Source organism: Buteo buteo, chromosome 22 (genome assembly GCF_964188355.1).
Source record: "Buteo buteo chromosome 22, bButBut1.hap1.1, whole genome shotgun sequence".
NCBI classification, from domain to species: Eukaryota; Metazoa; Chordata; class Aves; order Accipitriformes; family Accipitridae; genus Buteo; species Buteo buteo.
The window spans coordinates 12,435,556-12,714,301 of record NC_134192.1 but is presented as its reverse complement, the minus strand read 5'-3'; the positions used below and the strand labels follow the sequence as shown (position 1 = coordinate 12,714,301).

Below are 278,746 nucleotides of genomic sequence, written 5' to 3'. Positions count from 1 at the left end.
GTAGCCTAATAAACCTTCCAAACATTCCCTAGGAAGAACATCTGACCACTCTTCACTAGCTGCCACAGACTGTCTTAAAGAAGGTAGGCTGGCAGAGGGAACATGTGTCTTAAGAATAAGGTCACAAGCACTCTCAGGAATTCAAGTAGATACAGAAGCACCTCAAGCTAGCTGTTTGACAGCTTACCTCTTGGCTCCACCTGCATCTGGTGAAACAATGGTGCAGTTCTTCCACTCTGCAATATTCTCTTTGATCCACTTCAGTACAGCAGGCTCAGCATATAAGTTATCAACAGGGATATCAAAAAAACCCTGCAAGGAAGACAACAGGAACAGATGTAGCTGAAGGTCACATTCCAAAAACAGTTGGAAGAAGCCTTCTATATCATCAGGCATGCAGCCACCACCTCTCCACAGCTTTCAGCTTTCCTTTCTACTTCCCTTAATGCAAGGGCAGTAGCCTTTGGGATACACAGAATAGTAATGCAAAAAGTCTTCAGAGCCAGAAATAGTTTAGCAGCATAAATAACACTCCACATTTGACACCTTCACAACATGGAATTAGTTCTATCCCTAAGGGGGTGCAGAAAACCAGCATCAAACACACTCATTTTCAGAGCAGCTAGCTGCCTGTTTACAAAGTCAATCTTTAAAGCTCATTACCTACATTGTTTGCACCTACAGGAAACCTATGAAAAAGGCTTGAGTAACATTTGTTTTTAAACTAATACAGCTGGTTCCACAACTTTACACTGATCCAGCAGACTCCTCCAGGTAAACCTCAAAGGTCACTAAAAGCCAGAAGTTAATCCTGGACAGGGAGTAATAGGCAGGAGTGGGGGCAGCTACTCTAAAGGAATGCTTCAAGGAACAGGGGTAACAGATCCTTCCTACCATCATTCTTTCTGCACTCAGCAACACAGCAACTACAAGAACCAGGCTGAAACCAGCCAGATGCTGGAAGCTTATATACACAAACCCAATTATTCAATCAAATCTCACCACTGCTGCTGGTGAGTCAACCCTATGGCACACATCATAACTCCAAGCCTCTTAGGGAAGAGGCATACCCCCTTGGGCTCTGTTCTTTTATTCCATGATCTTTCAGGAAGTCTTCTCAGCTGTGCCCCCATAGATTTTTCCCATCTGAGACAAAGTATTTCTGGGCAAATTATACTGGAAGAAATTACACCGAAGTGTGAATGGCTGCATTTTCAACTGTTAAAAAACCAGCCAGCCCACCTACTTCACCAGGCAGGAGATATTTTAGCCTTCTGGATTCAAAGTGTTTGCAGCAATAGAACAGATATCATCCCCTCTGCCACACCCCTTTCAGTTGCACCGAGGTGGTTTCTTGGTCTCAGAGCACTTGCTCAAGGTGGAAAGAAACAAGACTGATAATTTAACAGCTTGCTCTCCCTTGTCTCCCTGGTATACTCTCTTGCCACTTCTCTTACACAGCTCTGGTCAAGATTTCAATTGCTCTGTGAGACTATTCTGTTCACTAAGCCAGCAAAACCCATGAATAATTTTCAGTTCACCAACAGCTTGGGAGAGAACCAAAGCCAACTGATTTGGAAGGATGGCACTGAATGGATACAAGTGGGATTGCCCACCTTGTCAGCAGCAAGCTGTCAGATCACTGTCCTGGCCAACAGAACCCTCACAAGCAGCTGTGCCAGTACATCTGGAGGCAGAGCTAACCTCAGGGCAGCAGTATTATCAGACACTGTGTCAAATAGAGGACTGCTCACTTCTCCCTGACAACTCGGTAAATATCAGAAAGCTCTACTCGATATTTAAGAACACTCTTGATAAAGCCTTTCTCCATCTCAAATTCCTCAAAGGACCAGTTAAGAATACACAATGTCACTATTTAGCAATAAAGTTGCACGGATCATTTACTAGCCCAACATTCATTTACACATGACTCAATATGCTTAGTCTGATCAAGAACATCTATAATGTTACCCATCCCCCATCCTCTTCTGACTGATTCTACAAGTCCCTTCCAGTCTCGTGTTCCCAAGTCCTGATCACTGCTGTGTCTAAAAAGAGCAGACTGCCGGGAAGCCTGCAAGGCAGTAAAGAGGCTCAGATTGGAGCAGGTAAGTACTTCCTCGATTTTAGCTCCTACCTGAATCTGAGATGCATGCAGGTCCATGGTGATTATATGATCTGCACCTGCCACAGACAGCATGTTTGCAACCAGCTTGGCAGATATTGGAGCTCGGCTCTGGTACAGGAAAAAACAGTATTTAAGACAAGTTCAATTCCTTCATCAAGACGTCAGTCTTCCACTTCTAGGCAATGATTCACAAGCAGTTACTAAAAGGAGTACTCATTAACATTGCATCTTTTCATCAACAGGTGATTACAGCTTCATGTACTTTCAAGAAGAACTAGATATTTATGAAAAGATGCATTTGCAGTCCAATGCCCTGAGGTTTAAAGAAATTAAAATAAGTTTTATCTCCTCCTCTACATATTCAGCTTCATCTAATCCCTATCCAGCAGTCAGGACTTTCAAGGCATGCATTCATCTTCCCAGCAGAAACCTTTACCCCATCCCTTACCTTGTCCTTTTTGTCCTGCCGAGCGTAAGGGAAGCAGGGTATGACAGCTGTGACTCTGCTGGCTGAGGCAATCTTACAAGCATTTATCATGATAAGGAGCTCCATCAGATTGTCATTGATTTCACCACAGCCACTCTGCACAATGTAGACATCCTCCCCGCGTACACTCTCGCCTATTTCCACACTGGGAACAGATGAGGAAAGGAGAGTTGTATCCAAGTAGAAATTAAAACACAGCCATTACGTATGCCTGCAGAGCAACCAAGTGATTGCATTCCCAAGGGTCTGTGGGTGACAGTGTCATATAATCAAGGGTGTTGAGCAGGAACACTGTTGCTTATTTGCTCAGTAACTATTTTACATCGCTCACTGATCAAATTTAATGGTTCAGTCAGTAAGGCTAAAAGCACTCAGCACGTAGTCTCAATCTCAACACAAGCTAAGTATGTAAACACCCCAGAAGAGGCCTCGTTCCCCCTGTACCAGAAAGAAGTACAACCACCTCAGCTAAAAGCAGCAGTGTACAAAGGAAGCAAGGATGATAGCCTGTCAGCAGAGAAAGCAAAGCCAAACTTCTACCAGAAGCTATACTGCAGCCTATTATTAGATTTAGAGTCATAACAGCTATTCACTGGCTTGAACAGAGAAGCCCTCCAGCACTTTGGAAAGGCTTTTGGGGTTAACTTCCTCCTGGATGTAATGCACACTAATCCTTGCTGATGAAGGGACTGAATACAAGCCAAAGGTCCTGTTTGCCAGCAGCAAACTGCCAGCTTCAGTGTGTGTATCAAGACACCTGCACCAGAGGCAGAATTGGAAAGCAAGCAGTACTCTTAGGTTTGAGGTTTCATACGTGACAATCCTGCATAAGGCCTTTCATAGGAACAGATTAACTACTAAGTACTTCCACCATTTCGGATCAGAGAAGCCTGCCACACATCTGGAAGTAACCAGAAGTCAGTCTACTGAGGACAGAGCTTTTCCACAGTTCGTTGCTTCTTGCGCTAGAGATGCTCACCCACTCTGCAGACTGCCGCCACATCAAACTCTAGAAACAAGCAGACAATCACCCAACCCACTCCTAATGGCTTCATTTGTAGAGCACCTTAGGGTAGATTTCTAATTTTAATATTTCATTCTCTGATCTTCCTCCCCTCTTCTTCAAAATGTTGATAACTGCTAGGTATTTATAGTCTTACTGCTCAATATCCATCAACAAACCGCTATCATCTTTATTGCATCTTACAGCATACACCAAGATGCTTCTTCTTGTGAAGAATTTCAGCCAGCATGAGAACTTTCTGCTAGATAAGTGTGTAAATGAACAGTAGTTAGCATACAAGTGTCATCTCCAACTGTGCTTATTAACAGCCTAATATTAAACTGATTCAGGACATTTATTGTACAAAAGTATCAATAAACTACTCTGTTAAAATAATATTACTTTATCTGGGAAGCATCTGCTATCAGTTTATTGGGGTAAATAAGATGTATATTAGATCTTAAAGTCACATTACCTGCTGACATAAGAACCTGCTGGCTAGCTAACTGGATGGATAAGAGCAGTTGATAAAGGGCAATGAGAACAGTGCAGTTGCAATGGCTGTAAATCAAACAGACTCTTTTTTACAACTCTCCTCAAACTCTTTGTACTACCTCTGAAATTTTCAGTTACAATCAATACCCATGCAACAGAAACATAATATTCTATGTCGCGTGTACATCCTGGATTCTCCTGGAAAAAATTACTGTCTCCTGAAGAAAGAAGTGGGTTGGACCAGTCATTCAAGGTTCTTTGTATTATACTGTGTGGTGTATATGTGATTAGCGTACCTCTCTAAACCAAGGTTTAAGGGCTCCAAATAATTTTTATCCTCTCCTTTCCTCTAGCTTCTTCAGGCAGGATGGTGGCAAGACTTATAAAGCATAGAGACAGAAAACTAGACGAATCTTAGGTTTCAGAGCTTGGGGGGCAACACAGACTGCATGACTGCAACTGCATCACGGGCTGCAAGGTGGTGTCAGCCGCTTATCTTCCCTGAATAATTTTATCAATATCTTTAACCTTCTGATGCTCTTCAGAGTAGTTTAAAGGCACCAGCTACACACTAAGCACCAAGCTGTCACGCCTCAAGTCGTCAGTGTCTAGCCTAAGCACGGAAGAGGCTCTTCAGCGTGGCTGGAACCCCAGAAGGTGCGCTCCTACCAGCTCCTAGCTTTTGGGGTGGAGGGGGCAAGGTCCGGCTGCTGAATTCTGCCGCTCCGACCCCCGCCGTAGCGGCCGGGTGACACAGACCCTCTCCTCCGCGCGTAGCACCACCGCGGCCCCCAGTGCAGCCAGACCACCAAACCCGCGGGCGGCAGCCCAGCACCAAGCGGCACGGCCCGCCGGGCAGGCCGGCGCTTTTCCGCGGAGGCCGCTAGAAGCACGGCCACATGGCTCGCCGCCGCCGGGAGCTCTGCAGGGAGCGCCGCGGCCCCGGCCTCTTCCCGCCCACGAGAGCCCACCTCCCCGGGGCTCCGCGGCTGCCCCGGGAGTCACGCGTTACCGCGCCGGTTGCTCCCGCTCGCTCTCACTCAGCGCTCCGCCAGCGCCGGCCCGGCGGCACGATCACCGTGCCGCCGCAGCGGTGCCGCCCAGGACGGGGCTCCGGGCGGGGAGCGGGCTCGAGCGGAGCCAGCGGCGCTGCGCGGCTGCCCCTTGGCTGGAGGGCGCCCGAGGGAGACCCGGCCCCGGCCGCGGCCCTGCCCGCGGGCTGCGCAGCTGCGCGCAGGAGAAGGGCTGGATGCGGTGCAGGCCCGCCGCCCCAGCGGGGCCCGGGCAGGAGTGCTCCGCCGCTCAGCGGACGTCTCCGAGCGCGACCCCCGTCGAGCCGCCGCTCCCCCGGGGCCGGGCCCCGGCCGCAGGGCCCACCCCGCGCCCCACACCACAAATCCCAGCACCCCCAGCGCGGCGGCTGCGCGGACCCCAGCGCGGCAGCGCCCCGCGGCCTGCCGGGAGCTGTAGTGCGGCCCCGCCCCCGCCTCACCATGTCTCCTGGTTGCTGAACTTCTTGGTGACCACCTTGCCCAGCTCCAGGCCGAGGCGGTCGGCGATCTTCTGGGACAGGTCCTGGTGCGAGCTCCCGCTGAAGATCTTGATGTTGGGCATGGTGGCGGCCTTCTCCTCCTCCTCCCCGCTCCGCCTCGCGCCGCAACCGGCTGCCGCACGGGGACCCACCCGCCTCCTGCGCGGGGACGCGGCACGGTGAGCGCGGGCCACGCCGACGCGCGCCTACTCCGCCATCTTACCCCTTCCCGCCAGCCGCGCGGGCCCTGCGGCGGCTCCTCGCCCCCACGGACACGCCTCGGCGCGCTTCCCATTGGCTCCGTGGCGGCCGGGGGCGGGGTCCCGCCCGCCCCCGCACTGCCGCGGACGGGCGCTGGGCGTGGCCCGCAGGTCTCCCTGCGGTCCCGCCCACCGCCTCGACCACGGCCCCTGGCGGGGGGTGGGGACGGGAGGCGGGGGCGGCTGCTCGGCAGCCCCTCCAGGGGGTGGGGCGGAGGGCAGGAGGGGGTCTGCGATTGGCCGCCGCTTGACCGCCTGGCCTGCGATTGGTCAGGGCGGCCGCGGCCGGAGCTGGCCGGCGGCCCTGCCCCACGTGGCTCTGGGGGGGCTGGGTGGTGGTGGAGGGTGGGGGGACGACGGGGACGGAGTTCGTTGGTCACATGATTGACAGTCGACCCCCACCCCCACCCCGGCGGCCATGATGGCTCCCCTCCCTCAGGGGGGGCCCCAGGGAGCGGCAGAGAAAATGGCCCCGCTCCCGCCGCAGGGCGCCGTGCCCGCGTCCCCCGCCGGTCTCCGACCCCGGCGGGTGAGGAGCCCCGCGGCGGCGGGGCGGGGGTTACCTCAGCATGCCGGTGTGCCTGCGCCCGCTGCCTCCTGCCTCCGCTGCCGCGGGCTGCCGGGGCCTGCCCTGCGCTAAGCAGGCGTCACCTCGCCGGGCCGCAGCACCGCGGCGTAATGCAGTACCCCAGTGGCATGCTGTACGGGCGTCACGTTGCCCGGCTGCTCTACCGCCGTGTCACACTGTACCGGCGTCACCTCGCCAGGCGCGGTACCCCCCCCCGAGACAGGCTGTGCAGGCGCCGCCTCGCCGGGCTGCCGCACCCTCCCCAGCGCTGCGCGGGGGGTCAGTCACCCCGCTGCGTCTCGGGCAGCGCCGCGCGGCCGCCCCCAACGCCCCCCCCGCCGCCGGCCGCTGCACCGCCGCGAGCGACTCGGGGTGCTGCGGCGGGGCGGCCACGCGCCGCCCGGGTCCCCTCGCTCGCCCTGCGCCGTAGCTGCCCCCAAGCAAAGCCCCCCCCCCCCCCCCGCGAGCCGTGAGGCGACGGCCTGCGGAGCCCCAGGCACAGCAGTGCCCGCTGGGCCCCGCCATTTCGTGTTCCTCTGTGGTTTTCACAGGGAATAGGTTCTCGTTAGGAGAAACGGTAGCTTTTTCAGCACAAACGGAAGGCCAGGTGCCTCAGCCGAAGGCCGCGCAGAGCCGAGGACAGCGGGGAAACGGAGCTCTGCTGCCCGAGCAGCTGCGCCCAGACCGGCCGCACTCAGCCCAGCGCTTGGGAGCGGTCCCCAGCTATTGGCTTCAGAGCTTGGGTGGGACTACGTGTCCCCGTTCTCAAGTGGGAGCAAGTTCTTAATTTTGGAAGGACAGTGCTAACCTTCTTCACCAGGAGATAAACGTTTCGCTCTTTCGTCTTGCAAACTTCTACTCTACAAAAACACTAATAATTGATTTTCTTTGCCGTTTCTTTCAAGTATGATGTCCTCAGTCTCTTTTCCTTTGGCTGAATCGTGAGTTGATCCCATTGCAAAAGTGAAACGATGGTAGTAGGCTTTATGTGTGAAGAAGCACTGACTTGCACGTACAGCCAGTCCGACTGGTCTCACTGCAAACTCAGGAAAAAATATCATGATAGCCATAATCAACATTTTCTGCACTTGTCCTCAGAATTTGCAGCAATACTTTCTGCTGTTTATTTGTCTGTTGGAAATAGCCTTTGGCCATGTTTTGAGATTACAAAAAATCGTAATTGTGGTGGATACTCTGAATTGCAAATACAGAGGTGCTTCTTTCTGTCTTCTGAATCACTGTTAAAACCCATGTGGGTACTATTTTAACAGACTGTTTAATTTAATTTCTGAGGTTTTTTTACATTTATAATCAGGGTTTTGTACCTAATTCTGTAATTAGTCTCCTGTGAACTTTCAGCCTGTACATGATTACATTATGCAGATTAATTTAGCTTTTGCAAAAATAAACATTGTGTTTAAAGGTCTTTAAATAATAAGCCACAAACAGGTTATTCAAAATTTGCATGCAGTTGTGCAATTCCTACTCATTTTACTTGACTGTCTCATAGACAACAAACTTCTGCAATGAATTTGGCATTGATAAGTTATTGCTTTGAGTCCTTAAAAATTCAACCAGAAGAAACAGTCCGCAATTCAGAGGCTGGCCTCATTCTCTTTATTTCGTCTTGCCACTATCCTGGCCCAAAATGCTGCTGTCGCTATTCCCAAGGGCCAGTAAACTAATGATTACAAAATCATACTTTTAGGAGGTTTTCTATAACCCTTTGGAGGGTGTCATTAAACTGGGAATTAATCTGGATTAAAATATATTAATTCCCATACTTAGCATTGATGGGAACTGGAATATCAATATATGGTAATTCTGATTTTTTTGGTGTAACTATAGCAGCTTGTGAAATGCTGTGACATACAGTGAATCCAAGGAATGGGAAAGGAAGAATACAGCCCTTTGCTTCTAATTTGTTGCTAAACATTGCTCATCTTAGTAACACAAAAAACTTCACCGTCAGATGGCTACCTGGTGGCTCAAGTGATGGGTTTTGTGGATACCTCCCAAATTTCTAGCAGCCATATTCTTGCACAAAATCCACATCACTGTAACCACTCCCTACTAATGACTCCTGTATTTTTGTATGGAAGACACCTAAAAAAATCCAGCCATTTTGTTGGCATTCTTACATGGGCCTTTCACAGTTCACAACTTTTTTTTCAAATGATAATTTGGGATAATTGGAAATTTGCAATGGCTGTTCTGTACATACTTCCAGTGATAAAGCTTCTAGTCTAAAAATAACTTCAAAGCCTCTCCTCCCCGCAAACCAGACTACAGAAGGTTTATTGCTGCTATTGCAGTTTGAAGAATTTGGAAGATAGATAACTTCTTTCCAGTCCCCAAAATACTTGTTTCTGGTTTTGAACCATTTGCTTCAGTCTTGGTTTAAATTCCATTTTCCCCTCCCCTGCTCTTGCATGCAGAATGAGTGTCTTCTGTGCCTCAACATCCCTGTCCCCTCCCTGTTTATTCGTGAAACAGGCACTGGGAACCTGAAGCTGAAGGGAGCAGAAGGCATATTAAAACATGCAAATTATGCCTCTCATTGATGAACTCTGAGTTTTCCCTAAACAGGATTTTTGAAGTAGCATGTCTGTCAGTTTCCTCCTGGGATCACGGAGATGAGATTTGCAAGAGTGAAAAATCTGACAAAAGATGAAATTAGATCCTTAATCCTGTAAACCAGGGACTGGCAACCTTTCATGTGTAAAATCAAAGACTTTTTTTTTTTTTGCCTTTCTGAGCTAGAGGCCAAGCATGCTCTCAGGAACTCCAATAAGCTGGTGGTAGCTGCTCCCCCAGGAGGGGAGATTTTGCGGCACTGCTGGTGGGTGACACCTTCTTTTTTTCCCCAAAGGCTAACAGCCAGGGGCTGGGTGCTGTGGCCGCTTATAGTCTCTCCAGCTCTGCGTCATCTTGCTGCCTTGCACTGCTCACAGCAGCATTAAATGGCCACGAGTGCCATCTAAGAAAAGTCCCTGCTACCCTTCAGTGTTTCAGCTACCACAATGTCTTTGTAGGTTAGACAGCACTTTGGTTATGAGGACAAAAGTCCATCGGCCTTAACGATTTATCACTATCGCTAGCAAAGCTCTTGGAACAGGATAATCTCAGAGATTTGATTGAGAAGAAGCTCTTAATCCACCAAAGTCTTAGTCAAACAAAGCCAAAAAGCTTGCTCCCGAGGTTCCTCAGCCATAGCTTGTCTATTAGCAGCTTGCATTGCCATTAACTGAAGAAGGGACAAGGAGAACCAGCTTTGAAGAGGGAGATGTTTATCTCGTTCTTGGCCTAAATAGGATGAAGCGAGGGACTACGTAGTTGAAAACCATTGACCTGTAAGTCAGATTGTCTGTCAAAGGATGCTCAGGAAAATGACCACAGCCTAAGTGAAGTTTGGGTGTTAAAGTGGATTGGAGTATCTCAACTCTTGCGTGGGCACCCTTTCTCAAAATTAAAGCACCTAATTCCAGTTGGCTTGCTTCATTCTGAAAGCAAAATATAATAAATTGAATTATCTACTTCCAATCTAAAGTATTTAATTTAATTTTCCTGTGGTGGTTTACAACGCGGACATGTACGAGTTCATTTTGGTAGCAGAAAGAACAAGCTCATAGCCTGAGCTGCTGTGTTCCTTCATGTTTTGAAAATTGTGAAGTAAATCACTGTCCAACTAAGGAGAACCTGAAAGCCCACAAATGGCAAAACCCCCTTTTTATTTACCTGATTCTATAGAGATGCATTTAATCAGAAATACATTTGTGTTTCATGCCCCAAGAATACATTTTCCAGGAAGTTTTAAGCAGCGCATTAATGCCATCAACTTTCATGGTGACGTCCGTCAAGACAAGTAGCCCTTATCCCTCTGTTAGCACATTCCTGCATACAATTGCCACTTAATTACCACCCACCACTTAATCAAGGGCACATTTTCATATAGAAAGCCTGTGGCTGAGGGTTATTTTTTTTCTGTTGCTTTATGACTGCACTGCCTCACAGCCGGCTCTGTTAGGAATAACACAAGGCTCTGCCTTTTGCCTTGGTGGCTGAAAGAAAAGTAGAAGCTGGAAAAAAAAGTGAATGCCGAAAAGGGGTGGGAGGCAGAAAGAAAAGCAGAGGCAGAGAACAGGTGGGAGGATGAATAGGAAAGCAGAGGCTGAGAAAAAGTTAAGGCTGAAAAGAGGAGGGAAGCCAAAAGAACAGTAGATGCCAAAAAGGGCTGGGAAGCCTCAAAGTTGTGTGAGAACAAAAGGGAGTGGGAGGCCAAAAGGAGGTGGGAGGCTGAAAAGGAAGTAGTGGCCAAAAAGTGGTGTGAGGCCAAAAAGGGATGTAGAGATTGAAAAAAAGTTAGGACTGAAAAGGGGTGAGAGGCCACACTGGGACTCTTGAGTGCATGATGTACACCAGCCTCACAAACGTCTCGATGAGGCTGCTTAGCACCTGGAAGCTGCTCGTGATGGCAGAGAGCATGTGAGTAGGACTCTTGTCTACAGCTGCCACGCGGCGGCAGGATGCCCGAAACTCCTTGAACTTGAGGGCGAGCTCTTGCTTGTACTCAGCCAGCTGGGATACGTAGGGTTTGCAGTCCCGGACGTCAGGGCTCACCACACATTGCCTCAGGATAGTCAGGAGCTCATTGGTATCCAGCTGCACTTGCAGAAACCCATTGGGAAAGCTGTAGGCATGGCCTCGAAGGGTGCTGATCTTTGCCAGGCTCCCCTCAAAACTGGAGGTCCTTAAATCTATTTCCTGGGTCTGACTGTCATTGGGACTGCTGCAGGCTGTTGCCGGGAGCTGTAGTGCGGCCCCGCCCCCGCCTCACCATGTCTCCTGGTTGCTGAACTTCTTGGTGACCACCTTGCCCAGCTCCAGGCCGAGGCGGTCGGCGATCTTCTGGGACAGGTCCTGGTGCGAGCTCCCGCTGAAGATCTTGATGTTGGGCATGGTGGCGGCCTTCTCCTCCTCCTCCCCGCTCCGCCTCGCGCCGCAACCGGCTGCCGCACGGGGACCCACCCGCCTCCTGCGCGGGGACGCGGCACGGTGAGCGCGGGCCACGCCGACGCGCGCCTACTCCGCCATCTTACCCCTTCCCGCCAGCCGCGCGGGCCCTGCGGCGGCTCCTCGCCCCCACGGACACGCCTCGGCGCGCTTCCCATTGGCTCCGTGGCGGCCGGGGGCGGGGTCCCGCCCGCCCCCGCACTGCCGCGGACGGGCGCTGGGCGTGGCCCGCAGGTCTCCCTGCGGTCCCGCCCACCGCCTCGACCACGGCCCCTGGCGGGGGGTGGGGACGGGAGGCGGGGGCGGCTGCTCGGCAGCCCCTCCAGGGGGTGGGGCGGAGGGCAGGAGGGGGTCTGCGATTGGCCGCCGCTTGACCGCCTGGCCTGCGATTGGTCAGGGCGGCCGCGGAAGCCAGAGGAAAAGTAGAGGTCGAAATGGGTCTGGCGGCTGACGGAAAGGTGGAGGCTGAGACACATACGAGGCGTAAGAGGGGTGGGAGGTCGAGCAAGGGGTGGGAGGCCGAGAAGGGCCGCATCTCCAGCAGCCCCCCTTGGAACATCTGGGTTCCACTCCCCTCTTTGTGGGAGCAGAAAACCCAACCTCCGCGTCTAGGAGCAGTTCTGTTGGCTGTTTGCCTTCTGCCTGCTTCTCTGCCTGTGTCATTTGTTTCACAGGGATTATTTTTTAGATAAATCCTCTCTCTGCTTTACTGACTCTACAAGAGCCCCCCATTCTTTCCTTTGTAGAGATGATCACTTTATCGCAGGTATGGGTCTGAAGAGTTGTATTTCGGAATGAAGCTCACCTGCAGCACTGTACACGCGCTACCAGAGTTACACAGCACGTAGCTGAACCAGAGCACATCCACTAGGAAAAAGCACACCATTTGTCAGGAAAAGGAGAATACTTTGGGAAATAAATGGTATTTTCAAGTCTCCAGTAGAAACAATAAAGACTTAGAGATGAAAAGCTCTTCAAAGGATTCTGTCCAGTCCCTTTGTGTTCCTGATCTTTTCACTCAGCATTTTTACTGTGCCTTTCTAAGGAGCCCAGTTAAAAGTATGAGGATGGAGTCCTGAATATTCATTAGATGCAGGAGTATTCCCAAGGTGCTTTTCAAAAGTGGGATTTAGTGGGGTGTTATAAAGTGTCCTGGACTGTGTGTGTAGATCTGGTGTGTGTCCCCAGCCCTTTAATCTCTTTTTCCGGTCCTTGGCATGTGCAACAAACCTCAGAGAGGCAGCACTGGGATTTCTGCCAGTTTGAAAACAGCATGTTTGCTTTTTAGTGACTTTATAGTCCAGCTGCAGAAAACACCCTTCCCTGTTCACTGTGTCTGGGGGGCAGGTGACAGTGAGGGGCACCGTCTCAGCTGGGTTGGAAGGTTGTGTAGCAGCTGCAGTGGGTTGAGGCACGGGCAAGCACTTTTCTGCTCATGCCCTGACATGGAATTACATAGCCTGACACAAAAACCTTTGGAAAAGTTTCCTATCATGTGTATGGACTGTTTTCATATATACTAAATAAGGTTGGGTGATGTAAATAAGCTGAGGTACCTGTCTTCCCTGACAGTCTTCTCCCGTGTCCAATTAAAGCCATGGGTGTCCTAGCCAGCTCCACCATGTCTGCCTATGTGAGGAATTTGTTAGGATCTTTTACACAGGAATCCAGACACTGTGCTTTAAATGAGGATAAAATTTAGACATTACGCATTTCTATTTGACTGTCAGCTCCCCTGGGTGTGATGAAAGCAGCAGTGGGTCCCAGCTATTCAGCTCGCCCTGCTGTTGTATCTGGGGCTGCTGTGATTCCTGTGTAGTGTTGCCAGGACCTCGGAGAGGATGGAAATCCTGACAGGAGAATGCAGCCACTACGCCGAGGGGATTAGAGTTCAAAGTGCTTTAAACCATGGTGCCCAGTTGTCTCCAGCTGACAATGACCAGCAAAGTCCACAGAGACACAAGCAGTTTTATCCGAACCTATCTTGGGACTACTGCTTGAGGTCTGCTAATTTTCCAGCTCCTGCTTTTGACATGTTAACCCCTGAAAGCCAGGTCTTCTGTTTTTCTCATGTGTATTAGAGGGACCAGCGATGGCCCAGTTTTTGTTCCTTTTCTGTCCATTGTCACTGATAGAGCCCTGGTGAGGACTCCTTGGGAGTGGACATAATTTAGGGAAGATTAAAGGAGGGAGCAGACTATGGGAGTGCAATGACATCAGATGGTCACGAATGCATGTTGTGGCTGAGCAATGCTCGTGGGAGGCGTGAAGGCCCTGGAGGAAATCTGCGCCAGCTGTAACGCTACAGCAAAAAACTCAAGAGCGAAGGCAGTATGAGAAGGGCAGTTACCACTGACACTGCTCTTAGAAGTTGCTAAAGGGCAGGTGAACACAACCTGCCATGTCCAGGCAGATTGCTCTAGTGGGAGGGGATGGAGAAAAATTGATTTATCTTCTGATTTAGCTTCTATAGGTATGTCGGTGATAAAAGGAAGACTAGGGAAAATGTGGGCCTTCTCCGGAAGGAGATGGGAGACCTGGTTACCTGGGACATGGAGAAAGCTGAGGTACTTAACGACTTTTTTGCCTCAGTCTTCACTGGCAACTACTCCAGCCACACTGTCCAAATCACAGAAAGCAAAGGCAGAAACTGGGAGAATGAAGAACCGCCCACGGTAGGAGAAGATCAGGTTTGAGACCATCTAAGGAAACTGAAGGTGCAGAAGTCCATGGGACCTGATGAGATGTATCTGTGGGTCCTGAGGGGACTGGTGGATGAAGTGGCTAAGTCACTATCCATCATATTTGAGAAGTCGTGGCAGTCCGGGGAAGTTCCCACTGACTGGAAAAGGGGAAACATAACCCCCATTTTTAAAAAGGGAAAAAAAAGGAAGACCCAGGGAACTACAGGCCATCAGTCTCACCCCTAAGCTCGGCAAGATCATGGAGCAGATCCTCCTGGAAACTATGCTAGGGCACACGGAAAATAAGGAGGTGATTGGTGACAGCCAACATGGCTTCACTAAGGGCAAATTGTGCCTGACAAATTGGGTGGCCTTCTACGGTGGGATTACAGCATTGGTGGATAAGGGAAGAATAACAGACATCATCTACCTGGACTTGTGCAAAGCATTTGACACTGTCCCACACAACATTCTTGTCTCTAAATTGGAGAGACGTGGATTTGATGGATGGACCACTCAGTGGATAAAGAATTGGCTGGATGGTCACACTCAAAGAGTTGCAGTCAACAGCTCGATGTCCAAGTGGAGAGCAGTGACAAGTGGCATTCCTCAAGGGTCGGTATTGGGACTGGCACTGTTTAACATCATTGTCGGTGACATGAGTGGTGGGATTGAGCACACCCTCAGCAACTTTGCCAATGACACCAAGTTACGTGGTGCGGTCGACATACTGGAGGGAAGGGATGCTGTCCAGAGGGACCTTGACAAATACAGGCTGGGCGGTGAGTGGTTTGAGAGCAGCCCTGTGGAGAAGGACTTGGAGGTATTAGTGGATGAAAAACTGAATATGAGCCAGCAATGTGCACTCGCAGTCCAGAAAGCCAATCGCATTCTGGGCTGCATCAAAAGAAGCGTGGCCAGCAGGTCAAGGGAGGCGATTCTGCCCCTCTACTCCACTCTGATGAGACCCCACCTGGAGTACTGTGTTCAGCTCTGGGGCCCCCAACATAAGAAAGACATGGACCTGCTTGAGTGGGTCCAGAGGAGGGCCATGAAGATGATCAGGGGGCTGGAACACCTCCCCTATGAAGACAGGCTGAGAGAGTTGGGGTTGTTCAGCCTGGAGAAGAGAAGGCTCTGGGGAGACCTTATAGTGGCCTTCCAGTACCTAAAGGGGGCCTACAGGAAGGATGGGGAGGGACTCTTTAACAGGGAGTGTAGTGATAGGATGATGGGTAATGGTTTTAAACTGAAAGAGGGTAGGTTTAGATTAGGTATAAAGAAGAAGTTGTTTACTGTCAGGGTGATGAGGCACTGGAACAGGTTGCCCAGAGAAGTTGTGGATGCCCCATCCCTGGATGTGTTCAAGGCCAGGTTGGATGGGGCTTTGAGCAACCTGGTCTGGTGGAAGGTGTCCCTGCCCATGGCAGGGGGGTTGGAACTAGATGATCTTTAAGGTCTCTTCCAACCCAAACCATTCTGATTCTATGATTTATGCACACACACCTGCAAAACAATATTGTCTTTTTCCGAGAACCGTGTACTTTGCTTTAACTTGCTGGGGTACAGTGGCTTTGATCTGAAGAGATGCTGATGCTAAATGAGAATAAGGCAGTCTGCATGTAGATAAACTAGATGGACAGTGAAATGGGAACGAGATTTGGAAAAATATTTACTTTTAATTCTCTGTACTTTGCAACTGAGATGCAGTTTTTTGAAAAATCTGTGATTCAAAAAACATTAAGAAGAATATTTTACCTGGATCATTTCCTTTAAGAGTATTTACAAGTGCCCAACCGAGTGAAGCTGCAGGGACAGCACCTAAAAGATGAGTACAACAATAACAAAGGCACGTCTTCATGATCTTTCTCGGGTACATATTGATATAGCTCCTCCCTTCACACAGGGACATTTGACTGATCCTGGAGCACCTATCACCACTGCTGTACAAATAATAACAGTGTGCTGTGAAGAAATAATTCTTTTCTGATGGGGTGCTGATATGCCCACTAGATGGTACTAAGCATTGACTCCGAAATTGCTGATCAAACTTCCTGCTGTCAATAATATTTTCAGGCTCTGGGGGTTGTTAGAAAACCTCTTGGCTTTTCCATTTTTTTGATGCATACCCAGCTTTATAAATAGGTGGGGTTTGTCCCATTCAGTGTCATCGTTAGTTAGCTCAGCATGGGAAATGGTGTGATGCAGATTAAAATAACGAGCCTGGAGGCACAGAGAATGTGTGTGAGTCTCAACTGCTGCCGCCTTTGCTTTAGACAACACATTCAACCCCCGTACAGAGAATGACCCAGTTCCTAAGGGTTTTTTTTTGTGTTGGATCTTTATCAGACTTGGCTTTTATAGTTCCTGGAGGCTTTGGGGCACATAGAGGGCACACATCAATGATTTCTTCCCTGATAAATAGAGAGCAGTTCATTGTGCGAGGCAAAACATGTCCTCAGAGGGAACGGGATATTGGAAACATCATCAGTAGCTAGCAAACTGTTTGCCTTGCTCAGATTTCTCCCCAGGCCTGGCATTATACTTGTGCTGGGCTTTCCCCTGCAGACACACCAGAGCCGTCCCACAGGGCAGCAGAGCCATCAGGCCACTGATGACAGGTTGCACGCTGTCGCCTCTTTCCAGGCAGAAGAGCAGATGCCAGGCAGAGGCTGTGACTTGGCTGAAAACACGCACTGGAGCTGGTCAGTGGGTGCTCAGCTTGGCTCATCTGAAAGGGATCAGGCAGGAGTTTGCTAACAGAGGGGGGGTTAAAGCATGTCCTGGCTCTCCCCTGCTTTAGGGCAGGAGGGTGTCCTGCAGGCACCAGGAGGACCACACTTTCCCCAGCATGGCTGCAGTGCCCAGCACCAGTGGTGAAGGGGTGAGTGCCACTGGAGGCATTCCCCTCCCAGAGGGGAATTAAGCCAAAACGTTCATTAATGACACAAAACCATGCCAAGTCAAACAGTTCATTTCAAACCTGCATTTTTGCTGCTTCATGGCTTCCTTCATAGCCTGGTACTTAACTGCTGTGGAGTCCAGCGACATTGTGGAGTCCTTAAGCTCTGCCCTTCCACTATGGCGATAACGTGCATTTCTATAGCAACAAAAATAGGGGGTTTTGCTTATGAACAGTGTTTTGTACAGCTAAGAATTTCCACAAAATTCTTAAAAAAAGACACAAATGCTAGTTTGGATATTAAGATTAATATATTTAATCTTTCTTGTTTGTAAAACAAGACATAAATTTGTATATATATATAATTTATATATTTTTTATTTATATATACTATATACAGACAATAAAAAAATTTTCCTCTGTATTAGACTGAGAGATTTATGGAGGAATGATATAGACATAACAGGGAGCTCAAAGAAACTCAGAGTTTCACAATAGATAATTCACGGGTAAAAGAAAAACACGGCTCCCTGTCGGCCTTCAGCATTATAACAGGCTTTGCCCACCACAGACTGAAATCTGAATTGGCTCTTCCACTGTATATTTGCTACATGGTTCTTGAAAGCAGGAGGCTGTCCCCACAGCAGGATCCTCTCTGCCTTGCTGACAGCAATGGCCAAAGTCTGGGACAGCCATGGGCCAGGGGAGGTTATTGCACTCGGTAGAGGATGCGCATGTTAAAAGCACATTGTGCATTTCCATAACTTCTATGGAAGAACGAGAGATTTTGAATATGCATATTTATAAAAAATAATAGAGATGGGAAGCGATTGATCATACGGAGATCCCTGATCATCCCCAAGTGCTGGGGCAAGCTGGCTGGGTTTGACAACCGGTCTCACTCCTGGTGCCATGAGGCCGATGCTACGATCTCCCTTTCCAGCCGGAGGTGGGTGCAACGGGGAGAAGCGCAGGGATCCTGGCAGGACCCGCTCTCCCTATGCACGCGTGAAGTGCAGTGGGTGGCAGGGTAAGGGCAATGCAATGTGTAACCTTGCATTTTTCTCCTCGCTCTGTTTTGGAGGGTGGGTGACTGCAGTGAAGCACCAATTAAGGCGGTCTGATTGATTAGGTCTAGAAGCTAGACTGGGAGGCGGAGGGGAACGTCGGGGTGAGAAGGGAAGCAATTAGGAATCATTTTACCATTCACATGGAAGTGAAAAAAAAAATCCAAAAACCCCTACTCCAAATAAATAACCATTACACAGTACTAAATAATGCTTCTTATGGCAGTCAGTCTGGTGGAAGCAGGAAAAGGACCCCAGTGCCCTGGCAAGGAGGGCAACTCCTTTGGCTGATGGCAGTAGCACTGCCTGGCTCAGGAGCAAGGCATAGCTCACAGACAAAGCTGATCTGGGGTTCCTCTCTAATGGGCATGGTGAAAGGAAATAGGAGAGGGTTTGGGCTGAGCCTTGGAGGCATGGACCTGACCTCTGGAGAATGGTGTGAAAGAGGCTTCCTCTCAGCTGCTAGCCCAGCTTCTGGCTTGCAATGGTCAAAGATCAATCTGGGTTCCTTGCAGGCTCTCTAGCATGGACACAGCCATCCAGCAGAAGAAGGGGAACACAGAATCATAGAATCAAAGAATCACTTAGGTTGGAAAAGACCTTTAAGATCATTGAGTCAACTGTTAACCTCGCACTGCCAAGTCCACCACTAAACCATGTCCCTAAGTGCCACATCTACATGTCTTTTACATACCTCCAGGAATGGTGACTGAACCACTTCCCTGGGCAGCCTGTTCCAATGCTTGATAACCCTTTTGGTGAAGAAATTTTTCTTAATATCCAATATAAACCTCCCCTGGTGCAACTTGAGGCCATTTCCTCTTGTCCTATCACTTGTTACTTAGGGGAAGAGACTGACACCCGCCTTGCTACAACCTCCTTTCAGGTAGCTGTAGAGAGTGAAAAGTCTCATGTGAGCCTCCTTTTCTTCAGGCTAAAGAACCCCAGTTCCCTCAGCCGCTTCTCATAAGACTTGTACTCTAGACCCTTCACCAGCTTTGTTGCTCTTCTTTGGACATGCTCCAGCACCTCAATGTCTTGTAGTGAGGGGCCCAAAACTGAACAGAAAATCGAGGTGCAGCCTCAACCAGTGCTGAGTACAGGGGTACGATCGCTTCCCTAGTTCTGCTGGCCACATTATTTCTGGTACAAGCCAGGATGCTATTGGCCTTCTTGGCCACCTGGGCACACTGCCAGCTCATATTCAGCCGGCTCTTGACCAACACTTCCAGGTCCTTTTCCGCCAGGCAGCTTTCCAGCCACTCTTCCCCAAGCCTGTATTGTTGCATGGGGTTGTTGTGACCCAAGTGCAGGACCCGGCACTTGGCCTTGTTGAACCTCATACAACTGGCCTTGGCCCATCGATCCAGCCTGTCCAGATCCCTCTGTAGAGCCTTCCTACCCTCAAGCAGATCAACACTCCTGCCCAACATGGCACTATCTGCAAACTTACAGAGGGTGCACTTGATCCCCTCACCTAGATCACTGATAAGGATACTAACCAGAACTGGCCCCAATACTGAGTCCTGGGGAACACTACTTGTGACTGGTCACCAACTGGATTTAACTCCATTCAGCACAACTCTTTGGGCCTGGCCATCCAGCCAGTTTTTTACCCAGTGAAGAGTACACCCATCCAAGCCACGAGCAGCCAATTTCTCCAGCAGAATGCTGTGGGAAATGGTGTCAAAGGCTTTATTAAAGTCTAGGTAGACAACATCCACAGCCTTTCCCTCATCCACTAAGTGGGTCACCTTGTAGAAGATCAGGTTAGTCAAGCAGGACCTGCCTTTCATAAACCCATGTTGACTGGGCCTGATCACCTGGTTGTCCTGCATGTGCCGTGTCATGGAACTCAAACGATCTGCTCCATAACCTTCCCTGGCACTGAGGCCAGACTGACAGGCCTGTAGTTCCCTGGATCCTCCCTACTTGCAAGCATTAAGCCCTCGCCTTTTGCACAGGCAGTACCTGTGCTCAGGATTAGGGCACTGCTGCCTAAGCTGTGAGAGTAGAGCCTGCTAGGGTGACCTAGCTCTGCCCCAGGGTTATGGCATCCTGCCCGTGCTAGGACTACTTCCGAGGCTCTAGCATAGCAGCAGGGACTTGCACCCCAGAGATCCATTCTGCTGCTAATTACGTTGCATTTGTGGGCCAGGAACACCCTGGAGGCAGAAGAGCTGTTTACATGGCAAGACACTGGTTTGGGTCCAGACTGCCTAAGTGAAGCCAGATCTTGGCTCAGTTACTGCTAACTCACTGGCCTACCACACACTGTGACAAAGGTCTTTGCACAAGTGAGGCCCAGAACCACATGAAACCAAACTAGCGGGGAGATGGGGTGACTGTGCCCCGCAAGTACCGTCACCAACAAGCCAGCATGGGAAAGCAAGCAGAGGAGCTGCTTGAGACCCCTGACAAGCTGGTTGCACAGCTTGTGACAGGGCATGAATTTACCCTTCAAAAATACCACCAACACAACCATCCATTCTGCAGAGATAAAACAGCATCTTGGCTACTGCAAACCACAGTAGATGTGGGCCTGTAGACACGCATCCTCACCAGACCTATGTGATTTGAGAATCACTAGCACATGGCCCAACACACTGACTTGTTGGTTTTCATAGCTGGCTTACTTATTGATCAACGTCTTTAGGGAGCGTGTGAGCGTGCTCATGACAGTCGCAACTGTGGCTGACTGGCGGGCGAGCTGCTCCACGGTCTGCTGGTGGCTCAGCGTTCTGGCCGTGGACTCCTCCGCAGCCTTCAGGAGGAAGGTGTAGTTTCTCACCACTTCCTCCACCTTCGTCAGCAGCTCTTGGCGCTGGGACTCCGAGCGCACGACATACACCAGCCTCACAAACGTCTCGATGAGGCTGCTTAGCACCTGGAAGCTGCTCGTGATGGCAGAGAGCATGTGAGTAGGACTCTTGTCTACAGCTGCCACGCGGCGGCAGGATGCCCGAAACTCCTTGAACTTGAGGGCGAGCTCTTGCTTGTACTCAGCCAGCTGGGATACGTAGGGTTTGCAGTCCCGGACGTCAGGGCTCACCACACATTGCCTCAGGATAGTCAGGAGCTCATTGGTATCCAGCTGCACTTGCAGAAACCCATTGGGAAAGCTGTAGGCATGGCCTCGAAGGGTGTTGATCTTTGCCAAGCTCCCCTCAAAACTAGAGGTCCTTAAATCTATTTCCTGGGTCTGACTGTCATTGGGACTGCTGCAGGCTGTTGCATCTAGGACCTGAAGAGTCCTGCTCATGACTGGGACCATCTGATTGTCCAGCTTCATTCCTGGGAGTATCTGCATGGGGATGGAATAGGACAGCTCATCCTTCTCACTCCCATCATCTGCAACATCGCATTTCCTGTAGTAGAAGCAGTACCGGATGGAGCAGCACTTCTCATCCTCCATGTCTTCATCCCGCAGCTCAGCAGGACTTGGATACATCTCCTCCTGGACAGAGAACACTGCTGAACTCTTCTGGTTCTTTTTCTCCTGTGCTATCTGGACATAGGAGGGGTCAGCCACTCCAGAGGCTTCCTGGATTTTGCTCTTCAGAACAGGACAAAGGATGCTGGGCTCAGGCTCTTTCTGGGGGCCCTTCTGCTTGGTTGTATAGATGTTCTGGTAGATGTCAGAGGACAGGGATGTCCTATCAGTCTTATCTATTTCACTGACACTGTAGCGACGCAAGAGCTTCCTGTAGTGGGGAGCACCCATGCACTCCGCCTGGGAAGTGCACGTTGTCAAACAGGACACACTGTTTTCTGGATCTGACCGGTAGTCTCTGGACTCTAAACTTGTGGATCGTATCCGCTTGCCTTTGGAAGGGCTGCTCACGCTTGTCAACCTAATGGCTTCTGCCTGTTTCTGGTCATCAGTAACTTTATCCCTTCCTCGCCTCTCCAGTTCTGGCATCACCAGCTGGTTAGGGGGTGGCCTCACCCCCCTGCAAATCCGCTTGCAGTCGCAGCTGCGCCTTTGCTCCCTGGACATCCCTGGGACTTTTTGCACAGGACTGCTCCTGAGCTGGCAGCTGCAGCGCCCAGGGGCAGGAGGGTGCAGATACTCCTGTGGTGGGAGGTCACCTTTGTTCTTTGGCTTGAGCAGCTCTTCAAGGAATTCTAGCTCATACTGCTTCACCTTCTGCAGCTGGGCCTGCCGCTCATCTGTCTCCTTCTTCAGCCGAGTTGGAAATGTTGCAGAGAACAGGTTCCTCAACCTGAAGGGAGCTTTTGGAGCTTTGGGTTTAGCTGGGACATCAGCATCTTGTTGGGTTACCTCCAGGACTTTTTCTTCTTTTTTGGAAGGCACAGTGCTGATCTGCAGGCTCTCAGATCTGGGCACCAGCTGGACTGGCGCTTTGGGTTCCTCACTGGTGCTCCTGAAAGTGCTACCAGGTGATGGAGAGTGCAGATTGCTACTCTCAGCTTTTAAGCTTTTGGCTGAACTTTCCTGTTGCATTTTCTGTCCTTGGTTTGAAGGAGCTGTGTGTTTCTGAAAGACGAGGCTTGCGGCTTCCCCACCTGCCTTCTGACCTAGCTCTCCGCTTGTGGCTTTTCCTGAAGCATCTCTACTCACTTTTTGCTGGTAGCTTTTAGAGGCAAAAGTCTTACCAGGCATCGTTTCCTCACCTGCTGAGGTGAGGTGGAAAGCTTCAGCCTTACTGCCATGAGCTTCTTTAGCACTTGGAGAAACTTCACAGCACTGCTGTGGAGAGAGTTGCTGCTGCTGCTGCTGCTGCTGACAGTTGCATAATATCTCTGCAGTTTGTGGACCTCCTTTAAGTTTCAAAGGCTTGCTGCTGGCTGATGCACAGCTGCTGGTACCATTCATGTTCTTGTCTTCTTTTGAGGCTGCTACCACCTGGGGAGCTGAGCCTTTTGCATTTGCCACTTGCTGCAGAGCAGCTGAAATGATGGCTGGATTTACACCACTTTTTTGATCCAGGAGGAGCTTGGAGCTCGGCTGGACCTCTTTGAGCATCTTCTCTTGTAGATCTTGTGCCTTCTCCCTGCTTGGGGCTCCTGTGGCATGCAGCGATACCTCAAAGGCAGCTTTTGTGTGGCCTGCACCCTTGCACTCAGAGCCTGGCACTGGAGCCCCCCTGTTCTGCTCATTAAGCTGGGGGGTCAGCATCGGCTGGACAGCCAAGGTGTAGGTCCGATCAGCATGCTGCTGCTCCTGTTTGCTCTTGGAATTGCTAAGGCTGGGGCTTTGGTGAGGGAAAGCTGGCTTCAGTGAAGGGCTTGGCTCTTGGTGGCTGAGTGAGTAGGGTGAGGTGAGAACAGCTTGGGCAGCACAGCTCTGTATTCGGAAAGGCAGGTCTTTTCTGGCCAGGAGGTTTTCTTTGTTGATGTGTTGAGCGAGGAAGTAGGCTGCGTTCTGATGCTGTTTCATAGCAGAGACCATCTCTGAGACATCAGTTAGCTCTGAAGAGTTGGTTTCATGGCCAGAATCCAAGGATGACTCAGGAGTGATGGCAGCCAGGACAATAAGACCTGAGGAGGGACATAAAGAAAACCCCACAACAACATCCACACACACTGCTACGCAGAGAAAAGGGGAACTCCAAGCAGCAGGAGGGTCCCAGGAATGCAGGACACAGCATCCCATCAGAGAAACTTTAGTGACTTCCCGCAACCAAGAGTTAATGTTTTTAGGAGAGATCACTTTCAGCACTGAGCTGGCTTGCTAGCTCAATTCAGCAAGAGCTCTTGGCCCAGAAAAAGGTCCCGGGAAGCCTTCCAGCGTTAGCGATAGCAGAGCTACTGGGACTTGTCTGTAGTGAGAAGGAAAATTGGGCAACAGCTACTCTGCCATAGTGAGTAGGGCAACCAAGATGGGGAGAGGGACAAAGGACTGTGCTGCCAGAAGGCTGGTTCCAGGGACACCCATCTGACAGCAGGTTTGCCCTGTGAAGGGCTTACACACTTCACAACCTGGGTGGGAACCTGCGAAGACAAAGGGCCAAAGGTATCAGCTGAGTGGGGTCACAGCAGGGAGGAACTCATGCTTACGGTACTGGTTTGTTAGTGCCTCACCCCAGCATTGTGGCACGTGGACCATGGCAGATACGGGATAACCAAGAGACTCCTTCAGCCACTGTCAGGGAGAGGAGTCCCACCTCAGCTTCTTAGAAATCTTCTGAGCAGCAGCTTGGCTGCTCCTGCTAGAGCCTGTTGCTACAACCTAGTTTTTACTAGAAGCTGCTCCACAATCACATATAGGATAGGAGAAGGACACTAAAGGGAAGGATGTACCATAGGAAAGAAAGGCTATAGGGAAAAAAGAAAGTCATAGCCACCGAAATACCTGCTGTCTGCTGTGGTGGGGGATGTGGACAATCCTCTGAAGCAGCCAGGGCTTCCAGTGCCTGCAGGGTGGACACCAGGGCATTGTCCAGCTCTTGGGCATGGTCTCGGACTGTCCGTGGTTGCACGTTGTCTATCAGCGTGACAGGGATCTCGTCGTAGAGAATGCCACAGAGGTGCCGGCCCTGCTCCTGGCTCTGGGCAGCTGCCCGGCGCTTGGGGTCGTCCTCATCTGAGCTGTTGTCTCGGAAGCCAGGAGGGGGGGCAGCGATGGCGGGGAGCAGGGACGTTGTCTCGTCTTCTTCCTCATCGCTCCCAGGAGGGGGAAGTGACATCAAGTCCACCATATTGTCACGGGTGCTGCCAGGCTTGCCCCCCTTGCATGAGGCCAGCCGGCTCTTGATTTTGGCTTGGCAGGACTCACAATAGAAGTGTGAGGCATCGCTCCGCAGGTGGGTGTCTATGGTATGTGCCCTGGCCCTGCTTGCGTGCCTGTCTTGGTCAAGGCCATCTGGGTCATACTGGTTAGCTGCCCCATTGTAGCCTTGGCCAGAGCTTTTGGAAGTGGGGTCGGATTTGGTCCTGGGACGAGTTTCCTCAAAAAAAATCAGGTTTTCATTGATATCTGTCCTGCTCTCTCTTTCCTTCCTCTGCTCTCGCATGTGCAGGTAGCAAAAGCTGATGAGCTCTGAGTCTGAAGTCCTGGCAGCTGGAACCCCAGCTGCTCCGGTGCCGGTGGCAGAGCCACCCACCAACCCGCTCTCTTTCTTTCCCGTGTGCCCCGCCGCAGCGGGCCGGTGTAGGTTGTGTGTGTTGATGTAATCTAAACAAAAACCACAACAGGCACATTAGCAGCAGCATCTGGGAGAAGGGAAAACAGCACAGGGAAGCTCCTGCTCACCCTGGAGAAGCATCCACGTGTTCTCTGCCCTCCAGCCCTTGGCATGCCAGACTGCAGTGGAACATGTGTGTTCCCTGTGGCACAGCCAGGTCACCTGGCTTGTCTTTTGAAAAACCATCTTCTGCAACCTGCTGGGCTTACCTGCCGGTAATGAGTGCAGGAAGAAATGTCCTGCACATGCAGATCATAGAATCATACGATGGTTTGGGTTGGAAGGCATCTAGTCCAACCTTCCTGCAATAAGCAGAGACATCTTCAACTAGATCAGGTTGCTCAGAGCCCCGTTCTACCAGACCTTGCATGTTTCCAGGGATGGGGCATCTACAACTTCTCTGGGCAACCTGTTCTGGTGTTTCACCACCCTCATCATAAAAAATGTCTTCCTTATATCTAGTCTGAATCTACCCTCTTCTAGTTTAAAGCCATTACCCCTTGTCCTATCGCTATAGGCCCTATTAAAAAGTCCATCCCCATCTTTCTTATAAGTATTGAAAGGCCACAATAAGGTCTCTCCAGAGCCTTCTCTTCTCCAGGCTGAACAACCCCAACTCTCTCAGCCTGTCTTCATAGGGGAGGTGCTCCAGCCCCCGATCATCTTCATGGCCCTCCTCTGGACCCACTCAAGCAGGTCCATGTCTTTCTTATGTTGGGGGCCCCAAAGCTGAACACAGTACTCCAGGTGGGGTCTCATCAGAGTGGAGTAGAGGGGCAGAATCGCCTCCCTTGACCTGCTGGCCACACATCTTTTGATGCAGCCCAGGATATGGTTGGCTTTCTGGGCTGTGAGCGCACATTGCTGGGTCATGTCCAGCTTTTCATCCAGCAGCACCCCCAAGTCCCTCTCCGCAGGGCTGCTCTCAATCCCTTCATCCCCCAGCCTGTAGCGATACCAGGGGTTGCCCCGACCCATATGCAGGACCTTGCACTTGGCCTTGGTGAACCTCATGAGGTTCACACGGACTCACTTCTCAAGCTTGTCCAGATCCCTCTGGATGGCATCCTGTCCCTCAGGCATGTCAGCTGCACCACTCAGCTTGGTGTCATCTGCAAATTTGCTGAGGGTGCACTCAATCCCACTATGTCATTGATGAAGTTATTAAACAATACTGGTCCCAATATGGACCCCTGAGGGACACCACTCATCACTGATCTCCATCCAGACATTGAGCCATTGACCACTACTCTCTGGATGTAACCATCCAACCAATTCCTTATCCACTGAACAGTCCACCCATCAAATTCATCTCTCTCCAATTTAGAGAGAAGGATGTTGTGGGGGACCTTGTCAAAGGCCTTACAGAAGTCCAGATAGATGACATCTGTAGCTCTTCCCTTGTCCACTGATGTAGTTACTCCATCATAGAAGGCCACTAGGCTGGTCAGGCAAGACTTGCCCTTGGTGAAGCCATGCTAGCTGTGTCGAATCATCTCCCTGTCCTCCATGTGCCTTAACATGGCTTCTAGGAGGATCTGGTCCATGATCTTCCCAGGCACAGAGGTGTGGCTGGCAGGTTGGTAGTTCTCAGGGCCCTCCTTTCTATCCTTTTTAAAAATGGGGGCAATGTTTCCCTTTTTTCCAGTAACCGAGGACTTCACCTGACTGCCATGACTTTTCACGTATCATGAAGACTGGCTTGGCAACTACATCAGCCAATTCCCTCAGGACTCTGGGATGCATCTTGTCAGGTCCCATAGACTTATGTATATTCAGGTTCCTCAGGTGGTCTCAAACCTGATATTCTCTTACAGTGAGAGGGACTTTGCTCCCCCAGTCCCTGTCATACATCCATCCATTCGAAAGGTGTGGGAAGAGAGGTTGCCAGTGAAGGCAAAAAAGTTGTTGAGTACCTCAGCCTTCTCCTCATTCATTGTTACCAGTTTGCCAGTTGTGTTCATCAGGGCGGTACACTTTCTTGGACCTTTTTCTGGCTGACATACCTGTAGAAGCCCTTCTTATTATTCTTTGCATCCCTTGCCAAGTTCAGCTCGAGCTGCGCCTTGGCCTTCCCGACGCCATCCCTACACAACCAGGCAGCGTCCCTATACTCCTCCCAGGATACCTGTCCCTGCTTCCACTGCCTGTACATTTCCTTCTTGCCCTTTAGTTTGACCAGCAGGTCTCGACTCATCTATGCCAGTGTCTTGCCTTCTCTTCTTGATTTCTTACACCTGGGGATTGAGAGCTCTTGCACTCTGTGGAAAGCATCCTTAAAGATCTGCCAGCTCTGTTCTGCTCCCTTGTCCCTAAGGGCAGTTTCCCAGGGGGTCCTATTGGCTAACTCCTTGAACAGATCATGAGGTGGAAGGGATTTTGGGTGATCAGCTTGTCTGTACCCCACCTCTGAGGCAGGAAAACCGTAACTAAAGCAACCTTCATAAGTGTGTGTGTGATGGAGGGGAGCACATTCCCATGGGCTGCTCTGTATGCGCCACACTTGCCTCGGCCTCCCTACCTGAGTACGTGGGTCTCTCTAGAGGAAAGGGTTCAGCCCTGAGGGATACCACGCATGTTGCCACCAAGAGCAGGAGGGGACTGCTGACACTGAAGTCAAGGGACCTTCTGGCTCTGAGACATCAACCCCTCCCTGCAATAAGGAGAGAAGGGAAGACCTGGAGGAGGCAGAATGAAGAGGGACATACAGAGATTTACATGGTGGATGTGGAAGATGGCCAGCTCAAAAAAAGCCTGCATGGTACTGAAGAAGCTGACATGCCTTTTTTTCCTAAATCAATAAAAATCCGGATTCCCATTAACAAAGAACTGTTGAAAGTGTTTTAGTGAGGCCCTTAGGTGTGGCTGGGCTATAGCAATGATGGAGGCCAGAAGAGCCTAGGGGGTGGCTGGACAGGATTTAGAAGCAGTTGAGCTCCAGCCAGCAAAAGTCCTGTGACACACTGATGGAGCAGGCCAGCTCCTCGTGTGGTTTGCTCCATTGTCTCCAAAATGATTACATGCTATAGAGTTTAATCATATAAATTTTATAAAGTTAAATATTATGACATTTATGATAAGAAAGTATTGACCCTAAAGCTGGTTTTTTGTGAGGAATTAGATCAATGACACTGTGCACCAGCAGCACAACTGATCAGTGCCCTTTTACAAATGACCTTTAGACATCAGAAATATTGTCCTGTTCCTCCCTCTCCATCTCCCCACCTATCTCTTTTCTAGACTAACCGCAGCAAATACCTTTAACCTTTCCCGACATGTCTGTTTCCTAAATGTCTCAGCTTTCTTACTGCTCTGGGCTGGACTCCATCCACATTGGCTACCTGGGAAAATGTCTTGTTTCTGTGCTGCATGACAGCAGCAGGGAGAGGAAGCAAGATCCCAGTAGCTTGCTGGGAGGCAGAGCTGGGCAGAACCAGAGGAGGGCTGGCCAGCACAGCAGGCAGTGAGACACAGGGATGCGGATGCTGCATCATGGAGCCACCAGCCATATTCGGAGGGCAATGGGAGCAGCCTGGCTGCATGCACGAATGAGGACCTTCAGCCTCAGTCTGCCAGTTCACACGTTACAGGGCAAGAAGGAACTGTTGTCACCATTTTTGCATAATGGTGGCCAGACCAAGCAGTTTTCCTTAGGACACTGCTAAACGTGGTGCAATATTGCCTTCCGGGGAGACATCCAACATAGCTTGGGTGACTTCAAGTGACAGATACCCCCCTAGTCTCTTGTCCCTCGCTGCCCAAGATCCATGCATTGTTTCTGTCTAGCTGACAGCTATTGGATCAGGCTAGCTCCGAAAGAGCCCTCTGCTTCTGCTATTAAATATTTCCCTGCAACAGCCTCCCCTTGCTCCCTTGTGCAAGGCAAGCAGCTGAAATATTGCTCGAACTTCTGGCCAGTGGTCCAGCCCTCAGGAGGGGCATTTGTCTGCATTACAGGTTGAATTGTGCAGCTGTGCTGAGAATGGCTGCCAAGGGGATGCAGGCTCTGTCTTACCAAGTATAAATTAAATCAAATAAATCCTAATTAAATTCATTAGCTCAACAAATTGGACAATTTGTCTCCCCAAACACATGTTTGTATTAGAGTGTTCATCACCTGCAATGCTAAAATCCCAATCAAAACAATCTCTCTCTCATTTATGGACATACTGGTACTCAGAAATGGCAGCTGTGTGAGTGAACACAAGGCTGCTGCAGCTGGGGATGTGCTTTCAGCACTGGGCTGTGGTGGGGTGGCATGGACCAAAGCAGAGGATTTCCCAAAGCCAGACATCTCTGATGGGTCATGCTAGCAGCCTGCCCCGCTTGGACAGCCTTGCTGGCTGCCCATGCCAAGCCAGAGCCTGTTGCCAAATGGGGCCAAAATCCTAAAATCCATAATCCAGCTGCTGGCTGCTCTGGGGAAGAAGGTCCCAACGAAGAGCTGAGAGCAACCAAGGACATGGAGCTGCTTGGCTGATGATGGCTGCTGGTGGGAGCAGGGAGAGGAAGGGGCAGGGAAGCAAATCGCCTGCGCAGCTCCAGCACGACACAACCCTTCCTGCGGAGGGCAAGGATCTGGCATATGGCTCCGCGGGGAAATGCGGAGAGATGGATCTAACTGACAGCATCCGGACAGAGTGTGCATTTCTAAAAATGTCTGCAGTTCAGCAGGAGGTTTTAATGGGCCTCAGGGAAGATGGATAAGCTCCTCTGCTAGGCAAAAAGCATGGGCCAGGGCTTGATTTTACATTTAAGATTCTGGCACAGCCTGCCTGCAGCCTGGAAAAGTCAAAGCCTGGGCTAACTTGATTCATCCCAGTGGGGCTTTCTTATCGTTCCTGCAGAGATGTGCTAATGATCAGCAGTCCCTGCTCCCTGTGATCTGCCTAGCTCCTGACAGCTCAGCCTGCAGCTGTAGCGAGACCAGAACTGTGAGCAGACTTTGTTTTCTCAATACACACTAAATTCACTCCTTCTGAAGAATGCCTGAGTGGCTGGGCCAAGTGTACTGAGTCTGCAGGGAAACTGTTCCACTCCACTGGTCAGAGAGGTTTTCATTGCACCCCGGAGGATAGACCAGGCCATCCAGAGAGGGGCTAGCTCTTTGGTATGAAGACCATATATCGATTGCTCCATTGCTTCCACACTGACACTTTCCTTCATACTCACTCTAGCCCCCTCGCAGAGTGACATTGGTTTCTTGAGACTGTCAAGAAAAGGGCAAGACCTACTACCCCTTTTGGCATATGTTTGGACCATGCCCACAAAGCACAATCTCCCTGAGGAAAAATGCTGGCTATTATCATTGTTGCTAGAGTGTGGAAAAGCACCACTCGCACATGCTGAGACATTCCCTGAGTGACCAGTAACTGTGGGTGCTGCCAGCCTCCCTCTGAGGCCTTGGGGATGTTCTGGGATGCTCTCCACTTCCCACCACATTCCTCTGACTCCCCACAGGCATGTGCCCCATGTGTCCCTGTAGCCGATCTCAGGGTGACATGACCCAGGGAAGGACAACTCTCATGATAGCCAGTTAAGTTGGAAACACCCTCCACTCATAGCAAAATGTGACTAAATGTGTTTCTGTAGGGCACCCAGAGCAGAGAGCACAGTGACAGATGTCAGTAAGAGGTGCAGCTGGAGAAACAAAAGGAAACCACGCGCATATACTCACACCAACATCACCTGCTAGGTCTTTCCCTGGATTCACTGAGGTTGCCACAGATGCTTTCCTGATGCCTCTTGTGAGTGTGTCTCCCACATGTGCTAAGCCTGTGTCTGGGTGCCTTCCTCAGACCTCAGAGGCACCGAGTCCTTTCCCAAGGACCCTGCTAGCTCTCAGCACTCCTCGCACCTCCCCCAGCTAGTCCCATCTTGAGGAGGCAGTTTTGACACTCTGCCAGCTAAACTGAAGACTTGTCACAGCTCTCTGGAGCTGCAGTGTCACTCGGGAGGTCTAGGGGCAACCTTCCAGAGTCAGATGGGTTGGTACTTTGGCCATCTCCAGCCACTGATCCTGTATTTCCCTATACAAAACATATTCAGTGTGAACACCTGCATGGAACAACAGCACGTAGCTGATGGTTGGCTTTTGTTTGAAATCACTCTTGAAAATCATCGATCATTTTGAGGGTGACTTGCACCTGCAATCCATCCTCAAGGAACAGAGCATCAGTGCCTGGTGGGACAGAACCTGTCTTTAGCTGTTCTGGTCTCCTGCTGTGCCCAGACCAGCCCTCTCCTCCCTGCATCAGGCTGGGCACCTGAAAAGCTGGGACACCAAAGTTTCCTTCCTGATTTAGGAAATCAGCAGAGCAGCTGTGCTTGCAGAGCTGCCTTTTGAGCCCAGACCCCCACTGCTGAAGGCAGCAGTGTCCAAAGGCAGCAGGAATGCAGTTCCTGGCTGAGTGCATAAACTCACGTTGGTCTCTGGAGCCAGGATGCCGGCCAAGAGGCATGTGCTGCATCCCTGCGGCAACGCACAGGCTGTTCTGCGAGGACCCAGCATTTAGCTGGCAGCAATACAAGTCTTTTCAAACGGCACCTCCTGGATCTGCTCTAGGAGCTGCCAGAACAACACTTGCAGTGAGTGTTTAGGGCCCAAGCTGACACCACAAGTCAGACCTTATCCAAAATGAGGACTTGTTTCCCTGCTCCTTGTTTTCTGGTTAAAAGGGGTCTGCTGGTTCTGCAGGGGGAATGGGAGCAGAGTGGAGATGCCAGAGAAACCCTTCTCCTTTCTAAAGCTGCAGAGCCCTGGGCAGAGGGAGGAGGAGGAGCAGGAGGCTGGGGAAGGGGCTCGCACAGAAAGCAGAGGCTGAAACGTACCTGCCTTGATAATCTGAGGTGGGGGTGGCTGGCTGGGGGCCCTGGAGAATATCATCTTCTTGGAGTCCACCAGGAGACGGCAGTAGCCTGCAATCAGGCAGGCGAAGTTGGTGGCTTCGGGCCACTCCATCAGCAATACCAGCGGCTGGAAGGCAAGAGAAGCAAAGCACATGAGGGCCACACGGCTCAGCCGACATGGGACCAGTGCTCCAAAGGGGTTGCGCTGGGGCCCTGCACTGGTGTAACTTGTGAGCTGGCTGGCACTTTTAGCACCCACACAGGAAAAAACAGCCAGGTGCATATCCTTGCTCCAGATCACCCAACAAATCGCTGTGCACAAGAAAGCGCCTTGCTGCAGCTGTAATTCCTGCTTGCTGACTCTCCTAAGGATGATCAAAGAAGTGAAGCCCTGCAGGGCACAGGCTGTGCATGGCAGGGTCCCCATCCAACTGGCTCCTGATTGTTTGCATGTCAATGTTCTAAGCCTACCTGCAATCACCAGTTTAGCCATTAGGCCCTGGGGAGCTCAGGGAGTTTGTGGAGTCTCCAGCTGCCAGAACCCCTGTTTCATTGCAGGCACCATGTCGCCCTCCCATAAACTAAGACATCTGCTTCCAGCAAGATGCAGAAGGGGCAAAAACCCATTACAGGCTCCCCCAGCCACCACTCTGAGCCTGTGGATCTTATTTAAATCTAACCCTTTGGAAAATTAAATTTGTGCTTAGGAGCAGATGGTGTCTTCTCTTCTAGGAGAGCATTTATTCACACACTAAAAAAGGTCTTTGCTTTAAAGAGAAGAAAAAATCAGACACAATCTGTGTGCCACGTATAACCTCACTGCACAATCTAGTGGCAGGCACTGTGACTCCCCGAATCCCAGCTTGTCCCAAGGAGGTTAGCTAGCCTAGGGAAGCTGTCAGGGTTGGATCCACTCTCTTACCTGCCTGGTGAGATCCCATGCACTGCTGGAACCCACCTGGGCAGAGCAGCCTATGCCAGCATACCTCGGTCGAGCAGTCCACGCTTGGTCTGAGCCCCCAGCACCGCATTAGGCGGACCCATGAGATGGAAAAAAAAATGACAGTGCCTTCAATAGAGTTACTGCATGGCAGCTCTAGTCCTCATCTACCCCTTGCACAAAGCACCCCTACCTAAAGGACATTTGTACCCAGGTACAGGGCTTATCTGAGGCAACTGGGGGATGTTTAGGTACTGCTGTGGCTCAGGCTGCCCGTCCTGCCACGCTCAGTCTCTTGCATACTGACAGCCCTCCAGGACTCAGAAGAGCTTGTTTACCACATCCAGGGCAAACCAAGCATGTTTTAAAAACCACTTAAGCCTATGCAGTGTGAAAACCATTAAAGCTATTTTGGTTTTCTTGTTTTACAGCCACAGGAGGTTCCTGGTACCCACTGGCCAGTTCCGTGCTCTGCTCAACACTTGTTTTTTTAAGCCACCAAGCCAACTCTGGCAAAGGAAGACCCGGCTTTACAGCACATCATGCTCTGGACCATACAACGCAATTAACCTGGGTGTGAAGTCATCAGCCCTGGTCAGAGCTGCGTGTGATACCAAAGCCATACCAGGAGCCTGATTCCTCCTAGGGCCAGGGTAAAGAAGTTCCCTCCTTGGCTGCTACACAGGAAGAGAAAGGAAAAGAAATAACCCGACGCAGAAGAGAAATAACCTGACAAGCGAACACACTCTGCTGAGAGGCTCTGCTCCTGCCCACTTGACGAGGCTCTTTCTGCATCATGGAAAATAAACCTGAGATGACACAGATCAAAGGGAAAGTATCAAGACAGAGAGAAAGGAGAGAAGAGATTCTCCACATAGCTTGAAGGAGGCAGGCATGTAGTGGTGTGTGTGTGGGGGGTGACACCTCTTAGCCCAGCTCCAGTCTTGACATAAGTGATGAAAGGAAACCATGTGTTCCAGTTCTGCCATATGAAGCATCCTTAAAACAAGTGCCTTCTACATAGGGCTAAGCCTTCTTGGGTTTTTCAAGCCATCTGTTGAATAAAGAGACATGTGTGCATTTTCCCACCTCTGTTATGCAGCAGTGAGGGTTTCAGTGCTAGCTAGCAACAAGAAAGGAAGCAAATGCCAAGGGGAGGGAGGCAATTGCTGATGAGTATCCACTACTGGGAGATTAAATGAAGAGGCCAAGGTGGGTTGAGAATTCCCTTTCAAAAGGAAAACTATGGGGGGTAGTTTCCACCACATGTGAGTCACACACCAGAGATTCACAGCTAGTGTGTCTCAGGGACACCAGGGCTGAGTGGCACAGAGTCATGGACCTTCATTGCCTCCCTGTCAGCACTCACCGTTCAGCCCACAGTGCAGTCCCAGTACCCCAGCTGGGTACCCGTAACTCTGAGATCCAGCCCTATTTCCATCTTTGTTCAGATACCTCTGCTTCAGGATGCACCCACCTATCCAGAAATGGGACTGTAGATTCTTGCTGGCAAGAAGCAGCCCCTGGATCAGTCCTCCTGAAGGGAGACAGGACTGAGACACCACCACCCTGACTGGTGTTTCTTGCCTACAAATAAAACACAGGCAACGGACCAAGATGCCGTGGGCTCCCTGCCAGGTCTCCGAGCAAGCCCAGCCTCCAGAGCAGCTTCCAGCAATCAGTGTGTGGCATGCTGGGGTTAATTCTAGCACGCTGCTCTGAAAAAGAGGAATCTTAATGCTGATTAGCATTACAGCTTAGCAAGGGTTCTCAGAAACAATTACTCTCACATCCTGGCAAGCAAGTGGTGTGAGAGTTCTTCTCTAATTGTCAAGCATTCAAATATTGTTATTAGGGATTAAATCAGTTCAGGGGCAGCTTGAAGCCATCCACCCGCGCTGCCAGCAGTGCTCCAGCAAACTCCCCATGGTCCGGGATCCCATGCTGCAGGGGGTCTGTGTCCTGCTGATGGATTAATGGCTATTTAAAAAGATATTGAATGTGAGCAAAGCTGCTGCAGCTGGACTGTGCGTCTCTCCTGGCCTCAGTGGCTTCTCTGCTTCTCACCAACAGAGGTCTGGCTGTAACCCTTTCCCATGTGGGGTTGCAAGACTGAATCTCTCTTCCATGTACCTAGATAATTTTCCTGAGACTGCAGCAGCTCAGCTGCCTTTGAGACTTCCACCCTGCTGCCACATCTCCCTGGAAGTGGCCAACAGACCTGAAAGTGATTTGTGGGGTCAAGAGGCAAAGAGGCAACATGATCACAGCAGCCTTGCTTCCTAGAGAAATCAGGCTACAAAGAGGAGGTGTCAGGGATGGCAGCTAACAGAGATGTTATTTTTAGACATTGGCAATCTTGGTCACCCTGTTCCACACAGGCAAGGCAAATGAGATCTCGTGGAGATAGCCAAGCAGAGGTGAGCTAAGCAGACATTGACTTTCTGAACAGTTGCATGAAAAATTTCCAACTAATGTTGCTAAGGGTTTTAGATGGTAAATTCAGGGCAGCTTTGCAGGGACCTGCTCTAAGTAACAACAACGCAGGACTGTAGTCTGTGCTTTGGGCTTCCTTGTGATACCCGTGTCTTGCAGCAAATGGGATTGACGTCCTTTCCTTTGGAAACATCCTGCAAGGAGCAGTAAGGGCTCATGCCTGTGGTCAGTACTGGCCTGGTCCCCAAGGGGCTGGGGCTCATACAACATGCCTGACTCCCCCTGCATTTTTTTTAACTCACTGCTCAATCTCAACCAGATCTGACAGAATGGCAGCAATCTGAAAGAGGATGAATCTTCATAAGTTTTCTAAACCTGGTGGTGTGGTAGAGCAGAGAGACTTCTGTGAGCAGCTGGAAGGCAGGGAAGGATGCAGCAGGAGCAAAACTGGTGTCGTTCCTCTAAGACCTGCTCCCTGCCTCATCGGCACTGATTTTTTTGGAGATGGCCACAAAATGCAGTACCTCTTTCCCAGCTGTTAATCAGGAGATGGTGTTAATCACTGATGGGGAACAAGTTATTAACTAGGACAACCCTCCAGTTGTCCTTCTGCCACGCACTGATGGCGTGTCTCATGTGAAGCAGCCCATCCTCTTCCTCCTCCTCACCAGCATGTTCTTGCTGTGACAGCAGCAGGGGCTCATACCTTGGTGGTCCTGAGGACTCTGCTTCCCTGGGTTGCCAGAGCAGAAATGCCTGTCTGATTTTTGTCAGGGCAGCAGCACCTTTAGGATGAAAGCTGTTTTTACACGGAAGCAAACTTACTGGGATAATCCTACTGCTCTAAAGATGCCAAACATCAGATTCCTAGCGGGACACACAGGTAACGGTTCATCTCTGACCTGTAATATGCCAACATGAAAAGAAGAGAATTTTAAAGAGAATGCTCTTTCTACATCTAAATGCATAATACCAGCCTGAAATTATTGATGTTTTGATCTTTCACTCATACCGGTTTTCTAGATTTTCTAGTCATAATGAGAAAAGGACATTTTTTCACTTAAATTTTCCTGCTCGGCAACCAGTCTCTCTGGAAAGTAAAACAAAATACATTTATACTGGATATGAGAGATGAGTTTTCCATTAGCTTATTAAGGATATAGTGCTTTTTCTATTATGCCCTGCCTTTAAATCAAACCTTGATGTCCTTCTGGAGGATATTCTCTTTTTCAGACAAAGGTGAAGGTTTCATAGAAGAACGTCTGAAGCAAATTTTATGGCCAGGGTTATGCTAGAGGATCTTAACAGTCCTCATATTTAAATTAATTTATGACCCAATCAGTGCACGCTATAACCCTTAAGCTTATGTGCATTTCCTTTTAATCTCCCCCCTTTATCATGTACTTTGGGTCTTACCCTGCTTCCTTTAATGTAGTGCAATAGAAAGATGGGAGATGAGTTTACATAATTTATGTTCCCTGGTTTACTTGAGATGCGCTGCCAAGTTTATACTTTATAATATAGGCATTGGGGCCTAATGAGACAGCAGTCAATTTTTCACTTGTACATTGACCTTTCCTTCCCTCCCTTTAAGCATTATTAACTCAGCTCTATCAATACCAGGCTGCTTGTGATTACGACCATTATTTCCCATTTGTTGATCAATAAACCTCCTGCCTTTGTTAGCAGCAGACCTTCAGGTTTCTGCAGCTGTGTCTCCTTCCTTAGGGTTTGAGCAGCCACCACCTCCACTGGGTGAACGCCCTCCTCGTTCCCTGCATGGTCCCACAAAATGTCACAGCAGAGGGAGAGGTAGCACTATAGACTGCGAATTTGTAGGTGTCTCCTTCTCTCCACTCCGATGGTGATGCTGTGTCCCTTGTGGTGCTGCTGTCTCTGGGGGAAGGCACAGGTCCAGCCAACGCCTTCCCATCGTGCTGCAGCTGCCACCCTGGCTGGCTTTCATCTTCCCCCTGACTACTCAAAGGGCTTGTGCTCTTCCCTGTGGGATTTCTGGAGCCTCTTGGAACTTTTGGCATCCTCTACATTTCCTATTTGTTGAAACAAGTTCTCAGGACTCCCAAGGTTGCAGCACCATCGGGCTGCGTTTACGCCCACAGCACTGGATGCCTGAGGTCTGCTTGTTTGTTGGTTTTTTTTTTCTTCTTTCTTTTTTTGAAATAAACAAATCAGCCTGGCTTTGCAGGCTTGGAAACTCATCCTCTCCACATGTTGTCTGACGCTTGTGTTTCTGGCTGGCTCCCTTGTTTCCGGCTGGCTCCCGTCCCGGGTGCCCGCGGGCAGCGCTACGGGTGGTGCCAGGGCTGGCACCACACGCTGGTAAGTGCTTTGCTTTGCACCCCACTAGAAAGGCTCTGTGAGGGGGGGGACACTGCATCCGCCCCTCCCGCCTCGGGTACTGAGCCAAAGGAAACCTCAGTCCCTCCCTCTCTCCCACAAGATGACAGCATTTCAGAATGGCTTAATGCAAATAAAGATGAATTCAGCTTAGGGAACCAGAGCCTTTAGGTCCATCATCACTCCCAAAACCTCGCTCTTTGTGTAGGAGAAATCCAATGGCCTTCAGTCATTGCTTGCATGAGCGGAAGCAATGCTGGCCTCACCTGCCCTCATCAGTTGATGGGGCTCCCCACCGTTTTCAGACTACAATTTGGCAAACGCATGTACGGCACTGGCCTTGGCACCCACAGTGCATCCCTGCCATGCTCAGCTACAGAAGCACCGCTGGGCCCAGGGCCAGCTGCGGCCCCACCAGCACCTGCTGCTGCGGGCTCCGGCAGGGAAGGCTTGGAGGCAGAGGGGTCACCATCCCATCGCCGGTGAGAGGGAGGGGCGGCCGGCGGGCAGGACTGGGCTCCTTCCAGGGGAAGAGGAGAAGGCTACACCCCAGCCATGCACGGCTGCTTTTTATTTCCGTGGCAGGCTGGAAGCATGCCAGGGCCCCTGGGACACTGTCATCAATAGCCAGATTCCAGGCATAGCAGCAGCCGGGGACCTTTCTGAATTAATTTTTCCTTTGTTTTCCTCTGTCGAGTCTTGATCTCAGCTAAAGCACTGGCTGGCTGCAGGCCCTGCTGGGAGACATGAAGTCAATTAGCCCACTGCCTTTGATTGAATTGCGCTTGGCGAGCAGCCAGCAACCGTGGGCTCCCGCCCCACAGCCCGGTGCAGGGACTAAGTGCAGCCTGGGACAGCTCCTCCGTTACATTGCAGACGCTTGTCCGGGCTCAGGCAATCCAGCTGCCCCCCGAGTGTTCCTCTTTCATTCCCATTCAGAGGGCTTCAGCAGCTTTTTTGCCAGTGTCAAGACTGTTAATAATAAAAAGCCCAGTGGTGTGTAGCTGTGTAAATCAAAAAGGAGAAATGCTCCATTTGAAAAGCCATTTCAGTAAGAACAAAACCTTTGCTTCTGCAGGAGCTGCAAAGCCACACAGCCAAGGGTGCGACCTGGTGGAGCCACCTGGCTGGACGTCAGGAGCTGGCTCTGGCATGCCCATGGAGCTGAGCAGCTCTCCCCATGTCATCTGCACTGGGGAGCTCGGGTGAGCATGGCGAGCAGCAGCCCCTCTGCCTCCTCTGCACCCCGTCGGTGCTGCTGGGCTTGCCCAGATGCCGGGCAGGAGATGCTGACACTGCCCTTCCAGGGATGTTGGGAGGTAGAAGAGGACTTTGCAGTCCTGTGCTGGGGAGGATGGGAGATGCATGTCTGGAAGCCCAAATCTGAGCTGGCTCAGAAGCATTGGGTGCTTTCAAATGCTGGTCCCAGCAGTGCCAGGCAGCTGGAGGGGGAAGCCCCCAGGAGATGCAGTCCTGCGGGGCCCCCAGACCACCGAGACAAGCTGCATTTAATGCATAAAGAACACAGGAGACACCATGTGCCACCACCCTGTCCCCACTGAATCTATGAACTCCAGAATAAATGCTCAAGCACCACCGAGTCCAGAGCACACGAGGAAGAGCGGAGAAGTGACGGCCCCAGCAAAGAGGGGATTTGGCCAGGTGGGAATGACCACACAATCCTGCAAAATGCCTGCACCACTGCAGTACAGCTGGGGAAGCACTGTCCTGCCTCCAGCCATGTGCTGTGAACTTTCTCAGCATTTCCAAGCAAACCTGCCCTGCTCCCTCTGTGGCTGTCAAGGCAAAACCTGCTCCTCTCCTCCCAGCAGCTCCCTTGGACACTGCAGGGAATAAAAATCCTTCTTGGACCCAGAAGCAGAGGCCTGGAGGCTTTTGTTCCTCTGTCCTGAGGTTCCACAGCTCCTCTACGAGGGGTCCTGCCAGCATTTGCCCCCGCCTTGCCACCCTTGCAGTGGCAAACAGCTAAAGAAAGCAAAGCAGAGACACCAGCCCTTGGGTTTGTATCCGAAACGGGCTGTTTTAAACAGAAACTGAAGCCCAGGATGGACAAGCTCCAAAGCAAACCAATTAACTACCCAGTGAATAATTTATAAGACAAACACCGTTTCTCTTCCTCCTGAACTAAATGCAAATGGTTTACAATCTCCTCAAGCCTGCTTGTTACCTGAAAATCTTCCCCAGCTCCTTCTGGCAGGTACGTCTGAGCTGCAGTTGCAGGCAAGCAGCGGATAAGGATGTTTGGGCAGCGCCGGCTGGTGCAGTCGGGGTGTGCAGACCTCCCGGCTGATGGCTGCTCTGTGACCTGACCCCTTTTTTTAACCCTTAGGACCAACTACACAGCATCAATAAACCTGGTGCTTAGATATTCAAAATGGCCTTACTGCACAAATCACTTAACCGTCACTGCCCATCTGCTGTTTCCACAGTAACTCAGCGAGCAGCTGCAATCGGCCGCCACCACCCCACCGATTCAGGCTGGCTCACCCGCATCCCTGCCGTAACCTGGGGAACGCTCCAGAGCTGCCCCAGCACCAGCATCCCGCAATGCAGCGCCACGCATCACAGTGCAACAGCCCCCGGGGACACCCCCACCTGCTCTGCAATCCAGGGGTGATATGGATTTCAGCGCAGGACCCCAGAGCTGTCGGGACACTACTTCAAGCACAACCCTCTAATGGTTTACGACTCACAGCAGAAACAGATTTATTTGCAGTCCAGGGCTTTAGCCAGCGACACGTTCAGTGCAATAGAATAATTGCAGAAAGCAGATTACCATTGCGAAGTAATGATCTTTTTGCCTGCTTTTCTTAGCCTTGCCTCATCTATTGCTGTCCCACGTAGGATTAGCATATGCCTCATTTTGGAGCAGACATTCTGGCTTTAAAACCCATCCTTTTGGATAACGGTTAAATGAAGACAGATAACAGCAGCCTCTGCACTGGCAGGGTGCTGTTGAGCCTGCTGAGATTCACAAATGGGATGCTCGCTCCACTCCAGGCAGGCAGAAGGGCTTTTGGTGGCTGTAGGCAGCTGTCTGGAATTTCTCGGGGAAGTAAAGCTGCCATGCATGCGTATGTGCTTGTGGGAAGTTGTATGTGAGCTGCCTTTTATCCAGCAATTGGGAGGCTGGGTAGAGGGGACACGGGAGAAAGACTACTCCTACAGCAGGAAAGGGCTGGTGGTGTTACAGAGTTAATTACTGCTGCAGAGCATGGCTGAGGGGAGCGGCACTGCAGGATCTGTGGAGAAGCCGTGTGGGAATTGCCACCTAATTTAGAATGGATGGATGTCAGCATCACCTCAACCTCCATCACACCTGCCACTCCTGTGGCCAGTCTCAGCTGCACACCGGACTGTGCCGGGGGGGACAACTGCCCTCTCCCATGCCAGAGAAGGGACGGCAGCACCAGAGAGGCTTGTGCATGCCACCGTGAGCTCGATGCACTCCCAGGGCTGAGCAGCACCATGTGGAGCAGAGCTAATACCGCACATCTCCTGTGCAGTACTCGCAGACAGAGAGATGGCCATGGAACTATGTGACAGTGGGAACATGCTGTGCTCCCAGCACTCACAGTGAGCCACGAGCCACCACAGGGTTGTGACCAGCGTATTATTAATGTATGAATATCATGATTTATACACACCTATCCAAGGGGTTTGGGCACCAGGAGGAACCAGAAGGGCTATTCATGGTGCAGACTATATCCCTTGGTTGTACCTGCTCCATAAGCAGTAAGGAGGAGATCCAGTGGGCTCCTGCACAGCTCAGGCAGCCAGAGGGCAAGGAGGGTTTCCACCTGCACAGGCTGCAGGGTGGGAAGTTTGAGGGTTTTGAAGGGTAGGGACAGGCACAGCAGGACACCAGGACTTCACCTGGGCAACGACTGACCTCAGTGGGATGCAGAAGAGGGAATATTACAGATACTACAGTTGACCAAATACCCACTGAATTACAATTGCAAAAAAAGGGCTTCACCGATGAGGCTGTTGGAGGGGACAGCTGAAGCAGAGGGGATGAGGATGAGCATGGCTCTGGCAGAGGCTACTGGGGTGTTACTGCGGTTCAGCAGAGCTACTGGACCAGGCACAGCAACAGCAGGAAAACAGACTTGGGGGAATTAATGAGTCTGGTGGGAGGAAGTGCTAAAATCCACCAGGAGAGGAGGCAGCAGGAGAATCCTAAACAAATCCACCATGATTACATCTGCGAGGCTATGGCTGCAATAGAGAGCGCAAGGAAAGGGCTGCAGAGAGGGCTGAGGCTTAGGGACCTTGCAGGAGATGAGGAAACATGGAGGCAGCCAGCAAAGCAGCTCAACTTCATCAGCCTCGGAGGGAAAAGGGATGAATGCGGGGGCACCAAAACTGACCTACAGCCAAAGGCTTGGAGAGCTTGTGCAGATACACCCTGTTTGCTGTGTAGCAGCATCTCCATGCCCCAAAGCAGTCACAACTGCACTGTGCCAGATGTCAAGGCACGTGACAGCACTGCTCCTGTCTAGTTTGGCCCAAACTCAGTCCTAACTCTGTCCTGTTGAATTCAAGGTGGGAGGAGAGGAGAGGATGAGGCTTGGCATTGATCTGTCAGATCGCTGCTTCTCAGCTCTGTCCTTCCCTACAGGGCAGGGAAAAGCTGGGCAAGGGAAGGCAGTGAAACTGAGGATGCCCTGGAGCAGGCACATGGCTACCTGCCTGCAGGTCTGCTGAAGATGTGTCCTAGCTTATTAAAAACCTGAGCAAAGGCCAATGGAAGATGTCCTTAGGATCTTGTGGCTGCAGAACCAGACACCAAAGAAGTCAGTAAAGTTCTTACTGTACTGCTGACAGTCCTTCTGAAGGGTTTGGGACCCAGGAGAGACCCAGGAGGGGTGGTGGGGCCTGACCATGGGGATCAACTGCCAGAACCAGCACTGCACCGAGCAACAACTAGCAGGGGATGGCAGGATGATAACGCACAGGGCCCAGGAGGGCATGTATGCTGAGGAGTGGCAAGACTGCTCCATGGGCTGAAGGGGAGGATAATGGAGGCAGCTGGCAAGATACCCAGGGGGTGGCTTACTGGAGCCAGGGACACCCATGCCCAGGGATGCCCAGCGATCTCTTGCACTCTGAGCCTGACACCCCCTGTCCCAGCATTTCCAGTTCATTCAATGATCCTGCATGGCTTGACAAGTTCCACAAGTGCTACTAACACACAAAACCCCACCAGTCCCCTCCAGTACCTGCATCCAGCCCAGGTATGGCCATGGACTGCTCCTCTCCAGCCCTGAGGAGACGCAAGGCACTGTCCTGCCTCCAATGGGCCCTGCTACCTGTCTGGCCTGTGTCATCCCCATCTGCCCCAAGGACCCTGCTTGGACCATTGGGCAGGTGTTTGGATCATGGCCAGAACACCACCATGCCTGTACCGTGCACCCTCGGCGTCAGTCCCTGCCTCTACAGCACAAGGAGCCAGTCAGGCAGGGGAGATGCCGCAGACCATGCGCCCTGTGACCGCAATGTGAAAGCGGCTTTTGAGTCCCTAGAAATCTGCAAGCAGATGCTCTAACATGCCCTGGTGTCCTGAACCCCCAAAGGCGAGCATGGAACCCCCAGCTACAGCCTCCGCACCAGCCCCTCTTCCCAGAGCCTGTCTCTGGGGCACCCCTGCTTACCTTGGCATCCAGGATGCTTGTCTCCACCCGGGCCACCCCCTGGTTCTCCCTGAACAGCTGGATCTTGCTGACCTTGCTGAACTCCGACAGCACTGTGGTGAGGTTGGTCTTCAGGTCGATGACATGGCTGATGCCATGCCGGGGTCCCACCAGAAGCGTGGTCGCTGGCTGCTTCTCATCCTGGTAGCACGAGCATGTGTAGAGAGACAGACAGACAGGAGTGAATAAATGCACCCTGGGGCTTCATGGGCTGTGCCTGGCTCTCTCCGTGGAGCCAAGCCTCGATGTCAGCAACTCAGCCGGGTTCTGGGTGGCTTTTGCAGAGCAGCAGGTGAAGCTGGTGCCATGAACCACCCTCCCTGAGCCTTTCTGCAGAGCTGGGAACAGTGTGCAGGATGCCAAGGCTATTTAAAAATAAAGCACTGAACTGACCGTCCACATGAAATACTCAGGCCTGCTGGTGTCACTACAGAAAAGTAAGAGCATATTACAAATCTGCCTGATCTGACATTGCCTCTGAGAAAAGGAAGCAGAGAAGTGAGTGTATGTATTTTAGAAAAGAAGAAAGACTAAAGCCTTGACTGAAAATAGAGATGTTTCTTGCTCTGGTCTGCCCAGGAAGGATGCTTCAAGCCAGACCTGGAGGTGAAGAGGAGCTGGGCAGACCAGTGCAGAAGAGAATAAGGGAATACTACTTACCATTTTCATGTGGTTCAACTCCTAGGCTGGCTCTGAGTCATTGCTTTGGTGTCAGAGATGAAAAAAAGGCACGGCACCCACATCAGAGGTGAGCTGCCCAGCACTGCACACCCAGGCAGTGTTGGAGGCAGACTCTGACCACTCAGCCATGGCACCGACCAGACACCATGTGGTTCTGCCTTTACCAATTTCCTACAGGCAGCCCTTTGAGCTGCAAGGTGAGGAGCTCTGAGGCATGGTGGAAGCAGAGCAGATCAAAGGCTGCAAGAGATGGAACCCAGGAGGCAAAGCAAGGGAAGCCAGGGAAGTGCTGAGATCTTGGGTGGGGGTAAAGGGAAGGGTGGCAGAGAGGTGACACTTACATGGAGATCCCTGGATGGGAGGTAGAGCAAGAGGGATGGAGAGGTGAGCCAGGCAGTGGGGAGCCTTAGCAGGTCCACCATTCTCCTGTTTGGCTTGGTGGCTTTCCTCCTGCCGTGGAGAAAATGAGGTGGCTTGGGTGAGTGGTGGAGATGCCTCTGATGGGAATGAGGGAGGAGTGGGTTGTGGTGGTGGCAGCTTCCTGAGAGCTGCCAAGCAGCGGTCAGGCTGGACAGAGACAGTAAGGCCAGCTGGGCTATTCCCTGCACGGACAAGCAATGAACATGGTGGCCTTTGCCAAGGGTGGCCCTCCTCTGAGACAGATGGCAGGATGCTGCCAGGGCAGTACCGAGCTATAAGCATGTGTCTGAAACTACTCCAGCTTCATCGAGCAGGTCATCTCATTGGCCAAAAGGCTGGCAAGAACAGAGCTGACCCTGACCCTGTGGAGCTGAAGATCTGATCTACTGTCAGCAGAGGCTCTGAAGGCTTTTCTGTATGGGCTTGGACCCCAGCAGGGCAGAGCAAGAGACTGAGGGAAGTAATTTCCGTGGGAGCCACACCTCCCCTGGCTCCCCCCTCCAGCACACACTCAGGATCAGTGCCAAGCACCTCCCCACCCATCCTGAATTACCGTACCAGTCCCACTGTGTTGAAGAGGACCCCAGCAAAGGTGGGCAGCTCGTTCAGGATCCTCAGGTACTGCAGCTTTGCCTGGGCCGTGGAGACCTGATAAAACACACCACACAGGTGATCACCATGAGCACAAGGGGGAAGAAATGCAAAAGGCTGGCGCAAACGTGGGAGCTCCCAAGCACACGTGCGCAGCATGTTGGCAGGCAGCTCAGGGCATGGGCTCTGCCAGCAGTGAGCCTGGGGGCTTGACTTGGGGTGGAGGGGGTCCCCTCTCCCCTGCTGTCCTGGGCAGATGCTGGGAGGTAACTCAGAGCAGAGGCACAGACAGGGGGGAGGCCAGACGCTTGATGTATAACCCCCCAGGGGCGATGTATAATCCCCCCAGACATGTAAAACCCTCCTGGGGGATATATAACCCCCCCGGGGAGCTCTGATGGCTGCAGAGACCAAGGCAGTGGCTCAGCAGCCTCCTCCAGATCTTTCCAAGCCCAGAAGCAGAGATAACAATAAACACAGGCTTAACTGATGTGTGCAGCTTTGGCTAAGCTGAGCGCTGGCTCTCGGCTGATCTCACCCCACTGATCCACGCTGCAGTTCCCAAAATCCAGATCAGCTCTTGGAAGTGGATTCAGGAGAGAGAGTGGCTGCCTGGCTGTCACCCCGGGATTTATCTCCCATGCAAGGGGATTTAAGCAGCAATAACAGGAGTCCCTGGCCAGCTGGGGACAACAGGATGGCTGGGGCGGAGGGCGTGCTGCAACCCCACCAGCCCCGAGCCATAGCCGCGCTGGTCGGGCTCACCTTGGTGCCGCCAGGCTGGTTCTGGTGGACTTTGAGCTGCTGCGAGAGGGATTTCCGAAGGCTCTTCTCTTTGACGAGCTGCAGGAGCGAGGGGGGCAGGAAGGGCTCCAGGCCCCACTCCTTCCTGCGGGGAGGGAAGTCTGCCTGAGCAGCCAGGCCAGAGGCCCTTCGATGGGCAGAGAGGGCCAGAAACCAAGGATGCTGCCCGAGAGCATCCTCTTGCCATCAGAGGGAGCTGGAGCCACACCAGCACTTCCTTGGTGCCACAGCTGGAGCAGCAGCAGCCCCCAGCCTGGGTACCCCAGGGGATGGGACCCCCAGCTGGTGTCACAGCCACCAGCACTGGGCTGGGGAATGCAGCCAAGTCCAGCTCCCACCCATCTTCATGTAAGGTTAAGGGATGCAGGGCAAATCCCCAAACCTCTTTTGGGGTCCTCCCCAAAAGGTGCCATCTCCCCCCTTCCTCCCTGTGCACACTGGGCAAGGCCAGCCTGCACAGATCGACTCTGTATGGATTTAAGACCACCAGGAGCCGCAGGAGGGCTGAGCCAGGGCTGTACGGCTTGGTGACGGGCTGAGATTACACAGCCACAGTGCCTTCTCCTTGCCTTGGATGCCATGTGGAGAATCAGCCCGGGTTCCCATGGAAATGATCTTGGGCTCACAGCAAATATCCCTGCCAGCCCTGGCAAGGCTGCCACGTGTGGCTGGATGTCAGCGTGCGGGGGTCTTACGTGTGGTGGGACCAGGGGCTGCGTGTCACTGCTGCCAAGCCAGTGAGCCACCAGCAGCTCCAGGGGGGCCCCCAGGGCATCTCATGCTCAGCACCCCAAAACATTGCTGGGAGCACCCCAGTTACACAGGGGCTGTGAGCAGGAACACAGGCAGGGGACACAGAGGAGGGCTGTGCGGCAGTGTGGGGAGAAGGAGGAGGACTCACTCCACGTTCTTGAGGGAGACCTTCTGGCTGGGGCGGGTGGCTGAGACGGTGATGTAGATGTGGAGGGCAGCCAGCCCCAACAGCATCTCTGGCTTGGGGTCTGTGCCAAAGCGCTCTCTGATCACATCGTTGCGGCTCTGCAAGAGGGAGGAGAGGTGTCCTCAGACAGCCATGGGGACAAGGGACCCACCACCTGAGGGATGCCTCCACAGGGCCCAGCCTGGGCAGACACGTGGGCCACAAGCACCATCAGCTTCCAATTCCTAGGGCAAGTCCCCTACCTGGATGTACAGGTACTCGAATGCTGCAGGATCCCGGCGCAGCAGCTCCACCGGGTCCTTTGGGAAGAAGCTCACACGGAAGAGGCATCTCATGCCATGGTAGTGTGTCCTCTGCACAACCTGTAGCAGGAGCAGAGAGGAACGGTGAGCCCAGGAGCTGCGTATATTTGCCTGCAGGGCAGGATAGCCCCTCTCCTCTCCCCTGGGGGGGGATTTGATTTCTTTTCTCCATGCACTGCCTGATCCTTTCATCTCGGGAACAGCCCAGCCTTCCTTGGTGTGAGAGCTTTGCCTGGTGCTGCAGGGGTTTATGCCACCAAGGCTAACGCTTCCTCCACAACCCTCATTTTATCCCTGGTCCCGTGTAGTGCCAGATTCCTGGCCCTGCTGGGCAAGCCAAGGTTGTTCATGAACGCTGTCTGCAGCTACCCAGGCTGGAGCACGGAGCAGCTCCACAGTGCTATCAAGGTAGGATGGGTAAAACCCTGATTGTCTCCTTCTTTGGCCATCCTTTGCACCCCTGAGCCTGCAGGACCATGCCAGAGGCAAGGAGAGGCTACGCCACCCCATAGCACAACCCTGGTGAAGCCCCACGCTGGTGGGAGAAGAGCGTCCCTGTGCCCCAGCCATCGGCCATGGCCATCCCAATGCCCTCCCGCACCCAGTGGCTTACGTGGGCCAGTGGCTGCTTGTCCTGGAGCAGCAAAAACCGGTGGCTCTGCTCCGGGCTGGAATACTCCAGGACCAGCGCAAAGTGCTCGATGTGCCTCAGGGACAGGCGGTCCTGCAATGTCACCATCACATCCTGCAAACACCACAGACAGGCTTGGGTGCGAGGCACTGGCTCCCTCCTAGGGTGGGAGCTAGCACCCCACTGAGACCCCCCTCCTCCCTGGCACCTGGGGTCACACCAGTGCAGGATGAGGCCCTGCAGTGCTGAGAGGGGCTGCGGGATAGTACCCAGCCACTGCTGGGCAAAGTGACCTCGCAGCAGGAGGTGACCAGCAGCCAGACCCCCAGCACCTAGGGCAACACTGTGGTGTTTTGGAGGGGGGCTGCAAGGAGCTGGCCCCTGGCAGGGGGACTCACAGGAGCTTCCATCCTGGTTGGAGGGCAGGCTCACAGCAAGGAGAAAAGTTAGGAGTGGGAGAAAGACAGCAAAACCCCATTCCTGCTAGCTGCAAATCATGTCACCCAGGGAGGCAGAGGGGCTATCTATCATGCAGTGGCAGTTCGCAGCCAGCCAAGAACCGCTGCGGTGTTTGTGCAAGGAAGCAGGAGACAAGGAAAAATGGATAGGGCAGGCAGGAGGAGAAAAGCATCACGATGCTGTAGTGGGAGAGGAGGGGCCCACCTTCACAGTGGTTCGGCCATCGAATGTGAAGGATTTGATCTGCCCGTTCTCCAGGAAAACCTTCAGCACGTTGGGAATGAGGAGGAGAGCTTCTTTCTTCAACATGTCCTGGCACGTGGGGCCGGCAACAGAGGAGGCAAGGAGGATGGGGGGATGGAGAGACAGAGGGAGGGTGGAGAGAGAGAATAAGTGTCAGTGATGGAATGGTTACGGCATCCTCCGCTTCTCTGGGCTTATGCGCTAAGAGGCACATTTCCCTTGAAATCCAGCATCTCTGCTAAGCCATTGAGAAACGCAGAGCTGGAGCGATTCAGAGCTGACAGATTCCCCTCCCAGCTCCCAGTAGCTGCAGCGGGAATGGAGCATCCCAGTCCATCCGGCACATTCCAGAGCCATGCCTGTGCCTGGCAGCCTGTCCCGCTCCCCAGCTGGTGTCCCAGAGGAGAGGCGATGGCCAGGGTGGCTCAGAGCTGATACCCCTTTCCTGACCCTTAACACAAGCCTAGCCCACCTCAACCTTGCACATGACCTGTGCAGGAAGCTGGGTGAAGGCTGATTTTATTTGGCAAGAAGCATTTAGATCAGATAATTACTTAATTGATTTTGCCTAAAAATAAAATTTGCTAGAAGCACTTTACAGGGTTTTTTTATGTTTTGTTTTTGGGTTTTTTTAATATGCTGCTTAATAAAGCCTTTCTGCAATTAGGAGATAATGGCACTGGGCTGGAACGCTACTGCAGCATAACAGCTTCCATTGTCACACAGCAGCGCCCTGGTCACCCTGCCCCATGCACAGGTGCTCCTGCAAAGCCTTTGGCACCAGGTTGGAAGCCACAGACCTTCCTTAGGGCAGGTGCTGGCACTGGCCAGACGTCACCCTTGGCTGCCCAGGGGGACTGAGGTGGGATCAGGTTTCCAAGGACAGTTTCTGGGGCTCTATCCAGATGGAGGGACAGGGGAGGACCATGGCATGTCCCCCCAGCACTGAACAAATGCCTTGAGTGTGCCCAAGGGCATCTGGTCTGTGGGCCTCCCTGGGCCAGAGGGCTGGTCTCACCTGCGGAGCCCAAATCAGGGGAGAGGAGCCCTGTGGCCCCCGGCCACCTCACGCCCCATGGCCCCGGGGATGCCTCAGGGGGTTGAATCACAGGGAAGGACTTACTGGGTCTGTCTCGCCGACTGTCACCTGCTCTGAAAATCGGACCTTCACCGGGTTGGACCTTAGCTTCGCCTTCTTGGCTGCGCTGATGAAAGCAGATTTGGGAGACTGGAAAGAGAGCACTGGGTAAATCACCTGACTGCCCTCAGAGCCGTGGCACGGGGAAAGCCAGACAAGGGGACCAGAGAAATCCTCTCTGAAGCCATCATGACAATGGGGAGCAGGCAGCGAACCATGAAATGGGGGGTGGTGGAAAGCAAGTCCCCTTTGCTGTGGTTATACAGTGCTGCAGGCAGGGCCAGAACGAGGAGCAGCAGCCCCTGAAGTCACACCAGCACCCTCAGCATGATGGCAGAGGCTGCACCCCCAGTGGGCACATCTGTCCGGCATCCCCTGTGCAGGCTGAGCTCCAGCAGACATGAGCCAGGGCTCACTTGGAGGCACCGGCACTGGTTCGGATGGGAGAGACAAGCCCCTCGAATGTGGGTCTGCAGCTGCAGGGAGGAGCTGGGTGGCTGGGAGATGGGAGATGACAGGACCCCAGGCAGCCCTGCGGGACGTTCTGGTGGCAGTGCCAGGTGCTGGGGAGCCTCTGCCTGCACACACTCTGGCATGGAGGCAGTTGTGCTGCAGAGCTGTGTGCATCTGAGGGCACCGGCGTCAGCCGAGCAGCCTGTCCTGGCTGGCGGCCATCCAGGACCAGGAGAAAAAAAGCTTTTTTGGAGCCTGGTACATGCCCCACTCCTGACGGAGCAGCACTGGGTGGTGGCATCTCCTTCCCAGAGAGGAGGGGAGCACAGGGAAGCTCTCACACTTATCTCCTTCACCGACATCAAAGGGCTTAGTAAAGCAGAAATGATGCCTTGCCACCATCATTGCCGGCATGACAGTTCGATCTGCTCCAGTGCCACAGGTGCTGAGCCCCAGTGCACCATCACCACCCGGTGCCAGCACCACCGCCAGCCACACGGCTCGGGGCCCGCAGACTTGCACTCCCATCTACCCAAGGACTCCCTGACCGAGCCTGCCAGGAATGGCAACAGCGCATCCCTCCCTTCCACCTCTGGCATGATGGGTCACTTCATCAGACGCGTCTGATGCCCTTAGCAAACTGTATGGGTCTGGGGATATTCTTCCTCCCTCCCTCCTACAAGGAGGTAGTTATGAGGAGAGGGAGATGGCTGCATGCCTACACTGACCCTGTGGGGCTGTGGCAGCTCTCAGACCCAACTGCTTGGAAGAGCCTTGGGGTGGTGGGACAACAGTCCAACACCTCAGTTGAGCTGCCTGAGTGGTCCCCCGGGGTCTCTAGGCGCCCCACCTCAGTCTCCCAAAGGGCTCTTAACCCCTGTCCTGCCTCCCCCACTGCTGGCCATGGCCCTGTCGATCTCACCTGGTGGGTGTGCAGGACCGTGAGGATGATGAAGTCCTTGGCCTTCCTGTGACAGAAAGGAGATGTGAAGGTGGATGGGACCTCCATGGTGGTGGACCTCAGCATGTCCATTTGGCTATCAAGAGAGCACATCCCACCCTCCCCAGCCCACTGGTGGCCAGGACCTTCGTAAGCTCCTTGGGGTGCTTGGTGATACATCTGTGGGTGCTCTCCCAGAACTGCCGACCCCTTGGCCAGCTGGGAACAGGTATGGCACTTGCTCCAAGGCACTCCCAATGCTCAAGTTGAGGCTTCCCCATGCCAGCAGTGAGCACTGGTGACAGCAGAGCCTGGGGCTGTGCATCAACACCCCAAGGCTCCGGTCGGGGCACAGCAGCCTGGCATGAGCCCCCACCCCGGAGGTGATGAGGGACCAGTGTTGTCCTCACCTGACAAGCTCGATGAATCTCTCTCTGGGGGCTTCACTCACATCCTCATCGTTGATGGCCAAGATCTGGTCTCCTGGCAGGAGTTTATCCTCAGAGGGGCCGCCTGCCAGGAGAGAGGGTCAGGGCAAGCCCAGGCATCCTGGGGCTGTGGGGTAGGAGGGAAGCAGGAGGGTCCCAAGCATCCCCAAAGCATTTGCCCGTGTATGTGGGTGTGAAGGGCAACTCACAGGTCCACGGGAGGCTAAAGGAGAGGACAGGAGCCCAGGGAGGGGTCCCACCAGGGGAAGGTGCCGCTGTGCTTCCTGGCACCCTGTGGCCGTGTCCAGGGATCCCCCCACTGCACACCTTACCTGCTGCCACGGAGCGCACCACCACCGGCCTCTCGCTGCCGGCCACGAAGCCGAATCCGTAGTGGGGGTGGCGCTGGACCGTCACCTGTCGGAGAGTGTCCGAAGGCAGCTGCCCACATTCCATATCATCGCCACCACGCTCCTCCGGCATCACATGGCTGCGCTGCAGAGTGGAGGGGCAGGCTGTCATGCACCCTATCATGGCAGCCCTCCCTGCTCACCCCAAGCCTTCTGCTACCTGGAGGGCAGCCCCGCTCCACCTGCCTCCTGCATTGCTGCCAGCACAGCAGGTCCCAGCAGCTTGCTGGGACATCCGCAGCCCCCCATCCTCCTTTGCAGAGCGGTGCTGCTCAGTGCCTGTCTTTGCCACAGCACCAGCAGCTGAGGCAGGGGACATTCATGGAGATACCCACCAAGGGTAAATCATGTCATCCTCTCCCAGCATCTCACTGTCCCAACCCTGTCCCAGCATCTCACTTCATTAGGTGGAAGACACGTGTGGGATAAACTCCTGGTGGTGTGACTCTGGCCATTACCTGAGGGATGCCACCGCCACGAGGTTCAGAGACAGCAGCCCTGGCATGGCTGGAGTGCTGTCTCTCTGCCCATTCTGCAGAGGTTTAAGAGCAAACTCATGCTTGGCTTTTTCATGCTGTGTAACAGGGCTGCACAATATCAGAGATAAGTGGAAACAAGTTCAGCCAGTCTAAAAACTGGGATAAAGGCAGGCTCAGCCATGGCTGCTGGCCCTATGACCGAGTCTCAATGGCCAGCCCCAGGACTCCTCAAAGCACTGACAGCCAGAAGACAGGAAGACCCAGCCCAGGACAAGGTCATGCCAAACCTGCCCTTGGAATCCCAGAGCAATGCCAGCCGTGGCTCCAGGCTGCTTGGCAGGGCTGTGAGCCTGCTATTAGGGAGCAATCCCAGCACCATTGGGATGGCAGCAGAGCGCAGCACAGACAGATGGCAACGTGCACGGCCGCAACCAGAAAAACAAAGTGATGAACGTGCCATTGTTTCTGTGCTGTTCATTGCTTGTTCCTGTCCAGACTATTAAAAAAGATCTTTCCTGGCCTTTTGGCAACACATCAATTGTTCTGACTCTTACCAGTTTAGGATTTGACGCATCATCCATCTAATGCAATCTGTCTGCATTTCCAACACCCCCCAGCCCGCTCCTAGCACCGCATGTTGGCACATGCTGCAGAGTGAAGAGGGATGGCACACAGGGCCAAAAGAGGATGGGACCTTCTTGCAGCTCTGCGCCAGCACACGCACAGCTTCGGGCCTGAGCACACTGCTGCCAGGAAAGACAGCCCTGTGCCGGCCCTCATCCCCAGGTGATCTGTCCCGACATCCTTTATGGGAGCAGGGTCTGTCCCTGTCCCTGATGCCTTGTCTCCCATGGGAGCCAGGAGGGCTCTGAGCAGCAGGCGCCTCCACCCGGTGTCAGGGATACATCACTGGCTGTGGATGAGCTGCGCTCTGTGGTGATGGGATTCCACCGCTTCTGGGTCCACCCTGACCCATCCCCGGTGCCTAGCCGGACGGGTACGCGTGGCTTTCCCCTCCCTCATGCAGTGGCACATGGCTGGAGAAGCAAAACAGTGAGACCCAGGGAAGGGAACTGCTGAGGAGCAGAAGGGTGCGGGCATCTCCCGGGGCCGTGGGGAGTCCTGCACCCACCAGCTGTCCCAGCGGGGGTGCAGCACCCACAGGCACAGGGTGCAGTGCCAGCTGCATTGCCAGGAGAGTGCAGCTGTGGGAAAGTGCAGGTGAGACCATCTCCCCTGTGACTGCCTACACGCCGACTCATTACCTGCTCTGCTACTCCCATGATCATTTAAAAGAACAACAGCAACAACAATAAAAAAAATCACACGATTCAACCAATTTTCTCAAATGAATGTTATCCAAAGCCATTGTCTGCGGCTGAAAAGGGGACTGAACATAGCGCTGCGTCTCCACATGCCTGGCATGGCTGGGGAGAATGCCAGCTGTTTGCAGAGATGGAGCTGAGTGCCAAGAGACAGCAGAGCCACCAAGCTGCTGGCTTCCCAGGGGAGACCCCCCTGTTTCATTCCCCCCAAACTGCCCACAGCAACTCCAGCTCCCCCATCCAACAAGCCCCCACAGCGCATGAATGTGAGAATGAACTGCAGGGCTCAAAGTACTGGGATGCCTCAGAGATGTGGCTGAGCTCAGTGCGATTGCTCTGGGGAACGGAGGCAGGGGTTTGCTCGCCAAGTGGATGACAAGTCCTGGACTACAGCTGCCCAGTTAAAGCTGTTGTGTCCCCATATCTGTCCTTTTGTGCGCAATTTAGGAGTGGGTGTCAACCCCGCTCCTCCTCACGGAGCCTGCAACCAAGCCATGACCCTCCGACAACTGCCCAGGAACAGCAGCCTCTCATGCACCTGAGTTACCATCAGAAAAGTTTAGCAGCTTAAATGGACAAAAGGAAAAGAAAGCACACCTCGTTTCAGCCACAACCAGCCTGCTGTCCAGCATTAAAGGGAAGAGGGGAATAAAGAGCTGGATACTGACAATAAAACTCCTTTACCAGGCTCTTAAGCTGCTCCTCTCCTGATAAGACTTTGACGCTGCAGAAGCATTACTGGGAAATTAAATAAAAGAGGAGCAGTGTCCTTGTAAGCAGGACTTATCCACTCCCGGAGAAGCAGTAATGTGCTCAGCAGCAGGTACAACATGCCTTCTCTGGGCTGCACGCTGGGCTTGGGGCACAACATGTGCTTGCCCTGGATCAGAGCTAGAGGTTGGAGAAAACCAGCAGAAGCAGCAGGTAACACTCTCCCTAACACTGGTAATTACAGCTTGGCTGGACCACAGGAGCCATTCTTTCCCTGAAGCCTCTTTTTTGTGTTTCTTCTTCTAATTCCCAAGCATAGAAGTGCACTGGGCTGCAAATCTCTTGGCCTTGCTCTCGCAGCACGGAACTGGGGCTATAAACCAACCCCCGGAGCTCAGCAGCTCTGCCCCATCAGCAGCACCCAAACCCAGACCCATCCTGGGCTCAGTGGCTGGTGATCTGGGCCACACTGCTTGGAAAACACCCACTACCCCCCTCAGTGGGCACATACCAGCGCTGACCCCATCCCACTGCAGGGAGCAAATGGCCGTTCATGTCTGTGTCCCCACCTTGCCTACGTCTCTGTCTGCCTGCTGCCTGCCCGCAGCCTGAGAGGCTGCACCGTGTCCCCTCATGTCCCCGGGGACCACCATGGCGCAATGCCACTGAGACATAAGGTCATTGGAAAATGGCTCAGCACAAGGCGAAAGGACTCACCAGTAGAAACCCCCCTGTGCCCATCAGCAGTAGGACCCCACCATGGATGTGCCCCTGTCGGAGGACATCTGCTCCTCAGCTGGCTCTTCACAGTGTCTTGACCAACATGGCATGAAGATATGCCCTCTTGTGGGGCTTAGGCACTTATCTTTTGCACTCAGAGCTCAGACACCGATCCAGTCATGCTCTGCCGCCCAAGGTAAGAGAGACATCAGCTCCGTCCAGTCACTCCCCACCACAATATGCCACCAAAGGATGTGCCTTCAGCTTCCTGAGCACCTTCAGACCTCCGTGCTACAGAGCAGGGATGAATCCAGAGCCCTTATTCCCACACAGACGGGTAAAGGCAGAGCAACAGTTACTCCAAAAGCTGATGCATACATTTTTAATTTCCTACTGCAATAAATCTCTGCTGCCTCTGAGGACTGCTTTTCTCCCTTTGCTTTTAGTCCTGACTGACCATCTCTGCTAGTGGGAAACGCCACCAGAACAAGCCAGTACCACTTGCCTGGGTGGAGCGATGGTCTCCATCTACCCAGGACACTCGCACCATTTCCAACCACCTTTAACTTACGGCTGACTCCCAGGACAACGAGTGGGTACGAAAGGTCTTGAGCCCTTTGTGGAGGTGCACTTTGCACAGACGGTGCTGCAGGGGTGGGTGCCAGCTCTCCTCCCCCTTCCTCTGCTGCCATCAACACCCCAAGAACAAACAGAGCCTGTGGATTCCTGTCTCTCCTGCTGCAAAACTGTGCCCAGCTCCTCCATCTGCTGGGCTGCAGTTGGTGAACGGCTTGTGAGGCATGTGGGATCCTGAGCATGTGTGGCAGCGGCAGGAAATGCCGGGGAATGGGCCAAGAAGTGTTTTTATGGCGAGCATATGGCAGCTCCAGCCTTGCACGCTGGTCTCCATCTCAGACGGAGCCCGCAGGGCTGCCAGGGCATGGGGGGACCAACGGCAGGGACAAAAGCTGAGGGGGCAGAGCTGTCTGGCACAGGATCCACTGCGACATGCATCTCTGCTCTGTCAGATCTGCACATCTGTGCCCAGCAAGCATCAGGTCACCTTGGAAGATGCCATTTGGACCACGTTAACATGTCAAATGTCCCCAGCAAGGGCAAACAGAAGATGTATTTCCAGACCACCACAAAGCTGCTCAGACACGCAATGCACACAGAGGCAGCATTTGATGGCCTGGTAATGGCTGCCCTTGCTTTGGCAGCAGTTAACGGCTGGCTGAAGCGAGGAGGGCTGGACCGAGGGGCGCCAGCCTGGCTGAGACCAACGTTAAAGGCAGCAGCATGACCCAGGCCTTCACGGCTGAAGTCCTTCATGGACCCAGCCTAGAGAACTGCAGCCTGCATACGGCTCTGCCATATGGCACAGGACTTTACCCCCTGTGCTCCAGCTCGGATTCGCTGTCAATATTAGGAAGCAATTTAAAATCAGTAGAGCTCTTCAAAAGGGTTAGCGAGGGTTAGCTTTACCATTGGCACTGGGTCTGTCCTGAGCTGGCAGGTACACCAGGTACACTGCTGGTACAGAGGTCGGGTGCCAGATGGCAACTGTTTGAGGGCAAAAATACTCCTGGGCTTTCAGCGCAGGAACAAGCAGACGGTGAGCAGCGTCCCCCAGCACAGCCAGAGCTGAGCTGCTGGAGAAGCCAGTGAGCAGCCAAAGGCAGCTGTAAATAATGAAGCAGCAGCCGCAGCCTGGCTCCGAGCAGCAGCCGCAGCTCTCTGCTGCTCAGCCTGCAGCTTTTTAAACGGTCCTGGCATCTCAGCTAGAGATTAACACAGGCAGAGGGGCAGGGAAGGATGGGGGCCAGGTGGAAATCCCAGGACCTCTGATACCCCAGGGGTGGCAGAGAGGGATGGAGAGGGGCTCAGGCCCCTGGCAGGGAGTGGGACCATCCTGACCTGGTGCTCAGAGCTGCATCTTGGAGGGCGAGAGGGGCCATTTCCAAAGTAATGCTGCTTATTAACAGAAAATACAGTGCAAGCATGGCTAACAAAGACCCTGCACCCCAACCTCCAGACATGATCAGGTCAACAGAAGAAACAGCTTCTGTGCAGGAAGAGACTGTCCTGAAACAAGCCCTGTGAGACAAAGCCAGAAGCACCACTGAGAATCTGAAGCCCAGCCTGGATCGCACCTTCCACAGGCAAACACTCGCAAACATCATCTTCCCCATCTAAGACCTGGGCTCTCCAGCCTGGAAAGAAGAGGAAGAGGGACTGTGATGGCGCTCCCAAAACAAGCCTGACATAGGGCAGGGAGCTAGCACCACATGAGAACTGGAGGGCACCTGTGGAAGGAGGTTTAACACATGGAAAAGGCAGGACTCTGCCACCCAAGAGCCAATTAATGCCCAGAGCTCGCCACCACAGGATGCTGGGGAGGCTGTAAATTCAACCGGGTTTGAAAAGCAATTTTCAGCTACTCAAGCCAGAGCCCTCCAAAATTCCCATGCTATAGCTTGCCAAATCCTGGGAGAATTTACACCAAGAAGAGTCTGATTGGGATGAGCCCTCTCCCTCAATACTCAGCAGGATAGAGGACCTGAGCCCACCTCTCTGGCACACCGATGGGGCGCGTACCCACCTGCGTGTGTCAGGCCACTGGCATGGGCTCCCCAAGGTGCGCGTGAGCGTGGCAGAGATGGGACCCCGCTTGCACGTGCCCAAGCGTGCTGCCAGGTGCCCTCAGGAGGCAGCAGGGCTCCAGGGCAGGCGCTCGGCAGCAGCGCTGCAGGGCATCGGGTACCTGCGGGAGTGAAGGATGCTGAGCATGAGATGATGAAGACCTCCAGGGTATCCACACACACAGCCTGGCCTTGCCCACACAAACTGGGGACAGGCTGGGGTGCTGTGCATCCTGTCTGAATGCCCCCCAAAGACAGCCGGTTGCCTCATTTGTGCGGGTTTCCGCGCTGTTATAGACGCTGTGCTATAAATGCAAACTGTTTTTACCTGGGGGTTCCCACCATTTTCTCCTCCAATTTTCCCTACAATTTTTGGCCGTTTAAAGGGTTTCTATTCTCCCCAGCTGAAGAAGCACCTTGCCGAGAAGAGGATCAAAGCAAAATCTTTTAGCAACAGGGTCAGGCCCAGAAGGCTTGTGCTCCTGCCTCAGCCAGCAGCAGGCACGGGAGCTGCTACCCAGGGGCTGCTGGCAAAACTGAGCTGAGCTGGAGAGCCTGGGCCAGAGGAGAGGGACTTGGGACAGGCAGGGCTTCCCTCGCAGGGCTCTAACAAATCTGCCTGCAATGGGAGAGGGATGGTGAGAGGAAAGCCTGTCTCCTCTCCAGTGCATTAAGCACATGCCCTGAGCATGGGCTGCAAAGCCATGCCATGGGACAATTTTTTTAGGGTATTTCTCTTTTCCTTCGGGGATGCCCAAGTGGCTGGGCACTAATCTAAGGTCTGGGAGAAACTGGTTTCCAGCCCCTCCTCTGCTACCATCCGCCACGGTGACCACGGGCATGTTACCTTGGTCCTCTCCTCCGCGGTGCTCCACCGGTGTCAGCAGGCAGAAGCCCCCGTTGCCCAGCCAAGGCAGAGATGTGGAAGACGTTACAGACTCGGAGGGATTTTTATCTCTGCGAGGACTATAGAAATACAGTAAACAGACAGTCAACACTGGGCTAAAATGAGACGAACACGTAAGAGGATTAATCAGAGATAAGGAGCAACGGAATAAAATTTGCAGCACTCTTCTCCCTTATTTGCGTGACACTTCAGCTGCGTGATGGGGGTTTGGAGTGACACCAACTCCCCACCAAAGCCTGGCCGCTCTCTGCCACTCAGTTACTGCTGCTGATTGAACCACTCAGCTCCTGAGTTCTCTGATTTTAACCTGGGAGACCTTCATGTTGCATTAACTTTGCTTTCTGGCGGTACTGGAGACGAACACTCTGGGCCTCATGGGGAGGAGGGGGCTTACACCGGGCGATGGGTGCCAGCCCCAGGCACTCCTGCCCCTCTCATGCTGGCACAGGCAGCTTGAACTTAAACCGAGCCTTTCACTCAAGAGACCCCAAATGTACACAGTGTGTCCCTAGAGCCTCGTGGTCCTCAGGGACAGGCTCTGGTTGCTGCATGGTGTGGTGGCTCCTCTTTGGCGGCGAGGCAGCAGGAGCACAGCTCCCTCCACGCCTGCCTGGGCACCAGGCGAGGGACCCCGTAGCTGCCCGCCTTGCTCCCAAGGATTTGCAGGAGGAGAAGTTTATTGCTGCATACAAAGTCCAGAGGGGAGCCAAATAAAGGGGGGAGAGTTACAGAACCTTTACATCCCATTAGCAAGAGGGCACAGTCTGCACCCCCTCCAAGGCGACAGTGAGGAAGATTCAAGGAGGCTGTCAACCCCTCTCTCCCAGTGCCACAGAAAGAGGCTTGAAAATCCAATCAAGCACTTTCCTTCGGGCCCTCACGAATCCCAGGACTTTCACTCTGGATTTACAGAGAGCAATTTGCTCAGCTGATGACTTGCTGGAGGTTTTCGGGACTGCTATCTCCACCCAGTGCAGCGCAGAGCAGGCAAGTGGCCTGTGGGAAGGGATGCCAACAGAGGACGCAGAAACAACAGCAATATTCCCAGCCCTGACGGCTGCGTGACAGGGTGCAGAGGGAGCGTGAGTTGGACCCAGTGAACTCACCCAGCACCTCCCAGTGTGGTCCAGCGACCCACGGCTCAGCCCTGCCAGTTATTCCAGGGTGAGAGCTCACCTTGATGTAGAGGTGGCAAACCCTGGAGCATTTCTGGCAGCACAACACTGGCGAGAAGGTCCCACAAGCCATGACAGCTGGCCCACAAGCCTGCCTGTGTGGCAGCAAGGACTGTCCCACCAAGCCACTGAAATTGTCACCAGCCTTCACCAGAGTTACACAGGAACCCGCTTATGGGAGTTGACAAACACAGCATCATTGGATCCCCCTCCATCCCTGCTTTTTCTGGGACCCCTTTCCATGCTCTGAGGCTCAGTAAAGCTCTTGAGCTGATGCCAGATAAAGGCAAAACCATTAAAATAAGAAAAAAGCAAAAGAGCAGGGGGAGCCTTTGAGCGTGATGTTTCACCCTGGGGCTGCCAGCATTTCTACCAGAGAGGCTTAATTTATACTTCTTTATAATCTCTTTATAACCTGCTCTGAGCTCTGCTGCCTGTGCCAGTGTGCTCCCGGGGGTGCAGGGCGAGGAAGGGACTCTGCAAGCTGCAGTGAGTGGGCTTGTGAGTGCAGCACACTTCCCAGGTAGTCAAGCCTATATTTAGAAGCACGCCCGCCCACACATACTCTGTTTTCTACACGTGTGTGCACAAACATTGCACTGAACCAGCAGCCTCGGGAGACGGCGTCTCTCTGTTTGTCGACAGAAGACATGCATCTCACCAGCCGCATGCCTCCTTGCCCACAAGTCACCTGAAGGTGCTCGCCTGGGGAAATGGTGCTGGCACGGGGATGCGGAGCTGCTCCTGCAGTGGGATGACCTGACACACGTGCCCCAGTGTCCCTGTGGGATGCACATAAGCATGCTTCCCTGTGGGATGCAGGCATGCATGGTCTCCACTGGGATGTGCACACATATGGTCCCCCACGGGACACAGGCAGCTGGAGTTCCTATGGGATGCGTGCACACACGGTCCCTTGCGAGACACAGGCAGGGGTGCTGGGAACACCCAAGGGACCTCCCTTCCACCAGGCCAAATGCTACCAAAGAGATACCACTTGCCCACGGCACAAATCCCTGCCGGTCACCCACTCAGCTGCCTGGCCACTGGCACACAGTCCCTGTGTTCTGCGACGGCTTCCAGGCAGCACCCAAGGTTGCACTTGACTGGCTCTGGCAGAAGAAGGAGCGCAGATGCCAGCGCAGCCTTTCGGTCCCCAGCGTACCAGATGGGACCAAATTACCAGCAAGAGCGAGATGCTCATTACCCATGTGCTGTGTGGGTGCCCCCCACGGCCAGCGGCTTGGCTCTGCCCGTGCCAGCAGGCACTGCTCTGTGGGGCTGTCAGGCTCTGCACATACCATGGCCTTTGGAAAGCATTGGTAATGCAGAGAAACACCCCAACAGGTTTCTAAACCAGACTAAATGATTTATAAATTATCGATGTCATGAGTTTGCCTCCCCTGTCAGATGCGGGGGAGCAACAGCTCAGGCTGCTGCTGGCAGGCAAGCAGTGACCACCTCAAACAGAGCCAGCACGCCTGCCACGTCCCATGCACGGCTCCTGATGGAGATGCCCGGGTGGCTACTGCTGAAGGCACGGTAATGCTGCCAGGCATCTACGCACCAAGCTTCATAGCAGCAGACCTCAGCAGTCCTGCTGCGTAAGAATCTGACGATTTCCTGAGTTTCTGCTGTAGTAATTAGCTTGATCAGCCCAGGCAAATCAGTTTCTATTTGAAACCAGCCTTACTCAATGGGATCCGCTCAGTATTTACCTCCTGAAGTTTTCACACAGATCAATCTTCCCCATTTCAGGTGTGAAAGGCAACTGGGGCAGGGAACAGTTTCACTTGCCCCGGCACAGGACTCAGCTCAGTGCTCGCCGGCAATTTCTCGGCTTCATTTCTCACACACAAGCTGACGTCATTTCCAGAAACAAAGGGGCTTAGGCTCTGAAAACCCATCTCCTCTGGCAATGGATTATGTCGTTAGATTGTTCCAGTCATTTAGAGGAGCATTTGGATAAGCAAATTTACACAATTTAGACCTTGGTGTCAGCGGGTTCAGAAGGAGAGCCCCTCCACTGTGGCCTATTTTGAATATGCAAATCAACCATGCACAAGGACATTCATTTTGTAAAGTGCAGGCTGCAAATGCAATGCCAGTTCTTATCCATTTCTGGCTGACATTTTATTTAATAGGCTATTCATTTGCCCCAGTGTCCCCAGCAGCAGTAACAACTGCCTCTTCAACCTCCCATAACTCGCCACGAGCACCCTTCCCAGGAGCCAAACCAGGGGTCCCAGTGCCTTGGTGGGATATAACCCTCCCGATGCCCCTGGGAACACAGTTGTTCTCTGCCTGGCAGCTAATGAGCCCTCAGGGCAGGGGTTCCCCTTATAGCTGTGTCCTGAAGGAGGCTGATCGCATTAGCAGTGGCAAAGGCATTATGAGAGCAACCTGCCCCGAGCTGTTCAATGCCGCATCCCCAACACTGGCTCCAGGAGCCCTTAGATGGTGCCACGTCTTCCACCATTGACTGATAACCCCAAATGGACAGATAACCCCCAAACCTCATTGCTCAGGCCTGATCCTTCCAGGGATGCAGAAGCCTGAACCCTCTTCAAACGGTTGGGACAGGGGTCCCCTGAACTCCTTAGAGAGCCTGGGCTGGAGCCCAAGCCAATGCAGACTGGGTCTGCATTGCACAGACATTCCCCAGCTCCATGGACCCTGGACCAGGTGTATTAGCATGTCGTACCCTGAGACATGCACAAGTCCACCAGCGAGTGAAACCCCTGGGGATGCACACAGGTCTGCCTGGAGCCCCCGCCCAGGGCCCAGGACCCCTCTCGCTGTCTGTCCTGCTTGGGTTTGTCTCGCTTCCTCCTACCTCTTTTCTGTTTGTCTCCAGAGCCCTGCTACAGTGCTCTCAGCTGATTTACAGGGGCTCACTCTCCACTGGGCTGGACTTGGCATCTCAGCCCCAGCCAGGGCAAGTACAGGGAGCAGGTCTCGGAGGCTGTGCTCCCGTCACTCCTGCTGCTCCCAGACCAGGCTTGCACAGGGCAGATGCTAAGTCTAAATGAGCTTTGCCCAGGGGAAAAACCCCTCCAGCAGAAGGGAAGGGGGACATCCAGAAGGGTGTCTCAGCTCTGCAGAGAAGGGGACAGGGCTGTGGAGAGGGAGCTGGGCAGCAGAGCAAGGAGCTGCCTCTGGGTAGGGAGCATGTGCTTGAAGCAGCCAGCTGCCCTGGGAGACCACAACCGGCACGGCTCTCCCCACCAACTGCACTGCTCTCCTCTTTTTTTTTTTCTCTTTTTTCTCCAATTTATCTTTCTGACACGTTCAATGATGCTCCTGCAGACTGAAAACAATAGAGACAGAGTTTTAGCCAAAGCAATTTCAGAGCTGAATCAAAGCTAAAATAACCTAGGCACAGAGCAGCTGAGCAAAGACAACGTGGCAAGGGGGGACAGAGCAGTGCGGGAGCCCTGTCCCCCTCCGCAGCTCCGATTGCCTGGCTGGCCAGATGGCATGGGGGATGGCGAGTCCCACCCAGGAGCTCAGCCTGTCTCGATCTCCTCTGCTCCCCTTCTGGCCTTGGTACTGTTATCTCCCCTCTCCCATGGATGCAAGGCCCCACCCCAGGACAAAGCCGGCCCTCGCAGCTGCAGCTGAGTAAGTACCTGCTTGCCCGGCATGCTGGCTCCGTGCTCTGCATAGCAAGCACCAGCTTTTGCTTTCCTGACCTTACAGCCCTGCAGAGTAACCCAAATCTTCCAGGCGGAGGTTTTTTTTCCTTTCCCTACAGATGCTACTCTGCTGCTATGTGACGGAGCTGGGAGAAATGGACGGACAGACAGACAGGTGGGCAGAGGTGGATGATGAGCTGACTTCTGCCAAGCAAATATTGTATCTGGACTCTTAACAAGGAACAAGACACAGTCCTCAGCATGACTCAGCCTGGAAACACATGCTACTTCCCAGCCTCACTGCCAGGACCAGTGCGTCCCCATTGCTCAGACACTGTCCCACGAGGGAGCAGCCCACAGCTGCTGCCCCAATGCCCACCCCAAATGCATTTCACAGCCAGGACAGGTAGAGCGAGGCAGCTCCTGGGATGTGGACAGGCTGTGCGTGCCAAAAGGCAGCCAGGCAAAACAGGGGTTGATGCTCTGCAGGACGAGCTATGCGTGGCTGACATGTTGCTCAGTCTCTTGCAGATGTCCTGAAAGCAGCTGTCAGAGCCTGTCTTGTTCCAGCTCCCTGCCTCTCCAGACATGCCAGTAACTCTGCTTTGCCGTGCTTGTTCCCGGTTTGTTTCTCTATGAGAGTGAAAGGGTTTGAGCACTGGGAGCCTCACTGCTCTTGGAGAGCATCAGGAGCACCCGGTGCAGCGGAGAAATGGAAGGCACGGGACCGTAGGCATCCCCCCAGGGTGGTCTGTGATGGCACCTCGTGCCCCAGAGCTCCTGCCAGGGGGACAGTGGTCTGTACAGGATGCTGCTTACATCCTGGGTCAAGTTCAGGGGGCTGGGGAAGGCAGCAATATGTCCTTCTGCTCCTGTCTTTTACATGTGAAACTCCACATCCAGCTCCAGGGTTAACTGTGGGGCTGGGCAGGAGCTGCCTCAAGTGCCTTCTCTGGGTGAGCCCCCACATGAACATCTTTAGCCCCTTCCTTCCTAAAGCAGCTCCCTGAGCCTGGCAGGGGTCAGTGGCTACCCCAGCCCCAATGAGCCGATGCCATCCCCACCCGGTCCCCAGCCACGGCACCGTGAGCACCATATGCTGTGGCAGCCGTGGCTTGCCCAAGTGGGTGCAAAACCCCTCACTGGGGTTGGGTGGGGGCGAGCCCCAGAGCAGGGCATAGCAATGCTCAGCTCCTACCAGAGCCCTGAATCTTCTAAGGGAGTTGCTCGGCATCACCTCAGACCAGGGGAATGTTAGACCCTCCTCTCTCCACCCTCCCACCAGCCAGTTCCATCTCTGGAGGATACAGCCCAGTGCCAATTAACACAGGGCTGAGCATCCTCCTGAGGACATGCAAATAAAACCACAGCCCTTCTCACTCCTTACACACTGGGGAAACAGTTACCATGCTGCCTGTTTACAATAAATGCTGTAGTGCGGAAGCCAAAGAGTGACAGCTCTGAAGATGGCATGTCAGCTCTGACTGTCCCAGGAGGGCCTGTCAAACTGTCACACAGCATTAGTTGCAACACATTACCGCACAGCACCCTGCAACCTGCACTACCACGGGGCTGTGGCACCTCTGCTATGCTGCAGCACCCAGAGCCCCCAGCGTGTGGGAATGCTGCTTCCCCTCCGTTACCGCTCTGGGCAGCCACCTACCCAAGGGGTACCGGCCACCGCTTTTGTCACCTGGCCTCTTGCATCTCTTCTGCAGCGGGACGCCCACAGTCTGCTGCCCATGGGCTTTGCAGACCATGATGGACCGATGGGATCAGGCTGAAACAACCAACTGGCTGCCACTCGAGCACCTGGAGCTGAGGCTGGCACAGGGGGGCAGGGGGCCGGGGTTGTGAGTACAGCAGGGGGAGTGATGGAGGTCCCGTGTGACAGCCCTGGGCCACCTCACACCCACACTGCAACAGCCCTCCAGAAACATGTGCCCAGTGAGGAAGCTGGTGGTGGCACAGAGGGCTCGGGATGGGGCAAGACACCTTCCTATGCCAGCCTCGGTGGGGCTGGCGGAGTCCCCTGGGACACAGCCCTGCTCCTAATCCCCATCCCCGTCCCCTTCCTTGCCAATTGCTATCTGCCCCCAAGCCACTGCAGTGTGAAGTAAACAGATCTGCCTACAGCACCACTACTTTACTTTCACCAAGGGGTGTCGAAACAAACCCATTTTGCAGCAGGTTGAACCTGCTGCTGGGCAGTGGCCAAGCCTCAGAGGAGAGGCGGCACAGCCTGGCACGGCAGCGACGACTCCCTAAACTGCCTTGCCCATTCACACCGGCTGTTTTAGCATCTGGAGAGCATCGCAGAGCCAGGATCTATGCTGCTTCTCATCTGCAAGCAAAACCACTGCCCATGCTCTCCACAGCTGTCACCTTGGCACTTTTGGTGAATGACAATTCATAGCTGCTGGCGGGAACACATCAGATTACTTTGTCCTAAGTCACAAGAAACGGGAGGGAGAGCTGAAGCTTGGCCTTGGGAGCTTGCTGCCCCTTCCTCTGCCTGCTCGGATCAATGCTTTGAGGCAGCGACCAGCTCCAGGCAGCTGTGAGGCCCGGGTTAAGCATCACGGGCTGTTTGGGCACCAGCTGGTCCATGGATAACACAAGGGGCAGCTGCAGACCCATGAGGCCAGGCCAGGAACGCCTCTCCCTGACACTCCTAGTTTGGCTGAGAACATCAAAATCACCTCGCAGAGACGTGGACAAAGAGCCCCTGCCGCCTCCTCAGCAAGCTCCAGGCAGAGCTTCTCCCATTTCCTACTTCACTGTCCAGATTAAAATTCTTCTGGTGGCCTATAAAAAAGGTAATCAAAATGATAACAACAACAATCAAATGCTCTCAGCAGATGAGCCAGTTGGTCCTTAATACCTCCTGGCTGCCAGCAGCTCATTGTCACGGGGAGACAGGAGCTAAAAGCTCTGTCCCGGGGCTAGGATGGACATCCATCTGGGAAATCTGGGGGGCTCCTGGGGCAGGGAGTGGGAAGAGACAGGTTGGGGGTTCAGCTCCTGCCCTGGGGTTCAGCGATGACTGCAGTGGTGGCCAAGCCCTCATGGGAGGGGAATGTTTTTCATAATAGCTCTAAGCAGTGAAGCACAAAGGATGGAAGGCCACCAGGATGGCTGGAAGGAAAGCCACCAACCCAAAGGGCACCCTGGGAGAAGATCAGTCACAGCCCCCCAAACTCTTCAGACTCAGAAAGCCACCCACCGGGCAGAGGTGCCCTGGGAGGGAGGTGCATGCAAGACCTCAGGAAAGAGGAGCTGGGCTCCAGGCTCACCGTCTCGGTGCTAAATCCATACAAACCAGCCTCTCCCCCTGCCTGTTAACTAGGCATGATAACGGGCTCTTTGCAAGCATGGGAAGGGGTCGCAATGAGGTTGGAAGGGAGCAGGCAGCCTGCCTGGCTCCAGGGGAAGGTGGCTAGCACAGACCCTTGCTGAACACACTGGGATGCTCTGGCAGCCCCCCGGCACTCAGCTAGCCAGCTCCTCTGAGCCGCAGGGGGAGAGGAGCCTCCGGTCACGCCTGACTGCTGGCAGGGAGCTGCATGGGTGCTGGGGAGGAAGGAGACCTCACAGGCTTCCCGAACTTGTGCTCAACCACAAAATCAATTATCCTCATTGTAATTAAAAAGGAGGAGAGACAAAACCCTCTGACCCAGAGCATCTGCAAATCCTGGAGCCAGCGCCCACGGCAGAGGAAGGAGGAGCAGATTTCCCGGAGGCATGGCTTCCCGCCAGCCCGTTCGCACATTGGGGATGGATTACACAGCAGTGCTTTCAGTAACGACAGGTGGTACCGCAAATTTGCAGGACAGAGATGAGACGGTCCCAAGTCCTTGGTCACCTTCTTATGGCCCTGCCAGTCCTGCTGCTGCAGACATAGTGGTTGAGGTATATCAGAGGCTACAGGCAATAAGAGGCTTAGGGTCTAGGGGCAGTTTCCAAATAACGCCTAGGGCCCCTGAGGCAGAGATGTAGCATTATTGACTGAGAGATGCTTCCTAGCTTCCTTGGAGCTGTGGCTGGGGGCATTGCTTGCACCCTGTGTGGGACTGGGAGATCGGAGACTTATCTGGCCCAGCTCCTTCATGGGCAGGCAGGAGCAGGGCTCTGCAGCCAAATCACACAGGGATTAGGAGACCTGCAGGTGTTACACCTGGCCTTTGCTCGTCATGCCAAGCAGAGTGATTCCTGGGGAAGCAGCCTTCACTGAAGCTTGGGTAATAAACTGCCACTTTCTCAGCAGAGGAGCCTGCAGGAGCTGTGGTTAGCACATGTGAATTCAAGCCACTTCCACAAGGACCCTCTGTTGAACAAGTGCCAGGTGAAGGAGCAAGTGATGAGACGCTGTCATCTCGAACCAGCCTGGGAGATGGACCTTCCCGACATGCCACTGGCTCTCTGGCTGGATGCCAGCGTGATTCCTCCTGACCACACGCCCCAGCCTTGCTTTATTGGTCCTGTAAAACCCCCACACAGCAGCTTGCACGTGCCAGCATCCCTGCTGACACCTCATTTGCAAGAATATTGCCGGGGGCAGGTAAACACAGGCAAGTTATTAGTATCAGTGTTAGCGGAGACTGTCTAACTTGGATCTCATCCTGTGTGAACAGGTAGCAAGGGAAGGCATTGCCATAAAGAGATCTCCTCTGAAGAGCTGAGACAAAGCAAACCCTGGCATCCTGCTCTTACAGAGCCAAGGGATGGGAGCCGAGACCAGAGCATCCAGCTTCTCTCCCACAGCCACAAGATCTTTCTTTCTCCCTGGAGGAACCCACAGCTCTGGGATGGCCCCAACTCCCTGCAGAACGCTCCCTTCCCTCTCCCAGCTCAGGCCTGGGTCCCCTCTGGGACTAGACGATTTTGACTAGGGAAAAACACTTTAAAAAAGAAAAGAAAAAAAAATAATCAGCATTTTATTGCTGTTAAGCATCAGTGAGGCACACGCTGTGCTGTGTTATCTGCAATCATACAGAACCTCAGGTTGATGCCTGCAGCCAATGGGGTAGGGATGCTGCTCGCAAGGTCTCTTCTCTGTGCCCCCACCCCATGCAGGACCAGGTATCTAACACCTTCTCAGAAACATCTCTCTAATCAGTAGGGTTACAGCAGGAGCAGACCCAAGGCTCTTCTGCTTGAGTTCTCTGTACAGCCAGTGGAAAGAAGAGTCTCACGAGAGCTGCTTGGAGGTGATGCGGCAGCAGCCATGAGGAGAATTACCAGCTGCTCCACGCACAGAATACAATTCCCATTAAAGGGAGTCAAAAAAAAGGAAAGCACTTTTTGGTTTTTACCAGCCGAGCACCGAACCACTTCAAAGCATCCTCTGTCTAACCTGAAGAAAGGATCCTCTGCCCATGAGAGCTCACAGCCTGTAAGATGCTCCCAGGGCAGCCTCCCCCCGCCCCGTGTCCCACCACCTACTCTGCTCGTGAGATGGTAACGAGCCGCCTCCCAGGGGGGCTGCAGAGAGAAACCTCCACGGGGTCCACGGGGTCTCTGAGGCAAGGCGTTGGGTGCCAAGTGCTTTGAAGCCCTACCTCATGCGGGAGGTATCACCTGCTTCCCCCTGTAAGGAATCAAAGCTGGGCGTCTGCAGGGTGTGGGGCAAACACTGCCGCAGCATCCCAGGACCCCAGGCTCACCTGGCCCTGGGTTTGGCTGCCTGGCGATGGGGGGACCCTCTGCCAGAGCCATGGGCTGGGGCCAGGTGAGAGCTGCTAGGAGGAGAGGGCATGGACCCCACCACAGCCAAGCCCCTGTGCCCCATGCAGCCAGGCTCTGCGGCCGGAGCACTTCTGCGGGGAGAAGGACCAGGAGGAGCCAGGAGGGGCTGTTAACTGGGCATCCTGCTAATGGGAAAGGGAATTAAGGGCTTCCCAGAGAGACTGGCACTGGGATCTGGATTTAGCAGCATCGTTCCTTGGGGACTGCAAAGACAATGTAAACTCCCAGGGGATTAAACCTGAAGAGGATATCGAACTAGCAGGGGGAGAGGAGAGGCCAGCACCATAGGAGGGACGGTGATTACAGAATTACCTGCCAGCCTTTAGGAAGATAAATGACATTTTATACAGATAAACTGAGACTTAATACAGCCAGGGAGATGATCAGTGCCAGAGCAGGAGCAGCTTCCACTACCTGGCTGATGGCAGCACAGAAGCAAGGCCTGGAGGGTAAAGCAGGCAATAAAGAGGAGCTGAGTTTGCACAGCAGAGCCATGCTGGGAGCAATGCTGGCGCAGGCGAGCAGGGACAGACGCAGCGCCCTGCTCCCACCCGGAGAAGGGTGGGGAATGGCACGGCTCAGCACACACTGAGATCGGTGCTGCAAGAAACCTCAGCCCCTGCTTAGCAGTCAGGTCAGGCAGCACCAACGCCACCTGGGCGCCTGGAAGAGGACGGGCTGGATTTTCTTTTGCAGTCAGAGAGCGCAGGGATGGTTTAACCTCTGCACCGTGGCCCAGGCTGGTTTCTGCATTGCTGCCTGTCCCAGACCCACAGGCATCCCAGGACTTGAGGACAGCACACGTGGGCTTCACAAGAGCAAGACACAGAAATAATTCAAGACCAGAATAGGCTCTGCTTCCCCCGCTTAATGGGCAGCAAACCCCAGAGCCAGCTTGCAAGCCCGCGGAGAGCTGGCTGCCTGCCTCTCCTCTCTGGGACTGTGGATGGCTGAGCCCTCAGAGCCAGGCATTTCCCTTGCTCACTGCCACATCCCAGCCGGCAAGCAGCAGCCTCCTCACGGCCTTTCCAACCTTTGCCAACACTGGGCAAGACTAGGCTTTGCTGCTTTTCTGCTCCAACACAGACTGCCTGGTTTGCCACCCCAGGTGCAGGGGTCCTGCCCCCCAGCCGGCCGCTTCCTGGCTCTCCTTGGTGGCAAGGGAACACACATACCCTACCCAGGCTCCAGGGACAAGGACTCGGGCTCCCCGCTCAGCCGTCGCCATTCGGAGACATCTCCCATGTCTCTTGGAAACGACACACTGCCGCGTGGGAGCTACCGCTCGGGGAGTGAGTCACACTGCCGGGCGGGCGAGGGTGGCACGCGGGCACGCCAGGCACCGGCCACCGCTCGCCCCCCGAGACCCCCCACTCCACCAGGTGCCATGCCACGGTGGCACGGGGCAGAAAACCAGTCTGCTCCCATGGAGCAACACCTCCTGCGGCTGGCTGACAGCCCCACGCCTCCGGCCCTGCTCTGCGCTCTGGTAGCTGCTAAAGCACTGCAAAGCGTTTCCCAGAAGCTGCTTTCCCATTCCACGGCATCAGGGAGAGAGGGAGCAGCCCTGGGAGGGCAGCTCCTGCAGAGACGGAGACCCCATGTCCGGCTGCATGGAGGCATGTGGTGTGAGAAAATCTGCCCCCCCCCCCCCCCTCCAAGCTCGGAGGCTCTGGGACTAAAGGGAAACTGAGGGCATGAGGCAAGGAAGGGACTTGCAGCAGGAGATCACAGATGGTGCAGAAGCCCATGGGCAAAAGGCTCCCCTGACCCTCTCTGCCCTGGGGGAGGCATCCCCTGAGTCACAGGGCAGCAGCCCAGCCACCCCCCTTTGGGGATCACATCCTCACCTGGCCTCAAAGAGCACAAGCTCCCCCAAAACTGATGGGATGATAAGCACCTCTTCTGAAAGGGAGCAATTACCACAAAATACAAATTATGCAAATACCTTGGTTACCAAAATGATGCTCCCTGAATGCTGAGTAGGAAAGAAAAGAGCCACGGAGAACGAAAATTCATTCGTTTAGCCAAAACCTCCATCACGTCTCTTCAAAGTACCGAGAGGTGGCAAGGGGCCTCCTTGGGCAGAGGGGCTTTAGGAGGCCACCACAGCCCACTGACCGTCACACCACAGACAGAGACAGTGCTCGGCATTTCCCTTCCCTCCCAAAGCAATTCAGAGCTGTTACTGGTGCTCCCCTTGGAAGAATGAGGAAACCAAGGCACAGAAGAAGGCACCTGGCCACTGAGACCCAGTGTGGAGACAGAGAAGAGGTTAAGGTGCTGCTGCTGGGATGCCCCAAGCTGGGTACAGAGCGGGGCACCCCTCTGCTTCCCATTCCCCCCGTGAGCGCTCCTGGGCAGCTGGCATTCACTGCTGTGGTGTGATGGGTCAGACTTGCCAGTGTTGGCTTTGTGTGGAGCGGAGGTGTTGAGAGAGGCAACAAGAGCATGGGGTTGGGGAAAAATACTGTGGGCTACTCAGGATGGGCTGGGACAGCAGCAGCCACCACAGCAGGCAGGAGGCTGGTTAGGAGAGCGCTAAGGGGGCACCTGTGAGTCATGATTCAATGGGCAGGGACTGCCCTGCCTCAGCACACGCTCCCTGGCACAGAGGCAATGGTGTTCCCAAGGCCTGACATTACCGGCTCGAGAGGGAGAGGAGCAGGGCTCAGCATGCCACCCACTGCTGCACAGCCCTGGGCCATGATCCTCTGCTGTGGGTTTCTTCCAGCCTCATCCGCTGACACGGTGGGTCCATTTTGCAACCCCAAGCAGGCTGCGTAGCTGGTGCCAGAGCCACAAGGGTGAGTGTGGCTACCCTGCTGCTGAGAGCAGAGCAGGCCAGAAGCGTGGTGCCATCCTTGGTGGTGGCGGAGGACCCCGACAGCAGTTTCAGGCAGCTTTGGAAGGATCAAGTGCTGATTTGGAAGGATGGAGGGTGACGCATGAGACAGGGGCCATCAGGCAGCACAGCAGTGGTGGCACCATTTCATGCCTGGCCACCACATTTCCCCCGGTGCAAGGTGGGTCTAACATGGACAGCTGATACGATACCACCATGCCATAACCATGCAGCATCCCTGAGCGGGAACAACCGCTTCTCACAACGTCACTGGAGCCACCAGACCCTCACACGGGTCTGAGCTCCCAGCACACCGGCCCCTGCCCCACGCACACTCACCTGCCTAGCAGTAGTCACTCGCCAAGTCCCACTGACGTTGCACAGGGAGGAAGGACGACTCATGACGCAGTAAATGCCAGCAGAGCCAGACACACGATGCTATTTCCTATCCCCATGGAGCAAAGAAGCCATAAGTCAGCAGGAATGCTCTTTGCATCGTCCCCACGCACCAATGCCAGGCAGATTTACGGTAGCAGCGCAGGCACTGCCGCGCCGGTCCGGCAGCCCAGCATCCCCTCCTGCAGCTAGCGGCAGGAGCAAGTCCCCAGTGTGAGTGTCTCTGTGGGCAGACCAGTGACCCCCTCCTACTGCCAGCACTGTCTGGCCAGAGATAGTGAAGCATCTCCTCCGGTGCTTCAGGGTGGAGGGGACCCATGAAGTGGACTTTGCAAATTCTGGGTCCCCACCCGCCCTGGAGCACCGGAGGAGATGCCGGACTGCAGCAGACAGTCAGGCCCCTCCTCAGCTGCTCCCGATGGCCCGGCTGTCCTGGCACGTGGGACCCCATGCCACAAGGCAGCTCTTTGTGCTCCTGGTTGTGCAGGAAGACCCTGCCCTCCCTCCTCTTGTCACAGCCCCTCTTTGGGCACCTTTCCAGCACAGCCTGTTTGCGAACAGCCTGGTGCAGCTATCACATACACAGGTGGTGCCACATGTAGACTGGTGGCATCACTTGCCCAGGAGGTACATGGCTCCTCCAGCTGGTGCCCCAGGGGCTCAGGCAGCAGGACAGAGCCCAACCCAAGCCAGCATCAGGAAGAGCTGCAAAGTCAGCTGAGCCTTTTCCATTTCCATGGTGAAATGCCTGCCTGAGGACCGGGACTTTGCCCACTTGGACCACGACAGCAGCTGCCTCTTCAAATCCATCTCTGGATTTGAGTGCCCCAATGATATTTCCAGAATCCAGGAGTTCCTTCCCATGCCCAGGGAGAGGTGGATCTCACCACCAGCTGCTCTGCAAGCCCCTGCCTGGCTGCCCAGCCCCTTCCCAACCCTACCTTGTTCTTGGGCAGGTCTCCTCCACCACAGAAAGCTGTGTTTGGCCTCTTGGCACTCCTGCAATGCCAGTATTTGTCACAACCAACGTATGTGTTGGGTTTTTGATCAGCAAAAAACCCCACCTCCTCCTTATCTGCCCCACCCCCCCCCCATCCTGAGCTCATACTACCTCAGGAAAGACAGAAAGTTAAATCTGTGGACAACGTGAGGAAAGCCAGATGCCTCCTGCTACGTATAACCACAGCAAACAGCGCAGGCACTTTGCAGATCCCCTGTGACACCAGTAATCCCACCTGCTACTGATACAGCTCCTGACTTCTCTCAATTAGCTCTAACTCATAACTCCCAAAATCAAGCATCCTGTGCTCTGCTGGGGGAGCAAGGGGCTTGCTGGAGGTGTCAGTCCACCCAGCGGGACTAACCTCAGTTTCTACCCACTTCAGGTGGAACAAGCCTGACCTCGACTGTTACACTATGCTGGGGACCAAGTGACTGGGTGGCAGTGCCTGCTTTCTCCTCCCTCCCATCCAGCACTCCACTCCTGCCTGCTTCAGCATCTGTCCTTCCCCCCACCACTGTCCTTCCCCCCAGCAACCCCACTAGGCCACCCCCAGCACCCCAGCATTGCCAGTGCTGTAAGAGCAGGACACTGCTCCGGCACGCTGGCACCGTGTGGCTTCACACCAGAGATGGCCAATGGAGGAGTGTGCGGGTCTGTCTGGTGGGATCGTAGCTCCAGCCTCAGGTGTGGACAAGGTGGACTTGTTCTTGGCTGCCTGTCATCTCCCAGCCACACTCGCTCTGCCAAAGAAAGGGCTTAGCTTTGGGGATCAGAGCTCACATCCTGGTAAGCCCTGCCATGGGGTCTCTCCTCCCTCAGGCTCAGGCTCCTGGGAGCTCAGAAGACCTGGAAGGAGCTCTGCTGATGCTGCTGGCCTCTCCCACTGATGCCAGCCGGGCGCAGGGAAGCGTCCTGGCACTCCTCCCCATGCTTTTGCTGACAGGGATGAAGGCAGAGATCCTGCTGTGCCTCCTCCTGTGAACATACAGCAAAGCTACAGGGGCTTTCTGCTGACACCCAAACCGCTCAGCTGCCCACACACCACCCACCTCCCCAGGCCAACAAGCTGCAGCCTGTATTTTTGCTGCCCTCGGGAAAAACAGCTCAGGCATCCAGGCAGTAAGATCCCCCTGGGTTGTATCTGAACTTTTCCAGGCACCATCCTGGTCCTCTGGAGATGTCTGGGGATTTTTGCTGCCAGCCCACTTAGAGACACCCATCACTCATACAACAAAGGGCTGCTCGATCACTCCCAGTCCCTGGCCAGAGTGCAGTGCTGGGACCTCTGTCTGCCCCTGGGATGCTGCTGGAGAGCAGCCAGCCCTGGTAGATAACCACCCAGACACCATCTCAAGTCTTCCCCAGAGAGACCTGGGTCCAACCCCAGCAGCTGGGAGGAAGGATGTGATAGCCAAGGCGGCCTGGTTGTACGCTCTGATGGCAGCACGCTCCTGCCGACCTCCCACCAGCACTGCATCAGCCTCCCCGGACTGTGGGCAGCAGCAGGAGGAGCATTTCCAGCTCGTGCTTGCAAAGGAATGGAGAGAGCAGCCTCCAAACCATTCCCCATGGAGGAACAGATTGCTTCAGGTGCCTGTGGACAGTGCCTTCCTGCTGCTCTCTCCACCTGAACACAGTGCTGCGTGGTAATTCTCAGTACTGACCAGTCCACGGTCTTCGCACGGGCGAGCCCCTCCATTGCAGCCCAAAGCCAACAGGAGTAAGCAACAACAAAGATGAAGAGAGGGGGATGGATGCTCAAAGGTGGCTGCAGACCGTGACAGAACAGGGCGCAGGATGCAAGGGAGCATGGAAACAGTGGAAATAAAGAGAAGAGCAAGGAAATATGACCTGAAAGAAGCAGTTAAGCCTCCAGAGAAGAAACACACGGCAGGGCATGGACTGAGGCTGGATATCCACACAGCGAGACGGACCCATCTGATCCACCCCTCGGCCTTCTCCCACCTGTTCCCAGATGAGCAGAGCACTTGCTGTAGGCTATGCCACAGCCGGGCAACGCCAGGGAACAGATCTGCTCAAGAAAGGTCCCAAAGCTGGATGGAGGCCGGAGACAAAAGTTCTTTGGGGTAGGGACCACGTCTTTTGCATTCTCTGCATCTGTCCCAGTGCCCAGCTGAAAAGCTGGCAGGACAGCAGTGCCCTGTACCCAGCCCGCCCGCAGCACTCGTAGGAGCAGGCTGGGAACCAGAGCTGCCTGCAGTCTTGCTGGACCTCTATAGGCATTTCAGCTGAGACATGCCTCCAGATTTGTTAAAGCACTTATGTTATGAGTGATGGCAGAAGGATATCGGCTACACCGCGTCGGCTGCCCTTCCTGCATTGTTTTTAGCATTGCTCCTTTTAATAACTCCAGTTATAGTTAATATTATGTGCCTCTATCGAGAGTCCTTTTAGACCAGCAGCCTCTGAGTTGCTTGGAAACTGTTTGCTGCAGCGACCGAAAGGCGCTGTCGGGAGGGCTCGACGCCAGCCCGCTTCCCGGGGCTGCCAGTGCTGGGAACCCCGCAGAACAACCATGCTCCCTTTCCTGGCATGAGCTGGGAGCTGGAGGAAGCAGAAATGAGATGGGAGCGGCTCTGAAATGCACTGGGGACGAGAGAGCCAGGAAAGGTTCGGGGACCATGGGGCTTGTTGGAGGACTCGGAGATCCCACGGCTGTGTTTCAAAATGTTCCTGGCCAGAGGGTAAGGGCGAGTTTCCAGACTAGCGTTCACAGGAAACGTACTCGGCCTTGCGAGCTTTATTTGGCCAAGTCTGGACATTGAATTCAATCATTAAGAAGTGAGAGCGGGTTTTGCTTAACAGGCAAGTCTCAATGTGGCCTTAATGGTGAAGTCATTTACCGACACCTCTGTAATACTCTATGAATAATTAGGTATCTCTTCCAATTTATGGTTTACCATAAAATGCTATAGTTTTGGAGACAGTACTTTTTTTTATATTGTAGCATGGCAAAAAGCATATTTTATTGCAGGAATGGCAGACTAAGCATATTTATCCATTGGCCAGGATTCTGTGGTATACTTTCCTCTCTAATGGCTGTACAAACATATACACATCCCAGATTTATACCCAGATTTTCCATACTTTGCTTTTTAATTTACATAATATGTGAAAATTTCTATATAAAATGGAGAAGAGCACCAAGCCATTCTTGCCAACCCACCAGCCTGGATTCAGCGCTCCCCCGTCTCGCACCGCTCCCGTTTCCTCATGGTGCTGGTGCTCTGGGGATCCTGCAACTGCCTTTGGGATCCCACCTGTTAGCTCAGCGCTGACAGGGAGAAGGAAGGCCGAGGGGGCGGTGGGTGAGGACTCCAGGGCCAGCTCAGTGTGGGAATCCCCAAGAGAAGAAACATGAGGGGAGCAGGTTCTGCCAACACTGGTGAAACGCATCTCCAGCACCATCCCACCTGATGCTTTCCTCCATTGCCTTGGTGAAGCACTGCCTTTTTTTTTTTAATAAATATTGTGGAATTAGAAGTCTGATTGATATGAATATGTAACAACGCTGCTTTATTAATAGCAGCTGCATTATCAGTTCGCTCCCTGCTATTGGCAGGAGATCTGGGACAATATGTGGTTTGAAAACTAAAGAGAAATGCAACCTGCAAAGGCAGCAGCAGCGAGATAATTTCATTCCTTTTCCTGGTGAGCAGGCTAAGCCGACACAAACATGATGGTCACTGATGCATTGCTATTGCTTTTTCGGCCCAGTTGCGGGAACAGGCATCGGGACAGCTCCATGGCATGGATGGTACCGAGCACACCATGTAGCCATCTGCAAAAGGATTTGCAGCCAAGGCCCCCAGCATGGGCAGGAGACACCCCTTCAAGCCAGGGAGCACCACAGCCAGCTTTAACCTCTGCAAATTGAGGTCATTCAGTACAGAGCATCACACAAAACTCCCTGGCACGGGTAATAAACTCCCTTTGCAGTTTGCTCTCCTTACTCCCCCCATCACCACCCTGGAGGCTTAAATGAAAACAAGATTACAAAGGAGATTGGATTGGACATATTTCTGGTGTGCTATTTTAGCTGTAAATTATGCCAGCTTCATAAAACCCCAACTGTTCTTTCCCGAGATCCCTGCATAGATTGGCTTGCTAAGATCAGGCGACCAGGCGCTCGCTGCAGGCAGGCATTGTCTAGAAAAACAGTGGGTCCAAACAGTAGCAAGATGCTATAGTGCTACACACACACATATATATATATACACACACACATACACATATACAGACACTTATATATATGCACGTACACATAGGCATGGCAGCACCCAAGAACTTCCCATGCTCATTGATTAGCTAAACAGTGACACACACGCACAGGTCTTCCAAGCCCCTATCCGCCGGGCGTCGGCGATCCAACCTTACGGATCATCTGTGCCATTTCAGCTGCCTGTGCCAATGCAGCTGACACTTTCCTCAGCCTTAGCTAATCCCAGGAGAGAGCACAGCATCAGGCAGCGCAGTCCGAAGCAAGGCTGGACACAAGGTACGGGACATGGGGTCACGCTCTGTCATGCCGCACGGAGCGAGCGTGAGTTAGCACGCATACTGAGGCGAGCAAGGCTTGCTGCTGTGGCAGCCGCAGGGCTCCCAGCCCCCGGCAAGGCTGGGGAGCAGGGCTCTGCCGCACCAATGCAAAACGGCCACAGCCTGAACTTTGCTACGGCAAACCTGGCAGGAGGTTTTGCAATTCCTCTCACGAGCATCACTGCACCTTGGCTGTGCTCCACGACCCTGGAGGACAGAGCAGCCAGGCTCCCAGCACACGCTGCTGCTTCAGGGAGAGTCTAGCAGTGCTGCCCAAATCCAAAAGGACAACAGCTTGGTTCACACTCAGCTCCAGTCCCTGGCCCCTCTCCTACAGTGCTACCAACACCCGCTCCCCCCCGCATTAGGGGCTGCCTGCACACCGTGCTGCCTGCTCTACAAAGGCGCGTGCAGTGCAGGCAGCTAGGCAACGGGAACCTTGAGCAGAGTGCCATGACTCCAGCTGCTGCAAGCATTCTGCCACCTCCGAGGGACAAGAGCCACTCTCAGCCCTGAGGAGACGAAGCCGGCAAAGTCCCCACAGCCCACGGGAGCCCTCCTCCACCCACTCCCCGTTACCTGGAGGGAGACGGCTCGAGAGTGGCAGCACACTTTGCCTTTCCCCGAGCAGACACAGCAGCGAGCCGTCTCCCCTGTCACACTCCCACGGCTCCACCTGCTCGGAGCTGAGCCAGATCCCACCGTGCTTCCCGCATGCGTCGGCTCACGGCCCGCACTGCCAGCCCGGGGAGCGGCACAAAGTAAAACCCTCCCTGGCAGGATGGGTCCAGCCCATCTCATCCATCCTCCTCTCTAACCAGCCACTCCAGGCAATGCTACGGCAGACTTTGTTTTGCACATCTATCCCAAGTCTCCCATGTGAAGAATCCCTGCAGGATCAGTGACCTTTGAGGAGACCATGCAAGTTGTGGGCAGACGTCTGCACGACTTCTCCTAAGGAAGGATACAGCATCCTATCCTACCTGCAAATGAAGAGGCAATGCAAGCTGGCAGAGGTGTTTGCATCGCAACGTCATGTATTAGGAATAAAGGGGCAAAAGCTGAAGAGCGGTCAAGGCAGCACAATAATGCTGGACAGATGCGAAAGGGTTCGTACCCAAAGACCCTGGGGTGCCTCACCTTGCTTTCTAATCGGGAGCTGTATCTCCCTCACGTGGACACACACACACAACCCCACCTGCGACAAGCCATCTCCACACGTTACACTGTACTTTTCACCACCGGGACCTGGCACGGGGCTTGTCTGCATGTGTACGTATCTATCAATACAAAAACAGGCTTCCTAAGGCAATCAATAATGCTATTTAAGAGATAAATCTCACTATTGACTGGCTGCTGAGGCCAGCTCCTGATTAATTTGAATGAGATACAGAGAACAGCGAGGGAGCTCTGAAGTGTTCCCAACGTCACTGAGCATCCGTCCTGCATGCTCAGGCTGTGCATGCAGAGATGGATTGGGCCAGGGATGGACTGGGCCATTGTCTCTGGGTTACAACAGGATGGGACTGTCCAGGGACCCATCTTCTAAGAGGGACGCAACTCCACTGCCAAACACCTCTGTGACCTGAGACCAGAGCCTTGGTCTCTTTAAATCCAGCAGAGACCACAAGGTATGGCTAGGCAGAGATGTGCCGATTGTTACACAGCTGAGGATCCATGCACCCCTGGGGAAGAAAAGGCCCATCTGTGAACGCGTGTGAGCCCTTATGCCATGCACAAATTAAAACTGGACATTATATTCCCTGACTCCAGCTGTGGCTGTGCCAGATTTGAAACCCCTCTACCATCCCACACCAGCCTTGGTATTTTGATCATCACTTTGAGAGGGTCGAAGGGGCTTGTTGTCTGCCAAGCCCTCAAAGGCGGCTCCTGGCCACCATGTCTCTGGCCTGGCTGCAGAAGTCTCTGCTGTGATGCATGTAGGGCCTCCCCCAACCCACCTCTGGCCCTCCATTTTTGGGAAAGGACAACTCCCACCAGAACAGATCAGAGCAGGGGATGAGCAGAGCTCACCCAGCCTCGCAAGGGAAGACTGTGAAGGAGCCATCCCTCTCCTCCCTGTGGAGGAGAGCCATCCCTTACAAGCATTTGAGGGAGAACGACAGAAGGGAAAGCACTGCTGAACCCAAAGGACAGCACTGCCACACCAACAGACTGCCACTGCACTGCCCAGAGGTAATATGCAGCCAGATCAGAGATTTCCAGCCCTCCGAGCAGCAAGGATCTGAACAGACTTGCAGCAGAAGCCACAGAAGAAAGACTCTGTATTAGGTAGGCTGGAACAACTGGAAAAAAATGTGTCCTTCAACAATCCAGGGGCATCTTCCAGCCCGCAGTGCCCGAGGCCACCACTTCCCTGAGCTGCACAACTTGAGGATGGATGGTGCCACATTGCCTTCCATGTTCCCAAGTGTTTCTTCCCGGCTAATGTGGATCCATGTCTCTGTCCCCCAGTTTCAAAGCCAGAGCAACCCAACAGCACCAGTGCTGTGGGTGGGTGCCGGATGGACAGGAACATGGTGCCTGTGGGCTGGAGCTGCCCTGGGAAATGACACTGAACTCACAGGTACGAATGAAGAGAGAGGCTTGCTGCTGATTTCAGCGGGAGTTGGGAAGGACCAGTGCTAAGGAAGACCTGAGGCCTTGAGGCTCTGCCCTAGAGTGCCAGGGAACAGCTGCCAAGCAAACCATAAAAGCATCTTCCTGCTATCACGGGGCTGCGATTGGAGGCAAAATCCCAACTCTGCAGACCCGCAGGCAAGTCCCAGAGCCCTGCTTCCCACTCAAGCGCAGTGTGCAGGTCAGGTCCCATAAGCTCAGGCGGTGAAGCAAAACACAAAGGTGGCTGGTGCAAACACTGCCTTATCTCCCAACTGCTTCCCACTCGGGGACTTCTGCACTAGACTGGGCTTTATGCTTTTAGGCTTCAATTCGAAGATCGAATTAGCTTACTTCAAGACAGAAATGAGCTCCAGAGCTCACTACAAGCACATCATTGTTCACTGCAAGCGTCAGGCTGCCCTCCTGTCCCACAGAACTTGAAGCCAACGGGTCCCTGTCCACCCTAACTCCATGGGTGGCACCTCTTCCCTTCCCCGAGCTTATCTCCAGCACCCTGCTCCTTGGCTTACTGAGGGACCAAGCCTCAGCCCGCTTCAGTTGCATCCCCAGTGTGCTCCGCCCACCTGCCACTGTACAGAGAGGATGTGGTTTTGCATCTGCTCCACAGGCCCTTCCTTAGCTAATGATCCCAATTCCCCCGCGCTGGGAAAGCCTCCTGGGAAACCGAGTCAGCTGCTGGCAGCCAGCGGCGTTGGCCCCTGGGACGGGATCAGGGACTTCACACTAGGGCAAGCCGCAACAGCCGGGGCTGCTGCAGGGACAGCCCTTGGTGCCAGCGGTGCCAAAGCCCTGGAAAGAGGCAGACGCGCTTCGACCGTGGGGCGCCAAGCGGCTCAGTGCTACCCACACTGGACCACCCAGCCAGCGGCACCCTGTTCCCCCTTCATGGGTGGATCCTGCAGCAATGGCCCACAACAGTGCTTAAGTTGGGGCTTCAAAGTGGTGCTGCAGCACAATGGTGGCTGTTGCCATGCCAATCGAGCGGGCAGTCGGCACATTGAACTGCCAAACCAGGAGAGCAGCCATGCTACTGGAGATGGACCCATGCCAGGGTGCCGAGGGGGCCTGCTTTCCCCTGTGGGCTCCTGCAGCAGCATCACACAGCCTGAAGAGCTCAGCTGCTCTCGACCGATGCCCTCACCAAGCACCAGGCACTCCTCCGTGCACGCAGCCCCCACAGCCCGCTCCCCACCCCACCGCAGCCTTGCACCATCGCACGCCAGCTCCAGCCGGCAGCTGTTTACAGACACGAGCACCGGCTGGTCCCCACTGCTCCGGCGGCTGCATGGCGGTAGCCACACTGGAAGGAGGCAGACAGCGTGTCAGTAAATGCAAGGGAAAGTTCAGCATCGCGGCGGGGGGGTGAGCACGGCAGCAGGTAGGTCCTCAGCAAGCAGCTGGAGAGCAGGAGGCTGCAGGCTCAGCCACATGCCGGTGCTCAAAGGCACAGGGAGAGGGCACTGTCTGGGCAGGCGATGACCAGAGGGGATGTCGGAGCAGTCCCGTCTTAAAAAAAAAAAAAAAAAAAAAAAAAAAAAAAAAAAATTGTGAAAAAAATGTGTTTTTGTTTGCTGCTCAGATGTGGCATGAACTCCTTGCTGCAGGACAACATGGATGCCAGCCGCTCACGCAGGGGCATGGATGAGTATGGAGGGCTGCTAAACAGAGGGAGGCACCCTGCCCAGGTCTCTGCCGAGAACGGAGGCAGTGCCAGCCCTCCCCTGCCCTTAGCACCTGCCTCCACCCAGAAACGGGCCACAGGCTCAGCCTCCTTGGGCCTGACCCAGAACCGCTCTTGCCCTCGAGGCAGTCTTGTGCCAGGCAAGGTTCTCATGCATAAGAACACACATCCCAGCCCACCCTGGTGCAAACCAGCTTTTCTCCCCTCCACCCTTCCCTTGTAGACCTGGGGAAACTGAGGCACGGGAAGGTGGAAGGTGGCACACAGCTCACTGGTTGTCATGAAAGAAGAAAAAGATGCAAACGTTTTCAGATGGCTCTTCCCCAAAAGCAAGCCATGTCTCTCTACCAGTCCTGCTGCTAACAAGGAGGAAAACTCATCCCATCCAAATCACCCTAGAACAGGGAAATGAGGAAAAAAACCCAAACAAGCCCCAAACCAGGAGCCAAGTGCGTTCATCTGTGCTTTCAGCTCAATCAGCCATGATCTGTGACGGCAACTGCCACGATACCGGACTAACACCGAGAGCGTTGCCACCCAGGAGCATGCCAAGGTGACCTGGGGGGCAGCGGCGGAGCTCCCTGCCCTGCACCTCACTTTCTCTGCGCAGCCTTGTCCTGCCTGGCGGCCCTGGGATGGGGAAAGCCGTCTCAGGTGAGAGCGGTTGCTCAGCACCACTGATTCGATTCAGACCACGCGAGCCCCCAAACCAGATTCCTCCTCCCGTGCGTCGAGGCGCGCACCTCCTGCAGATACACCGTCCGGGGGCCACCGAGGCTGTGACGGGGAGACAGGGCGGCGGGACGGCGGGGAAGGGGACACCCCGTCACTACCCTGGTGCCTGCAGAAGGCCACACGCACGTCTCCAGCTGACCCTGCGGCCTGGGTCCTCGCAGGAGGACGAGGCAGATCCCGGCTCCAGCACCTCCGCGCTACCGGCGGCTCCTGGGCGCCCAGAGCCCGGGGAGCCGGGCGTCCCTCCCGACGCGCCGCGGGAAACACGGCGCCGCCGGGCATCAGGGTGCTGGGAAGCGCCGCGGAGGAGCCGGCAGGCCTCCTGCCTCCTCGCAATCACCTTGCTCCAGCCAGCGCATCCCCGGGGGAAGCCGGCCAGCTCCCGCGAACCGGCAGCGCCCCCGACGGAGCGCAACACCGACGGGTCTCCCTGCCGCCGCGCCCCGCGGCACCCCAGCGGGCACCCCGCTCCCCCCCGCCCCGGGACGAGGGCTCACCTGGGTTCCGCCGCCGCCGCTCCCTCCGTAACCCCCCCCCCCGCCCCGCAGCCTCAGGCGGGCGGCGCGGCGGGCGGCGCGGCGCGGCGGGCGGGCAGGGCAGGGCACCCGCAGCCCCCCGCCGCCGCCGCCCCCATGGCCCGCCGCCGCCGCCCTCAGCGCTCAGCCGGGGCCCGCCGCCTCCGCTGCCTCCGCCCCGCAGCGCCCGCCCCCGCCATGCCGGCCCGGTCCGGTGCTCCCCGTCCCCCCCCCCCGGCCGGCCGGCGGCGGCGGGCGCTGTGCGCGGCTCTGCGGGGCGAGGGCGGGCGGGCGGCGGCAGCGCGGGGCGGGGCGCGGGGCGGGCGGAGGCGGGCGGACCCCGCAGCCCCCCAAAGGGGGGCTGCGGGGTCCGCCCGCCTCCGCCCGCCCCGCCGGGGGAGCCGGCGGGCAGTGCCCCCCTCTCCCTTCCGGACGCGCCTGGACGGTCACCTTCGGTGGGCACCGGGACTCCGTCAGCGGCCACCGGAGGAGCCCCTCGCCCACCTCCTCAGGCCGCCCGCCGCCAGCTCCATCTCCAGCCGAAGCGTCCCTGCGGTCCCCCGCTGCGGGCTCTGCCCGCTCCAGCCCCGCACCGCTGGAGGCACGCCTGCAGGCAGAGCGGCAGGCGATCACCGCAGACCGCCGCTCGGCTCCCGCTCCCCTTCCGAGCAGCCCGGGTGCCTTGCCCACCGCTGCTGGGTGCTGAGCCAGCCCGCCCAGACACCCGACCGCGGCGGCGGAGGCTCCTTCCCCGAGCACCGGCCCGTTTCAGGGCCACCGCTGCGCCTGCCCTGCTCCGCCTGCAAGCCCCTCTGCCCGTGGCACTTTCCTCGAATGCCACTTGCCATTTTGTCATCCGCTCACTCAACGTCATGAGCCCCTTCTGCAGCGCTCCGTTAGCTTTTTGTTTTAATTGTTATTACCTTTAGACATTACGTACGATGTGCAAACATTGACACCTTACTCTTCGTCCTCTTTTCCAAATGCATGGGATTGTCTGCTTGCCCACAGGTAACTCCATGGTAACATCCCTCTCCATCTGAGGGGGGGGGGGGGATCAACAAAAGCTCTTAAGGAAACTACGTTATCAATGCACAAAAGGAGGTTTGTGTGCATTTCTTGTGAAAAGATTGGGAAACGAGGGCTGGGAGGGAGGTTACCATGGATTTGGGGAATTCAAGGACACTATTAGCTGGCTAACATCCTCAAGAAAGAATACTAACAGATTTGCAAGCCACGAATCCCTCCTTTGAAAATCTGACTGGCTTCCATTATATCATTTTCCAAATCTCCCCGTTCTGTTCTTTATCAGAGCTTCAAGAAACCCACTTGCTCTGTACAGAAGTTGGACTTGTCTATAGTTTCCTGGCTCTAAGCTTTTACAAAAACTGCAGTCACACTTGCTGCCTCCCATTTGTATGATACCAGTGCTCATCTCAGCAGCAGGGTACTCGGCCCCATTGGTAGCTCAGTAGCTCCATGCTGCTCTTCCTCCAGAGCCCTTAGGGAAATCCTGCCTGATCTGGGCAATCCCTTGCTCTCCATTTCACCAGTATTTTTCCAAAACCCTCTTTTGACATTTCAGTTTGAGAGAGTTCTTCAGATTTATCTTTCATAGGAAAGGGCACAGTATGTGAATTTTCCAACATCCTCCATGGCAGATACTGCTGTAAAGAAATTAATTTGGGGTTTATGCGATGCCCTTATCTCAGAGCTTTTCGCAGCCACAGAAACCCGACAAGCCAGCACAGCACTGGCTGCCTTCCTTCTAATGACATTGGTATAGCCTTCATTACATGTTTTTATGCTTTCAGCATGCCCCACCTTAAAACTGTCTTGTCCTCGAGGTTTACATCTACCTCACCCAAATTTATGTCCTCTCCTATTTTCCTTGTTTGAACACAATATGCACCTTCTGAAGGCTGTCTGTTGACATATAATTGTCTCCTTTACATGGCTATTTTAAACCTGTTGGCATTTTTTGGCCCTTTACAGATACAGCTATGAAAAGAACTTTTACAAAGTATTTCTAGAATGAAGATTGAGAAGATATAACAAAGCTCAAATGGTTTTCTAGATTTTAGTATCAGAATTTATTCCATAAAAAAACATGCCCCTCCCTCTGCCTGTCTGTACATGAAGACATCCCTCACAAAACATAAGCTGTTCGTTGCAGAGTATTAGGATTTGTTTGTTTGCACCCACCTGCTTATATACACCTGTCACTTTTTCTTTCTTTCAGTTTGGATGCTGGTACAAAGCCTGCTTAAAAGCAGGAGCTAAGTGCCTCAGAGTAGAGGTATCGTCTGTGAGAATTTTACTCTTTCAGTTGCTTCTTTGGCCAAGTTTCCTTACTTTTGCACAGCTTGTTTTCCAGAAAGCTGTTCTGCAGTTGGTGTTAGGTGAGAGTTGGGAAGTGATGGAAGACTATAATATGTGCAAATTGCTCCCTGCCCTGTGCACTGCCTGGGAATGAAACACAAAGTTATGTCTCTTCCTTTGGTGCCTGAATAGTTGCTCCACAGATATTCTCTGCCCTCTTCAAATGTTTTAAGGCTCATTGCCAAGTACAGTTAATTCAGAGACTCTCCTCTGGCATCTCCTAATCTCACAATGCGACCACCACACACCTTATCCATTTCTTAGCCCATGCTTCCCATGGATGCTGTGGGCTCGCCGGCTGCGCCGGTACAGCGCCCTGGGCCGCATGTCCCTAGCTCCTTGCTGCAGGATGAGACAAAGACTGCTGGGTTTGTGCTGCAACACTTGCCACTCTTCCATGCTTCTGCTCAGTGCTGGATTAGCCTCTCGTTAATTAGCTGCTTTATTGCCCTCCCCCTGGGGACTCTCTCTGTCTGTGATGTCAAGATGAGGGGTTTCACTGCTGAGTGCAATCCCGGAGGAACCTCAGATGAGACTCTGCTGGGGCTTTTGGTGGTCAGAAAAAACAGCAGAATGGAGGTGAGACCGAGACGACACATGTACACCACAGAGTTCATGGAAAGCATGAAGCAAACTTCAAGGGGGCTCTTGTTCTCCAAAGAAACTGCTTACTGGCAGGCATGGCTACCCCAGCGCTGGGGGCTTGGGTAAAGGAAGATGACACCAGCATGTGGCAGAGGTATCATGGAGCCAGTGTGTACAGCCACTGAGATTTCAAACTAGTGATGCTGGTGGTACCAATTGCTGTTTTAAGAACACCTGCCCTGGTACAACCCCCACTGCCCTGGGAGCAGCACACAGCAGGAATCAGGTGAGGATGGAAGGTGGGGAGCAGAGCAAGTGTCACACTCGTGTAAGGGGGACAGATGGAAAAGGGATCTGTGCATACCTGGGTGTTCTCTCTTCCACAAGAAAAGCAGAGCAGCCCCCTCCTACTCTGTCCCTCGCTCCAAGCCAGAGCGAGTAGGAGAAATCACGACTACCTGATGGCTGTTTGGCAGTTGTCGTGAAACAAGCCTGACAGTTGTCAAGCCAGATCCTTGTCGCCTGGTTATAGCTGCACTGTCACGACATGGCAGGACTCTGGCGCACGTCCCTATTTAGCCCTTCCTGCTCAAGGCTGAAGACTCCTCAGGCTCCAAGCCAAACAAGGAGCTTCTTCCCTGGGCAGAGATGAGCTCAGCTGGGCACAAGCCCTCTCGGTGGGATGTGGGGACCAGCATTCAACTTCAGCAGCACTGGGAGCTGCAGCAGGGAGCTCGCTTGCATCTGCTGCTGGCTCAGTGGGAAAGTCAGAGCGTTGTTGGGGTGATGGTTCGGAGTCCCTCCTGCTGGGTGTTGAGGGAAGGCTGTTGTGGAGTAAACATCCCATTAAACCAAGAAAAAAATAAAATGAGCTTGCAGAGCCCAGTGGGGTGGGAAGCAAACAGCTCTATTAGCGCTTGAGAGCGAGCAGTTTATATAAGCAACAGGCTCACCAGCTGAGAGGAGAGCAGCAGCACAAGGGAGCAGAGCTAGGAGCAGGGGGACACCATTGCCTTTTCCAAAGGGTTTGTCACCGGCAGGCAGGGCAAACTAGCACCTGCAATTATTTCTGGGCACTATGGAGATGGTCCTTTGCATGGGATGCCGAGTAGAGTGGCAAGCCCCAGGCAGCCCAGAACTGGCAATTTCAAAGCTGCAGCTGTGAGGAGGCTTCTCCCTTCTCCTTCCCTCTGCCCAGGGTCACTGACAGGCAGTGAGGGCATGAAGCTTTCAAGCCACCTGCTCCGCAGCTTTCACAGCTGGGGAACCTGGGACATGCACAGAGCCAGGCTGAAGGGACCTGCAAGGCAGGCACAGGCACCCTGCACAAGCTGGGGACTGGGAGTCCCCAGAGTGATTCCTGAAGAGTCATGGGGATGTTTGGTAGCACCATCTGTCCCGCTCACAGGAGTGAGGTGCCCAGTCCAGGCCTGGGGAGGAAAGCCCAACAGCGGCCATGGCATAGGGACAGCCAGCCTCCAGGTCATCGTTTTCCTGCCTCTCCCAGGTTTGTCTCTCCATGTGCCCAAACTCCATCTTTCACAACACGTTCCTCAGCCCAGCCTCTTCCTCTTCAGTCCCCAAAGGCCTCAATTAAACGTACAATTAGAAATGCATTCCAATTACAGCAAAACAACCCTTCAAACTGGAAAAAAAAAAAGAGCATTCTTCACACAGCAGTTTAGCTAGATGAGTGCAAGTTTGCATGCCCACAGGAGCTCACTGGAGGCAAAGCCCAATGTTTTTAGCAGAAGATGGGGGATTTTGTCTGTAAAGAGATATCTTCCTGTTTGGCAGGACTGCAGTCCAGCTGGGGGCTGACTCCTGCCCCAGGAGCAGTACCTGGCCTCATGTTGTTCCTTGTGGGGAAGCATCTACAGCAGCCTGGGCACTGCCACACAGGTGCCACAAGGCTTCTTTACATGTGACTGCAGCACAGCTTTGGGTCTAAGTCAATGGACACTCACTTCTGGCCATCATAGTAAGGTGGACACTTTTGGCTGGGTCTATACAGTATTTGTCAGCTTGATGCTATTGCTATAGGTGTGCTAGGGAGCCTTTCTGGTGCAGGCAGACTGGGACAGCCCTGGATTCACATCTCACACTCCTCCCGGGACGGGGATGCTCTGTACCAGTGATGCTGCAGTCGTTCATGTCTGGGCCATGGGCCAAATGAACAGAGTAGAATGACAGGGGTTTGACAAGTATCAAGGAAGGCCATTCCCCTGTGGATTTGTCTCTCAGACCTGAAGTCAGCCTCCCTTGAAGATGTCAGCCTGAAGTGAAGCTTATTTGGAAGGTGTCGTGGTTTAATCTCAGCCAGCCACTAAACACCACACAGCCGCTCGCTCACTCCTCCCCCTGCTAGTGGGGGGTGGGGCGGAGAATCAAAACCAAGTAAAACTCATGGGTTGAGATAAGAACAGTTTAGTAATTGAAATAAAAAATAATAATAATAATAAGGATAATAATAATAATAACGATGAAAAGCAGGATAAAAAGTTAAAAATAACCCAGGACAGACAAGTCATGCACAAGGCAATTGCTTACCACCTGCTGACCAATGGTCAGCCAGTTCCCAAGCAGCGATCCAACCCTCCTGGCCAATGCCCCCCCCAGTTCATATACTGGACATGACGTCACATGGTGTGGAATACCCCGTTGGCCAGTTGGGGTCAGCTGTCCTGGCTGTGTCCCCTCCCAATTTCTTGTGCCCCTCCAGCCTTCTTGCTGGCTGGGCATGAGAAGCTGAAAAATCCCTGACTTAGTAGAAACACTATTTAGCAACAACTGAAAACATTAGTGTGTTATACTAAATCCAAAACATAACACTGTACCAGCTACTAGGAAGAAAATTAACTCTATCCCAGCCAAAACCAGGACAGAAGGGGACACTCAAAGTCTCTCATCTGGTGTTTTTACGGACTCATTAATCTTACACAGCAGATTTTTTTCCCCACCATGGAGGGCAGGAGAAGCAGTTTCTGCCTTCCACTCAGCTGCTGATTTTCAAGAAACCTGTCAAGTATCATCTTTGGGACCTCAGATTTAACCTGATATGTCATTTCACCCCAAAGCTGAGGGCAGGCCAGGGGGCAAAGCATGGCCAGGCAGCGCAGCCACCCGGGGAAGCCAGGCTGAGAAAGCACAAACCACGGAAGCCAGGAGAGCACCAGCCCAAAGCCCCAGGGCGGAGCAAGCTGCTCAGCTGGGGCTCCAAGTCTGGCCCCTGCAGGGATGCAGCACCCAGGGAACGGCACCTCCGTGGTGCTGCCATGGGTGCTGACCCACTGGGAAGCCCCAGCAGGATCAGGCTGGGTGCAGGAGAGGTGACAGATACTGGCCGTCTGCTCTCACCTGCAGCAGCAATTAAAGAGCAGAGAAACACCAGAGATGGCCAGAGAACTGGCAGCTCTCCAGCTCCTCACCTGACTAGACTGGTCCATCTGCACAAAGCTGCTGGGGCTGCCAGTGATCTCGCCCAGCCCCTTCCAAAAGCCAGCGGCAATGGGGAGAGGTGCTGGGAAGCTAAATGCCTTTGCTAATTGGACCTGTTACCATGGCTTTTTGTTGTTGTTTTCCTTCCAGGCTGTGGTAGGAGCCTGCTGGGGTTATTAGGGACCTGCCAGGTGCTCTCACCCATGCTGGGATGCAAGACCTGGAGGGCCAGGCATTAAATTACCTTGAAGAGCAAATTCCTTTGCCCATCCCTTTCCCCATCCCACTGATGGGGATCATTCCCCCAGCAAGGCTTGCTGCAGGCCAGGTGCTCCCTTGACAGAGACAGTGGCCTCTGTTCCCTCTGTGTCACACGGGGCTTGGCCCTCATGGTGCTACTGATCCTCCTACAAGGAGCTACAGTGGCTTCTCCCCTCCTCACTCCTCCCGCTTTTTCTCCCTGCTGTTCAACTAGTGGTAAAACAGAAGCGTCTGGATCTTGAGAGAATAAATAGCTTTGATTTGGCCATGGAAAGGAGATGGAGGCATTTGCTAGAGAGCATCTGACAGCTTGGGGAGAGCAGGCAGAGCTGGCTCTGGAGGAGCTGTGGTAATTAGAGACTGTGTTTGCACTCACTCTTTCATTTAGCACCAGAGGTTGCCATACTCGAAAGCAGTTCTGTCACTACTAAATTACAGGGCCCTACAGCTCACACCCCATCTTGCTGAGATGCTGCTGCCCCAACATCTCAACACCGCTGCCTGCTGGGAGGCATCTTGGCAGCGTGCAGCCTCCAGCAGCCAGACAGCTCTGCCCCTTCCCTGCTGCACCCCAGCACAGCCCCAGGGCACCCTGGGGACCCAGCTGTGCTCCCCCCCCCAGCACCCTGCACCCGCTGTGGGTCAGACAAGGAGCCACGCAGCATGAAGCTGAATTAGCACTGCATGCACGCTGCTCATTCAGCAGCAATTTACCTCCACGATGGCAAGCTTGATTCATTACCCTTCTCCCCGCACCCTGTTACTGGAGGAGCCAGCAGTGAAATTACACCTTCTGCTCCACACCCCCGCATTCCCTTTCCGTCTCCTGACCAAACTCCACTGCCTGGTGTTATTTTTAGCTGCCGGGAACTCTGATCTTTTTCTTAATGGGACACGTGTACTATGAAACGTGTGCAGGAAGATTGCTCCGGCTGCAGCCTCGTGCGGGGAGCTGCTGGGCAGTCGCCCGTCTCTCTGGGCTCGGAGAGGAAGCAGCAGGTCCCGCTGCAGCAAGCAGCCCTGGGCAGGGACCAGGATGGCATCACTTTGCCCCTGTGGCTGCCTTTACGCAGGGCTATAGCCCCAGCTAGGTCCCCGTGCTGCTGACTGTGTCCAACATGTTCCTACAGCATCGGTTACCCATCACGGGATTGAGAGGGGTCAAACTGCTTTGGTCCCTCCTGGAGGCTGGGGAGGCCACATGCAGCAGGAAGGTGCTACAGGGGCACCACTTTGGGGTGTCAGAAACCCCCTGGGAAGTAACCAGGCTGAGGTGCATCACCCAGCCCACCCTGGGGATGGTGAGACCAGGTACGAGGCTGCTTATTTATAATGTTAATTAATAGCTGCTGAAGCAGCCACTTGCCAGCCACCAGGCTCCTGCAGCACTAGGAGGGATCTCCCCTCCAGGGATGGGGGAACTGCTGCAGGTCCTCCTTTTCCAGGTCCTGACTTCTATCCCAGGGTAAATCAGGGATACAGGAGGATTTGGGCTTCTTACACCTGGTGTTGCTGGATTGCTCCAACATGCCCAAGAACAGAGCACCTCCCTGGAAGCCCCTGGGTCCTGAGCAGTGAGTGCCAGGGAAGAGAAAATAAGAGGCAAATCAGTCTATTTATTGCAGTACCTAAATTAGGAGGTGGGAGTCTAATTTTAGGCACCTGGTGTTGCCCTTCAGAGTGATGAATTAAGCACTGTAAGGGCTTGAGCGTGCATTGCTCCTTTCCTCGTGCTGTGGGAGAGAACCTGTGTCTCTGGGTCTGGGGCAGGACCCCACTGAGATCAGCCCTTGCTGCCAGCCTGGCCCATTGCAGGGGCACTGGAGCTGCTCAGACATGCTGTAATGGACCAGGGACCCCATAAACTCCAACCAGTGACTTTACAGCCTGTTTTGTGACTGAGCCCAGCTGTGACTCAGCAGCAGGGGAAACCGAGGGCTATAAGCACCCAGCGCTGACAGCATGTCCCCTCTATTGAGCAGCTCCCTGGGGCTGGAGACACCTTCAGCTGAGCTGTACCACCATGCCCCGCAGCAGAGCCAGGCATGCTTTGTTAATGCTAATGAATTAAGTCTCCCAACACCCAGCAAGGAGCGGAAAGCTGAGCTGCTGTTGCGCTGAGGATGAAGCCAGCACACAGAGGGACTGAGGTCAGGAAGGGAGATAGTGGGAGTGGAGACCTCCACCACCCCCTGCATCCCAGCCGGGGACAGCCACTGCTTTGGCTCCATGCCCCCCATGGTGGGACAGACCCTTCCCGTGTTTTACATTGCTTCATGATCTTGGGAAACAGATTTGCTGTCCATAACCCAGCCAAATGCCAGACTTCTGCTGCTGGAGGAGACCTCCATCCTCCCCTGTCCCACATGAGAACCCCAGGGGCACCCACAGCCACCTCAGTCACCCCGGGCAGCACGAGGAGCATCTCTGGCTCAGCAGAAAGATAAATGGAGAGCAAAGCACCATGCTGGCAGATTGCTGCTGGGCAATTGCCCCTTGGAGGACACCTTCTCTGCAGCTCTGCCAGCCCACTGTTCTCGTTCAAGACTTTCCAATCATCGTAATAGAGTGAAACCTTATTTACTGTCCTCGTCCCAGGTTTCTAAAGTGGCCATGGGCACACAGAAAACTTCTTTCCTTCTGTATTAACATAAGCACCTTAATGGCTTTTCTGCCACAGCACAAATCAACCCCAAATAAGTGTGGGTGCTGGGGGAAGGCTGTAAGTGGTTGCTGGGGCAGACCCAGGTAAGGGGAGGGCAGGGGTGGCCAGCCGTCTGGCTGGCACCCACAGGCAAAGGTCTGGCCCTGAGCAAGGGACAGTGAGCTCAGCAGGGGGGCCACAGTCTTCAGCTGCTGCTGGGGAGTGATGTCCATGGGAGTTCATCCATGTTTTAAATGGTCCCATGGTTCAGCTGGGACTGAAAGGCAACCACTGGCAGACACCAGCAGGGATTGGAGGATGTTGCCCTATGCTGAGCACACACAGACTTATCACACGTGGGCTCACCGCTGGCCATTGCTTTGTGGAAGCCTCAGGCACAGCACTGTGTCCATGCCAGGCAGCTGGGAAGCCCTGGGATGTGCACCGTGTCCCAGGGATGTGTTGGGGCAGAGTGGCTCCCCGGGGCTGGGCAAGACTGACCAGGCAGGACCCTACCCACAGGCAGATGCCAGGAAGGTGGGAAACCCAACAGGCAGTGCTGCCTGTACCCAGCCCTCAGGGCTTTCTGCCAAAATAAGGCTCATCGGGGCCTCCTTTTCCAGGAGGTGCCAATGGATCTGTGGCTTCAGAAAAGGCAGGGGTAAAGCTGGGCAGCCCCACTCTCCCACACATGCTCTGGTCCCATGTGGGGCCATGATGATGAGACAGGAGAGTGGAGGTGCAAAGAGGCACTGAATCACCGGCAGACACCTTGAGGCAGGCACATGCATGTCACACCACAGCGTGAGGATGGGAGCACATCCCACCAGAGCTGCCTGCTGGGGCAGAAACACTGCATTTTGCAAGAACATCTCAAGGCTGCTGATTTCCTCCAAGGAGCTTCTTGGCCCAGACCTCTGCAGCGCTAGAAATGCAACAGCATTTTCCTAATCAGCCAGCTCCATTAGCGTGGGGGATGCCAGCTCCCCATCAGTTTGTATGACGCAGTCTCTCAATTAATGTGCGCTAACCAGGGCTCCACCAAGAGCCTCATCAGGAGACAAACTTTGCAGTAGAGTTGGGGAAGAAATACAGGTGCAGAGAAACACGGGTGCCCCTGGCAGGGCTGGGCCACTGCAGGCGCAGAAACAGCACCTCTGGCTCAGCCGTTTTGGTACGGGGCAAAACTGGTCCTGAACAGATTAGCAAATTGGTGCTCAGAGGGCAGAGACTCCCCAGCCCCACTGGAGGGGACCCCCAGCTCAACCCCGTTACAGCCCATCACCGTCCCTGCAGGCGTTATTGATTTGCCAAGGCTCATCCTTGAGATGCAGGATGCACAAGGTGGAGCCATCCTCTGTGGGTTGCCACGGTGATGCAAAGCGCTGCCACCTCCCCATCCCTGTCCCAGCTGTGGGACAGCACGGTGCCCAGGCAGCAGGTTTCCCTTGGGGCAGGTTTGGGGCTCGGTGTGCCTCCCGTTGCACACCTCTGGGGCACATCCCGCATCCTCTATCCTGCCAGCACAGCCGCAAGTGAGTGTTCAGTGCTGGCTGGCCTCGCTCCTGGTTCAGGGAGCTGCTGGAGCTGGAGAGTTGGGGGAAGGAGGTGCTGGGGTGAGCCAAGTCGTTTCTCTCCATTTCCCTTTCTCTCCTTTCTGTGCTTTTCTCTTCCCCTTTCTTGCCCTTCCCAGCCCTGTGGCTGGACCAGCTCTGCTTCCATCAGATGTGCATCAGCATTGCCAGGAGAAGAGTGGGCTTTGCAGAGCTGCGGATGGGGCCCAGGAAGACAAAATGCTCTCATGCACCAGAGAGCAATTTCTGTTTGAGCTGAGAGGGGAGGAAACGAGAGGCAAGCCATCGACTGGAAGAGAGCGCAGCTAGGCTGCTGCAGGCCTGCCTGTGCTTTTTCCCTCCAGCTGGTTAACAAGAAGGGTTTCCTCCAGGAGTCCCCTCTCCTCATGTGCCCCAAAATCCAGACATGTCCTGGCCAGATGCGATCAGAGGAATGAATCCCACCCTCTGTATTTCATGGATGGCTTAGAGGTGTCTGACCTGTAGAGCTGCACGCAGCTGCCCTGGGAGGGGCGGCCTGATGCCATGGGGCTGGAGGTGCCCTGGCAAAGCGAGGAGTGCAGACCTTCCTTCCTCCTCCAGCCAGAGGCAGGGGCAACACACAGCCCAAGGTGACATCCCCCTCCTCAGCCCTGGGCTGTAGTGACATGGTGCAGTGCCTGCTCATGGGAGGGGGACACTGGGCTCCCAGGGGTGATGAATTATTCAGCATAGCTGCTGTCTCCCAGTTGCCTCACTCTGCTTAAGCCGCACTTCACGTATGCCTGAGCTGCAGCTATGGATGCACTCAGCACCTTCACATCAGGGAAATGGGAAAAATGCTTTGGTGGATGGGTGGAGCCGATGTGGATCACTCCTGTAATGCCAGAGGAGCAGACACCGCCAGCATATGTCTGGTTCACCCCCTGTGCCCACCTTGGCATGGTCATTGAAGGTGTATGTACAAGAAGCTGGGCTGCCTGGCCTGGGGCAGCGCTGTGTGGGATGACATCAGTGCAGTCAGGGAGCCCTCCTGCCCAGGGCTTCCTTGCCTTGGTTTTGCCTTCCCCTATCCTTAGTCTTTTCCCCATCTGGCCTGTGCTACCCTGGCTGGGGGGACCCATAAACACAGTGAACATGTGCCTGCTCCATGTCTTCTCATCCCTGGAACCTCTGTGCTCCCTCCCCTGCCCCACACAGCCCTTTGGGACTTCGCAGCTGAGGGCTACAGTGGTCCTAGGAGATGCTCTGCCAGTCCAGGTGTTCAGATGTGTGTGTATGCTCCCTCCGCTTTGGATATGTCTTTGCCCTCACAGTGGATACTGATGCTCCTGCATGCCTCTGACACAGCCGTGGGCAGTGGGGGTTGTTAGCTTGTCTCCTGCACTTGTTGAGCATCCTGCTCGCACCAGGGCAGCTGCTGAGGCCCTGCATAAATGGCTAGGGTGCCATTGCCCTGCAAAGCTGTACTGTGCTCCTGTCTTTAGAAGCAAAATGGGAAAAAAACGTTTCAGCTCTGCAGCATGCTCTCAGGCTGTGCGAGAAATGCTTTCACGATAGTTAAAGATTCAATGCAAACTCAGCACAAAGGCTCCTGTAGCATAAAAAAGACATTTTTCTGAAAGCAAGAGCTGATTCATACCAACAGAGATGGCCATTTATTTAGGAAAGCTTAAAACCTCAGAAACCTCTCACTCCTGTTGCATCTAATGGGGTTGTAAACTCTGCTGTAACCTGCCTGTCCAGGGAAAATAACACATTTACAACACCGTCTCTCTAGTGTTGGTGTCTCAACAATCACAAATCCACAGCCAGAGAAAGTGTGGTGGTGAAATCAAATATGATTCAGCCACACCTGGACTTGCAGTCAGCATGGAAGGGCGCAGGAGCCAGCATGGTCCAGCTCCCAGCGCAGGCAGGACTGCTGGAGCCCAAGCAACCAAATTCTCCCTAAGCAAAATCAGAGGCTGCCTGTGGCCTTCCTTATTTTAATCTATGTTGCAATGAATTAAACATGTTTTAATATCAAAAATGAAAGATCAAGGATCAGCAGTAATAAATCCTCCACACTCATTTTCTGTATTAAGCCGGTGTGTACCCAGGGCAAGCGCAATAATTAGAGTCATCTGATGATTTATTTGGAGGAAGGAACTGAAGGCATTCAGATATTGGCATTCTCAGTCTTGGCACATGTTCATGCCCCAGTTCCCTGCCTACATTATAAATCCCTCCACGGTAGGGACCCTTCAGGGTGGGAACGCTGGTGGCAGCGGGACGGATGGGTCTGGTATGTGCAATGAGCCTCTAGTCCCGGGTGTTCTCTACCAACATGAATCAAAAGGTGCCCGATGGGCAGTGGGCTGAAAGGAAGGATGTATCTGGGATCAGAAGTGGCTTTTGCCTGTCCCAGGAGGACTATAGCTGTGTTCCCAGGGAGGTGGTGGAAGTAATATCACCCAGGAAGGCCCCTTCACTGAGGATGGGGAAGACGGCTGGCTCTGGTAGACCCCAAGAGAGGCTTGAGCTCATGCAAGCAGCTCTGGGATGAGGGGTTGTTAGTGTTCCTGAGCTTTCACCTCTTTGCCCCTCGCTCAAGTGCTCCCCACTTTTGACACAGGGACTCCCACCCTGGGCTCAGGATGCCGCCATCCTCAGCACGGTCCCCAGCCCCAGGAGCAGAGTGTTTTCCTGGGCGATTTCCCAGGCTCTGGCTCCAGCACAGCGAGGCCAGCAGTAGGCATCTGCATTTCAGGCATGCACTGCAGAGAGGAAGCCATGGTTACTCACGTATTTCTACTCTCAGCAGTCATTTTCAGAGTTGTTTGTAACTTTTTCCTGTCTTTTCACCTTTTTGCATAGGAGATGGCATTTTTTTCTCAGCATAGGTGTGAATTCTTGTGGGCAGTTTGTGCCTTTGTGAAGGCTAGAGGGGACTTCTCTTGCTGGGGAGATGTGACTGCAGGTTTTCCTCCCTAGCCACTCCAGCCTAGCAGCAGCAAGCAGAGGGGCTGTGAAGTGTGACAGGTATGCCTCGGGTGGTGGGTGGGCTTTTGGGCGGTCTGCTGAAAACCTGCAGATTCCACAGCAGCTGGCTGAGGCCATGGGCTTGAAAACATACAAAGAAGGAAAGGACCTTCAGCTCGGCTTGCAAATATCTGGAAGCTTCATGCCAATGATTCCATGGCTCAGGGGCTGCCCCATCCCATGGCAGCCGGAAACTGCATGTGAGAGGCTTTGTAGATGCCTTTCAATTTTCCCCAGGAGGCACAATCCCCTCTGGAAATTCACCCCACCTGTGTACAGACTTCAGATACTTTGTATTTTTCCTTCCCCCAAGCAGTAATCCATGGACACCCTGGGTCTGTGGATCATAAGCAGAAGTCCTTGCCCTGAAGAAAGTGGAGGCTTTTGCCTCCTCTTAACTTGGGAAAAAGGGGAACATCAGTAGCTACTCAAAGGCTGTGAAAGCACAAGGTCCATCGGTTCATGCAGTGGAAAGCATGGGGTTTGCGGGAAGCACGTGGCTGGCACTATTGCAGGTCCCAAGCAGGGGCATACATGTGCACTAATGTCACCGACATCGGGTCCGGAATGTTGAGGGGGTCGTACACCTCGTGCTTCAGGGCTTGTGGCAGTCCCTAACGCATAGAGGTCAAGACCAGAGTGCGGGTTGCTGGAGTTGCAGGGGTTGCCAAGGCTGGCTTTGGCCTGCCAGGGCGGGCAGCAGGGTGCCAACCCCCCTGCCCCATCCCTGCTCCCACACAGCAGTGACACTGTGCTCACCCCAGCACTGCAGCCCTAGCTCCTCCTGCAGCAGAACCGCTTGGCATCGCTCTTTTTCAATCAACATTATAAATGCCCAGGGCTGGCGCAGGCTGTCACTGCCCCAGAGGGATCAGCACCAGGCTACTGACATCCCAATTCCCACCAACACGAAACGCTGATGGTTCTCACTGTCCCACCACGTCTCATGATGTTTGTTCTTTCCTTCAGACTTCAGCCTCCAAAATCACAGGACTGCACGAGGAACTGAATTTTTAATGTATTCTTTAAGGATTAAATTTCAAGATCTCATAAACACCCACGGAGGCTTGGGGATACACACCTAGAAGCAGAGGATAAAAATCCAACAGCTGGTATTTAAAAATGAATGAATCGGGGTTTTCAAGTCAATCTTGCTATATTTAAAAGCCTGACTCATGAAGGACCGCTGCTCGCTGCAAAAGCACTCCGTGCATGGTGTCGGTGCTGGCCCGTGGTGTGAAACCCCAGCAGGGGTGCAGTGCAGATGCCCCACTGCCAGCAGCGAGGGCGTGAGCTGCTGTAAGTACTGGGGGGTCCAAATCCTTCAGGGGAGGGCTGGGATGGGGGTTACAGTTTTCCCCGACACGGCACTGAAGGGTAATAAAATGGCATAATTCCTGCCAAGGGCAGATCACTGCAAAGGTTCATGGGGAAAAGCAAAATTTAGACCAAATGTAGTCAAGTCTCCTGGAGACACCACATGGGAAAGCCAGAGCATCCCATGCTTTTGTGAACGGGAGGTCCACCCCTGAGCCATGTTGCTGGAGCACCTGGAGCTGGATGGTGCCAGGTCCTAAATTAACTCAAAACAAGGGGATTGTTCCTTTCCTTAAAGCAGTGGCAGCCCTAAAGAAGGTCCAGAGGATCCTTGCTTTTTGGACAGTGCCTGCACAGCTCCCTGTGGTGATGGCCTGACTGCTGCTCAGAGGAGGGAGATGCTTTCCCTGCCCTCAAAGAACAGAGCTGGGAGAAACCTGTCGTGGTTTAATCACAGCCAGCAACCAAGCACCATGCAGCCACTCACTCCCTCCCCAGGTACCCAGTGGGATGGGGGAGAGAATTGAAAAAAAGTAAAACTCATGGGTTGAGATAAGAACAGTTTAATAGGAAAGAAAGAAGAAAATAATAATAATAGTAGTAATAAAATTATAATAATAATAGAATTGGAATATACAAAACAAGTGATGCACAATGCAATTGCTCACCACTTGCCGACCGATGCCTAGTTAGTCCCTGAGCTGCAATCCCTCCCAGCCCAACTCCTCCCAGTTTATATACTGGACATGATGTCACATGGTATGGAATACCCCTTTGGCCAGTTTGGGTCAGCTGTCCTGGCTGTGTCCCCTCCCAGCTTCTTGTACCCCTCCAACCTTCTTGCTGGCTGGGCATGAGAAGCTGAAAAATCCTTGACTTAGTCTGAACAATACTTAGCAATGATCAGTGTGTTATCAATTTTCTTCTCATACTAAAGCCAAAACATAACATTGTAGCAGCTACTAGAAAGAAAATTAACTCTATCCCAGCTGAAACCAGGACACCTCCCATGGCTGTCCAGTGGAAGAGACTATGTTTCTTCCATATTTAAAAATTCTCAATAATTTCCATGATTCAAGGAGCTGGGGCTTACTTCAGCCACTTGATATCACATGACTGATGCTTCCAGGGCTGGCAAAGGTGTGCATAGCTCTTAAATGTCCTGTCATTAAATCACAGCCTCCTTCAGCTTGTCTTGGTAGATCCAGGGCACTTGGCACTGGTAGGAACCCAAAGCAGAGCACTGCAGCAGCATGGAGAAAGAAGAGGAATATATTATTTTTAGCTGCAAAGCATTTGTTTTTTCCTCTTTTGCAGAGATGGGCTGAAAACAGTGAGAACAGCCTATTGCATTGAACTCCCCATCTAACACTTCAAACACTTGCCATCAAAATAGAAACTTATCTGAGATCTTACTAAAACATATGAGGTTGGGTTTGTCTTTCCAGCACGGAGGAGGTGAAGCCCTGGGCTGAGCAGAGCCAACTGGGGGGCAGCAGGGAGGGTGCCTGGCTGCTGCGCTTGGAGCAGCCACCGTGTTTGTCTGGGAGCATCTCTCTGCTTGTTACTTGACATGCTAAAATGGATAGAGGTGCCTTTTGATGTTCCCTTTGAATCACTCCTCTCTCTTCCTTCTTGTCCCCAGGGTATTTTATTGGACTTCGTAATAAAGCTGGAGGGGGTGCAGAGAGGGAAAATTTCTTTGAGCTTATTGTATATGAGCTGAATCTTATCATCTGTCTGCCTCCTTTTTAGATTTACCCTGTAATCTTATTTACAAGCTGAATACCAAGTGCTGGAGTAATCAGGAGGTGATCGATAACTGAGAGAGGCTCCTTCTTGATCTGCAACAATTTAAAGTCAATCTGTTCACGTGCATGCAGGGGTGGAAGCTGCTTTTTGGGTGGAAAGGTGCTGTCGTGAGAGCCCAGCACAGTGCCCTTCATGCAGATCGAACCAGGGGTCTGACAAGCCCCAGTCCTCCTCCCAGAAGTCCTCCTCCCTGAGCCACCAGCCTTGCCATGAACTGAATCCTCAGAACAAGCCATGGTTTGGAGGTGGGATGGAGACAAACCTTCCCCAGTGGGCATCCCCTTCCCCTGCCTTGAAGCAGGGCAGGGACACCACGGTCACCACCTCTCCTCCCACTCAGCTCTGTAAATCAGGAGCAACACTCCTGAAACACAGTGACGTGCTTCTGCTTGGGGAGGTGGGATCAGTCAGTGTATCCACGGGAAGCTTAGGCTGGCATGCTGGGGAACTCTCCAGCCCCTGCCTGCTGCTAATTAGCACGACTGCTCTCCCCTGGGATCACTAATCTTATTGTTTCTTGCTGCCCTCTCTTTCGCATTCAGCTTTGCCTTTCATTTACCTGAGGATGCTGGCAACCCCAGGGCACTTTTAACTGAAAATAAAGAAACCTAATTTTTAAGACGGGCTGCAGGAAGGATGGAAGGAAGACTTGTCACCTCTGTTAATCTGTAGTCCAGACCTGGCAAAAATCAGATGGCTAAATTCTGACGTTACCTCTCATGTGACCGCACCAAACAGAGGGGACTGGGACACGGATACTTGCACAACCTGCCTGCCTGCTCCCTCCCCCTCAAGCTCCAATGCTGGCTGGGGGACAGCTGGGACAGTGCCTGCTGGGTCCCAGCCTGTTGCAGCCTCCCTCTCACTGCCTTCTCCTTACTCAGCAGTAGCATCCCCCCCAGCTCATCCATCATCCCGGATTAGCCATTAGTAAAGCCACCCATTTTCAGGGCTGCAGCTCAAATGAATTGTGTTAGTATTCCAGCTACCGCAATGAATGGCCTGACATCGAAACCATTTTGGATCGCAGGGAGAAAGCAATCAATTATTTCATTCCCCTGCCTGCTGCCAGCACCGAGGCACACAGGGCTGGAGCACACTCTGATCTCTTAATGGCATTTTGAAACCCTGGTCAAGAGAACGGTGCATTTTGTTTCACTCCACCCAAAAGGGTGCTCTCTGTCTGGCCCTGCCTGCCGGTCCCTGCACCCCTCCTGTATCGCATAGGGTCCCTCGTGCTCCCTGCCCAGGGACACACACCCTTGCTCCCACAGAGACACCTCCTGCCACGCTGCAGGTAGTCCAGCCTCCCAGGCAGGCAAGGGAAAAGCTAGTAATTATGTGCAAAAGGAAAAAACTTAATTGGAGTGCCCTGTATCTCAATTCACCCACCTAAGGCCATTGAGTTCCCAGCACCAGTGTGCGTCTCTTGCTTGCTTCCCCTATCTCATATATAAATATAGCAGCAGTAATTAGATGAGGGCTCTTTGCCCTCTCACTGGCATCTCATTCTGCATGGAGCATGCTCAGGCAGACAGCATGGCATGTGGTCCTCTGCAGACCCAGCTGGCCATGCCGGGCAGTTGGCTGTAGAGCATCTTCTGGACACATGCTCTCCTGCTGCAGCCTGAAACACTCCTCCCGCATAGGAAATGGTGTGAAATGGCTTCAGTCACTCACCAGCTCCAACATGATGCAGCATGGCTGGACTTGCAAAGGGGCAAAGCATTCTCTCTGCTAGATGCAGGTCACTCAGGGTCAAAAGAGCAACCGGGGGCAATGGTGACATGTCTTGTTTTAAGGCACTGTGTTCTTCAAACACCGTTCCCCTGGACAGCCGTCCCAAAGCCACGGTCATTGGAAGGGGATCAGCAGGAAGGACAATTTCTCTGCCCACTGCCTCAGTTTCTGCAGTGCTGGTGAGAGCATAGCTCTTGGTGGTAGAGCCAGCGTTCACTGAAGACATGTTGCAGCAGTTTCTGTTCCTGAGCCTGTGTGTAGAGAAACAACAGTCTGGGACATGCCAGGGCTGCTCCTGGTTCCCTTCAACTTGTGTTAAATCCAAGGAATAATGATTTGGGGGCAAACAATCCCATTTCCTGGTTTACAACACTCATTTTCAGAACAAGTCTCCAGCTCTTTGGGATCCTGAGCAGACACTTTCTCCCCTTGCTCTGCCTTTCACCCCCCATGAAAGAGAAATGCAGAGCTCATCTCACACTCACATAGTAAAGGGGACTTCCAGCTACTCCCTCGTCTGCTCAGTGGCTATGTGCACCTTAATGACTTTATTTGTGCTTGGAAGACTTTTTCACTCTATAACGATGCAAAAAAGTGAAGGAAGTGTCATAACTGAGCTCAACAGCAAGGCAAATGCTATGGGACACAATGTTCTCCTTGATGCTGTGTTCCAACTCAGCTACAGCAGCAGGGCTGGAGGATAGCTTTCAAATCCTTCTGTGAACAGCATGATTGCACAGCTTTTCTCCATGCAGGTGTTGAGAAACAGACTGAATGGAAGGTACCAGCTAAATATAAGCTCTAATTTAAAAGATAAGTGATGGTAAGTGGTTTCATTGTTTGGGAGCAAGGACCTCCTAACTATTCACTGAAAGAGGCATAGCCAGCCCCAGCAGAGCCAGTAATTAAAGGTAAATGTAACCCAAAGCAGTTACTGCACTAATAAAGCAATGAATGGAGATTACTCTCCTGTGGTGGATTGGCCTTGGCTTGATGCCAGGTGTCCACTAAGCCACTCTATCACTCCCCTCCTCAGTAGGACAGGGGGGAAAAATAAAATGGAAAAAAACCCTCCTGGGTGGAGATAAAGGCAGTTTAATAAAGCAAAAGCTGTGCATGGAAACAAAGGCAAACAAAAGATTTATTCTCTACTTCCCATCAGCAGGCCATGTCCAGCCAATTCCCAGGAAGCAGGGCTTCAGTAGGTGTAACAGCTGCTCTGGAAGACAAATGTCGTAATAACAAATGCCCCCACTCCTCCTCCTTTCTCTTAGCTTTTATTGCTGAGCAGATGTCCTATGATATGGAATCTCCCTTTGGTCCGCTTGGGTCAGCTGTCCTGGCTATGTCCCATGCCAAGATCTCGCCCACCCCCAGCCTACTGGTCAGGGGGGAATGTTGGAGAGACAGCCTTGATGCTGTGGGAGCACTGCTCAGCAGCAGCCAAAGCACTGGTGCGTTATCAACACCTTTCTAGCTACCAGTACAGAGCACAGCACTACGAGGGCTGCTAGGGGGAAAATTAACTCCATCTCAGCCAGACCCAACACAGCTCTTCCTGCTGTGACTGTAAAACCAGCACTTTTCAGTGGCTGGGTATCTGAGGGAGTACGTGGCTGCAGTTGCACTGAAAACACTAATTGAAGAGGAAGATTTCTCTCCGTCGTTGCTTATGGGACAGTGAGCCAGCCCAAGGAGCAGCCATGTGGGAGGAGGAGAGAAATGCAGATGCTGCAGCTGGAAGGAGACCAGATATCCAGTGCTGGCAGCCTCATCCACAGGCATTTTCCCCCAGGTGCCAACCAGAGAAAGTAATTTTTGACCCAAAGGGGGAAAAAGGCTCACATTAGTGCCAGCTGAACAACACAGCAGCCTCCTAAAGATCTGTGTACCCTGGGAGGTCACTCCCCAGCCATCCCAATAGCCTATGGCAGGGCCCCATCTGATGAGCAGCAGCACCATTCAGCTGCCACCCACTTGCCCTTCACCAGTCCCGGCACCCCTACATGAAGAGCGATCCCCAGCCTCCTGGCTGAGAGGGAAAGCATTTCTTGAAGATGTAATCTTCACTGTGCTCACTCAGCCTTATCAGGTTTTGTAGTAGGCTGCAGTATTTAAATGAGGTGAACTGAAAAGATTTAAGAGGCAGCAGGAGGCCTCTTGAAGAGAATGAAAGGAATCATCTACAGTAATAGAGAGAAAAGACAGAGTCTGAACGGGTAAGGAAAGGAAAGCTCTGACAAGCAGTGAGCTGTGGCAGTAGTTAGATGCAGCACAGGGCATGTTGTGCACGTGTTTCATGTACCAGAGTTGTGCTGGCAGCGATGGGAGTCCCGTGGCTTGACGCAAGCAGAGCGCGTCCACCTGCAGTGTTAGCCTCCTTCAAAGATGATCTTCCACCCCATCTGCAGTTCAGGAGTCCATACAGGTCTTAAGGTACTTGAGTGAGGGGGATTGTCGCTTGCAACTCTGCTTCAGGACATCTGGTGCTCTACTTGAAAGCCAATCAGTTTTGACACAGGGATAGCTTCTTTACACGGCATGAGAAACACCTCATCAGTTGCAGTGGGTACATGTCCCCAAGCATGACAGGACCTCAGTACTCACAAGCCTGAGGTTCCTAGACCTCTGCTAGCCCTCTTCTGCAGAAGGTAGCAGTGCTGTCCCTGTTTCACAGCTGGGGAAACTGAGGCACCAGGATAAAAAAAAGAAAACCTCAAAAGTGAGATCAAAGGAGTCTAGACCAGCAAAGGGACAAAACATATAAAGGCAGTTACAGCAGCAGGGATGCTCCCAGCAGGCATCAACAGCCCACAGCTCCAGAGCAGCTGTGGCACACAAGGGGTCTGAACGCAGTGCTGGATGTCTGTCACACACCCAGTGGTGGCTGTGACCTGCTGACAAGCAGAATCCAGGGGAAAGGAACGATGTTGGGGCTGCTGTGGCATGCCTAGCTCCAACCCCAACCACCACAGGGAAGCAGCAACCTCCAGCCACCAGCATTTTCTCACCTCAGCCCTGCTCCCCTCCCTGGGCTCTCCAGGAGAGGGGGCACTGCCTTGGTGCTCTGGCCACACAGGGCATTGGGTTGCTACCTTGGAGAACAGGAATGACTGCTCACCCCTGGCCCAGGTGATTTTCAAACACAAGCATCACCTCAGTCCCTCCCATCCCAAGGTACATAAAGAGGCTGAAACAATTTGAAAGCCAAGGCAGATACCATGAAACCTGGATAGCAGGTAGATACCTCTGTAGGCATCTAGATCCCCTTGAAAATTTGAAACTAGCTTGCAAGTGGGATTAGGGTCTTAGAGTGTATAAGCAGCTTGAACAGAGCAGCTTGCCCAAGGGATGCTTGCAGCCAAGGCAGGAGCTGGAGGCAGATGTAGCAAATCCCAGATGTATGCACTAGCCTCAAGCTTCCCTCCCAGCCTGTGGGGCTTTGCAACCCCCTCCGCCCTGTTCTCAGCCACAGTTTGCCTTCTCTCCCCTCCCTGCAACAAAGCTGTATCCTGACATCAGCAAAACTAAGTACCTGTCCAGGAGAAGAAAGCAAGATTGATTTGAGTCCAAATGCTGCCAAATTCATAAAGCCAACACACCAGGAAAAATAAGGCAGGCAATTTTATCCTACTTGCTTTCAGCAATAGTGACATTAGGTGTTATTTGATAAAAGAGAAGAGCCAATTTTTCCAAACTGAAGGGCAATTATTTAAACCTGTGTCTTTAGAGGATCTGGAAGCAGTTCAGAACAGGAGTGCTGGGGAGCAGCTTCTGATTCAGGATTGTGTTTATTGAGGGCCCAACACATTTCATGATGGTTTCAGCCTAGTCCAGACTTTCCATTTAAAGAAAACCTCAGGCAAGCTTTCCAAAAGCAACATTGTCCTGACTCCTGTCTGCCGTCTATAACTATCAGCTGGATCAGTGCTAAAAGCCAGTGCTGAAAGGTTTTGCAAACTCTGTATTTCCAGCTAGGAGCAAAGGAAGAGTCCTGTTCATCCTGCCACACGTGAGCTCTGGAGCTCCAGCCTAATAACATAAATGTCAGTCACTGAACCTCCAGCCAGTCTTTGTGGGCGTCTCTGGCACAGTAATGCATTGCCAAGATTGTGAAATATTAAATGAGGCGTTAGAGTCAAAAGAACAAAATTACACATCTGAAGGCCATTTTCCAATACCCTCAGGGTTTGGCTCTGACTGCCTGTGACGTAAACGGGTATGGATTTATGGCAAACCTGCCCCAGCATGGGCGCCAGCGCTGGCAGGGAACAGGAGGCAGCTCCTGCTCACTCCCTGAGAGCCCGCATCTCATGCCTGCTGGAGGCAAGTGCAGACCCACAAACTCCAGCCCTGTGCTAAGTGTGCTGCTGCTCTGCCCTTTGCTAATGCCAGGTCCCTGGTGATGCTCAGAGCCCCCTCCAGCTCCCTCCCATTTCAAACAAGACATGGGGCTTTCAGGGCTCAGAGCTCCCCACAGAGCCTGCGGCAGAGGAGGATGATGGGTGAAGGCTCCCCAGTGCCAGACTATTGCTTTCCCCATTAGTCCTTTCCATTTTGCCACAGGAAGAGCCAGCAAGCCTCAGCAGGAGGCTGCTGTAGGTGCGTATGAAAAGCCCCAGTCAGTGCCTTGGTACATCCGCTGGCACCAAAGCAGCTTTGCAAGATTGAGCTTCATAGACCTGATCTGCCAGAAATGAAATAAGGAGCCTCTGCCAGAACAGCAGAGACATCCTGGAGAGCAGGCAGGAAAACAGAGCAGGTACAGAGGGGAGAGATGCTGAGATACTGCAGGCATGGAAATCCAATTCCTTGTTAAATTGGAAAAAGTCAGGGCTTTGAAGATAATGCTGATAAGGTAACATCACTCAAACAGAGATGAAGCTGCAGGTTGGAGATGCAGAATGGCACTCATGCACACATGGGCATGTAGAGGAAGATGTTTGAGAGAGTCCATAAGTGTAATACTGGAGAATATGGAAATTAATACAGAAAACAGCCTGGGAAATTCAAACAACCAGGGCCATGCAATGGGCTGAAAGCATCTCGAGTGCTCTGCAGCTACACAAGGGAGATGTGATGCCCAAGACATGGGGAGCAGCTGTTAGGACCACTCACATTCTGAGGCTTTTTAGGAGCTATTTTTGCAATTCTAGGCAGCTATTATGCAGGATGTTCAGCCCCCACCATTCCCCAGAGAGGCTCATCCTTTTCTCTTGGCATAACCTCTCCATTTGTTTGAGGTGGAAGACGGAGGCCTGGATCACACAGCCATCAGGAAGGCAGGTTTCCTGGCCTCAGATCTTCAGCCAGCTCCTTGCAGCAGCAGAACACAAGGACACCTAGAAGTGGGTCTCCAGTCTCATCCCACGGGATGAGGGCAGGAGGGAGCTGCACCAGCCCTGCAGCTGCTGCTCCAACACTGCCCCATCACTCCCATCCTACAACACTGTTATTCACAATAACCCCCCCCCCCCCCGCCATGTTATTACAGTGACAGCATGGAGCCATTATCCATCAGCATCCTGGCAGAGAGCTGGGACCTGTAATTAGTCTGCTCTGTGAAGTTTCTCGGGTGCTTTGGCTGGGTACAGTGTTGGTCATGCCCTTGAGTGCCATGTGAAGCTGCCTACCCTGGCACTGCAGCCTCCTGGGCCAGCACAGCTGCTCAGCCCCAGCTTTGTGTTGGAGCCAGCTCCATCAGCAGCCTTGTGGGACCAGGGAAGTCCTGTGCTGAGGAGCATGAAGGCACATCCATGCCTGCAGCCAAGCACCCCAGACTCAAAGGGCTTGAACCTCACCAGGAGGGTCTGGTGGAGTCAGTGCTTACCAAAGCTGGATAAGATCTGGTATGTTGTGAAGGAAACTACCTCTCCTTCAGAAGGAGAGGGAGGGATGTGTGCAAAGTGGGACTGAGAATTGACAACCACAGGAGGTTCTGCCACCTTCAGACTCCAACTGCTCCCAACATACCAGCAAGGATGAAAGCGCCAAAATCTCTGTTAATGAGGAACATGGCAGATGAAGACCATTTTTACAAAAAAATATTTAAAGGACAACTATTTCACCACTTAATCCCCCTAAATCTGTGTTGAACCAAGATCCCATGATACTCCTGGTCTCTAGGTCAGAGCATTTTACCTGAAGTCACCAAAAAAATTGCCATTTAACACCCAAACCCTGACCTCTACTTCCTCCCCTATGCCCCAATGGGTCCATATAGCTTACCATGCTGCACTTACATCATGGCAGACAGGTGAGTGGGCAGGCACAGGGAGGGGTGCAGGGGGCCAAGCAGACAAAAGGAGTCCCTGGGATCACCAGTCACCAAGGACTGAGCAAGTGCTGTCTCAGCAACTTGGACCCCACAGGGTTCCACAGTGCCAGGGATGCTATCCCAGCAGGAAAGTCTATCTGATACATGACACCAAGAAACCCACCTCAGAGATCTCTGCCTTGCATGCTGCCGTCTCTTGGAAAGGCGATACCTCAACCTGCAAGTCTCAGGAGCTACTGCTCTCAAAGCTGCAAGGACAGGGGCTTTAACACAGCATAAATATTAAGTAAAGACATTTACAAAGTGCAGCATAGGCATTAAGTACAAAGCCCAGGGCTGGATGTGGCATTCGGAGTCCTGGGCTGCTGCAGAACACGTGTGTTACAGCTTGAGCTCTGCTAACAGAAGAGGCTGTGGGTGAAGAGCCCCCACTGGGACAGGCAGGGCTATTTCCAGTCCACCTGTCACAGCTCTAAACTGGTGCTGCAGGTCTTAATTCAACCAAGGGAGCTCATATGGTTGAAGGGAAGGAAAGATTTAAGTACCCTTCTTAATCATAAGCCCCATGAGTCAAGAGACAAGGGCTCCTGATGATGTTGAGAGTGAGGAGAAACCAATGATAGTGGCAGGATCTTGGGACAGGAGATCCAGGCTTCCCTGGACAGAGGCAGCAGCTGTCCTTGCCTTAGGGAGGCAGGAAAGCCTGTTCTAGTATTGCATGCATACAGAGTGGGAATTTCAAAGGGGGTTAAGGGCATAGAGGTCCATGTCTTCCTAATGCTAACTCTTCTCATCCTACTTCTCCCAGAAATGAATCAGGAACAAAACCCAAACAGCTATTCTGTTTGCCCAGGTGAATTTACCACCAGAGCTGGTGAGCTGTGCCCTGCAGTCCTGTCTCAGCCCCTACATGGCCTGTGAGCAGCCCTTAGCAACTGTCTCGCTAACTATATGCGGTCTTAACTACAGGCTCATGTTGTGCAACTAGTCCTTTTGGTTTCTGCCAAGTATCTCTTAGGACGGATTCCTTCACTCACAAAACCCTCACAAGTATTTTTGACACTAGCTCTCCTGCAGAATTACTTCTGCATAAATAGTCATTGTTCTCTGCTTGCAAGTATTTTTGTGCCTAGAAACTTATTGACTGAAGGAAATATCCCCCCTGCAGCCTCGACACCTGTCCCTGAACTTGAGAGCACCATTTCTGAACAGTCCCAGACTTTCCCCAGCCTAATTAGGGCTGTCTGAGTAAAACCAGTCCTTCCCTGTGTGGCCAGATGCTGCATTGTGCCACTAGCCTAGAGAGAAAGCAAGCAACTGAGGCTGTACTGACAGAATTCCTAATGGAATAATTAAACTCAAATAATTCAATTACCATTGCAATTGAGTAATTGCATTTAGAGCATTGCTGTAATTGAGCAATATTTGTATTGTCCCAGCAATGAGGATAGGCACAGTCTTCTTTCAACAGGCAGAGGGAGACAGATGGTGCTAATGAAGGGCAGAAGATAAATGCGAGGTCACTAGATTAAGTGCTCTTCCTTTTTTGGCTAGAGAAGAAAGTCCAGCCACTGTGATCCTGTTGCCTTTAAAAGCCTAAGTAACAGAAATAGAAGAGACTCTGCAGGACTGCAGGAGTCTGCTTTACCATTAATTACTTTTTATTGAAAGCTCACAGCCCGCTTGGCATTGCATCAACAAGATGGCAGCTGTGGTCCCTGCCCAGCTAGTCCGTTATCTTAATCGAACGCTGCTTCCGAGTTCAGACGTCCCCAGCAAATGGGGAGCTAAGACTTCAGGAGGAATTTCTGCCTCCCTTAGCAACCTGAATGAGCCTGCAGCAAGTGTCAGGCCAGAAGTCAGGAGACCAGATCTCAGTAAGATAAAACAGAGACAGAAAAATAAAACATTGTTTTAGGATGTCTTACTTGTGCTAGGTGTAGCTGCAACTTGAGAGTCTGCAAGACTGAGACCAGTGAGAATGCTCTGGGTCAGTGAAGATGGCAGTTAACTTACCACCCATGCCACCCCCACTTGCACTGCAGCCCAGTTCTGGAGAAGAGTGTCCAAACTGGCCATCCCATTATCTGTAAAGTTTGGCCCAAGTAAATCCACTTACTCTTCTTTCCCTTAGAAGAGGAAAAAAACCACCACCAACAACAAAAGGTGGTATTGCAGTGAATGAAAAAGCCAGTATCTCCTCTTTACCTGTTACTACAGGGCTTCAGGTGCTGGGTTTTTGTCTTTCCCTTGAGGATCAAGTTGATGATCAGCCTTGGAAGTACAGGCACTTGGGTTTTCAAGGATTAGCCCCTTAGGAAAAAAGAGCTGCAGCTTACAGCTCCTTTGCCTGTATTTGGGCGTTTCCTGGGAACCCCACTTTATCATGTAGCCTAAGGTGCTGGGAATGGAAAGGTTAACAGCATGGTTAACCCCTTCAAGTCTGTGAAGTCACTGCAAGCATGATGTACATCACCTCTATCTACTCTGATCTGGGTTCTTCACAGCTCTGTTACAGTACCATGAATCTCCCTCCTTCTTCCTCTCCCCAAGCAATTTCAGTTTTGTTTCCCCACTCCCAGAGCTCTCTATGCAATTTAAATTTGTGTGGCAGACTTCAATTTTTTTTTTTTTTCTTTTTTAAGAAAGAGGCAGCTGATACTATTGTGCTGTTTGCAGCTCCTCTCCCCTCCCACTCTAGACAACTGCTGAGCTCAGTGGTTAATTACTATGAGACCTCTACACTTTTATCAGTGTTGGCTGGAATGATGGTTTTTTTTACGCCTTGCGTATCAACAAGCAACTAGATGGAAAATAAACCTACCGATGCTCCCACTGTTGGGGAAACCAGCATGCTGATTCAGGCTCTATCAGGCATCTGAATCCATGTGGATGACAGGCACATCCTGGTCCGCAAGAGCTCTGATCACCAAGGCCCATATTAGGTTCTGCTATGTCCACTGCAAGACAAATCCATAGAAACTAGGCTTTGTTAACTCAGCTCATTGCTCTCATTTGGGGCAAGTTGTCCACACATGCAAAGTTGACTCAATTTGACTGTACTTGAAATACATTTTGAAGGCCTTTTCCCAGGCACCAATAGCCAGGAAGGAGCACGGGACCCTCTCTGGGTGGAAGAGCATTGCTAACAACCCCAGGGTCTTTTCCAGCCTATGACTCGGGAGGGCAGCTGGCCACGGGCTGCCTGCATCTCAATCCCCATGCTGCCACCTGGGTTTGTAGAAAGGGAAAACAGAAGCAGGTCTGTTCCTCTGGGCACTGAATGTCTTGCTCCAGACCCATGGCAGAGTAAGCCACAGAACTGAGTTCTGGCTCCTTTTTCTTCAAGACACACAGCAACGCAAGTATGAGGGGACAAACGTGTCCTTGTGACTGGAAAGCCACATGATGGTGATGAGTCTGGATCTGACTCATAGCCCAAGTAATGCTGTAATATACCACCACTGGCCTGCTCTGCCTGCCCGAGCACTGAAGCAGAGCTTTAGCATTCATGTCCATATTTACTCTAGGACCCCATTTTCCCACCACAAAAGCAATCCCAAATCTAGGGGGAGAGTTATCCTTGCTTACTGTAGCAGCTTGTCTTCCGATTAAGATCTTGCACACAAACTCATTCCCAGCTCTCTCAGGGAAACATTACCAGTGTTTCTCAGTTGGGCTTGGGCTTTCTGTGTGCGCTTTAGTTTTATCAGGTGTTTGAGTAAGAACAACTAGCATTAGCATGCTCCAGGAAATCCCGATGTGCAACTCCAATAAGGCCAGACATGCACAGTGGCATTGTCATAAGAACAACCCTAGTAGTGCTCTCTCTGCACACTCCCTTTGAAAGCGGGGACTGCATTAACAACAAAAGCAGCAAAATCCCTGCAGTGGCACTGTTTTACACTGAGGCAGGTCACCTGAGCTGACATACTTCCAATAAAGTAAAAATCTCTGCAGGTTTGATGAACCCTGCCCTAGACTTGGAGGATAGCATGGTCTCATTGCCTAAGAGGCAGATTCTCATCAAGAGCTGTATACTGCAATGGCTGATTCCTAAACTCACTAAATGTAAACAAGAGTTGGACTGTTGCAGCATATTGCATGTTTGCTGGAAAAGTATTTGTTTGGGGGTTTCAAAGCTGTATTCTGGCTTCTGTAGGTGGGAATGCAGTTGCTATTAGTCCCTGTTTGTGCCAGTAGTCCATAGTTAATATGCTTGCTCAGAAAGTGGGTAGATAGATACTGGAACTTTTTTTTGAATAAACGAATGAGTAAAAAGAGTGCTGTTGTCTGTGTGTATATGTATACGTGAGACATATAGCTCAACATCAGCAGGCAACAGTGCACATACACCTCCCATCTCTCTGACTACCCTGTTGCACACTAGCTGGTGGAAAAGCAGTTGCTACCAGTCTCAGGAGTCCAGCCTCCAAATTCCCTTGCTTTCCTTGAAGGAACCTCAAACCAGCTGATTTTCCTTCAGACCAAAAGAAGGATTTCAAGTTGTGGGAAACAGCAGAAAATTTCTTTTGGCAAGGAAAGAGGAATTCATATTCTCCCCCCATCCTTGATCCAAGTTGAATTTTTCAGTTGTGCCACTGGCCTTGAAGAGTGGGGGGTGGGAAATAATTATTTGCAAAGCTCAATTTACTATCTGATGACTTGTTTAATATCAGCCAGTGAATAGCCCATTTGTACTTGGAAAGGCATCCAGGTCCCAAAAGCCACAGGCACTGTCATCTGTCAGAGTCAATAGCAAGTGCCAGAAGCTGGCTGTGTGATGAGGAATAAGATGCTCTCCATCCCTTCAAGAACACCTCAAGATCAGTGGGCCACTTCTTTTGTCTTTGCTACAGACCCATTCTGCAGCCTTGGGAGAGTTGGCCTCCCCAGCCCAAAGGCAGGACTCGGCTGTTGTACAGCTTCCAAAAGTAAAATCTCCACTGCACAGAAGAAAGTGATGCCCAATTTGGGAGAGACCAAGCAGCATGGCTCTCTGGTGGCATGATGCAGTATGCCAGCTTTCATTTCACTGGGCACCACACACTCTGGAGAAGGAGAAGCTGTCACCCAGCAGCACTTGAATGCTCTGCCACCTCCTAAGCCAGGGAACTCACTTTCTGAAGATGGGTTTAATATGGCACACCCTTTTCCCCCTCCTGTCCTCTGCAGTGATATCTCCTGCCTCTGTGCCCACAAATCTGGCATTAAGTTTCTCCATCTCCTAGCACTAAGCAAGCTGATCACACATGCTGCATCAAGGCTCACATGCAGGGGACAACTGTCTCCCCCGTCATAAGTTCCAGTGTTGTATCATGTTAAAGGTTCACAGTACACCCTTTCTTCCCCCCTATTTGACTGACAGTGTTTATTTTATAAAAATCAAAACACCACTGCAGGGCTGTTGATCTGTGGGGGCTGAATAGCATGGTGCACAGTAGGCCTATGAGTTAACTTGTTCTCAGTAGATATTCTCCATAGAGAGGCCTCAAGTCCCAGCAGCTCAAGTGTCCACAGCATGTAATGCTTATCACGGAAGCAGCCTTCTCCATTAATCTCTTGGCAGCACCCTTCTGAGGGAAGACATGGCCCTCACCACTTCTATGCCTGTAGATACAACGTACAACGAGTAACTGGCCAGCAGAGAGTCCTGCGAGTGTCTCCAACAGAAAAATGCAGCCATAACACAGTTAGAGCGCTCCACCAAGGCTGTAGCAACCAGCAGGGGAGTGAACACAGGGTCAGGGCTTTAAACTGCCACCCTTTACCCCAGGGACCTGCATGCCCTTCAGTTGAGGAACAAGGTCAGAGCCCACCAGGCCTGCTCCAAATCAAGCACCAAGTAGAAAGAGCTGCTCAACAGATCCCTTCCTGCAGTCCATCACCCCATCTTGCTCATCCATTCACCCCACAGGTGCTCTGATTTCAGTCCCATGATGATCACTGATACTTTCCTCCAAGTGGCTCTGAACTTCACATAGCAGGCTAATGCCCTAAACACAGTGCACAGGTCAGCCCCATCTCCACTTCAGTCTTAGCCCCTCCAGTGAGTACTACGGCATTAGTCTGCTTCCAGGTGACAAATTACTACATAAAAAACCCCCACTACCCAGCTGGTCTTTTTTTTTTTTCTTCCCCTTTTGGTAGGGCATATAGCACAAAGATTCTCTCTTTTGATCCATATCACACTTTCTTCTATTTTTGTCATGTACACTGCTCTATTACACAGCATACGTCTTTGTACTAAGAAATACTACAATAAACTCATATGTAAGTGGTATTTAAGCTGGTCCATGATGCTTCCAGGGAGAACAATTCCAAAAGAAAGAAATCTAACTTGGTAAATGCTGCCCAGGAACAGCCCCAATCATCCTTATGCTGCACTGCACAGCCTTCATTAACTTACAAATGAATTCCTGCTGTGTCTCATGGCTTTCTTCAGATGTTATTATTCCAGCCTCCAAGGACATAAACAATTCTCTTGATTTAAGGAACTAGGCTGAGATGCTGCTTGGCTGTGGCTTGGGGAGGGGCAACTGCATTGGAAAAGATGTTTTATTCAAGAAAACAAAAAAATTACTTCCAAACAGAAGCAGAGGTCCTATTTAAATAAACTTACAGAGCATAAGCTGGGGAATTCATGGTTAAAGAGAACAACAGAAATGGGGTTTTGTATTACTTCAACTATTTTCTTCACTCAGGACCCATGTCACAGCAAATAATTGATCACCTTCATCAATCTCATCTGAGCACTGGTTCAGGACAGCCTTGTGGGATCTTCCTAGATGATGAAACTCTTCTCTTCATCTAAGGGATTCCATGCCCCTGGTCTGAAGGTAGCACCTTGCTGCAGAGTAAGAACAACTCTAATCCCCTCATTCCCTCATTTACCTATTTACCTACTGTTCTTAGAGCAAAGGCTTGTTCTCTCTCTCTTTTTTTTTTAATAAACAAGGCCTGCTCTAAATAGGGAAAAGGATAGAGGCAAGAATGCGTATGCATGTGGGCCTAAAACTAGATGTGACATCCACTGTTCCAGACCATGGCACAACAATCTGTCACCCAGGCACTTCACACACTAACTCTGCTTACCCAGAAACAGGTGCAGCAAGGACAACACAGAGTCAGGCTGTTGTAAGCATTTGAGAGGGTTCATGAACTGCAGCCACTTTTCCCACACTGATTTCCTGTTCATCCACTGTGATAAAAGTAATTGCCATGTGCCACCTTGGGCTGACCCCTGGAGCAAGAAAGGGCTCCCAGCTCAATAGATCTACATGACCTTAGCACTCAGGTCCTCTTGGATACCTCATAGCTATTCCAGGCAGTCCCCTTCCCACAGCTTCTTTTGGCACAGGATTTCCAGCACTGGTGACATTCTAACAAAGGTGTCTCATCTGTCCTGAGCTCAGGGTGATCAACCGTCTACTCTGACCTTTCCCTTCAGCACAGTGGTTTTAAAGAAACTTTGATAATTTCTTTCTCCTCCCAATTGTACTTTTGCCCAATACACATTACTTCCCCTCTTTCACTGTCTCACTCCATCACCACATACACCATTTAACTTGTTGCTCACTACCTTACAACACAGCTCCAGTCCTACATGACCCCCTATGCCCCTAGCCCTGAATTCCCATAGAGCTCTGCCTGCACCCTCTGGCCCCACTAGTGTTCTCTCTACCAACGCTCACAGCCTTGTCCAGCCCTCCACCACACACATCAGTGATAGCCTGCAACATCTTCACCCATATTAGTCACTAGCCTCCAAGCAGCTCCACAGATACACCATCATCTGCACCTGGCAGCAAGTTACTAAAGGCAAATGACAAAGCAGGTTGTACTTGGGGCCAGAGGGGTTTTTTCAGTGTTTTCCTGTGACCTCCTACAGCTCCTCAGGTTCATTCCAAAGCTTGTTACAGTTCTGACAGTTGCTGCTGACCAAGAGCCATACATCCAGCTAAGTCACACTGACACTCCAGCCTTCACACAGTACCCATGACCCAGAACAAAACCAGAAACATTTCTCACCTTGTCAGAGCTTCCCACATCCAGCCATTAGCCAATTGCCTCTTGAATCTCCCAGGCACAGCACAGACAGTCCCAAAGCCAAGACATATCATGCATCTTCCAACTACCTTACTGTTTTTTTGTACAGCAGTCATAAAACTTGCTCTCTACTCCAGAAATACCACGAACATAGCACATACTATCCCTGACTCTCCTACTTGCTTAGCTTTTCCTGGTGCTGCTCTGCAACCATTTAACTCCTTCAGGGTGGAGCTCTCTGGCTCCCAGTTGGCTGGGGTCAGGTCAGGTGAGACAAGGTAGAGCTGACTATACCACGTGAAATCAACCCCTTGTTCCCCTCTATATACTTGCCAGCTTGCCACAGTACCATTCAAGGCTCTGCTTCAGAGATATAGCTACAGGAATCTAAGTCCTCCAGGAAGAAAGTTATTGGTCAGGAGATCCCATCACTTGGGTCTCCAGCTAGAGAAAACCATGGGGGTGGTAGACTCTCATTACTTGGGCATGTGTGAGGGGTGGAAGCCACCCAAAGCTCACAGCATTGTTAAGCTCAAGCATTGATGCTTACATCTGCTTCAGTTCCTAGTCTGCTGCTATCTGGCACAGATCATCTCCTTATGAGTTAACAAAATCAGCTGTGTCCATCTCCATTCCTTTCCTCTTCCTTTTTATGCAGCTTTCCAAGAGGAAAACAATTTTCCAGGAGAGGTCTATGGTTCTCTTCTTCTCTGCTAAGAAACTGCAGGAGATAATTGTTTAGGTAAATACAACCTAGCTTCCTGGGCAGTCTTTGCTGGGTTGTGATACCACCAATTTAAAATGGTGTGGATTAAAAAAACATGCTGATCAGCATCTGAAGTGAGCTGCCAGGCTGCTGGGATCCACAAAGGAGGCTCACAATTAAAGTGAGATGGTCTCTAAGGATTGTAGGTGGACAGTATCTGCTACCATGCTGGCAACTTCCTATGATCTTCTCTTCAGAAATGAGTGCGTGAAGACAGAGAAAAGAGATGAAAAGGAGACCTTGAGATAAGTAAGCCCGAAGCGGTCAAAGATTTCAATGGATTGAGAGAAATATTCCAAAACTAAAGGCACTCCTGTGTTGTCTGTGTCACTGTTGCCCTGGACTGGATTTCAAAAACTTAAGTACTCATCTGGGACCCAGAAACACACATGGGGAAGCAGCAAGAAACTTTTCAGGCCTTGGGAAAGGCTGAAATTCTGAATGATTCTGACTTTTTCTGAATTGGCTCATTCCTTCATCACCAGCCCTATTTGCACCGAGGAGCTGTGGGGCTGGCTACGTTTGAAGTACAGGCTCAAGCAGGTTGTGCTCATGCCAAGAGGCCCCTCCTCAATTCTGTCAACACTCCTTACACACCTCTGCCTTGACCTGCACCATCTTCTGCTTTTATGGTGTGGTCCTTCAATATAACTGCCTTAACACGATCCAGGTTCTGCCTGTGGTGCTCCTGCTTGTTTCCCCTCTCCATGCATGCAGATTGGACACATTGCAAGGAAGAACAAAGTGCTTCACCGGCATTAAGCTGAGTGAGGGGAGATGAATCACACACTTCAACATTTGGCACATCCAGCAAGGGTCAGATATGTCAGCTGCAACCTGTGAGGAGACTGGTGAGAAATGTCCTAATGTGAGAATGACCAAGGGAAGTGAGATAAAGCACTTACGAAAGGAGAGAAGAGATCAGAATCATTTGAAACCAGCACAGAACAAACAATTGGGAGGGAAAAGGAAAAACAGGGACTGGCTGTTCTGCATCACAATCTGAAAGTAAAATCTACGTGAAGAAGACAAAGAGAGTGAAGAGATACACAAAGACAGAAACTGTCTCCTGTTTGTGAAGATTATAAGAAATAAATATCCCAACCCCTAGCAGATACCAGGCACCTTCCCTGGAACCAAGACCATAGGCAGACAACAGTGACTGACTGTCTGTGGTGGCAGCAGCTCCTGAAGCAGATCCCAGATAATAAGGATGAATCCAAGCTGCAGGTGCTGCAGAGAAGAGGGTAAAGGTCTGCCAACACCAGCAGGTTCAAAGGCACCCACTCTGGCATGAGGAGGTGCACAAGCCATGGATATGTGAGCACGCAGTGAGCCTGCTGCACATATTCAAGGCACTGCCTGCATGGTTGGCATTGGTGCGTGCCCTTGCCCATCAGTCTGTTTTGCTATATACCCAGTAGCCTGTGCTGCCAAACATCCAGAGTAGACACTGCTAAAAGCAGTCACTTGCTACCTATATGAGAAAATCTGGAAGGCCTTGGGGAGAGAGGTTACTTCACTGAGAGTTTCCTTTGTGTATTCACACTCCTCTGAGTGTCAGTGTGCACTGCAGCCTGCAAAGGATGCTGCAGAGCTCCGTTTTGCTCACAGAAGCCCAGTCTCATGCACTGATCATTGGGGCCCAAGGTTAGTTGAGAAAGACAGAAGCAATACCAGTCTTGTCTCCTTACTCACTCTGCAGGCTGTAGGGGAGAGATCTTTCTGTACACAGAGATACTGCTTAGTTGTTTTAGATAAACTTTATCTAGAGGGAAGCAGATACCAATAAAGCAGTGTTTCACACAATGAAAGAAGTACACAGAAATTTTGGATGCAAACCTTATACTGAACAGCAGAAAAATGAATTAGTTTTCCTTTTAAAACAAATAAAAGGGTTATATGATGATACCAATAACAGACCTGGAGGAAGATGGGAATGAAAGCAGCCCAGAAGCTAGACTGCAGGTTTAAAGGAAAAATAAGTTCTTGTTCTGTCTTGGGTGTTTATATGGAGCAACTCTTCTGGTTTTTTTTCTTTCTCAGGCTGTAGAATGAGGACAATATCTTTGCCTCAGAAGGTCAGTATGCAGACAAAGGGGAATATGAAGAGAGGTGAGACAGAGCAAGCTAGGCTGTGTACTTTAGCACAACACCATAGTTCTGACAGAAGGCAGGAACAAGTCAAAATGGGAACGGTGGCTCTGCCACCACAACTGGAGGACAGAATGCATGAACAAGGTGAGATGACAACCTGCAGTTTATTGGGATACTACTGTAAGCATCTTCTATCTCATTTCCACAGCTACAGTACCCCCTACTTAACTGCAATACATTTAATCAAGATGTTTCTTAGGGAACCAAATAAAGTTGATGATGCTTAATGGCTGGGGCTTAATGGCTGGGTTGTTTAACTGGGCTCATAATTTTGATTAATTAAGATGCCTGCAGGTGTTGGCGTGGTACTTAGGCAACAGCTTTGATGTTCAGAGGCAAAGGGGGGTTTGTATCCCCTTCAAAAGGATTTCTGCCACTGCTAGTTCAGCAAAGCAAAGCTGCCTTCAAGCCCCTGCAAAAAAGTTAACTCTCTTGTAGCTGGCAGTAGCCCCCAGGTTTCTGGGAAGCTTGGCAGCCTGCATGTCCTTTTGACCAGTTTCCTCTTGGGATGATCTATGGAAAAAAAAAACCCAAACCAACCTTTTGCCTAGGGCAGCCTGTGTCTCCTTGATAGGAAGAAAGTAAGAATGTGAGAGGATCTCCAAGTGGTGATGGTATATTTAGGCAATAGACGCAATCAGAACAGCAAATTGCCCACCACCGGACCAATGTTTCTACTCTGTTGAAAACAGCAGTAGAGCTTGTCATTTTGAGCAGTGGAAAATACGAAGCCTGGCTTCTTATGAGTTTGTCCTCTGTGTTCATATACCCTGACACTGTGATTTCAGCTTCCTCCTGCCAGCATATGTCCTTTTCCCTGCAATACCTTCCCTATTCTGCTATGTCACCAACTTGCCAGCTTCCCCTCATGGAGTGGTGTGGATGACCTACTGTAGCCTGGACTATGGGTGTATAGAGTGACTGGCCAGCAGGTACAAGAAGTCACACTAGAACTTCCCCCTTAGGCAGTGCTAATTTGTATTTCCCTTTTCTATTCCACAGCCAACTTTCTTATAAAACATACTTACCTCAGATTTTTGTCTCTTGAATGCAGATAAAATGCCACCCAGGTTAAAAAATATTGGGGGAGAAAATAGGACATGGGTATCAGTGTGGCATATGCTCATTTCCATAGGAAACTAAAACACTGGAGAGAGGCACAATGAGCCAAACTCATTGTCGTTTTCAGTATCAAGCATTGACACTAAATTAAGCTGAACTTGGTGATTTAAGGCTTAGGAAATTACTACTGCCAACTGTAAAGGCAACATTACATTGTGGATAGAGCACTGGAATGGGGCTCAGAAGAGCAGAGTTATACTCTTCTTTGCCATGGATTTACTGAATGAATTTTGGCAAATGTTACCTTCATGTGTATAAATACAGGTCAATCCTCCACTTTTCTTGTAATCTGTATAAGAAATGCAAAAATGAAGCAGCATATTATCTAGGGACCACAAAAACAATCTTTTTCCAGGAAACAGCCTTACTGTAACTTCTTGGCAACCACAGGCAGTACAAACTGAGTCAGGAGGAATGATCTCAGCCTTTTCATACATCTGCATTGTTCCCCTCCACCACAGCTTTGTAGAGTAGGAGTAAGAGACACTCAAATGCAATTTATGGAAACTTAAGCAAATACAAATTGGAGTAGTCCCTTAGTGTTATCAGCATATTCAATAGCTTGTGGTGAATCATAACTGAGGTATCTGCTTTCCAGTGCATTAACACTAAATCAGAGGTTGTGTAGTGTTACTCTGACCCAAGCAATGGGTCCACTTCTACGGGAAGTGGTTGAAATGTCCAGACACCAGCTTAATTTGTCCTAGAGTTACAATGCAGTATATTACAAACATACTGTGAATTCTGAAAATTCCTGACAAACCAAAAAAATATACCTAGAAACTCACCGTCAGTGTCTTCAATCCATCACAGAGGATCCTTATTACAGCCTGCCAGAAATTTAGCTACATGGGTAGTATCTGCAACCTAGCTGGTCATTTATTTTCCTCTACTTCTACGCCAGATGAATGCAGGAACCAAGCCATTTTGTTTTTAAAGTGCTTACAAGCTTTTGATCAAGTGTACCTAAAGTCCATCAACATGCAAGGCCCTGCTTGTCCTCTCCACTTTGATTATTGAGCAAATACCTTTGTTTCCTGCATGATTAACAACATTAAATGAGTATCTTAGTCCAGCAGCTAGTAAGAGAAACATCTTGGTTACCCATCTCTGTAGCTCTAGATGGGACCTGAAGGCCAAAGAAAAGCTTGTGCCCGTTTCAGCCCTTTAAGTGGTGCTCTGTTATGCAAAGTCCCTCTTATCTCACTTTTAGGAAGTCTCTTGGGACATAATATAGAGAACGTAGAGTGAAAGGTAACTGGAGCTGTTCATTAGAATGCATTGTTTTATTAATCAAGAAAGATCAGAAAAAGCTGGAGGGACAGCAGGTGAATAGATGACACTGAACCAACACATTGTCAAAAATTGTTCAACAATCCAACTATAGTTGGTTACCTTGTTCTGCCAGTGTAAAGGAGCCTCAGATGTGGATATGGATCCCTGAAGAGCTTTGATCTCATCAAGAAGTAGCTAAGAGGAGATTCTGAACTGGTCCCAGTCACAGCAATGGAGGCCAAGCAAGAATATTAGCACTTGCAAGTCTTGCAACAGTAAGTAAGCACCAGACTCATTGACCAGAGCCTCATTGTGCTACTTATCAGCCATAACCACAAAAAGACTTTCTCTGGCTTACAGAACTGTAATCTCCTATTTTCTGATTCACAGAGCCTGTATCAGACTGAAGGAAGCAGAACGTTAACCAGAGCAGTGCAAGAACTGGACAGCCTCAGCTTTAAGAACCTATGGGTGCTATGTTCCTCCCGACTCATTCAGTTTCTCCAAGGATATTCCCCTTGGGCTGTTCCAGGGAAACAATCTACTATTTCATGACCAGTTAGGTTTCGAGAAGACTTCAAACTAAGAGATTACTTTTTGCAAACTTTCTCTATTTCTCTATCCATCAGACAAAATTTATGAAATCAAACTTTCTTGATACTCTCAAGGTAACTTCCAAGGTCTCCTCTTCAGAGAGGAAACGAGCTTTACCGTTCTTGCTGTCTACATGGTAGGGGAGGTGCAGCAGCAGCTTCCTGTAAAAGAGGATACAGTGAATTTCAGTATCTCAGACTGGGTGAGCAATTGAGATGGCATTGCAAGTTACTCTTGCAATTTGCCAGTCAGTATACCAAGGCATGTTCTTTCAGTATATCTTGTTCTCATGACAGGTTGTGGGGTTCCTACAATACCAGGTGCACTGCTATACAGGCCCTGAAATATTTCCAACACTATTCCTTTCTTTTGGCTGTGGCTATGACAACGGTTTCCAATGATGGATTGTGAGCTCTCTCCACTGTTCTTGCTTTTGCACAGTGCTGCATTTTAAATGCAGAGGAAGGAGGAGCTGCATTGATAATGCTCTCCTGGTGGTAAAAATCTGAATAATGCCTAAAGCCTGAAAGTGTCTTCAGGAGTCTGTCTTCTCTAGTAAAAACAAAGAAGTAGTACAGCCTGATTACAGATTCTGGCCAGCACAGTTTCACAAAGGGTTTGTCTACACTGCAAAGCACAGTTCAGGTATGAGAATGGACTTACAGTTATAAAGTTGCTGGGATTTTAACCTACATTGAAGATTAATTCAGTGATCCCCCACCTGAGGCTCAGGCACATAATACACAAAAAAAGGCTGGACCTTGGACTCGGGAACTATTCTACAGTCCCTTGCTATGTTAGACATACAGCTTTTCCTGGAATGGCTGACAAGCCTTCCAGTTTATCTCCTCACGAGGATGTCTCAAGTCTGGACCCATTCAACTCTTCTCACTGACAACAGTTCAAACTTATTTGCTCATGCAAAACCCAGACTCTTTCCCCTCTCATCCCAGGCTTATATATTAACAATATAAATGATGGGCCAGTCTTGGACCTCCACTCTATTCACAGTGCAAACAGAACCAAGGACACCTTAGAATCAACAGATCTGCCCAGCCAAAGACTATAAAGCCTAACAAGACAACATGGTAGCATAGATGGTGGTCACTTTAAATTGGCAATTAAGTCATGCTGATTCTTTTTCAGACCTTTTCAGCTGTCTTGTAGGAGCCATGGCTGAAAGAGGTACAGTCAAAACACCTTTGCACCACACCTACTGAAGGCAGCCATTTGCTGTAATTTGGAGAAGTTGTTAAAATCAGCTTGGCTTAGAATCAGCCCCAGGACTACAGAGTTGGAAACAGTTCCTTTGAGGCATCCTACACATCTATGAGAGTATGGAGTTTTTCAGTATGTAGAACTTGAAACCTTGTTTGTTTCTTTCATATGGAGAAGACTTGTACTTATATTTGTGAAAGCAGCACTGGCTCAGGCTGTACCCAAGCAACCATTAGATTTACGGTGAACTTTTTATTTGCTAGGCTTGTGACTAGAGACAGCTGGATACTAAGAAGATAATGGCAGATCTGAGTCACCACAAAGATAGAATTGCAAAACAAAAAGGATGCTGAAGTTTTCCTACATCTGCAGTATTGCATTAAGCTACCTCTTTTACTACCTATAGGTTCTGCAAGTCATTAGCTGAACAATTATTCCTCCTGATTTTCCAGTTTCAGAGCTAGCACTTCCAAATATTCTTCCACTCCTGTTGCATCTTTGGGTTGAGTCAAAGCAGTGGGTAACCAACTCAGCCTGGTTTTGTCTATGAGAAAGCTGGCTTTTCTATAGTTAGTCCACTAGGGACAGAACTTATTTGGGCCTTAATCCATGTCCTGCACCTTGAATTTATTTGCAGAAAGCTATTCATATATGATCTTCCCACATCCCATTCAATGCAACAAGTCAGCCCAGAGAGGATTAAGCTTTCTTATGAAAGCACTCTATTGTGAAGAAGGACTTAGAGCAAAACAGACAAGGGAATTATCTGGAAATCTCAGGCAGGGTAATTGCACACTGTGGGAAATATGGAAGAAGACTGAGAAGTCTGAGAGTACATCAGTCAGTTTATTATCTTTGTAGGTTTGAAATAGCCCTATTAAAAAAAGAACTCAAAGGAAATCTCTTCAGGGAAAACTTGTAACATTTTCATCCTTGCATCCATGCCTGGATATGTCCACAATTTGTCTTTCAACTTCTGAAAATGTATCTGCACATCTTGGACCATCTTCAGTTATATATTTGTACAAATTAGTATTTAGAAAGCAAACTCGCAAGAAGTCCTTCAGGACCGTGGGCAGTTTTTTGCTGGACATTTTGGGCCCTTGAAGCCTTGCTGCTTAAGTAGCCAAAATCTGTCTTAAAGCTATTTTTGCTAGAACAGTATCACAGATTCAAAGTTAGCACACTATAAACCTATGGAAGGACTACAGTTGTTTTAGTCCATATCTATTTTTCATGTGCAATTAATAATCCAATCTTCATCTTTAGTTTTGCTTTCCACACAGCATTCAGTTGAAGGCTTGGTTAAACCTCCTTTCAACTAAGATATTAACTGTACTTCTATTGTGTTTCACTTACTTTTTGGGAGTTCGAAGGTCAAGAACCTTGTCCTCGATATCTAATGTGATGTCTGAGTACTTTGTCTCTGGTAGCTGGATTTTAATCTGAAATGATGGGTAAAGGTAAAGCTGTGGTTAGATATGTAGCCCTACAAGCCATAAAAGATCTCATCTTCATGAATATTTTGATGCTAGTGTCAAAGAGCAACATTCCAAATAGGTAATTTGTATCAGAGAAAATATGACAGTGAAAACCATTGCTTTCAATAGCTTAATGATGTGTATTGATATCCTATTTTCTTCAAAATCTTGAGCTAACAATGTACTTGACATGTATTCTACATCCACCAAAACCCCCTGGCTTTGTGTATTCCAAGGACAGCTTTTTTCTAATACAAAAACTGCACAGCAGTTCTACCTGTCCTGAAGTTCAGGAAGCAGGGAAGTCTTTCATCATATAATAATGGGACAGGATCTGATACCTGCAACTTTAAAGACTGTCAGTATTGTAGCATTATGCTAACTTGTATACCTTGTAATAAATGCAGGCAGATGAAAACTATCTCCTTCCCAGCCCCTCTCCCCTCCAAAAATGTGTCCAAGATGAAACTTCATCTTAGAGCTACTTTCTATTTTCCCCAACTCTGTATGTGGCATATGCATTTGCACAGATTCTCCTGGGTACACTAGGACCCTGAGAAGACATACATGAGTTCCTCAGGTTAGCAAGTGTAAATATTATCTACAAATGCTTGAAGAACTACAAGAAAATCCTATAGGAGGCCAAAGGCAGCAATACAGCTTGGTGTTTACATTCTGTCCCTCAAGAAGGTGGCAAGACTGAAAAAGGCAGAGAAAGGGCACAAAGAAGGGATGGGAGATACAGGTTCAGCTCACCACTAGATCTTCACAGCAGGCTGTGGAGGGGTCTTTCCTGCTCATCCCAAAGAAGACATCCTCTGTTCCCACACACTGTTTGAATAAAATCTGATACCTGAGAAAGAGAAATAGTTGCCTAATAATACTGGAGAAGGGGCAAGAGACTAAAGGAGGTGGTTTTTCTCAGAGGACCGTAAATATCCTCATCACATGGTCTCTCCTCCTTTTCAAGGCTTTAACCCATCTGCACCGGGTTTCTGTTCAGAGCCATGACTGAGTTAGCTAGAAGACAGGTGAAGATCATTCACTCCACCTTCCAAGGCACTCACTTTGCTGCCTCCACTACAGCCTTTGTAGGATCAGGAAACGTATCCTAACTGAATATGATACTTATCAACTAGTTAAATACCACAAACTCTTGGGAAACAGATTTCAAAAGGATGCTGTTGCAATTATACGTGTTCTGTTCTGTCTTTCAACATATTCTTGCAGCCTGAGCATAACAGTCTTTTGTCAGATTTTAATTGTTTTGCATTTGGCCAACATTTATTTTCTACCCCTCCACATCTACAAAATGTAGAATCACGTACTCCCTTGCTCTTGATACTTAATGAGTGAGGAAATACAAACGAAATTTGTATTTAGAACATACGTTACTCCTACTAAATTGAGCAAAATAAGTGGAGTGAGTCACTTCTCTAAGCTGTTGGAAAGAGTGTATGGAAAGTCTTTTTCACATCTCCAGTGTTCATATGCATATGTAATAATTCCTAAGTCAATGAGAAATCTGTCTAATAGCTCTGGATGCACCTCTCTAGCCATCTGTTTTCCTTTTAGGCCATTTTCCTTGATTCAATTTGATGAACTATTACAAAGACTTATACTCTCTTTTCATCTGTGCAACACAGGTCATAATTGCTTGAGACTAGAAAAGCACCACATTTTACCCAGCAGGGAGAGGAAGGGTCAAAAAATGGCATGAGAAAAGCTTCTGTTGTGCCCACAATACAAAGAGAGCATGTTCTATACCTCACAGGTGATGGTTTCAAGAACAAGTGTACAACTGAATGTGAGGCTATAGGTGAATGTCAAATTCAGAAAGGCTGACTCTAAGTTCAGGTGAATCTCAGTCCTGTGTTTAGATCAGGAAATTGAACACCTCATGGCATGACTCACGTGCGGAGAAAAATGAGGATTCTGGACTACAAACTGGCATACAATGTGCAGCTTCATGGGCTTCAGTCCATCTGCTCCAGCACTCCAGGATATGGCATCAGAACACAATGATTAGAAATGCAAAGGCTGCTTTGTGGATTGACCCTGAAGGCTTTCTGACTTCTACAAACTACAACTAACATGCCTGATTGCATCTATTTCAAGAACGTTTTTGTTATTGTTTTTCTATGAGCAAGGGAAAAGACTCTGGTTTTAGGCTGTTCCTTGACAATGTGAGATTGCATGACGAAACCTAAAAGTTCAAAACTGCCTGCATATAGCCTTTCTTCTTGTAGCACCATTTGTCTCTAAAGAGCTTAATTCTTTGAAATGCAAATATAAGTTGGAGTACTTTATGAATTTATGAGTATGAAAAACGAATGCATCTCAGTTGGAGCAGGAAAAGACAGGTATTTCACACAAATGGCATATTTGAAAGCTAGTAAATCATTTGGCTGGCCTAATTCCTTCCCTAATCCCATTTTATACAAGTACCTGACACTGCAAGTAATCTTACGATGGGAAAAACCAACTCTACATTTCTGTTATGAGATCAGAAGGTTTCCAAGGGAGAGGTTAAAATCACTCTTCTGGTGTTCCTTTAGATGCAACACCAATATCCCTCCTTTCTCCTTCCATGACACAAGCTTTTCAGATGGCTGTTTCACTCAAACGCAGTAGATGCTGTTTAACTCATATTTCCATTAATGCTATGTAAAGCTGTGCTGGTTTTGGCTGGGGTAGACTTAATTTTCTTCACAGTAGCTAGTATGGGGCTACATTTTGGATTTGTGCTGAGAACAGTGTTGATAATTCAGGGATGTTTTAGTTATTGCTGAGCAGTGCTTACACAGAGTCAAGGCCTTTTCCACTTCTCACCCCACCCCACCAGTAAGTATGCTGGGGGTGCACAAGAAGTTGGGAGGGGACACAGCTGGGACAGCTGACCCCAACTGACCAAAGGGATATTCCATACCATATGACATCATGCTCAGCATATAAAGCTGGGGGAAGAAGGAAGAAGGAGGGGACATTCAGAGTTACAGCGTTTTGTCTTCCCAAGTAACCATTACTTGTAGTGGAGCCCTGATTTCCTGGAGATGGCTGAACACCTGCCTGCCAATGGGAAATGGGGAATGAATTCGTTGTTTTGCTTTGCTTGCACGTGTGGCTTTTGCTTTACTTATTGGACTGTCTTTATCTCAACCCACGAGTTTTCTCACTTTTACCCTTCTGATTCTCTCCCCCATGCCCCTGCGAAGGAGTAAGCAAGCAGCTGTGTGTGGCTTAGTGGCCAGCTGGGGTTAAACCACAACAAAAGCCCATGCAGACAGTCTCAGCTCACTTACTCTGGCTGTTCTCTAGGGTCCCAGGTATCATCAAATTCAGATCCTTCTGGGACCTCCTCTGCACTCCAAATAGTTTTCCTGTTTTCAGATTTCACTTGAAAAGTACCTGTAAGTGATGAGAAAAATCACATTGTCATATTTTGGAATGTATCTGCTCCTCTAGGTTTGTTGAAAACTTAGATTTTTCTAGGCTTTAGAAAAATCTTTGTATTAAAAGCATTCTAGTTAATGATTACAGTCTCCTTCACCTCAGTATCTTATGAATGAGAATTTGCAGAGGGAGGATGTTTTCCTTTCCCTTAAATCTCCTTTACCCAAACTCTATGTCAAGGAAATCCTCCTTTCAGGCATAAAAAACTCTAGCACTTCAAAATGGATAAAGTGTAGAAGTATGAAATATTAATCTTCTCCAAGCCCCCTGACATGAGATTTTTAAGTGAGCAGAGTCATTTACAAAAGGACCTCCTCCTCACACAGAAATTCAGTTCTTCCCATTAATTATTGAGCACAGCCCAGATAATGTACTGAAGACACATGAAAGTTCACGGGCAGAATACTATGGTTTATGCCTGTCCTACATGGAAAAAAAATATTTTCTAGTAAGGTGGTAAAGCTGTAACTTGAAGGTTGTTATAGTAGAATCTCTGGCTATTGTTGGAATCCCAAGCAAAAACACTCTATTTGTTATATTTGCCACAGTTCCTTTCCTGCTACAGTCATCCTAGTCCTTGGTGATCTTTCTTATGGCTCATAACTAAGCTGCCCAATAATGTGACAGCATTAGCTCCAGGAAGAACTTTACATTGACTTTGCCAAGACTAAACTTGTCTTCCTTTCTTTCCTGAGTACAATCCAAGGTGTTGACACAAATTTAGGAACCTTCAAGATATCTGTTCTTATTGTCTGAAAGTCTGCCTTTTTATACGATGCCAGAACACCTGGAGTCATATGAAGCATGTAACTGTCCGTGGTTTCCAGGCAAAGAACTACGTGCAGGAAGGAGAATAACTGAAAAACGTCTCTCGGTCAGTTGAGGGCAGCACTGAACAAAGCTTCTATTTTCTTCCATGTGTGGTCTAAATGTGAAACTTTTGGGGGGAATATGGTATGACTGTGTTTCACAGCACATGTTATAGCTCTTCTTCCTTATAGGCATAGGCTCAGTTCCATGCAGTTTACTCCACGAAGATACTTTCAGGTGAGTACTTAGAAGCCCATCTTCCTTGTTTGCTCTAAGTGAGCATTAACAATTCCATGAGCATACTTATACAGAGCTTTTTGCTGCTCAGTTATGATTCCCCTTAGCCCATAACCAGGCTGTGCTCTGTACTCTGTTTATCATCACCACTTGAGGCTGCTGTGCTCTGGAGTTACCCTTTCTGCTTCTCTTTGTATATTTCACAGTTAAGCTTTCAGGAAACAAAGAATTTTACACTGGAATTGTAAAAATGCAGTGCTATTTCCATCTCAAAGGTCAGTGACCACTCTCTTATTGAAGCAAACCCTATCAGTAGTAACTTACTACAGCTGTTATAGTCTGCTAACATGGGACTGAATGCTAAAACATACAAACACTCCTTACCAGTGGCCTCTTTCTTTACTGGTCCAATACTACCAGGAGTCATGGTGCTAACAGAACAGTGTGGCTGCAAAAAAGGTAAATGGAAATTCAATCAATTTTCATAGAGCCCAGCTCAGTAACAACAATAATGTTAATAAATATAAAATGTTATCTGAGGTCAAGCAAATCCCCGCTAGAATCCTAAAAATATTATCCTACAATTTCATGACCAAACCACTGAACATTCTCTCTTCTTCACTCTCCCCCAGCAGAAAGTGTCTTCAACACACTGGGTTTAAGCAGAACTCGCAGAAGCACAGTATTACAGACAGATGTGCTTTTTGAGTATTAGTTTCCATGGTATTTTGGCAAAATTTCCATGCTTTGCCTGCCATGAAAATATTGCAGGAAACCAAAGGTGCTACATGAAAACCCCATCACAGCATTTGGATTCCTTTTGACAGTAGAGATCATATGAGGCAACAACATTTTCCTCTAATTATGAAACAATTTAGTGCTAATAGGCCAACGTGAGGCATTTCTCTATATATGAAGATTCTTTGGTTTGATAAAAGTGCCTCATATGCACAGAACATTAAATCAAAATAAAGATTTCAATTTACCCAGATTGACTCAGACTTAATTGACATCCCTTGTGGCAATTTTCCATTTCTGTCTCTGAAGTGTCATTCATTTTATTAATAAGATGTAAACAAATTCTTTTAAAATCAGGCTGTTTACTGCAAAGATGGAGACCAATAATGCCAGTTTTAAAAGGCAGGCATTAAACAGCTGAAGGGTAGAGTGTGAAGGACCACATCTACCACCTACTGAAAGGAAATTTCAAGGGATATGCACCCCTTTTATCCCAAATATTACTACTATTGCCACTACTAGTGCACAACTGCTGGGTCAGACAGCTGTCTCTTTGTTGAGGAGTGATTTGGAGGAATGCTGAGGCATTTGCCATTTTTGTTATCCATGTCATAACTTTTGACTTGTTCAAAATCCTGAGAGACTTGGCAAAGTTTTGAGCCTTCACGGAGGCTTTCTACATTGTGATTGTTGGCACCTGTGGCCCTCCTGGGATATTTCTCCCCAGCACACATGCATGCCTACATAAAAGCAGCAGTTACATATTGCAGGAACAATGTACGTTTTCCAAGAGCTATGATTTTCATCTAGTCCTGAGAGGAATTGATATAGAAGAATTGAAAGATATTTCTCATTAATCATTCAGATCATTCACCTTAGAATGATTACTCACCCCTCCCTATTCTACAATCACCAACATATCTATTGTACTTCAGTGATCAATTATCTCTGCAGTTCTTCAAGGGCTGACACACAAAATTAGTACACTCAGTCGCCTGTGGATATTTTAGTCTTTACTCAGAAATTGAGCAGCAACTTTTCTCCCGTTATATGAAGTATTTGGCTGTAATTGCCTTCATCTCTGGCGGACTTCAGGGAAAAGTACGGAGAAGTCTAAAGTTTCTAAAGCTCTTTCAACTACATATTCTGATTTCCTTCAGGCTGAAAAATTAAATCTCCCTCCCATTTTGTGGTCACAATCTCTTCTTGTTTTCCTGGGGCATCTTCCTTATTCTCTCCCTCAAGAGCTTGTTACCCTAAAAGTATCTTCTAGCTGTTTCAGTCAGTCCAAAACCTTCTAAGGTTTTCATTCTCTTTTTACTCACTCTGGGAAAAGAGAGATTTGCTTCTCCTCAGTTAACAAGGTTAGGCTATGGTACAACATGTAAAAGAAAGAGCATTTCTTATGACAGACTCACCACATGTTCATCATCATCATCATCATCTTCTTGAGCATCATGAAGTAGTTTGGCGAGCAACTGCAGAGAAGAGCCTGAGGAAACACTGTCCATATCAATACCCACCGATCACCTATGCAGAAAAGAAAAGTGACAGCTGAAGAAAGAACAAAATGTGTTCTGTACTGTCTGTAAAGAACAATTTTCCTAATGTGTGTTCTGGAAGGGTAAATTTTAGCCGACCTCTAACATGCATGATGTTAAAACATATATAATGGAATATAATCAAGCTTTCCCCTCTGTGATCAGATTATAGACTCTTTTGCTCCACAGGCATTAGTTGCAATCACAGCTCAAGCCTTACAGTGACTATTAGCTCTGCCTGCACCCCATGTCAACATGGATTTGCAGCTACTGCCAGGGCGAGGGCAGTAGGACGCCTTGGCTCAGGCCTGGCGCTGAGAAGCCAGGCAGAAGTGTTCGCAGAGGTTCTCTGCCTGCCGGCCCTGCTCCAGGCAGGCTCAGGACAGCCCCAGCTCCAGGCCCCAGCCGAGGGCGAATGGAAACGCGGCGTCGGGCAAACCCGCCCTCACCACGGCGCCGCTTTGAGGCTGCACAGCGGCTCCCGACCCCGCGCGGCACGGGCGCCGGGGCAGCCCACCCTCCCACAGACGCCCCGGGCCCGTCCCGGGGCCGCCGGCTCTCCAGCGGCAGCGAGCAGCCGCTCTGGCCCGCCCGGAGGCCCCGGTGCCGCCGCCGGCCGCGTCCCCCGTCACTACGGCAACGGGCAGCCCGAACGCCCCCCCCGCTCCGCCCGCCTCCTGTAGCCTCGCGAGCCAATCCGGCCGGCCCGGCCACGAGCGGCGGCGGGGCTAGCCAATAGCTGCTGAGGGCGGGAAGGCGCGGCCGGTGGTTGGGCGGCGGCGGAGAGGGGCGGGCGCGGAGCGGCGGTAGCGTGCGTCATCGCTGCGCGCGCGCGTGCGCGCGCGCGGCGCTTGGCGGCTGGGGGCGGGCGCGGCCGCCGGTGGCGGTGCGCCGAGCGGGTCGGCGGGTCGGCTGTCCGGCGGAGGCGGGGGGCTGCGGGCTGCGGGAGCCGGGCCGCCGCCGTCCCCGCCCGCGCCCGGGTCTCCTGACGGTGGCCGTCCCTCTTCCCGCAAGGCCGCCGCCGCCATGAACCAGTTCAGCTTCGGGTCGGGCGCGGCGGGAGGCGGCTTCACTCTGGGCACGCCGAAGACGGCCGCCACCACGGCCACGACCGGCTTCTCCTTCTCCACGCCCGCCGCCTCGGGGGGCTTCAGCTTCGGGAGCGCGGCCCAGGCGCCTGCCGGCAGCCAGCCCGCCGGGCTCTTCTCCTTCAGCAGGCCGGGCGCTGCCGCGCAGCCGGCCAGCTTCAGCTTCGGGACGCCGGCCACGGCCACCGCGACTCCGGCAGCAAACGTGTTCCCGCTGGGGTGAGAGGCCCGGGGGTCGGCCGGAGCCGGGGTGGGCGCGTTGGCCTTGCGGAGCGGCCCCGGCCGCGGGGGAGCGCGAGTGGGTGATGCCCTCCTCGTTGCTTTGGAGGTGCTTTGCAAGCAGTTCTCAAGGGAGCGAACCTGTTGCTCCTGTGCCTTAGAGCCCCCGCTGTGCTGTAGCACATCCGGAAAAGCGTTCGGCGAGACCTGGTCCGTGTCGATGCCGACTTGGCGTTAAGACGGGCGAGGTGTTCCACGCTGCGCTCCGTAACGGGGGTACCGGTGCTTGCGTGAAGCGACGATAAAACTTTGCGCCCGAGCGCGAGATGTCGTGTCCTTTCTGATCCGAATCCGGAGCGCTCGGCCTGTTTCTTCAGCCAGGCGGGACCGTTTTGTCCTTAGGGAAGGCCGTAAGCTTTGAGGTGATTCGTCAGAACTACTGTTGTGTAAGAGGCTTGCCAGATGGGAGCAGTGGGAAGGGAGCTCAAGTGGGGACTAGCAGTAAAAGTTGAAAAAAATAGTCTTGTGTAGGGGAGGTGAAAAGGGTGCTTGGGAGCTGAGAGAATAAGCAACTCCGCTTACACTGCCAAAATGTCTTCTGGTGCCTGGATGGGTGGAGGGTAGTTAAGGTAGTCAGTATGAAGAGACTTAACAGAGGATCGCAGATGCCAGGAGCTGCAGTACGGTCTTCGTCAACATTGAAACGTAAGCCTGGTCAAGTGCACGCCGTTTTGCGAGGTGGTTTCTGCTGTCAGCAAATGGTCTGTAAGAAACTTGACTGGATGTACATGTCAAAGAGAGTGGCTACTTTTCACTTTTCTTTTCACTTTTCTTTTCACTTTTCTTTTCACTTTTCTTTTCACTTTTCTTTTCACTTTTCTTTTCACTTTTCTTTTCACTTTTCTTTTCACTTTTCTTTTCACTTTTCTTTTCACTTTTCTTTTCACTTTTCTTTTCACTTTTCTTTTCACTTTTCTTTTCACTTTTCTTTTCACTTTTCTTTTCACTTTTCTTTTCACTTTTCTTTTCACTTTTCTTTTCACTTTTCTTTTCACTTTTCTTTTCACTTTTCTTTTCACTTTTCTTTTCACTTTTCTTTTCACTTTTCTTTTCACTTTTCTTTTCACTTTTCTTTTCACTTTTCTTTTCACTTTTCTTTTCACTTTTCTTTTCACTTTTCTTTTCACTTTTCTTTTCACTTTTCTTTTCACTTTTCACTTTTCTTTCCTTCTCTAGGGCAAACGCACCAAAGTTAAACTTTGGAGGCAGCACTGCAACTCAGGCTACTGGAATCACAGGGGGCTTTGGATTTGGTAGCTCTGCACCAACCAGCGTGCCCTCAAGTCAAGCAGCAGCCCCTTCTGGCTTTGTGTTTGGATCTGCTGGCACCACCGCCACCACCGCCGCCACCACCGCTCAGTCTGGGACGACCGGAGGGTTTACTTTTTCCAGTGGTACCACAACTCAGGCCGGGACAGCCAGCTTCAACATCGGCACCGCAGCTGCGCAAGCAGCGCCCACAGGTTTGACCTTTGGAACAGCACCTGCAGCTGCTGCCACCACTGCTGCCACCTTAGGAGCTGCAACCCAGTCAACAACCCCCTTCAGCCTTGGGGGGCAGTCCTCTGGTGAGTGCCTGGGCTTGAAATGGCAGCTGTAGTCAGGAAGCCTGTTGTCACCGAGAGCAGCTGGGGATGGTGCGGAGGTTCTGCAGCCTCCTGCTTCTGGTGGTGTGAAATGAAGCGAGTGGCTGCCCATCCAGCGTCTTCAGTGATGAGTAACGATTGCTATTTAGCCTTTGGGTTTGGAGAGTGAGGCTGAAATAATTTTGCCAGTGTGCGTGGAAGCGCCAGCTGCATTTGAAGCGCTTTTAAAGTGTTTTTGGTGGGTTTGCTGGTGCAGAGGGAAAGGGCTGGGAGCGGTGGGGAGGGTGAGCCGCAGGATGTGCCCATCCCACTGTTCACCTCCCTGACGGCAGGAACCTGCGCCCTCCCGCAGAGTCTGGCAAAAGCTCAGTTTGCAGCTTTTGGTTTACTTGTTGGTGACAGTGCAGTCCTCGGAGGGAAGGTCATGAGCTCTGGGGTGAGGGTGATGTTCATCTGTGTTAGAATTGTTCTTGAAAGTCTTTTTAGGTAATGAGCTTTGTTAGCTCTAGTTCGTTTCCTGGCTAACGCGGAGTACTTGTTACATTGAATGTTAATGTTTTTCTGATACTCTTACTGCTTCTAACTTGACTGTCGCTGTGATCAGTGGAAACTACAGCGTCTCTGAAGTAAAAGGTCCGTCTTTTCCTTTTACTTATGCTACTTGTTCCAGGTCTAAACTTTGGGTCATTGCCGTCAACAGCAGCCACTAGTGCACCCACAGCAACGCTGACCGCTAGTACCAGCCAGGGACCCACTCTGTCCTTTGGAACCAAACTTGGAGGTAGGAAGTGATTCTGGGAAATAATTACTCAAGACTTTATGAATCTGCTGTCCTTCTGGGAACGGTTTTCTAACCCGGAGTCTGGAAATGGGCTACAGGCGCTTGTTACTGTGAATTTGCAATGGCCTCAGTAATCTGTGACAGGTCATACAGCTGTTGAACTTGGTATCCTGCATTTTTTATTGCGTCCCACGTGCCAAGTTCTGTTCTGTAGTTGTTGCTGGAGCGTAGCGGAAGGGAGCCACAGGTTTAAAGGGTACATTGGAAATTGGAAACGAGATAGAGCTGAGGGTGACTAAGAGGAGAAATAGTTTAAAATTCTTACATAAGCCCAATACACATCTGTAAAAAACCTGGTGTAGATGGGCAAATTTGTGTCCCATTCTCAGCATGATTCTTCTGAAGTGGGCGAGAGCTTGATGCAGTCTGGTTGTACAAGGTGGACGCTTTTTCTGTTTGTAGTACCATCCACAGCTGCTACAACTGCCTCTACCACCACAACCTCCATTCTCGGTTCAACGGGACCTACGCTGTTTGCGTCTATAGCGAGTTCTTCAGCACCGACGTCGTCTACCACCACGGGCCTCTCGCGTAAGACACAATATACAGCTTTTATCTGTTGCGGGCATAAATGAGCAGCGTGGTTGGTGCTGCCTGTCAGTAGTGGAGCTGCAGATGCTGGGGTGATATGGGAGAATTGAAAAGGCCAGCTCTTCTCGCTTCTCTTTGCCGCCTTCCTTCTTTGTGATTTCTGGCAAACTGTCTTCGGTGGTGAGGCACGGAGGGTTTTGTTCAAACCAAAGCACTCTTTAGATTCAGACTGGGCAAGCAGCATGGGTCAGTTTTAGCTGTATGTGATTTTTTTTGTTTCTCTGTCTGGGTAGCGTTGCCACAACTGAGCTTTCTAGTGATGTTTTAGCCGCTGTCTTCTCCAGACCCCAGTGCCTTGAGTCTGGTTGCATCTGCCTTTGACTCTTGCATTAGGTGTTGGCACTTCTTTAAGAACGGTGGTCTGTGACAGTGGAGATGCAGTGTGCTAAAAACAGGTATTCACACAGGTGTGTGTTTCCAAGTTCCTCTGGTAATAACTGGCAAGTTTCCTCTTGCAAAACTGTTTTCATGGCAGGAAATAGTGCCTGTTTTCCGATAGCTTTAAGGCAGTAGCCCAGGTTTGAAGATGGTCCTCACAGCTTTCTTTCTGAACCTGCAATGAGATGTTAACGCTTCAGTTTCCTTTGGTGATGGAGACTAGCTACAGTCAATGTTTACCAGAGCTAATGCAACTGTTCCATAGGTAATGCTGTCTGACACCTACCTCTGAAAATTTAGGCAGCTGCTCCCAAGGACCTTCACAAGCTTTATGTTAAAGCCGCACTGGTTACTTTTAACTGATCAGCTGCAATTTGTAGATGCCACATATACCAGCCTAACAGCTTGTGTTTTTAGTAGCTCTACAACGCTTGCACTGCTACTCGAGTTCCAAAGCTGACCTTAACCTTTGCGTTACAGAATGCTTTTAAGCTAATGGGCATTCTCTGTTTATGAGGATGTCTGAAACCTTGTTCTTAGATGATGATAGGTGGGTTGTTTCCAGGCAACCGAGATGTGACCGGCACGTTTCCTGTAGTATGTGCAACTGTATTGCTTTAGCAAGCAGGCTCATGCAGAGATTGCATTTCCTGCCTGCCCGTGTCCAGTACCCGTTGCTTATTTTAGCATTTGATAGCAGTTAAATGTTAGATGATTCAAAGTAGGTAAAGAGAAGTGACAGTAGCTTGGCACCTGGGTTGATCAAGCTTCCTGGAAGAAGCGCAGAGCATTCTGGCTATTTTATAGCTTCAGCCTGCCTTTTTCAGAGTTGCGTCTGGGTGATCCTTCACCTGAGCAGTGATCCTGGTTAATACAAGTAAAGAGCAGGTGGAGATGGGTGAGCAGGCAGGGTAGAGCTTTTCAAAGGGGCAATGTATTTAATGGGTTAGGCAAGCTCTTAATGTTGTCTTTGGTTTACAGTTGGTGCCCCTTCCACTGGGACAGCCAGTCTTGGAACGCTTGGGTTTGGATTAAAAGCTCCTGGAACAACAGCTGCCGCAACAAGCACTGCCACTAGTAAGAACTAGATGCTGAAATAACACAGTATTTCTTTCTGCGATCCTTCTTTTCCATCTCCCCAAGCGCACAGTTACTTATGACTTCTGAGAGCCTGTCCTCGGCGAAGGGACTTTAGGTGAAGGGAGGCCCGTAGGCTTTGATGTTCTAGTCTGGAGCAAGTAAAGTGAATAGCTTAGCTGCTCCTTCTCTAGCCTGCCTGTGTATGTGCAGAATTGCTCTAAGGAGTGAGGGCGAGGTGTCCTGATGGGGGAAGGGAGAGGCTAAAGACTCGCAGGGAGCATTAGGGAGAGATGTTCTATGTTTCAGTTCTGCCCCATTAATCTGTTTCTTCCATATCGTAAGTTTCAAAGTGTAGGATTTCATTAACTTTTCTCCAAAAACAAACAAAAACAACAACAACAAAAAGATTTAGATGTGTACTGTATTTAAGTGGCAACCCTCCTGTGAAAACCTGCAGTGGAATTTGCTGCTGCACAATGCTGGGATTCAGGGCTGAACATCCTTTTCCGGATGCAGTTATCGGTCAGTTTTCAGTGTAGTAACATGGATGCTGCTCAGCTCTCAAGGTCTTTCTAAAGCTTGTTTCTGGAGTGTCTGTGAAGAATTTGAGCTCAATGCCTTGAAGTGCTGTGTAAGTGGCTGCCAGTACCATGTGATAGATGCCCTTAGTTTTGTGAAAACATGGAAATGGCATGTCCTGCAAAGATGCGGGAGAGGAACTGGGTGTGCTGCTAGTTATTAGGCCTAATCTTAAAACACAAGGAGACTGAGAGGGGTGTGTGGTCTAGGGCTGTGTTTCTTTGAACAATGCCCCGGTGAAGTGCAGGTGAAGTGTTTATTGGATCTGTTCTCGATTTGTTAGATAGCAGAAGTGTCCTCTTCTGTGGTGTGACTTGCATCTCTTCCTTCAGGCACTACTTCTTCTGGCTTTGCTTTGAATCTTAAGCCATTAAGTACGACTGGTGCGATTGGAGCTGTGACTTCTACAGCTGCCATAACCACAACCACCACCACCAGGTGAGTGTTGTGTTATAACCAGCTATCTCCTGATTGGGGCAAGAGGCAGTATTAATGCTGGTATCTGGTGGAGGAAAGAGAAGTGAGTGTTGTCATGTTTATATTTTGGGTTTTGATCTTGTGTTCTGTACTGTCTCATGCTTCCTCTCAGTGCACCTCCAGTGATGACTTATGCCCAGCTGGAGAGTTTGATAAACAAGTGGAGTCTGGAACTGGAGGACCAAGAGAAACACTTTCTTCATCAAGCAACACAAGTTAATGCCTGGGATCAGACGTTGATAGAGAATGGAGAGAAGGTAAGGTGACATGCAGTGTAACTTGATTTTGCTTGCTCAGATCCTTAAAGGCCTTCAGTGTTAGAGGTGCAGCAAGCCATTTAGTGGGACTTTCTACTTGTAAAAAAAAAAAAAAAAAATAGATGTGAGTTTTATCTGGATGCTTGTAAAAGACTCACTGTATGTCTGTTCTGGCCTTTAGGCATGGAAGCTTGGAAATGTGTTCTGTGAGTTTACACTGTTAACTACACAAGTTATCTTAGGGTGGAGCTTTCAAAGCCAAACCTCCATTATTCAGTTTTTGGTTTGCAAATCTTTATGTAACTGTTTCTTGTTTCTAGTAGACATTTGTATGATGCTGGCTTTCTCAGTTCCACCACTCTTCTTTTATGAATTGAGTTTTGAATTTTCGTAGTATAATTAAGTGTCTTCTGTTTCCAGATTACTTCATTACACAGAGAAGTAGAGAAGGTGAAGCTTGATCAGAAGAGGTACGAAACTATGAACGCTTGAAATGATGCAAGAAAAGAAAGAAAATCTCCTTGGGTTGTGGTATGGCAGATGTAGAATGTATATAACCTCTAAGTTGAGTAGCTAACATTTTCTCTTTCCAGACTGGATCAGGAGCTAGACTTCATTCTGTCACAGCAGAAAGAGCTTGAAGACTTGTTGACCCCTCTGGAGGAGTCTGTGAAGGAACAGAGCGGGACTATCTACTTGCAGCATGCAGACGAAGAACGGGAGAGGACGTAAGACAAAGATCTGCTTGGAACATGTGATGAGCAGGCTAATGTGGTGATGATCAATCAGCAAGAAGTAGAGTTGGGATGCATGACAATATTGAACTCTCTATGGCCTTTTTCAAATATGTAATCCTGTTTTATGCACGGCAACTTAGATTTCACGCATTAGAAATAGGGGAATTGCGACGGGAAGCCCTTGAGCGAGCATGAAAAGCTCTTTGGATGTTGTTCTAATCAGCCGTCTGGGAAAAGGTTACTAATTTTGGCATAATCTCTAAAAATCAATGATTATTTAGCGATGGAAGTGATGAGAGCAGAATGTACTATGTGTGGCTCAGGCATCCTTGTAAGCCTTAAGTGTTGACTCGTAGCAGGCTAATTAAAAGGAGAGTTTGTCTGGTTCAAGAGATGGGAATCTTGAAGAATCTGGGCTAGCTGGTTCCTTCAGGTCTGACAAAACCTTCCAGAAAGCCCTCCACACTATTGCTTGTCTGTCTCCATGTTATCTATGAAGAGAGAAAGAGGTTAGGAGTTACTTCATCTGTGTGATAGAATGCCTCTCATAGTGCTGTTCCCACCTATCTGCCAGCCTTGGTTGAAAGGCGTGGAAGCTAATTCTGATTGCCCAAAGTTGGTGTGACTGGGAGCAGGTCTTCTGAAGTTTGCTTTAAATATTCTGACCTTGATTCCCATGCGTTTTGCAGCTATAAACTGGCTGAAAACATAGATGCTCAGTTGAAGCGTATGGCACAAGATCTGAAGGACATCACTGAGCACTTGAATACATCAAGAGGCCCAGCAGACACGAGTGACCCGGTAAATCCAAGCTTTATTCTGTTGTGCGTTGGTAAGAGACAAAGGACGTTTAAACAGTTCTAACTCTTCATTTGTCCACTCGTGGATACTTCGCTGCCTGTAGTTTCAAGCTTGGAAGGGTATTTTGTTTTGTCCTTGGGTTGGTTCTCTTCTGGTAAAACTTGTGTTGTAACACAATACAAGCCAGCCTGACTCATGTACTTACTCTGCAGTTCTCTTAATGGTTTTCAAAGTATCTCATTCTGGTATGAACTCTGGTTATTTGCTTGTTTTCTAATGGTAAAGTGAAGCAAAGCAACAGAGTTGCTGCACAGACTTCCAGCGTAAAGTGGCTGCTAAGTTAGTGAAGTTGTACGTATGAGAAATTTGAATGCATCGTGTTCCAAAGGCAGGGATAGGCAGTCTGTCTTTTACTGTGCTTAGTTTTTATGTAGTGTAACAAATGACTTGCTCCTTCTCTTTCTACTCAGCTTCAGCAGATCTGTAAAATTTTGAATGCGCACATGGATTCGTTGCAGTGGATTGACCAGAACTCAGGTGAGAGTCATCTTGCATCTTTTGGGGAGTGTAAACAGAAAGCATGTAGCATGTGTGCAAGTGTGTTTTGAACGTAACTGAATTCCTGAAGGTCCCTGAGGAATCTTCTCCTCATCACCTTCATTGGTACAGTCCCTTCTGTGCTTGAATTCTCCTGATGTGCATTAAAGGCCTCTGCTGAGAAGTAATTCTGGGCAACTGCTAATGTTTTTCAAAAAAGCAGTGCTTGAAATGCATCAGTGCAAAGCAGAGGACTTGAAAACCTTATGCTTTGTTCTATCAGACTAAGGTTAAATATTTCAACTTCTAAAATGTTGTGGGGTTTCCCTTTGGAATAGGAAAATTGGTGAGGGTGTATGTGTTTAATGTTATCATCCTGCCCGCCACAACAGGAAAGCCACATGCAGGTAAGCCTGAGCAGCATGCATTTATCTGCAGGCATGGTAACTCTGGAGTCATGGTGTGGAAATTTCACAGTAGCAGTAACTTGAGATGTAGTGCAGAGCAGCAGATGCACTTGACAGTGAGAATTTGATAGTGTAGTTACTGTTGTTTCTTGTGTCAGATTTGTCCTTAACGAGTATACCATGGTGCCATACTGAAAACAAGCAGAAAAAAGGAACTTTTCTTGCAGGGAGTGCCTCCGTGTGAGGGATTCAAGAATTCTGCATTCCACAGGTTTTGATTTTAACTGATGTTAGCAGCCACACGGGGGCATGGCAGAATAAAGCAGTGCTGCTCTCACCAGCACCAAATTGCACTGTCTGGCTGCAGTGCTGTGAAAGTGCTTACACCTGGTGTACTACTTGGGTGAAAGCAGGCATACTGCTATCCAAGTTTAACTAGTAGTATTGGCTTAGGTCAGGATTTAATTTGGCTTTTTCTTCCGGAACATAGGTGCTAACTTCAGGCGTGTTTGCAATGCGGTATTGGAAAATCTGGTGCAGCTCCTGTGGCATCAGAATTCTGACTTTACAGAATGTGTGTGAAAATGGCAACCTGTTTCCTTTAAATTTTCCTAGAAGGGAGACCCATTTTTTTCCTCTGTCATTCAGTACTGAAGAAATTGTCTTATCAGTTAATAACGATTCATTCTCTTTGCTGGGAAATCTACATCTAAAGAAACAGTTCCTCTTCAGTTCACCTTCAAACAAGAAAGAGGCAGTAAGCCCAAGAAATTGCAGTTTTTAAAAAAGGTTAATGTACCTCTGTTTCTGTGAGGTCCTTAGCAAGGAGAAGAATTCTTGTTACTACTATGTACTTAAAAGTGGTACTGTTAAAAAACCTGTGTCCTGGTTTCAGCTGGGTTAGTATTAATTGTCTTCCTAGTAGCTGGTATAGTGCTCTGGTTTTGAGCTAGGTATGAGAAGAATGTTGATAATACTGATGTTTTCAGTTGTTGCTAAGTAATGTTTAGACTAAAGTCAAGGATTTTTCAGCTTCTGATGCCCAGCCAGCAAGAAGGCTGGAGCGGCACAAGAAGTTGGGAAGGGGACACAGCCAGGACAGCTGACCCAAACTGGCTAAAGGGGTATTCCATACCATGTGATGTCATGTCAAGTATATAAATGGGAGGAGTGGGGCTGGGGTGGGATCGCCACTCATGAACTAACTGGGCGTCGATCGGCGGGTCGTGAGCAATTGCATTGTGCATCACTTGTATATTCCAATCCTTTTATTATTACTGTTGTCAGTTTATTAGTGTTATCATTATCATTATTAGTTTCTTCTTTTCTGTTCTATTAAATTGTTCTTATCTCAACCCACGAGTTTTACTTCTTTTCCTGATTTTCTTCCCCGTCCTGCTGGGTAGCGGGAGGGGAAGTGAGTGAGTGGCTGTGTGGTGCTTAGTTGCTGGCTGGGGTTAAACCATGACAGTCCATTTTGGCACCCAACCTGGGGCCCGAAGGGTTGAGATAATGACAAACCTGATCAGAGCTTGTTAAAACAAATTTGTTATGAGCATTCATTATATTGGTCTAATAGTCGCTGGTCACTACGTTGATTTATGTGTTCTTAGAGTTGTTGCTCTTGTTTTTAAAGTTCTGTTACGTATCACCTCACTTGCTGTATGTAGTCCCGGTGCTGCTGCTTATCATCTGTGGGAGATGGATTAACGTTTTCTCTTTGATGTATTGTGTAACACTGGTTTATGGTATGATAAAGTTATCGGTTGTGGGATTAATCTGGTATTTGCACTCAGCATTGTCACCTCTATACTTCGGGAGCCATCTGTGGGAAACTATTAATAATTACACCATTTACCTTTCCTCCTTGGAGAGCCAATCTATGGGTGGGGTACCTTTCTTCCCTTTTCCCTTCTTCAGTCCAGTTAAAATGGCATTTGAGAATTTTGAAAAATTTAAATACCCTTGGGATGTTGAGACCAGCACAGTCCTAGCCCTACTGTTAGGAATTAGTATGCTCCTGAATGTGGTTCAGCTCTTGTTTAAGGTTAAACAACTATTTAAGAAGATCACCCAGAGATCTGCCCTGAGGCTGGATAATTATGAGTGGCAGGGTGTGTGGAGTAGTATGGGCAAGTACTTAGAACAGTGGGCACCTCCAATGTTTTGGAAATTCACTTCTAAACAAGTGCAGAATCTGGAAGAACTAGTGAAATATTTGGAAAAGGTATGCTGTCCTGGCAACTCCAGAGAGATACAAATCACTGCAAAGTGCTGGGGCCTGGCCTATGCCTATAGAGCCCTGTTCAACACCACTCAGTACCCTCAAGGGGAAGAGAAGGTCTCTGGATCTAACAAGATGACAGGCGCTGCGGCTACCCAAACCTCGGCAAGCGGTACTGCAACTGAACCAGCAGACCAACCCGCACCAGTATCAGTTGCCCCATACAGAAGAAGAAATAGACAAAAAAATCAGTTCGCCTAGTGAAGGATGAAGATGAGCCAGGGTCATCACGGGAACAGGAGGAAGAGGCAGAACCAGAGGTAATCACCTGATCCCTATCCTTGAGTGAGCTGCGGGATATGTGAAAAGATTTTGGCTGCTGTATGGGTGAGCATATTATCACCTGGCTTCTCTGATGCTGGGACAACGTGGCTAATAACTTGGAATTAGAAGATAGGGAAGCCAAGCAGCTGGGATCGCTTGCCAGGGAAGGTGGCATTGACAAGGCAGTTGGAAAAGGGACACAAGTGATCAGCCTCTGGAGGCGAGTCCTTTCAAGTGTGAAGGAAAGGTACCCCTTTAAGGAAGATGTTATATGTCAGTCAAGCAAGTGGACCACCATGGAAAGAGGTATCCAATATCTGAGGGAATTAGCTGTGCTAGACACGATTCATTATGGCCTGGACAACCCACAATTACCCAAAGATCCAGACGAAGTCCCATGCACATGACCCATGTGGCGGAAGTTTGTATGCAGTGCACCATTGTCCTATGCCAACACACTGGTGGTGATGAACTGGCTCACCAACTCTGGCAATACGAAGAAAATCTCTCCTCCTCCCTACAAGCTTGCATTTTGGCTGTGGAGAAGCTGTTCCAGGATGTCCAGCAAATCAAAGAGGATATGTCCTACTTCCTACTTGAAAGGACTAATGTCTCAACTATTAGGAGTGAGTGTTTCTCTGCTCGAGAGACAGAATATAGAAGGTACACACCACAGGGTATCCTGTGGTTTTACTTATGTGATCACGGAGAGGACATGAGGAAATGGGATGGAAAACCTGCCTTGGTCCTAAATGCATGGGTACGTGAGTTGTGGGGAAAAACCACCACAAAAGGGGATTCTACCAGGAAAAATGCTGCTCCAGTTTCCAAACAGAGTAGAAGGGCTGATCTTATTTATGATCCTCTTGAAGGGACTTCTGAGCCAATTTTATCAGAAGTGAGTACTGGATACTCTGACCAGAATTAGAGGGGCCCTGCCTCCAGACAGGTGGAGGAAAGGGATAACCGGGTCTATTGAACTGTGCAGATTTGATGGCCTGGCACATTAGACCCACAGGAGTACAAGGCTCTAGCAGACACCGGTGCACAGTGTACTCTAATGCCATCAAGTTATAAAGGGGCGGAACCCATCTGTATTTCTGGTGTCTCAGGAGGATCCCAAGAGTTAACTGTATTGGAAGCTGAAGTAAGCCTAACTGGAAATGAATGGCAGAAACACCCTGTTGTGACTGGTCCAGAGGCTCCGTGTATCCTTGGCATAGACTGTCTCAGGAGAGGGTATTTTAAGGACCCAAAGGGGTGTCAATGGGCTTTTGGTATAGCTGCCTTAGAGATGGAGGGAATTGAACAGCTGTCTACCCTGCCTGGTCTCTCTCAATACACTTTGATTGTGGGGTTGCTGAGGGTTAAAGAGCAATGAGTGCCAATTGCTACCACAACAGTGCACTGGCGGCAATATCGCACCAACCGAGACTCTCTGATTCCCATCTATAAGTTGATTCGTCAACTGGAAAACCAAGGAGTGATCAGCAAAACTCGCTCACCCTTTAATAGTCCCATATGGCCAGTGCAAAAGTCTAATGGGGAGTGGAGACTAACAGTAGACCATCATGGCCTGAATGAAGTTACACCACCGCTGAGTGCTGCCGTTCCGGATATGCTAGAACTTCAGTATGAACTAGAGTCAAAGGCAGCCAAGTGGTATGCCACAATTGACATTGCTAATGCGTTTTTCTCAATCCCTCTGGCAGCAGAGTGCTGTCCACAATTTGCTTTTACTTGGAGGGCATCCAGTACACCTGGAATCGATTGCCCCAGGGGTGGAAAGACAGCCCCACCATTTGCCATGGACTTATCCAGACTCCACTGGAAAAAGGTGAAGCTCTGCAACACCTGCAATACATTGATGACATCATCGTATGGGGCAACATGGCAGAAGAATTCTCTGAGAAAGGGAAGAAAATAATCCAAATCCTTCTGAAAGCCAGTTTTGCCATAAAAGAAAGTAAGGTCAAGGGACCTGCACAGGAGATCCAGGTTTTGGGAATAAAATGGCAAGATGGACGTCGTCAGATCCCAATGGATGTGATCAACAAAATAGCAGCTATGTCTCCACTGACTAATAAAAAGGAAAAACAGGCCTTCTTAGCTGTCGTGGGGTTTTGGAGAATGCATATTCCAAATTACAGTTTGATTGTAAGCCCTCTCTATCAAGTGACCCAGAAGAAGAACGATTTTAAATGGGGCCCTGAGCAACAGCAAGCCTTTGAAGAAATTAAGTGGGAGATTGTTCATGCAGTAGCCCTTGGGCCAGTCTGGGCAGGACAAGAGGTTAAAAATGTGCTCTGTACTGCAGCCGGAGAGAATGGCCCTATGTGGAGCCTCTGGCAGAAAGTACCTGGGAAAACCCGAGGCTGACCCCTGGGGTTTTGGAGTTGGGGATATCGAGGATCTGAGGCTTGCTATACTCCAACTGAAAAAGAGATATTGGCAGCATATTGAAGGAGTTCTAGCTGCCTCAGAAGTGGTTGGTACTGAAGCACAGCTCCTCTTAGCACCCCTAATAACAGATGGTCTGTGTTGTGGCTGCAAGTGCTCTGCAACTCTTCTGTGCGATTGCACTGTCTTTTGTGTATTTACAATTAAAAGCTTGTTATGGCTGTGTGATATGGTGCAAGAAAATATGTATATACTTCTAACAGCTTGTGTGGTTCACCTGTAATTTGCATCATTTGATTACCGTTAACCTTGTTAGAGAAGCACAGTTCAGTGCAGGCATCCGGTGTTAGTCGCTCTGCAGTTCAGACCCTAGGTTTCCTAAAGGAGAGAGTTGGGCATTGAATCTCATAAAAATAAATAATTTGATAGAGTGGTACAGCAGCAGGATCAGCTCAAGCTGGGTACCTCTGGGGAGGGACCCTGAACAAAGAAATCCCTGGGCCATTATACTCTTACAGACTATGCACTTGCCCTTCGTGCAACATCCACACCCCTTTCACGCGCCCTTTGGTCCAATAGTGATTCTGGCCTGGGAGCTTCTGACTCCTTGGATTCCTTCACTGTTGCCAGGCAGGCTGTTATCTTGTCTAGTTGCAGCTGCTCTTGACAGTTGTTCCCTCCTGATTGTATGGTTCGTGCTGCCTCTGAAGGCCTTGTACTGAATTTCTATCTATTCAAGCAAGACAAGTTCAGCAAATCTGCGTGAAAGTTTGCAGCTTGCAGGCTAAGCCTTTGGCAAATCTAATTACTCAAGCCAAGAAGGTGAACAGCATATGAAATCTCACATTACAAGTCTAAGTGATTCAACCTCTTTAAAACTTACTTATTTAAGCTGAACAACTAATATTCTTAACAACCTATCCTGCCACAATTAAATAGACTTGCTGAACAAGGATGTGGGATGGTGCTGCTTCCACAAGTGAAAGGAGTGTTTGGACACAAAGCCTTGTTCTGACCTTCTGCCTCTTCCTGAGAGAACCAGAAAGTCTTCGTTTCGTAGTGACAACTGAATTCTGAGTTGGGCGAGGGAGATCTGTGAGCCAGTGAAGCAGACTGCCATTTTATGCCATAATTATTTTTGCACGGTGAATTTTTGAAAAGTGACAAACTGAAGTGTGTTGCTTAGTGTGTTACTGGAAGATTCTGGGTTTGGCGTGCTGTACGAGATAAAACCTGACCTCGACTGTCTATCTCCAAGCCACAGGCTGACATAACGTTGTAGCGCTGTTGAATAGCTTCTGATAAGCTTTCATGGAATGAAATCAGAAACTGCTTTAGCTTGTGCCAAGAGTTTTTGTGTATTGCGATGCCTGCTGCATTCAAAGCTGGTGATCAATCAGTGGCTTACGTATTTCCAAATCAGTGATCTGCAAATAACAGATGATGTGTGTTGTGGCTGCAAGTGCTCCGCAGCTCTTCTGTGCGATTGCACTGTCTTTTGTGTATTTACAGTTAAAAACTTGTTATGGCTGTGTGATAATGCTGCAAGAAAATATGAATATACTTCTAACTGATTGTGTGGTTCACCTGTAGCGTGGGTAATTCAAAGCGAGCATAGCGGGGGGTGGGTAGGGGAAGCTGGTTTATAGAGCCATTGCTTTCCCTCAAGCTGCAGACCAAGTGGTTCCTGTTCAGGGAGGGTTTGCTCTGCACTCTGATGCAGTGCCCTGAAACTACAACAAACTGGCATGGCAAACAGTGTCAACGATATGTCCCAGGATTCTTCCGATTCTGCCTGCCAGTCCCTGAATGCCTCAGAATACTTTTTAGACAATGTTCTTTCTTTGCCTTGGAGTGTTAGCAGTGCTTTGTGTTGGGTTTTCATCCTGCTTTGTGCGCTGTGAAATCTGAGTGACTGTCAAAGTTTAAAATGTTTTTCTTTCTCCTTCTGCAGGCTGAACTGTGTAGGTTGTGTTTTAGGGTGATTGTAAGATTAACCCCTTGTGTCTCCCACAGCCGTGTTGCAGAGGAAGGTAGAAGAGGTGACAAAGGTTTGCGAGAGCCGCCGCAAGGAGCAAGAGCGTAGTTTTCGGATCACATTTGATTGAGTGACTCAAAGTTTAAAGGATTAACCTAAGATCTCCACAGAAAACGGAGGTTGTCGGGGACGTAGGTCTCCAATCATGACCTGGGTTTGTTTCTTTTCTTGCAATAAAATTTGTTGCTTGTTCCGAAGCAGTCTTTGCAGTGTCTGACCGGAATTCACCCGCTGCAGTCTGAGAGACCGCATGAAGTTTGTGCTGAAAGTATGTGCTGTGTGTGTCTCTGTTCTTCGTAACTGCATGCAGACTGGCGAGATATACAAATGCTGCCCTTGAGGGATTTAAGCAGTATGTGACTCCGCGGCTGTGCTCTCCAGTACTTGAATGTAACTGGACTGTGTTCAGTTGGGACTTCATAAGCTTGTACTCGGGTCCTTACAGAGGTGGTTTAATGAAGAGCTGTCCTCAGAAGGAGCTGCAGCAGCCGGAGAGACTCCAATTCCTCCTGTCACTAGCTGGAGTTTGTGTTTAAATTGGGTATGCTTCCACTTCTGAAAGTGGGCCTTGTTTTCTGTACTTTTGGCAAGAAACTGCTGTTGTGCTGGTACCTGTAAGGAGAATTTCTACGCAATTAAAAATTGGTAGATGTGCCAGTAGAAAAATGGTACTTGTGTGGTGATTTGGCATAGCGCAGCTTGTGCAGTCACAGGGGTGCAGGAAAGAACGAGGTCAGCGAGTCTGCTGCGAGGACTGTTTAAGAGGCAGAGTCCCATCGCTGCTTTTTGATCAAGTGTGATTACAATGCACGTTCCGATGCATCTTCACTAATAGAGGGAAGTGAATGATCACGTATGTCACTGAACTGCCCTCATACTCAGTTCTCCTCTGCAGTTTATGCTTCCGTTCTGCAAAATGCTGAAGGGGTGCGAACAGTGTGTAATGGGCTTTTGTTCATGTTTCCCGTTCTCTGCCTGCACCCCATCTGCCTTGTGTTCTATATCGTCCCTTGGAAGCGAGGAGGGCAGGGCTGGCTTACTGGAGCCATTTACTGGCTTTAAGGTGAGTCGAAACTTGTCAGTTGCTCGCTGACTTGGCTTAAGGCAGAAGTGTTCGCAGAGGTTCTCTGCCCGCCGGCCCTGCTCCAGGCAGGCTCAGGACAGCCCCAGCTCCAGGCCCCAGCCGAGGGCGAATGGAAACGCGGCGTCGGGCAAACCCGCCCTCACCACGGCGCCGCTTTGAGGCTGCACAGCGGCTCCCGACCCCGCGCGGCACGGGCGCCGGGGCAGCCCACCCTCCCACAGACGCCCCGGGCCCGTCCCGGGGCCGCCGGCTCTCCAGCGGCAGCGAGCAGCCGCTCTGGCCCGCCCGGAGGCCCCGGTGCCGCCGCCGGCCGCGTCCCCCGTCACTACGGCAACGGGCAGCCCGAACGCCCCCCCCGCTCCGCCCGCCTCCTGTAGCCTCGCGAGCCAATCCGGCCGGCCCGGCCACGAGCGGCGGCGGGGCTAGCCAATAGCTGCTGAGGGCGGGAAGGCGCGGCCGGTGGTTGGGCGGCGGCGGAGAGGGGCGGGCGCGGAGCGGCGGTAGCGTGCGTCATCGCTGCGCGCGCGCGCGCGCGCGGCGCTTGGCGGCTGGGGGCGGGCGCGGCCGCCGGTGGCGGTGCGCCGAGCGGGTCGGCGGGTCGGCTGTCCGGCGGAGGCGGGGGGCTGCGGGCTGCGGGAGCCGGGCCGCCGCCGTCCCCGCCCGCGCCCGGGTCTCCTGACGGTGGCCGTCCCTCTTCCCGCAAGGCCGCCGCCGCCATGAACCAGTTCAGCTTCGGGTCGGGCGCGGCGGGAGGCGGCTTCACTCTGGGCACGCCGAAGACGGCCGCCACCACGGCCACGACCGGCTTCTCCTTCTCCACGCCCGCCGCCTCGGGGGGCTTCAGCTTCGGGAGCGCGGCCCAGGCGCCTGCCGGCAGCCAGCCCGCCGGGCTCTTCTCCTTCAGCAGGCCGGGCGCTGCCGCGCAGCCGGCCAGCTTCAGCTTCGGGACGCCGGCCACGGCCACCGCGACTCCGGCAGCAAACGTGTTCCCGCTGGGGTGAGAGGCCCGGGGGTCGGCCGGAGCCGGGGTGGGCGCGTTGGCCTTGCGGAGCGGCCCCGGCCGCGGGGGAGCGCGAGTGGGTGATGCCCTCCTCGTTGCTTTGGAGGTGCTTTGCAAGCAGTTCTCAAGGGAGCGAACCTGTTGCTCCTGTGCCTTAGAGCCCCCGCTGTGCTGTAGCACATCCGGAAAAGCGTTCGGCGAGACCTGGTCCGTGTCGATGCCGACTTGGCGTTAAGACGGGCGAGGTGTTCCACGCTGCGCTCCGTAACGGGGGTACCGGTGCTTGCGTGAAGCGACGATAAAACTTTGCGCCCGAGCGCGAGATGTCGTGTCCTTTCTGATCCGAATCCGGAGCGCTCGGCCTGTTTCTTCAGCCAGGCGGGACCGTTTTGTCCTTAGGGAAGGCCGTAAGCTTTGAGGTGATTCGTCAGAACTACTGTTGTGTAAGAGGCTTGCCAGATGGGAGCAGTGGGAAGGGAGCTCAAGTGGGGACTAGCAGTAAAAGTTGAAAAAAATAGTCTTGTGTAGGGGAGGTGAAAAGGGTGCTTGGGAGCTGAGAGAATAAGCAACTCCGCTTACACTGCCAAAATGTCTTCTGGTGCCTGGATGGGTGGAGGGTAGTTAAGGTAGTCAGTATGAAGAGACTTAACAGAGGATCGCAGATGCCAGGAGCTGCAGTACGGTCTTCGTCAACATTGAAACGTAAGCCTGGTCAAGTGCACGCCGTTTTGCGAGGTGGTTTCTGCTGTCAGCAAATGGTCTGTAAGAAACTTGACTGGATGTACATGTCAAAGAGAGTGGCTACTTTTTCTTTTCTCTTTTCTTTTCTCTTTTCTTTTCTCTTTTCTTTTCTCTTTTCTTTTCTCTTTTCTCTTCTCTTTTCTCTTTTCTTTTCTCTTTTCTTTTCTCTTTTCTTTTCTCTTTTCTTTTCTCTTTTCTTTTCTCTTTTCTTTTCTCTTTTCTTTTCACTTTTCTTTTCACTTTTCTTTTCACTTTTCTTTTCACTTTTCTTTTCACTTTTCACTTTTCTTTCCTTCTCTAGGGCAAACGCACCAAAGTTAAACTTTGGAGGCAGCACTGCAACTCAGGCTACTGGAATCACAGGGGGCTTTGGATTTGGTAGCTCTGCACCAACCAGCGTGCCCTCAAGTCAAGCAGCAGCCCCTTCTGGCTTTGTGTTTGGATCTGCTGGCACCACCGCCACCACCGCCGCCACCACCGCTCAGTCTGGGACGACCGGAGGGTTTACTTTTTCCAGTGGTACCACAACTCAGGCCGGGACAGCCAGCTTCAACATCGGCACCGCAGCTGCGCAAGCAGCGCCCACAGGTTTGACCTTTGGAACAGCACCTGCAGCTGCTGCCACCACTGCTGCCACCTTAGGAGCTGCAACCCAGTCAACAACCCCCTTCAGCCTTGGGGGGCAGTCCTCTGGTGAGTGCCTGGGCTTGAAATGGCAGCTGTAGTCAGGAAGCCTGTTGTCACCGAGAGCAGCTGGGGATGGTGCGGAGGTTCTGCAGCCTCCTGCTTCTGGTGGTGTGAAATGAAGCGAGTGGCTGCCCATCCAGCGTCTTCAGTGATGAGTAACGATTGCTATTTAGCCTTTGGGTTTGGAGAGTGAGGCTGAAATAATTTTGCCAGTGTGCGTGGAAGCGCCAGCTGCATTTGAAGCGCTTTTAAAGTGTTTTTGGTGGGTTTGCTGGTGCAGAGGGAAAGGGCTGGGAGCGGTGGGGAGGGTGAGCCGCAGGATGTGCCCATCCCACTGTTCACCTCCCTGACGGCAGGAACCTGCGCCCTCCCGCAGAGTCTGGCAAAAGCTCAGTTTGCAGCTTTTGGTTTACTTGTTGGTGACAGTGCAGTCCTCGGAGGGAAGGTCATGAGCTCTGGGGTGAGGGTGATGTTCATCTGTGTTAGAATTGTTCTTGAAAGTCTTTTTAGGTAATGAGCTTTGTTAGCTCTAGTTCGTTTCCTGGCTAACGCGGAGTACTTGTTACATTGAATGTTAATGTTTTTCTGATACTCTTACTGCTTCTAACTTGACTGTCGCTGTGATCAGTGGAAACTACAGCGTCTCTGAAGTAAAAGGTCCGTCTTTTCCTTTTACTTATGCTACTTGTTCCAGGTCTAAACTTTGGGTCATTGCCGTCAACAGCAGCCACTAGTGCACCCACAGCAACGCTGACCGCTAGTACCAGCCAGGGACCCACTCTGTCCTTTGGAACCAAACTTGGAGGTAGGAAGTGATTCTGGGAAATAATTACTCAAGACTTTATGAATCTGCTGTCCTTCTGGGAATGGTTTTCTAACCCGGAGTCTGGAAATGGGCTACAGGCGCTTGTTACTGTGAATTTGCAATGGCCTCAGTAATCTGTGACAGGTCATACAGCTGTTGAACTTGGTATCCTGCATTTTTTATTGCGTCCCACGTGCCAAGTTCTGTTCTGTAGTTGTTGCTGGAGCGTAGCGGAAGGGAGCCACAGGTTTAAAGGGTACATTGGAAATTGGAAACGAGATAGAGCTGAGGGTGACTAAGAGGAGAAATAGTTTAAAATTCTTACATAAGCCCAATACACATCTGTAAAAAACCTGGTGTAGATGGGCAAATTTGTGTCCCATTCTCAGCATGATTCTTCTGAAGTGGGCGAGAGCTTGATGCAGTCTGGTTGTACAAGGTGGACGCTTTTTCTGTTTGTAGTACCATCCACAGCTGCTACAACTGCCTCTACCACCACAACCTCCATTCTCGGTTCAACGGGACCTACGCTGTTTGCGTCTATAGCGAGTTCTTCAGCACCGACGTCGTCTACCACCACGGGCCTCTCGCGTAAGACACAATATACAGCTTTTATCTGTTGCGGGCATAAATGAGCAGCGTGGTTGGTGCTGCCTGTCAGTAGTGGAGCTGCAGATGCTGGGGTGATATGGGAGAATTGAAAAGGCCAGCTCTTCTCGCTTCTCTTTGCCGCCTTCCTTCTTTGTGATTTCTGGCAAACTGTCTTCGGTGGTGAGGCACGGAGGGTTTTGTTCAAACCAAAGCACTCTTTAGATTCAGACTGGGCAAGCAGCATGGGTCAGTTTTAGCTGTATGTGATTTTTTTTGTTTCTCTGTCTGGGTAGCGTTGCCACAACTGAGCTTTCTAGTGATGTTTTAGCCGCTGTCTTCTCCAGACCCCAGTGCCTTGAGTCTGGTTGCATCTGCCTTTGACTCTTGCATTAGGTGTTGGCACTTCTTTAAGAACGGTGGTCTGTGACAGTGGAGATGCAGTGTGCTAAAAACAGGTATTCACACAGGTGTGTGTTTCCAAGTTCCTCTGGTAATAACTGGCAAGTTTCCTCTTGCAAAACTGTTTTCATGGCAGGAAATAGTGCCTGTTTTCCGATAGCTTTAAGGCAGTAGCCCAGGTTTGAAGATGGTCCTCACAGCTTTCTTTCTGAACCTGCAATGAGATGTTAACGCTTCAGTTTCCTTTGGTGATGGAGACTAGCTACAGTCAATGTTTACCAGAGCTAATGCAACTGTTCCATAGGTAATGCTGTCTGACACCTACCTCTGAAAATTTAGGCAGCTGCTCCCAAGGACCTTCACAAGCTTTATGTTAAAGCCGCACTGGTTACTTTTAACTGATCAGCTGCAATTTGTAGATGCCACATATACCAGCCTAACAGCTTGTGTTTTTAGTAGCTCTACAACGCTTGCACTGCTACTCGAGTTCCAAAGCTGACCTTAACCTTCGCGTTACAGAATGCTTTTAAGCTAATGGGCATTCTCTGTTTATGAGGATGTCTGAAACCTTGTTCTTAGATGATGATAGGTGGGTTGTTTCCAGGCAACCGAGATGTGACCGGCACGTTTCCTGTAGTATGTGCAACTGTATTGCTTTAGCAAGCAGGCTCATGCAGAGATTGCATTTCCTGCCTGCCCGTGTCCAGTACCCGTTGCTTATTTTAGCATTTGATAGCAGTTAAATGTTAGATGATTCAAAGTAGGTAAAGAGAAGTGACAGTAGCTTGGCACCTGGGTTGATCAAGCTTCCTGGAAGAAGCGCAGAGCATTCTGGCTATTTTATAGCTTCAGCCTGCCTTTTTCAGAGTTGCGTCTGGGTGATCCTTCACCTGAGCAGTGATCCTGGTTAATACAAGTAAAGAGCAGGTGGAGATGGGTGAGCAGGCAGGGTAGAGCTTTTCAAAGGGGCAATGTATTTAATGGGTTAGGCAAGCTCTTAATGTTGTCTTTGGTTTACAGTTGGTGCCCCTTCCACTGGGACAGCCAGTCTTGGAACGCTTGGGTTTGGATTAAAAGCTCCTGGAACAACAGCTGCCGCAACAAGCACTGCCACTAGTAAGAACTAGATGCTGAAATAACACAGTATTTCTTTCTGCGATCCTTCTTTTCCATCTCCCCAAGCGCACAGTTACTTATGACTTCTGAGAGCCTGTCCTCGGCGAAGGGACTTTAGGTGAAGGGAGGCCCGTAGGCTTTGATGTTCTAGTCTGGAGCAAGTAAAGTGAATAGCTTAGCTGCTCCTTCTCTAGCCTGCCTGTGTATGTGCAGAATTGCTCTAAGGAGTGAGGGCGAGGTGTCCTGATGGGGGAAGGGAGAGGCTAAAGACTCGCAGGGAGCATTAGGGAGAGATGTTCTATGTTTCAGTTCTGCCCCATTAATCTGTTTCTTCCATATCGTAAGTTTCAAAGTGTAGGATTTCATTAACTTTTCTCCAAAAACAAACAAAAACAACAACAACAAAAAGATTTAGATGTGTACTGTATTTAAGTGGCAACCCTCCTGTGAAAACCTGCAGTGGAATTTGCTGCTGCACAATGCTGGGATTCAGGGCTGAACATCCTTTTCCGGATGCAGTTATCGGTCAGTTTTCAGTGTAGTAACATGGATGCTGCTCAGCTCTCAAGGTCTTTCTAAAGCTTGTTTCTGGAGTGTCTGTGAAGAATTTGAGCTCAATGCCTTGAAGTGCTGTGTAAGTGGCTGCCAGTACCATGTGATAGATGCCCTTAGTTTTGTGAAAACATGGAAATGGCATGTCCTGCAAAGATGCGGGAGAGGAACTGGGTGTGCTGCTAGTTATTAGGCCTAATCTTAAAACACAAGGAGACTGAGAGGGGTGTGTGGTCTAGGGCTGTGTTTCTTTGAACAATGCCCCGGTGAAGTGCAGGTGAAGTGTTTATTGGATCTGTTCTCGATTTGTTAGATAGCAGAAGTGTCCTCTTCTGTGGTGTGACTTGCATCTCTTCCTTCAGGCACTACTTCTTCTGGCTTTGCTTTGAATCTTAAGCCATTAAGTACGACTGGTGCGATTGGAGCTGTGACTTCTACAGCTGCCATAACCACAACCACCACCACCAGGTGAGTGTTGTGTTATAACCAGCTATCTCCTGATTGGGGCAAGAGGCAGTATTAATGCTGGTATCTGGTGGAGGAAAGAGAAGTGAGTGTTGTCATGTTTATATTTTGGGTTTTGATCTTGTGTTCTGTACTGTCTCATGCTTCCTCTCAGTGCACCTCCAGTGATGACTTATGCCCAGCTGGAGAGTTTGATAAACAAGTGGAGTCTGGAACTGGAGGACCAAGAGAAACACTTTCTCCATCAAGCAACACAAGTTAATGCTTGGGATCGGATGCTGATAGAGAATGGAGAGAAGGTAAGGTGACATGCAGTGTAACCTGATTTTGCTTGCTCAGATCCTTAAAGGCCTTCAGTGTTAGAGATGCAGCAAGCCATTTAGTGGGACTTTCTACTTGTAAAAAAAAAAAAAAAAATAGATGTGAGTTTTATCTGGATGCTTGTAAAAGACTCACTGTATGTCTGTTCTGGCCTTTAGGCATGGAAGCTTGGAAATGTGTTCTGTGAGTTTACACTGTTAACTACACAAGTTATCTTAGGGTGGAGCTTTCAAAGCCAAACCTCCATTATTCAGTTTTTGGTTTGCAAATCTTTATGTAACTGTTTCTTGTTTCTAGTAGACATTTGTATGATGCTGGCTTTCTCAGTTCCACCACTCTTCTTTTATGAATTGAGTTTTGAATTTTCGTAGTATAATTAAGTGTCTTCTGTTTCCAGATTACTTCATTACACAGAGAAGTAGAGAAGGTGAAGCTTGATCAGAAGAGGTACGAAACTATGAACGCTTGAAATGATGCAAGAAAAGAAAGAAAATCTCCTTGGGTTGTGGTATGGCAGATGTAGAATGTATATAACCTCTAAGTTGAGTAGCTAACATTTTCTCTTTCCAGACTGGATCAGGAGCTAGACTTCATTCTGTCACAGCAGAAAGAGCTTGAAGACTTGTTGACCCCTCTGGAGGAGTCTGTGAAGGAACAGAGCGGGACTATCTACTTGCAGCATGCAGACGAAGAACGGGAGAGGACGTAAGACAAAGATCTGCTTGGAACATGTGATGAGCAGGCTAATGTGGTGATGATCAATCAGCAAGAAGTAGAGTTGGGATGCATGACAATATTGAACTCTCTATGGCCTTTTTCAAATATGTAATCCTGTTTTATGCACGGCAACTTAGATTTCACGCATTAGAAATAGGGGAATTGCGACGGGAAGCCCTTGAGCGAGCATGAAAAGCTCTTTGGATGTTGTTCTAATCAGCCGTCTGGGAAAAGGTTACTAATTTTGGCATAATCTCTAAAAATCAATGATTATTTAGCGATGGAAGTGATGAGAGCAGAATGTACTATGTGTGGCTCAGGCATCCTTGTAAGCCTTAAGTGTTGACTCGTAGCAGGCTAATTAAAAGGAGAGTTTGTCTGGTTCAAGAGATGGGAATCTTGAAGAATCTGGGCTAGCTGGTTCCTTCAGTTCTGACAGAACCTTCCAGAAAGCCCTCCACACTATTGCTTGTCTGTCTCCATGTTATCTATGAAGAGAGAAAGAGGTTAGGAGTTACTTCATCTGTGTGATAGAATGCCTCTCATAGTGCTGTTCCCACCTATCTGCCAGCCTTGGTTGAAAGGCGTGGAAGCTAATTCTGATTGCCCAAAGTTGGTGTGACTGGGAGCAGGTCTTCTGAAGTTTGCTTTAAATATTCTGACCTTGATTCCCGTGCGTTTTGCAGCTATAAACTGGCTGAAAACATAGATGCTCAGTTGAAGCACATGGCACAAGATCTGAAGGACATCATTGAGCACTTGAATACATCAGGAGGCCCAGCAGACACGAGTGACCCGGTAAATCCAAGCTTTATTCTGTTGTGCGTTGGTAAGAGACAAAGGACATTTAAACAGTTCTAACTCTTCATTTGTCCACTCGTGGATACTTCGCTGCCTGTAGTTTCAAGCTTGGAAGGGTATTTTGTTTTGTCCTTGGGTTGGTTCTCTTCTGGTAAAACTTGTGTTGTAACACAATACAAGCCAGCCTGACTCATGTACTTACTCTGCAGTTCTCTTAATGGTTTTCAAAGTATCTCATTCTGGTATGAACTCTGGTTATTTGCTTGTTGTCTAATTTTATGTAGATTACAACTTGTTTCTTTGCTTTGATATGGCTACCTGCTGCACCTCTTGCATCTTTCTTGAGGCAAAACTAATTTTTGTTCAGGCTGCCCTCCATAACTGCTGATTCTTTTTCCTTATACTACTTTTCTATGCTCATGAAAACAAGATCTGAATTACCATCTCTTTCTGATATGTATTAAATTGGTGTTGACACTCCTTCTGGCTTTACTGAGATGCTCTTATTCCGTAAAAATTTCCCATTTGTATTGGAGATGGAGGTTTTTTCCCATTCTTTTTAACTTTTGCCACCTCAAGCCTAAGGTGATTAATGTGGTGATTCCTAGGTCTGAACTGGAATAAGCCTAAGCCACAGGCGTATACTCTAAACCAGTCTGTTTTCCTGATGGTAAGGAGAAGAAAAGCAACAGAGTTGCTGCACAGACTTCCCTGGGATATTGGCTGCTAAGTTAGCGGACCTCTACATATGAGAAATTTGAATGCATCGTGTTCTAAAGGGACAGACAGGCAGGCTGTCTTTTACCGCGTTTAGTTTTTATGTAGTGTAACAAATGACTTGCTCCTTCTCTCTCTACTCAGCTTCAGCAGATCTGTAAAATTTTGAATGCGCACATGGATTCGCTGCAGTGGATTGAGCAGAACTCAGGTGAGAGTCATCTTGCATCTTTTGGGGAGTGTAAACAGAAAGCATGTAGCATGTGTGCAAGTGTGTTTTGAACGTAACTGAATTCCTGAAGGTCCCTGAGGAATCTTCTCCTCATCACCTTCATTGGTACAGTCCCTTCTGTGCTTGAATTCTCCTGATGTGCATTAAAGGCCTCTGCTGAGAAGTAATTCTGGGCAACTGCTAATGTTTTTCAAAAAAGCAGTGCTTGAAATGCATCAGTGCAAAGCAGAGGACTTGAAAACCTTATGCTTTGTTCTATCAGACTAAGGTTAAATATTTAAACTTCTAAAATGTTGTGGGGTTTCCCTTTGGAATAGGAAAATTGGTGAGGGTGTATGTGTTTAATGTTATCATCCTGCCCGCCACAACAGGAAAGCCACATGCAGGTAAGCCTGAGCAGCATGCATTTATCTGCAGGCATGGTAACTCTGGAGTCATGGTGTGGAAATTTCACAGTAGCAGTAACTTGAGATGTAGTGCAGAGCAGCAGATGCACTTGACAGTGAGAATTTGATAGTGTAGTTACTGTTGTTTCTTGTGTCAGATTTGTCCTTAACGAGTATACCATGGTGCCATACTGAAAACAAGCAGAAAAAAGGAACTTTTCTTGCAGGGAGTGCCTCCGTGTGAGGGATTCAAGAATTCTGCATTCCACAGGTTTTGATTTTAACTGATGTTAGCAGCCACACGGGGGCATGGCAGAATAAAGCAGTGCTGCTCTCACCAGCACCAAATTGCACTGTCTGGCTGCAGTGCTGTGAAAGTGCTTACACCTGGTGTACTACTTGGGTGAAGGCAGGCATACTGCTATCCAAGTTTAACTAGTAGTATTGGCTTAGGTCAGGATTTAATTTGGCTTTTTCTTCCGGAACATAGGTGCTAACTTCAGGCGTGTTTGCAATGCGGTATTGGAAAATCTGGTGCAGCTCCTGTGGCATCAGAATTCTGACTTTACAGAATGTGTGTGAAAATGGCAACCTGTTTCCTTTAAATTTTCCTAGAAGGGAGACCCATTTTTTTCCTCTGTCATTCAGTACTGAAGAAATTGTCTTATCAGTTAATAACGATTCATTCTCTTTGCTGGGAAATCTACATCTAAAGAAACAGTTCCTCTTCAGTTCACCTTCAAACAAGAAAGAGGCAGTAAGCAGTTTTTAAAAAAGGTTAATGTACCTCTCTGTTTCCGTGGGGTCCTTAGCAAGGAGAAGAATTCCTGTTACTACTATGTACGTAAAAGTGGTCCAGTGGGAAAACGATGCAATTTTGAAGTAAGCCTTCACATAGCCCTTGCCATCAGTAAATTGAGTAGGCCTGCGAAGAACACATTCCTTAACATTCTTTTTCTATATAAAAAAAACCAACAACAACCTGCAAAGCAAAACTAGGACATCTGTGCTGTAGGTAATGTTACCAGTTTTGCTTCCTGTGGGATACCTCCAGCAGTGTTTCACAACAGCCAGTGATCTTTCCTAGGCATACACATACACAGTGGCTGTAAACGTGTCTAACTTGATAAACAATTATGTGCAAATGTTCACCTACTGTGCCACAATTAAATAGACTTGCTGAACAAGGATGTGGGATGGTGCTGCTTCCACAAGTGAAAGGAGTGTTTGGACACAAAGCCTTGTTCTGACCTTCTGCCTCTTCCTGAGAGAACCAGAAAGTCTTCGTTTCGTAGTGACAACTGAATTCTGAGTTGGGCGAGGGAGATCTGTGAGACAGTGAAGCAGACTGCCATTTTATGCCATAATTATTTTTGCACGGTGAATTTTTGAAAAGTGACAAACTGAAGTGTGTTGCTTAGTGTGTTACTGGAAGATTCTGGGTTTGGCGTGCTGTACGAGATAAAACCTGACCTCGACTGTCTATCTCCAAGCCACAGGCTGACATAACGTTGTAGCGCTGTTGAATAGCTTCTGATAAGCTTTCATGGAATGAAATCAGAAACTGCTTTAGCTTGTGCCAAGAGTTTTTGTGTATTGCGATGCCTGCTGCATTCAAAGCTGGTGATCAATCAGTGGCTTACGTATTTCCAAATCAGTGATCTGCAAATAACAGATGATGTGTGTTGTGGCTGCAAGTGCTCCGCAGCTCTTCTGTGCGATTGCACTGTCTTTTGTGTATTTACAGTTAAAAACTTGTTATGGCTGTGTGATAATGCTGCAAGAAAATATGAATATACTTCTAACTGATTGTGTGGTTCACCTGTAGCGTGGGTAATTCAAAGCGAGTATAGCGGGGGGTGGGTAGGGGAAGCTGGTTTATAGAGCCATTGCTTTCCCTCAAGCTGCAGACCAAGTGGTTCCTGTTCAGGGAGGGTTTGCTCTGCACTCTGATGCAGTGCCCTGAAACTACAACAAACTGGCATGGCAAACAGTGTCAACGATATGTCCCAGGATTCTTCCGATTCTGCCTGCAAGTCCCTGAATGCCTCAGAATACTTTTTAGACAATGTTCTTTCTTTGCCTTGGAGTGTTAGCAGTGCTTTGTGTTGGGTTTTCATCCTGCTTTGTGCGCTGTGAAATCTGAGTGACTGTCAAAGTTTAAAATGTTTTTCTTTCTCCTTCTGCAGGCTGAACTGTGTAGGTTGTGTTTTAGGGTGATTGTAAGATTAACCCCTTGTGTCTCCCACAGCCGTGTTGCAGAGGAAGGTAGAAGAGGTGACAAAGGTTTGCGAGAGCCGCCGCAAGGAGCAAGAGCGTAGTTTTCGGATCACGTTTGATTGAGTGACTCAAAGTTTAAAGGATTAACCTAAGATCTCCACAGAAAACGGAGGTTGTCGGGGACGTAGGTCTCCAATCATGACCTGGGTTTGTTTCTTTTCTTGCAATAAAATTTGTTGCTTGTTCCGAAGCAGTCTTTGCAGTGTCTGACCGGAATTCACCCGCTGCAGTCTGAGAGACCGCATGAAGTTTGTGCTGAAAGTATGTGCTGTGTGTGTCTCTGTTCTTCGTAACTGCATGCAGACTGGCGAGATATACAAATGCTGCCCTTGAGGGATTTAAGCAGTATGTGACTCCGCGGCTGTGCTCTCCAGTACTTGAATGTAACTGGACTGTGTTCAGTTGGGACTTCATAAGCTTGTACTCGGGTCCTTACAGAGGTGGTTTAATGAAGAGCTGTCCTCAGAAGGAGCTGCAGCAGCCGGAGAGACTCCAATTCCTCCTGTCACTAGCTGGAGTTTGTGTTTAAATTGGGTATGCTTCCACTTCTGAAAGTGGGCCTTGTTTTCTGTACTTTTGGCAAGAAACTGCTGTTGTGCTGGTACCTGTAAGGAGAATTTCTACGCAATTAAAAATTGGTAGATGTGCCAGTAGAAAAATGGTACTTGTGTGGTGATTTGGCATAGCGCAGCTTGTGCAGTCGCAGGGGTGCAGGAAAGAACGAGGTCAGCGAGTCTGCTGCGAGGACTGTTTAAGAGGCAGAGTCCCATCGCTGCTTTTTGATCAAGTGTGATTACAATGCACGTTCCGATGCATCTTCACTAATAGAGGGAAGTGAATGATCACGTATGTCACTGAACTGCCCTCATACTCAGTTCTCCTCTGCGGTTTATGCTTCCGTTCTGCAAAATGCTGAAGGGGTGCGAATAGTGTGTAATGGGCTTTTGTTCATGTTTCCCGTTCTCTGCCTGCACCCCATCTGCCTTGTGTTCTATATCGTCCCCTGGAAGCGAGGGCGGCAGGGCTGGCTTACTGGAGCCATTTACTGGCTTTAAGGTGAGTCGAAACTTGTCAGTTGCTCGCTGACTTTTCCTGCGTGTGGGCTTGATGGGCTGTAAAGGAGCGGGAGGGGAGTCTCACACGCTGCGGAGCAGGGTGTTGAGGGACGCGTGGGAACGCGCTGCCCGGGGCTCCGGGCCGTTCGCTGTGGGGTTTCGCCTGGGAGCCAGCCGTTTGCCCGCCTCAGCCGCTGGCCGCTGCCAGGAGCAACCGCCTTTTAACCGGGAGGCCTGCAGGGAACCGGAGGGCGGCCGGGCCGGACCGGGCCCGCCCCGCGGCTCGGCGGGGGCCCGCTCCAGCTCTCGGTCCCGCTCCCGCTCGGCCCCGCCGCGCTCCGCCTCCCAGCGGCCCCTGCGCCGCGGCCGGGCGGCGCTCGCGGGCGCTGCTGGGGGTTGGAGTCGCGGGCGGCGGCGAAGGCCGGGGGCGGCCGCGGCCATGCGGAGGTGAGCGGGGCGGGCAGCGGGGAGGGCCGCCGCCTCGGGGGGCGAGCGGGGCGGGCAGCGGGGAGGGCCGCCGCCTCGGGGGGGTGAGCGGGGCCGCGCTCCGCCGGCTCCGGGCGAGGTTTCCTCCGGTTTTGGGACAGCCCGCGTGGGGCTCGCCTCAGACCTTCCTGCGGGTGACAGCACGGCCCGGGGATTCGTCCGGCGCCTCGCCGGGCACGACGTTCCTGTGGGGACGGCGACGCCTCGGAAGGCTGCTTTTTGGGGGGTCCGCCGGGGGCGTCAAACCCTCCCGGAGCTGCCGTGGTCCCAAAAGCGGCAGCGAGACCTTTCGGCTGGAGCTGGGCCGCGTGCCCGCCCCTCGCCGGTGCAGCGTCGGCCCAGAACGGCTTCCCGGGACGGGCGTGGGCGTCCCCTGCCAGCCCACGCAGCGGCTGAGCCGAGCTGGTGCCAGTGGTCCGGTCCTGCGGCAGCCAAGGGCTCGGCAGAAGCCCACGCTGAAGCAGCGGCGTTTGCAAAAGAGGGGTCAGCCGGGCCCCCGCTGCTATGCCAAAACGCGCGCTGTCTGCGGGGTGACGATGGATGTGGTGTCCGTCTGTCTGTCTGCGTGGAAACAGGTGACCCCAGGAAGGAAAAAGAGAGCTTTCCGTAGAGTGCTGCTCAAATTCACTGTTTCTCTTTGCCCTCGCAGTTTTCTTTCTTTCTTGGCTCATTTGAAACTAGCAGTGTCTATTTAGAGACTGATACAAAACAGCTTTCCAGCAATCAAAATAAGATTGCATGTGATTTAAAAAAAACCCCAAAACACCAAACAACCTCCCTGGGGTATTTTTAATGTTCTCAAAGCAGTCCCAAATCTGTTGGTTTTTCTAGTTAACATTAGTGGGAGCTTTGGTCAGGTAGTTTTCATTCCTTGTTGTGCTTTAAATCCTGTAAAAACAGTCAAGGAGGTAGAGAGGCTGTAGCAGTGGTGCGTTTTGAGCAGTGTTTTCCCTGTTGCCTTACTGACCACCTCTGTGCTGTGCATGTGTGCCTCAGGGTCAATAGCAGCCTGTCCAGCGATGAGCTCCTCCTAGAAGACTTGGAGACGGAAGGAGAGAGGCAGCTGAAGAGCCTCCTTCACCACCAGCTCGATACCACTGCTTCCATCGAGCAGTAAGTCCTGGTCTGGCCCCTTGGAGGGTTGCCAAAGCGGCTGGTGAGCAGACTCTGGCCGTGTTAGGGGCAGCAGCAGCGTTGCCTCGCTGGGGCCTACTCCTTGGGGAGATGTTTGGCGCAGGCTGTTGTTGTGCCGTGCAGACCTTTGCTGTGTCTCCTGCTCAGGCACCCCAGCAGGAGATAAGCACTCCTTGTCTCCTGGAGCAAACGCTGGCTGTAACTTATTTTCACCTGTTAGGTGAAAATAACCCATGTGCCTGGGCCAGACACAGGGGTGAGTTTCTAGGCTAGAGAGCTCCTCCCCACCAGGCTGGCCTGTGTTTGCACCTGCAGGGTGTTTGGTGTTACAGTGTCATGACGTGCCTCCTGCCTGTGTTGGGACAGCTTCCTGCCCTGTGGGATCTCGTGGGCTTGGAAAAGGGTCAGGAGAGTGTGGCTCAGCCATGTTTTGGAAACACTGCTTCTCTGCCTACATGCAGCAGGACCAAGCATGGTTGGGGGGAGAGGCCAGCCCGCTCCTGTTCCCCTAGTTTCTCAGTGCTAAGTGGTTTCTGCTGTTCTGTTGCTTTGGGTTACAGGTGCAAGTCAAAGCGGAGATGCTTCGCCCCTGCAGCTTTTTACAAGCCTTTTGGGGAAGAGGCTGCGGGGGCTTTGACCTTGTCGCAGTTCCAGGCCCTGCAGGAGAGCAACAAAGAAACTGCCTCACTCCGGGAACTGGGGCTTTCCGACTCAGAGATCCTGCTCTGGAAGAACCGGGCTTCAACAGGGAAGGTAGGCATTCTCTGCTCTGATGTGACATGGCCAAGTCCCTCTAACCCCATGGCCTGTGGCACCCTGGTAGAAAATTCAAGTCCTTTGTAAGCCCTCTGGTAAAGAATGGCCGCTCCATGTATCTCTTGCCTTTAGGCCAGCATGATCCCGCATTTCTTCTGGCCTGTTTTCTTTGGTGGACTGGTTTGTGCTCACAGCTGTCACGGAGAGAAGAGTTGGTCCTTTGGAACACAGCAGGACCTGACTATATTCCTGCCTCTGTCTTGATGGTCTCAGGCAAATAATTTCACCTGTTTATACCTGTGTAAGAAGGATTTAAAGGCTGGAGGAGAAAAAGGAGGAAACATTTCAAAGCGCCTCAACCTCCATCTTTCTGTATTCTGACATCTTCCTGGACCCCATGGCTGGCTTGGGATAGCTGTCTGTAGGAAGGGTTTTGTACATTCTCCTCAGGGGCTTGCAGATGTTTCGGGGACTTGAAACAGCCAAGTAAAAATAGCAGTGCAGAGCTGTTAAACCAAGTGTGTGATTGCAATTATGTTCTCCTCTTTGGGTGCAGTTTGCAGCAGAGCAGTGCAAAAGCAGGTTTCTCCTCTTCCCCTACCTTCACCTTTTTTTTCACGTTCCAGAGACAAGGGGCTTTCTGGGTTGTCCTGTGTCAGGTGCACTGGAGTGTCCTACTCTTAATTTGGTAAACCAGAAGGTGCAAAACAGGACTTGGGCTGACCCTTGGCTTCCCTTTGTCTCCTCCTCTTACTGAGCAATAGCTGTGTGCAGGAGGAAGCCGACTGTGGTAGTCGTGGGTTTGCATCTTGTCAGCTGAAGTCATTACTTGCTTTGCTGTTTAAATGCAAACCCAGCCCTGGTGTGGCCTGTATTAAAGCTTGGTTTAGAGAGGGGTGGTGTTAGTTTAAGAATGAAAATTAATGTAAATAGTACTAGCTGTTGTATTTGGTATGAAATCAGTTCTGGGATGTTTAGAAATAAAGATTAGCATGGAAAACACTACTCTGACAGAAAGAACCAGTGACATTAGGGTACACCTTCTACAGCTTGTGAGAGAAGAAGAATATTTAGAGAGAAAGCCCAAGTCAGGTAGCGATGTGCAGCTTTGTATGCGGAGGCACTGAGTGAAAGATTCCACCAAGGAGGAATCAGCTGAAACAGAAAGGACTTCAGATTACCCGTGGAGCTCTTGGCAAAGTACTGAGCGCAGGCTTCTGTTATTTTCAGCTGCTAGGTTGCAGCTTTTTTGAAAACAAAGTGCTACAAATGATTTCCCAGAATTGGTCTTCCATATAAACAGCCTTTTGTGCCCCAGGGAAGCCATGAAATGGTGAATGGAAGCTGTGCAGATGTGGGCCCATGCAGTCAGGCGGGAAGGGAGAGGTACTCATGGGAGCGTCTTTGTTAGATTGTGCTCAGTGTAGGGAGAAAAGCTAGTTTCTTGCCTGAGGCAGAAGGATCTGCCACAGTAATTCTTGAACTGAATTTGAGGAAAGAAAATCCACCTACAGCCCCATAAAAGTGTGTTCTCTGGATTCTGATAGAGGTGGATGGGGGAACAGAAATGCCCGTCCAGAAGTTGGGGTATGTCTCTGTGCTTTGGCAGCACAAGTCTGGTGAATCTTAGCAGTGTCCCGGCCCTGTGCAGTGAGGTTTATTTATACAGGAACGCTCACTTGTAGCCAGGTTAGCTATGAGGTCTGTGCTGCAGTAGCTGGGTGGTTTCTGGGAGCTGGCTCATGTGAAGCTGGTCAGGTGTTTAGTCCTCAGCATAAACCTACCCTCAGGTGCCAAACAGCAGCTTGGGGTCCACTTTTCAGCAAATAAGGTTCTCTCACTGACACCAGGGTCATAGACCAAAAGCTTGGTGGAAACTTGAGCTCAAGGATGCTATAGGCATGTCAAAAGAAACTCTAAAGGTTGTTTGTGCAGTTACTGTAGGTGGCTGTCGTGGTTTAAGCCCAGCTGGCAGCAAAGCACCGCAAGGCCGCTTGCTCATTCCTCCCCCCCATGGGATGGGGAGGAGAAAATACAAAGAAAAGCTTGTGGGTTGACACAATCACCAATTATGGTCATGGGTGAAAACCAGACCATTTTGTTTTTTGTGGAAAAAAACAAAATAAATTTAATTTACTACAAATCAAAACAAGCATAATGAGAAGTAAAACCAAATCTTAAAACACCTTCCCCCCTCCTTCCTGGCTCAACTGCACTCCGATTTTCTCTACCTTCTCCCCCGCAGCAGCACAGGGGGACAGGGAATGGGGGTTGGAGTCAGTTCATCACACGTTGTCTCTGCTGCTCCTTCCTCCTCAGGGGCAGGACTCCTCACTCTTCCCCTGCTCCGGTGTGGAGTCTCTGCCACAGGAGACAGTCCTCCATGAACTCCTCCAACGTGAGTCCTTCCCACAGGCTGCAGTTCTTCATGAACTGCTCCAGTGTGGGTCCTTTCTGCGGGCTGATATTCAGTCACAGGCTGCTCCAGCGCGGGCTCTCCCACGGAGTCCTGGCTATCTTTGGGGGCATCCATCCCCCTGCTCTGGTGTGGGCTCCTCCCCGGGCTGCAGGTGGGCATCTGCTCCCCCATTCCCTTCCATGAGCTGGGGGTGGGGGACAGCCTGCCGTCTCACCACGGGCTGCAGGGGCATCCCTTCCTCCCCAACTCCTCCTCCCCTCTTTCTTCACTGACCTCGGTGTCTGCAGAGGTGTTCCTCTCACATTCCAATACCCCTACTTACTGCAGGTTCCCCTTCTTAAATCTGTTCTCCCAGAGGCACTACCAGCATCGCTGATGGGCTCAGCCTTGGCCAGTGGTGGATCCGACTTTGAGCCAAGGAAGCTTCTAGCAGCTTCTCACAGCAGCCACCCCTGCAGCCCCTCCCCCACTTACCAAAACCCTGCCACACAAACCCAAAACAGTGGCCTTAGAAAATGGCTATAGCTGGCAGAGACAGGGACTTCTGGGACAGAGGGACACAGGTGCCATCAGACAGTGAGGCCAGGGAAAGGAAAGCAGCACAGAAAGGTCAGGAGAAAGGGGCTGTTTCTCCACTTCTCTCAAGAGCTGAGGATTGGTGAGTGGTTGTATTTCTGTTCTACCCTTGCAGTAACAGGACCTCTTGGTGACCTGCTCTTTGCGGGGTGGTTCCTAATTGCACCCACTCCAGGGCTGGAGGATGTGAAGTTTGACTACTGGCTGAGTCTCTGAAAAGGAGGCATGTGCTGTATCTGAGCAAAGCTGTGCCTGTCTTCCAGGGCTCTGGGCTGGGAGCAGCCCCGGAGGCCATGCAGGACCGACTCCATGCCATCCAGGAGAAGATGGAAGAGCGTCAGCGCATACTCGCTCTGCCCCAGAGGTTTGCTGGCAGCAAGCAGCTGAGCCGGCGGGAGATGGAGATTGAAAATGCCCTCTTTCAGGGAACAGACCGCCACTCCTTCCTCCGTGCGCTCTACCACGAAGGTTTGTGGGCTCAAGGCTGTTCCTGCCTTTGCTTCAGCACAGAGAGCTGGGGTGTGTGGGAGTCTAACACATTTCTGTCTGGCCTTTTGTCCCTGAAGACATGGTTCTGTTTTGGCACTGTGTGGGAGAAGATATTTTCCTCTCTTACACGAGCCAACAGAGAGTGGGCTTTCTGAAGGGTTTAATATAGAGGCTTGTAAAGTCCATCTCTGTTTGGAGAGCATGGATCTCGTTGATGTGCTGTATGTACTGCAGAGCCCAGCTCAGTATGTGGAAGAGCAGCTGGGATTATGCTTTGGTAGAGCCCATAGGTCTCCACTGAGCTGCACCAAGTGACACGAGGTGTCTGTGTGGGGCTACAGATTGTCCCTTCCCTGATTTAACTGCAGTCTAACAAGAGTGGGAGGGAAGCAAAGACACAGAGCAGGAAGGAGTAGGAGTGACTTCTTAAAGGCTCCTCCCAGTAGCCGAAGTGGAATTGGAGCCCAGTTGCTGATTCCCAGTACCGTGTCCACAGGATGACAGCACTTCTTGCCCCAGCAGTGTTGTCCCTGAGCCTGTGGCTTAATGTGACTTTTCTGGATGGAGAGTCAAGTGTAGTCCAGAGATGGCAAAAACTGTTCCAATCTGCTTTAGCTGGATAACATGTGGGCATGAAGCTCCAGGCCAGACTGATTTTTGTAAGACAGTATTAAATAGAAGATGAGGAGGAACTTCTAAACTCCTAACTCCTAAAACACCACTTTGATCAGTGTTGATGCTGTTCAGGCTATAATGTCCAGCTGACCCAGCATCCTCTGGCCTCTGCTTCCTCCTTTAGTGTTAGTGTTCTAGCATTTAGCAAAACCAAGAGGTAGCAAGGTTGAGGCTTGTAGACTGGGAGATTGCCCTCTCACTTCTGTCGTCATTTCCATTAAATAGAGTAAAGGAGTTATCATTGGTCAGTCCATGCCATGGACCTTCTTTAAACCCAGGAGTTTAATCTGATGTCCCTGGAAGCAAAAAGTTTTTATTCCATGTAGTGGTGTAGAAAGGCAGCATGGAACATCCTGGCCCTGCATGCAGGATGAGGAAGTTGTGTTGAAGGAGTCACTAGGATGTGCTGAAATGTGGCTGCGGATATGCTTGCGAGGACATCTCTGGGAGAAATGCGCTCTGTACAAAGCATTGGTGGAGCTGCTGCTCTCTGCAGGTTCATCCTGAGCTGGGACACCAGCACTTGCTGGCTGCTGGGGCTGTTCTTGTTTTAAATAACCTGCAGGGCCTGGTTGGCAGATGCATGGAGGCTGGGTTGGAACAGGGTTTCTCCTGTGTCTCTTCCTGCAGTGTGTGCTTTTTCTAGGTTCTTGGTGGTAGTCACATTACCGTGTTTCTCCATTGTGGATTAGATGACACTCAGAAGAGGGTAACAGATGATAAGGACCCCATGGTCCACCTGGAGAGTGTTTGCCAAGAGCTGCTGAGCAAGAAGTGGCCTGAAGAAGTCCAGCCTACCAAGAATGACCCATGCTTGTGCCCTTCCCTGGCTCCTCAGGGGCCTGTGGCTGAGGAGTCATCGCTTCCAGACCAGGAAGAACAGGCAAGAAGTCCCAGTCTTCCTGCAACAAGGCCCCACCATTCCCCTCCAAGTCCTGTGGTTATCAAAGAGCCTGTAGAGTTTGTCCCAGAAGAGGAGATCTGCAAAAACCGTCTCTCAGAGGAAGAACTCCAGAAAATACCCAGGTTCTCGTCCTACCATCCTGGGGAGCCCAACAAGGTACACTGAGATGAACCGGGATTTCTTCTTCCTCACGAGCATGCCCTGAAACTGCTTCAGCAGGCAAAGGCTCCTCTTTGCTGTTGCCTGGAGGGTGCTTGGTTGATCCTTCCCCAGCCAACGAAGAGCAGCCTCCACTCTGGGAGGGAAGGGGTACTTTTGGCTCTAGTGGGATGTTGCCCAGGCTGGGCAACTTGCAACTGACAAGTACTTCAGACCTCAGCCCTTCCTGGCTTTGGCAGGTCATTAGTCAAGATGTGCTCTCCCTGTTTGGGCCTGACTGAGACCAGCTGTGACTTTACTCAAACTGTGTTTAACTGGCAGCTGGAGCTTGTTGCGTTTTATAAATAACTGGAGCTATCAGCACATGGCGCAGGCAAGCATGATCATGCCTTGAGTCCAGAGCTGCCTTTCGCCGTACATCCACATGTCTTCCAAACTCCACCATTAGCATGTGGGTAGAAGGGCTCTGAGATGGCAGAGGGACTGAACTATTTCATACCTTTGAGGTGTACGGACTTGGGACCAGGCTGAAAGGTGTATGTTAGCATGGCACAGGCCAGCTGACCCTCTGTGTCTCTGGAACAGGTGCTGTATTTGAAGAACCTGGGCCCTCGAGTGACAGTGAAGGACCTAGTGTCCTTGTTTGCTCGGTTCCAGAAGGAGGACAGCCCACCGATCCAGTTCCGCCTCCTGAGTGGTCGGATGAGGGGTCAGGCTTTCATCACCTTCCCTGGTGAGTTGCTGCCTCATACCTCTCAGTTCTTCCCCAACTCACAAAGGTGCCACATCTTCCTGCAGAACACTGGGCTGGCACCAAGCCTGCTCTCCAAGGAGAAGGAGGGGAGTTCACTCCCTCTTCTTCCTATCACGTCATAATCTTTTGCCTGGATTGGAAGAGGATTAATCAAAACAGAAGGGATGCAGTCTGTTACGTGCTGTATTTATATTCAGCATGTCACTCTGGCTGGAGGATCCCAGTGCTGCACTGTATTGCGCTGCAGGCTGAGGGTCCATGAGCCGGGAACATCTGTGTGAACACCATGTGTCTGTGCCAGAACTTGCCATGTGACCTGCACCCATTTTGCTCTCTTGTTGCAGATATTCAGTCAGCCCAGGATGCCATGCTGTTGGTGAATGGGTACAATCTGCAGGGGAAGCCTCTGGTGATTGAATTTGGGAAGAGCAAGGGGCATTCAACAGATGCTGACTCTGCCATCCCCTGCTCCTCTGCTGGAGAGAACCTCCCTGCCAAGTAAGGGATGGATAACCGGGAACGTTGTGCATTTGCGTGGGCCATGGGAACTCCTTGGTTGTAACTGGGACAGTGAAGGACTTTTGGGAGTTAACATGCAGGTTCATAAATCTCAAAGTGGGGAAGAGAGCGAGCTGGGGACTAGGCTCTTCCTTGAGAGAGATGGGCACTGTCTTTAAACTGTTGGGGTGTACTGGCTTTTTCTTCCTATTCTACGTGTGTGTCTGCCTTCTCAGCCCTTTATGGCAAGGAGGGAGGGAGGAAGCTCTGTAAATAAATGTATTTATTATGGTATTGCCTTAGTGTGTGTTTATTCAACTTTGTCCTCTGCAAGTCTTCTAGAACCAAGTGTGCTGCACTCTGCTGATGCAGGACTGTGTCAGCGGAGTTCAGTCCTGGCCTCTGTGCTGGGAGTGGTAGTACCTGACTGGTGCAAGGACTGGTGGGGCTGCTGCCCCGTCTCTGGTGGCAGCAGGTATGTTGCTTTAGGACAAGAAAAAAGGCTGCCCCTTTTCTTCCAGACATTTTGGCTGCACAGGTATCTAATTACACAGGTCTTTTATGATTGCAAGTATGTCTTGGCTCCTCACTGTTGATCCCCATAAAGCCCTGTGGTGTGGAGGATGGTTGTTCTGGTGGGGTACCATTGTGGTAGACGCAATGGTTTATCTGCTGACCTGTTTTAGCGCTTTTGGTGAACAAGGCAAGCTAATGCCATATGCTTCCCACAGTATCCCAGCGCTCCTGGGAGAGCGACATCCAAGCTCTTGGTGATGGTGGCTGAGGGAACCCAGGCTTTCCCAGCTGAGCCAAGTTGCAGGCTTCCTCTGCGTACCTAAATATAGCCATGTGGAGAAGAGAAATGTTCCCATGAGCTGTTGTTTTTCTTCCTGCTGCTATCTCCTCCTCCAGGCTGCACGACTCCCCTAACAACTGTCCTTCTGGTAAATGCACTTGAAGCAACACAGATATACCGATCTGGCTGAGGCTGCACCGGATCTACAAGGAGGTGATTCTGGTTCACAGCAAAGTGAAAAATTGAAAGAGAAAAGGGGCTGCGGTGTTGCTGAGCCGCCAGCTTTGCCCTGGTGCCAGCAGGCTTTTGTACAAGCTCCAGAGGAGCTGGCGTTGCCGCGGGGTGGTTCTGGGCCCCAGCACCCCGGAGCTGTAAACAGAGGCCATCTGCCCGCCCTGTCCCCAGGGAGAGCAGGGCCGTGGCAGAGGTAGGCTCGCGGGGCTGCTTTCGCCCCCATCCCCGGGAGAGTTGCCCAGGCCGAGGGCCAGGCCTGTCCAGACCCACGCGCCCCTGGAGGTCCGTGCCCTGGGCTGAGGCTCCTGCCGGCCACCCGCCCAGGCTGGGGCGTGCTGGCGCAACCCCTGCCAGCCCGGCCTGACCACTGGGACCTCCCCACGCCTTCCCCCGGTGCTGCCGGAGCGTCCCAGCTGCGGCTCGGCAGCGGGCGCCGCCATCTTCTTGTACGGCACCGGGCGCCGCCATGTCGCCGCGCCCGGCGGGCGGGGCGCTAACGCTTTCAGCAGCCCGCCCTCCCGCCTGGGCGCCGCCGCGCAGGGGCTGGCGTGCCGTGGCGGGCGGGGGGCGCGGCTGGGGCCAGCCAGGCCGGCACCGGGGCGGGCATCTGCTGTCGCTGCCTCTGCCCCCACAGATAAGGCCCTGCTACCTGCAGAGCTGTAGCGCCGCGGCCGAGCAGCTCGGAAAGCAGCGGGCACCGAGGGGAGAGGGGCCCCAGCAGGGCCCCACCGGCCTTGCCCCCGGACAGGGCTTGGTGCACCCTGACAGAAAGCCCATGGCCTGCGCCTGGCCTTCGGCCCCGACCCCAGGCTGGCCGGGGTGCCACAAGCTGTGGTGTGTTTTAAAAAAAAAATCCACGCGGATTTACTAAGCAGCCTCTCCGTAATGCGCGTGATGCACCGAGGGGATGCGGAGGTCACGGAGATTTTATTTGTAGTTGCTGCGGTGATTGCTGGCTGGATTTGTACAGCTCGCCCTCAGCCCCAGTGGCAGCGGTTCCCTATTGTTGGCGTCGCGGCTGTCCCCGCGTGGTTTGTGCCGCCTGGCTCCAGCACAGCCGCCCCGCCTCACCGCTGAGAAGGATGTTCCCCGCCAACTGGAGGTTTAGCCAGCGTGCCACCTCCCTTCCCAGACACAACCTTCCATTTGGAAGAGAGGAGGTTTGGGAAACTGCTTTTGCTCCTTGGAACTGACTTGAGGGCAAAGAGGGTTTGGGAGGGAACAAGGGTGAAATACCCTTATTTCTTCTTTCCGTAGACATTGCTTCGCATCACAGTGTGACAGCTAAGCTTTTCTGCATTGACGTTGTGGAGCTCAGGGGTCACCTTTGTCTAACTCTTATGGATAACAAGACAGGAATGACTCCTCACAGACTCTACCGCACGCTCAGGTAATGAGCTATGAGCCTTCCCACATCCAGCTGTTGGGCTGGATTCTCCTCTCCTGCAAGCATTGCTACTGCCCTTTGGCTTCTTATCGTAAGCATCTAGCATTAATGTGTACACTTCTCACTGCTTCTTCCTTGCCTTCCCAGTATGTAGAGGTGCAAAATAACTGCTCTTACATGTGTATGCAGTCTGCCTCAATGTGTAATGGGTGGTCTAGGGACTTGTAGCAAACTTTTTGCTTGTCATTAACCACCCTAACATAAACCATTTGGCTCATTGGTGTGCAAAATGTGTAATAAGCAGAGGTGGTACTTCTGTGCTGGGACATAGAGAATGTCTGCATAAAACTGAACGTATGTGCCTGAAGTCAAACCAAGAGTCCTTTTCTGTAGACTTATGTTACGGATGAGTTTTCCCTCTTGTCTGTCTTACCCTGTGGATGCTGAAATGAGTTATGGCTTTAGTGGATATGTTCACATCATGTTCATCTTTCTATGTGAAGTATTTTTCTACAGTGGTGAGAGAGAATGAGGCAGGCTAATGGCAAGAAATTCAGCTTTGGGTTCACAGAGAAGGCTGTGAAGTCTGCCTCCATGCGACTGGGGAAGGATGCCATCATCTTCACCAAGACTGGAAGGGTTCTCGGTGTGGGGCAGCTTTCCCAGACCTCCATGGACTGTGTCTGTGGTGAGACAGTGATTATCCCACTGGTGTAATTCAACTAGCAAAATGGTATCTTCTCTTGGCTGAGTGGCTGAGCTGCTTCCCTTCCTCCAAAGGGACATGGGGGGCCAGTGGCACTGCCGCGATGCTGAGGGCACAGGCTGCCAGTGGCTGTCCCTTGGTCATGTGTGCACAGCACAATGTTTGGAGAGGGTGAGAATGACTGTAATCAGTGCTGCACCTGGAGAGTCCCTGCGGCAGGCCTTGCTGTTAACACACTGCCATGCAGCATTATTCCTTTTTCCTTGGGCTAGAACTTGTCATGCGTCTGCTTGGGGGTGTCTGCTGCAAACCTGGCTCCTGGAAAGTCTTTGCAGTCAGGCCACCGACCTATGGGCTACCTGTTTCTGTCCCTTTCCCCCCACCATGCAGACTCATGTACACATCCCCTGCCCAGGAGCTATGCTCTCTGCTACTTTTCTGCACCTGTAATGGCCTTTGGTGCCAACCAGGCATGCTGCCATACTTCCAGGCTGTGTTTCCTTCATGCCAAAGGGAGCTGAGAACATACAGCTCCCCAGCACTGCTTGTAGATTATCAGCTGGCATGACATTGTTGCCCCTGACTTGGCTTGGTACTTTTAAGTGTTTTTCCTCAAAGCATCCTACTGTCATGTCTGTCCTGGCTCAGTCTTTCTCTGAGACCACCCTCCTGTAATCTCTCCTGTGTCACACTTCCCCACAGTGTCAGGCCTGTGGCCAAGTCTTAGCAGCTGGATTTTTTTTGTGCCCTGTGGCAAAAGGGAGGTAGATGGACTGGGCAACCCTGTTCTCCTAAACTGTGGCTTTTAGAGAAAATGATTGTTACAGAAGGCTCTGTGCCTAGCCTGGAGGCCATCCTGGAGCATACTGTCTTCAACACCAGGGAGGAGCTGCTGGCACAGTTCAGTGCCATTCCAGGCAAAAAGGGCATGCATATCCTCATTGGGAACATTCGCAGGTACGGGGCTGGAACATGTGGCGAGGTGGCAGTGCCCAAGGATGGGGAAGAGCTAAAAGCAGAGACAGCTTCAGGACAGCACCTGGCCTGGGTGGTCTAAGCCCGCTGTCATCCAGCCTGGCCACTGGAGGAACAAATGCAGGGATTTCTCCCGCTTCCCTCTGTATGACTGAGTGCTTGGGGTGCCATGCTGGAAGTTAAGAGATCGGTCTAGTTCTGTCTGTCACAGGCCTGCTCTTTTTTTCAGGGGAAACCAATTAATACATTTACTTCCTTTTCCCATCTGTGCAATGGAACTTCCATATTTCTGTGTTATTAAGACTGTTCTGAAATGTTCTGCTCCTTTGGTGTTCTGCACAGGAATACCTGTAATTAAACGACTGACTAATGAGATCCATGGAGTGTGTGAAATATGCTGTTTTATCTGCTCCTCTGGAAGTGCCCTTGGGATCCTGATACAGAAGAGTAGACCGGGGTGCTGATGACTGTAGGAGACTGTCTTTATTTTTGTGTTTGGTGTTTTTCAGAAATAAAGATGGGAAGCTGGAGCTGGATTTTGATATGGACGAGCATATTCAGATAGCAGACTTCCTTGCAGATGGTGAGGAGATTCCCAGCACAAAGGTTCTGCACTCTCAGAAGATGGTTCCAGAGTTTCCTGGCCCAGAAGTGGAGTACTCATTACAGGTAAGTTGACAAGGGCTGAAAGGGAGCAGGATAGCCCTTCCCCAGCCTTGTTTTGTGCATGACTCACAGGGATGAAAGACATTAAATCCAAAATAGATTTTGGGTTCACCTGGAAAAGACTACATGCAACTAGAATTCTCCTGCCTCTTCTATTGTGCTGTCCGTTATGCTTTCCTAGGCATACTGCAGTATCTTGTACCTAAAGCCTTGCATGCAGATTGTCCTGCAACAGAAGAAGGTGAACATTCAGCTGATCACCAAGAGCCTGGCCAATGTTGAATATGATTTTAACAAGCCAAGATTCATCATATCCTTCCTGCTACCTCTTGGCACTCTGCTCCCACAGCAGCCTCAGCACACTGCGGGGTTCCAGAACAACCTCACAACTGGGCTTAGGCCCGTCTGGTCTGATGCATAAAGAAACCCAGGATTTAAATGAATAGAGAGGCTGAATTATCTTCTCCATCCTGTCTTCTGGTCACCTTTGAGAAGCCAAATCCTGATGTAAAGCTTAGGAGGGAGCCCTCAAAGCTGCTTCTGCTGGAGCAGTGGGTGATAGGGCTCAGGGCTCACCTTGTACACAAGGCAGTTTCTGCCATACCCCAAGGCCAATGGGCTTTGTCAGGGGAGAATGAGGTGGACAAAGACTTGAGGCTTTTGCTGACTGGTCAGTTTTGCTTGGGAAAATATCTGCTGAAATGTATTTTAAATGACAGCATTATTCAATTCAGTGGAAAAAACACTTTATCAAAATGTATAATGAGACCAGAAAAGCCTTTCTTCTCCTCTGTCCTGTTCATCAGCAGCTGGTTGCTGACTTTTCCCAGTTGACTAGAAGTTGGTCATTTGAGTTCCTGGAGCATGTTTATTCTCATTCCCAACAGCCACTCCTAGGCCACCCCAGCTCTTTGGGAGTAAGATGACTTTTTTGGCTTACCTGCTGACGTGCTTTTGGAAAGCAGTGTCCACAGAGTAGAAAGCAGTATCCCCAAGTAAAGCCAAGTGCAAAGAACAATATACCCTTTAAATCTCTTCCAGAAAAAACTTTGCTTAAGCTGTTTCAAACTACACCTGAGCATCTTTTATTCCCCCTCCTCCTATGTGCTTTAAAGGTCATTTTGTATTGTGAATTTCTGTGCTTACGTTAATATGAAAAGATTGACCAAAGATGAAAAGGTGTTACTTAAATTCTGTACCTAGGTACTTAGGAATTGGAGAACCAACAAAGCTGCTTTCCTGCTTTTGTAGCTTCACAGTGATTTCCATCTGTGTGCTAATGCTCTCTCCAGGGATTGCACAGCCACTGTGTTTTGACATGATTTGCAGAAATGCAGCAGGTTACAAACCTGTAGTGGTAGTGCCCAAGCAGTAGTGGTTTTCCACTTGCTTTCATAGGTGCTTTGGCCTTGCATAGTGGGTGTGCATAAAATGACAGATCCTTGAGATTTGGAGTTTAGCACCTATAGTGTACAGATAAAGTAGCATTGTATTGGAAAGCACGTGATGACTACGTACATTGCAAACATATGAGCTCTGACTCTTAAGAAGTAAGCAAATTAAAATATATTTAGACAAAAAGTAGTTAATGAAATACTTTAATTCTAAACCCACAGCTCCCCATCTAATAGTGGTCTGTCTAGCATGGAATTTGTGAAACTGGAGTCTGCTGAAGGAGAGCTTGCTGTTCTTTGATGGACCTTAGTATTGTCATTAGTTGTTAAGATTTCTTCAGCCCTGACTGGATGCGCTTGATTTGGTTTTGTAAACATTGGTCATTTATCTTTTAAACACAAGTAGAATTTTTAGTCATGAGTTATCTTATTTGTGATATAGTCCAAGGCAGTTTTCTTTGGCCAGATCTTGCCTGTTCTATTATCAGGGTAATATAAATGCATATCAGAGATTTTATTAAAGCTATCACCAAGGCATATTTTGACTTGGCAGTGACAGACTGGCTCCGCTCAGTACAAGCTGTATCCAACTCCCCTTCAGTCAGTTATGCGTGTTCTTATCTGTGATTGCTGGCTGCGTGCATGGGGTTGTTGTTAGCAGGCCAAGGCTGAGCACTTTTTCTGTGCTGAAGAGAGAAGGTGGTGGGCTGAGGAACTCAGTGTGGGTTGCTTGATGCTGCGGCCTCTCTGGAGTGTGTCACTCCTTTCTGTGGAACTTGTGCATCTCCCCCACTCCTCCTCTGGAGCTTGTTGTTTGTTTCTTTCTTGACACATTTTCCCTTAGAGCAAAAGGGTGAAGATCACCTTTGAATTCACCTGCAAGAACAAAAGCCACTAGGGGATCATGATGTACCACAACAACCAGCTCAATCAGATCCTATGAGAAGGTGGGCTGTCAAAGGAAGGTGGGTAATTGGAATTGTCTGTTACCCCTTTTTAACTCTGAGAGGGGAGAATGGGGCTTTGCAAAGGGCAGCCTTGTCTTAGGTCCTTGCTTCACCGTGCACATTGCATGGTGTCCAGAGTTGAACAAGGAGACCTGGTATGTCCCTAGGATCAGATCAGTGTGTGCATCTGCACAATGGGTGCCTGTCCAGGTTTTGGGTAACTAGAGATGGCCAGCTACTGTTCAATATTGCTGTGGCTGGAGGTGCTACCAGAGGATGGGCAGCCTGCCTCTTCTCCAGGGTGATTTCCAGAAGAGGATCCGCTCTGGCAGGATAGCCCGGACTCTGTGGGGAAGTGATCGCTGAAGCATTTGCCTCTAGGTGTTATCTTGCAGCAGCATCTCAGAGCTATGGCATACTTTGGAGGTGACCATCTTTGCCACAGATAATTCTGGTCTGTTAGTTAAGCCAGCCTGTGCTCTGCTTTCTGGAAGAAAAAGCTTCAGTATAATATGCCCAAAATACCTTTGCAGGGGAGTTTGCCAGGTGTTTGTACCTCATATGTGCTGTTGGCATGCAATGCACAGGCCATGGTGTTGCCATCAACCTTTGTATCGGGGGTTTGGGGTGTCAACGCTCCCTGAAGGACTATTTCTTTTTTGTTCTGAGCAGAATTGGCTAAATCAGCTCTCTCCCTTCATTTCTGGACCCTGGTGCAGGGAGGTGGTGTAGGTGTGATTGGTATAATTAGAATGCAACTTCCTGAATCGAGCACACAACAAAGAGGAGTTTGAAGAAGGCGAAGAGTGCCAGTAAGAGAGACCTGTGCCCAAGGCTGCTGCTTGGAGAGGGTTTTGCTGTGATACAGCCTTTGTTCTGAGCACTGCACATGTTCTTAGGTCTGTTTATTGTGAAGTAGCCTCAGATTGGCCTGTTTTTTCCTCCTCTAGTGCCCCTAGAGAGCATGGAGAATTTTGTCCTGAAAGTCTGGTGCAAACATATAGCCTTGGGCTGAGGAAAGGACACATCCTCTGTGTTCCTTCAGCTCATTCCCTCACAAGACTCTGGCCCTGAGCAGACTCCTCTGAAATAAAATGGAGCCTGTGTTCATGTATGCTTTAGCAGAGCCGCCCAAACTGGGAACACACCTATAAAGCCAAAAGAAAAAGTTGAACACTCATGTGGAGCTCCACTTAAGGGGTACAGCAGAAGCAGGCAATGTCCTCCCTTCAGGGACTAGCCCCTGCTCTCCTGGGGGTGCAGCACTCCACACTTTGGGAAAGGTTGTACTTGGGGAAAGAGACCTGTAGTCTGAATGTTTTTGTGATGATATTGCAGCTGTGGGGTGGGTGATACAGAAGGGCTGTTAAGGTGCCAACCTAAAACCTTCAATCACAAGTCTAAGTCAAGTTCTTGGGGAAGTGGTTTGTGTTTGCCCTGGTTGTTCCTTGTGCTGCCTGTTGCGCCAGTAGGAGTTGCCCAAAGTTAGCACCTTCTTACGGAGTTCTTCCTTCGAGACAGACAATTGCTGTGCTGGGAAGGAACTGAACAGCTATTGGAAAGTGAAGATGGCAGAGATGAATTTGGGAAATGTGGATGTAGCTTGCATGATAGCATAGGAATCATTTTGCTGCTGCTCTGATCTTTGCCAGCATTAAAAGCCTGGGGGCTTTCCCTTGGCCAAGGTGAGGTGGCAGTGTACCACCACGAGGAGCAGAGGCTGCCGAGGGATGACTGGACTCCTTCCTATAGGGAATTGAGATTTGAACCTGTGGAATTTGGCCTGGTGGTTACTGGGAGGGATGCCACACCATGGGCAGGGTGTCCCTGGGAGAGCAGAGACATGTTGGCTGCCCTGGACCATCCTATGTCCTGTGCCAAATGGGCTGGGATTGGTTTGGGTCAGGTGACAGCACTTGTTCTGAACAGCCTTTTCTGGTGTTTACTCCACGCTTGAAATACTCAGACTGAGCATTGGTTTTTGCAGAGAGAGACCAGACCAGACTTGGGTACAATGTGAAGAGTGTCTGAAGTGGAGGAAGCTCCCTGACCAGGTTGACTCTACATTGTTACCAGAAAGCTGGTTTTGTCGTCTCTATCCCCTTCCCAGATACAAGTGGGAGACTCATGAATTGTGTCCTGGATGACTTTTTTCAATGCCATCTCACATCCTTGAAATATAAATGGTTTCTGTCAAATGCTTGACTTCCTGCTTTCCTTCCACATACCTGTGAATGTAAATCTTCATTAAAATAGGCGATGTTAAAATAGGAACATGTTACAGTATGCTTGCTTGAGTCACTGCCTGACCCCTTTTCTCTTGATGCCTTTAAAATAACAGCTTTTGATCTAGAGGAATCTGGCCATTTAAATTATAGTGCTTCTGAAGGATTGGATGGGTTTTAGTTAAATGTGCTGATTGAATTACAGTCAAATGGCAAAACTGCTAATAACAAAATACAGTTTCTTCTTGAGATCTCCTGACCTGTTGGAGAATAGAAAAGCTTTATTTCCTTACCAAGAATATCAGCTTAAATGCTAAGCAGAAAGAACTGGTAGAGTTGGGACTGAGACCAACTGTCAGGACGTTATTGAAGGAAATTCCTTTTCTCTGATCAACAAATTCCAGGGTGCAACCAGTTTATACGGCTGAATTGCTGTTATCTGTTGAAGTTCAGCATTCCACAAAGATAGATAAGATAGCCTTCATGATAAACTATTAAGGAAATCAGTTGGCTCTGGAGGCTGAGGAGTAAGTTTTTATAGCCTAGAAACTAGATAATAAAGACAATTTTCAATAGAGGAGGAAGCTAATACAGGACTGCCTCAATTTAAAGCTCTTTGATACATTAAAAGTGAGTGATCTGGCAGAGGAAGCAGCACAGATTACAGATGGCAGACAGTTCTTTGTCAAGGCAGACAAACAGACTGTGGGATTCCTGAGTACCTTCAGACTGACCTGGTTCAACTGAGCAATCAGCAAGGTGGTGGCAGACCAGAACAAGCAAGTAAGGTACTGTAGAAGGAGTAATTAGGATTGCCTAGGTGTACAGATAATTTCAGTTAGCAGTATCATCTGAGGATGGAGACCTAAGAATGTGTTGGACAGTTCAGTGAAAACGTCTATGCAGTACTTGTGGCTGCCAGAAAAGTAACAGTTACATTTCTGTTTTAAACCTGTATATGCAGGATTTTTATCTTGTGTTTCAGGACATCACTGCAAATGTATAGTGGTACTTAGAGGGAACTTTTCCAATAGACTGTTTCCACATAACTCATGACTGACAGTTCCTTTCCTTTGAAGCAGCTGGTATTAGTGGTCTATGCTGCCCACATGGGTTATGATGCATTTCTCTGTCAACTCAAAACTGAAGCAGAAATGACTGGCATTATAAGTGGTGTGCTGAACTCTGTCTCATAGTCTGTACTTCATTTTGTCTATGTTATTTTGGGATTCAAGTAGCTCTTTTTCCCTTTAGCCCTTAAGCTAAAGGGAAACTTAAGCTAAGTTTGATTCTTCGGCTGTTCTCTTGATCTTCTTTTATCTGAAATCCTGAAGGATTAGAGACATTGCATAGATGTTCAAACCATGGAGATTTTTGGTGGAAGAGAGGAGTCAAACTGTTCTTTCACACACTTAGGCATGCTTGACTGGTCTTGTTGCAGAAGCTGTTTGACACCCTAGGAGCAGGAATACAGTGATGAGGAGAAGAGACCCAGATACAGACAGAAATGCCAGAAGGGGTGAGTATATCCAGTTCTAGTTTGCAGCTCAGCTACCTGGAGCAAGGATGGGGGAAAGAGAGGCCTTGGGTGTCCTGCATACAGGTCATGTCTGCTGCTTTTCTCTTGTTGACCTGTTGTTCTCCAGGTGAAAGAACATTTTACCCCTTGGTAAGACAGCAAGGAGAAACCTGCTCTTTTTTTTCCCTTTTGTTGGTCTAGGGAGCTGGATGGAGAGAGGAAGAGGAGATTGTTATCATCCAGGGAGAGTGTGGAACAGCAAGTGAGGCAGGAGGGAGAAGGCTGCAGGAGTCGGCACAGGGAAAGTCTTGATGCTGGAGGGCTTGGCAGGTTCTCAGTCCTGCCTCACTGTTATTCGTGTTCCCTCCTGTCAAGAGAGATGCCAACACGTGAAGGTGTCGGAGCATCGTATAAAATGAGACTTTGATTTTTATTTGTGTACACCTTGGACGTGCTTAAAACTCTTAACAGTAACAGGGGTCAGGGCAGTTCCAGTCCCTGCGCTCAATCTTACCCTGTACTGCCTAGTCCTAGTGTGTTCCTTCCTGGCTCTCCTGGCTAGAAGAGGATGCAGGGAGCTGTATGTTTCCTCTCTTGGGGTTGCAGCTCTGGTCCTGTGTGGCCTCTTTCCCCATTTTCAGGTTAACTGGTTATATTAAAGACTCTGATGTTTTGAATTTTCAGGATAAGTGTCTTTTGGACATGGCTGCCCAGGATGGGTTCTCCAGGGAACTCTGTGGCACTGCAGCAAGGAACTCTTCATGGCAGTTGGTGTTTCAAAGACTGCTGCAAATTGTGAAGCTCCCATTTGGCTCTTCCCTTTTGGAATGAAGGTGAGATGAGGCAAGCAGTTCCAGTGCTGGCATGACCTGTAGCGGAACTCACTGGCACAGTGTACCAGGGAGTTTTGTGATCTGGGGAAACCTTGCGGTAACGGAGAGACCTACCAGGAGCTGGCAGCTCATGCGAGAGCAGCTGATGAGACCTGGGTGGTGCCAGGAGGAGCTATGGCCAAGCCCCCACAGCTATAAAGCAAACCCCTTCCCAGGTGACAGGCCGGAGAGCGTGCCACACTCTTACACCAGTACTGGATCACTGCAGTGAGTACACCTGTAGGAGGTGCGCCCTGGCAGAGGAACTCCTCAGCTTAGTGGCAGAGCTCCGGGAGGAGGTGATTAGGTTGAGGAATATCTGGGAGTCTGAGAGAGAGACAGATTACTGGAACCACACCCTACCTTTCCTGGGACAGGCCTGTCGGGCAGACAGGACACATGATCTGGAGGATTCCCTATCCACTCTCCACCTGGCAGAATGTGGTGACTTAAGGGACGGGAGGAATGGCAACAAGTTCCTGCCTCAAGCAGCAAGCACATTTCCTCCATGACTACCCCACCTTCCCAGATGCCCTTGCATAATAGGTAAGAGGCTCTGCAAGTGGAACTACAGTGATGAGGATGATGGTCCATCGAGGTTGGAGGTTTTGCCAAGGTCAAGTTGGCCTGTGCCCCATATCAAAATTGCTTCCATTAAGAAAAAAAGACAGGTTATTGTCATAGGAGACCCTCTTCTGAAGGTCCAATATGCTGACCAGTTAGTAAGGTCCCCTGGGAATCTGCTTTTGAATGTACTGGAGTCCATGAATGCTGGTCACTTTTTAAGAGCCATCCCTTAAGAGCACAGAACCAGTCAATTCAGAAGTGTTGGAAGTCAACAGAGTGGGGCAGAAGGCCGGCTTGATGAGCAGGGATCTTCTGCTAGAACTTAAGTGGAAAAGGAAAGTGTATGGACATTGGAAGCAAGGACAGGCAAGACAGGAGGACTACAGAGATGCTCTTCGCCATTGTAGGGAGAAAATTCATGTGGCCAAAGCTTGATTAGGGTTCAAGCTGGCCAGTACTGTGAAGGACAACAAAAAGGGTTTTTTAGAAATATGTTAACAGCAAAAGGAGGATCAGAGATAACATTGGTCCGTTACTTGACAAGGTCAGTCACCTCACAAATAGGGACGTAGACAAAGCAGAGACCTTTAATGCCTTCTTCACCTCTGTCTTCAGCTCCAGTGATGGGCCCTGGGTCCCCCAGAGCCCTGTGTTGGAAGACCATGGCTGAGGAGATAATAAACTCGCAGCCAAACCTGAACTTGTTTGAGACTTGCTGCTCCAGCTGGATGCACATAAGTCTATGGGGCCCAATGGGATTCACCCCAGGGTACTGAAAGAACTGGATGACGTCATCATGGGACCTCTTTCCATTATTTTTCAACCATCTTGTGAGTCTCGAGAGGTCCCTGTCAACTGGAAGCTGGCAAATGTTGTCCTAATTTTCAAGAAGGGTAAGAAGGAAAACCCTGGTAATTACAGGCCTGTCAGTCTTACTTCAGTGCCTGGTAAAATTATGGAGAGTTATTATTCTGGGAGTTATTGAAAAACACTTGAGAGACAATGCAGTCATTGGTCATAGCCAGCATGGGTTCATGAGGGGAAAGTCCTGTTTAATGAACTTCATTTCCTTTTATGACAAGATCACCCATCTAGTTGACCAAGGAAAGTCAGTAGATGTGGGATTTGGGAATTTTAGCAAAGCTTTTGATACTGTCTCTCACAGTACCCTTCTGGATAAAATGTCCAACACACAGCTAGACAAGTCCATAATATGATGGGTGAACAATTGGCTGACAGGTCAGGCTCAAAGGATTATGGTAAATGGGGTTACATCAGGCTGGCGGCCAGTCACCAGTGGTGTTCCCCAGGGCTCAATTTTAGGGCCAGTGCTCTTCAATGTTTTTATAAATGATCTGGATGCAGGAATTGAACATACTTAGGGAATTTTGCCAATGATACTAAACTAGGAGGAGCTGTGGACTACTGTGAGGGCAGAGAGGCCTTAGAGAGATCTGGATAAACTAGAGAGCTGGGCAGTCACCAATCATATGAAGTTTAACAAGAGCAAGTGCCGGATTCTGCACCTGGGATGGGGTAATCCTGGTTATACATGCAAATTGGGGGATGAGAGGCTGGAGAGCAGCCCTATAGAAAGAGATCTGGGGGTTTGGTTTGGCCAAGTTGAATATGAGTCAAGAGTGTGCCCTGGCAGCCAAAAGGGCCAACCATGTCCTGGGGTGCATCAAGCACAGCATAGCTAGCCAGTCAAGGGAGGCGATTGCCCCATTCCACACCGCACTGGTGTGGCCCCACCTCGAGTACTGTGTGCAGTTTTGGGCGCCTCAATGTAAGAAGGACATGAAACTATTAGAGTGTGTCCAGAGGAGGGTGACCAAGATGGTGAAAGGCCTTCAGGGCAAGACTTAGGAGGAGCAGCTCAGTTCACTTGGCTTGTTCAGCCTGGAGAAGAGAAGGCTGAGGGTGGACCTCATCCCAGTTTACAACTTCCTCATGGTGGGCAGCAGAGGGAGAGGTGCTGATCTACTCTCTCTGGTGACCAGAAATAGGAAATGGAGTGAAACTGCATCAGGGGAAGTTCAGATGGGACATTAGGAGAAAATTAAGAGGGTGGTCATTCACTGGAACAGGCTCCCCAGGGAAGTGGTCATGGCACCCAGCCTGTCAGAGTTCAAGGCACGCCTGGACAATGCTCTTAGTCATATGGTTTAGATTTAGGTAGTCGTGTGAGGAGCAGGGAGTTGGACTTGATGATCCTTGTGGGTCCCTTTCAACTCAAGATATTCTGATTCTACTTGACAGATCAAAGGTGGAGAAAGGCCCATGCCTCGGCAGTGGAGACAGAGGAGGAAGAGAATTGCAGGTCCATAACAAACAGGAACAGGAGGACATAATGGAGTGTGAGAATGTGAAAAGACCAGTGTAGAATCTCTTGTGGAACTGAAGACTATTTCAGCAGTGTGGGATGTGCTCTGGTGCACGGTAATGAATTTGTGGCTGTGCATCCCTGCTGGTTTGGAGGGTTTTGGAGAGAGCAGGTGAAAGTGGGTTGAGGAGGAATCACTTCTCTATAAAGAGAAGCTTCTTCTTCCTTATCTGCTGACTCTTAATTTCTTCAGGCCTGGCAAAGCTCTTTTTATCTTGCTGATTGATATAATTCCTGTGCATGCACCCTCCTTCCATTTCAGGTGGAGAAAATTGAGCAGAAGAGTGTTGCCTGAAAACAGAGTTCTTGAAATGCCAACAGGAACTGGCACTGCTCAGAGCTCAGAAGATAGAAGGCTTGCCCTGCAGCAAGAAATACACGTGTTAGTGCCAAGCTGTGTGGCAGAAGCAGAAAGCAAATCTGGTGAGGCCTGCAGAGGAGAAGGCTGAACTGACAGAGAGACTCAAGAATACAGAGACGCACTTAAGGGTGCTGAGGGAGGCACAGGTTTCCTGCAGGGGCCCAGAGAAAGAAGACCTGATGAGGTCAGAGCTGTGTGTTGGCTGGTTGGCAGTCCCTGTCATCCCTAACGTGGGGGGAGAGGGCAGGAGTCATTGTGGGCTGCTGTTTCCATAGGACACTGCTTCCCTGGTATCCATCACCCTGCTGTATAGGTAGCTGGGTTGTAAGTGAGGATCCTGCTGTTGTGAGGAGGTGGAATCACCAGATGAATCCAAATAATTGATCCGGCTTCAAAGATGCCCTACGGAAAGGTGCTTTGTCCATACTTTGTCTATCCTATACTGTGGCACCTTGTTGCTGGATCCCTCGCATAGTGTTGGGTCTGTAATGGAGATAACATCCCTGGTAGCCAAACGGGTGTTAGAGGGACCCGGAGCTGATCTTTCCTGGTTGAGTCCCAAGGATAGTTATTGCTGGGGGATCTTGATTTAATACCTGGCTGGTGGAACCTGCACAGAAAAGGCTCGGTTGTCTTACTGTGCCTCTTTCCTCTTGGCTAAGGCTTGGTTTCCTGTGGTGCAACTGACATATTGAAGGGCTGTTGTTCACACTTTTTTCAAGCTCACTTCTCCCCCAGGTGTTGTCCCCTGCATCAGTGCCCTTGTCTGCTTGGACCAGCAGTTTCACTTGCACTGTGAAGCTGGAGGCTGAAGAAAAAGGGACTTCTGACTTTCCCCCTTTTCTCAAAAAGATGACCATAGTCCAGAGAGGAGATGGACCTCAGGAGAAGACCAGACCCTTAACAGCAAGGTAAGTGGTAGGTTGCAGGCTACTGCCTCACACCATGTTCTGTCTTCTGTCCCTTGTTTGTGGTCTGCACTGAGGCCATGTGGAAGGTCTTGGTGAGATGCAGTTTGCTGCAAGGAGCCCTGGCCAGAGCTAGTGGATCTGTCCTGGGTAGTCTTACCTTCTGTCCCTTTTTGGGAGAGGGGTCTGCAGGACTCAAATGTTCTTTCATCCTCTTGTGTCCAGAGTGAGAAGGGGAACAGGGTGGAACAGAGGGAGGAACAGAAATCCTTGCCAAGTTGGTGTTTTTAAATCCTCCTGGTTTCCGTGTATCAGTGTTAACAACTTCACACCCCTGTGAGCTAAATTCATGTCCATGCGTACAGTCTCCAGCCCTGTGGTCAGTCTGGATGGCAGCTGGCATGACTGCCTGTCCACTGCTGGAGCATTCAGCTCTCTCTGTCTATGAATTACTCTGTACAGAGGACATCTTTACCCAAGAGAAGCCAGATACCTTCTGGCTTCCAGCAAGTAATCAGGTTTCTGGCTGAGAGAATTTCTCTGGATAAGTTCTCACAGTCTCTTCAACTTTTGGGGTGGGGATTGAGATATGATTGATTGATTGATTGATTGGTTGATTTTCAACTCTCTTTCACTGCCTCCTGAAACCCTTACTGCCCATGTCATGACAGAGCAATGTGGGCTGCTCCCACACGGTGGCACTACTTGCCTGGCTGAGGGGCTGCCTGGCTGTGTCCTGCACTTGTCCCTTCTGCGTGGACACTGGGCCTGCCCACCGGTTGCCCAGGGAAAGGCCTGCAATGGGGCTGCTGGCATGTTATGAGAGCAGTTGAGGGGACCTGGCATCTCTCTCAATCTGTGGCCCTTTGCACGTGATGCAGCTGGTTGGTTGATTGCAGATCTATCTGGTTGACCTGCTCCTCCTGACAGGATCTTGGGGAGGGAGAAGGCCACTGGGTTACAGCAGCTTTGACAACATTGTGTGATAAGAACAGTCCTGCTCATCCCTAGCTGGCTCAGAGCAGTAATTCTCAAAGCTGCTTCTCTCATCATGACGGTGGGGCCAAACATCTCCTGTTGCTCCTGTTTTCCCTGCCCAGGCCCCTCTTGTTTGTCTTCACTGCTGCCATGCTGAACTACTTTTTCCAAACATGAGCTCTCCACAGCACCTCCAACAAGCTCCATCAACATCTTTGCTCTCCAACCCTGTTCATCTCTCCCAACATCTTTATAACTCCCCCAGGCTCTTCTTTTTCCTGTGTTCCTCCTTGTGCCCACATTCCTTGTCCTGTTTGCCCAGCACTGTTGGGAATCCGTCCCAAGGGCCTGGGCCATAACACAGACTTACAGATGAACTGGGACTGGCCTTTCCCATCCTGAAGTCAGGCTTTTGATTGCATTACAAATGGGTCAGGTATCCAGGGCACTCACAGGCACAAGATCTGGTTAGGTTTGTGGACAAACATGCTCCAAATAATTTTATAGCTGAAGAAGCTTGAAATGGCAGCCCATCAGAAACATACCTGCCTGCCATGTTTAGTGAAATGTGTCAGGCAGGTGTATTTCAGACAGGACATTTAGCAAATTTCTGTGGGTTTTTTCTTCAGAGACTGCAGTTCAACCCCACTGCTATCTCAGATGGGAGATAGGCAGTGAGGCTGGGTAGGTAGGGAACCAGGGTCTTTGGGCTTTGTAGCTCTGCTACTGACATGTCCCCTGCATGAAATGAGCATGACAGCTGCTTGTCCTAAAATGAGAGTGAGCGTCAGGAGCATTATGCTATAGAGATAGAGAGAGGCTGATGCCATGAGTTTCTCTCAGCAGCAGTCCTCTGTGCTGGGGCAGCAAACACCTGGCCAGGTGGAGGATTGATCCCCACAGTCACGGCATTGGTAGTTTGCTACAGCTACAGCAGGTATTGAGGTCTGAGGTTAGCTGTGCTGTGAACTGGGGGCACTTCAGCCTGCTCAACCTATCTTTTTCTTTTTTATTTTTCTTTCTTTTTTTTTTCCCCAGCAAGCCAAAGTTCACCATAAAAGAAGAAATACTGGAAAAGCATGGCGACCTAGTGGAAGCTTCACCCCCAGGCCTGACTTGTCTCAGCCCTCCTACTTCTCCCCTTCAGAAGAGCTTTGCAATACCTTACCAAGAAAGGGAAAAACTTCTGTACATAAACCAGGAGGATATGAATGTAGGTGGCAGCTTGCACACCTGTCTGCTCAAAGAGCAGCTGGCAATCTGAGCAGCACCATCCCTGCTAAGTGTATCATGCTGCCTCAAGGCAGAGACTCCAGCATTACCCAGTAGCTCAGCAAGAGATCAGAAGGAGACTGGTGTGGTCCAGGGGAAGCTGGAAAAGCAAATGTCAAACTTAATAGCAGAAAGACAGGCTACAGTCTTAAGTGTGTCTACACAGACTTAAGTGTGCATGTAAATTCATACAGGAGGACGAAAGACATAGACAAGTGGTTCTTTGTGGCAGTTGGTGTTTTGAAGGCTGCTGCAAGTGGTGAAGCTCCCCCTCAGCTCTTCCCTTTTGCGTGGAAGGCAAGACTTGACAGATCAAAGGTGGAGAAAGGCCCATGCCTCGGCAGTGGAGACAGAGGAGGAAGAGAATTGCAGGTCCATAACAAACAGGAACAGGAGGACATAATGGAGTGTGAGAATGTGAAAAGACCAGTGTAGAATCTCTTTGTGGAACTGAAGACTATTTCAGCAGTGTGGGATGTGCTCTGGTGCACGGTAATGAATTTGTGGCTGTGCATCCCTGCTGGTTTGGAGGGTTTTGGAGAGAGCAGGTGAAAGTGGGTTGAGGAGGAATCACTTCTCTATAAAGAACGTAGTGGGCTTCTTCCTTATCTGCTGACTCTTAATTTCTTCAGGCCTGGCAGAGCTCTTTTTATCTTGCTGCTTGTGCTGGCATAGAGTTAATTTTCTGCATAGTAGCTTGTACGGTGCTATATTTTTTTGTTGTGACTAAACCAGCCTTGATAACACACCCATTTTTTAGCTACTGCTGAGCAGTGTTTACACAGAGTCAAGGCCTTTTCTGCTTCTCACACCACCCTGCCAGTGAGTAGGCTGGGGGGGCACAAGGAGTTGGGAGGGAACACAACTGGGACAGCTGACCCCAACTGACCAAAGGGATATTCCATACCATATGACATCATGCTCAGCATATAAAGCTGGGGGAAGGAGGAGGAAGGAAGGGACATTCAGAGTTACAGCGTTTTGTCTTCCCAAGTAACCATTACTTGTAGTGGAGCCCTGCTTTCCTAGAAATGACTGAACACCTGCCTGCCAATGAGAAGTGGTGAATGAATTCCTTGTTTTGCTTTGCTTGCATGCACGGCTTTTGCTTTATTAAACTGTCTTTATCTCAACCCACGAATTTTTACTTTTACCCTTCTGATTCTCTCCCCCATCCCACTGGGGCAGAGTGTGCAGGTGGCTGTGTGGGGCTTAGTTACTGGCCAGGGTTAAGCCACAGCAGTCCTTTTTGGCGCACACTGTGGGGCATGAAGGGTTTGAGATAATGACAGATTTGATTGGAATATGCTAGATGAAATTTATAGCCGTTATTGCTGTTTAGCTATTAATTGGCAGGCTCCTGTGCTTGCCACGGGGCTTGCTTGCCTTACTATATATGAGTCTAGTGCTCGTTAGTGGCTGCTTTTTGCTTTTGTTGCTCACTGTACTGCTTATCATCTTACTCTGCTGTGCCTGGGAACATTTTGATAACAGCAATGGTGATGCGCCTAGGCTGGCAGATGGCCAGGGCATTGCTGCTGTTTCTGTGCTGCTGTATTGGACAGGCTGGAACTCCAGTGTGAACTCGAGTCAAAGGGACTGTGACCTGTGGATGAGTCCATGCAGGAGCAGGACACCCCAAAGCATCTGTGGCTGTGGATAAGTCCACGCTAGAGCAGGTATGTCTCGAAGCGTCTGTGGCCGTGGTTGTATCTGTGCCACAGCAGGTATACCTCTGAAGGGATTGTGGCCCAAGGATAAGTCCATGCTGGAGAAGGTACATCTTGAAGTATCTGTGGCTGTGCATGAGGTCATGCTGTAGCACTTCAAAGCATGTGGCCATGGATAAGCCCGCGACAGAGCAGGTACACCCCTGGAGGGACTGCAGCCATGGGTAAGGCTGTGTTGGAGCAGGTTCACTCCTGAAGGGACTGTGCCTGTGGGTAAGGCCACGCTGGAGCAGGTATATCTCTGAAGGCATCATGGCCTATGGAGAAGGCCATACTGGAATGGGTGCACCTCAAAGCGACTGTGGCTGTGGATAAGTCTATGCTGCAGCACGTATACCCCTGAACAAACTGTGGCTCATAGATAAGGCTCCACTTGGAGCAGGTACACCCCTAAGGGACGGCGATCCATGGATAAGTCCGAGCCAAAGCAGGGGCAAGGGGAGGAGTGCATTGCCGTGTTAAACCCTATAACCTGACCCGGTGGGACCAAGGGTGGAGATTGTAATGGAAATACCTTTAAATTGTTTGTAACCCATGGTTTGAGTTGCATGTTACAAGAATTACTATAGCAGGAACCACCTGAACCAATGGAGGGTGAGCCTTACAAGAAGCAGTACAAGTGCAGCAGTGACCTGATCTGAGCTTGCTTTGGTGCCCAATAATTCCATGTGGGCTCTAAACGTCTGCCTGCAGATGGGAAGTATGGAATTAATTCCTTATTTTGCTTTGCTTGTGCTCATGACTGTGGCTTTACCTATTAAACTCTCTTTATCTCAACCCATGAGTTTTCTTACTTTTACCATTCAATTTCTCTCCCCCATCCCGCTTGGGGGGGAGAATTGAGCGAGCTGCTCTATGGGGCTGAGTTGCTAGCTGTCCCGGTTTCAGCTGGGATAGAGTTAATTTTCTTTCTAGTAGCTGGTATAGTGTCATGTTTGGGGTTTAGTATGAAAAGAATGTTGATAACACACTGATGTTTTCAGTTGTTGCTAAGTAGTGTTTCTACTAAGTCAAGGATTTTTCAGCTTCTCATGCCCAGCCACCAAGAAGGCTGGAGGGGCACAAGAAGCTGGGAAACGGCACAGCCAGGACAGCTGACCCCAAATGGCCAAAGGGGTATTCTATACCGTGTGATGTCATGCCTAGTATATAAACTGGGGGGGAGTTGGGCTGGTGGGGGGGGTGGATCACTGCTCGGGAACTAACTGGGCATCGGTCAGCAAGTGGTGAGCAATTGCATAGTTTTGTATATTCCAATTTAAATTGTTATTATTATAGTATTATTATTATTATTGTCTTTTTTTTTCTTCCTTTCTGTCCTGTTAAACTGTCTTTATCTCAGCCCACGAGTTTTACTTTTTTTTTTCCCCCTGATTCTCTCCCCCATCACACTGGGTGGGGGGCAAATGAGTGAGCAGCTGCGTGGTGCTTAGTTGCTGGCTGGTGTTAAACCATGACACTGGCTGAGGTTAAACCGTGACACCAATTGATATAATTCCTGTGCATGCACCCTCCTTCCATTTCAGGTGGAGAAAATTGAGCAGAAGAGTGTTGCCTGAAAACAGAGTTCTTGAAATGCCGACAGGAACTGGCACTGCTCAGAGCTCAGAAGATAGAAGGCTTGCCCTGCAGCAAGAAATACACGTGTTAGTGCCAAGCTGTGTGGCAGAAGCAGAAAGCAAATCTGGTGAGGCCTGCAGAGGAGAAGGCTGAACTGACAGAGAGACTCAAGAATACAGAGACGCACTTAAGGGTGCTGAGGGAGGCACAGGTTTCCTGCAGGGGCCCAGAGAAAGAAGACCTGATGAGGTCAGAGCTGTGTGTTGGCTGGTTGGCAGTCCCTGTCATCCCTAACGTGGGGGGAGAGGGCAGGAGTCATTGTGGGCTGCTGTTTCCATAGGACACTGCTTCCCTGGTATCCATCACCCTGCTGTATAGGTAGCTGGGTTGTAAGTGAGGATCCTGCTGTTGTGAGGAGGTGGAATCACCAGATGAATCCAAATAATTGATCCGGCTTCAAAGATGCCCTACGGAAAGGTGCTTTGTCCATACTTTGTCTATCCTATACTGTGGCACCTTGTTGCTGGATCCCTTGCACAGTGTTGGGTCTGTAATGGAGTTAAGAATGGAGTGAAGGAAGGAACCCCAGTGCACATTGTACTCCTGGTAGGAAGGGGGATAGCAGCTGGGTGTGTGATGGGAGATATCAGATCTGGGATTTCACCACTGACTCTCCTCTTGGCTTTTGCCCTCTTGCCCACAGTGTTATGGAGAAACTTAAGAGCCTGCTTATGAATGTGGGCTGGCTTCTCTCGTTCATCCTCACCCACTTGGAGCTCCAGGATATTAACTTTGAGTTGGATCAGGTAGATGAGATCTTGCAGACCATACTGGAGGAGACAAACCTTATGTTGGAGTAGTGTCCTCTCCCCTGCCACTGTGCCTTTTGCACATGATCATTAATAAAACCCTGTTTTCTTTACTGGTGGTCTAGGTCATCATTCTGGTGGGGCAGGGGGTTCTCCTCACCCTCCTCTGGTCTTGCAGGACCAGCGTGGCTCTTCTGCTCCCTATTGCTGGGTGCTGGGGTTCTCCAGGCAGTGGAAACCCACAGGTGGTGTGAGAAGAGGAGACTGCAGCATGGACATGGCTCCAAGCACAGCCAGGCTGGGTCATGCCTGGCCAGTGGACAGCCCAGACGGCCTCTTTGCTGTGCTCCTTAGCAGTCTGGGTTGAGTAGCAGAGGGGCAAGGAGACGCTGGCAGTGGCTGCCTGGCTCCTGGTACAGGAAGTATCTCAGGAGAGTGCAACCCAGGCACTGCTCTGTGGCTATGCTGGAGTCTTCTTGTGACTAACAGAGCTGACTGGCTTGGGCTAGAGCAGCATGGTGCTGAGGTTCAGGATTTGGGCTCTTTCACTCTGGGAAGCAGTGTCGAGTCCATAGGTCTGATCAGTCCATGCAGCAGCTAAACTGGGTCCTTTCCTGTGTTTTCCTCTTGAGTGCGTCTGTTTGTTTGTTAAATAATGTAGCAACACAAGGTTCCTTGAACTAAATTTATCTTCCTGTGTAGCTATGGGAACAGTAGGTGGTATGGTGCTGCTGGGGCTTGCAGTCAGATCTGCCGCAAGGCTCTGGGCTAACGTGGCTAAGCCCAGCTTCTTTCAACAGATGCTGTCCTGCGTGGGAGCTTTGCCTTTAAACCTTCTTTTTAGGCTTATTTTCTTAGACTCTTCTTTAGCCAGCAGCATGACCATCCTTTTAACCTATGAAATGTTGAGGATGATGGGGTGTTTGAGGATGATGGGGTGTTTGGGGGAAGACGTGGGGTTCAAGAGCAGCCAGACATTTCACAGGGGAACAATCGCACTCAGACCAAAGGATGCTGCAGCTCCCTGTCCTGCTTCCAGCATACTAAGGGCAACGGCAAGTGTATATAGTTCAATATTGTTCAAGCCTGTACTTATTTCCAGCTCAGAAGCTTCCTGAATCAAACATGGTTTCCTCCAGGTATAAAATGACTGGCTTAAAGGAGCTGAGGAGAAACCCGCCTTACAGTCATGCATTCGCTGTCCTTCCTGAACTGGGTTTTCTTGCCCGGACGGTGGGTGTGAAGGAGAGGGTGCGTGTGTGGCCAGCACAGCATTGCTTCTTTGACTCAAACACTTCATTTATCCTGGAAAAGCACGAGACCATGTGGCAGAAACCAGTGGCTTAGGTGGTATCACCAAACGTGTAGTATGTGTTGCCTGAAAGTCAGTGTTGAGCAACACAGCTATGTGGACTGAGTGTGCCCCATCCTGCATGGTAAGGACTTTGCCACGTCCTTTCCCCCATGGCTGGACTTACACACATTACCGCATAAATTACTTTCACTGTTGCTGGTGGAGATAGAAAGGACGTGTCTATACAACTGTTTTTTCTGCAGTGTGTAGGTGCTGTCTCTGTGTCTGCTGTTCCTGACTTCCTGTCTGGTTGAATCCTGTTTCGTTCTCAGCTTGTGTTTCTAGATCTCAGAGCTGTTTCTGTGACCTCTCTTGACATTGTCAGATTGTGCTGTTTACTGTGTTTTCAGGTCAGTACGGTGGGTGGTAACATTTGAACTTGAAGGTAGCTCCCTTATCTGCCTCCATTCATGGTTTGAAGGTAGCATTCTTATCTCCATTCATGTTTGGTTTTTTGCTTTTGACATCTCACCAGCTGCTCCTCAAACCACAGGACTACGCCCTCCTTGCATTTAATTTTCAATAGAGCTGTTGAGGAGATTGAATCTGCACCAGGACATCCCAATGAGTTGAAGTTTTCCTTTCACGGTGTTTGGGAGACTTGCATTTGTTTTTATGATTGCATGAAATATGGTTTCTGAGGTGCAAAGTAGCCAGCGATCTTGGGGAGCTGTCATGCTTCTGATCATGTTAGGAAGTTTTATCCCAAAAAACAGTCATCCTTTGAAGCATCTACCCTGGGCAGGGGAAGAAACAGATCTTTATTTTCTTCTCCAAAGCTGCTTCTAAAGCAGGAAATGTCTACACCTCCTTCAGGCTTGATCTCAATGCTCTTCACAGCACATACGTGTTGAGCTAGTAATCTTAGCTGCTGCTGCTCCTCTTTACATCTTGTTTATTCCATCCCATTATAACTAGCTCTGGGATCTGAACTTTATTCCTAATACTACTTGACCTTATATTTTAGAATATTATTCATAGACATCCCTGATGTTTGTCATGTCATATGCGGAGCCCCTGGGTTAGACCCTGTCTCTGGGAGGGAGCTGTGGCACAGCCTGCACAACTCGGAGCTCTTCCTGGTTAATTCCTGCCACCCCAGGAAAGGAGAAAGTGTTTGTGCGATGTACAGAAAACAGATGCTCATGTGTTGGTGATAGGAATGGGCTTTGCTGAATGAGGAGGTGGTAAGCAAAGGGCAGCTTTGGTGCAAGCATCAATCAGCAGAGATCCGTGAGCCTATGGAAGTGTTTAACAGCTTGTGAACAGTTAGCAGGCTTCATACTCTCACCTCTCTGTGTCTTGCATGGACAGCAAGGCAAAATATGTGCTCCTTACAGCCATACATGGGTCTTTTGACATTTCTTGAGCTGATTTGTTTTCCTCAGTGTAAAGAAATAACACACAAAGTGGTTCTGTGATGGAGTGTTTCCTAAATGGATGTAACTTGGCAAACAGTGCAGCTATTAATTTTCCTTAGATAAGCTGGTATCACAAGTACCTGGTTTTGAAACTTGGCACTTCTCTCCTGCATCTTTCGAAGCTCACTCAACAGTGCCTGTGCCAGAAGGTTGATGCCACAGTAATTTGGGGGGATTAAGTTGTGTAGTGAAGATAAATACTTATTGCAGGTGAGGAGGTCAGAAAAGCATCTCAAAGATAAGGCTGTTTGGCAAAGCTTTCTCCTCCCAGACTTCTCTGCATCCTCCCTGTTGGTACCATGTTGTGCCCCGTGAAGTCCTGGGGCTGTAGCCGGCAGCCCTGGCAAGGCTCAGTGGGGGACACCCAACTTGTTCCTGTCCATGCTTCCCAGCGTTGCATGAGACGCATGCAGGAGCAGGCAGGTGGTGCGAGGAGCCAGGGAAGAGCCGCGCCGCATTTCCCCTCTGCTCATGGTACTGCGGGTGGTGCAGCTCTCTTCATCCCACTAGTGAGCTGGGAGCTTTAGTGCTGTATTTGGTGGGCAGCTTCCCTCTGCTTTGCAAAGATCTTCCATTGGAAAGGGTAGCTGCACTCAGGGACAGCTGAGGATAAACTTGTTTCTTCGTGTAAGACCGAGCTGCCTTTACAGTGTATTCTGCCCTGGTTATTTCTTTTTTTTTTTTTTTTTTCCCTGAGGCTTTTACTCAGCCAGAAGTAGTGAAGTTGGGTGGATTAGCTGCATCTGCCTGTGACCTGTGTGGTAGAACTTACCTATTTTCAATTGCAGACTTACAAGCCAGAAATCAGCCCATGGGGCTTAGGTGGGATGCTAGTTACCCTAGCACATCTGTGAGAGGGGATGTTTTGGTTTTGGGAAGGAGGCCATAACTCAAGCAAGAGTCTTGTTTGTGAGCAGGCCCTGGGACGTCAGCTACAGGTCTGCTGTAGCCAGCTCTTCCTGGGGAGGTAGAAGTTTAATGTGTGTTAGCAGGCTCCTGGCAGCAGTGGTTTTTCATGTCTCTCTCCCTGGGGCTGAGCTATGGGGACTTTGTGCTGGGACCTACTTTCCCCTTCCACGGGCTTTGCTTTGCAGCAGAGAGGTCCTTCCCCTCACTGAGGAACATCCCCACTTCTGAAGTGCTTACTCTCCTTGCCTTGAAAACAAGGAGCTAATTGTTTTTTCCACCTGCTGTCTCTTACCTGCTGGCCTCCCCGGGCACAGGCAGCCTGTGCCTTCTCTGCCTGCACAGAGATGGAGAGAGCAGCCTTGCACAGGCCAGTGGCCAGGCCTGGGGTGAAACAACCTGCCAGTTTGCAATCTGGAAACACTGTTAAAATAAAGGTGGGTTGGGAAGAGCAGAAGACCAATGGGGAAGCATTCAGTCATGGGGGAGATCAGAGGTTAATTGCCCCCTTGCATACCCATGCTCTGCGAGATGCAGTGCCTGGCCTCTGCTGCAGCCCAGGGAAAATCCGGAGGCAAAGGGCAGCACCCTCATTCCTGTAAAAGTGCACTGGAATAGCTCAAAGGGCACAGGAGCATCACGGTCATGGAGCCACAGATGGCTGCGGTCTGCCCTTAGCTCTGTAATGCCTGCAGACTTCCTGGGATTCTCTACACCTTGGAAAATACTGAAGGCTGGAATTGCTCCCACCCCCACAAAAGAAAAGGGCTAAAAATTTGGGTAATGAAAATGCATCTGTCGCAGAAATCTTGGGAGGACCTGCCAGGTATAGCCTGTGGTGTGGGACTTTGCTTCAGTGACCTGAGAAACCTAGAGAGACAGCTTTTCTGGGAAAGTGAGTTCAAGGCAATCACACTGTTTATGACATGGGTCTTGTCCTGCTTTTTGCCTTTTTTAGCAGGCTGGACATCCCAGAAATAGAGGGTGTTGTAAGTTCTGTGAAAAAAGGCACCTGTCTTGAGGAAAGATTAGTTCTCTGGTGTGGGAAAAGCTTCATCAAAGCACACCCTTCCTCTGAAATCCTGAGTGGAGATAAGAGGCAATCCCAGAGCCAGTGAAGCCTCCCTGGTTTCTCTGCTTACGGGTTGACTTGTTTCTTCCAGACTCCTGGCGCACAGCAGAGAGCTTGGAGGGGCTCTGCTGTGTCTGTCTGGGGTCTGAGCATCTTCTAGGTATGAACCTAGGTTATCAGCTGCCAAAATGCTGGTGCCCTCAAGTGTACCCTGAGCAGGAGACAACAGACTGATAGGCGATTGCTTGGGATGACTCTCTGGACTGGCTAATGTGGTTGCAGTTTAGTTTGTCCATGTAAAGGTGTTTGGGATCCTCTGGTCTTCTCTTCCGTGCAGTGCAGTACTGTTTAACCATTAATCAGCAGTGAAGCAGCTGAGGGTGCAGGACAATTTCTCTTCAACTCTCCAGGCCAGTTCTCCAGGGCAGATTTTGTCTAGAGTTGGAGTCTGTTTTCACCAATATTTCTGTAAAATCCCTGGAAAAGCTTATGTTTATACCACCATAAAAATGTGTCTTGCTGATAAAGCTTATTTTGCTCACTGAATTGTTGTAGATTCTACTGATAAAGCCTGCTCTCGCTGCTACTGATTGCAAGTATGCTAGGTTTGCTGTGATCGCTAACCTGAAGCTCCTCTAGCGTAGATTAGACTCAAATTACTGAGAAATCTGATTGTGATGTTAATGTAATGCCTGGAAGATCAAACCTCCATGTCCTCTTCACAGGTATCATGGTTTTCTGAGATAAACACTTTTTATAACTCTCCTGATGGATTTCTGAGCTGTTCTTTAAACCCAGCCAGGAAGGTGCTTTCTAGCAATCTCCTCTGGTGCACCCAAAGGTCTCTGTTCCCTGCAGTGCCATGGAGTTCATTCCGCCCTGTTTCCCTCATATCTTTTCTTTAGAGACCAAAAGATCCTTTAAAGCGCCTTTCAACAGGTGTCTTCCAGGAGGCTAAGGAAAGCCATGAGTTTATGGACAGGCTTTTCCTCCAACTGAAGGTGTTTTCCAAAGAGGAGCTGGTTTCTTACTACCCCTCACTTCCTTTGCAATGTCTTCCATTAAAACCAGAAGAGCCAGGCACCAATGGTCTCACGGCAGTGTCTTGGCTGTGTAACTGCAGATGGGGCCATCCCCAAGGCTTCGGGAGGGCAGGAAGCCTTTGGAGGCAAAATGTGAGCGCAATTGCCAGCTAAGCATCATAGATGCCCTGAGGTGAAACCGTGAGTCTGTTTCCCAGGCTAGAGTCTGGCCACCAGCAGGGACACCAGGTGGGGCCTGGGGCATGGCTGGGGCATGGAGTGCATCTCCCATTCCCACCAGCACGGTCCCTGACTGGAGCTGTTGCTTAGCCCAGCCCAGGAGTCAGGATTTGCAGTGCCTTGCCATAGTGCATTCTCTGGTGCTCCTGAAAAGGCTGCTGTAATGCCATGGGTAGGAAGAGTTTCTCCTCTTACATGCCAGCCCTGGCTTGCTGAGAGGCCAGGAGGCTCCAGAGTGGCGCGGGAGGCAGCTGGGAGTGTGCCATGGCGGGGAGGAGGGCGGAGGAATGTGGAGGTCCTTTCCAAGTGCCGTCTCAGCCCATCAGGTACTTGGCCTGAATTTTCTTCCCCCTCCTGCCTCTCCTATCTGAGTACTTCCTGGGGGCTGCAGGCAGAGATGGGCTCTCCCAGCACCTGGCCTGATACTCCTCAGAGAGCTTGCATGGATTATTTGCTGCTGCTTTGGATCAGCTGTGCTGGGCAGGAATGAGAGGCAGGATGGGGATGCCAGAAGGAGCTAAGCTTTGCGTGCCTGGAGGGCTCCAGGGAGGCAGGAGGCATGGGATCTGGCTGGGTATGGGACATACCTGTGCCCTTTCACCCCTCGGGCTTCCCTACCCAGTGCTTGCTCTGCAAGAGAAGAGGCTCTGCTTGCACAGGGCAGGGGCCGGGCGCTGCTGGGCCAGGGAAGCAGGAGGGTGCTTTGGCCAGGGCATGGCCAGGGGTGCTGTGGGCAGTGGGTGGGGGTGCCCAGTGGGCAAGGGCTGGCTGCAAAGGCCTTGGTGATGAGGATGTGTTGTTCCCTCTTTGGAAAAAGTCAGGACTTTTTGCATGTTCCTCATGATCAGCCGATGAGGTTGCAGCCCCTGGCCCAGGTGCAGCTGTGGGTTTGGGTGTGCTGGGCATTTATAGTGCCTTTATTGCTTTTGAAGATAAGGGCATGTTAGTATTTTATTGCCCCCTTTCTCCATCTGAGGCACCATCCAGAACAAGAAGAAGAGAGCGGAAGGACTAATTTCCTTATTATAATTAATAATAATAATAATAATATTCCTTATATATATGACGGGGGATTAGTCATTGCAGCCTGGCCCTCCAGCAAGGGGCTGCAAGGCTCCCTGCTCCATCATGCTGTCCTGGGAGGCGAGGGCTCCAGCCCAGGAGCTTGAAGGAGGGAGCTATCCCCACCCAGCCCTCTTCCCACCCCTCCTCTGCTTTTCCCCTGTCTGGCCATCCCCCTTGCATCCCACTCCTGTCCTGAGCTGGGGCTTTGCTCCTCCGTGGCTTTCATGCAGGAAAACCCAGAGCACCCTCAGCTTTTCTTGCTGAGCTGGTGAGGGGCAAGAAGTGACCCGAGGGCCTGGCTCTGTGCTGCGCTGGCTGGTTCGGCTCCATTGCTTTGCTCACGCTCACCGTCAGCAGAGCTGGCTCCCAGGGCAGTCTGGGCTCCTGTCCTCTCTGGCCCTGGGCTGGGCCACATCCAGCCTGCCCTCAAGGACCCAGCTTATCAATAACAGGGAATGTGGCTATTGCGTGAGGCAGAGATAACCACTGCCACCACATTCATGCACCCAGTGTCCTTCCCTTCCCCATCCTCTGCTCCTGCCGGTAAAGAAGTGGAATATCCTTTTCAACCTGCCTTGCCCTGTAGCCAAGTTTCACATCGTTGCATACGCTCAAGTTAAAGGCCAGGAAAGCTGGAGGGGACAAACCTTCTGCTCCCTGAGTCCACCCACGCTTAATGCAGGGGCTCCCTCTTGGCAGGGCTGGAGGCACAGGGGGCTGGGGAAAGGCTTGTCCCCTTTTCAGTGTGATGCTTGTCAGCTCCTCTCCTGCTGTGCCATGGCTGAAGCCACTGTGCTGCACCCATGGAATGGGGGTCTGGCATTGCGCAGGTGAGAAAGAAACCTGAGGGGCTGTTGGGGACGTGGAGGCCCCTTGCAGTGCCTCTGCCCTGTGCTTGTCTGTCCAAACCGCAGGTGTTGCTGTACCTGAGCTCCTCGCTCTACCTGCCCTTGCCTGTGCCGGCTGCCTCTCTCCTTCAGGGGAAAGCTGTGCAGAAGCTGGCTCCTCTAAAACCAGAAATATTCCCTTCTGCTGCTTGAATTGAAGTGTTAATAAACCCAGCAGCAATCAAACTCTGAATTGAGTGTTTCAAATGCCCCTTTGTTTAATTAGTGGAGCCCCTGCCTGCAGACACAGGCAGCGCTGTCCGGCCCGCAGCCTGGGGTGGGAGGTGAGGGGCGAGGACGCGGCGCCCAGGAATTCCTCTTCTTCAGAGGCGCGACCTCTCATACCAACTGTTTTCTCGCCTCCTCTCTGCATCAGCTGCCCAGAAACAAAACATTTACGGCTGAAGGACTTAAGTCACCTCATGGCATTTTCTGGGGGCTGCAGCCGGCAGGCTAAGCCCCTTGCACACTTTCCATCCTCTGCACCCAGGTCTCTCTTCCCCAGAGCAACAATAAGTAACACAGCCGGCCCAGGGTTAAGGCTGCGCTTTGTCCCTTGGCCATGGAAAGGGGGTGACTGGCCTTTGCCTTTGCTCGCTGGTCCCCTCCAGCGAGCGTCACCCTGAGGATGGGTCCCCGTGTGGCCCCTTGCTCGGTGAGGAGGGGAGAAAGCATGACTCACCATTATCAGGAGTGTGTTAACCCCATGGCAAATATGATTTCACTGGTGCAAGGGTAATGGTGGTGACGTCTGAGCAGGGAACATGGTCCCCTCCTCTCTGGGACCTAATCTAAATTGCTTTATGAGGGGCCAACAGGTAGACCAAAGCCTCCTGCTCCCTGGGGTACAGGGAGCCAGGGCAAGGGGGTCCCCGGGCAGCCCTGTGCTGTGGCACAGCAGCGCAGGTGTTATCTTGCCTCTGGTGGTGGGACGTCAGCGGGGGCTCGGTGGTTAAAGTGGACTTGCTCCTCGGTGGGCTGTGGAGCTGGGCTGCCTGCACCTCCTCTCCTCCGGCCGTGCCCCGGCACGCGCCCAGCATCAGCCGGTGCCACCGGCAGCCTGCGCGAGCTGTCACGCTGCTGCTACTGTGCAGGGCTGCAACCATGCAGTGTGTCCCACTGCTGCCGAAGGGTCGTGTGGAGCAGTCTTGGCCCCTGCCTGCCCACCCCTTGCAGCTTGCTGGTGTCTCGCTGGTGGTGTTTTTCATCCCAAAACAGCCCCCTGCAAGGACCCCCGGGCTCAGGACCCACCTGCGACACCCCTCTGCAGCTGTGTTGGGGTGCTCAGCCTCCACCATGGCCAGTGGCTGCCTCCGGTGCTTGGGACCGTGTTGCCTCCTGAGTGCCGATGCTCACAGCATCCTCGGATGGAGATGCAGTGATGCCAGGGCTCGCCCCACCGCCTGGGAACCTTGACGTGCCACATGCACCCAGGGGCAGAGAATCCCCCTGTGGGCACCCCCATCCCAGTGATACCTGCACCCTTAGAAGCAGAGCAGGGCTGAAGCAGCGGGTGTTGCCTGCCATTAGCCTCTGGGGAGCTGTGCTTGTCCCCACTGGCACCCTTGCAATGGTGGCACATGGCAACCTCCCAGCACGGTGCCCAGGGACAAACCATGCAGGGGAGTGAGACCCCTCCCACCCCCTGACAGTGCTCCCACCTGCCTGGGCTCCTGGGTGGCAAAGCCATGGTGGGGGGACAGGGGCCGGGCCAGGCCAGGGGAACGGCCAGGGGCACTCTCTGCAGTGTGGACCTGCCAGGTGGGCAAGGTGGCCCGTACCACAGCCCACCATGCTGGGGGAACTGTCAGGGCCCCTCAGTGCCGGAGGAAAGCTCAGCCGCAGCCTGGCTAGAAACACAGATTTATTGTGACATTGGTTTGCAACCAGCACTCAACCCCCAGCAGCAACTCCAGACCCATGCAGATGCCCTGACCCCACTGTGATGCCTCCAAGGCTAGCAGGCTGGTCCCTGGGGGCACAGGCCCACCCACTCCCATCCAGGCAGGCTCTCTGGGGCTGCAGGCTGGTGTCCCACTGTCCCAGGGGCTGTCTGTGGCCTGGCAGCGCAGAGAAGGGAAGAGAAGCTGGATTCGGGGTCCTTCACCGATGTAAGACATTGGCTGGGATCTCTGAGCAGTCACAAGGCTCTTGAGATCCCCAGGGAGAGAGCGGGGTTAAACCCCCCAAGCATGTGAGTGAGAGGGCTGAGCATGGGAGATGCCATGTCCTCTCCTCCTACCGCGCTCCCTCGGTGCCAGCCCAGATGCTTTGGGAAGCTGGGGGAGATGCCAGCCCAGTTCCCACCTGCAGCTGCTACACATATCCCGTCAGGTTGTAGGAGTTGAGCTCACTCTTGGTCTTCTGCGTCTGGCTGACAGAGGGCCGGGGACTCTTGCTCGCCAGCAGCCGGGGCTGGTAGGTGCTCGTGTAGGTGGTTGTTGGGTCCCGGGCAGGGCAGGAGGTGCAGAGGATGAACCCGCCGACAAGGGAGAGGAGGGAGGAGATGATGCCCAGGTAAAGTGCCTCCCCGAGCTCAAACTTCATGCTGTCAGGGAGGCTGGGGTTGCGGAAATCCCGCAGCACCACATGGATGTTCCACACCAGTGGGATGAAACAGAGCAGCCCCCCGAGGATGAAGACAGTGCCGCCTGCCACCGCCACCCGGTCCTTGCCCGGCGAGCCCTGGTTGAAGACGGTGCACCTCATACCCACGACGGTGAGGAGGCAGGCGAGGGATGAGACAGCGCAGGAGCTCACCATCAGGGCTTGGGCCGCCTGGATGTCGGCAGGCAGGTTGAGCAGAGAGCTGTAGATGTCACACTGGGTGATGCCTGTGCTGTATGTGGCGCACTCCATCCACAGCCCCTTGGTGAAGCTCACAGCTGTCACGATGCTGGAGCCGATGTAGGAGCTGGTCTTCCAGCTGGGCAGCAGCGTGGCCGTCAGCGTGCCGATGTAGCCCAGGAAGGCCACGGCATAGCCTAGCAGCTGGAGCCCCATGGAGACCATGGTGGGTACTGGCTGTTACCTCCCCGGGGCTCACGGCTTCTCACCTGGCTCGTCGTCGGCTCGCTCCCGCGCGCTTACCTTCCCATGGCCCTGCTAGCGGCTCTGCTCTCCGCACCGCAGCTCCACCCCACTCCTGGGGTGCTGGTTTTGTGCGGGCACTGGCGTGTGGGTGGGAGCCAGGAGGAGGAGAGGTTACCTGCAAGAGTGGAAAGCAATCCCTCTCTGATTAACGATTGACCCAAGCCTGTGGAGGAGTGCCAAGCGCCCTTTCACCTCCGCTATCTCCCCAGCCAGACTTCAGAGGCAGAGCAGCGCTGCCCGGGAAGGACGCCAAAGCCCGCCCTTGCACGGGGGCCACGGGCAGGGATGGAGAGCTGGCCACTGGCAGGGGAAAAGCGCCTGCTGCCTTCCTGGGGGTCCCTTGTCTTCTGTGATATCCCGAACCGAGGAAGCCAAAAAGCTACGGCTGCACCATGTTTTTGGGGACCTGCTGGAGGCGATATCAAGTGGTGACCCTGAGGCTCCCCCAGCCAAGGAAGGGGAATTGCACCTCATGCCCATCTGCATGGGGCTCACCCAAGGCATCTGCAGCCACCCACCATGCACCCTGAGCTACCAAGACTCCAGTGGGACAATGGGATGTGCCCACCTGAGGTTGAACCATGGCTATCAGCCCTTCTGTGCTGCTGGGGACAACGATGGAGAGGGATGCAGGTGGCAGTGACACCTGCATTCCCAGGACAGCCGGAGGTCCACGGAGGGCAGAATTACATCAGGGCAAAGCACGCTGGCAGCATCTCAGGGATGCTTTCCAGGAGCACCCCAGCCAAGCGGTGCGACCCGTCCCTCAGTGGGGTGAGCATACTGGGGTGCGGCTTGTGCTTGCTGCTGCCAGTGGGGGGGTTTCTGCTGGTGCCATCTCCTGCCCGCAGCCCTGGGTGGGGGGGGGTTGGCAGGGGCAGTGGAGTGGGGTGGTTTGTTTTCCCTCTGCCTTGTTTCAAAATTTCCCCTCCCGTGGCGTCTTGCGAAACTGGACTGAGCCCATGCCACATCATGCCGACACTGCGGCCGGCGGCCTCTTGCTCTCGGAATGCTCCCAGCTGAAAGTGCTGCCACCGCCCAGTGCCTCTGCTCCTCTCCCCGTCCCCCCGCTGGCACCTCAAATGCTTGGTACCAAAGTTCCCCAACTTTCTTTCCCCTTTCCTGTGCGCTAACCAAGACCTCCTGCTCTGTCTCAGGGGTGTTGCTGCAAAAGAAACACCTGGGGTGCTCAGGGTTCTGGCAAAAAGTCATGGGAAGGTTGTGCCGGTGCTCTGAGGTACTTACGGAGGTGGCTGCAGACGTGGTGCAGGATGGAGGGTGGCCGTGCCTGGGGGTCACCCAGGACCGGAGGTGGCTGTTCGGGGCAGGGCGAGTAGCCGGGGCCCCGGCCAGGGGGATCAGAGGCTGAGAATTGTTTAGCTAGGGCTTTGCAAAATCCACCTGCAAATCTCAGCCTGGATCAGAGGCTTATTGCAGATCAGAATTAAACCCTTTCGGTGTCGGGAAGGACTGGGGAGCTGAGATGCCTCATTTTGCTTGTTGTCTATTAATTGTCAGGGTAGGTTTGCCTAAGTGGCTCAGGTCTGTGGCTTGCTGTCACCTTTCTGGCCAGCCTTGGTGGCCAGCGGGTGATTGTGTGCCACCATCCATGTGTCTGCTTTGGGCTGCATTGCCTGTGCTGGGGTCAGAGGGGCAGTGAAACGCCAGCAGGTTGAATTCCCCATGCCCGCAGGGTGAGCTTGGGCTTTCAGTTCGCTCCTCTTGGCCCTGCTTGTCCTCTGCAGGGTTTGTTGTTGTAAGACTCCTGGCCCAAATGAGGAGCAAATGGAGACAGTAATAAGGGCTGCACTGGCCCCGTGCCCCCTCCTGCTCGCCGGCTGCCGCAGATGGAGAGGGGTAGGGAGGGCCTCTGGTGACAAATTGTGCTCAGAGCTGAGCAGGGTCCGGCCAGTGTTTGGACAGGGGTGTTTGGATGCTGATAGCAAAGCTACAGCAGGGACCATTTGCTATTTTCTTTCCTTGTCCCAAATTGAAATGCTCCTGGCAGCAGGAGGTGACCTGTCTGCGAGCAGCACCTTGCCTTGAGCACTTGGGCAGGAGCAGCAGGCAGAGGACGGGATGTGTGGCAGTGCTGGGGCAAGGGGGGGGGGTGTGAGCCTTGCACCCTCATATCGAGAAGCTTTGCTCTACTTCCCGGTATTGTCCACATCTCAAAAAGCCAAAGGAGAGGGCAGGGAGCACAGGCAAGCAGGTGCTCTCCTCACTGTGCCAGCAGTGTGGAAACGGGGCCCGGCAGCTCCCTGGGACGATGCCCCTGCCAGCCGTCTTCCCTCCCTGCCCTCTCTTGAACTTCCCATCACCTGCCTCCTGGTTGCTCTGTGCTTGCCGCCACTGCAGCCCATCACACTGTCCCCATCACCTGGTCCTCATCATGCCCATTGCACTGTCCCCATCACAAGCCCACCACACTGTCCCCATGGCATGCCCATCAGGCTGCCCCAGCACTACCCATCCCTTCCCCACTCCCCCCCCTTATGCAAATGGCTACAAAGAACATTTAATCATCCTTGTTAATTGTCTCTGCCCTCCCCTGTTCCCCCCTGGGGATTTTCTCACAAATGGTGTCTAACTTTTCCCTTCTGTGTTTTGCTTTTCCACCAAAGATTGCAGCCCCTCCGCCCCCAGCCTCCCCCCGACCCTCTGTTTACACAACTGGGACAAATTTCACACCCTGGGGACTTCTGTCCCCCCGCCCCCAGTCCCTCGCTCCCCTGCCCTTGCCCCTGCCCCAAAGAATTTGTGAGTCATGGGCCAGGGCAGGGCTATAAAGATGTCCTCACCAAGGGTCTGCAGTGTTAGAGAAGGGTCTGCACTGTTGCCTGCCACCATGGAAGCTGCTGCCTGTTGTCTGCCTCCTGACAGGCTCCCGCTGCCTGGGGCCAGTGCTCCCCTAGCCTCGGGACTGGAGCAAGGGGGAAGGTACCTGGGTGCTGCACAGCCTCGTGGGACTGGGGAGGGTGGGGAGGGCAGGGGGTGCATGGGAGGTGGGATGGGGAAGGCTCCAGCTGGATTGGGGTGAAGGCTGTGCAGCTCCCTACTCTGATGGGGACCCTTCTGATCCCAGCAGCTCTGAGTAGGAGAGAGGGGGCAGAGCCTGGGGCACAATGCCAGGGGCTCCCAGGGGTGCTGTGGGGCTCAAACAGGGCGAGGAGCACTGAAGCCAAGGTGGTGTGAGTGTATCCACATGTGCCTGGCACCCTAGCCATGCACCCAAGCAGGGGCTGAGCTGGGCGGGTAAGGCTGTGGGGCTGGGGGTGTGTGGCTGCGGTGGGGGGGGAGCAAGGCAAGAGGAGAGCGGGCCAGGGTGGGCGGCCATCACACTGAACCTGCTCTCTGCACCTAGATCTCTGCCTCTCTGGAGACCGTGGCTGCCCAGAGCAGAGGAGGGAACCGAGCAGCGGAGGCAGCAGACGGACACTGTGAGTTCTACACTCCCTGCTGTGTCCCCCCAAGTTTCTGCTGGCAGGGTTGGGGTCTCTGTTTGGCAGAAAACCAGCCTCTCGCCCCAGACTCCTTCACCCCCAGCACTGTTGCATGGCAGCGCCGTGCCCACCTCCCCTGCTGCATCACCTCTCTGCCCCACAAGCCATGCAGTCTTGCTGGGGCAGAGCCAGGCAGACCCCCCCCGCACAGCCACAGCCAGCACAGCCGCGCCGCGGGGGCCTGAAAGGGCCGCCTGTTCCCAGGCCTGGCGGGCATTCCTCAGGGGGTTAGCGGGACGCCTGGGCATGAGCTTTTGAGCACGGGGCGGGGGGGGATTACACTGGCAAAAAGCCCGTCGGGAGCGGGGGTAGATGCCAGCCTCCCTCGTGAGGGCATGAGGACCTAGACCCAGGGGGAGATGCCGGCTTCGGGGCAGGCTGACCCTGCAGGGCTCTGCCAGGTCTGTGGGGCATCGCCCCCCACCAAGGGGAGAGAAAGGTCCCTGCCCTCGCTGCCAGCTTGGGGTCCCCGTGCGCCGTGCTGCTGCTGTGCCGGGAGGAAGGGGCAGCGGGAGCCCCAGGGCAGGGCCCACCCTGACTGTGTCTCCGCAGGCTTGGGCTCGGGAGGCGGCGGGGAACGGTAGCCCCGACAAAGCGCTGGCGTTTTTCCACCACCCAGTCAGGTACGTTCCCCTGCTGCCGGCACCCCGGCCGGGACCGAGGGCAGTGGGCAGGCGGGGGCCCTCACCCCGACTCTGCCCACGCAGGCTGCTCTGGCCCAAGTCCAAGTCCTTCGACTATCTGTATGGCGTGGGGGAGAAGCTGCTGGAGAACTTCCCGGTGCAGGCCACCCTCTGCCTCTACGAGGACTCGGGCAGCGAGGAGGAAGAGGAGGAAGAAGAGGAGGAGGAGCCAGGGGACATGGCGTCGCGTCCCCCGCCGCAGGCAGGCAGCCCTGGCAGGCCGGTGTGAGGGCGCGGTGAAGCAGGCGAGAGGGCAGGCCCGGCGGCACTGAGGAGCTGCAGGCAGACGCCTGCCCCGCAGGCAGCGGGCACAGACCCCACCGCCGGGGGCCACCGGCCCTCAGGGGCGGCCCTCGCAGTGGCCGCGGGGCCCCGGGCCCCGGCCCGCCCCGACAGCGCCGCCCGCGGCGGACCGGGAAGGACTACACCTCCCAGCAGCCCCTGCGGCACCTCCCGGCAGGTGTAGCCCTCTCTCATTGGCTACCAGTCTCCCTCGGGTGGGGGGAGGAGCGTGTGGCCCCGCCCGCTCTCCCCGCTCCGCGTTCCTATTGCGGGCGCGGGTGGAGGAGGGCGGTGCGCGATGGCTGCGGGGGGCTCGATTGGCCGAGGGGCGGTGCCGGGGCGGGAGGAGGCGGGGCGGGGGCGGGGCCTTCCCCTCCCCTCCCCGTCGGCGGGAGGGAGCGGCTGCGGCGGGGTGCGAGGCCGCCATGAGGTACGGGCGGGGCGGCGCTGCCGGGGGGTCCGGGGCGAGGGAGGCGGGAGCCGTGGGGAGGGTCACGGGGCGAGGGGGGCCCGCGGGGCGGCAGGCGGGCTCGTGGGGCGGGGGGCCGGGAGCTGTGGGGCCGGCTGTGGGTGCTGGGGCCGGGGAGGTGGGAGTCGGGGGTCGTGGAGCTGGCAAGGGGTCTCCGGGAAGGGCTGCGGAGGTGGGGTGTGCCGGCGGGGCAGGGGGATGTGCCGGCGGGGCGGGGGGTGACGGCGGTGGGGGACTTAGAAAGGCCCGCTCGGTTGGGCAAGTTCACATTGGGGGCGATGGAGCGGGCGAGTTGGGGGGGACACCCTGCTGCGGGGTGGCACTAGGAGCTGAGGGCGATGGAAGTAATTTGGGGGTGGGTTGGGCAAGGCAGGGCCAGCGCTGGGATGGAGGGGCCGGGGCGGAGGCTGGCCGGGGACAGCGTGAGGACCGGCTGCGTGGGGTGGGCTGGGATCCGAAGGCTGTTTTGGGAGGGCAAGGCTTCCTGGCAGCCTGCGGGGACCCCGCGGTCCCTGGCGAGCAGAGCCGGTGCAGCCTCTTCTCCTCGCTGTGGATCTTGGCACAGAAAACCCCAAATATTGCTAGGATCCTGCCGAGCGGCTGGCGGCCGCGGCTACGTGATGCCAGGACAGCCGGCAGCCTCCCCGCCTGCTGTGGCACGTCACTGGCGTCCGTGGATCCCCCCCGGCCCGTACCCGCGCCCCCCCAGCCTGGATGAGGAGATGCCGCCTCCCGGTGTGCCCCCCGCGTGTCCCCCCCCCCCCCCAACGCCCGCTCGAGGTCTGCGGGGAGCCGGCACCACGCGCGCACCATATTTTACCAGCACGATTTCCTCCTTTGGCATCGGTGACGGGAGCGGGGGCGGAGATGGGGGGAGCCCGGGGGAGACACAAATGTGCGACTGCAGCATCCTCGCTCTCACGGCCGCATCCCTCGCGCCTCCTCACCGTTGCCTTAGCAACCTCCTATCGATGGGGTATTTATAGAGGAGGCAAATGCGTGTTAGAAGCCGGAGGGGGGGGACCAGGACTGGGTGGGCGTCTGCTAGGTCAGCTTCCAGCTTCAGGCTTCTCTCGGCTTGCGCGGTGGCTGTGCGGAGGCGGGAGGGATGCTGCTTGCCTTGGCATCAGCGCGTGCAGTGGTCCAGCTTTTCCTGCTCATCGGAGCCGGGGGAGGTGGTTAGGAATTTGCGTGTGGAAAATAAAAATAAGGATCTGGGATGTCTGCCCTTCTCGCAGGCATTGCTCGTGCTCGTAGGCTTGTCTAGACCTGGCTTATTGTTGCACTGGAATAAACCATCTCTGAGCTCTGATGCTGGGTGCATTGGCACAGATTCTTGGAAAAAAGTTAAAATCTTCTTGATGCATTAAATGTGTTGCCCGATGTATGACCTGGGTTATGGAGCTGGGGGTCCTGACGAATCTGGTCTTGAATATCCTTATTTCTGCGTCTCTGTTCTCCTGTCTATCAAAGAGGGAGAATCCCTGTAACAACGAGCAATACAGAGGTTTGCGTGGAAACTGGCAGGTTTTCCATGCCATGCGTTCTTTAATCCTGTGGGTTTGGGTCTCTTTGTAAAAACTGATGACAACAAAAGCAGGTCAGGTGGTTCCTGCTCAGAGCTGATGCAGCTGGTGGGGAGGCATAGATCTGGAGGCCTCTCAACTGCTCTCACATCTCCCAGGACAGCTCAGAGAAGCAGGGCTGGGTGGGCAATTTCTTGAGAAAAGTCCTCCTGGTGTGGGCTGTGGGGTGCAAGAGGCAGCAGACCCCGCCTGTGTAATTCTGGTGCTCTGCTGCTTTCCCTCACTCCCGCTCCAGACTGAGGTTTGCAATCTGAGTTTTGCAAACTTGGAAAGAAGCTGTTTTCTGCCTCCAGAGACAGCTCCAGGCTTGCTTGGCCTCTTGCCACTTTTGGTGCAGGAACCTCAGAAACCACAGGAAACCTGATGTTGGCAGGGAGAGGTGCTAGATTTACTGAGAAGGTGGCTGTTGGGGAGGTGTGGTAGTGCCTGCTGTGGTGGTGTGCATCAGCCCTTCTGTGTGTCTGGATGCCTGCCTTTTACGTGAAATGAGAAATGCATTTCTAGCCCTGCTGACCCTGTGAATGGCTCTGTGCTGTCCCTGACCTCGCTCCAGCTGAGTGGATTCAAGTGCTTTTGGGATAACTCTGACTATCTGAAGTCCTGGACCTAAGATCAGCACATGGTTTAGTTCCTGCTGTTTCTAACCGTGTTTGCTCCTTCATCCGCAATAAATCACTGCAGGAGCTGGTTAGTCCTGTCCCCTCTGTCTCCTGACAGAGCTGTGGCTTTGCCACAGCAAGGTGTCACACAAGGCAAGAGGAGATGAGTTTGCACAGAATGGTCTGATCGGTGGGGCATTGGGCACGGGGAGAAGACAAAGCATGAAAAACAAGTGATTGAAACTCCTCCTGTGAGCAGAGGGGGATATACTCTGCTTCTGCTGGACTTTGTTTCGCTCCTGTGGGGTTTTGTTTAGTTTAGTTTTGCTTTTGAAGCAGAAAAGGTGCTTTTCCAGCTGGAGAGCTGCTGTTCTGGGTGTGCAGGGAGCTCTGTCACTCTTGCTGCTGCCCTCAGCTTGGCCCAACAGCCTTTAGGAGATGCATATGCTTTTCTTTCCTCCTGTGTAGTCAGCTCTATGGCAGTGGAGAAAACAGTATGGCCCTGTTTATTGCAGATTGTGGGTAGGAGTTGCAGAAGTGAGAACAGTCATGGCTGTGAAGTTGATTTAAAACAGGATGACTTGCTTTACCTGTACCCATCAATCTTTTGTGGAAGGGAAGAGCACCAGGCTGGTCCCAGAAGCCTCTGACATGCAGGTCATCTCATCTGCTGATGAGATATGGGGACTTTCCTTCATCCAGTTCTTCCCTTCCTACTTCACTTGTCTGCAGCCCTCTGGGCTTCTTGGGCCGGGCCCTGGCCCTCTCTGGAGTGGCGCAGCGCAAGTACGGCAGAGACCTGCCCCAGGCTCTCAGAGAGCTGAGGGTGCCCTGAGCCCCTCCAGTCCCTCCAGCCATGTGATGAGTGGGGAGGCAGTGTGTGTCCTTGGCTCTCTGAAGAGGCATTGCTTGGCTGGGAACTGCTGTGGATCCACCAGACAGCACCCTGCTTTCTGCATGAATCTGACCCTGGGTGATGGAGGTCTTGGGTTTCACGGGGTGAAATTTAAGCCGTCAGTGACTCTCCTGTTTTCTTCCCTGCAGGTAGGCAGGAGGCCCCCGTAGCTGAGTGAGGCAGCATGGCAAGTAAGTGTTCCCCAGTCAAGATGGAGAGGTGGCGGTGGTGCTGGAGGAGAGAGGGGGCATGTTTGGCAGCCACCTCTCAAGGAAGGGGTGCCTGTGCTTTTTGGGGGGTGTTGTTCTCTGTGGGGAGCAGATGCCATTGGCTGTTATCCCTGGATGAGGTCTGGCCTGACTTGTGCTTCTCTCTCCCCCGTGCAACGTGGGAGTTGAGAGGAGGTGCTGAAGGGCTGACCTCTCCAGGACTCCCCGCAAGCTGCAGCATTTCTTTATTTGCGTGATGCTGTGCAAGGCAGGCCTCCCTGAGGCTCTTTGGACTGACTGGCCCCTCTGCAGGGGTTGCTGGTCTGCGCTGATATCTCCTGGCAATGGTGCTTGTCGTGGCCCATGACTGGCATCCCATGAGCTGCCCATCCTGGGGGCCACACTGCCTTGTAGCTTGTGTGGCTGGTGGCACTGGGGCTCTGCGTTCCCAGTGGATGGGCAGCAGCCTAAGTCGGCCCTGCCGGGAGCTCGCTGCGTCTTGGTGCCTGAAGGAGTGCCTGGCAGATGGGGCTGCTCGGGGCCAGCGGCTAAAGCTGGGGCTGAGACTGGCGAGGGTGCAGGGTGGAGGATGGCGTGTGGTCTGTAAAGAGCTAGACTCAACCCTCCCTCCTCGCTCTTCTGGGCAGCCTGTGCGGAGGCTGCATGCAGTGATGTGATGGGAGCTCAAGGAGGATGGCAGCTGTGAACGGGGAGATGTAGAGATCTGGCTGGGATCTCGGGATTTGCTCAGGGTGTTGCCGGAGCCAGCTATGAAGGTGGAGGCAGTAGCCACGCTGGGCAGGAGGAGGACCCCAGGGATGACAGGTATGCCTTCTTTCATTATCTGTGCTAGGTGGGGGAGGGAGCAGTGATCTTCGGGCAGTGTTTTTAAAAGGCACTTTTAATCTTCTGTTAATGAGGAGGGTACCCAGCTGAGTCCCTGCCTTCCTCCACTGTTGCCTTTTCTCCCTCCCAGACCTCAGGTGCTGGCTCACCAGCACTTACTGGTTGTGGGAGGTGTCCCCTGTGGTGGCAGTGTCCCTTGCCAAGCAGTCCCCTTCGTGATGACCCTGACGAGCAGAAGGGGGATGTGGTCAGCATGTTTCACCATCACGCGCTCTCCGGCAGCGTGCAGCCCTGGCTGTCCCTCCGCAGACACAGCCACGTGTCATTCTGCGGAGAAGCAGCTCCGGGGATGTCCCCACAAGCCCGACAGCAGAGCTGTGGGGTAGTGGTGTGACCAAGCCTGCCTGCCACCAGGGGCCAGCAGCACCTCAGGAAACCCAGCAGGGATGCAGGGAAGCCAGCCCTCTCTCCTTCTCCCCCTGCCTAAAGCTCTGATCTTTCCTGAGCACCGGTTCTCCAGCTGGTGTGGGGAGACTTGGAGAGGCACGAGGGGTCGGTACTGAGGCTGCTGGGCCTTGGGAAGTCCCCTCTGCCCTGCGGTTTGGGGACAGTACCTGCTCAGCTCTCTGCTCTTCGTGTCAGTTGGGCATCCAGGCTGGAGATGAGAGTTGGCAAGCCTCTTGTTTCCTGAAGGCCGCTGGTTTTCCTGCTCTGGTCCCCAGGCACGTGGGAGCTCTTGGCACTTTCCGTGTAAAAGAGGGGAGGGGACAGTGACTTAGTTTCTGCTCTTCTGCCGTTTCTAGGTTCCTGAGGGAAATTGGATGTGGGGAGAGGCATGCACCTCCATTGCAGCATGCTTTCAGTCGGGACATTGCTTGTGATACCTGCCTGCCTGTGTGTCTGTTTTTATTTCCTACCATAGTGGCCAGTTCAGCACGGCAAAGCAGGGAAGGGGTCAAGTGACTGGTATCTGCAGGGGTGGGAAACCCTGACAGCGAGATCTACGGCCAAGTTTGTTGCTCCAAGGTGCACTGACGAATTTGTAAAGAGGCTCAGGCTCACGTGCTGAGGAGGGGAGAGTTGATATCGCAGCCTGATCAAGGTGAGAGGCAAAGGAGGTGAGGCCAGACTTCTCCAGCAAAGGATGGGACATTTGCAGAATGGATGGTGTCTTTGTAAAATTTCGTCTCGTTCTGGAAAGGCTCAAGAGAAGGTCAGCCTGCCAACCTGCTCCCTCTCCAGCCAGGATAGCCCTCCTCAACTGTGAAAGTCAAGGCAAGCTGATCCCTGCCCTCCTGCAAGATGCCTTCTGTGCCTCTTAAAGATGCTTTTTGGGTTGTCCTTGTAAAAAAAAATAAAAATAAAAAAGTGGTTTGCATAATAAAGTCGATTCTGAGGGAAGGTCTCTGACTCACATCATTCATGCTGCTCTTCATTCACACCTCAGTGGTTCAGCCCTCTGCAAACTCTCTCACTGAAGCAAGCCATTAATAAATCACAGGGGGGAAAATGCACCTACACAGCACAAAAAGAGCACGGTGCCTCGAAGCGCAGGGTGGTGTAGCACAGTAGTAGTTGCTTATGCCATGATCTTGTCCCTGCCTTGATATTTACAAACATTCTCACAAATACCTTGCTGTGTTGTTTTAGGAGCAGGATGCATGGAAGGAAAAGCAGAAGGAAACCTGCTGGTTTCTCTGTAAAAGACTCCTAAAGAAAGAAGCTGGTAGCTTTTTACTAACCATTACATTAGTAAACAAGCTTCTTATTGAAGGACTATTTCTGTGTTACAGCCAAGCTGCTCTAATGGGAGCTCTGGCTGTCCCCTTGCCTCCTTGTCCTGCATCTGTTGATGTTGCTGCAGTGTGAGTTGGTTCATCTGGTTGATCCATTGGAAGACTGAGCCTGAGGGTGAAGGAGGTAAATAGGTTTCTGCAGATCAGCCAGCTGAAGCGATTCATCTTTCTCAAGGGAAGCAGCACAATTATGTGACTTGGTGGGAAGAGATGATGCCAGCCTACAGCCAAGTGTGTTGAGCTGCATTATGGAAACACTCTCTTATGAAATGCGTGCATGAGATGTTTGGATCATGGAAGGATCATGGGTTTTGTGGAGGTTCTGCTTTCTGGGCAACAACTCGTTTGCCTCTCCTGTGCTGCTGCAGGTCCTGGCAGGTATTTGATCCCTGTACCCCATGGAGGTCTCCCTCCTGCAGAATATGGAGGGAGAGGCTTTGAAAGGGCTGTGTCTCTTGCAGGCAGGAAGGTGCTGTTCCTGCTCAGTCTGGCTTCCTGACTGCATGCTCTGTGGGAAGATCTGATGTGGGCAATGTAGAGTCTCCCAGGCTTTGGGAGCAGAGAAAGGTTTGTGAGGCCTCTGCAGCAAAAGGCAGTAGGGATGTGAATATGATGCCACGTGAGGAGAGGTTGCTCAGGCCCCTTTCAGTATCTGACTTGTGACCCCCTGTGCTGTCACCATGTGTTGGGGATGTTTGCCCTTGTTGGGCCTGAGCCTAGGAGAAGACATACTGGTTTCTCTGGGACCTGAACAGAGTCCCTGAAGCCACCTGAGCTGGCACGACCACACAGCAGCTAGCAGCAGGGACACTAGCTTCCAGCAGGCTGTCTGTCCTCTTCCTGGGGGGGCTGTGGAGGTGTGAAGCAAGAGCTCCTCTCTTGCCTCCTGCTCTGGACTGATGCACTGAGGGACTGCAGAATGATGCGTAATGCACTGTGTGTTGTGAGCCCATCTCGGTGCTGGCCCCATGTCTTGGCAGGGAGGCCTGGCTCTGAATCCCAACCCTGCAGGGTCTCGCTTACCCAGTGAGATTTCCCTTGCCCTGCAGCAAAGGGGCAGCAAGGTGAAATATCGCTAAGGGCAGGAGGTTGAAAACAAGTCTTTTTGGAACCTTCTGTCTCTTCTTCAGTTGCCCTGTGTGGTCTGCAGCTGCCACTTCCGATGTCTCTAGCATCTCAGCCCTGCTGGAAGGATGCTCTTGGTGTCATTCGTCTCTGCGCAGACCCCAAGTGCCCTGCATCCTTCTGGGTGTGCTCTCCCTCAATGGGAACTCTGCTGTGCCAGCTGAATTGTAGCCCTGGGCTTTTGATGTTTGGGATGCCTGTACCACCAAAATCATGTGGGAAGCCAGGTGGGAAAGCCTGGCTGGGCAGAGGCCAAGCATGGGGTTGTCCCTGCTCAGCATGTTTCTGCCTTGTGTGTTGCAGTGTTCCTGGGGGCCAGGAATGCCCACTCGGTCCTGAAGCGCTTTCCCCGAGCCAACAGCTTCCTGGAGGAGATCCGGCAGGGCACCATCGAGCGGGAGTGCATTGAGGAGGTCTGCAGCTATGAGGAGGTCAAGGAAGTGTTTGAGAACAAGGAGAAGACGGTGCGTTTGTCCTGCCCTGCTCCCCAGTGGATGTGTGAGGGCTTACGCCTTAGCAAGCTGGAGGCAGAGAAGGAAAGCACAGGGGGAACAGCCTCTCCTGTTCCCTTTGTCCTCTGCCTGCAGGCAGCATGCTGTGGCCTTGCTTTGCAGCATGACTTTCCCTTCCCAGGCAATGCCCTCACCTTGGTATTGCCAGGACACCCTGCCCACAGCTGCAGGTTGAGCTGGCATTCCCATGGCATGTGTGGGAAATTAGTGCTGTTGTCCCCGACTCTCCAGGGTGGGGTTGGTGTTAGCCAAATTTCTCCCTACTTGATGTGGGGGCTGTTGGCTGCTGCTGAGGGATGTTCCCATGATCTTTTGTGTCGGTTCCACAGCACCTCAGATGCTGGCAGCACTGGTGAGAGTGGTGGGGGATGGCCGAAAAACTGCCTCTGTGGGCCTAAGGAGGGCAGTGATTATTGCTCCAAGTTGGGGGAGCGCTTGTCCCATCTGCAGCATATGATGGTTGCTTCTCTGTTCCTGCCACAGATGGAGTTTTGGAAGGGCTATACCAACTCTGTCTACTCTGTCAAGGACCCTGGGCACAGCACGGAGCGCTCAGACGCAATGTACGTGGTGGTGCCCCTCTTGGGAGTGGCTCTTCTGATAGTCATCGCCCTCTTCATCATCTGGAGGTGCCAGCTTCAAAAGGCCACCCGCCACCGCCCTTCCTATGCCCAGAACCGTTACCTGGCCAGCCGAACGGGACGCAGCCTTCCCAGGGTCATGGTGTACCGGGAGCGGTCGCAAAGCCAAGGGGAAACCCAGTATCAGCGAGAAGCAAGCAACCGGGTGGCTGGAGATGTCAGAGCTGGGGGCACCCCCCAGCAAGATGGCACCCTCTACCCGCCGGAGCATTCGGTCTCTGTCCTCTCCAGACTGTCCAGTGCCACCCCTCCGCCTTCCTATGAGGAGGTGACGGGCCACCCGGAGAGCAGCAGTGGCGAAGAGACTAGTGTCTCCTATAATGACCCGCCACCCAAGTATGAAGAGATTGTGGCCAATGCCCCTGCTACAGGCAAATAGCGGGTCTGCCTCCCTCCTGCCTCTTCACACACTCACGCTCACCCACCCACCCTCCCTTCGCCATGTCCGGGACCCCCTTCAGGTGCCAGTTGGCACCCCGTCTCACCTGTACAAGCTGGTGCCATCACACAATAGCCTTACCCTCCTAACCAAAAATAGCTGTCCCCAAGTGGGGTAAGGCTGGGCTGCGGGGATGGCTCTGGAGCCAGCCAGCCGTTTCCTGCCCCTCACTTCCCACTCACGTAAGTGCTGTAGCAGCCAGAGCAGAGCGGCAGCTCGTTCCTGGCTCAACACGGGGGTCTCCCCATGGTGCATTTGATTTCCTCACTTCCCCCTCGAATAGACATAACATTTCCCATGATTAAAACAGCCTCGCTGCCTCCCTGGGGTGCTGCTCAGCCTTACCCCCTGTCCTCACTGGGCCCCATTTTGCTGTTTGGGGCTCTGATTAGGAGTTGGGGATGCAGGAGGGGTGCTGTGAATTTCTGTCCATCCCCACAGTCAGTGCCCACGCTCTGTTTAGGGAGAAAGTGTTTCCCTTGTGTGGATTTGCTGCCAGGTGCGAGTGGGGAGCCCAGTCCATCCTGCGGTGCCTGTAGCGATATTTGCTGTCTGGAGATCAGGGAAGAGCAGCCAGGGAGGTGCTCTCTGATCTCCTAGATCCCTTTGGAAAGGGGGAAAGGCTTGTGGTGGTCTTGTACATGAGGTAAGTGACTTTGGAGTAGCAGGTCCTTTTCCTGATGCTCTCCACTTTCCCCCTGTGTGGTGCAGGGCAGCTGGATGTCTGGCTACGGCGGAGCTGGCCGATGGGGTCATCTCTGACCTTGAGCCAAAGATGGTCCCATGGCTTTAAGCGGTGAGGGTGCTCCTCTTCCCTGGACTGTGGCCTGTCTGGTTTCTTCCCCAGAAGTGAGATGCTGGCACATGAAGCCTGCAGATGGGCCAAACCTCCCCTCTCCCTACCACAAACCTCTGCGTCCTGCCTGTCTCCTCTCTTTGGGGCTCTTTGTCCTCCAGTGCAGGTAAAGGGAAATTCGAGACCCTGCTCTCCTCCAGGCCCCTCTGGTGCGCAGAGTGCTTGGTGGCCATGGCCATGGTGTGGAGGGCCTGCTGACGGAGGCGGCTGCAGAGGTGAGAGCTGACTGATCATGCCACGACCCGGCGATGCCAATGGGTCGAGAGTAAGGCCAAACCCTGACTGGGTGGTTGTGGTGCCAAGGGCAGTGCGGAGCCAGGTGCTCTGCTTGTGGGACCAGAGTGTCCCCTTTTCCCAGGCAGCTGCTTTTGGGGTCCAAGCAATGGGGCTGTCCTTTCCCAGTCATGTCTGATGGGTTACAAAGGGGGTTGTGCTCACCAGCTCCCAAGGAGTAGCCCAGAAACTTCCAGCACTGCCACCCCTCGGTGTTCACCCCAGCACCAGTCTCTCCACCAGCACCGAAAGGCTATTTATTGTACATCCATTGGCTGCCCGCACCCCGCTCAGTCCCAGTGATGCTCTCACAGCAGGTGCCCTCAGCCCAGAGCTGAGGCTTGCCCAGCATGGCCATTCCTAGGGCAGGACCTGTGGGGTTTGCAGCTGCCGGCACCTTGTCTGTCCCCTCCCAGGCCTTTACTCTGCCTTTCGGCCTTAGCAAATTGGGGTTATGGGAAGGCCTGACAGTGAGCGTCGGGGTCAGAGCCTGGAAAAGACCAGAGGGAGACAGAAGGGTGCTCTGCATCCTCTGTCTTTGATGCTCGGTCATTAACCCTGCAGTTTGTATTCTGTAAAACTTGGTATATTTCTGTGCAAAAAAAGGTATTTATTAAAAAACCCTCACTGTCTGAGTGGCACAGGTGGCTTTTTCCCACAGGGAGGATGTCTCACTGGGCACAGCTGGATTTCCATCTTGGGGTGCTGGGGCTCAGCTCTGCAGGGTGATGGAGGCACCTGTGGGATGACGGTGCCAATACCTGCCCCCCGGGCACCGCTGCAGCACAGTCCCCAGCGAGGAGGGGACCATCTCTGGAGATGGGGTGCGTGCTGCTGTGGGGCTAGGAACAAACCCCACACATCCGACAGGAGCCTTTGACTTCCCTGGGCATGTGGTGCAACTCTTGGTGAGCCCTGACCAGTTGGTGGGTGAAGTGCGGAGGGATTTCCTAAGGTCTTTGAGGGGATTTAGGTGCACAAGTTGTCTTGCTGTTCCTCTGTGTGCTCCTAAACCTCTTAGATAATCCCTTTAAATAGCAAGGCTAGGGCAGCGTGGGATTTATTTTAAGCCCTTTCAAAACCAGATTTTATGGTCAGGTCTTGGACTCTGTCCCCATTCAGAAGTGTTTAAAACTGTCGTTCATCCCAAACGGACCATTTTATCGCTGCGGACTCCACCGAGACGGGAGAGATGAGCTCTGGCACAGCTTGCCGCTTGGATGGCCGCCGTGTCCGCTCCTGCCCGGGCTCCCACCGTGGCAGGGGGACGTGCTGTGGCTGGGACTGCCGCGGGCAGCAGCGTCGGGGTGCCAAGAGGAGGCGGGCTGAGCCCTCACCTTGAAGCGCGGGTTGCTTTGCCTGCAAACATCGCTGGGCAGCGTGTGCGTGGGGACGAGGGGGACCTGGTGAAGCTCCTGGGTTTGCTCTGTCCCCCGGATTTGCCCTGGCAAGAGCCATGCTTTCGCTCCGCCAAACTTCTTAACTTCGCGATCGGCGCTGGGAGAGGCTGAGCTGCGGGGCGGGGGGGGCGGGCGGGCACTGCCCCCGGAGAAGCGCCGCGCTGATGAGTCGCAGCTCCTTAATTACCCCGGCTGCGGCTTTAAGCGCGGCGGGCGTGCTGCCGGGGGGGCGGGCTGCTGGGGGCTGTCCCGACCGACACCGACACCGTCACCGTCCCCGCCCCGGCTGGCAGCGGGCGCGGCTGTTTACAGGTCCGAAGGTTGCCTTGGACTGCAAAAACAAAAACAACAAAAAAAAACAAAAAAAAAGAAAAAAGTAAGTGCCCCCTCGCCCCCAATTTGCAAGCTGCAAAGCCGGTGGGTGCCGGAGCCGGGGTCGGGACGGGGCTGGGCTCCGCGGGCAGCCCCGGTGGCGGAGCGCCTCCGGCGGCGGGAGGTACTGGGGCGTCCCGGGGGGGCGAGGGGCGGGATGCCTCCCCTGGGAGGGCATGGGAGCCCTCCGTGCCCTGGAGCCGCCCCCCAGCCCCGCTCCTGTCCCCCTGCCCCGTGGGTGGCCCGCTCCTCTCACGCGTGTCCCGTGGAACTGAGTTTCTCAGCACTCCCCCCCTCCCCGCCGCGGTGGTGCTGTGTCTGGGATCCCTGGAGCCCTTTGCTCCTCCGCGCATCCCTAGGCCGAGGCCCGGGGACCCGGGTGGCAGAGGAGTCCTCCCCCGGCTCTGCGTGGCCGGCTGCGCTCTGCGGCTTGGCGGTGGCAGGCGGCAGGAGCTGAGCCGGGGGACAAAACCCGTTCCCTTCCCTCTTAGCCCCTCTCTGTCGTGACAAGGTACAGCCCCAAGCCGAAGGGGAGAGCTGCGAACCAGGTCAGCTCCTCTAGCAGAGGGCTGCTCACTCCAGCATCCCACCCTGAGAGGTGGAGGGGTGGGGGTGTGGGTGCTGGAGCAGGCTGGTACCCCCGCCTGCCTTGTGTGGAGTATCCTGGGCTGGGGAGGGATGGAGAGAGGGAGGTTGTGGGGTTTCCCTCCCCAGGGCAGGTTTTCCCGGCTTGCAGGACTTAAACCTACTCACAGGCTTAGTGAGCCGGAAATTCCCTGTCGCTGCAAATGCAAGGAGAAGTGCCAAAGCAGAGGCTGAGAAGCAGTCGTCTTCCGCTGGCGAGGGGGGGTTGCTTGGCAATAGCTAGAAAAAGCCCTAAAGAAAGTTAAAGGAGGAAATCCGGCCACTTAAGCATTTTGTTCTTATAGGTTTTGACGGCTGATTTTTTTTTTTCTTTTCTTAATAGCTTAGTCTCTCAGAGCCTGCTTCTCACTCCCCTCCCATCCCTCTGCTCTTTGGGAGCTGCAGCAGTTTCATAGGTGATTAGAAAATGAACCGATCTGCCCTCTCCAGATTTATTGTTGTTAATATATTCTGGTTTCCCAGAGAGAAGGCTGAGAAAGGAACACAGGGTGTTCACTCCTCTAAAGCACCAAAAATGTGAAGGAGAAACCTGGTGGTCTCCATGGTTGTAGACTGTGGGGCTGGGTGTCTGATGCGGGTTTCATCTGTGGGACTGACACCACTTTGGGACCTTCCCAAGACTTACTGTCCTGCTCTTGAGTGGGGGGGGTCCTGCAAAAATCCACTTTCTTCGAGGTTTTGGGGAGAAGCAGGCTGCGTATGTGTTGTGACACCCGTGGGTTGGTGTCACCCATGCCAGTGTTGGGTCTGGGCAGGGTGGTGGAGGTGTGGGGCAGCCCGGGGCTGCTGTGCCCCCGCGCACCGTGTCTCTGACAGCACCTCTGGGGCAGAGCTGGTTGCAGAGACAGGGATCTCATCTCTGTGTGGCTGGAAGCAGGAAATTGCCACAGCTGATGCTGGGCAAATTTCTGTCTCTTTAATAGAAAGGTTTTTAATGACAGAGGAGGAGAGAGCAGTGTGAGGCAGGTGTTCACTGGAAGTGCTTGTTACTGCAGACGTGGAGCCGGTTCTGCCACCCTCGTGTACCTGGAGTTACAGGGCCCAGCTGCTGCAGGGGACGGGATCGGTGGCTCGGGGGCCATGTCTCTGGTGGTTCTTCAGGCTTTGGGAGGCAGTGCTCCTCCCCAGGGATTTCCCTCTGCTCCTCTCCCCTGGGTGATATCCCAGGGGGTGGCAGGGGGCTGGGGCAAGCGAGAGGGTCCAAAGTCCCCTGAGAAGTAGCAGCGGGGGTGGCAGTGGGCAGCCCTGGCTACTGCTGGCTTGGAGCAGCCTGGTGGGCTGGAAAAGCAGTGTCAGAGACCTGGCTGCTAAATATAGACCCTGGACGTGATCAAAGAAGGCAGGGCCCCTGCACGCTCCTGCTTGCTCGCCTCCTCCCGTTTCCCCCGCCTTGAGCTTTGAATAGGAACACCTCTCCTTCCTCTGCCTGTCTGGGCTGTGACGGAGCAGGCAGCCCTTCTTATGCTGGAGATTTTGACCTGGAAGCAAAGGGGGACCTTTTTGGGCATGGTGAGCTCAAACGGTGGCAGCGAGGAGGGTGCAGGGGAGCTGTGCATGCATGTGGCACGTCTGGGATGCTGGGGCAGCACTGCGGTCTGTCAGCCTCGGCAGCCCTTGCTTGTTGGGGTTTTTTCCTTGGCTGCAGCTTTTTGACAAAAAAGAGTGCAAGTGCTGGGAGCCGGGAAGGTGTTTTTCGGGGCTCCTATCCCAAAAATGTACATTGATTGCCCTCTGCTTGCATCGCTCAGTGAAAGTGTTAGGACATTGTGGTCCCGGAGCACTTCTCAGAGCCCTGGGACTTGGCAAAGGGGAAGCTGAGGCATGTGGCAGTTGTGCGTCCTGAGCAGCTGCAAAGCACCAGATAATGTCCATGTCCCATGTCCTGCTCCTGTTGTTAGCTACCGCCAGGAGCCATGAGAGCTGGGAACTGTGTCCCTCCTCAGTGCCAGTCCTTTCCTGGAAGAGAGCCGAGCCGGCAGTGGCCTGGGGGAGCTGATGTGTGCTTTTCCTTCCCCTCCAAGAGGATGCTTCAGTGTCTGGCAGCTCTGCTCAGGGCAAAGTCCATCTTGTTCAGCTTGGTGTGGGTCACTCAAGGAGATGGGTGCTGGATTGGGTGGGGAATGCGGTAGGGTCCTGGGGGATACTGAAGTGAATGTGTGTGTTGAGGAAGGGTTTAGTGCTCAGTTTTTCCTGTGGTAACCTGGAATCTTATCACCAAAACATGTGTTTTGTTTTTAGAAAACCTTATTTTTCCTTGAAGTTGTATGAATGTAAAAATGTGCTCCCAGCCCTCCAAAAAACTTTAGTTCTGGATGGAGAATAATTTTTTTTTCATTAGTTTTTAGGGTATACTGAATCGCTCTTCTTCCACAGGTGTGCTGAACAATTGCCCTTTCCTTGCTGTCAGTTGAGGCAATAGGTGCTAAGCTCATGCTTTGCTCCCAGGACATGTAGAAGTTTTCTCCTTTCTCACCCTGCTGGGCAGGAGTTTGCACCTGTAGTGGTCCTGCACCCTTGCCCCCGCCAGCTGGACTTCATGGGACACCCTGTTCTCTCGGACAACTCTGATGGTGTCTGTCTTTTAGGTTGTTTCTGCCTGTATTTTAGCTGTCTTATAGCGTGTATGTTGTCCCTGTGCAGGTGCCAGTTTGGAAGAGCTGCTTGCTACCACTTTCACTCAGCTTTCTTTTCCAATATGTGAAACCCCAGGGTGCTTAAGCAATCTGAGGAAATCAAAAAAGATGTGGCCATTTTGGGGACTGGACCTGAACCGAGTCCGCTGTGACCTGCTCTTCACAGAAGCCATCAATCAAAGGATGCAGGTTCCCAACAGGCTGAAGGTAGCAGATAGCTTCAGTCCTGTGGATGAGGAGCCAGTGACAGAGGATGTCCCTCCTTCCTTTCGGATGCACATCCCTGATAGGATTTCTCTTGCAGGTAATGTCCTGGGTTGTCTTTTGGGGTGGCTGAAGGCTGGTGGGGTTCTACAACATCCTAGGGAGTAGGATCCCTTTATAAAGTCCCCAGGTTTGCTTTGCAAGAGGAGAGGATGGGGCAGATACTGTAGTCAGCTTTCTTCCGAAAGGTAGGACAGGACAGTGGGGAGATGCTTGGGGAGAGGTGGGCAAAGGTGACCAACAGAAAGCAGGAGGGGTCTTAGTTCCAAAAGGTGAGGAGCAAAATGTGGAGGTATTTCCCTCTACATCTCTTACAGTTCCCTCTTGGCCTTTAGTAGGCTCCCTGCTTTGGCATGCAGAGACATATGTCCCTGTCTCTTTGAAAAACAGCTCCGAAACTTCACTTTCCTGTAGCAGTGTGTCTGGTTGCCTTCCAGTCCATGCCTCTCTGGGCTGTCCTGCCACTCACAGCTGTGGGACATGTTTTTTGATGTATGTCTGGGACTAGACACAGGGTTGTCTCTCCTATATGGTTGGATCTCTCTTCTCTCCTTCCTGAGGGCATTTGGGTTGGTTTAATTCTTCCCTCTCTCCTCTCTGTAGAAATATCAGATGCCAGTTTGAGGCCCATCCCACTGAACCAGCAGAGGAAGGTCCCCTCTGTCATGGTGCACATGTCCCCGGACTCATCTGCGCAGCCCACCCACCTCGGGGAGCTTCCTTTTCTGCCCGTGGCCAGCAGATCAAGCTCCCAGAAACGCAAACGATCGGTACTATGTTGAGAGCAGATGGGGTTGCCTGTGGTGGGAAGGGGAGCAATCCCAGCGTTGGGTTTCTCCAGAGGTCTGTTATCAGCCCAAGCCAGAATTCATCTTCCAGATTGCTACCTCCTCCTAGTAGTCCTAGGAGTGAGGGTGTGGGGGTGGTGGGATCTGTTTCTGTCCCATAACCAGTACACACCTGCGTGCTGGAACACCCATTCAGCCAGACGTCCTACTGCATTTTGTGAGCAGGAGATAGGCTGAGGTAGGTGCAGTCCCCCAACAACCTCCTTCTGCTGCTTTTGAAGTCCCTTTTCAACTACTATTTCTCCTGGATGAAGTGCGTGATGGAGCTGTTTCATCATTGCAGCGTAAAGGGTTCTGGTGTCAGAGTTGAAAGCAGATTTTTTTTTTTTTTTTAAAAACTAATTCAAAGAGAGGCCCCTGACATGGGCAGGCAAAGGCTTGGTATGGCTGCTGGAGCTGCTGATCTGCCTTCTCAAGTGCTTTCACCTCCCTGAGATTCAAGAGCCATTGCTGAATGTGTTAGGTTCAGGATTTTTGATCTGAATAGAGATCAGATCAGCAGGGTCCTTGCTGGTGACCCTCACCCTGCTCTGACCATGTCTCCCCACCCACCCCAGCATCAGTTCACCAGGTTTGGGGCTCACGTAGCGCTCCCACTACTGAGGGCTTTCCCTTTGCTGACAGGCTTCTGGCACTGCAGACCATGCGTGGCACCGGGCTGGGCTCACTGTGCAGGATCTCTGTGCTAACACAGTCGTGTTTGATGCCAACAGGGCCATCACAGCAGCAGGTCGCGGCGGGAGAGGACTCCAAGTGACTGTACCCAGCTGGCCTTGCGCAGCCCGGGCCAGCACCATGAGCGGTGAGCACAAACCCAGAGCCGTGTGGGGTGGGTGGGGATCAGCATCCCCTGTTGTCTGTGCTGCTTTGATGCTCTCTGGTGTCGGTGCCCCGGGGTGGGGGGTATCCAGATTGGGGCAAGGCAATGCCTGGCAAGTCCTACTCTTGCACAAGAGGAACATGGCTTCTGGTGTCAGAGAGGTTTGTGCCAGGCAGTGTTGAAGGCAGCTGTGTTGGTCCCCAGGGTGATGAGCTCTCTGCTGAGATGCACATGGGGGAGCTTGTCCCCTCTCGCAGCAGGCTGGGAGTGCTGTTGGTCCTTGCCTGGCTTGTCCTGGTCTCCCTGGCTCTGCCCATCTTCCTGTTGGTGCTTTGCAACGTGCTCTCCTGTTCTAGCACCAGCATGGCAGAGTGCTGGGGGCTATGGGCAGGTGACCGCGGGCAAATGAGGCACCAGGGCTTAACTGAGTTTCTGAAAGGGTTGTTGAAACTTGTGGTGCTGTGCAGACAGGGTGGGCTAAGAGCACACTTGCTTTTCAGCTCTTTGAGTGTAGCTTGTGAGCAGTATGATGGTGATAGTGATCCTCTGCTCATGGCCTGGGCCTCCGGAGTCTCTCCAGTGGAGAAATTGTCTCTAACTTAATCCTGGAGCAGAGCCATCTTTCCCCCTAGAAGTCCAGGGTTGTCCTGGGTGGCAAGAGGTCTGCCTTCTGCAACCCCTGTGAGAACAGCTGGTGAACCTCTGGCTTTGGATGAGTCAGGCAACTGCTTCGGAGCCTGAGGGCTGCTGTTGGGGGTTCTCCCACCTGGTGACATGGGGGTCTGGGTGCCAAAGACATTGCCCAGAGGTGCTTGGAGCTGCTGAAGGGATGAAGGGCACTGCCAAATGCCGGGCTGTGCCTGTGCTGTACGAGGCTGGAAAATAACAGGCGTGATTCTGTGTGCACCCCAGGCCAGACGCGTGCCCCCCGCCTGCGCGCAGTGCCCCGCTCCCACTCCTCACAGAGACGGGCAGGATCTACTCCATGCAGAACATCTTCCAGACCATGTACCTCCTGGGCCAGGTGCTCTTCCACCGTGTCCAGAATTCTCGGCAAGACCCAGTGCCGTCCAGGTGACTTTGGCTCGTCTTGAGCCACCTCCCTGTCATTCTGCAAGGACTTGCCTTTGCCTTGCTAAGGCATGAGCCAGGCATGAGCTCTGTGAACCGCAGGCTGCAGGGCGTGGGAGCAGGATGGTCCTGCATATCTGCCTCAGACTCTCCTTCTCGCCTGTCCTGTCTGCCAGCTCTGGGTGCCTGGCCCGGGAACACCTGGTGCAGCCAGCCTGGGTGCACCCTGCTAACCCAGCCCAGCTTGTGTCTCCTGCTTGGTGTAACACCGATCTCCCAGGCACCCCAAGTGATTGAACGCCGCCTGTGACATTGCTGGGATTACAGCTGCTCTTCACTGCTAAGCAAGTGCTAATTTTTCTGCATGCCTTGATAGCTTGATGGAGAGAAATGTGTGAAGGGAACCAAAATCCAGAACAGACGGCCTGACCCAGGTCCTGTCCCCAGGACACCCTCTTCTGCAGGCTCCCAGCACCCTTGGCTGTATCTTGGTCACTCTTAATTAACCTTTTTCCACGAACTGGCTGCACTGAGTTACTCATCCCATAGCCGATGCCTCTGGCCAGGGTGCAGTATGCCTGTGTGCTCACTGGAATAGGTATGCAATGACCTCAATCTCTCTGGATATGCTGGAGCAACTATCTCCACCACACTCTTATCTGTGCATGTACAGTAAATTTAACGTGTTCAAAGACATCATTGCAGCCTTAAGGTGTCCCCACTGCTCTAAGGCTGCTGAGCCCCCAGAGGAATGTCTAAATACTTCTAATTCTCCTTGAGCAAAGCCTCCAGGCAGAAAGGGAGGAGAGCGAGCATCCATCATCAGTGCCATCAGTGGCACATCCTGCCTTCCCTCCCCAGCTGGCGCGGAGGTGCAGGCAGCAGAGCTGGCTTCTGCCTGTGGATGCTGCAAAGCGATGTCCCTGCTTTTAACCACAGTAGGCTGGCTGTCTTCAAATGTCGCTTTTTTTTTTTTTTTTTTTATTTAAATGAAGTCTAGGCATGCCAACAGATCTGATTAGTGGCTACGTAAGACCTTCTCCCTCCTCCCATCAGCAGTAGAGGAGGTTTAGGCCATGGTACCATGAGAGGTGGTAGCTTGCAGACTGCTGTAACGCCGTGGGGTGAGTCCCAGGCCTCTCCCCAGGTCTTGATCTCTCTTTGAGGCCAGCCACCTTGAAACACCTCTTTTTGGTACTTTGCATTGCTTTAGATGCATACAGTATCTCTTTGATACAACAACTTTGTACCCTTATGCAACAATAAAAATAAAAAAAATGACAGCTGACTTGTTTATCCTGAAATTTTAGTAAAGAGAAGTCTGGTCTTGGACAGAGACTGGAATATTTGCCTGACAGTGACCTCTTGAAGGGTATGAGTCATCAGAAGGTAATTTCTAGTCTCTGCTCTGAAGGGTGTTCTGTATCAACTGGGATTTTTCAATCAAAAGCTGCAGGATGTGTCCTTTTTTAATGGCTCTGTGCTGTAAGAAATTGGATTTTCTTTCTGTTGTGACTTTCATTTTACACCGCAGCTACATTATGTGAAGGTATTATCTCACAAACATATTTTCAGAGATTCACTGAATCTCCTCTGCATGCTGTTATGGGTTGTCTTCAGCGAGATCAGCATGATGTTGCAAACAGGAATAAATACTGCCTCCCCCCCAGAGTCTCTGAAGGAGCGGTGTTAGACACTCATTAACCCATACGGTATCAGCGAGTGCCCACGCGAGTTATTGGTGTGCATAGGGGACTTCTGATTATAGCAGAACTGATGTAGAGCTAGTCTCTGATGATGGGAACAACAGACCGAATGTGGCAATTTCGATTTTTCTCACTGTGGATCTACTTTTATTTTGTGGCTTTATTTTGTGGCTCAGTGCTGTGGGCACTGCAGCAAGCCTGTGTCTCCAGGGGATGCCCTGGAGATCCATGGTCTGTATTGCCTCTGCCAGTACAGCAGCTAATCCCAGTGGTGGCCTCTTTCTTTCCATGGATGGAAGAAAGCGGTGCATGCTGGGGTTGCTTGTTTATGTTTCAAGTTGCAGGTAAAATTTGCTTTAAGAGCAAAAAGTGATACTTTTTTCAGTCTGAGGAGTTGGGGGAAGTGAGCTTGTGGTACCTGGAGATACCGGAGAGGAAGAAATCCTTGTCTCGGCAAAGAGGACCCTTTTCTGCTGGCGGATGCACTTGCTCAGATAGTTCCCCCCCCTGTTGATGGCTGCTTCCCACCAGCAGGATCCTCACCTGCTGATGTAAATGAGATCATCCCTCCATTTCGGCATTGGCCCTGTGATACGTATTTACCTGACTGGCTCTAAAGATGTGTTATCCAACCCTTAATGAATTCCTCTGGCTACAAAGAATGGATGCTCGGTAAATGTGTTTTCTCTCTTGGACCCCTAAAGAAATACAAGCATGCAGGTTCCCTGTTGTCTGTCATGGCATGTGCTGTAGGTTTTGTTGTGATCACTGTGGGGTGCATGGTGGAGGGGTGTAAATATGCATGATGGGGGTTAGGAAGAGATGAGCATGTGCTGTGCAGGTGCTGTTTCCTCTCTCCTGATGCTGCATCCTGACAGCACATCCTGGGCACGCACGCGCTACCTGCATGGCTCAGCTCCCTGTGGCAGTGCCGTGTGTGGGAAGGCAATTGCACCTCTTGAGCAGTGTTTGTCTGTCTGCATCTCTGTTTTCCTTCCCCAGCTCCCAGGAGGCTGGCCTAGGCCCAGAGAGCGCCTTGGAGGAGGCTGGGGTGGCTGAGATGGCAGCAATGAGAAAGCAGGTGAGATGGGGGTGAAGGGCTGCAAATGTTTCCTGTGAAAGCCATGGGAGGGTGGGTGAAGGGGCTCCAGGGGTCTGTTGCTCAGTCCTGACGGGCTGGTGTTGCCAAGCTAGTCCCCGCTGATGCTGCTAATGGAGAAGCAGGGGAGGGCTTGCATGTCTGTTGACCCATCAAGCTCCTGCCCTGAGGGGCTGTAGGGCTACAGGAGACAGCCAGACCCCTCCATCTGCTGGCAGTAAAGAGCTCAGATGCTCTTCTCATGGCAAGGGCTTTTTCCTGAAGCATCTGCTCAGGAGCTGAGATACTGCTGCTAATTCTCCCCCCTCAAAGGCAGCTGCTGCTCTAGAAAAGGAAGACCTGAGGGAGAAGGCAGCTCCCATCCCTCCATCGCTTGCTGTCCCATGCCTCTGGGCTGCAGCCAGCGTCCTGCACTTTGCTGCAGGGCTGACAGCGGCCCCACTGCTTCCCTTGCAGTTGACGAAGATCTCGGGGAGGCTCCGCATGCTGGAGGAGCAGTGCAACGCCTGGCGTCAGAAGGAGACCCTGGTCTACTCCGTGCTGATCTCTGCCAGCCTCATCAACACGTGGCTCTGGCTGAGGAGATGATTTCCTGTGCCCCGACCTCCCCTGCCCAACCCTGGCAGGGTGGGTGAGGGCAGGGAGAGGATCCTTGCTCGTGTACTTGGAAACAGTAAAACTACGTGTTTCTTCTTAACTTGACCTGCTTTTTGCACTGTAGGCCCTTGAGGATCTGTGTCCTTTAGGCCCCGATTACAATGAAGGTGCCATTCCTCTCCCATACTCTAGTATCAGAGGTGGGCGAGGGAAGCGATGAAGCTGGACCTCGTGCCACAGCAGCTGGGGACGGGTGTGAGGGAGAGGTGGGGTACAAGGAGTATGGCCCAACACGTGTAGTCCCAGGGCTGGGCTGCAGCCGCAAATGATCTGTGTGCACTAGCAACCACCTTGTATGTTTGATGGGGTTGGTGCTTGTGTGGAACAGTGCTGCTGTGAAGAGCCCAGGTCTCATAAGAAATTGGTGGCTGGCATAGGAGACGTCTGTCCTGTGCAAAGCAATGGGAGACCCACTGGCCCTTGGGCCGTCTGCTGGAGGAGATGCAAAACCAAGGTATTGGGTGTTTGCGGACATGGGGTCCTGTTGCAGTCTTAGACTGGTGGGCCCAGTCCCCTGACCATGTCCCAGCTTGGATAACTCAATTCTGACCCCATAAAAGTCCTCAGCCAACTGCTGCGGTCTGTTCCTCATCTTCCACCCCAAAAGCTTGTGTAGAGTGGTTGAGTGTTTTTTAAACTGCTGTTGGGTTTTCTTTTCTTCCTTGTGCAACTGCTCTTTGGTGGAGGTAGTACTGCCGGTTCTCCTGTGCCATAGCCCCTGCTCTAGGAGGTATGGAGCCAGAGGACCCAGGAACTGCCATCCCTGCAGCCGCTGCTGTGCCACCATCTCCTCGGCTCCTGTCCTGCTGGAGGCATTTCAGCAGTGGGTTTGCAAATGTTCAGATCCAAAGTGATTGTAAGAGCGTTGCTGAGGTCTGAACTTATCCAGGAGCTTGGCTCTTTCCCAGAGAGATTTAAATGGGAAACCTCCTCATGGTGACTCTCTGGATTGTAAGACCTTGTACCAACAGTGACAGCACCAGACAGGCCATGGAAGATTGCCCATTTGGGCAGCAGTAGCTATTTGTTAGATTGCCAATGCCAGAGGGTAGGATTGCTCCCAGGTCTGCTGCCAAGCTGTAACTTCAGCAATGGTGCAAGAACACAGGTGAGGGGAATTCTTGGCCCAGGCCCAAATGCTCTTTAGCTAAAAACAAGCCCAGTTCAACAGCTTTGCTGTTTCTTTCCTTCTGTGGAGTTTAGTAACATTTGGATCTGAGGTGACTTCGAGATGCTTTTGGTGGTTCATCCAGCACATCTGCTGGAGTTGTGCTTGCAGGCTCAGGGGGCAACGTTTTGGCATGGCTTAACAGGACCTCTGTGTTCCACCTATAAGTAATTGTAGCTGGTCATCCAGGTGTCCCAATAGCTTATTTACAGACATCGATGCTTGGGTGTTTTCTGCCTGCAACTGCATCAAGCATCTGTGACTGTAAATCTGACAGCTGGACATTGACTAATAAATAACTGTCCCACAAGTAATTGCAGGTCTGAACCTGTGCCTGATAGCTGAGCTGAGGAGAGCACTGAGATTTATTGCAGATGAGAGCCAGGATGGTGTGGTGGGCTTGGCATGCCATGCCGTGCCGTGGCAGCGTATACGTAAGGGATGGGAGCACTGGTGCAGGGGTGGTTCCTGTGGCTCAAGGATGTGGTCAAGGTTACCAGGGGACCTTACACAACGGGCCTGTATAAGGAGGCTCCTGCTGTGTGACTCGTGCCAGGAAAGTAAGTAAATCATTTGGCTGGTTTCTCTTCTCTGACAGGTGCAAACATGTTTTGGGGAAAGCTTATGGTTGGCTTTTTTTTAAGCTTTATTTTAGGGTGAGAAGGGCTGACCATTTGGGGGACACACCACCTTCAACGTGTGGATTGAAGATGTTTGGAGGAGAGGTGATCATACTGTATGTGTTCTCAAAGGCTAATTATTGGCAGGTTGTAGGGGATATAATATTACTTTTATGTGATGCATAAATCCTAGTGTAAATCTAGAAATTATGACCTGTAAAATGCATATTTTAATAAACTCCGTGTGTTCTGGATGTGTTCTTCTGCCAACTATGGAATCTGATCCTAGTATCCCAGTGGATGGGAACAGGTAAGATTTATTCCTTCGGCAGCAGGACCCTGACCTGGTGCTGGACGTCTCAGCCACACGTGCTTATTTAATCGGAGTCTGGCTTACTGACATCTCTAGAGCTACAGGCTGTTTGGCCTGCTGGTGTAAAACACGCATGCCAGCCACCCTGGCTGGGGGTGATCTGGAGGAGGAGAGTTTCTGGTTAATGCCATTCCTGTTGGGGTGTGATGCTTTTATTTATTTCCTTTCCCTCTTCCCTGCTTCCTCCTGCTGGCTCTTCTTTGTCCCAGGGCAGCACGTGTGGCAGGGCTGGGTGTCTCCTAGGGTCACTGCCACAGCAACGTGCATGAAAAATAAAGTGTTTTGTGCGATATGGTGCTCGAGGGAGCTGTGGGGGAGCAGCTCTTGGAGTTCCCATGTGGCGCTTGAAGGCAACTGCAGGCAGGGAGCAAAAGGAGAGGTGGAAGGAGGACACATGCTGCTGCAGGGGCTCTTGCTCTGTGAGCCGTCCCCAGTGCTGGGGTCTGTGGCGTGGGGACAAGAGCAAGGTGATGCATCCCGTGCTCCTGGGTGCTCACCCGGGAAGCACCCAGTGCTGCCAGTAGCCCTGGCCAAGGCTGCAAAAATTCCGTTTCTTCTTTCGGGCTCCTTGCTGTCCAGGTTTTCAGTGAGATCAGAACAAGTGGAATTTAAGGCTTTGGAGAAAAAAAAAAAAAAGGTGAAGCTTTGATAGCAAGGGACTCCAGTGCTGGTGCTTTCAGATCAGCCCTGCGCATGGTGCAGGACTCTATGTGCACGACAGGGACTGATCCAGCCTCAGCCACTGCAAGGGGCCAGATGCTGGAGGAAGGAGGTAAAAAATAACCTCTTCCTTACTGCCTTGGGGATGCAAATTTTTTGCTAACTGGTTATTAGAATGACTTTGTGAACAAAATATGAGGGCAGAAATTGGTGAAAGATGCATTTCATGATCATCTTCAAACTCTGCATCTCTCTTCACCAGGACTTGAGAGCAGCATGTTTGGTCTCCTGTTCCCTGAGCGTGAGAAGAGGTAACTGGATGCGAGGGTGTTAAAATGTGGCTACTTCTGCAAATTTCCCATCATAGCAGTAGCTGTGGCACAGCCTGTGAAGCAGGGAAATAGTCACCAGCTTTGTTTTTCCCTAAGGCAGAGGCCTGGGAGGGCACAGAAGATGTCGGCCCAGGAGGCAATGCCAGTGCATTCCCTCATGCAGCAGGACTTGAGCCCAGCTGGGGCTCTGCTACCTGTGCCTGTCCCTGAGTGGGCAGTGATCCTTCCCCAAGGTTTGCTGGGGACTCGGGAGCTGCCAGACCCAGAGCTGCTCAGGATGTCTGCAATCTCCAGCTAGGCTCTGCCCTGAGAGATGGCTGGGGTCCCTCCAGCCACCAAGGAAGTGACAGAGGGAGAAGGGGACGTGTGGGTGGGGAAATGGAGCATCCCTGAGCAGCACGTTTCCCTCCTCCCCTTTTATCCCCCAGACACAAAGCTGGCTGCTATTAACTCCTCTGAAGTGCACCTTGCTGCTCCGAGCATCGAGGATGCTCAGGGGATGGGCGTGCTGTTGTGACGAGACACATGCACGCACGCGCGTGTACCCTCCCTGCGCACCGCTGCTGCCCGGGCACCTCACCTGCTTCTCTGCTTAGGCAGGGGAGAAGGGCAGGAGTGCAGGCAGCTTGTGCTAGCTTTGCTTTGCAGCCCTACATGTGTTTTAAAAGCCTGAGTAGTCCGGAGACAGCTTGGGAGGCTCCTGGGGCAGGGATGCTCCCCAGCCACCCCTGCTAGCTGACGTTAGGCAGCAGCCAAGTGTTGAAGGCTTCGGGGGATGCCAGGCTCGTAAGTAGACAGTGGTAGATTCTTGGCAGTGACTCTGCTGCCCCAGGGAGGTGGCTTGGTTGGGCTTGCATGACTGTCCCTCTGCGTGCAGCGTGGATATAGTCTTTGTGTGTTGGTAGAGGTGTACAAGGCATTGCCTTGCCCAAGCAGAGCCTCGGCCGTGGGCTGCACTGTGTGGGAGCATGAATGTGTTGTCTCCAGGAACCTGCCTTATCCATGGGGGGATATGGAGGCCATACTGTGCCTTGGGGGGAGCAGGTGGGAGTACGTGATCTAGGTAGGGCTGGGCAATGCCTGTGTGCCTTTGTGTCCACGCATGTGCAAGTCTGTGTTTCTGTGAGGTGCTTTTGCACGGTGTGATCTATACTAGGGTGCAACAGAACAGTGAGGGCTGCATGGGATGCTGGAGCTGGGTAAGACCCGTGGGCGTCTCTCACTTTTTAAATAAACCCCGATGAAATTTCACACTTAACAGCTCCACAGCAGCCTCCACGTATTAATGTAGGGTCTTCTCTGATGCTCTCTGAAACCAGATGGTAGCTCCTGCCAGCAAGAACCTCAGCAAGGGTCTTTTAAAATAGAAAACGTTAATTTCCGATGCAGGGGAGATTGCTGTGGTGATGAGAGGTGGGGCTCTCTGGGCAGACCACCAGTAGGTTGCAGTGCCCTGGGGAAGGGAGACTGTTGCTCAGGTGCAAACACCTTTCTACATGCAAAGTCTACCCTGTGCTGCTGCACAGCATCATCTTCCTGCCAGGGCTGGCCTTGTGCTTACATTCCTTATGGGTCTATTTTCTTGTCCTCGGGCAGGCAGTGGTGCCGAGAGCCGTGGGCTTGTTGTTACGGCACAGCTCGCTGGCAATGCTGTTGCCCCGGCAATGGCTGAGGAGCCTGAACAATGAGGAGAGCATCTTTCATGGGCCACAGGCAGATGTGGGATCTCTTGGGGAGGGTGAAATGCTCCGCAGGACTCTTACTGCAGCATCAGCGACAGCTGGTGGTGGAAAACGTGGCGTGGGCACATCCTATGGGGTTTGACCCTGTCTTCCTATGCTGCGCTGTATCTCTGTGTTCAAACCATGTCATGTGTCCTGCATGGCTCTTCCTGTGGATGTTTTCTGCTCTTTGCAGGCCTCTGGGCCAGGGTGTGTGCCCATGGTCTCCTCGCATGGAGGATGACTGCCAAGAGTAATGGCCTGCACAGCTCACCAGCCAACTGCCATCCCTGCCCACCTGCCCAAGCCCGAGAGGATGGTGACACAGAGGGGACGGGGCTCAGCACCAGGAGGTCAGGCTTGTCCCTGGTTTGGTTGAGGGAGGCAGCGGTGGGGCAGGGGAGAGGAGGGCCAGTTCGGTGTGTCTGCCGAGACCTGGCATGGTCCTCAGTTGCCTGCTTCCTCCACCTCATCTGGCTGTGGGCAGGTGCCATGATGGCACGGTGTGGCTGTGAACCCCCTTTTCCCCACTGCAGGACCGGCTCAACCCAGGATGACGCCTCCTCAGAGCTGCAGAGAGGGGGTCCTCCGGATGGGGGGGAGCAGCCGGCTGCCCCCGCTTTCCAAGGCAGGCGAGCCTTGGCCAGGTACCTGTGTGTGCTGCTGGCCTGGGGTGAGCCTGAGCCTTTTGTCCCTGGCTTTGTCAGTGGGGGCTTGCAGGGGTTCAGGATCCTCTCCTGCTGTATGGCATTCAAGGGTTGCAGGGACCCGTGTCTGTGAATGCTGCTCTGTGTGCCCTGGTGCCTGCGGAGAGAGCTGCGGGAGGAGACAGCTTCATCACCTCTGGGGCCCCGGGAGGGCTTGGGGGCTCCTTTCCCTTGCAGGCAGCCTCACCCTGCCCCAGTCACCCACACATTCCTCATGTCCCTGTGGGAATGGCAGCGGGACTGGGGAAGGAGCTGTGGGACTCTGCCAGGGTGGGCTCTCTTGCTCGTATATTCTTGGTCCCAGACCATCACTACAAGGGGGGAACAAGGAAATGTTTGGACTTGAGAGGAAGCTGTGAGAGTTTTCTTCTCAGCTCTAGCCCCCTCTTGCTCTCAAGCTTTTGCTTCTCCTTGCTCCACAGACACCTCCTGACTCTGCCTCTCTCCCCTGTCCAGGATAGTCCGACTGGTGCTGGTGCTGAGGGACTGGGCCAACAAGAGCTTGCACGAGGAGCAGCAAAGGCCAGACCCCTTCCTCGAGCGCTTCCAGGGCCCTGACCTCCAAACAGTGGCTGCAGGTGCTGGGAACAATCTAGAGGACGAGGAGACCGAGGAGGAAAACAAAAAGTAGGGTCCCTTTCCTGTGGCCTCAGCCACCCTTGGCTGGAGATCAGCTGTGCACAGTGCTCGGGGGCTCCCAGCAGTGATGGCTCATGGAGGTGGATGAGGATGGGAAAGAGGGAGGTAGGACGCAGTGGTGAGAAGGGTCCTCCCTGCCCGCTCCAGCCACTGTCCTGGCAGCCAGCCTGGCTTTGCTGGGCTGTTGTGCAGGCACACAGGACCTGGTAGTCTGTCCCTGTGGAAAAGACCTGGCCTGTCCCTCACCTGTGTGGCCTTCCTCCCCTGGTCCATGCCCTGGTAGGAAAGACACATTGCATGGCTTGTGACAGCCAGCAGACCTCCCCGTTTTCAGAGCAGTTCAACACTAGGGTTGGCATTTGGAACCAGCCCTGGGTCTGTAAAGAGATGCACCTTCAGCTTGTGCGTATGAGGAGCTGGGGACAAGCCAAGGGATGTGGGGTCTCTGCCCAGGAGACCACAGCAAGCACAAACGCATGGGATTTGCCGGTCTCATTCATCATCTGCAGGATGAAGGGAGATGAGGGGAGTGCGTTTGCTGCCCATGCCCCACCAAGAGCAGACACTGTGACGGCAGCTTTCTGTAAAGGCTCTTTCATATCCAGCCCTTTCATCTCCTCAGCTCACGCTTCTGGTGAAAAGTAATAACCTGGCTTTTCTTCTGCTGGCTAATTAAAGGGCAAAGCTCATGGTCTACTCTGGACCCTACCATTATACATGGTAATTAAAACACCAAGAAATAATTGTTTTCTGTAGGAGAAAAATATCTGAGCCTTGTATCTGGGTCTTTACTAGTCATGGAAAAAAACATTCTGCCCTGTGAGATTAAGGGGAGCTTGTTAATTATCAGAGGGAGCTGAAGCATGCTGTGAAAGGGCTGCTTGGTGCCCAGTGGGCTCCTGGGGAGACGGCGGTAACTTCTGCTGTTTTGTAGGTCCTCAGCTCCGCAGGTAAGAGCAGCCCTGAGTCTGGTAACTCTGAACATGAGCTGCTGTTGATGGCCATGGGAGCCTCCACAGTTGCAGGCTTGGGTGCAAAGCCTTTGGGAAGAGGCAGATGATTACTCCCTCTTCCTGGGTTAACCCAGAGCCCTGGTTTTCCAGCCCTGGCTCTGCTGTCAGCGTAATGTCAGTGACTCTGGCCACCTGCCGTGGGCAGTACTGGTGATTTAAAGCTGAAATTACCAATGTAATTAAACACTGTTATTGAGGTTATTAGTGCTCGTGGGTGTTAGAACAGTACTTGCTGGCTGCAGGTGAGTCAGTGCTTCCCATGTGTTGATGCTGTACATCCCAGGGAGCAGAGACTCCCTTTCTCAAAAAAATATTTAAGTCGTACTTTCTGAGCAAAAGATAGGCACTTTTAATGGGGAGGTTGGACCATCTGCTTGCCTGTGGCTGTACCCAGAGCGAATGTGAAGGACTGCCGCTGGCTTTGCACCGAGTACCGCTCCACACACTCCAGGCAATGCAGGTGCTGCTGCCTGTGCTGCTGGGGAAGGAGACTTCAAGGCAGAGGTTTTGCTTTTGAAGCAGTCTGAAGCAGTGGGATAGACAGGGGGAATCTGTTGGCAAGTGGGTTGTTTTTTTCCTAGCACTGGAGGGAGTTTTGCATGTTCAAAAGCTGGAAGGGAGGGAAGGAGGGAGAGGAAGAGGGAGTTTTGCCCCACCACACTGCAGCAGCTAAGCCTATCAGCCCAGCTGCAGAGTTTCTCTTCCCTGGCTTCTCCAGTGAGATCTGGTGACTGCAGCACACACGTCTTATCTCAGAGTCCCAAGATGAGCAGGATCAAACACTTGGGAGCAGTTCAAAGGCTGGACCCAGGACTGAGCAGACTGCAGGCAGGCAGCTGCAAGCAGCATTGTTGATGGCAGCCTTGCAATGCCAGCTGCCCCCCGGATTGCTGCTCTGGGGTTTGGGCATTCCCTCCTGGTGCTCCCACTGATCTGCAGCACACTTTCCTTCCTGCTCTAATCTTTTCTTAAGATCTATCTGGCACCAATCCATACCTCATCTGGGAGAGGCTATGTCATGTAACGAGAAGTTTTCTGATCACCCTCTTCCATACATCTGTTTCTGGCTCTGCCACTGGGGTGCTGTGTGCATGTAGGCCACCTGCTTTGCCTTAGTGTCCTACAGTTTCCTCTTCTGAGACCTTACTGAGCCCAGTTTTGGGAAGAAAGGAGCTTAAACAGTGCTGGACATTTTTGCCTAGCACTGCTGGGATTGGTTCTAGCTTACAGACTGGCACTCAAGCTACAGCTATGTTTGAGCCAGTCTAGTGCAAGGGACGAAGGATGTGGCTCGATGGTTCCCTTCCAACCCTATTTTCTATGCTTAGCCCTTTATTCATGCATTGCCAGCTCTGGCTTTTCTCTGCTTCCAGGAAAAAATGGCAGATCTTTGTGATGGACCCTGCAGGGGACTGGTATTACCGTTGGCTGGCTGTCATTGCAGTTCCTGTCCTCTATAACTGGTGCTTGCTCGTAGCCAGGTGAGCTGGGAGGTTGTAGGGTCCCTGTCTCCTCTAATCCTCCTGTTCACATGGTTGTTATGGCTCAGCCAGGATCAGACAGCTGACATTAGTGATGCTGGGGCTGGCGGGAACCTAAAGGAAAGGGACTCCCTGCTATCACTGTGACTTCTACAGTGCAAAGGCAGAGCATCCATTCTGTGGCCCTGGTTGGAAAGGACCATGATCTCTGGGTAAAGCTGCAAGGTGCATTTGGGAGGTGGTTTCAAGAAGTATCTTTACCTACATCAATGGAGGGCAGATTTTTCAGAGAAGGGCATTTTAATCCCTAGGAGAAGAGGGGCAAGTGGCCAATCTCTGTTGTAGAGTCAGGAGCCTCAGAATCAGCCTATATTCAGCTGTAATAATTGGAGATGATAATGGAGATGTGTTGGTCTCACCACCCTATTTTATGACCTTCCTCCAGGGCTTGCTTCAATGACTTGCAAAAGACCTATGTTGTCCTCTGGCTGGTGTTAGACTGTAGGGGTCGGCGTTCGGAAGATCTCGCGTTGTCACGGAAAGTTAGAGGGTTAGTCGCAGCCTTGTGATGTACCTGTAACCCCACCTCCCCTTGTTAGTATAAAAGGAATTAACTGCGCAATAAAAGCGGGAAGTTGGCGCTCACACTGTGTGTGTTATCTGTCTCTTTCCCTGGTCCGGGCCGACCAGTGATCTAAGCGTGGCACCTTGATATGTAGCGAATGCTACATAGTGGTGACCCCGACGTGATCGGTTGCCTAGGCGACGATGGAACTTGCGCAAGTGATTAAGGTGTTGAAAGGGTTGGCTAATGAGGTGGGTGCCCGAGGAACGATTAGGAGGGGCCCCACGGGCGAATGCATCCAATGGGTGCTGCGCCGGGGAGGGATGAGTTCTCCCACAGAAGTTTTTAGTCCCCCAAATTGGGGAGTGGTTCGGGAGATGTTGCTTCAGTCGGCGCTCGAGGGTGAGCACGGCGCTGCGGAACGATTACGAGCTTGGGACATGGTGGAGGGGGTAGTTAAGGTGGGACAAAAGGCTAGGGAGTGCAGGTCGGCGGCGCGAGCTATCCTGTTTGCGGATGAAGCGCCGGTTCGAAAACAACGGGGGACAGTGCCCCCAGGGACGGTGGGACAAGATCAGACGGAGTGGGTGGTTGTGGAGCGGGGCTCGCGGAGCGGTTCCTCTCTGACTGATAGCGTGGACTCAGAGGGTGCGGCGGAGATAGGGGTTTTTCCGGTGGAGACGGTACCTCCGAGACTGGATGGGCCCTCTCTGCGGCGGGCATGGGAGGTGTTACGGCAGGATCTTCTGAAGGAGTTGCGGGACTGCCTCCTGGACTGGGTTCCAGGCGGGGATGTTAAGGGGGATTTGTACCGTCAGGTGAAGGAATGGGAGGAAAGAACGCCCCCGGAGGGGGAGCTCAAGAAGCTGAGAGAGTTAAAAACTGTAGCAGCGGGGGAACCACCCCCCGGCGAGGGAAACCAGGCGCCCTTGCCGGGAGAGCAGGCGGAGTTTCTGCCTGCCGAGCCTATGCAGGTTGACTCTGTGCCTGCCGAGCCTTTGCCTGTGCAGGGTGAGCCTTTGCCTGTGCAGGCTGAGTTTTTGCCTGCGGCGGCCGAGCCTTTGCCTGTGCAGGCTGAGTTTTTGCCTGTGGCGGCCGAGCCTTTGCCTGCGCAGGCTGCGCCAGTGCCTGCGGCGGCTGAGCCTTTGCCTGTGCAGGCTGAGTTTTTGCCTGTGGCGGCCGAGCCTTTGCCTGCGCAGGCTGGGCCAGTGCCTGCGGCGGGTGAGCCTTTGCTTGTGGCGGCCGAGCCTCTGCCTGCGCAGGCTGCGCCAGTGCCTGCGGCGGCTGAGCCTTTGCCTGTGGCGGCCGGGCCTCTGCCTGCGCGGGCTGAGTTTTTGCCTGTGGCGGCCGAGCCTTTGCCTGCGGAGGCTGCGCCAGTGCCTGCGGCGGCTGAGCCTATACCTGCGGCGGTTGGGCCCGTGCCTGTACGGGCCGGGCCGTTGCCTGCGGTGGTCGGGCCCGTGCCTGTGCGGGCCGGGCCGTTGCCTGTGCGGGCCGGGCCGTTGCCTGTGCGGGCCGAGCCGTTGCCTGTGCGGGCCGGGCCTACTGAGCCTGTGCTGGCTGCGCCTTTGCCTGCGGGGCCTGGCCCTGTTGTGCCTATTCTTGCTGCGCCATCAACTGCGCCGTCTGCCGCTCCTGGGCCGGAACGGGTTAATCCTTCGGCTGGGCCCTTCCGAAACTGGCGCGCGGTACCAGCAGCTATAGACTCCGATTATTCCGATGAGGAGAGGATGGATGGCGTGATACGGCAGCCATCGAGAAGTGCGCTACAGAGACAGGCAAGGGAGGGACAGGACACCTTACAGAGGCATTGGAGGGGAGTAAAAAAAAAAAAAAAAAAAAAAAAAAAAAAAAAAAAAAAAAAAAAAAAAAAAAAAAAAAAAAAAAAAAAAAAAAAAAAAAAAAAAAAAAAAGGAGAGGCGTTTCACTGGAAAGTCCTTGAGAACTTAAAGAATGCTGTGAGTCAGTGCGGAATCCACTTACTGATAAAGCCAGTAAGTGTATGTAGAACTTGCTTTAGGTAAAAAGTGTGTTAAGCATACTTTGATTAAACATAGCATGAGCGAGGGTATGCCTGTGTACAAACACGTGAAGGGCTACTGAAATGGGTTCCTAGTCGTATGATTCGTCCTGCCTTAACCTCGTAGTGTTTGAGTTTTCTTACAGATTGCTGTTATCCTGTCCTGGCTTATGACACCTTGGGTATCCGGATGACATCCCTCTCAGAGTCCATCAATACGTGCCTTTATGGGATCCGACTGTCGGAACTCGCAGCCAGGAATCTAGGTGCCTCGGACATTAAGCCTTAACATCAACACACCAACGATAAGCCTTATAGAGTAATAGAAGTAACTCTTTCCAAGTCTTAACTTTCAATCTACCTCTTGTGTGAATTTCTATAAAGGAGCTTTTTGTTCTGCAGGGTAAATGGGACATTTACGGGTGTTTAAGATAGAGTGTTTTTAAGTAGTTGTAGGGATATGTTTCTACTCATGGCACTTTATATAGTTATTTCTTTGTGTGGAATTGTTCATAACAATAGAAGCCAACTCGTCATGGGGAGGGGAGAGATGTAGGGGTCGGCGTTCGGAAGATCTCGCGTTGTCACGGAAAGTTAGAGGGTTAGTCGCAGCCTTGTGATGTACCTGTAACCCCACCTCCCCTTGTTAGTATAAAAGGAATTAACTGCGCAATAAAAGCGGGAAGTTGGCGCTCACACTGTGTGTGTTATCTGTCTCTTTCCCTGGTCCGGGCCGACCAGTGATCTAAGCGTGGCACCTTGATATGTAGCGAATGCTACATTAGACTACATCTCGGACTCTATCTACATTGGGGACATAGTGATCCACCTGCACACAGGTAAGCAGAAGCAGCATCCTGGCTTGTGAGTGCTTTGCTTGAATCCCCTAAAAGCGGAGATAAGCTGCAAGGGAGAGGCCTAAACTACAGCTCCATTAGAAGGAGGATTTTGTCTACCTTGGCACTCGCTAGTATGAAGCAGTCTCCAGAGAAAGAATCTAATTAAAAGATCTGAGAAACGAAGTAAGTTTCAGAATGAAAGATTAATCATCCCAGCTTTTAACTTCACCTTTGAATAATTGTACAAAATTACCTGCATTACTATTAGTATTCGGGCATGGCTGAAGGTCTGTATCTCTGATTTTGCATCAGTTCAGCTAATGAATTACCTACACGGAAAAATGGTAGAATTTAATGTTCTCGGAACATGGCAGGTGGCTGTACGTTTTCTGTTGGAACTGCAATAATTCATGATCTGGAGGATGGAAACCTTTGTGTCCCCATTTCTTCATGGCAACAGACTAAATCCCTTACTGATATCTTTAGGTGGCTTTTGCTAGATGAAGGGCTTGAGTGATAACAAAAGCCTGTAAACTGAGTAGATCAGGTGGAACTGGTAGTATTTGGATGATCTTGTGTATATATGCACGCATGTGCATGGCATACCATAAAATGTTTCTCAGAAGTGCTTGCAAAGCCTGCAGAAGAGTTGAACATAAGGCAAGATAATTCTATCATTTGCTTCTCTGTTAGGTTTCTTGGAACAGGGCCTCCTGGTTAAGGACCTGAAGAAGTTACGGGATAACTACATCCGCACCCTACAGTTCAAGCTGGATGTTATCTCCATCCTGCCCACAGACCTGGCATACTTTGCTGTGGGATTACACTGCCCTGAATTGCGTTTCAACAGGCTACTGCACTTCTCCCGCATGTTTGAGTTCTTTGATAGGACTGAGACCAGAACCAGCCATCCTAACATCTTCCGCATCAGCAACTTGGTTCTTTACATCCTGGTCATCATCCACTGGAATGCATGCATTTATTATGCCATCTCCAAGGCCATAGGCTTTGGAGCAGACACCTGGGTCTATCCCAACATCACAGATCCTGAATATGGGTATCTGACTCGAGAGTACATCTACTGTCTCTACTGGTCTACGTTGACTTTGACTACCATTGGAGAGACCCCTCCCCCAGTGCGTGATGAAGAGTACCTCTTTGTGATCTTCGATTTCCTCATCGGTGTCCTCATCTTTGCCACCATTGTGGGGAATGTGGGATCCATGATATCCAAAATGAATGCCACCAGGGCAGAGTTCCAGGCAAAAATTGATGCCATCAAACACTACATGCAGTTCCGCAAGGTGAGCAAAGACATGGAAACCAAAGTCATCAAGTGGTTTGACTACCTCTGGACCAACAAGAAGGCAGTAGATGAACGGGAAGTCCTCAAGAATCTCCCTGATAAGTTAAGGGCAGAGATTGCCATCAACGTTCACCTGGAGACACTGAAGAAAGTGAGGATTTTCCAGGACTGTGAGGCAGGTCTACTGGTGGAGCTGGTGCTGAAGCTTCGCCCTCAGGTGTTCAGCCCAGGGGATTACATTTGCCGGAAAGGAGACATTGGGAAAGAGATGTACATCATCAAAGAGGGGAAGCTAGCTGTGGTGGCAGATGATGGAATGACACAGTATGCTTTGCTCACTGCAGGAGGCTGCTTTGGTGAGATCAGTATCCTCAACATTAAAGGGAGCAAAATGGGCAACAGGCGCACAGCCAACGTCCGTAGCTTGGGCTACTCTGATCTCTTCTGCCTGTCAAAGGAAGATCTTATGGAAGCAGTCACAGAGTATCCTGATGCCAAAAAGGTCTTGGAGGAGCGTGGCCGGGAGATCCTGATCAAGGAAGGGCTGCTGGATGAGTCAGCTGCAGAGGCAAGCACGGAAGGGATTGGCATGGAGGAGAAGCTGGACAGGCTGGCCTTGAACCTGGACACACTGCACACCCGCTTTGGCCGGCTCCTGACAGAGTACAATGATGCCCAGATGAAGCTCAAGCAGCGCATCACTGTTCTGGAGTCCAAGATGAGGCAGCAGGATCTGGAGGACTTCTTCTCTGATAGTTCAGACAGTCTGCTTGAGGATGAGGAGAAAGATTTACCTGGTGAGACGCAATGAGGGGATGCAGAGGTCAGCTAGATGATGTCTGGCCTTGTGCTGAGACAGTGTTTGCTATTTCACAAGGCAGATCCTGTGACTTCTCTCAGGTCCTTAGCACTGCTGCTGCCACTGCCTTGATGGCAGCTCCTGAGATGGCTCCAAATCAGGTGATGGTCCTAGCTCCTCCTCTGGCCTGTCCCTTTTCTTGTTGCCTTGATCTGAGACCTTGGACTTGGATCACTAAAAAGAGGAGAATGGCTAATGCCCCTGCTAACATTTCCTTCCAGCTTCTGCAAAAGTTCTGTGCCCATCACACCTCGTTCCTCCTATTTGCCTTAATAGAAAGTGGGACATGAACCTTGCATGGAGGGGTACCTGGACATGCTGACCTCCCCTGTATGCTGAGAAGACACAGAGTCATAGTGGACTGAGCCTGCCATGTGCCACCTACCCATCCACACAGGGACAAAGGAGCAGATGGGCTTTGGAAGATGCTGCATTCCTTGCAGATAACAAAACCACCCCAACGACAGAGACCGAAACACAAGCCAGATATTTACAAATGCATTTTGGGTTGGGCCTTTGTAACTCGCTTTAGGTAAATAGTCTTCACTGAGTGTCTGCAGGCACCCAGTCTGTACTGAGAGACTCCTTACCTGCAAAATACCAAAACTCAACTAAGATGGCCCAACCTGTGCCTCTTATGTCTGCAAATGGAGAGGCTTGTCTGGGTCACTGTCACTACCTAGGTCATCTCCACCACCCACACTGAGGCTGGACATCAGGCTGGAAGGGCAGGCAGCTGCCATCTTCCTGCCTGCCTCTTTTCCCTCTGCTATATTTGGTGCTGTCAAATGGCACCTGGTGCAGGTGGCTCAGTACCCCAAGCATGGCACCTTCCTGGGGGACAGCTCTCCCGCTGTGGAGGCAGCATGATTTCCATTTGGGCTATGGATGTCTTGGATGACAAGTACAATACAGAGGTAAAGACGGCGGCTGGCTGGCCTGACAGCGCCTGTTGTGCTTTGTGCAGAAGGAAGACAGTAGCTGTCTCTCATCCAGCTAGTGATGGCCAGATGTGCCAGGAAGGGTTTGACTGAAATGAGACATTTTTAAGGAACAAAGCAGTGGTGGGACCCAACTGTGCCTGTATTTGCTTGGCTGTGGGCAGCTCAGAGAGAGACTGCAGAACACATTTATTTTCTTAGGCAGGAGGTTTTCTTGTACTCAGTGGGAGTTTGAGAGCTTTGCAGCCCAGTTGCCTTCTGGAGGAGAAATGAGTGGCAGAGCCATGGGGACACATGTGCAAGGGTGAAAACATGACACTATCACATGCACTGGCAAAGATCTGCTGGGCTGTGCTGCAGCCCTGCAGGCTGCATGGTGTGAGCAGCTTGTTGGTGAGGGTGCAGTGCAGGAAAGGCCACCAAAACCCTGCAAGCAACAGCAACCTCAGCACAAGCAGTAAAGCTACCCATGCCTAACAGTACTGCACAGGTGCTGGGACTGGGGCATGCAACCTTAGTGCTTGCTTCTGTCGTGTAGCTTGCCCTGACCTGCATGTAGGCATCTGGGACCTCCTGCTCCTGCCCACTGGGTCCATGGGGTGGGCTGGGGCTGGTTTCCAAGGAGGAGAATATTTGGTGGAGAAGGGAATTTTGGAGGAATGCATGTTCTGGGCCAAATTCAGCCCATAGTTTGGCTAAAATAATGGCATGACACATGGGGAGGTATCAACCTGGAAAGGTTCATGGTGGAAAACTGAGGGTATTTGCTTTGTCCTTTCTTTTCCCTCCAATGTAAGACTGCCTCTCTCCATTTTTGTACGAGAATTTTCCATTTAAAAATAATGGCCTTGTTTTTGGAATTGGTGTGGAAGGGAAGGTTAAATTACCAAAATGAGAATTTGGGGTAAGATAAAAAGGTTTTTGTCATCTCTAAATTAAACTGTAGGGTTTCTGTGTTTTGTTTGTTTTTTGTTTGTTTGGTTGGTTTTTTTTGCTTTTTTTTTTATTTTTTTATTTTTTTTATTACTAAGATGATTTTGGCTGAGTCTGAGGTGATCTCTGTTCTGCTTTTTCCTGTAACACCAAGAGCCCTGGCTCCCAGCTTTCCCCATTCCGGTGATTGACCGCTCCTGAATTTGCCGCTCGCTCTTTGCCTGCGGCAGGCGGGGAGGGTGCGGGCGGGCAGACTCCCCGCTCCCAGCCCAGCTCGGCCGGGGACCAGCGGCGGGCGAGCACCCTCCGCCGCCGTCGCCCTGCGGACGCGGGGAGGGAGCCAGGAGAGGGTGCTGTGAGCCACGGAACGGCCGCGGCACCCGGGGCTGCGGGGGGCCGGGTGCCGGTCCCTCCGTGCGGGCTGTGCGTTCGCAGCCACTCGCGTTTCGGCAGGTGCGGAGAGCCGAGAGTTCGCCGGTGGGAGCTGTAGCTCCCTGGAGGGTGAGCTGGGGCCTCTTCCATCACCCCGGCTCTTCTCAGCTCCCTTTTGCCTGCCCCATGCACCTGATCCGCGCCCCTCTCCGCGGGTGGCAGGCTGAGAGCCTGGGGGCTTTGCTTCTCCGCAGGGGGGAGCGGCGGTGGCCGGGGGATACAGCCGGCCAGGGACAGCGGGTGCATGTGCTCCTTGCCTGGCCCTGCCCGTCTCCAGGACAGGGCAACTCCTGCCTCCAGGCTGGGGGGCTGCTGGCACTCAGGGGATATTCTGGCTTATTCGGGAGCGGGGGAGGAAACAAAACCACTCCCTCTCCCAGGTTTAATCTGAGATAATAATCCACTCGGGAAATTTTAAGCCTTCAGACAAATTGCCCCAGAGGACGGCTTTGTGAATTCAGAGCAGATCCCGCTTGTTTCCTCACGGCAGCAAGCCAGGAAATCATAGATTGATGAACCGCTTGACGGGCCTGCTAATGAAATTAGCAGCAGCGCTGTGATTTTTTCAGTGAGCAGGACAGGCAGATGTTGGAGCGAAGCACAGCTGCACTTGCAGGCTGCCTAAATTCCCAGCAGAGCGGACATGGGGCACAGCAGATACAGCTTTGGCTGCTGCCCATTTTGCAGGTAGTTTTGGTACACACCTTTCTCTCATAAGGCTCTCCTGGAGATGGGGAGTACAGGGTTGCCAAAGGCTGCTCCTGAGGGCTGGCATCCAGGAGGAAAACCTGAGGGTGCCCACTGTAAGGGTCAGCTCAGTGCCCTGCAGAGACTTGCCCATGCACCATACATCAAACCGTTTTGTCCCTATATTATCATTTGTTTCCTTCTTTTAGATCTCTCCCATTGCAAAAAATAATCCTTTATACAACAGAAGCTTTCTCAGCTGTGTGTTGTGGGTGGGAGACATTAAATATGGAGCAAATATATTGACTTTCAGAGAGGTCAGACCAGGGAGGGAAATGTGTGTCCCTCACCAGGCAGACACCCCTTCCAGTGCCATCAAACCAGGGAAACCCCCTGCCTTCTGTGGTGGATGTTTTCTGCAAAAGTGCTGCTACCAAAGGGTGCTTCTTCAGACCTTGCCTGCCTCTACCAGAGCTGCAGGAAAAGGGCTGGGATCTTGGGTGAATCAACCATAAATGCGTGGTATGGTACTGGGTTTCCCTCCTTCTTTCTGAGCACTGCTTCTAGGAATGAAATAATCATTGCTCGCTGATACCCAGAAAAAGCTCTCTCATCAGCCTCTGGGAAGTCTAAGTACCCGTTTCACAACTGGGGGAAATGGAGAGAGCTTGCCAGGACACAACGGTGATAACTCCTGCCTCCTGTCTGCCTGCTTTTTGTTTTTCTTAAGAAAAGGCCCAAAATAACCTCTTCTCTTTAGGCTGTGGACAGCAGGGCTGGAGACTGCAGCACAGGAGACCATCTGGCTTTGCCCCTTCTCCAGAGGTAAGTTAGGTCAGCAAGCTGCAAGCAGGGTTCATACAAGTTTGGACCATTGGATTTTGGGATTGCAGAGTAGGCCTGGCTTCAAGCTCAGGGTCTGGCATGAAGCCTGAAGCTGCTAAGTCTTGCAGCACAGTAGGCTCACCCTGGTGAGAAGACCTGTTGTGGTACCTGCAGTGCTGGGGAAAAGGTGTGAAACGCAGAGGTTGTGGGGATGGTTGGCTCATGGCTCACTGGGATCCCTGATGACTGCAGTTCTTGCGTGTGGCATGGCAGGGGCAGCTCTTGGTGCTGCTGAACTTGGTGATGGTCTTCTCCATAGCGCTGTGATGCTGCAGCAGTCTGCCCTGCACTGCTGAGATGCAGTCTGGCTGTCTAGCCAAGACCTCAGTGGTGCAAAGCAGTGGGCAAGCTCCAGTCTTACTCTTTCTTCCTAACTGCATTGTGTCTTTCCTATGGGCTCAGCTGGACTGAAGTCTCTCGAAAACCAGGAAAGTTTGGAGACAGCTCCAAGCTCTCCAGCATGGGCCCCTCTGAGCCTCCTCCAGCTCCTGTCTCCTCTGCACCCGAGGGAACCAGGACTGCCTGTGTGCTGCTGGTGCTGCCTTCCCAGGAGTGAGGCACTGCATGCAGAGGGCTGCTGTGAGCAAGATTTCCACCTGTTCTCCAGGGGCGGGGATGTGGAGGTGGTGTAGAAGGTCACCAGACTGCCATGCAGCTGTTCCCTGGAGGAGGGATGGCTTGCTCATGATCATTTGGATTCAATAGCTCTGAAATCAAAGCACTGCGTGCTTCTCCTGCAGGTATGAGTGAGGTTTCAAAGAAAAGGCTCTATGCTCAGCTTGTTCTCATGGTCCATGGGTGATGCTGGATGTGCTGTGTCCTGGGGCTGCTCCTGGGAAGTGGCTGGAGAGGACAGCTACCACTCACCAGCATAGGAGCTACTGCCAAAGGGGTTTCGGTGGCACTAGGCAATGTGTGTTTTCTTTGCAGCCCCTCATGATTATCTGAGGACCTTCCTGAGGTGTTTCAGTGAGTCTTGACTCACTGAGGTGTGGTCTGCCCTTTGGAGGGGAAGGTTAGTGCTGAGCACCCAGTATGTCGTATAGACTGGTGGGTGTTCAGTCCCGGTTTTGTCACGTGGAGCTCAAGCCCTCTATCACCCATTTTCATGTGGGGTCTCGGTGCGGCGTGGGGGCAGTATCACCATCACCAAGAGCACGTTTCCCAGCCACGGGGAGCAGAGCTGATGTGGCTGACATTTGCACCGCTCTTGCAGGTGGCAGGAGGCTGCAGACCTGCACATCATGCAGGTCTCACTTGCTCCCCTCCTTCCCTGTTCAAAATACCAGGGTACTGCCTCCTCCTTGGTTAAACAAGCAGAAGTACCCATTCCTTCCTGAATCGGAGCATGTGTTGCCATGACAGCAGCTCAGGGCAATGGGTGAGCGGGAGGTGAAGCCTCCTCAGCTGTCTCCCTTGGAGGGAAAACCCTGGGATGCCTCCCCAACACCCCTTCTCCCCCTGACCCCGTAGCGTGAGGCTCCTGAGGGTGAAGGCTTCCTTGCCCCATCATGGGGCTCTCCCTGGTGCCCTCCTCAGCCCAGCCCTGCAGGTGGTCTCCTGAGAGAACTCCCCAGGCTGGTGGTCCATGGGAGAAAGGCTCAAGCCAAGATGGTGGTCAGTAAACCAGTTGGTGCCAGGTGGGGTTTGGGAGAGCCTAGCAGGCTCTGCCCACTGCTGGGAGCTCCACAGTGCAGGCAGCCTTGACAGGGTTGCAGTGGTAGCATCTGAGTTTGGTCTTGAAGCCAGGATCCAGACTTGGGCTGGGTGACATTGGCACAGGACTGGTTGCCTGTAAGCTTGCCACCTCCTGTGGTGACATCTGCCTTGGCTGGTTCCTCTAGCCTCTGAGATGGGACATGTCTCCTCCACGCAGTTGGTTTAGGGTGAGAGCATGCAGAGCCAGAGTCTGCAAGGAGGGATGTTTGTAGACTGCGGGTCTCCTTCCTCTGAGACTTCAGTCACCCTGGTCCCCTCCTGCCCCAAGTGACATGTTTTTCCTGGACGTGCTCCTAAACATTGCCTTTTGGTCTTGGCTAGATGTCATATTACATCTTCTGGACTAGAGGATGGAGGGGAGGGAGGGGAAATACAGTAGAGAATTTAGGCTTATCCTTCTTGGAGCCAGATAAAGTCTGCAACAGACAGTGAATCCCTCTGCCTGCCTGGCTGGATTACCTGCAGTTGTAGCAGGACCTTTGATCTCCTCCAGCGCTGTGATCCCTGCATGTGGTGCGGGATGGGACACACACACACACACACCGGGTGAGTGGCCGCTGGCTCTCCCTGTGTCTGGCTGTGCTCTGGGAAGAACTGCCTGGATGCTTTGCTAGGGGGGATGGTCTGCAATAGCTTTGGGTAGAGCAGGCTGCTGTCTGGGGAAAACAAGATAGGTTGGAGGAGGCGGAGAAGAAGGAGCCTTAAGCATGTGCCTGCAATCCCCCACGGCTTTCCCCAGAGCTCAGAGGAAGCCCTGATAACACACCAGGCAGAGGGTGAAGATCCTCTCAGGGCCCAGGCCCATGATGTGGATGCAAGCCTTGCCGAGGAGGCTGCCAAGGCAGTTTTTAAAGGTAAGAAGTTTTAAAGGTACACTGGCACTTCTCTGAGAAGCTTTTGGAGCATAGCCAGAGCAAAAGTCCTTGCCTGCAGGATCATCCTTGCTTCGGAGTCCTCAGATGGTGATGCTGCACTTGGGTACCCTGCTCCCTTTGTAATCTAGGCCATGGTGGCATCTGCTCGATGTGTGTGATCAGAGGGATGGAGAGCAAGCATTCAGTCCCAGTTTCTGGCTCTTTTCCAACCCCATGAGGACAGCTGCCGGTATCTACTCAAGACAGAGGCGTGGGGAGATGGTGACATGGGTAATGCGGAGCAAGAGAGTGGCAGTTTCTCACCTCATGGGTGGCTGTGGGTGATTCTGGGTCTGTTCATAGCTCTGTCACTGGCAGAGCACTATCTAGATGCTCTTCACTTGGCTTGTCTCTTGAGTCACAAAGTTTTTGCTCTTATTGAGAAGTGAGGATTCAGCAGCCACCTTCCTCTCCAGACAGACCCACGCTGGCCAGGCACAGGCAGCCTCAGCTCCCGTCTTGTCATAAGCACCTTCCTCATCTAATGAACTGGGTGTGTCTACTGAGAGAAACCTAGCCATGGCAGAGACCCGAGTCCCTAGTGATGGCCTCCATCTCCCCTGCTCCCATTCCCATGTGAGCTACAGGCACTGACTTCGGTGCTAAAAACCATCTTCTTGTAGCAGGGAGGATTCAATGGTGTGCAAAGCAGATGAACTGTGGACCATCTAGACTGGAAGTTGTCTGGATTTTCTGGCCCCAGGCACCCTCCTAGTCCTGCATGTACCCGAGTCACAAAGACAACAGCATACAACTTCGCAGATGTGAAGATCAGAGGGGACTGCAAGCGGTAACCTTCGAGCGTGCTGTGCCATTGCTGTAGAAACACATCCCAACTGTGCTTTTCCCCCATTTCAGGATTTTTGTCTGCTTACCATCACCTAGTCTTAAAAATACATGGGGCACGCCAAGCTTCAGTGAGGGTTCACATGGAGCTGATGTAATGGGAGTCTTGGAGACTTCTCTGGTAAAGAAAAGACACAGTGTCTTGGCAACAGTGTGTTGTAGGAGCAGGATTGTTAGAGCAGAAGAGTCTTCCCCATGGTAAGAAATCACAGGGAGCAAGGATACACCCATCTGTGCATCCTGCTATCCTCTCTTCTTCTTCTTCCAGGCTCCTTATTCCTCTTTCCCCCAGCTTGCTCTGGATAGTTTTGAATGCCACATGAATCGATACTTTTAATTAGCTGCCATTCCTCATTTCTGCTTTATTGCTTGGGTAAGCAAATTAAAAGTGAGCATGTTGTGGTGAACTCTCACCGTGGGCGGGCTGTAAGCACAGGCTGTTTCTTGCTCCCAGGAGGACTGGGAGGCTGCCAGGCACTGGGACAGGGGCTGAGAGAAGCCGGGGTGGGGAATTCGGAGGGGGGAGAGGGGGTGGTGGTGGCATGCAAAGGAGCTGGAGAAATGCCTGGCTTGTTTCAGATGCTGGGGGGAGCTGGGAAAAGTGCCCCTGCTTGAGATGCAGGATCTGGGGCCACCCAAGCTCTCTGCCAAGCTCCTCTGTATCCCTCCACCTGGTTTTCATGGTGGGGAAAGCCTCTGGACTGAGAAGGTGCAGCTGATGTGAGCACACAGAGGGGTTTTGCCAGGGTTAAGCAGCCCCACAAAATGCCAAGTTTTGGGATTGAGCAGTGGGGCAGAATCTGGGGCACTGTCAGGCCCATGCCAGCCTTCAGGACAGTACCTGTCACATTCCTGGGGGAGGCTGCAGGAGATGGAGCAAACAGAGGAGGACCCTGCCTGGGGTTGGTGTGGGGCTGAGATCTTGCTTACTGGCAAATAACCTCAACTCAGCCCTTTCTCAGCCCCACAGCATCCTTCCAGCCCTGCTCAGAGCCAGGTTAATGCTGTGGTCAGATCCATGGTGTCTGCAGGCGGGAAGCTCCAGCAGCCACAGGGGGATGTCCTCTGCCCCAAAGAGGGATCCTGCTGATCCCCATGCATGGGAGCAAAGGGCTCCCTGCTGCTACAGGGATCAGCATGGTGTAATACTCTCAGGAGCTTATATGAACGGACAACATGCTGCCGTCTGCATGGGTATAGAGATGCTTTCCCATGGGCAGACTTGTCCTTTGCAGAGGTTTAAAGCCTCCCTTTGCTGCCTCTGACCTGGGCTGCTCCTGAGGATGTGGCTCAGCTACCTGGAGCACGGCTGATGTGAGACAGTCACTGCTATCCCCTTGACCTGCCTCTGCAGTGGTATCAGCCACTGAAGATTAAAGCTCTGTGCTTTTCCACTATGCCTGTGCGTGCCAAGGCCTTTGATGCAAGGTGGGGACTGGTTGCTGAAGGGGATTTCAGAAGTCAAAACGGCTGCATTGGGCAGCCGTGCAAGGTGGACGCAGTGAGTTAGTCTGTGTCCTGACCCACAAACAGCATTAGCTCTGACTTTGCCTGGAGAAGAGTCTCTGTGAAGGGGGTGGTGCTGAGGCATAGGAAGGATGGCAGCTCCCTGCATCCCATCCACCCTGGGAGGCAGGGCAGGACAGAGATGTGTTAGCCAAGCTGGGGGATGTTACCCACCAAAAGTCAGACACACCTTCTTATGCCAAACCAAGAATTTATTGTTAGTCTAATTAAAGCTTTTAACAATATAACAAAAAATGCAATGAACAGTTGTTATTATTAGTCCAGTTAAAATGATACTAACACTGACAGCCTATCGATTCAGCAATCAATACTTAACAAATGCCATCAGCAGCACTGCAGTTACAAGCTTCTGTGCAAGTAAAAGCCAGTATTTCCCCTCTGCCCCTGGCACTGGGCTCCCCCTCCGTGCCTAAAGGTGGGGGCAATGAGCCATAACCCTCTTCAGCTCTTTGCCAGGAGCAATGTGCCATTCACCATGGGAGTTTCTTCCTCCTCTCTCTTGAGTCCACTTGAGGCTGGTTTTATGTTTTCCAGCAGGCCTTACTCTCAGCTCTTTCTTCACTAGTCTGTGAGTTCACGTTGCACCTGACTTGACTACATCTGGTGTCTTGCACATATGCGGGTATCCTGGTTTTGGCTGTGATAGAGTTAACTTTCCTCCTAGTAGATGGTATAGTGCTATGTTATAGATTTAGTACCAGAAGAATGTTGATAACACACTGATGTTTTCAGTTGTTGCTAAGTATTGTTCAGACTAAGTCAAGGATTTTTCAGCTTCTCATGCCCAGCCAGCAAGAAAGCTGGAGGGCCGCAAGAAGCTGGGAGGGGACACAGCCAGGACAGCTGACCCAAACTGGCCAAAGGGGTATTCCATACCATGTGATGTCATGCCTGGTATATAAACTGGGGGAGTTGGCCTGGGGGGAACGCTGCTGGGGAACTAACTGGGCATCGGATGGCGAGTGGTGAGCAATTGCATTGTGCATCACTTGTTTTTATATTCCAATTCTTTTTTTATTATTATTGTCATTTTATTATGGTTATTATTATAATTAGTATTTTCTTCCTTTCTGTTCTATTAAACTGCTCTTATCTCCACCCATGAGTTTTTACTTTTTTTTTCCTGATTCTCTCCCCCATCTCACTGGCGGGGGTGGGGGGGGAGTGAGCAAGCAGTTGTGTGGTGCTTAGTTGCTGGCTGGGGTTAAATCATGACAGTGGGACCTCTGCTTTCTGATGTTTCTGTTACCCCTGGAAGGGATTTTGCTCATTTCCCAAGTTTGCATTGCCATCCGTGAGATGTGGGTAGCCCTGTGGTCTTTTGCATCATCTGTGCCTCCATCTTTGAGGCTTGGGCTCATAGTGCTGCCACTGTAGCTTATTCTGGGGCCTTCAGTAGTTCACCCTACCTCCACTAAGGACTTTTTAATCATTTCTCTATATGACAGTTATGAACAACAGGTGCTCTGCTCCACAATGAGCCTTCTCTGCTTCCCTCCTGTCCTGGTAGTCCCTTCTCCCTCCTGCCTGGTCCCTGGTTCCCATCTGACAGCTGTCCCGAGCAGGTGTCCCTGGGCCACCCCTCGCATCCCAGTGAACTCATGAATCTGGGCTGGCGTGAGCTGTGGATCCCAGGCATGGCTCGTGCCCACCTCCAGCCGCCTCAATGAAAGGGAAGTGTAAATGATTATTCTTAATGATATGTGCTGATACAAGCTTTTCTTGGAGCTAGCCCCCATGATGCTGGCATGTGCATGGCTTGGTCTGGGTCATGTCAGCTGTGGTCCCTGCTTGGGTGCCATCCTCCAGAAGGACTGGCAGGAGCAGAACAAGTTCCTCACAGAGTTTCTTCATTGTGCTCAGGGCTGAGGAGGACCCTGCACCCAGTGACCAGGCTCTCCTGACGGCTCTGCAGTCTGCAGGTGACACAGAGACATGCCCTGCTTGAGAAAAGGCTTCAGGAGCCCTGCCATTTCCAGATGCTCTCTCCTGCCTGCTCACCTGGGACACAGTGAGTCTATTCAACCCCCTGTGATCCCTGCAAATCTCACCATTATCTGGATGCTCCTAAATTTGGGACTGTTCTGTATCCTGCTACCTGGTAATGTCTGCTTTGAAATTTCCTGCTGTGGCCGCCTACTGCGGCATCTCCCTGGCAGTAAATTGAATTGTAAGACTTCTCCTTTGCAAAGTTCTGCCTTGTGCTGGTGCTCTCTGGTTTCTGATAGTGCAGTGGCCTTGAAGGAAAAACTCCATTAGGAAAATAAAAAAAGTTGAATGCAAAACCTTGACTGTAGCTGGGAGGGAAAATGTGGTCTGACAGTTCCTTTGGCTTGTCAGAGCCTCTGAGTGATGGGCGCCAGTGGGCTGCTGTCTTTAAAAATGACCTTTTGTGAAAGACAAATTGAGGGAAAATGTCTCATTAAAAAAACCCCAACCAACAAACTAGCAGTTCATGGAAATCTTTCTACTGCAAAGCAATGGCAAATGTTCCCTGTGAGTTGGCCTTGGCTTGATTGCTTTCTGTCATACACGAAGGGCATAGCTTGTGCTTTCTGTGAGAACTCAGACTTATGGACCTGTCTGCATGGAGTAGTTGGCTGTTATTCCTTTTCACTTCTCCAACCTTGGTCTCAGACCAGGCGGATGGTGAGGCTCCACTACTGATTGATGGACTTCAGGCTGAGATGATTCCTAGCTGCTCATCAGCATGGGTCGTGTTATCTCTGGAGCCAAGCAACAGCCCAGAAAATTTCTCAGCTGCCACCTCCAAACCCAGATCTGGCCAGGACTGGTGAGCGTTCTGGTGACCTACCCAAGCTGACTATCGTGCTGCCATGCATTGACCCACCAACCTCACCCTCTTGCTCCAGCACAGGATATTCTGCGTTGGTTTCTGCCACGGCAGCTCGTGACATTGCCACGCAGCGTTCATTACACTGGGTGCCACAGTGCTCCCCAGCTGATGGCTAGTCTGGCACCCTCCAAGCTCCATGTCCCCATGTGCCAGCTGCAGCTGGGATGCAGGGGAGGGGGATCATGTCAGCTGGAGGGCCTCAGGCTAGGCTTGGCATCTCCAAAGGCCCTGCTGGAGCAAATCCCAGTGCTTGGGGCCTCCCATCCCCATGGCACTTCACTGCCTGCTTAAACCCATGCCCTTTCTTCCCAGCCTGTTCTCTCTTTCTGGAGTGGGTTGGCTTTATGCTGCAGGACCTTCAAAGGGTCAATGAATTGTATTGATGATGTTAACTTTCTCTGTAAATTCAGAGAAATTACCAGATGAATATTTGATGAGGCTAATTAAGGCTGAATTACTGCCACACTCCTCCTTCCCTTCCCTCTGTTCTCTCTGCAGTGTGGATGAGCGTTTGGTTCCCTAACACGTCCTGTCCCCAAAGCCCTGGTCTTCTGGTGGTCACAAACCAGCCATGGCCCATGTTGGAGCAGAGCAGCTTTTCAATCAAACAAGTCAGCCCGAGAAGCTCCTGCACCACAGTTTGCTGGAGGCTGGGAGCATGGGGCAAGTGTTCATGCCTCCTTCCTCTGCTCCTATTCTCTTTCTGTTTTTCTCCTGGTTTTCTCCTGGTGCCCATTATAAAGCCACAGATTTTCAGGTTCCTGGTTCTGTGCTGGTGAGATTTAAGGCTGTTTCAGCCTTTGGCTGCTTCAGCAGTTAGTTTAGGCAAGAGCCAGCATTTTTGAGGAATCGTGGAAGGGTTTCCCCACCATGTGGGAGCTGCGCTTATATGGTAAAGCTGGAGGTTATTTATAACAACCACGGCATTTAACACGGTGTGAATTTGGGAGGCAGGAGAGGGAAGAGATGCTGGGACCATTTTACAGAAGGTGAGACATGTCTGAGAAAGTGAGACTCATGCCCTGAGGCTGTAGATCTTTTCCACTCCAGCATGCGGCAACATTGGAGGTGCCAATGAGCTTACAGTGGAAACAGTGCAATAATGAGCTGCTCCATGCCAGATAAGGGAGGAAGAGAGCCTGCACTTGCGCATGGCAGCATCTCACTTCTCTCGCCCTGCTCTGCTGCTGGAGATGGGGCAAGGACATATGAGAAGAGGGATTTGGTGAGTGCCTGGCTGCTGCTGGAGGTACTGGGAGTACCCTTTGCTGTGTAACCTGCTGAAGCCTGGATGGAGCATCCCTCTGGGACAGCGATGGACTCCAGCCACCTTTACCCATCGAGGCCTCAGTTTCTCTGCCTAGGAGCGTGACAGAGAGCACCAAGCAGGTGTGGTGAAACTCTTGCACAGGATGTGCAAGCATGCACCTTCAAAGCCCACCAGATGGCAAACAGCATGGGAGTAATTTGAACCATTAATTTGGAAGCCCTGGACTGCAGTCTTACACTAGAATACCCAAAGCCAGTACATAAACCTTCTTTGCATCCTACCCTTTTTCCCTGATCTTCCCAAGAATCCAGCAGGACTTTGTAAATAAGGACGTGTCCTTGTAGCCTCGCTGTTATTGTCCTTTTTCTGTGAAAGCAATTTCTAGCTGAAATGCTGGGACTACAACATGGGGACAGTTTTTGTTGGAGGCGTGAATCTTCTTCAGTTTGTCTGCCACTGGTGGTTGTTTCCTCATCTCTCATTCGTGGCTGTGGCAGAAGGGCAAAAAATGGTCTTTGCATCAGTGTCTTGGTTGTTGCTTGCCCAAGCAGGGGCAATCTGGTAGTTCACAGAGAGTAGTGGAGATAGATAGCAGCTTTTCTGTCCCTGAGCTGCTATGGGTCATGAAGTAACCAAGGTTTAGTCCCAGGATTTCTACCACACAAGGCCATTGTGACTCAGGACACACCTGCAGCGCTTTGTCCTCCTGGATACCATCCTACAGAACCGTCAGTGAAAACCTGTAAGTTCTTCCAGAGATCATCACCATGATATGTATCTGTCCCCACTCCTGAGAGGGGTGTCAGGTTTGGCAGTTCCTTTGGCCATATTTCCGTGGAGCTGCATGTTCCCACTTCAGCCTTTATCAGTGCTCCTGGGAGCAGCCATCTCACACTGCTTGGTGGGGTCAGGATTTGGAGATTCCTGGGGATTTTCTGAGGCCTCAGTCTCACTCAGGAAGGGCACTGGTCTTTCTGCTGGCTTTCCAGGTGAGTCCACACTCTGTAAACGTACTTGCTTACTTTTGCCTGGAGAACAACAGGGAGCTTTTTACAGTTACGAGCCATCCTTAGGAAAGCTGTGATAGGCACACGGGACTGACACTTGCTGAGGACCCAGACCTACCTTCTGGCCAGGGTCTGGGTATCCAACCCCACCTTGTCCACCACATGTAGCTGTGGTGGCTGTTGATGAGTTTAAGCCTCTGTTAGTGCTCCAAGCCCAGTCCCTCAGCAGAGGGTAAATCAGTCTCCGGCTGCCAACCTTCGTGACAGATGGATGTTCCAGTGGTTTTGGGTGTCACTCTGAATATACTATGTGCACACTAAACATGGTGTCCAGAGATGGGGCCTCCAGTGTGCTTGGTCCCACAGAAAAGCATGAAAATATGGACCAGAACCTTTGTGAGGGTTTCAGCCCTGCCAAACCCTGGGGAGGGATGGCTGGGCAATCTGGGCATCCATCAGCTTAAGCCCTCTGAGAAGTGGCTGTCTGCTGAGTAAGAAGGGACTTTATTCACCTGCTCTGAGACAGAAAATCCTTCTCCTTCCCCTTGTTCTTCTTGCCACAGCATGGCCCACATTAACAATAATGAGTTAATGAGCCAGGGTAAGTGATAGGGCTTTGTTCTTGGCCTCTCTTTTTCCCAGTTCCCCTTTGAAGACACAAAAGGTGAAAATAAAACAAGAGTAGCTCTGAGGACACACCTCCATCCTCCCCCTTTTCTCAGTCTTTCTTTTCTCCTTTCATCTGCCTTTCCCTGTTCCCTGCTTTGTCCTGCTACCCCATGATACAGACAGGGTGGAGAGCTGATGCCGCTGTTAGAGATGCCCTTATCTCCAAGGGTATGGCTGATGCTTTGGATTCAGAGATGGCATTGTGTTCAAGGTTCTGACTAATCTCCTCCCAGAAGGTGTGTCACAGCAAGAGTCACAGGGCAGAGGGTCCCACATTGCAGCTCGGGTGGCTGCTGCCTGATTTATATTTATGCCTTCCCAGGCGCAGTCAAGGGGATGCTCCAGCCCTGCCAAGATGGGGTTTCTTCTTGACAGAAAGCAGCTCTGTCTGCCGGGCTACTCATCTCCCAGCCCCTGCCCAGGTGCTGTGTGGGCACTGCAGGCTGCCACGCGGTTCCCTGCTTGGTGTCTCTCCTCACCAGGGAAGCGGAAACGTGAAAAAGGAGGCTGACATGAGCTACACATTGTAAAACAGGACAGGTGTACTGTGGTAAATTGAATGACAGGCAGAAATAAGCACAAAAGAATTAGATGGATAGATAGGAATGAGGGATCAATAAACCGAGACTAAAGATAGCAAGAGAGATGCACTGAGGGCTGTTGACAGAGAAATAGATGTTGCAGCCAGAAAGATCCTCGAATAAGAGGAACATCAAATGAGAGAGATGAAGCTTAGAGAAGGGTCATTTTAAGTGCACTTCACTGCTAGGCCAGGATTAGCCCAGACAATACATGTTTAATGCTTCCTTTTTTCTCTCCTTGTTTTAAATCCCCTGAGTGGTGGGATGGGAACAGCTCCACTAGCCCCAATCTCAGCTACTGGATTCAGACCTCCATGTTAGAGTCAGCCCATGACTGTTTTGAAATAATCCTTTCTCAGGTACCAGCTTAGCCAGTGAAAGGCTGCTTGGAGCTGGGCTGTGTAACTGCTGCTCTCATGGTCTCTTGATCAAATCGATGTGCTGTATAGCCATATTCCAGATTTAAATCAAACTTCTCTCGAGCCTGCCACTGCCAACTAGAAGGAGTGGCAGTTTTGGAAAAATGTGTAGAATGAGCAGCATTGGGGTGCTCAGGTACAGGGTGTCCTGGAGGACGCGGCCTGACAGAGGGATGTCAATGGGAGGGGATTTTGGTGGGGTAGGGAGTAAAGGCTTCCCAAGTGTTGATCCCTGGCAGGTTGATTTGTTGCACTAAGCCTGGATTTGGCTGGGTTGGTTTGTTTTTCACCAATCTAATGATAATGAGCTTGTTAGGGAGTCCCTGAGGCATGCTGTAATACCTGTCTTTATGTGATCCTGTTCCCCAGGTATTCCCAGCACAGCTCTCTGCCTAAAAGCTGACTGAGCTTGAGGAAGCCTCATACTCTGGAACTGCTTTACTTCTTAAGGGCTGGTCTGTGAAGGGAGTGAAAGTGTTCAGCAGCTTCAGAGCAGCTGCTCCCCATCTCCCTCCTTCTTTCTAGGCACTTGCTTAAACCACCCCTTCTCTTCATGCATCTTGGGAGGCCCAGCCAGAGCAGGCATCCCCCTCTGGGGGCTGTGATGGAGGCATCTTCTCTGGCTCTGCAGGCTCCTTTCTCAATGTCCTCCACAGCAGAAGACCCAGAGCCTCCAGCTCTGCTGACCCACAACCTGCCCATTAGACAGAAGACAATGGCCGTAGATGGGGACAAGTGACAGTGTGTCATGCTCTGCAGAGGTGGGCTTCTCTCCACCGTCCTGCAGCTGTCTGGGAGGGCAAGATGCAGTGGAGCGACCAGCACTGATGCTGCTCCAGGAGCACCTGAGTCGCCTGTGACAAGGGATGGGGGAACAGGGGACCAAAATCCTCTCTCATGCCAAAGAAGTGTTTGCAGAGGTGCTTGAGAGAAGTGATAAAGGGGGGTGGCTGCAAGTCCTTCTCTGCCAAGGCTTAGGGAGTTTGGGGAAGCCTCCAGCTCCTCCTGTCCATCGGAGGCTTGGGCACCCTTCCAGAGTATGCTGGTGTCTCATGGTCACTGTCCCTGGAGGCCTGCACCCTGGCTGGTGTCTCTGCAAATCTAGCAGGGCTGAGAAGCAAGGAGAACTCGGAGGGGTTCGTCTGCTCCAAATTTGACCTGAAAAGGGAGAGGACAGACATGAAGCAAGAGCCCAAGGGAATTGATTTATTCAAGGATGGCTCAGATACCATCTCCTGGATGGTGTCTCTGTTCAGTGGTAAGAGCAGGGGACAGGACGAGCTGTGAGAGGGGAAGAAAGCCTGTCCTGGATGGGAGATGCCTCCCTCCCTGGCCACCTCTGGTTTACCCCAGCACAGCCCTTCCCAAGGGACGTATCCATGCTCAGAGCACTTTGTTCAACAGGCTGGCAGTGATCAGCGTGCTGAAGCCATTTATCAGTCCCGATGCATATTTAATGCTGAAATGGTGAGCAGAAGTGAAGCAGTGTTTGCAGACGGGTGAGCTGGAGAGCTTTGCCATGGCCGTTAACAGTCCTGCATTAATTATGATAGAATAAATAATTCACAGGGCTAATAACAAAGGCTTGTTTTTAACGGTTATGGAAATCCCAGCTCAGTCCTGGAAGAGGGGGGTGAGAAAGCAATATCTGGCTCTGCTTCTGAACCAAGTGGACAACAGAGTACTTGATCTGCTGGGGATGCTGCGCTGGCTGGTGACATTTTGGGGGATCTGTACCCCTTGCTGGGCCTTGCATAACCTGGGGGCATCGTGGCTCTCCGCAGCACCTGCCAGTGCATACAGAAAGCCTGCACGGATGAGGGCAGGAGGCATCAGCTTCTTCTGTGGGCCCAGGCATTTGTTTTCCTCCTGCTCATGTTGGGGAGCAGGGTGGCAGCCAGCTTGTTCACCAGTGCTCCCTGCACACCCCACTCAGGTCCTGCACTGAGCATCTCTGCCACGATGCCTCCATAACCCCACTCCTGCCCTCCCCCTCCTCCTCCTCCCACCTGGTGCCAAAGATTGTCTAATTTTGCCTCTCCATTTAACCTTGTCAGGCAGGAAGCGTGTGGATGCTGAGCTCTGCAAAAGCATCGATCCCATGGGAATCCTCCCCTGTGAGAGGCAGCTCCTGCTTGGCCCCTGCCTGGCAGCTCTGTGGTTTGTCCCGCCTGTATCTCCTCTGTCTTTCCTTCAGGCCATTCATTCCTCCCTTCCTTCTCCCCATATCCTGCTCTTTTACTTCTTCCAACATTAGTATGGATGTTTTCTTATGACACTATTGTCCTTCAGCTTAAATAGCTTTTTCCCCTTCCCTGGTGTTTACCCTCCAGATGTATTTATAGAGCAAAAAAATCACATCACTGCCAGTTTGCTTTACCAAGGCTGAGCAAGCTATGTTCTTCTATACTGCTTTTATACCATGTGCCCTCCATTCACCAGCCCACTCAGGAGCCCTTCTCTGCTCATTTTTAACCTTCTTTAATGTGGATAGCCTTCTGGCTTAGCCACCATGTGGTGAGTGACCCTGGGCAAATAATTTCACTTTTCCTGCCTCAGCTTCCCCATCTATAGAGAGAAGACAATGACCCCATCCTGTGGCATGGTGTGGGTTAGGTGCTATAGAAGGTATAGGAGCTTTTTTATGGGGGCTCATTTCAATACTCTGAATTTACATCTTGACAGAAACATAAACTGAAGTGATATGGTACATGAGTCCTGTCCCAGACCATTGCAGGCAGCCTCAGAATAGCTGAGTAGTCCAAACAACCATCCAGAGCAGGCTGAATGCTGGTGACTTACCCACACATCACCAAACGCATCTTAGGTCCTGCCATAAACCTAAAACTGGGGGAAAAAGTCGTGATAAAAAAGTTTTCCAGGGGAAACAACAACAGCTGGGAACTTGTGTGATGCCACCTCTCCAATCTGTTGATGCTGAAGGGTTTTCCTGAGGGTCTAACCAGTGCCCCATAGACTGCTGTGAGTGGGATTGTAACACCTACCCTAGACTTGCATTTCTCTCTTCTGGGGTCCCATCACACTCATAGTTTATCAAGGCTTTCCTGGACTGTCAGACTTAGATCATTTTCTCCCTTGGCTCTTCCCAACTGATGAGCCCTTGGTGGGCAGTGGAAACAGCTGTTCCTAACCCCATGCTCATGAACCTGAGCCCTGCACGCTGCACTCCTCGTTCCCCCTCCTGGTGGGCTCCAAGCTGTCTTCTGCTGGGTGATGGGCTGTGCACCCTCCATCTGCTCCTGCTGCCTACTGGCTTTGTACCAGCTTCAAATGTCATCAGCATGGGGTCACGAACGAAAAAATTGGTATGGGTCACAAACCCGCTCTGCAGGGAGCTCTGCTGGTACGTTCCCTCCAGCCTCATTCTTCCCGTTACAGGACTCACTTTTGGCTGGTTTTGAGTTCTCTCGCTCCTTGTGTGTTCCTGCTTTGGTCACCATCGCCCATGGAGTGCCAGCACAAAGACCAGAGAGGTGAGACTGCTCTATTACCTTTGCCTTTCTCCTTCAAGACAGTTATCACATTAGCCTGGGAGGATAAACCCACTATCTGTTTTAACCCTTTTTTCTTTTATGTCTCTGCTGTTCATCATCCTTTTCTTCCTACTCCTGCTTTGCAGCCCCATCTGCTGAGATGGCACAAGGAACAGAGCGCACCTAAAAACAGGGGATGCATTTGCATGGGTAAATGGCCACCCTTGGACTGTTCCTACCCAAGACAAGAGATGTTTCAGAGAAGACCAGGACAGCCTGAAGCACTGACTCTGTTGACACAGGAGAATGGAGCAGATCTCACCTAGAAAGTGGCTGTTTGAACAGAGGAGTGCAGCACAGCTCAGAAGTGCTTATGTCTGGAGAGCGTATGTTTACACAGGGGAATAGTGTGCTCACCTTGCTATTAGAGCACAAAACAAATGTTTGCCCAGGTAAGTGCAGATCCCAAGCACAGGTTTTGCATTGGGTGTGCAGCTGTGGAGCGCACATGCAGGGAGGCACTGCCTGACCAAGTGTTGCAGGTTAAGTGTCCTGCTCTGGACATCTGAAGGCAAAACAGCAGCTTGAAGAGCTGCTCCCAGTCTCTCCCTGGGCACTTGCTGTGGAGACCGAGCTGGGTGAAGGGCTGGGCCTGGCTGGCTGCATTCACAACCAAAGCAGGGCTGAGGGAGGCAGGACTCAACCTCATTTCTCAAGAATTAAAAGCCATAAAGTATATGCTGGTGAAAAATTGCTTTTAATATTATTTTTATTAGACAAATTCTCTCTCCCTCTCTTTTTCTTGGACCAAGAGGACCTGGTGAAGAAAGCCCCTGACAGATTTCCTCTCCTCTCCATTTTAATCAAATGAATACATTTTCACACCACCAAGTTCCTGTCACACTTGCCTGAGTCTTTGGAGAAAGTTTTGGGGCTGGCACCTGGGATTAATCACAGTGTCCTCATGCACCTGTGGGAGGTGGCAGCTCATGCCCCTTTGCATTCAGCTATGGTATGATATGGACGCAGATGCTCTGATAGTTGAAGAAGATACATCCCTGTCTTCCCCACACCGCTCACACATTGCAGGGTGGGTACCAAGCCTGCTGTGGCAGACAGCAGCTCTGGTGGCCGAGTGCTTCTCCCATGGCATGGGAAGGAGGAAAAGAGGATGAGACTGGAAAGTGGGGTGGCTTGTGGCTCGGGGTGGGCTGGCGGGCGTGTTGTGTGGGGTAAGGGCAGGATGTGCAGCAGTGGAGATTCATCCCAGGGAGATGGTCTGGTGCTGATAGGAATTGCTCCTGTTGGGAGCACTGCGAGGTGGTGCAGTTGGCAGGGCGGACAGATTCCCTGTTGCATTGGGGCTATTGTTTTAATTTCAGAGCAAGCATGACTTTTTAGGCTGTTAACAGGAAAGTGAGTGGACTCAGATCTTTTCTGTCATGGGAGATACCAGGAATAAAAAGTACCAAACAGCTCCATGAGAGCCAGATGGTGTTGCAAGGCAGCCTGCCATCTCCTTGGCCCTAAATGTGGTAATTGCTGTGGTCCTTAGGGGAAGCAGCACCTTCCAGGAGCTGAAAGCCTTCTTCCACTCTGCCAGAAGCCTCTCATTCATGGCAATTCCTGGAAGGTGTGTGAGCCTTTGCAGGCAGTGGGGGGGTCATATGCAGGTTTGGGGGTTTCTGCCCCAGACAGCCAGGTGAGTTTGCGTAGGCTTTTGTTACAGCAAACATCGGTTACTGTGCGGATCAGAGGGAGCCGATTGCCAAAACGGCTGTGATGAGGGCTGCTGTTGTGGTTTCCGTGCTGGAGCTTGTGGGCTGGAGAGGAGGAGGCAAACCAAAATATTTATACCATAAAATGTGCACTTTTTTTGAGCTGAAGCTTGGGCAGCATCCCAGCCCCTCCATATGGGCTTGTAGACATTGCTTACCTGATTTCTTTCTCTCTCAGGGAAAGCACAACGTGGCTGCCTGGTTGCAGAGGGGGAGGCAGGCATCTCCCATGGCCGGACTCTGGGGATGCGGGAGCTACAGTGGCTCTGGCTGCTCTTGTCCTGTCCCCTCATGCCCCGGTGTCCCTGGCTGGAGCCTGGGGCTTCCTTCCTTGCTGTTGGTGCTGGCTAGCAGGAGATAGCAGCAACCCATCTTATGTGGACCCCAGGCTCAGGGGGAGGCTCCTGGGTTTGCCCGTTGCTGCTGAGTTCACAGTCCCCAAGCCCTTGCCATGAAAGCTCTACCCACCGGGCACATCTGCCTGGCCTGCAAGCTTGCCAAGCTGTGCAAGCACCTGAGGGCTAGGATGGAGGGGAGAGCACGTGCGGGGTGCAGGCAGAGTGGTGTGCATGCAGTCCAGCATGGGCTCTGCTCAGCAGCACCCATGTGATGCAGAGACAGATGAGTGGCTCGGAGAGGGGACAGAGGTTTTGTACACCTTGTGCCGGCGAGGAAAGGACCTTCTCAGGACCTGGCCCTCTCCAGCCCTTGGGAAGCTGCTGCAGGGCTGTGTACTTATTCTTGTGGCTGGGACGAGGGGCGCTGCAGGGGCTGGGCTGGAAGTGCAGCGTTATTAATCAAGGCTGTGGGAGGAAGGATGTGCGGGGCTGCTGGTGTGTGCCACTGGACGGCACCAGCGTGATGCCCTTGGTAGCTGAATCTTTTGAGCCTTTGAGCTGAGCCTTTTGGTGCATCCTGCATTTGGGCTGCAGCAGCCTGGTGGTGTCATGACCCTCCTTGGTCTTTGGGAGAGATGCTGAGCTTCTCCGCAGTGACTCCTGTGTTATTTAACCTTCCTCCCTTTGTGGCTGGCTGAGACCTGGCCCTCTCTGACTGTGGCAGCCGGCATTCAACCCTAACCAGCTCAAAGCTGGAGCGGCAGCCAGCGTGGGGGGGCTTATTTTGCGATTACGCTGCGGAACAGCGGCGTTAAATCTTCCAACCTGTCCACTGGAGACAGCCCCTCTCATCCTCCCTCTGACAAGATTTAAGATGGTCACGGATAACTGGCTTTCATTATCGCTGTGCTCATAAATCCTTCCGTTATCCTCTTTTGGGCGGGCTCCTGCCATCACCCGCACAGTAGCCGCTCGCCATCTCCAGCAGCGGGTAACCTCCCCCTGCTCCCCTTGTCCTGCAGTTCCTGCCCATCCCTGCTGCCCCCCGCTTCAATGTGCCATTGGCTGTTGTGCAGTTGGTATCTCGTCCCTCCCACCCATTTCTCCTGTGACAGGGCCAAACTCTCTGCAGGTGCAAGAGCTCTGGCTAGGCAATTTTCCTTGTTGTTGCTCATATGGCTTCCCATTGCTCCTCCACCCTTGCATCTAATGTCTGACACCAATGAATTCCCCTCTCGCAGGTACTGCTCTTGCAGCTCCCATCCTGCCAGGGACTGTTCAGCCAGGCAGGGCATGATTTGGCCCTTCCTCACGCCTTGGGGTTTTGAATGACATCTGTTACTTTCTTCCAATTCCCAACTCATTTTTGACATGTTTTTGGCTCTGGCTGCCCAGTGGTATTGATTAGACTATTTATGGAGTGAGTGCTCTTCCTGTATTTAGTTATCATGCAAGATGCATTTCTCTGCTACAAGAGCTATATGATTAAAACAAACTGAAAAAGAAAGAAAGAAAGAAAGGAAGAAAGAAAGAAAAAAAGCCTCTACATAAAACCAGACCTTATGTCCTACTCCTCTAATTGACTGTGAGTAGAGATGGCAAATAAAAATTCTTCAAGGCTTCTTATTTCATTTTTCAGAACATTGCTTTTTGCAGACCTCTGGCCCTAAACACAGGCTGATAAAGGTTTCTTTTGGGTATATATAACAGTTTCCTCATCCTTTGAGAGCATGGTAACCCCACTGCTTTCTTTTGTCTAGGAAGGGGAGCAGTATGGACTAGTGATGGGAGTTTTACTGCCACAGGGACTGGCTGTGTGCAAAGCATATGACAGGTTTGTGTAGGGGAAGACTCTGATTTTGGTTTCTAGACATTGAGATTTAAAGGTGGCAGTTAAACTCCTGCAGCCCCTCCAAGACCCAGCTTTGGCAAAGCAACACTTATCATGGAGCTGATGCGTCTCAGCTGCCGCTTGACCTTGTAGCGAGATGGGAGAGTGCATGGAGGGGCTTCCTTCTCAGGATACAGAGGAGAGCAGGTGCGGTGGTGGGACCCCCTCACCTCCGATACACTTGTGGTGAAGCAAAGCTTGTCACCCATATAGCACCTGGGTCATCATTTTGCAGCCAGTTTTAATGGTTAGTTCTGGTGGTGGGATGGGTATGCACAGCTGACCCTGTGGGTGCTTCTCCATTCAAGGAGCTGCCAGATTTAAAAGGGGGGTGAAGGAGGTGCTGAAGGGGTCAAAATGAAAGACAGCACTGCAGAAAAAAGCCAGAGAATACCCACAGCTTTATGAATGGCAGCCAGGAGTTGGTAAGCACTGACTACTAGCTACAGACCATAGCGGGACCCTGGAGCTCAGGGGTCACTGGGGGAGGAGATGAAGTGATACAGCCATGAATCAAGGATAATGGTTTCAAGGAGGGACTGGTGGGGGAAATGCAGAGAGCCATAGCCAATGCTTTAGGATGCTGCCCTGGGAGCAGAGCCAGCCCTGGCAGAAAGTATGGGGACACTGATGCCCGAAATGCAACTGACGATGGGAGCCAGTGGAGGGAAGAGCTGCTGAGCATCAGATTTAATGAATCCAGGTGAGAAAATCCCAGGAACTGTTGCAGGGCAGACCCCCCTCTCTGGCCTCGATGGGGAATGCAATCTCATCCACTCGGCTCACAGCCACTCCTGCCAAAATATTTGCATTTGGGGTACAGACAGTGCCAGCCAAATTTGGGTTGGCCTGAACAGCACTCTGTAGTGGCCAAACAGCCACAGGGGATAGAGCCGGGCTTGCTCACCATCTGTCTGAGCTAGTGGCAGGGCTGTGATGCCGGCCTCAAAGGGAGCCTTGCCTTGCGCCTGCGCCGGGGCAGAGCCCCTGGGTGTGGGTGTTTCCCCCAGCCTGTACCAGACCAGGAGGCAGCAGGGAGGCCCCATCCCACCACCAGCAGCACAAGTAAAGGCAACCATGTCTGGCACTGCTGCTCTCCCCAGCCGTCGCCAGCTGAGCAGGGGGCTGGTTGGGATGCCAGGCTGAAAATGGAGAGGACTTCTGTGTTAGGTGGGTGCCAGTTTGGAAGGAAAGCACTGATCCTGGGCCAGTTTTCCAGTCCATTTGGTTTCTCTGTGGCTTGATGGGGACATTAAATGGCAGGCATTATGTGCCAAGCTTGGGCATCACATCCCTGTGTGGAGAGGCCATCGATGAGCAGTTCTTGGGCATGGACACAGCGATAATCATTAGCAGAGCTGACTGTAGTCGTAGAGAGGAGTCTATCTGCAGTGAGAAGCAGAGCCAGTGTTCACCGCAGGAGCTCGCAGTCCAGTCCTTCCCAGCCCTGCCCTGAGTTGTTTGGGCTTGAGACAGAGGATTTGATTTGTGGACTGCAGCAGTCGGGGGAGAAAGCACTTCTGCAAACGGACTCTGCCTTGCTGTGCTCCAGGTGGGCTGTCACCTTTGGCTGCGCATCCCCGGGATGATGGTGAGTAACCCAGGGACAGCAGAGCAGGGACTGCACATCTCTGGTCTGCCCCAATCCATCCCCAGGCTCTCTGCTCCCAGCAAATGAACTTTAAACAAGGTATGTTTTTCCCCTGTACTTGCCTGCTCATTGACTAGATTTCCAATAAGATCACTGCAGGTCTTAAGCAATGTTTCCTAAGTTAATCCCCCTGAACATAATCATCAGAGAAAGCCTTGTTTTTGCAAGGCTGTGCCTTACACTTGTTAGGAGGTGAGCAGCAGCAGCTGTCACTGAATAATCGTTCTCATTAACTCATCTTTGTACCTTTCATTTCCCTGATGAAACCCTCTCTCCAAAACACAGCCTTGAGGGCTGCTCAAAAATAAAGCAGACAAAGAAAATAAGCTAACAAAGTGGACAAGGAGAGACAGGACCAGGGAGGCTAGAAACTCCTCCACCTCCTTGTCCCATAGAGAAAATTTAGAGGGAGAATGTGCCCCAATTCCTGGTCCCTACTGGGCCCGAGAGGACAGACCAAGCCAGCTGCACAAGCTCCTGGGGTATGGCCGAGGTCACCATCTCTCTCCTTCCTTCGTCCCTTCCCCTGCTGCCATTGACTCCAGCAGAGACCTCATTACCACTGCCCCTACGCTGGCCTACTTCCATCCCCTGATGAAAAACTGCCCACATCACCTGGGGCTGTTTTTTTAAGAAAACTCTCATAAATTGAATGTGATCTTAATTTTTGGGATATGCTGTTTTGTGATGCTTTTTGCAATCCCAGAACCCAAAGCCACTGGAAGGGTACTCTGTGGCTCTGATCCCAGCTGTGGGTCAGCAGGTCAGGGTTGTAGTCCTGGCTCTGCTACTGGTTTCGGTGGCGTAAATAATGTGGGATCCCAAGGCCCACTGACTCCTTCTGCAAACTACAGAGACCAGTTGCTTGGCCATGCTTAGAAGTGCCACCAAGTGAGCAACCATGAGAAAATAATGTTAGGTGAAGGGTTTCAAGCTCAGACTTCAAAGTCAGTTCCTGAATCTAGGTTTTAGTATGCTCAGTATGGCACTGGGGTCTGTCAGGCATCTGGAGCTCTCACAGACCTGCCGGGACCTCTCCCTGCCTCTGTGTCTCCACTTCCTAACAGCCCTTCTTTGCCTCCTGCTGTCCTGTCATGGTTTAACCCCCACACAGCCGCTTGCTCACTTCCCCCCCACCCAGTGAGATGGGGGAGAGAATCAGGGAAAAAAAAAGGTAGAACTTGTTGGTGGAGATAAGAACAGTTTAACAGAACAGAAGGGAAGAAAATAATAATTATAATAACCATAATAAAATGACAATAATAATGAAAGAATTGGAATATACAAAACAAGTGATGCACAATGCAATTGCTCACCACTTTCCAGTTAGTTCCCCAGCAATGAACCCCCCAGGCCAACTCCCCCAGTCTATATACCAGGCATGACATCACATGGTATGGAATACCCCTTTGGCCAGTTTGGGTCAGCTGCCCTGGCTGTGTCCCCTCCCAGCTTCTTGTGGCCCTCCAGCCTTCTTGCTGGCTGGGCATGAGAAGCTGAAAAATCCTTGACTTAGTCTGAACAATACTTAGCAACAACTGAAAACATCAGTGTGTTTTCAACGTTCTTCTCATATGAAATCCAAACCATAACACTATGGCAGCTACTAGAAAGAAAATTAACTCTATTCCCGCCAAAACCAGGACATGTCCCCAAGATGCAGCCTCCTTCCAGCCTGCCCTGAGGTCCTCCAGCTCTAGCATTCAAACAAGGGAGTTGCATGTGGTCTACTGCCATCTCTGCCTGCAAATGATGAAATACTCAAAAAAGCAGATGCAGAGGGAGACTAGGGGCAGGAAGGAGTAGTCCTTCCTCTGAGGAAGGCTCCAGGGGCCATGAGCAGAGCAGATAACAGAGAGGCACCAGGTCTCCAGGCAGGACAGGGAAGGTGGGGCAGTGGGCTGTATTTCTGGCTGGGAGGCAGTGATGCAACGGTCAAGGTTGGTTGAAGGAGATGTGGTCATATGAGAGTGATGGAGAGAGCAAAGGGACTTGGGTGGTAGAATAATCCCCGTGAGAACTGTGGGAATGGTGCTGTGACAGAAGTTGAGGTGTCGGGGTTGTTTCATGGTGTAGCCAGAAGGATCCTTTCCTATCTCCACATTGCAAATTGTTCCTAGGCGTTTATATCACTCTGGGGACTTTCCCTTCTGCCGGTCTTCAGCCTTTCAGAGAAGCAGGATCCCTAGGAGGCCATCATGAGATGAAGAGCTATCTGCCTCCTTCTGCTCTTCTTGCTGCATATCTCTGGGACACTGAGCAGTTCTGACTTTTATTTGACCAATGGTCTCCTGCTGACAAGGAGCATACGGCCAGAAAGGGTGCAGAGGGAGAAGCAATAGATTATTCTTAATTGACTAGAAAAGATGAAGCTGACCTTCAGAGAACAAAGCCATGAATCTTCAGACAATGGAGTGAATGCCATGTGGATTTACTGTCCTCTGTCTTTAAAGGGCTGACCTCCATCACCTCTTCTGCTCTTGCAAGAGAAGAAGGACTAGGAAGATCTGCTGGGCAAAGGCCTGATTTACAGATGTCTCCCCGCTACGAGTCAGGAACACACATGAGCTTTCAGGAATGTTTTCCCTGCAAGCTGCTCGCAGCTAATGGACAAGAGGGAGAACAGACAGATAGACATGGAACAGCAATAGATGGAGGGACACAGTCTTCACCAAGGTTTTCTCTAGCCTTCTCTGGAGAAAGAAAATCTCTCTAAGACCAGGAACCTCATTAAGAGCTCTAGAGGAACCTGTTATTTTTCTGTTGCTGATGGTGCCTTGATAGTTAACTTGGGGGAAAGCAATATGCCTTCCAAAAAGGAGTGAGAAGTTGAACAGGAAGATTTGTTAAACTTTGGGTTGTTGAGGGGAAATTACCCTACAAACTTGCAGTGCTCCATCACTGAGGCAGCAGGGACCAGCTGAGCTGGAGGTAAGTGCCACTCTCACCAGAGTGACCTGAAGGATCCCAAATTTCTTGCTGTCTTTGAAACATGGTACTGTGCTCCTGCCAGGACAGAGGGAGATAGTGCAGCATCTGCCTTTCCCTCCGCTTGATCAAACCTCACCCTCGACATGGCTGGGAGTGGTGGGCATAGCTGCCTGTTGCTGCGGCTCCAGGGCTCCAGCTGTATGAAGAGGGATGAGAAGTCAAATGTGATGGTAGGGTCTTTCTGTGTGATTTCCAATTCCGCAGTGCCAGTAGTCCCCAGGTATGTGTTGTTGATGTGGTAGGATTCCTATCAGATGCTTGGTCACTCTGAATCAGCAAGGCTGTGTTGGTGTGTACCAACTGCAGCCTGGCCCCTCCTGCAGACTCTTGGCTGTGCTCAGTACCAGCTAAGAACCAAGAGAACAAGATACAAGTAGAAAAGAGATAAAAAAAAGCTTTGCTGCCTGAGAACAGCTCTGTGAATATCAGCCAGATTCTTTGTGGGCAAAGCCAGAAGCATGGCCAGGATTTGTTTGACTAGCTCAGCTTTTCCAAGGAAGAGCCAGGGTGTTTGTATCTCTCAGGACATGGGAAAGGTGAGCATCTCACAGGGGCTGCCAGGGCCAGGAAAGCAAGTGGCAAGAGGGGACAGTGTGTTGACAAGGGACAAACCAGTATCTTAGCTGCAGTCTGAGCATGATAGCCTCCCCAGGAGCTCTGCATGCATTTGGTTTCCTCGCTCCTGTACTGCTGTGTCTTGGTGTTCATCTCTCCTCTCTGCTCTTCCTTGGGGCAGGAATGGATCTCATAGAATAAGGGAGAGAAACTCTCACCACGCTGCTTGTTGTCAGTGCACTGACAAATCACATCTCCTGCAGAAGGAAGGCAAGGTTTCCAGAGGGCGGCACTGCTGGCTTTGCTAGTAGGCAAGACAAGCTTCTGCCTGGCAGCTCCATCGTTTGCCATCTGCAGTGTTAGGGAGGGAGAGGAGATGGGGAGTGACAGGTCGACCCTCTGGGTGGTGAGTATCTCTGCACAGAGAAGGCACCAGGAGAGAGCCAAGGAAACCTTGGGGTGATCTGCAGTGCTAGAGGGTCTTCTTATGGCAGGAGGTCCCCTCCCAACTCTCTCTCACCTTGGGCTGCTCCATGAGATGCCTTAAGACACATGTGAGAGTGTCAAGAGGTGATTTTAATGGCCACTGAAGCTGTGTTTCAACTTATGTGCCCAGATGTCCCCTGTGGACCACCTGCTCACTCCCACATTTCCAGTGAGCCCGTGACACCTGCAGCTCAGCAGTGCCCAAAGCTACCCCCATTTTCAAGCTGCACAGCCCCTTTTCCATCATCTTTGCTATAGCAGGCTCATTGCTGGGCTGCCCTCCTGCCCTTACAACTCCCTTCCTTAGCAGATCCTCCTCCCGCGGCATCTGTCGTGGCCCTTCCCTTCCTGAGCCATGATGATGTGATTCTGCACATGTGGGACTGCAGTTCCAGCTGCTGGTACTTGGCCTCAGGGAGTAGCACCTCTCCCTTATGGAGCAAAGGGGTTCATCCAGATGGTGGGTGTCTCTGAAGCATTTGATCGTGTGAACACAGGGATGTCTCTGACTGTCATTTCCCTCAGTGGGGCAAGGTGGGCTTTGATCATAACTAATTTGGCCACGCGATCATACTGAGTGTGTACAGGCTCAGGCTCTGCATCAAAGAGGCTAATTAAAAGCCAGAGCCTTTGATGCAGAGTGGTGGGACAGAATGTGGTGGGACAGAGTGTGACTCTTGCTGGCACTGCGGATCAGCATGCTCTGAGGGGCTGCTCCCTGCAAGGTTGCCTGCAGTCCTGGCTGGGTTGGAATTGTGCTGGAGGGGTGCTTAGGAGAAGCAACACTGGCAGGGGCTGGGCCAGGAAGAGCAAAGCAGCACAATGCCTTCGGGTAGCACATAATCTGTGCACTTCCCTAACTGATGGGATGCAAAGGTGCTTTTGGGTACTGTAGTGCTGATTTCTTATTGCTTTGTGTCCTCCCTAGAAAAACCCAAAACTCTACTGTGGACCTGGAGCAGCTGGGCTGAACGGACCCATGTAACAGCAGCTTCTGTCTTGTGGCTTCTTCATAGAGATCAGGTTGGTACCATCAAGAGACGAGGACAGGAAACATCCCCTCCTAAAGTAGGAGGATCTACATACAGTGGATCTGGAAAATTATTCCCCTGTACTGACTGTCAGTATGGCCTGGATCACCTTTAGGTGAAAAGGGAGCCATGGTGACTGGCTTGTCTAGAGTCATCTGTGTGTAGGCACCTGATGTTAGGGCACATGAGTCCCACCTCCCATGGTTGCTCTGCAATGGAAGAGCAGCCTCTGCGGCAGATGTGGGCGCAGAGGCCATACCGGCAGCTGCCACTTCTGCGGTTGTGTACTGTGAAAACCCATTCCCTGGTCACAGACATGCTGACCAGATCTCAGGATGAAAAGCAGGTGGGAGAGGTCTTGAGGAGGCAACCAGACACCCTGAACTGGTAGAGGAGACAAAAAGGAGGAGCTTTGGAGTAAGACATCAGCCCTTCACTGCTGCAGCCTTAGCTGGGTCACCAGTGTGGTGGGCTTGGTCTGGGGTCTCTGGGGAAGCTACCCTAGGACAGGACTCACCTTCCCTAGCCATGCTTTGATGTATGTAGTTCCAGCTGCTGAGAAGCTGCATGTTCTCTCCGAAGAAAGAGCACTAAGGACTTTTTCCTTGGTCCTAGATAGAAATAGAGGCAAAACCTACAGGGTTCAATGTCTTGCACTACATTAGGGTGGCATAAAGGGGAAGGAGAGAAGTGTAGCTGTTATAGAGCCTTTCCCTGGCTGGATGACATGCTCCCTGCATTATTAGACATCTGATGCTACAGCTGGCAGAGGACAGTGTCTGTAGAAGGCATGTTGTCTGGCAGTGCAGAGACCAGAGAAAGCAATTTTGCATAAAGGTGAGTGAAGGGATCAGCCCTTCTAGGTATGAACCCTGGATACTGGAGTTCCAGCTCCATCCAGATATATACACCAGAGTTGCTGGGACTGGCTGTATGGGTACCTTTCTATCACATTTTTGTAATCTTTATATTCTGATCCTGCAACACCTAGTGCTTAGAGGGACTGCCGTCCCCAGGCAGGCAGAGCTGCAGTGGTCAGCAGGGTGCTGCAGAGGCTTCTGGCATCTGGACACAGGGTCCAGCCTCAAGCACTAACTGGCTTTTTTCTCCCACTGTCACACCGCTCTCAGGTCCTGCTTATGCTGCCAGGCACAGCTCTGCCTTTGCAAACTGATTTAATGCTGCCGTACCTGGGGCTCATGCAAAGCACAGCTCTGGGGAAATAAAAGCATCTGTAAATCACCTCGGTGGTGCTGAATTCCCAGGGTGGGCAGCTCCAAGGACTGCGGCAGAGGTGGGGGCAGGCTCGGACCTGGCTGATGGAGCTGCTCTGCAGCAGACAGGTAGACAGCAGCTCTGTGGTGTTTGCTTTTTACGTGTGTCTTGGGGATCTGGCACAGCCACCTATGCATGATCAGCTACAACCTGCAAGTAGGACTAGCAAAGGTCATCTTGTCCAAAGGCACTGGAGCAATGCTAGGGTGGTTGGGAGCATCGTGAGGATGGTAGGGAGCATCGTGGGGATGGTTGGGAACCAAGAGTGGCAGGTGCTGAGAGCTGTCCCAGGGAGTGGAGTGATGAGACCCATCTGAGAAACTTGAACCCTGCTGCTCTGTTTGGAGATCATTCCAGACCTTGCTGATCCTCAAATGCCAGGCTGCATCTTCCTTGGCAGCATGCTTTTGAAACCCAACTCTGTGTCACAGGGACCCTGTTCCCGTCATCCCCACCGTGTTGCACATTGAATTGGGCACACAGGATGATCACAAGGGCAAGCCCCTTTGTGAGAAGGAAGAGTGTCATCTTCAAAAGGGATGTTCAAGAGACACAAGTCTTGGATCCTTCTGCAAATTACTCCTCCTCCAGTAGTTCCAGCAGTGGCTGCTGCTTATGTATTTTTCCCAGGCTTTCCACAGGTTTATACAAACTTCATATTATAAATATGAATTAAATTGGCGACTTCTGGGTTAAATCCTCCAAGTGGTTGTTATTTTACATCTTCCACTTGGGATTTCTGGAGGAATGCAGTCTGTAGCACATATTTAAATGACAAGAAAGTACAGGAAGCATTAAAGTATTTTCTACTTCTATTTCATTAACCTCTTTGCTTTCTGAAGGACTGGCAGCCTCATAAGAGAGCAGATTTCACAGTACAGGTGACTGTTGTCATACCTGTCAGGAAGTCCCACCAGAATTCAGAGGCTGTCTGCTTCTACTTTTCACATCCTAAATCTCTTTTTTATTATTGTTATTGGTAGGCCTTGCCACCTTTTCATTCATTTCTTCCACTTTCAATTGACACTTCCTGTTGAAGAAATAGCCACAGAGTAGACCTCTCCCTCTTGATTTCTGAACCCCACAACAGACCCTGTAGCACATCCACTAACTTCTGAAGAGTCCCTCAGAGTTTCTGCTCTGCCTAGTCAGTGGTGGGCATATTTGTCCCTTATTTGTATGCCATTCTTCCCTGCACAGCCTCATCAGTCTTGCCACACTTGAGATTTACTCTCATTGTTAGCACTATTATGTTTATGGTTATACCTGTTCATATAGTGATGGTGTTGGGTTTTCTCTTCCCTGATCTTGCTAAGGAGCAGATGTGATCTCACATAAGTGCAGTCTTCTTGCAAGCAAATAAGGTATTGTTATTCTCATTCCTGCTATGCTTTTTGCCTGTTACCTTGGTGCTGTACAAACTTGTAAGTCAGGCTTCCCAGAAGAGTTTCCCTACTAAGCAAGCACAGCAAAGGAAGGCTAGGAAGGAGGATGCAGCACACCAAAGTGAGGATTTTATATTTTGGGGGGGGTGGAAGTTCACTGAATATGATGAATGATTGGGAATAATGCTGCATTTTCAATTATCCGCCATCTTTTTCAAAATATACACATAAAATAACAAATTCACAGCAGTCGTAGCTGAAACGATTGGTCTTGGAAGCAGTTATTAATTCTTAACCACCTGCATCACGTAATAAGCCTCACGACTGCTTGCATTATTCGAGGCGGATGAGATAGCAGGCAGCGAGACAGCATGAGAAGCATGTCCCCAACAACAGATACTGAGAGCTGCTGTGCCCTGCTGTATTTGGGAGGGTAAAGCTTCACAGCAGAATTAAAAGGGAAATACTGACAAACTAAGCTGTTCTGGGAGCAGCAGATTGTGTGCAGCTCAGTGACTCCGGGGCTGTTCATGCTGTGGGGCTTCTCCAGGGTCTGTAATGGGGGTTATGCCCAGGGTCTGAGAGTGCTCTGGGGTGGGGAAATGTAAAGTCAGGTCTCTCCTCCTTCTGCCCACCGCTCTTTGTCCATCA

General features: G+C 51.7%; 11 protein-coding genes and 1 long non-coding RNA gene across 20 annotated transcripts in view; 8 read left to right on the top strand and 4 right to left on the bottom strand.

Moving 5' to 3' along the window:
- Positions 1-6,557, bottom strand: part of PRPS1 (phosphoribosyl pyrophosphate synthetase 1) — a 13,319-nt gene extending 6,762 nt beyond the window's left edge. The window contains exons 1-5 of one of the 2 annotated variants that reach the window (XM_075053666.1): positions 6,468-6,557; positions 5,606-5,803; positions 2,577-2,760; positions 2,138-2,236; positions 188-312 (exon numbers count right to left, since the gene is read on the bottom strand). In XM_075053666.1, coding sequence (XP_074909767.1) covers positions 188-312; positions 2,138-2,236; positions 2,577-2,760; positions 5,606-5,803; positions 6,468-6,475 — 614 coding nt within the window. In that variant the 5' untranslated portion in view covers positions 6,476-6,557. Of the gene's footprint in view, positions 1-187; positions 313-2,137; positions 2,237-2,576; positions 2,761-5,605; positions 5,931-6,467 lie in introns of those variants that run through there. The other variant, XM_075053667.1, reaches the window with a different exon arrangement.
- Positions 6,558-20,111: 13,554 nt separating this feature from the next.
- FRMPD3 (FERM and PDZ domain containing 3) lies at positions 20,112-49,888 on the bottom strand. The gene is made up of 11 exons (XM_075053770.1): positions 49,784-49,888; positions 48,622-48,729; positions 47,941-48,072; positions 47,268-47,387; positions 46,987-47,123; positions 46,047-46,170; positions 45,249-45,338; positions 43,551-43,730; positions 32,121-32,265; positions 24,458-25,279; positions 20,112-23,643 (listed from the first exon to the last, which is right to left on the bottom strand). Exons 2-11 carry the CDS (start codon positions 48,724-48,726, stop codon positions 20,771-20,773), a joined length of 4,728 nt encoding a protein of 1,575 aa, XP_074909871.1. The 5' UTR covers positions 48,727-48,729; positions 49,784-49,888; the 3' UTR covers positions 20,112-20,770.
- Positions 49,889-122,168: 72,280 nt separating this feature from the next.
- On the bottom strand, positions 122,169-133,750 carry DNAAF6 (dynein axonemal assembly factor 6). 3 transcript variants are annotated; one of them, XM_075054572.1, is made up of 7 exons: positions 133,675-133,750; positions 132,104-132,215; positions 130,332-130,395; positions 128,750-128,855; positions 126,204-126,300; positions 125,326-125,411; positions 122,169-122,909 (listed from the first exon to the last, which is right to left on the bottom strand). In XM_075054572.1, exons 2-7 carry the CDS (start codon positions 132,194-132,196, stop codon positions 122,780-122,782), a joined length of 576 nt encoding a protein of 191 aa, XP_074910673.1. In that variant the 5' UTR covers positions 132,197-132,215; positions 133,675-133,750; the 3' UTR covers positions 122,169-122,779. The 3 variants fall into 3 exon arrangements, with proteins under 3 accessions (XP_074910673.1, XP_074910674.1, XP_074910676.1); XM_075054573.1 differs by lacking the exon at positions 133,675-133,750 and adding an exon at positions 132,676-132,808; XM_075054575.1 differs by lacking the exon at positions 133,675-133,750 and adding an exon at positions 132,447-132,503.
- On the top strand, positions 133,073-149,516 carry LOC142043408 (nuclear pore glycoprotein p62-like). Of its 2 annotated transcripts, XM_075054570.1 has the most exons (13): positions 133,073-133,533; positions 134,770-135,161; positions 135,850-135,960; positions 136,423-136,551; positions 137,971-138,066; positions 138,981-139,086; positions 139,238-139,382; positions 139,803-139,852; positions 139,976-140,110; positions 140,809-140,920; positions 141,391-141,457; positions 141,796-141,864; positions 148,829-149,516. In XM_075054570.1, exons 1-13 carry the CDS (start codon positions 133,253-133,255, stop codon positions 148,918-148,920), a joined length of 1,785 nt encoding a protein of 594 aa, XP_074910671.1. In that variant the 5' UTR covers positions 133,073-133,252; the 3' UTR covers positions 148,921-149,516. The 2 variants fall into 2 exon arrangements, with proteins under 2 accessions (XP_074910671.1, XP_074910672.1); XM_075054571.1 differs by lacking the exon at positions 141,796-141,864.
- Positions 149,517-150,459: 943 nt separating this feature from the next.
- On the top strand, positions 150,460-162,403 carry LOC142043099 (nuclear pore glycoprotein p62-like). Of its 2 annotated transcripts, XM_075053832.1 has the most exons (13): positions 150,460-150,931; positions 151,977-152,368; positions 153,057-153,167; positions 153,630-153,758; positions 155,178-155,273; positions 156,188-156,293; positions 156,445-156,589; positions 157,009-157,058; positions 157,182-157,316; positions 158,015-158,126; positions 158,991-159,057; positions 159,396-159,464; positions 161,716-162,403. In XM_075053832.1, the coding sequence occupies exons 1-13, from the start codon at positions 150,651-150,653 to the stop codon at positions 161,805-161,807; spliced, it is 1,785 nt and encodes a 594-aa protein (XP_074909933.1). In that variant the 5' UTR covers positions 150,460-150,650; the 3' UTR covers positions 161,808-162,403. The 2 variants fall into 2 exon arrangements, with proteins under 2 accessions (XP_074909933.1, XP_074909934.1); XM_075053833.1 differs by lacking the exon at positions 159,396-159,464.
- Positions 162,404-163,131: 728 nt separating this feature from the next.
- RBM41 (RNA binding motif protein 41) lies at positions 163,132-171,943 on the top strand. The gene is made up of 7 exons (XM_075054043.1): positions 163,132-163,246; positions 164,282-164,398; positions 164,980-165,172; positions 168,434-168,638; positions 170,027-170,394; positions 170,983-171,130; positions 171,496-171,943. The coding sequence occupies exons 1-7, from the start codon at positions 163,239-163,241 to the stop codon at positions 171,651-171,653; spliced, it is 1,197 nt and encodes a 398-aa protein (XP_074910144.1). The 5' UTR covers positions 163,132-163,238; the 3' UTR covers positions 171,654-171,943.
- Positions 171,944-172,549: 606 nt separating this feature from the next.
- Positions 172,550-194,491, top strand: MORC4 (MORC family CW-type zinc finger 4). The gene is given in 14 exon segments (XM_075054561.1): positions 172,550-172,658; positions 173,937-174,069; positions 174,624-174,799; positions 175,582-175,729; positions 176,257-176,416; positions 176,595-176,721; positions 178,650-178,735; positions 178,737-178,772; positions 184,662-184,830; positions 187,537-187,595; positions 189,609-189,783; positions 189,839-190,011; positions 193,224-193,381; positions 193,836-194,491. Coding segments are annotated over 14 exon segments (1,818 nt in total). The 5' UTR covers positions 172,550-172,597; the 3' UTR covers positions 193,993-194,491.
- A 9,652-nt stretch (positions 194,492-204,143) lies between these two features.
- CLDN2 (claudin 2) lies at positions 204,144-204,979 on the bottom strand. The gene has a single exon (XM_075054109.1). The coding sequence runs from the start codon at positions 204,918-204,920 to the stop codon at positions 204,225-204,227; it is 696 nt and encodes a 231-aa protein (XP_074910210.1). The 5' UTR covers positions 204,921-204,979; the 3' UTR covers positions 204,144-204,224.
- Positions 204,980-205,315: 336 nt separating this feature from the next.
- LOC142043162 (uncharacterized) lies at positions 205,316-209,068 on the top strand. Its single transcript, XR_012653957.1, has 3 exons — positions 205,316-205,775; positions 208,366-208,441; positions 209,057-209,068. It is a non-coding gene; the product is annotated as an uncharacterized LOC142043162 (long non-coding RNA).
- A 757-nt stretch (positions 209,069-209,825) lies between these two features.
- Positions 209,826-220,339, top strand: PRRG3 (proline rich and Gla domain 3). 3 transcript variants are annotated; one of them, XR_012654005.1, is made up of 4 exons: positions 209,826-209,899; positions 213,168-213,209; positions 213,875-214,052; positions 214,996-215,474. XR_012654005.1 is itself a non-coding variant. In XM_075054317.1 (3 exons), the coding sequence occupies exon 3, from the start codon at positions 217,990-217,992 to the stop codon at positions 218,524-218,526; it is 537 nt and encodes a 178-aa protein (XP_074910418.1). In that variant the 5' UTR covers positions 209,853-209,899; positions 217,298-217,458; the 3' UTR covers positions 218,527-220,339. The 3 variants fall into 3 exon arrangements, 1 of the variants encoding a protein (XP_074910418.1); XR_012654006.1 differs by having other exon boundaries at positions 214,877-215,474; XM_075054317.1 differs by lacking the exons at positions 213,168-213,209; positions 213,875-214,052; positions 214,996-215,474 and adding exons at positions 217,298-217,458; positions 217,990-220,339 and having other exon boundaries at positions 209,853-209,899.
- Positions 220,340-223,618: 3,279 nt separating this feature from the next.
- On the top strand, positions 223,619-233,272 carry LOC142043308 (mitochondrial fission factor homolog B-like). Its single transcript, XM_075054315.1, has 7 exons — positions 223,619-223,641; positions 224,773-225,069; positions 225,633-225,799; positions 226,591-226,679; positions 227,610-227,771; positions 230,477-230,555; positions 231,030-233,272. Exons 2-7 carry the CDS (start codon positions 224,874-224,876, stop codon positions 231,159-231,161), a joined length of 825 nt encoding a protein of 274 aa, XP_074910416.1. The 5' UTR covers positions 223,619-223,641; positions 224,773-224,873; the 3' UTR covers positions 231,162-233,272.
- Positions 233,273-234,323: 1,051 nt separating this feature from the next.
- CNGA2 (cyclic nucleotide gated channel subunit alpha 2) lies at positions 234,324-247,890 on the top strand. Of its 2 annotated transcripts, XM_075054314.1 has the most exons (8): positions 234,324-234,362; positions 236,301-236,457; positions 236,641-236,751; positions 237,268-237,438; positions 239,837-239,944; positions 240,390-240,445; positions 243,318-243,368; positions 244,062-247,890. In XM_075054314.1, the coding sequence occupies exons 2-8, from the start codon at positions 236,345-236,347 to the stop codon at positions 245,483-245,485; spliced, it is 2,034 nt and encodes a 677-aa protein (XP_074910415.1). In that variant the 5' UTR covers positions 234,324-234,362; positions 236,301-236,344; the 3' UTR covers positions 245,486-247,890. The 2 variants fall into 2 exon arrangements, with proteins under 2 accessions (XP_074910415.1, XP_074910414.1); XM_075054313.1 differs by lacking the exon at positions 234,324-234,362 and having other exon boundaries at positions 236,087-236,457.
- The last annotated feature ends 30,856 nt before the right edge of the window (positions 247,891-278,746 follow it).

Coding starts and splice junctions, on each gene's coding strand:
- CLDN2 (XM_075054109.1), bottom strand. CDS start 204,920: ATGGTCTCCATGGGGCTCCAGCTGCTAGGCTATGCCGTGGCCTTCCTG.
- RBM41 (XM_075054043.1), top strand. Junction 165,173..168,433: donor ACCGGGCTTCAACAGGGAAG/GTAGGCATTCTC, acceptor CCTGTCTTCCAG/GGCTCTGGGCTGGGAGCAGC. Junction 168,639..170,026: donor CCGTGCGCTCTACCACGAAG/GTTTGTGGGCTC, acceptor ATTGTGGATTAG/ATGACACTCAGAAGAGGGTA.
- PRRG3 (XM_075054317.1), top strand. CDS start 217,990: ATGGAGTTTTGGAAGGGCTATACCAACTCTGTCTACTCTGTCAAGGAC.
- DNAAF6 (XM_075054572.1), bottom strand. CDS start 132,196: ATGGACAGTGTTTCCTCAGGCTCTTCTCTGCAGTTGCTCGCCAAACTA. Junction 125,412..126,203: donor CCTGCTGTGAAGATCTAGTG/GTGAGCTGAACC, acceptor CCATCATTTCAG/ATTAAAATCCAGCTACCAGA. Junction 122,910..125,325: donor GACCTTCGAACTCCCAAAAA/GTAAGTGAAACA, acceptor CCTCTTTTACAG/GAAGCTGCTGCTGCACCTCC.
- LOC142043099 (XM_075053832.1), top strand. CDS start 150,651: ATGAACCAGTTCAGCTTCGGGTCGGGCGCGGCGGGAGGCGGCTTCACT. Junction 153,168..153,629: donor CTTTGGAACCAAACTTGGAG/GTAGGAAGTGAT, acceptor TTCTGTTTGTAG/TACCATCCACAGCTGCTACA. Junction 157,059..157,181: donor GTGAAGCTTGATCAGAAGAG/GTACGAAACTAT, acceptor TTCTCTTTCCAG/ACTGGATCAGGAGCTAGACT.
- LOC142043308 (XM_075054315.1), top strand. CDS start 224,874: ATGTGGCCATTTTGGGGACTGGACCTGAACCGAGTCCGCTGTGACCTG. Junction 226,680..227,609: donor CCGGGCCAGCACCATGAGCG/GTGAGCACAAAC, acceptor TGTGCACCCCAG/GCCAGACGCGTGCCCCCCGC. Junction 227,772..230,476: donor CAAGACCCAGTGCCGTCCAG/GTGACTTTGGCT, acceptor TTCCTTCCCCAG/CTCCCAGGAGGCTGGCCTAG.
- LOC142043408 (XM_075054570.1), top strand. CDS start 133,253: ATGAACCAGTTCAGCTTCGGGTCGGGCGCGGCGGGAGGCGGCTTCACT. Junction 135,961..136,422: donor CTTTGGAACCAAACTTGGAG/GTAGGAAGTGAT, acceptor TTCTGTTTGTAG/TACCATCCACAGCTGCTACA. Junction 139,383..139,802: donor TGATAGAGAATGGAGAGAAG/GTAAGGTGACAT, acceptor TTCTGTTTCCAG/ATTACTTCATTACACAGAGA.
- CNGA2 (XM_075054313.1), top strand. CDS start 236,249: ATGTCATGTGTCCTGCATGGCTCTTCCTGTGGATGTTTTCTGCTCTTT. Junction 236,458..236,640: donor ACGGGGCTCAGCACCAGGAG/GTCAGGCTTGTC, acceptor TCCCCACTGCAG/GACCGGCTCAACCCAGGATG. Junction 243,369..244,061: donor AGTGATCCACCTGCACACAG/GTAAGCAGAAGC, acceptor CTTCTCTGTTAG/GTTTCTTGGAACAGGGCCTC.
- FRMPD3 (XM_075053770.1), bottom strand. CDS start 48,726: ATGTTGAAGAAAGAAGCTCTCCTCCTCATTCCCAACGTGCTGAAGGTT. Junction 46,171..46,986: donor GTCTCCCTCAAGAACGTGGA/GTGAGTCCTCCT, acceptor CCCTCCCCGCAG/GAAGGAGTGGGGCCTGGAGC. Junction 45,339..46,046: donor ACCAGCCTGGCGGCACCAAG/GTGAGCCCGACC, acceptor GTGTTTTATCAG/GTCTCCACGGCCCAGGCAAA.